General features: G+C 39.0%; 3 protein-coding genes and 1 long non-coding RNA gene across 13 annotated transcripts; 2 read left to right on the forward strand and 2 right to left on the reverse strand.

Annotated features, from left to right (window-relative positions):
* The first annotated feature begins 33,817 nt into the window (after positions 1–33,817).
* LOC131579374 (uncharacterized) lies at positions 33,818–170,072 on the forward strand. The gene is made up of 3 exons (XR_009277691.1): positions 33,818–33,982; positions 63,258–63,364; positions 169,979–170,072. It is a non-coding gene; the product is annotated as an uncharacterized LOC131579374 (long non-coding RNA).
* Positions 170,073–186,439: 16,367 nt separating this feature from the next.
* FAM241A (family with sequence similarity 241 member A) lies at positions 186,440–203,932 on the forward strand. Its single transcript, XM_058838842.1, has 3 exons — positions 186,440–186,674; positions 187,085–187,407; positions 200,165–203,932. The coding sequence occupies exons 1-3, from the start codon at positions 186,440–186,442 to the stop codon at positions 200,408–200,410; spliced, it is 804 nt and encodes a 267-aa protein (XP_058694825.1). The 3' UTR covers positions 200,411–203,932.
* A 19,700-nt stretch (positions 203,933–223,632) lies between these two features.
* On the reverse strand, positions 223,633–279,612 carry SLC20A2 (solute carrier family 20 member 2). Of its 7 annotated transcripts, XM_058837021.1 has the most exons (13): positions 279,514–279,586; positions 260,838–260,981; positions 260,672–260,755; positions 254,506–255,056; positions 249,669–249,809; positions 248,378–248,463; positions 246,314–246,410; positions 244,204–244,320; positions 243,344–243,547; positions 241,315–241,903; positions 230,490–230,675; positions 229,680–229,764; positions 223,633–224,080 (listed from the first exon to the last, which is right to left on the reverse strand). In XM_058837021.1, the coding sequence occupies exons 4-13, from the start codon at positions 254,792–254,794 to the stop codon at positions 223,916–223,918; spliced, it is 1,959 nt and encodes a 652-aa protein (XP_058693004.1). In that variant the 5' UTR covers positions 254,795–255,056; positions 260,672–260,755; positions 260,838–260,981; positions 279,514–279,586; the 3' UTR covers positions 223,633–223,915. The 7 variants fall into 7 exon arrangements, with proteins under 7 accessions (XP_058693004.1, XP_058693009.1, XP_058693003.1 ...); XM_058837026.1 differs by lacking the exons at positions 229,680–229,764; positions 260,672–260,755 and adding an exon at positions 229,090–229,174 and having other exon boundaries at positions 279,514–279,592; XM_058837020.1 differs by lacking the exon at positions 260,672–260,755.
* On the reverse strand, positions 267,834–282,687 carry SMIM19 (small integral membrane protein 19). Of its 4 annotated transcripts, none has more exons than XR_009277480.1 (4): positions 282,488–282,684; positions 282,264–282,388; positions 270,280–270,379; positions 267,834–269,622 (listed from the first exon to the last, which is right to left on the reverse strand). XR_009277480.1 is itself a non-coding variant. In XM_058837028.1 (4 exons), exons 1-4 carry the CDS (start codon positions 282,655–282,657, stop codon positions 269,570–269,572), a joined length of 417 nt encoding a protein of 138 aa, XP_058693011.1. In that variant the 5' UTR covers positions 282,658–282,687; the 3' UTR covers positions 267,835–269,569. The 4 variants fall into 4 exon arrangements, 3 of the variants coding, with proteins under 3 accessions (XP_058693011.1, XP_058693013.1, XP_058693012.1); XM_058837028.1 differs by having other exon boundaries at positions 267,835–269,622; positions 270,280–270,348; positions 282,488–282,687; XM_058837030.1 differs by lacking the exon at positions 270,280–270,379 and having other exon boundaries at positions 267,835–269,622.
* Between the last annotated feature and the right edge of the window lie 3,986 nt (positions 282,688–286,673).

Consider the following 286,673-nt stretch of genomic DNA (forward strand, 5'->3'; position numbering starts at 1 on the left):
TAGCAGACAATGAATTACAAACACATGAGCCACTGCACAGTATCCTTTTAGATTGGTATTTAAAATAATAATGCAAAAGAAAAATTCCAGACATCTTTCCTGTCTGCCGATTATACTCCCTCACTTCCTCTAAATCCCTAGCACTCTCTTCTTGTTGATTTTATTTCAGCATCTACTATCTATTTCTCTAACCTGATCTTCTTTCTTGATTAGCTTTATTTCATCTCCACTAGCTTCAGCATACTACATCCTGTTGTAGCTTTCTCGCTGCTTTCCTTCATGATCCCAGTTATGCTGGGATGTCAGTGACCGCTTGGCATATTTAAAAATTTTACATTTTAGGAATAGGTAAATAAGGAGTGGGGAGGGGAGGTGAGACCATCACAACACTAGCCTGCCAGAGTTTAAGAAACATGTGGACAATACTCTAAGGTATGTGGTGTGATTCTTGAGTTTTTTCTGTGTTGGGCCAGGAGCTGAACTTTGAGGATCCTTGTGGGTCCCTTCCAACTCCAATATTCCAAGATTCCATTATTGTAATACTAGGAACTTGAATATCTTACAACAATTCTTATTGTATAACATTATAAACCAGCTAACAGATTATTGTCACCTTGGACTTTGTTTCCCCACCTCCTTGATCTACACCATTCTGTTATCTTTAATTGAGATTAGCCCTTTGTATTTGTTCCAAGTTTAGGCTCCCAGTGCATTTAATAATAATTAATAAATAACAGTAATCACTCATAACTAATGCTAATTAAGCATAGTAGTGATGTCACAACTACATGCAGATAGGTCAGGAACAGAGAGTTTGTGAATTTCTCTTGATTTTTAGCCTGGCTCTTATCCCCAGTTGGAAGCAGGCAGAAGACACTGTCAACATGAATCCAGATGTGCACAGACAGAACATCTGTTTCAAGTATGCATAACACGCATGACCTTATTTGAGGGCAGTTGACCACTCAAGCTCTCTGTCTGTGACTTATGTTTTATTAGTTCTCCTATAGATTTTGGGGCAGGCAAGCCTCTTTAAATAAAAGAATTTTTACATAGAAGGGAAATCATCCACAGAAAACAAAAAGCATGAAAGTGAGGGAGGTCCTTCCAATAAAAGCCAGCATGACTTAGAGTTGGAACTTCTTTTTAAGAGAAGTGTCTCTTATGATGTGTCAGTCCTAGTCTGTGTTGTACTTGAGCCTAAAGACACCTTTTGAAAAATTTAATGGGATATAAGGGAAATTCTATCAGTCAGAAGCTCAGCTATATTGTCTCTCTAGACAAAGTTATTATTTAAAAGTGGTAGCATTAAACAGACTGGGTGGAATTTGATAACCAAAGTCAATAATAATTTTCTGAAGTTATTTATCTGGAAACCATTGATCCCATTACACTGTTGTTGCAAAAATCACTGAATTATTTTTATTAATGGCATCATTTGTATAAAGTTTAGCTGGCTCATTGATGTTCAACTCCTACACTGTCATAAAGTCACTGCCCTTCCCCTCATATCAACAATTTTGTTATCAGAGCATACCTTTCTCTTAATAATGCCAGTTGCACTATTTGCTGTAGTTGTTATTTTAAGTTTTATTACTCCTTTATCTGTTACACTGGAAAACAGAGGCATAGTGCTACTCAGGAGGAGATTCTGTATGAGTCATGTTGATGCAAAGGTGCACACATAACACAGAAGGTGTAGAGGACTTGATTGTTATCCTTCTTGGCTGTGCCATAATATTAAAAAGAAAAACAAACCAAAAACAAAGGAAAAAAACCCCACACATCAAATAAGTAAGTCTAGGTTTGAAAAGTTGCTAAAGCAGTGGATTTAGTTATAATATGTAGTGTTTTAATTTCAAGAAATCCATAAATGTTGCCAATATAGTCAGATTTTTTTCCACCTGCTAACATGTTATAGAAAAAAAATTTGAAGGTAATCTTTCAGGAAAGGACACAGATACTGCTAATTATTGGGCCAGCTCATGAATTTGATGATACATGAACACAGAACTTTGAAATATTGACAGGATATTATAGCTTAATTTCTGTTTACATTAAATTCAAAACATGGGAAAACTCTGTGAGGGGAAAAAAAATAAAGAAGAATTTGTGTTTCTCTTGTCATGTATTTAACATGTTGACACTAAATGAAGTAATTCTAAATTACTATGTGAATTGAATTTGTAGTTATATAGTTGTATTTTAGCTATTGTCTATATCTCTTGGGTATATTTTATGTTTGGTTTTCAACAAGGTGAAAATTGCAGAAAACATTTGCTCAAACTCACGTTTGTATTTAATACTTTTGATTTGTGCCTATATCACTTTATTCATCAGACTTCAGTAAAACATAGTATTCATACAATTAGTATGCTGCAGAGTACAAGCGAATGTCTTTTAAAGATCACAGGTGATTCATGTTCTGCTTCTCAAAGACAAGTTGAATGAGAGAGACAAAAGATTAATCCTACTGTTTCCATTGTTAAACCTCACTTCTCAGATTATGCTACTTTAGCAATAGAGTACTCAGCACTGTCTATTCATATCCAAAAATTGCATTAACTCATGTTGTAGCAAATAAACAGGAGTTTAAAATTAAATCCTCTAGGATCTTCTGTTGTTTTGAAATCTGAAAGGCTCAATAATCCTTTAAACCTGTAAACACTAACAAAGAGACCATTGTCACTGAATCAAATTCATCTTTGTGGAAACAGCGTGCTGCAGAGTTCCTCATGGATAAGAGGTGCTATTTAGTGAACCAGCATTACCTCTGGTGCAGCTACAGTACCCTAGTACTCCCATCAGTGATCAATTTAGCTTTTATCTTGAAAATTATTAAATGTTCATGAAACTGTGAGTTGAACACCTCCCAGCTCCTTGCTCCAATAGTTTTTCTTTATCATTTCTGTAGACTGTTGCTTTGTTTAACATTTAAGGTTATGTTAGGTCAATACTTAATACAATAGCGTATTTGGCAAGAGTAGATGAGGATTAATTAGTAATGTTTGCAGAAGACTTTGAAAATATGAAGTGCTATAGGGACATAAATGAATGTCTTCTTTTCTCTGGTCTGTGAATAGGTGGTGCCTGCCAAATGCTATTCTCATGCTTGAAAAGCATTAACTTTTCAAGGAGTAAGTAAATTCATAAGTAAATTCTGAGTTTTAAAGTTAAGAGCTTTTAATCAGTGATTCATAACTTTTCTGAGGCTATTTTTAATTGGCCTCCAAAAATATTCAAATAAGTAGTTGGTTCACAGCAATCTACACATGTGAAATTCATAAAGGGGCTCAAACAGCCAGTGGAAATGTGGTAAGGAGTCCTTACCAAAGATCTGTGAATCCACTGGATATATTTATAACAGGGAGCTTGGCATTTGTCAGAGGACATACAGGTCTTCAGAAGTACCATATTATTTATGAAGCAGATATCATGCAATTTATGAGTTTTCTCACACTGACTTGCAAATGTTGCATCTTCCCTGAAGAGGAGGCTTCCTGCTGTTCCTTCCTCCATATGAGGCTTGTTGTGAGCTATAACCAGCTGAGGTGCTGGTAAGGTAGGGGCAGGTGGCAGAATTGATATCCAAGGGAACTGCAGAAAAGGCTTCAAAATATCATCTCTAGTACTTTATGTGAACTAGACTTGCACTGCTGTTTCAAGGTGAAAGGTCATTGTGCCCAACTCTCTCTCTTGGAAACTTTTGATCCCCCACACTTTCACCTTTTCCAAAATTTAAAATGTACTTTGATATTTTCAGCAGTATTTCTCTGTACAAAATAGTAAGTTTTCAAATCTAAACACTCCTAAAAAAGGCAAATGATGGATTGCTCAGTGGACGTTTTCCCATCTTTTCACGCTAACTTCAATAATTCTGGCTTGTATTTCTTGGAGATGAGATATGAGACTTCAAATGATGACAGCAACAGACAAAAATTTAGAGGCAGAGCAATTCCTTCAAACAGATGTTTCCCAGACCAACTGATAGCACTTCAACTTTCAAGCGACACCTCTTCTTAAAATCTCTCTAATTATGAGAAAAAAGGATACAATGTCATACAGTGTCAGGTGTGAAGTAAGGCTTGATTCATCTTTAGCATTTGATTATTTGTCATTTACAGCCTGTGTTTAAACAATTAGTATTTTTTCCAACCCCCTCTGTTTTGACAAAATGTATGATTGTCTCATATGTCTTCTCTGTTTTCTTTTTTGTTTACTAACCCAAACATTTCCTTGCAATTTTGGATTTTCCTTCCTAATATCTTTTGACATATTACTATTTTCTGCATTCTTTAGAAGAAAATATACCCTCTTTTTGGGCTAAGGCACCATTAAAATTTGCAGTTTAGGTTATATTATGAATAGATTAGGTATTTTTTTTATTTTTAAGATTTTTTTTTTTTAAAAGCATGGAACAGCTTTAGGGTAAAAGAAGTGTAGGGCACTTCACCCTCCTGATATTTCACAGATTAAACAAAGGCCAAACACCTAAGGTGGGAAAACATAATTTAAACCTCTTATGGATTTCTCAGAACAAGGAACTCTGATCTTACTTATATATCTGATATCTTGTTGCTGTATGCAACACATACCCTGTTAGTGGTAAAAGAGCTAATTTGATGTTTCTTTCTTATTTCATTCTAAAGAAATCTCCAGTAATTTGTTGTACATTTTTGTACTCTGTTGCATTTTTCATTTCTCCTCACCCATAAAGCAAATTCTTTTTGACCCACAAGTTGTTTTTATTCCTCTAAGCTCAGTGATGGAAATATTGATAACTGTGAGGACCAAGGATGAATGTTCGATGGGGTGAATATCTTTCCATAAGCATTAAAAAAATTAAAGCTTTTTCTATAAGGGCAGTGGCTCAGAAGTTCCACTGTTCCCTGAAAACTGAAAAACATTCACTTCTTAATAATATTGCATTAGCTTCGAAAAGGTTAGCAATACACGGCTAGACCTGATTCTCTCTTGTACTGCCTGCCTCCTCCTGTCTTTGAGAAACTGCAAGTGGAGTTTCATCTCTCTGTATACAACATCCTATTTAAATACTCAGAATACCCTGCCATAATGTAAATTCTCTTTTTTCAAAATCTTACCCCCACAGTTGTATTAAAAGTTCTACAGAACTATCCCTGATATTTTTTCGGTTGTACCTGGAGTTTCATATATAGAAGCTTGACCTAGATTTGACAGATGTGTGTTCTACTATCAAAATTTTTTGACACAGGTTTCTACAAATATTGATGAGTCACAGAAAGTTGTAAAAATTATTAGATGGACATATTTTTAAGATTTTTCTCTTTTTTAGATCCCTTTGAGCTAGAATCCATGCCGCTTTTGAATGGGAGACTGAATAATGAAATTGATGTCAAACATGAGCATTACTCCTGCTCAACAATGACCTATCCTGGGGGAATGGGCGGGTGGAGGGGGTGGTGGAAGAGGGTGAGCAACAAAACCAAAAAGTAGGAGTACTCACAATTCTCAGCTTTCTCACTTTTGTAAACCCAGTATCATTCTCTGTTAAGGGCTTAGATGCCAATATAATTATTACTGTAAAACTTACCCCACTTCAATCTTTCATGTAGTTTGTGGTCTTTTCTGTCCCACAGTTTTAGATGATGATGTACTTTGCCAGGTTAACTGTTTTCTGTATTCAGACTTGCCTGTGTAAAAGTGCCTTTTTGCAATTGCTACCTTTAACAGCAGAGCTGTTTGCTTATCTCTGCCTGTGCTTAATGCTAAACCTGTACTTCTGTTGCCTTTAAATCCTATGCTGCAATATATTTATGCTAAACTGATGTAAAGGTGATAAGCTTTCCCAAGCCCACTTGGAGGATAAATGTTGATCTCAGGTTTTCACTGTCTCTTTGGTAAAGGCAAATCTGATTTTCACAAAATATAACAAGGCAATCTGATTTTCACAGTCCTACCACTTCTGTACTTTCCTATAACCATGTCATAGTCAGTCTATTTCTGCATTTGTGAGTGTTACTTTGCACCAGAATTTGTTACTATGTTCAATCTCTGTTCATCTATGTGTTGGCATTTTTTAGGAGATGGTTGTTGATCAAAAAAAGACTTTTTCTCCTAATCTCTGGTTCTTTTCTGACAGTTAGGAGGATCAGTGTTTAGATTATTTCCAGAGAGGGGACAGCCCTTTCTGAAATTGCTGGAAAATGTCAAGGGGGTCATCTGAGAGTGCATTCACTGTTTGAGCCAAGCAGGAATGTGTTAAGTGTTTTTTGCTGGCTTTTTGTTTAGTTCTTTAAAACTTTTCTTTCATCAAGCTTATCACAACCTGTGAAAAATTAAGGTGTTGCAGAATGGTTAAAAATGGTTATGAGCCTTAATATTAAAAATGTTTATGAAGCTTAGTACTGGATAAACTGGGAGCTACCTGACCTGACACTTAAACTGAAATTCCCCCAAGGCCAATGGGAAGCTTTTCCAAATTGCAGTCAGCGTTCCTTTCTGATTTTGTATCAGATACAACTGGCCTTTCTGGTCAACTGGCTTCATTACTGAAGTGAGAGTCGGTATTTAAGTGAAAAGACATTGAGTAAAGGAGGTTGAGACTGTTTTTTCAGTGGCATTGCCTAAAAATTATTTTTCCCCCCTTTTCATTCCAATTGGTTATTCTTCAGTGGGGGAATGGCACCATGGCATTATTACACTTCATCCATAGCCTGTCTGGTGTGGCAAAAGAGTGAAAACATAATGTATTTTCTTTCCAAAGCAAAGAGAGAACAGAGGAAGGAAAGCTGTGAACTTGACTAATGCTTTTGCTGCCTACAGACTTTGAAAACTGGAAGAGCCAGTGTTTTCTGTGTAGTTTAAGAATTCTGAATCAGACAAATATCTTTTGAGTCTTGTTCAATAAAGGGGAGGCCTCAAAACCTGAGAAACATGGAGTCAGTCAGCTGCAAATGCAGAACTGGCATCTTGTGCCCAGCTTTCTGGTGTGCCCAGGAGGTTTCAGGATCCCCCAGTGTAGAAAGAGGTGATGTTTAAAACTGAAAGCCTGAATGAAAGAATGCTGCTGCATGCTGCTTCCTCTTCATAAAAGTCTTTGAATGCATATACGTGCACATACAGGGCTTGAGTTGTCATAGAGACTGTAAAGCTAGGAGTGAAGACCACAGATATCCAGTTTGTAGAAATTTGTGTAACTCCATTGATATTTTTATTCTAATATTTGTCTCAATACAGATAATTTCATACCTGGGAATTTGATCACAAATCATTGTTACAAAATCCTGACAGGATCACTTCCATATTTTAAGATGGGTAATAGATTACCTGTACAATATACCTTGTTTACAGAGTGTAAAAAGGAAAGAAGTCTATTCTAGCTTACACTTTGCACTGTCCTGATGAAATTCATGGGAATACAGGTCGTATACAAAAATGCCATATATAGGAAATCCTATTTTACTCTCATTTGGGTTTTGCTTTTTCTCTCTCCAACCAGCAGTGATTTGTCTAAGTGAAAGTCTATGCAGGAGATTCCAGGAACCAATCTGCATGGCCCTGTTGGAAATCACGGTCAGCACTACTAGCTGTTAATAACGTGATTTGTATCTCAGTGGGGTGTCCTAGGAAGTGGATTAGCATTGCTCTAGACATCATCAGGGATGAAAGCCAGGAAACTCACTGTAGAAGAGAGTGCCGGTACTTCACTATAAACTCCCATAAAGAGCTTCAGGCAAGACTTTCTCGTAATAAATATACCAGTATTGAATCCGAGGGACTCAAAATTCATTTTTTAAGATTGCCAACACATGTTGAAGTTCTTCCCCGGGTGTGGCACTGTTGTAACTTCTCTCCAAAGCAACCAAACAGTAATGGGCTGGAGAAAAGCTTTAAATCTGGATTTAATTTCTGGAAAATGAAATAAATATGTCTTTTTGAAAGCCTTCTCCTGTTGCACCGAAGGACAAAGAAGTAAAAGTCTGATTGTTTCTTGATTAGCCTGGAGATTTTCTTGTTTAGAATAAGGAAAGGTGCTGTCCTTTATTTAAGGAGCTTCTTCAAAAGAAGAGAAAAATTGTACAAGGGACCTCATGCTTTGAAAAAGCACATATTTTTGACTGTCAAAAATCTCCATACTTCTACATTGCTATGGCCAGTTTTGGTTCAAGTGCACCAAGGAAGCATCTCCAAATGAGTAATTTCATTGTCTTGCAGTGTTTTGCCTGCTTATCCAGTGCATGCATTACAGTGGCTTCTAGACTATAATTTCAAATTGCATTTTACATAGAGAAACCACAATTCATGCTCTATTCCATATAGATTTTTGATTTCAGCATAATATTTTTGGGTGGTGAATTACACAAGGTATGTACAAGCCCATAAAACCATTGGCTTAAATCACAACACCATGTATTTTGCATATGCAGCATAGGGAAACTGTATTAAGAATGACTTTTAAAAATTAAAATATTCGTGACTATTTTTCATATCTTTCCACCTTAAGATATCCTAGCTACTCTGGCTGCAACAAGGCAGAAAATCCCCACTTTGAAGTTCTAGGTCTTGAGACATTGAAGGAGTTAATGGCAAGTGTTCTGTATCCATTAAGGAAGCTCACACATTCCTAAAATTTGGTAGCATTTAGGTGTGTATAAATGGAAGCAATTATTGTCAAGCAATAATTAATTTTGCTCCACAGTGAATTGCATAAAGATTGCTTTAAATTTGATGAAAGGTATCTTAAGTAATCTCTGATCTCTTTGCTGATCATCCCCAGCCCTACCTGTCACTGTGGAATGGCAAGCTGTCCCCTTGACAGAAATCCTATGAAAGGACATCTGTGCTGTGTGACAATGTCATATGGAAGGATTACTGGTTTAATAGAGTTGAGTTTTTTCCTTGCTCAAACAGATGCATCTGTCAGTCAGGCAAAAAAAAAAAAAAAAGAGCCATGTTTTATGGCAATAATTTTCACTTTGAAATTTCCATGCAAATACAGTAATAAAAAGAACAAAAAATTATAAACAATTTCCGCCAAAAATATGGCCATGTAGCTGTTGAAAAACAAACAGCAATAACTTGGAGTATCACGTGCATGATATTAACCAAATATGACAAGGAAACACTAGTACAACAGATATATTCTAGGCTGTGTCTTGGACAGCTTCTAAGTGCAGCTTGAAAAACTGTGTTTAAAAGATCACTTTCCAATATGGCATCTCCCTGTTTTTTCCAAGCTTTTTTTTTTCCTCTTTTACTTTTCAATTTCCCTTTCTTGATTTCCAAACCAACCCTGTCTTTGGATCCTTCTTCTTTATATATATATATCTGTGTGTGTGTGTGTTTACATATGTGTGTGTATGCACATTTTATTTTTAATGAACAGAAGAGAAAAAAAAATTTGCCTCTAAAGAATTGTGTGACTTCTGAAGGTTTTTGTCTATGCTAAATATTTCATTTTGATAGTTACAATAGCATATGTCCACAGGGGAAGATATGATGACTGTCTCATGCATATGAAGACCTTGTGTGTGGTAAAAGCCTGGTTTGTAGCCAGGTTTTTGCTCAACTGAACTTAATATCAAGACCATAATATCAAGGAGCTGGGTCCTTAGAAACATTCATATAAACACAGTGATATAGGAAAACAGATGCCTCAGCATCTACTGCAGCTGAGAATGTTCTCTGGTTTTGGGTTTTTTTTTTTCAGGAGAATGAAAAAGTTTCCATGGTTTTAAGATAGGTATTTTTTTGGTGAAGTATATCAAAGTTTGCCTCCAATAATCTGTAGCTGTTATTTATATCTGCCAAGGAGAGCTATAAGTTCAGCCTTGACATGGTTTCAATAGTGTGAACCTCCAGATCTGCTCTAATCCCAAGATTAGATACTGAAGTGCTGCTTCAATTGTGCAGTATTATCACGTACTATCACTTGGCCCTATTTCAAACTGTAGTTTTATTGACAATGCTTTCAAAGCTGTTGCTAAGTTGTGAGCACTCTGCTTTATCTAATGCTGCTTTTACAACTCCAGCTAGGTATACTTTCTTGCAGGAAGCACTATGCTAATAATAATCACCAGACAAAACAATGATCTGTATTTAACCTTTTTTCATACAGGAAGCTGTTATATTCTCAGAGCTTATTGCATCCTTAACAATTTAGACTGATTTTTCCTTACGCACTCTTGTTACTGTCACTTCTACCTCGACAGGTCTTCAAAGAAATCCTAAAAAGCTCTTTATTTGTATCACAGAAATGATCAGTCTAAATTTAAATCGTGTTGTTGGGTAGCTGTTCTTCTTTCCCCAAATATTATGATTCATTACTACCTTCAGTAATAGAACTTTTCCACAGTGCTCTTAAATGGGTCTGTTTCAATTCCTGGGAGTTGTGTAAGGATTGCATGCAAAATACAGATGAATAAAATAGCAGATGCATTCATTAAGCAAGGCAGACCACAGAGCAAACTCACATTATGTGTGCCTCCTGTCAAAAATGAAGGGGACACATTAATAATTCCTGTGCCATCTCTAGAGCAGAAAACTGCAAGTGGTTGAATCCTTTGGGATGCAAAGGGACTAAGATGGATTTTGAGAACCTGCCTGGAAGAGACACTGTAAGAAAGCAACTGCCCATCCTAATGTCCTGTGTGAATGGCTGCCAAAACAGCTGCTGACAAAGCTGTGTTTATTTTGGGAAGGTCTCTGAGCTGTTGCACTGCCAATGTGCTGAATAGGTTACAGGGAAAAGCAGTGCTGCTCGGTGTGGGGGATATGACACAGATAATCACTTCAAAAGAGAAATGTGGTCGCACAATTGTTCCTTTGAAGCCTTGGTGGCAGCTCCATTTCTTTCTCTGTCACACACCTACATGGTTAACCTGGAGGAGGTCAGTAGTCACCTCTGCTGCTGCTCACTGGCCTTCTTTTTTTCCTTTCTTCTATATCTGCTCTACAAGGTTTCAGGGTAGGGACCACTACCCCTGTTTCATTTGTAGAGACTGTAATACAATTGGTTCTGTGCTTTGCACACATACGGTGAATTAACAGCATGAAAATAGAGTTGAATACTGGGAAATCTTGAACCATCACTGCTGTTCTTGTAATTCATCAGTAGGACGGAATACTGCTCTTAGACTTAATTCTGCATGCTGAGGTCTGCACAGATGTATGGTTTGACAACAAAAGATTTAACTGAAATGAAGAGTACTGATGCCACATCTTCCAATGTCAAAGACTTCAGTCTGGTGTCTTCAGCAGCTTAGAAAAGTAAATACTGATTCAGAAAAATTATATTTGCACTTGAACCTCACCCATGTTTTTAAATGCCAGAAGTCTTAAACTATACAGAGTTAAGTAGCATTATTGGGCCTCTGCTCCACTCATAGTCAATTTTCATAATGTGATATTCTTTTATTAAAAGCTTTATTCTTAATTATAAGCTTATGAGCAGATGCTTAGGAACTCAAATTTTAAAATCATTATGCTTTCATGCTAGGTTAGCACTCATTGACATACATTGTATTGTTCTATGAGACTTTAAGAAGTTTTTTGACTTAAACATAATAGCTGGAAGTATTTCTTTTTAGTAATATCTTAAACCCTCAGAAGCAACTTAGAAGTCTGCTATGTTCCTAAATTTATCATCTATACTCTCCTACTTTTTGAGAACATTGTCAATAGGCATAACTTAATATGATACACACTGGATTGGTTGGTACACTCAATGCAAAACCAGTTTTACTTACCTGATATCCTTTTCCTTGTGAATAATTGAATTTATCATATATCTTAGTGAATCTTGCTGTATCCTTGAGTTTGCAATCCTATTGCTATGCTACTGCATCGCAAAAACAATTTAGTTCACTATCCTGTAAAATCTTGTCAGAGTAATTGATTCTGTTCAGAGTCTATTCTATATTTTCTATAAAGTTTCTTTAAAGCAAAGTAATGCAAAAAGAGTATGTAAAATTACATCACTTATCAACAAACAATATTCCTTTTCATTTTCAGCTTATATAATATAAATTCTGTGAACACTTGTTTATGCCTTTACACCCAAATAAAGGTAGAAGAGTCTTATCTTAGAGTCTTGAGCAGCCTGTTTTTATACTTATCAAAGCACCCTTTCTCTTATGGGAAACAGGGATCACAGCCAATAACACAGCTTCGCTTCACTTCATCTCATGGTTAGGGCATACAGTTCTATTGCCTTACTCCCATACTGAGATAAAAATGTTTTGTATGAAGAATGAGGATTTCTCTCTGAAAATAAAGCCTGAATTTCATGAGGCGTATAGGTACCTTTCTGATCTGAGAGTTAGCCATCTATGAGGTATATATTGAGATTTATATATAGATATATGTATTTATATCTTTGGTTTTAAGTGAGCCTATGCACATGTTTTTTCCTTATGCATGTGTTTTTTTCTTTATGCATGTGGCATGCGTTTAATTATAACCTTCAAATATAGGGTTTTTCTCCTTACTTACATTGTGCTGTGCTTTAACCAGGCTTTCTGTGGACTGTTCAAGATTGCCAGCGATGGTATTTATCTGGTTTCAAGTTGATTCAGTTTACAGGTTTGAATTTACAGGATTTGACTGTCTAATGATGCTATGCCATGTGAAACAAGTCACTGAATTTTGTTAGTTGTTGGAAGGATAACGGAAGATAAGTGTATAACTGATACATGTGGTGCAGGGACCTTAGGTTCAAAAACTTCTGCAGAACCCTACCTGGCAGACACAAATACTCCTGGCAACCCAGGCCATCTGATAGAGGTAGAGGTGCAACCTTATATCATTCCATTGTGGACTTTGACACTGAAAAGCAGTGTTTGATGAGAAAACGCTATTTTGTCTGTGTTCTGCAGAATGCTTCTGCTGTAATCTGATTTGGGGATGAAAAGGCTGCAAACAAAAAGAGTATTTTCACAGACAGAGCAGATGAGCTATGACTGCCCAGGAAATGACCTGTGCATAACCTGAATGGCCTGTATGATCATAGTGACAGCTATAGATGGCTGCAGTTACCTCAGAAAAGTTTATAAGTCTATCTCTACTTTCCCGTAGTATGACAAGCATCTACAGGCTAGATCTCTTGTGATTCCAGTAAGTTATACTGTGAAGGTGTAATGGTGCTAGGACTTAGAGCAAAATTATTTTGGCATAAATTTGATTAAAACGCGTGTATAAACCAAACCCCCTTCTTTTTTACCTGAGCTCACCTGTTATAATTAATGGGGTTGGTGAGATTTTGTTGTTGCTGCAAGAACTCACAATGCACTGTTTGTTTGAATGTGTCAGTTTAAACTGTGGTAGGTGTAAAAGTGTTATAGAGGGAGCAGAACAGCTGAGAACTCATGAGAAATTTTCTCAAATACTCAAGTCTTTTAAGAGTTAATAAAGAGTTAACACTGCTAGTTGAGTAAAATAATAAAGCTGAAGAGTCTTACAGCAAAAATTACTGTTTCTACATCAAATGCAAAAAAGGACTTTGTGTCAGTTTTCCAAGTGGAAAACAGGAATGCTGGGCCCTGTACTGGTATGATGAAAAGGTTTGTCAAGGAGAAGCTTTTTGCTACGGAGGAAAAAGGCAGGAATGAAATCAGACTTGCATGTTTTCCTGAGAGACCTGGGGAAGTGGCCTGAAGTGGGGATTATGAGCCAAAGCTGAGAGAGAGATAAGGAAAGGATGAAAGAGCATGTGTGTGTGTGCATGTAGCACAGAGGATTGGAAAGAGAACTGAGCATCAATTTCCTGCTCACAGTCCTTGGCTGGAACTTACAAGCAGGTAGAAAGTCTCATTTTGAGAAAACTTGGTACAGAGGTGCTATCAGAGTAAAACAAGTTGCTATATCTAAAGGGGACAAGCAATTGCTGAAGTAAATCTCTCCAGTTTATCAGTTAGAGTCACTAAAAAATAAGAGGTTTTATAACTGGATATAGTGTAAAGGACTTAATGTAGGGCACATATCACTGAATTTCATAAAGTAACATAGGTATGAAAAGCACTCTGTATAATAAAGACTCATTAATGAAAGGCCTTTGGCTTCAGAATTATATTTTAAGAAGGAATGCTGGAAATTTCTAGTTATACCCTGAAACAATAGAAATAACAGCAACATGTGTGACTGAGAAGGGAAGTAATGAGATTCACCATAATTCTACTGAAACTCTAACAAGAATGTTTAGATGTGTGTTACCTATAGTTCCTCTAAAAATATGATATGAGCTTCATGTTACAGTTATATCTTTGGAATCCAACTATGACTTTAAATGGAATTTCTTCTTCACAGATAAAATTATATAATTGTACCTCTTCTGTTTTACTTTTCAAAGTCTCAGTGAGGCTACATGGCTTTTTAGGCTTTGGTCTATAATTTCCGTTCAAAAATTACAAATTGATTTAGAGACTCCAATATCCACTGTAGATTTTTAAGTGTTTACTAGCTGAAGCCTGAGTGCTGTAACACAATAAGTAACCTACTTACCCTTTAACTTTATTGCTTCAAGAAATGGCTAGTGCTCCAGTTTGTGGGATGTTGCATAACACGAGACTCCCATGTATGATTTATAACATTGACATCACAGTCTGTGCTGGTTAATGTCAGTCCTGGACTGCTGCTTTACATCAGCAACTATCAAGCTTATTCCTTATCAATAAATAAGAACTGCCTAATAGTTTCATTTAGCTTTTTTGAAAAATGTTATACTGGTTTTTTTTATTTTGAACTATAGTTATTAATATGATTATTTGTTATATTAATCAGGGAAGAAAGAAAAACAAAGGAAGTGACTCCATTTTCATAGTGTTTATTCTCATTGGCAAGATCTCTTTTGCTTTTCTGCCCCCACATACCTTCAATTGAGGCTGAATTCATTCCACGCAGATGTGAGGACTCATTGGTGGTGGCTTGTGTTTTTCCAGTTCATTAAGTTATCCTGTGTCCATCTGACCTTCTGCACAAATTAAAGCAGTTATCAAAGCCTTGCAGAGTCAGGGTTTGGGGTGAAAGATGGTCCATTTTCTTCCCATCTTAGAAAGTTCTTCTTGCAGCCAACTTTGTACCTGCAAACATGCCCTGGTTTCTTTGGAGGCAAGCAGGGGAAAGACTTCCTTGTGGCCAGATGCTGGGTTAGCACATCATCAATTCAGCTTCAATTCATGACAAACAGAGGTGCAAGATGAGCTGTGCTGGAAGGAGACCCTCAGCCCAGCCATGGCAGTGACTGTGGGGTGGCATCCTGACGTCTGGTATCTGCTCATGTGCTTGCAGGAATTTCCTGGTGCTGTGCATGTTCCAGCCCTGCAATGTCAGCAGGGCTCTTCTAATAATACAGTTTCATGGAATGGGTCTTTGCTTCCCTCTTATCTGTCTGTGTGTTTGTCCAAAGCCTTTCTGGTATTGGGAGAGAAGTCATCACTTTAGGGACAAAGGAAAGATTCTTGTACAAATTAAAAATTGGATTTGGGCTTCTTAAAGTTCTTATAAGATTTATTTATATATAAAACAAATTACATTTATTTAGTTAAATCATGCTGGAACTTTTCACTGTTGGCCAAGTACTTAATAGTACTGTCCTCCTTTTTAACTACCTTGGGTTACTTCAAGAATATTATATGTTAGAGCAATGGCATGGTATTCATAGTGTCATATCAATTAGTATTCTAATTTGGACTAAGATCTTTACACTGGGCTATGGTCAAAGATCCTCCTCTAAGTCCTGTTAAATCTTGAACCTTATTTTGTCTCTTTTTTCTTGAAATTCTCTGAGGGACCTTCTCTCTGAGGCTTCTTTCTGAGAAAATTCTCAGGTTTTCAATCAAAATTTGCTAGTCCAACAAAGATTATCCCTTGTCAAACATAAGGAACTTAAATGCATTATTGTAAGTGGGAGCTCTTGGTAGAGCTTTGCAGAACAAGGAGAGTTCTCTCACAGCATCCACTGAATCTTTTTCTTGAATTCGTGCCACCTAGTTTGCAACTGCAGATTTTTTTCCAAAATTCAGTATGAAATTATATGGTGAAAGGTAACAGTTTTTCTCAGTCTCTTGGGCTCAGTGAGGTGTAACATGAAGCATAGGACTGAAAAACTGGATTTAGTCACATGAAGTAGACCACTGAATATATACAAATTTTCATCTATTTGCACTGTATTATAAGGCCACTTTTTGTGGTTGTATTGTAAGTCTCATAGTCTCTATTTTTATTTACATAATGCTTGACCTTCTAGATGTGAGAACATAAGAACCTTAGTTACCAGGCTTTTCTACTGAGCTTCCGTGCTTCAAGTGTGATTTTTGTTCAGCACCAGAACATAGCTGAATATTTCATAACAAGAAAAGGAAATCCAAAGATCTCAAAATGCTGAGAGGATGGAAAAAAAAGAAAGGAAAAAAAAAAAAACAACAAAATTTGATTTGGGATCCCTGAGCCATCTATCCTGGCTGAGCCTACTTTGGGCTGGGGAATTAGACTACAGACTTCCAGAACTGTTTTTCAGCCTCAGATACTCTGTGATTTGTTGTTGAATTCTGCCCGATGTTAGGCCAGGGTGTCAAAACCTGCTGTTTCCATTGTGCTTTGTTTCCCATTGGTGTTTCCATCAGTGAATCAGTCACTGACAAACTATCAACAGAATTAATCCAACAGTTTGCATGAGGGTATAGGAATGATTCCTAGAGGCCTATATATTGTTTCTGCTGTTACTGTTCAGCTGCATTAGTTAACTGTACTGCACTGTGATTCTGTGTACTGCACCTTCTGATCACACATGTTCCTTCAGATTAATTATTAGAGGGATTTATGGATACTGTAAAGGATCAGTAATCATGTGCTTTCAAATAGGTAACATGGTCCTTGAGTAAAGGAGAGAATTAATATGCCCTTGTATTCACAGGTATTCTCTGTTTATTATTTGACTGATTTCAGTATGGGAGGTTTTTATAATGTAATGGACTAGATCACTATTTAGATTCTGATAGAAAAGACTAGATCATAACAATACATTATGCATCTGGGTATATTTATGCTAGACCATACATCTATTAACGTGAACTCAGATACTTGCGGAAGCCTCTGCAGTACAGCAGTTACATCAAATTTTCTTTCTGGACCGGAGTCTTGTAATTTTTTTAGCTAACAAAAAAGCATGGAGATTGTGTGGGTAAATCACGTTAAACTAATGGGCTTGAAACCTAAAAGTTGGTAGAGAAAAACAGGTATTAAATTACAAAATCTTTCCTATGTCCTCTTCCATGGTATTAGAGTTTCTCTACACATAGGGATGTTACTACATAGTTAGCTTTGTGTGTATGAAGTATCGGCTATGGTATGTTAGCTTCCCCACATGCACACATAATAATAAAATTAGTTCCAGGTTGGAGGGATTATCCCACTTTCAAAACAGAGTACAAAAGTGCTGTAGAGAGCTGCCTACACAGGAGATGTGTATATATTGCTGACAACACGGGAAAGTCACACTGAATTCCTGCAGTGTGTTCCCTGTGGAAACAAAGGCTTAGAGAATTGTCTCTTTGCAGCAAAAACCTATTTTTGCCTGTGAATTAGAAGGATGATCTAGAAAACATTTGCATACCATGGACTGTTTACCTTTTTCCTCTTACTTTACCTAAGTTATGCGTCTGTGATTTTTGCCATGCATATGCAACTGTTGTATTTCACATACATATTGTCAGTAAAACAATTTCATTCAGAAGCCCTTCATAGGGCAAGATTACTGGAGTTGGCTGTGAGATTAGAGCATTACCTACAAATGTGTGCTTTACTGTCACTGGTAATAATATGCAAGCATGGCTTAAAACTGAAAGCAAACATCAGAAATTATCCAGTAGATATAGACTAAAGCTAGTTACTCAAGTTGCTCTTCATTTATTTGCATGAAAAGGATTTCTTAGAGTTTCAGTTTTCAGCAATAAAGAAGGGAAATATACATGTGTGTAAATAAATATATATTTAAAACATATACATTTAGATCTTCTGTAACTATATAAAGCATTCTTATGTATGAAAACCACGTATCTAGATAACAGTATATGTATCATTCAAATGTGGAGAAGGTCAAAACAAATGTAAATATAAATCTGAGCTGCTTGTCCACCCTTTAGTATAAGAGATTAGTGTAAAATCAGGGTAAAAACCTGTCTAAATTTCATATTGGCTTTGTAAGAATGTCTGTGACTAGAAGATGATGTGAAGCAATGTAGAATCAGACTCCTGCTAGAATTTCATTCAACTGGTTTTTAGTCTTCTCTTGATACTCCTTGTCATTACTGTTGTCATTCACAGCTTCCAACTTCAAAGTGCAAGTCATTTAGACTGGTTATGTCTTGTCACCTAAAAGCCATATTTTAATAATAAACCTCCCTCCATCCCATAGCAATTTCTCTCTCTGATGAGAGTGAAATTCTCATTTACAGATTTCACAAAATCTGTTTGATTCATGGCGGGCTGTGACCTGGCAGTGAAATGTTTGACAAAGGACATAATTCATCCAAGAGCCCATGTAGCTTTTATTTAGAAATGCTTGGTTTTGAAATGAATTAAAAGGAGCAACCTTCCTAAATAATTTTTGATGCACCCCATGATGCAATGCTTTCTTAACATACAGAAAAAAAATCTTGATTTTTGTTTACATGCTAACTTCATCAGTTTGTCCAGAAAATGTCAGGCTACTTCTCTGAATTTGATAGATTGCCTACCTCCAGCACAAATAGAATTCACCAATTTTTTTCAGCCCAAACTGAAACTTGATAATTTTCTTGTATTCTTTATTGACTGATTTTTTAACACTGTATAACAATTTAAATAATTATACAGTTTACTGGCACAGATAGACTAAAGCCATTGGTAGGACTTTTTTCTGTAAGATAGTTCACATGACATGAGCAATTTGCCTTATCTGGATACTTTGTGAAGCTAGCCAGACTCTCAGAGTAAAATCGGCAAAAATGAGAAGTCTATACAAAGATATGGTTACCACTCCCATATGTGGCATTTTAATAGATATGTAATTTGTGAAGGGAAAAAACCTACACCCAGAAATAAATTCATTCACTTAAAGAAATTAGTTGTAATAAACATTTAGGAATGAAAGAGAAAGAGAGGTTGCGCATGACCTCATTAAAAGTAATATCACTTATTTAGGTCAGATCTCAATTGCATTATAAGGAAATTGGTTGCCAGTAAGATAAAATAAATTGGCAGGTCTGAATCAGTTGATCTTTTACATTTATGGACATTTCACAACAAAGTCATATTTCACAGCAGTTCTTTTTCAAATATGAACCAAAGCCTGTGCAGAGGAAGGATGACCTTTTTATCTTTGTAGTGAAAAAGCTCACAGATTTATTTTTAGACATGATGCATATGGTAAAGTAGCCAAAAATTTTCCCCAAGTGCCAGGTTGTGCATGGTCCTGAGGCAGAAGGAAGAATTTTGCTAAAGGAAATACTGTGGTGAATGCATGAAACACTTTACCATAATAAAGACGAGGGGGAGGGTGAAGGGAGGAGAGAGAGAAATGTACAGCTAAATGTCTCTGTCTCCTAAACACTCACAGAAGTGCTGTTTGAAATTGAGCAGGAATGGGCAAGCCCCACATTCCTCCTGTGGTCATAGAGCTTCCCACTCTTCTAATGCACTCCAGTAGACTTGCAGAGTTCAGCTGCCCCTGCAGAGCTCACATCTGGTATGGAGAGCATGCTTTAATAATCCTAGAAATAATTTAGAAATACCTACTTGTCTTGGAAGCAGTTCTCCTTTGAGACTCCTTTGAGACAGGAGGCCACAGTGACCTACAATGAGGCCCTGCAGTCCTCCACGATCGATTTTCAGTGCACAAGTGCCTTGTCAGACATGTTGCAGCTACTGTGCATCCCCTGTGTGCTTGTGGGGGAGCTCTGAATTCCAGTTCTTAAACCTGTAGGTTGCCAAGCAGGATTGTTGTCTGGAGGTGCTGGGTCCTGCATTTGTATAGAAAGCTGATCTGCAGTGAATCCAGTCTCCACCTACCATGTTCAATGATTTGCGTGCCTGTGTCTTCATATACTAATTTGGGGGTGTATCATAGAATTAGAGAATGGATTGGGTAGGAAGGGTCCTTAAAGATCAGCTGGACACATCATTGTAGATGGGGTCTCATGAGAGCTGAGTGGCGGGGGATCCTCCACCCTGCTGCCCACACTGCTCTGGATGCAGCCCAGGACACGTTTGGCTTTCTGGGCCCCGGGTGCACATTGCCGGGGCAGGCTGAGCTTCTTGTCAAACACTCTCAGGTCTTCACCCAAGTGTATGTGTACACTTGGTACACTTATGCTTGAGTATTGTGGGCAAAAAGATTCTTTTGGCTTCCTAATTTCTCACTGAAGTCAATGAAAGGTCTGATTCTCCACATATTGAACAAATACTTGAGTTTAGCTCAAAACCATTATTAGGAGGTTTCATTTCTAGGAGGGGAAGTAGAACCACATTCTGTCTATGTCCCCTGGAGCTCCTCTATCACCAACTGAGGCCTGTACATCTGTAAATCAAAATGATATGATTACTAGTATTTTCTTATTTCTTTTTCTGGTTTATACACTTAAACTGAAGGTGAAATACTGAATAAAGATATTATCCACGCATAGCTGAGAACCAATTAATGAACACATTTTTTTTCTGTTTATTATTAATTCCTGCTCAAGTCACAAAATATCTGATTCAAAGATAGTTTCAGTTTTTTCTGGCCTAAATCTGGAGAGTTCTGAGGTACATGTTTTGTATCCATTTATTCCTGCCTATGATAAAAATGGAGATTTTAGTAGGCATCCAAAGTCAATAAATAATTGATTTTAGCAGAAGGATAGTGTATTGTGCAGTCTCAAATTACTGTCCCATACATATTCTTCCACAGATCTTCCACTGGAATCTGTGGAACTTCTTAAGTACAATTGAAGAAAAAGGAACTGATTCTTAACTTATAAAATAAGAAATCTTAATATATTTTTTCAGATTTAGCAAGTAGGTTAAAAAAGAATACAGTTTCAGGACTGCCCTTTTCAGGTTTGATAAATAACTTCTGGCTACTGAGCTAGAGGCTTCTTTCAAAAAGCTTTTGACAGGCTTATGGTTCTTAAGATGAAAATAAATAAAAAAGTTTTGCAAGGCCAAAAAGGCAGGGTGGCAAGTTTTTATGGGATTAGACCTTAAATTAAAATGATTCCACATTTAAGAAAGAATACATCTGGTAGACAGAAACAAAACCTGCATATAAATTTACCCAGGAAGACATAAACCGAGTTTAAGATTATTTGTAGGCCAGTGACAGAGAGTTGGAAGTATGAAGGTTTGGCTTTTCTTTATACTTAGAATAGGACAGTTCAGGATGGACTGCTGCATTGAGCTAATGAAAAGTATGCATCCAAACCTCCCATGTGTCAAGAGGAGGAAGGAATTTTGTTGGCTGACTTGCTGAACAGCAGGGCCATAGCTGCACCTGTGGGACACTTCTGTGAGCAGTGCGAGAATGGCTGTGGTATGTACATCACAGCTCAGGACACATGGAAGGAGCACACCGAAAGGATGGCTTGCACTTCTTTAGGGAAATTAGACCTGTCTCAAGCTGTCTGAGGGTAATTTAGGAGAAATGGTCATCCTTCAAGAACTGTGGATTTGGATTTCCACTGGAATCATGCCTGGTAAAGATTTAAACTTGATAAGGAGCCAGAATACAGTCCTTAAACCTTCCTCTTTCTCCAAATCAATGAGGAGACTTGGCTTTGTTACATACCAAGGTCATTTTTCTACTGCTAATGTGCAATGATGTGAGAACTGCTCAGTCAGATCGTTGCCCATTGGATGGCCTTTGTGCAGTGGAATTTTCCACCAAAACGGTTTTACAGAAAAACAGATGATGCCTCTCTAGAAGCTCATTCTGTGTGATTCTTTCTATTCTTAAATGTCACCTGTAGCTTGGTATTTGTAGTTGTAACTGGCCTGGAGAGGACTGCTGGAGAAAGGCTCAGCCTGATTGTTTATGTTACTCATAGATAGTTAGATTGTTACATGTGTTTACCGTTTTTACGTTTTCAGATATTAAAAAATAAAACAACCTAAAATGCTTTAGCCTGCTCCAAATTAAATTGAATAAAAGGAAAATTTCACAGAGTTGTATAAAAAGAGGGAAAGATATGGGGTTTTGTATACCTGTGTCAATCAGTACTGGTTGAGAAATGATTCCCCTATTCCTCTTGGCTTTTTCTTTATCTATTACCTTTAAATCAATGACCTACACCTACAGAAATTGCTTGTATTCTCTATATAACAAGATAACAAGACTGTTTCTTTATTCATCAAATCACAATTATTTAAATTCTTACCACAAGTCTCTCATATCTATGTATGAGCTCATTAAAAATTTGTTACAAGAACATCCCAAAAATTCTGAAGAAATGTGATTGCACCAGATAACTTCTGATAGATGATCTCTATCACTTATTGTACTTCAAAACTGTGGGAAAAATCATAATTTACTACTGTCTATGACATAAATCAGAACAGAAAGTTTTATTATTCAGCCATTCAGCATTAAAAGTTATTATACTTCTTGTATTTTTCATGCTGAAAGAACATTATGAGGCTGCCTCCATTAATTGTGGCAAACAGTACTCGGCTTCAGTTGTTTGGGGGGAACGGTGCCACCTGAAATTCAATATAAATTAGTCTTATCTTAAGGGCTCTTTATAATGATCCATGTACTTGGAGATGCAATATGCGATTTCAGGAAATTTTTAGAGGTTTTCGTTCTAAGTGAGAAAAATTCTAGAAATAAATACTAACTCGATGTCAGATGAGGAGAGCTCAAGTCTATGAGTAAATATTTTACACACACATGATTTTTTTGTAACTTGCATTCTACTACAGGAAACAGAACCATTTAATATCCATTTAGGGGGAAAGCTGACTATTTTAATAAAAAGAGTGCTTTATGTGTTAGATTGACAGATCTGAAATTCTTCTGTTTGGATTCTGAATTATTAATGTGAGTATATAGAAACTAATCCCACATCCTTGCTCATGTAGAAGAGGTCTCTCTGTGTTATGCTGCTGCGTTTAAATGACTTCTCGTTAAGGAAGCGTTGTTTCGATTACCAATTCTGTTAGATTATTTTGTCCCTTATTTTTCTGGGTTGCAGGGCTTTCTGTGCTGCTATTTTGTAGCTTTCAATTATCCTTTCAGGACAACTGCCTTTGCAGCCACCATTCTGCAGTTACAAAATCCATCATAAAAGCTAATATGCATTTAAAATATAAACATACAATGATAGATGAAAGGATTGTGAAACAGATAAACAGAGGCAGATGGTGCAGATTTAATTAATAAAAAATACAAACAGGAAAATAAATCTGCTGCATTGATTTAATGCTTAATTTAATTAAGAAAAAAAAATCTCAGAGTTTAGTTATTGCCAGGAAATTATATACTATGTTGTTTCTGCTTGGGAAGAAATGTTTTGTATAAACTTTATATTATTTTATTTCATGAAGAACCTGACACATTCTGACTAAATTCCAAGAAATTTTGCCCATTGCAAGTGACAACATTCAAGAGAAAGAAAGGAATGATGCTCAGGTCTGCTAGGTTAGATGTACAGAGCTGGGATTTGAGGTTGAGCTGTCATGTAACAGGTTAATGCTTAGCTGTCATGCTGCTGACTCTTTAACTAGTGGATCGTATGGCCCAGTTTGACCAGAAGTTTAGTGTCATACTAAGGAACCCTTCTCACTGAAAATATTGTTAAAGTTAGTGGATAAGCATATGGAGCACAGGGTTGTTTATTAGCTATATTCACAAATGACTAGAACTGGTTAAAAGGTATTAAAAATAAAATTGGAAAGAAATCAAGCAAAAACAAAGAAGTATGGAGTTCTTGACTCATCACTTTGGATTTTATTATTTATTGCTCCTTTCTGCAGATAAAAATTTGAGGACCGCATACACATAAAGCAATGATATGGCAGCAATGATATGGCTGATACAAGTTCAAAGTTATTTTACCCATATGGAATAGTTTGATTTTGAAATTTAATCAATTCTCTAAGCTGATAAATAAAAGCCTATTCTGCAAGTGATATATTCTCTGGAGATAGTGTACTGTTGGTTCTATTACAGTGTTGGAGTTTATCTCATGAGATTTTTCTCTGTTGCTCATACATGCACTTATGTAGTGTCATAAGAGACCTGGAATTGAGTCAAATTTTGTTCCATGCAGGACTTCATTGACCAGCAAACAAAAATAAGAAAGAGAACACTTTGGGATCACACAGGAGATGAATCTGTGGAATGAAAGCTGCAATAAAATCAGGTTGCATTTGTTGGGAAGTTCTGAACTATTCATTTGAGATAAGTGTGTGACTATGCTTGTGATTTCAAAATTATACCATTGTTTAGGGTGCTTTAGCTTTCTGAAAAAGACCTTAACATTGACGGTCCCAAACAGAAAAAAAACAAGGAGTCCTCCTGGCAATATGGAATCAAATAAATTTTACTGCTTTTCCTCAATAAATTAAAAAATTCTTTTAAGTCAAGCTAAGATTAATTTCCTTTTTATTGCCTTTTAGGCAGAGTAGCAAAAAAATCAGCTGTTATTAGACTCTCTTCAGTGTGTCACACAGGCCAGTTGGAGACTGGTAGGAAAGTCATCGGTTCACATGCAGCTTTGCTGTACTAAAATCTGCTAAAACAACCCCCACTGCACACTCTCAGGGGCCTGGGAGTGACATGGGGACATCAGCCCTGTCTGACCCAGGTTGCAGGCAAGTTCCATTTGCAGGATGCCCTGCAGACAGTGTGGGGTCACAGGGGGCTGGAGGGATGGAGGCATGGAGAGTGACGTCTCCAGCCTCCAGCTGCCCATGGTTTTTCAAGCACTTCTTGTGTTGATTGAGAGCAGTCCCAGGGTGACAGCACCATTCTTATCAATCTGCTTTCTGCTTCCATTTGCCACACAGAAAGGGCCGTGGCTGCTTTCCTTGAGCTGCTGATGTCTCATCACCACTGTCAGTCTGTCTTTCTGGCTGAGTGAGAGCAGATTCCTAGCTCTGGGAGAATTTTTAGGAGGGCATGTTCTCCCTGAAGCTTCCTCCTTCAAAGATACATCCTCTGTTTGTGTGTGTATGTGTAAGAGGGTGAGATCTTCTCCTTGGCTTATGCACAGGTACTCTGTGATTTGATAGGTAAATAATTTTGTAAAAAAACTATTAAAAAGTTCAATAGTCCTCTCAGAACTTCATCCAAATAGTTTTATCATTATCAGAAAAGCATTCTGGTCCAATCTACAGCCATCAGGAAACCAAATATTTTTTTTCTAACAGCCACTATGAATTTGTATTTTAGAATAAGCCAAGTAACTCAAAATACTATATATTATATAAATATTGTATTATATTCTATTATAATTTTATATATAATAATATGATATATTATATAATAATATTATATATTATATAAATATTATAGAAAGTGTTTTCATCTACTAATGTTCCATATAGGTTGTCTGTTGCTTTTATATTCCTTTCCAATGCTTTCCACATTGTCTGTTACTCATTCTGCATGAAAACAAATACAAAAATTCTCTTTTCATCTGCTATTGGAAACTGTATTTGAAGAAAATCTCCTTTGTGGTGTTCTACTGGTTTATATTGGCATCATAGTCCTCTAGTATAGGTACTGATTATTATGGAGCTAAATTTAAAGTAGAAGAATAATTTGTTTTTTCTGCTGAGCTGAAAGAAGTGGCATTAATATCCTTCCACCTCAGGATTCACTCTTGTTTACCAAAGCAAAATAAATTTCAGAAATGGAACTAAAAATCTCAATTAGAATAACTTAAAGAGAACTGAAAGAGATGCTAAAATAAAGCTGAAAATATTTTATTCTGATATTTTCTAATTTTTTTATTGCAGTTAAATGAAATAGTACTTTGTCATTTGTCATATAGGAAATGAATGCAGTGTGGTCATTTTGAAGATATTTATGGGACAATATACATATGGGAGTGAACCTTTCTTGCCACCTTCTACATCAGCTAATGTTCATTTAGCGATCTCCGTAGTATAAACTGCTCACAACAACACTGACACATTCCTCATCTACAGCATTCTTTAAAATCTGTCTTGCTGTCAGACTGTTTTAAGTTTTTAATAGATGTACAAAAACTCACAGACTTGTAAATCTCCTAAACATTCACATGAATAATGCAGAAGTTAAAATTCACATGGGTGAGAAGTTTCACAGATAAGAGACCATCTACTAAAAAAGCATGTGGTTGCCCTATGAGTGCAATTGGAGTTGTAAACATTATCTGCTAAAAGTGAGGTTTCCTGGGGCTGCAGTAAGTAAAGCCTGTTACATCTTCTGGTATTAATCATAATAAGTGTTTTATCTTTGGCTGTCATGTTTAGTTTCTGCATGCAATTTACCTCTCAGGCAAGCTGTTCACGGTATCAGCCAAGCTTATCTCTGAACTTATGGTCTTCAAGTGCCTAAATGTATTTCCACCAGAGTTCCCACAGTTAATGTGACAAAAGCCAACATAAGTGCTATTTTAAAACCACATTGCATCCCTCTACAGAAAAATAGTGTTGGCTATTGTATTCTGATCACTCCTATCAAATAAAGCTTAACTGCCTTTACTAAACTTACAGTCTACTGCAATTTTATTATGACCTATTTTCAGATTGACTTTCTATACGCACATATTTTATCTTGACTCCAATGTCCCTCACACATGTTATCTCCTATCCTCCAAAGTGTCTTTACTGCCACAGGACTTCCACATACAAAGCACATTATTATCTGTGACTCCAGGGATATGTTTAGCAGGATGCAAAAGCATGAAGGAAACACATGGCCCCTGTCCCAAAAAGCCTACCTGCAGAACAATCAGATTGCTTCAGGAGGTCCATCAATAGACCTCTCAGAGAAAGGCAGAAGAAGAAAATGCTTGAATGGTTTTGTGAGTAGTGCTCATAATTTGCATGATGATTCCAAAATGATACGGAGAAAGTGGTCAAAGATTAGACAGCAGCTCTTAATATTCTACTCTGCATGACCCTATCTCAGTGCAATACTCCCATGATCTGCTAATAATCCTTTATAATTAAGCTTCCAGCCTAATATTAAAATGTAATCCACATGAACACTAGTCAGAGCATACAGCAAGTGAAGTGGTTTGCCACTTTGAGTTGTGCATGGCAGGCAGTATGCAGTTTTAATTTAAAATCTTTAAAACATTTGGCCCTTGATGTAAAGACAAATTAAGTTTCACTTCTGATATACACAAATACAGTACAACGCATCTAGTTCAGACCTGCTACAGTGACACTTTGCCTGCACAACACTTGCCAAAAGAATATGGAAACATTGCTTCTGTGAAAATGGAGACTGTGCTTGATAACTACCTTGGCATTTACACAGGGCATGAATGCTAAAGAGATTTTGTAGCGAAATAAATAACCCAGCTTCATAGTTGGTAAAATTTAAATTTGGCCTTCTGCATTAGCTTTTATATACAACCTATAGGAGTGTGTCATAGTAATCGCACTGTTTTCTCCTTTCACTGTAAGTCTGAGAACTCAGTTGAAGTTACAGTGTTACAACATGTTGAAGTTACAGTTGAAGTTACAACATGTGTGACAAGATGCAGTGACTTGCTCTATTCCATTTCCACTTGTTAGGGCAGATCCTAGGGTTTCTTATACCCTTAAAACACTTTGTAATTAGTTTTCACTAATGTGACTGGGATACTTTGCACACTAAAATCAATGGTTCCCTTTCCTCCTCTTTTTTACTTATACCCTTACATCAGAAATCTCCCTAAAAAGATATTTTTATTCTGAACAATTTATTTTTGCTCTGGAAAAGAAAAACACAAAAAAGCCCAGTCCAACATACTTGACTAATGTAAGAGAAGCAACTTCTTCAGAATTGAGGTAAATATTTGCATGTGTCACTGCCTTTAGTCTAAAGCATTTTTAAGCTAACTATTACCATGAGACTGGAGAACATAAAATGGAAACTCACCTGCAGAATTAAGCACCCAGAGGAGTTCAAGGAAAAATGCAATGGGAATATTAGTTCACACTAATTTTTTTTATTGGCTTTTTCAAATAGAGAAGGACAGCTTTAGCTTTTATGAGTTAAGCTAGTGTAAGCCTATAGTGAACCATGCAACATATCATTTTTCCAATTGAATAATATAGGAAAAGACTGTAGCTGAAAATGTTGATGGTATTTCTCATTTCTTTCATGAAGCTTTGCTGACGAGCTACAAATGTTTTCCACTGATTGCATGTAGTGGAATTCTGAACATCTAATTAGTGTCCAGAGAGCTGACTAAGAACTGCCAGTGATATTAATATCTAATATATATTGCTTTAATTAGCCAAATCCTTAGGTCAACATTAACACCAATTTTCCAGTCCTGGAATACTTCATTACAGAATGTGACACTCCAGTTTCTACAGCTGCCAGGCAGCCTCCATGAATGGCCAGGGTAAACTGAGGCAGGAGGGTGAAGGGCATGAGAATGGATATTGCTTTGAGCAGAAAGATGGGTTGCCAAACATTGTCCATGTGTCATTGTAGAGTGGAATTGCTTTCCAATTTTGGAAGGATCAAGTTGTGACAAGAGAAGCTTTGTGTCATCAATGGTGAGATTGCCAGAAAGGGTGGAAAGGACATTTCAGAATTGAAAGGCATAACAGAGACAACTCGCAGCAGCTGTTGAGGCCAGGTTTTGTGCTTTAAAGTCACTGTTACTTTTCTTATAATCCAGTTTCCTTTGTCTTCCAGGAAGAATGATATTCATTACTGTCTTTTAGCATTTTTTTTTTGTTTGTGTTTGTTTGTTTGTTTGTTTTTAATGTTTATGATTTTTCTTGCAAGATGAAGAGAAAAATGGCCCATGGAAGGAAGGGGCAAGTAGACAAAAGAAAGAGCAGCTTGCTTCCTTGGGCATGTTACATGTCTTGAATGTTGCATTAAGACTTAACATTGCTTTCTGATTATTCCTTTGTTTTAAAATCTATATGAAACTGTAGAAAACAGCAGGAATAAAAGATAAAGCCATATATTCAGAAGGGGGCTTGAACTAAGCATTGGAAGTAGCCCAGCCATGATTTTTCAGTGCACTGCATAATAGCATGGTAGACAGACTGTTCATCCTTTGTGGTTAGAAATAAATTAAAGTTTTTCTTTGTTTTAAATGTTTGCTACCTCTGTAAAAGCAACACAATTCAATATGTGTAGTATATTTCAATACCAGTTGTCATGGTAGAACCCCAACAAGCAACCCAGCTCCACACAGCCACTCACTCACTCACTCGCTCCCCTTCCTTCTCTGTACACAGAGAGGAGAATTGGAAAAAATAGGTAAAACTCATGGGTTGAGATAAGAAGAGTTTAATTATTGGGAAAAAAAAGTACAATATCCTAATAATAATTCTGGCTAAAAAAGAGGTGGTGGGGGGGAGCCCAAGAGACACAAATGACCTTCAACAGAGTTGCTTACCACCCACTGACTGATGCCCAGCCTGTTCCCAAGCAGTGATCAGCCCCTCTGGGACAACATTCCTCCAGTTCATAGACTGAGAATGAGGTTATATGGTGTGAAATATCCCTTTGGTCAGTTCAGGTCAGCTGTCCAGGCCATGCTCCCTCCCAGCTTTGTGTGTACCTTCTCTCTGGCAGAGTACGGGAAACTAAAAAGTCCTGGATTTAGAGTAAGCAATACTGAGCATCAACTAAATATCAGCATGTTATCAACATTAATCTCACACCCTAAACCAACACTACCACCAGCTATTAGGAATAAAATTAACTCTATCCCAGAAAAAAACAATACACCAGGAAAGTATTTGTTAATTGTTTCTAAGTAATTAGAATTAAGCACCTAGAAAAATGTGGAGAGTCATATTTCCAAGAAGATGTATAGATCTACAACATAATTCCAAAATAGTAAAAAAAGCAAAAAAAGGGTATACATAAAATATAAAGGTATACATAAATTATAAACTAATTTACATAATGATAATAATAACCCTTATTTGCTTATTAAGTGTCATCTCTGGTTTTCATGAAATATCACTTGATGTAACCTTTTCACTGGAGTCATTGGAAACTTGATGAAAATAAGTTTAGCGACCATGGCTAGGATATGTGTTGGGGGAGTTAATAAAAGTAAGAGCATTTCCTTAAATTGTAAATAACCTCTGACTAGGATGCTAACTTGCTCTGAATATATTATTTATGTAAATCATATTAATGGAAAAAGTTGGATTAGTAGCTAGATTAGGGAAGAAAACAATAAATGCTTGATGCAGTAAATTTATTTACTTGCCATTAAGCCTGATCTTAAAACATGTGTGATTATACCTTGTAGCTCAGTCAAAAAGAAGGAGGTAGTAATCAAATAGTTTGTAGTGGAGAAGGCAGAAGACCTTGGGGTAAGTAAGAGTGAGGTTAGCTATTGGTGGTCTGGAAATGATTCAGTTTTGGAGTAGTTTCCCACATTTTTGTGCTCTAGTACTGGATTACACTGCAATGTACCAGAGGGAGCAGGCTCTGATGATTCTTAAGCCATATGCAAGTATGAAGTAATAAAAGAAAAAGGAACAAGGAAAGTGTTTCTGTGTCTTCCCCATAGTAACTAGTTGATCTACCTTGCCACAGTAACTGAGAAACCTGTAACTGTGCCTACAGTATCTCTGATGAGACAGAGGTGAAAGCATTGGGAGTTTGCTAGAATATGGACTAGATATCTAGTATATAGAGATCTAAATATAGACTTAATTCTGACAAGACAAAATGACTGGTATTGTGGCTGTTAATTCTAGAATGATTCCTGGTTATAGCCTGACTGTGTTTAGCTTAGGCTGACAGAGCAGTGAGGGAGATGGCACTGACAGTAGAAATACTTCAGGTTTTAGATTAAACTTTACAAGTCTGTTGTGTTACTTTTCCTTTTTATTGAAACTATGGCTTTTCTACCATACAGATTCTCCACACATAAACATGTTTAATGTAAATCACTGTTTTTTTCCTCTTGCAAAAACATTAGAAATTTCAGGATAAAAAGACATGTCTAAGCACTGGCTCATACTGGGATGAAGAGCTCAAGTTACTGGGAGTGGGGTGTGGCTAAGAAGGAGATGAGGAATGACAAAGAGATTGTAGGGGATCAGATCATTATGAGCTGCTTCCTAGATAAAAAGCTTGAATTGAAAAGTGTTAGTGTTATGCTTGATTCTTCAACCTTAGCTACTTTTTCTTATCAGTTTATTTGCTGATGTATACATATTTGTATATAGAGTCCTATCAGATTCATCTAACAAGTACCCTTAAATCTAAATTTCAGTCTGACTCTGCACTTGATAAATTATATTAAAAATGTACTGGGGACTTTATCTGAATATATACTGAGCACTGAAATTTTTGTAGGTCTCTTTAAGTATTCTAAAGTATTCCTTACTTCACAGTTTCTGAATACCTGTACTGAGCTTTGGTGCAGAATTTCTCTTTTGATTTTTACAGTACAAGATATATTCTGTCTGCTTTTTACAGATTTTGTTGCCAGCTCCTTGTCCAGCTCTCCTTCCAATCTGTCTTCAGGGAAACCACTCTAAGATAGGGGTGCTGTTAATTTTTAAGCTTTTGAAACTTACCTTTCCCTCAGTACTTGAACCAGTGAAAATTAAATCAGCAGAAGGTCTTCCTCTTCTATAGATTTCAGACCAGGCTCTAAGTGCTATTTCAGTCCTATAAAGTTTGTGCCCTTTTCCCCTTCAGATGTCTTGGCCAAAATGAAAATCCAAATAACAATGAAATTACTTTTAGTGCTTCTCCTCTCCGTGTCTTACTCCCCCTTTTGCCCAATATCAAAAGGTTAATGAACCAAGTCCACACTGTTTAGATTTTGTACCAAGTACAAAGAAATATGTTGTGTATAGCTGATAAGTGGCATGATCAATAATAGGGAAACATTTTCCAGCTGGTGTTATATAAGGAAAAATTATCAACAAAGAACCTGGCATTGTCAACGTTGGTTTGTAATATATTGATAAGTTGCAGATTAGTCACTGCATTTTAAACAGTTGTAATGTTGACCACTGAACCGTATATATTTGGATCATCAAACACACTAAAACTCCATTTCTGAGTGCAATCGTAGACCTTTAAATTGTGCCTAATGAACCTCTCCATAGCATAAACTTAGTAGCTGTCTAACAGACCTTTTTCAAACATTGCTTGCTATTATGAACCTAATTCAAAACACTACATACAAAAGCAAAGAGGTGTTTCAGCTTAAAAGCAGGCATTTTCTAGGTGGCTGAGGTATGGCTCTTTTTAAACACATTTGCTTAGTGTCTCTGAAGGCTGAGTGCTGTTTGGCAATCATGAATAAAATTCTTGAACGGCAGCTCTCTAAGTCCTGTGGCACTGTATTTTGACTAACTATCTGCTGTTCTCTAAAAATTCTGATGCTGTGGGCATTTAACAGATCCAAAAGAACACTTGCAAAATGTCAATTAATTAAAATTATTTTTAGGAGGAAACAATATCTTACAATATAATCTATGGATATAATGCTGAAATTTGTTATGGAACTGTGTCTAATTTATTTTGCATCAGTATTTTACCTGTAATTTGTGTCGACAAAATAGTAATCACAAGCACATGCTGTTATATGCATCACTCTGTTGTATTTCAATTAATTGCCAGAAGGATTTGTCTTCTACACAATGAGCAAAATCTTGGTCCTAAAAAAGTTAATGAGAGTTTCATTATGTACTTGCAGAGTCAGGCTTTTATCAAAATGAAAACAAAAAGGATTGTTGTATATAGGCTGATTTTCCAAAATCCATTCACAATCTCACTTTTATAACTTCATTTTGACTAGTAATGAATATATTATATGGAAAAATGCTTTTATAGGGAAGAAAGTTAAAAGTTCTGATTTTGAGCAAAATTTTCTGATGGAGAGATGATACAGGCTGCCTTCTCCCTAACAAAAGTTGTCAACTTCCCGAAGACAAACTGCTGCCTGAGACCTTAATGAACTTTTCTGTCAGCAAAATAGCTGTTGTTTTGAGAAGAGCAGGGAGGAAAAAAACATAGTGAAAAAGCATTTGCTTTAGTTATTTTTTTAGAACAATTTATTTAGAAGCAACTAACTTTTTTGCCAAGTATTTGTTTCTGTATTGCCTAGGTATGGGCTTGTGGGGATCTAAAAATTGCAATGAGGGCAAATTTTAAAGCTTATTAGGAATTAATACTTCTGTATATAAAAAGTAGGAAAAGCATTAGAATGAGTAACACATCTAAAAAGATTTTAAAAGTATCTCTGCATTTAAAAGCAGCAAGAGTATTTTAAACATCTCTGGAATCTGTAGCATTTATAAGATCTATTTATTAGCTGCCACAAGCATAACACTTCTAAGAACGGATAAAACCATTTAAACATTTTCCAGGACTCCTGAGACCAAGATGTGTGCTTTGCATGTATATGTAAAGCATCAATGTGAATGTGTGTAAGTGCGTAGGAGGGAAGAACAGTTTTCCCTTCTTCCTCTCAAGAGAATGCCTGAAATTTAATTGAGGTAAAATAAATGTTCTTATCAGAAGGCACAATGGACCTTCCCAGTTGTTTGTGGCAGAGTTCAGGAGCCCTCCCCATGGCTTACTCTACCTTCCCCCACTTCAGATATTAACCTGGACATCATGCCTTCCAAACATTAAATGAGCTGTGCGATGTTTTATTACATTTCTCATGTGGCTGAGCTTAGTGTGGCTTTTAAGTGTTCCTCGGTATGCCGTGCTTACGCAAGTTATTTTCTGCTGTGGATTGTTGATGCTGCAGCAGCAGATAGAGTGATGTGCCTTGAATTCCAATGAGGAGAAGGCGTTGGTTTATTTGGGTTTTTTGAGTACAGAGTGAGTATCTTGAAAAGATTTGTAACTCAGATTTTTCTCTATTTTAGGCTTAAAGCATTAGAATTTATTTTTTTTTTAAGTGCTGCTGGGAAATAATTCTATGTCTTTAGAAAGTAAAGTAATTTAAAATGTCATTATTTGTAAAGTATGCTTTTTATAAAAATCTCTTCTAGTTGCTGACTTATATTACATTCAGTGTGGATCTCCACAAAGAAAAGCTAGTTTTTATGAAACTGATATTTATGAAAAGGGACAAAAATAATGGGTATAAAGTTTACCGTCATGAAGTTGAATTGTAACTAAATTAGACTTGCTTTCATTGTACTAAATTATTTCTGATCTTTTTCTGACAATTAGGGAAAATTTATAAGCAATGAGGTGGGCAATTGATGTGTCTATTTTCTCAAACTCCTTTAGGGGATTAAAACCTTTCAGTGTGTTCTATCCATCTGCTTATTTAGTGCTTGTATTATTGGAAGCAATCCTTTCCTCTTCCAGCAGTGATGCTTAGATCCCTAGTTCTTAAGGGTTGTGTATGAAACAGATTTTAAGGGATCCAGCCCTGATTAGAACAGTTAGCCTGTTAACGTCCTATGTATTTACAGTGGATTATTTGAAGGGAAGCAGGGGTTAAGTCAGCAGGTCTCTCGGCTTCCCCAGGGGTTAACCTGGCAGCCTGTTTGGCACACACAGGAGGGCTGACAGGTAGCAGGATTTGTCTAAGCAGTGTGCATGAGAGCCAACAAGGAAAACTGAATGCTCTGGATTAGTTTTGGATTATGTTGTCAGAGTGAAGCCTGATGGACAAACTGCAGAGGAATAAAATGCAATCTGTTTGGGGAGAGAGACAGCGTGCATAGCTTTCATTTTTCAAGAAATGACATGAAAAATCATTAATAATTTGTAAATCCATGTCCATTAACTTTTCTCTTTGTTATCCCAAGACAGTCTTTTTAACATGATTTTGCCACTGTTCTATAGCTCTTCTTTCTTGTGACAGATGGCACAATAAATATAAAATTGCAATATTATAGTACAAACCAAAGAGAAAATTATCTAGAAATCATAGCGGTTGGAATTGCTTAATGTGTAATATTGGGGGTGGGGAGAGGTCGTGTTTTTAATCTGTTTTTTTGTGCTGAAGGATAAATTTGAATATAATTTACATATTTTTCCTATACTATGTTTTCCTTACTGTGTTCATAATTTACTTCAAAATATTGGAAGCAGCATTCCACATTTTTCCCACATTAAAAAAATAGAATAACCAATATTATTAACACAGTACATCACCTGTTTTTTCTTCATCTGATTATTCCATTCTTTCACTGCTCAAGTACTTTAAGTTCCTAATATCCTCGAGGAGAGGAAGAACATTTTAAAAACAAATCAAACTACAAAACAACAAATCTCAACTTTTTTTTCCCCAATAGAGAGAAGTCCATCATTTTTCCATCATTAAAATAGTGTTTGAGCTTGCAAATATCACTTGGTTTGTTGAAAATTACTTCTTTGACAATAGAATGATTCTTGTCAATGAACTTGAGTCAGATTTGATTTTCAGGAGGTTACTTGGGGAGGGGTGTGGGTGGGATTTTCTGCAATTCTTTTTTTTACAATAAAAAAAAAGAAGACTCCAAAAGAAAGCTAGCAAATAAGCACTTGAGGACCAAATAGAGCCAGGGAAAGACTGTAAAAGAGTATTGCAGACTTACTCTTTGTTAGTCAAATATACAGTTGTTCATGGTTTTTTGCACAGTGTCTTTTTTTTACTAAAGTACCAAAAGCATTTTATGTTATCCTTAATACAAGAAAAAGTGGTTTATCCGTTACAACTGTTGTTTGGCTTTTGCTCTTGCTGAGGTGTTAACAGAATAAAACAATTTCATAAATGTATTAATACTAGAATATTAATATTACAGGAGAATAACATTTATTCCTATGATTCTTTTCTTCTCCTGATAGATTATCTAAATGTATTATCAATGCATTTGGTTTAGAAAGAATGGTCTGTGAATTTCCCTTGGTCTGTTTATATCTGTATGCAGATTTTGTGGCTATTCAGTATATTAAATGTGAAGTCAAGTTCATTTTCAATGAACATATGAAATGTGCATTAAGTTTGTCTCTTAATTAATGATGTAAGAAAGATTTTGATGATAGCATTTCCAGATCCATTATATTTTGCTAAAATGTGTTCTTTGAAAGTAGTCTTATTATCTGTTTCATTTACTCAATTCTTGATAAGTAGATAGAAAAAAAAATTTATGAGGACCTGACTTTTACTTATCACTGTAGAATTTGTTTTTTGTTATTAAATCAGCTTTGTGATGTAACATTATAAGTAATGTTGTATTTTCTCTTGCTGCAGTGAGGTCATCTGCATATATGACATCACATAATGGAGATAATTTAATCTCCATTAAATTATAAAGTGTAAATTTCATTGGACGTTGTTCTGATTAAAATTAATACAATTGGTTTTTGCAAGTTAAATTATAATTTCCAGTTGGCTAGTAGTGGCCTTGTTTAATAAGGGAAAAACAGAAGAATATTTTTGGGTTCACAGTAAACCCTTTGTAGAAAATTTCTGGAGACTACCTCTTGGCTGAAGGAATGGGAAAGAAGGAATTTCTGTGCATTGGCTCCCATGCCACAGTCTTATCCTCTCAGTTTAAAACAGTGCAGTGGATGATGTAATGCAATATTGCTGTTTTAATATTAGATATTACATAAGTATGTGTGCATAGGTGCATCAGCCTATTGGTAAAATAATTTCAGGGTATTTATCTTCCATATAATGCTATCCAAGTATTAGTTGGCTAGCTGGGAGTCTGAATAATCAAGTGGTAAAAATACCTCTATAGAGTAAAATGTTTATGCAAACTCATGCTGAGTTCCCCCACCTCCTATATGCTGTTGGCTGACTCTCTAGGTCTTTAGAACTGCTTCCTTAATAGGAAACAACAGCACAGAGAAGAATTCAGTCTGGATTAATTTGGGTTATATTGCATGTCAAATTTCAAACCATTAAATATTCTTTTAATATTAAGCATGTGCTTCATTGCTTGTCTGGCTCAGAGTGGCTGGATTTAGTCCTGGAAGCACTGTTGTTGCAGCATTTTGTTGTGAATGCTTGAAAGTCTTGTAGAATCCATGTAATCTCTCTGAGCTTCTCTTTGCCCTTGAAAATGGTATTACATAGAAGTTTTAGAGATTGAAAAATATGCTTTGGTATTTTTATTCTGGATAAAAGTTAAATTATTTAATTTTATGTCATTGTCAGTGCTTATAACTGATCAAACTTTTCAAAAGTAGTCATATTGTATTTCCATGTATAAACTTGTAATCAAATGAAAGTTTTAGTGACATTGCAAACCTTTGTTCTAGTTATGGCTCTTCTTCAAAAAGGCAAATGCTTATTATCTATTTTCAAATGACCAGACATTAAGATTGGGATGGCAGTGTAGTTTTGTTTGTTTTACCTTAAAGATAAAAGTGTCTGGGGAAGTGTGCTAGAGTGGCAAAAAATGTGTTTAAAAGGAAAAAAAAAAAGCCTGTAAATGGTTTGCTTTTTAACCAGTTGTCCACAATGAGCCATTTGGATTTCTTGCCTCCTTTTCCACCAAGATAAGTACTGCAAGTTCAGATTTTTCACTAATGTATATTGCCAACTTTGTTTATAGACAAAATAGCTAAGATAATTCACTTGTTTATTACTCTGTTTCTGTGGACACTCACAATATCCATATTCAGTGCTGAAGTATTTGAACTAGTGAATATGCCTGTGACATTTGTCATGCTGCATGTTTCAAAAATAGCTTACAAACCTCTCCATAATCTGTAGTTTTCAAACATTTGCTGCTGAAGTAGAGTGAAAACTCATCAAATGTGCAGATTAATTGGGACCATATATCAAAGAAAACTGAAGAAATATATATATATATAAAACTTCTAGAAGAATTCCATTAGCAGCTGCTCACAGAAATGTAAAGCAGTATCTAATAGTGAATGGTAGTCAAGACTTCAGTAGCAGTTTACTGAGAAAAGACATCATTTTCACTAGCACAGCATTTTGCAGTATATTTTAAATTAATCAATAAAGAATACTACCTAAGTGATGGCCACCAGGAGCTGCATGTTGCTGCAGTTTGTCCTTCCTGAAGACAGGTCTGTTCCAGGCTTGCATAAAACTTCTCAGAACTGATGGGAATAACGTTATATTTTGCTATGCCTGCAAATCATCACTTCATGGGAATCCATATAAGAGAAATACTGTTAATTCTGTTACTCAGCTTTTAAGCTTGTCCACTGTGGTCTAAATTGTCTGACCAAACTTCGGTTAGTCATTTCTTCCTTTGTCATGAATTTATGGGAAGTGACAGAGTACAATAAAAAACTTCAGAATGCTCCTCTTTGTGACATTAGTAATAGCAGCTTTAGGAAAGCTTTAATATCCTGTTCCTTTTTCATACAGGAAGAGTTAGACAATTTCACATAGAAATATCTGAAATAATAAATTATCAAGGACAGTACCGTTTTAATGGAAATAAATCCATAAAACTATTGCATATGTCTTCCTGTTCTAGGGGAATAAAAGTCAGCATGACTTATTTTTTAGGTGTACACACAAAAACCCCCTTCCAAGCTACTGAAAAATATGACCACAATATTGTTAGCTTTGCTGTAACACATAGTGATGCAAGGACTAAGTAAAACACCTGTTTTTCTTTAGCTGATTAGTTGTATATTGCATTTTAGGTTGCAATGTTCATCCTTGACTGTGTGAGGAATAAATTCCTTGTTGGCTCCAAACCTCATCTCAAAAGTAGGATGTCTCAGTTCACATGGTCTGTAACTCAGTCTCCTGCTGGCTACTGGGATGTTCCTTTAGGCAATTCTTAGGCATAGGAACTACAGCTGTGGTCCTATTCTGCTGAGGTGCAGGTTGCATAGAAAGGCTCTTTTTGTCTCTACTTTCATGTCATAAATAGGGTGATTGAATATTCTGGTTTTCCTGGCAATGCTGGTATTTCAAAGACTGCTCTCTGGATGCAGTTTTTTTCTGGGTTATTATTATCAGGGATGTTGACATTTAAGATCTAGTTGCACTTGCAGTACTGCAGCAAGAGCTGATGCATTCCCAGGGCTTGGTAAAGAGAGAAGGTTATGTGAGCAGACAAGAGCTGTGCACTCACACATGAAGCAGTGCAAAGTGTCCTCTCTTGTGCTCTCCCTATTGGGATCCATGGCCTGCTGAGAGATGAGTTTTTAGCACATACACTAGAGTCTTGCACGCCATTTCTTATAAATTTATTTTTAATCTGACTTCCCAAGCAAAATCCAGAGACACTCCCTCAAGAGCCAGCACAGGTTCTGTGTCCCAGTTCTGGAAAAAAACACAGCCCTAAGGATGCTGCAAGCTGAAAAGAGCTCATCTTTGAGACTCCAGCACTTTCCAAGGTGGTGAGAGAGAGCACAGTTTTATCTATGAAAAGAGCAGATATGAATTGTAGGGAGACAAAAATAGCATGAGCTAAACAACTTACTACAGAAGTGAGAGAGTTCTTGTCTCCTTCTTCCTTGTTCTCTCACTGTATTCTTTGAAAAGAGTGATCCCCAAGAGTGATTATACTTTTCACAAGGTCACATTTTTATTTTTTTTTTCTGACTCAGCTCAGAAGAAAACCCTTTAGAATACAGTCATGAAATATCACACTGAAACTTGTTACAGGAAAGAGCTCTCCATTGTTCACACACAAATTGATGCTGCAAGGCTCCTCTGGGCTACAGCTGGAAGTTCTTTTCTGGTTTTGATTTTTCCTTTGAATTTTAAGTGTCAAATCTCACATATTTCCCAAATGTTTTTCTCTTTATTATCTTCGTCCTGATACTGAATCCATAATGTGCTTCCTTCTAATCTCTGCCTCTAAACATAAACACACAGTATATATTTAGTTCATAGAAGTTTGCAAGTTGTAAGGGTTCATGGATGATGCATCTCTACTTTGTCCCTTAGCCTTGTGATATTTCTTAGTACATGCAGGCCTGGGAGATACTGAGAGAGATCAGTGTTTCAGTATTAGCTTTTTTATACATATAGCAGTCTTCCTACATTTACAGGTCACCTAAACTACTTAAGCAGTGACATCCAGTGCACAGGTTTCAGAGGGCTTGCAGGGTTAATTCTGTCATTACTGTGTTGACATGAGGCATGTTACAGCTTTCAGCTGAAAATGTTACTTGTAATCTTTTAATCCCAAATTAGGTCAACATTTTATCAAGTTAATCTAACATGAAGATTAATTAGGCTAGTTAACACACGCACAGAGGTTATTTGTTTTGAGTCTACATTTAATCAAGGAGTTAGTCCTTAATACAATAGACAGCCTCTCCCCTGCCCCCTAACCCGAGCTACAGCTCATTCCATCATAGTGATATCATGCACAGTTTAGGACATAAAATTCGGAAAAGGAAAAATCTGATTTCTTACTCACTTCACCTACAATCCCTTGTAGCATGAGAGAGATGGATTTTCAAAAATTGTATCGTTTTGCAAAGCTAAATCCATCATGGGAAAAAATGGCATTAATATTACAATGCTCTGAAATTTGTTTTTACGTAACTCCAGAGCATTCTGAGATCATTCTTCATCTAAGAATTATCAGCATTTGAAATACAGAAGATGCATTGTGTTTTCTAAAGCAAGATTGATGCTACCATTAAATCCTTAAGGCTACAAAATGCAGAATGGTGGAAAAAAAGAAGGTTAAGATAAATGTGCCAGGCAAAATGGAAATTTTATCAGGAGAGTTTCTTGCGTCTGCATTGGAGTTTCTCTCAAAATCAGACTCTCTCAACAGCTAAACCTATGTCTGCTAGGGCACTCACCTGAGACATAGAACCCTGGTTTGGACTACAGCTACTGCTTTGCAGCAGAATTTTGACTCAGTCTCAAATAAATTTAAGTAAACAGCAGACAACTAAAAACTATAAGAAAAAGGAAACTTGTCCACTTTGTAAAGTATTTACCATTCTGGAAATTGTTTCCCAGCATCTTCAGTTTTGTGGGTACATCTCTGCAGTTAAGAAAAATTGTCCTTGACAGTAGTGAAAGTAGTATTTTCACTGGAGCAGGATGTCTTTTAATAACAAATTTTATTTCTACTAGAAGCCTTGAAATTACCTGCTGCATTCATGCAGTCTTTTGTTTTTGTTACCCAAAAAACTTGTTGTTCTTGTGGTCTTTTAAAAAAAGCAATGGCATAAGCAGAATGGAATAAAGAAGTTGGCTGTTTTCTTTCTTTAACATTTTCATGCTATATGCCTTCTAGTATCTCTTATTACAACCTTTATAATTTTATCTCTCAGTATAGTTACTTTCAAATTAAATATCAAAAAGGAGGAAAGAGAAGACAGTTTGTATAGAGGGAGGTGGCATAAATCTGCTAACAGGGGTCATTAGACCGGACAAATGCCTTTCTCCCCTGAGTTTCCTAGATAAGGAGAACCTATCTAGTAGTTAAAAATTCCAAGAGTCATTCTGGATAGCATTACCGACCCCCCTGGGTGTTGCTGCAGAGTTCATGCCCTGTTTCATCAAATACTCAGTGACATTCACCAGGGGCCATGCTAATTATAGGGATTTAGCAGACAATGTCTAAGAACATTTCATCATAAAATAGCATGTCTTTGTCTACAAGTATTGGTTTGTTGATGTGCTAAGTTAGCAAAAAACTGGAGGTAAAATGATTCTGCAGTTTGTTAGTGTACCTTTATAGCAACATTAATCAACATATTGAAATGTTAAGGTACAATCTCCCCTGTGTTTAGTGCCAGCACTACAGTGCTGTTTTGCAATTACATGGAGGAGAAAGGATCAAGGTAGCTTAAAAATTCATGGATTATACATTAGTTCAATGTCTTCTAGCCCAATTGTTTTAATGAGCTACATGGTTGATTCACTATAAAACATTTGTCTTTTACTCACACCAGACCACTTCAGTACTCTCTCAACTGAAGTCAGGTGGGAGGGGACAGTGTAAAGTAAGGGATGCAAATAAAACTTTCATTTTGCTTCACTGCAAGTTGCATTGCTGCTTGATTCTCAGAGTGCAAAGCTTGTCATTACAGAGTAAGTCCCTTATTCGAGGCTAAGTGCGGAAGCAGACATAAACAAAGTTAGCTTCACCTGAGTGCAAGGCATAGGCTTTCCTTGTACGATATACAGGGACAGGGTGTCTCAGAAAGCTGTAAAACAGCCAGCTTCTGAACAGCCTACTCTACTCACCTCAAAAGGCTGTGAAGAAAAATACCTTTTATAACCCTCCTGGCAGAGAGGGGCTTAGTCCCAGAGGTCACATTGCCATTGTCACTGAAAGCCTCTCTGGGATGTCGGTACATGACTCACTTGCAAAATGTTGGCAGTGATAGTGTGGTGTCTTCAGTGTTTGGGTCCCACTCTGGCCCAGTCATTGTGGAACACTCCATGCCCATGTTTTAACTCTATTTTTGAAAGTGAAAAATTCCAGCAGAAAATATGCATTGTCCCACTCACAGTAGCTTATAGGGCGGTGCCCTGTACTATCCAGGTAGCTGATGGACACGAGGGTCACACCAGTACCACTCTGATTCTAGGAATATATCCCAAGTTGGGTGTTCTGTTGAAAACTTATATCACAAATTTATTTCTCCATCAGATCCATAAGGGATTTATAGAAGAGGGTTTATTTACATAATTTGAAGGATTCTATGGATTGTACAAAACCTAATCTAATTTTCTGTTTCCGGTATATAATATAGTTTGTACATATTACACTTAGTTTCTATATTATGGAATAACTTGAAATTAGCAGTCAGTATCTCTCTCTGACACACATATTTCTATTTACACATTGAAATGGATTAAAATTAATTTATCTTTTTACAGTAGTTATTATTGGTTTATTAAGCATTTATGTATAGAGGTGTCCTGTCAGTCAGGATGGACTCAGCTGCAGAGGCACAGTACAGTACAGACATTATAAAACTAATATTCCTGCCTTTTAATGGCAGCAGCAATCACAAATAATTACTTGGTTAATAAAAACTTTGGAGTGGACTCAGTGGACTTTAAGAGGACATAAAATTAGATTTTATGAAAACATATGTATGTTCAATTCTATCAGAAATTAACTCAACCACCTGCCAACCACCTTGTGAGAATAACTTCAGGTTGGCAAAAATCCATCAGATATTTTAATGATGACATAAATAGCAGTGAGATAAATAGGAACAAATGATGAAGCAGAAGAATTTGAATTAACAAATATCTAGTGAGAAAGCCACCAAAACCTGGTGCACAGCATAGAAATCTCCTATCTTTGAATTTCAGGAATGTTTGACTTTGCTAGTGGATGTCTTGATCATCAGATATTGCTGTTTCTTCCTACTCCCCCCATCCCCCTACTCTTTCTTCACCTTTATTCCTCCTGTTATTAACATCTTTTCTGCACTGAGGTTCATCTCATTTGCCTATTTATTCTTTTCTGAGTTGTTTGTAGGAGGCATTTATCTCATGCTCTATGTTGTAGCATTTGTTTGCAGAGCTTCAAGGGTGCAGGCAACACTGATCTCCAAGATACAACTCTGCACTGGGGTGCACAAAGTGTTTCAAGCCATTGGGACACTTCCTGTATCTTCACTGCAGCTTTCCTAAAGGGTTTAAGTGAGAAGAGTCTTTATGTCCCCTTGTTCTCCAAAGCAAAGAACCTCTAGTTCTGACATGGTAAGATATATAAATAGTAAAGGACTTGGTAGTGGACAGGAAGGAGAGCTTCTGGAGCCTGCTCTCATCCTTCTGCATTCACACAGGATATAACAGCTTTTATTTACTTTGTTTTATGGTGCCTGACACATAAGTTTGAATAACATAACATATAATTCTTGTAAGGATCTTTTACATTTATATCCTTTTGATTAGATGGTTGGAAATAGGAGATGTTTAGTTCCATGGCAACTGAACTCCCCGCTGCATTTGTATCTCTAGCCTCCTTTTAAAAAATCTTCTTGCAATATCCTATTACCGCAATTTCTTTTCTTTTTAACTGTGGGGGAAAGGCAGAACACTTCTAGTGAGTTCAGTGAAGCTGTCAAATAAATGCATTGGCAGACATGTTAGTGTTTAATGGCTCCATGAAGTGTTACTGACAATTCTAATCATATAAGTTTTTGCAGATACACTCAAACCCAGACCATGCAAGGTGAGATCATATAATCACACCAGGTTTCACTTTCCGAAGTTCTTTGTTGTTTGGGATTTGGTTGGAGTTTTTTGTTTGGTTGTTGTTTTCTTATTGTTTTTGTTTTGGTTTTTTTTAATTAAAAAGCCTCTACTGAGCATATTTGGAGATGTAAGAGCTTATTACAGTTTTATGTGATTTTTATTTTTAATGCAAAAGACCATGCAGTGAAAATGCTAAGAGTCCTTGGGGAGTGGAAGTGATTTCTAAATTATGGTGCTGAGAAGTCACTGCTTGAGTTAATAAATCAGAGAGTAGTTCAAAGACATACAGATTTATATTATTTGTATTTCCTCCTAAAATATTTTATTATTGTTGTCTACATAGAGCAGAGACTTTGATAAGTTTGTAAGTCACTATTTTGCTCTTTTGAGAAATGAACATTGTATATAAAGTTTTCTTCCTGGAGATGGTCCTAAAGAGAACACCCATCTTGTTTTTATAAGAGTGCTAGGGAGGCTGTTCTTAGTTATACTCTAGTACAAATAGCCTAGCACATAGAACCCTGTGTAAAGGGAATGTACACAGTTTTATGAATGGGATTTTTCTAAACCCTTCTGAAGTTAAAAGGAGTGCAAAACACGTATTTTAAAAAATAAGGCGATAAAAAGATTAAAAAAGGGATAATCTCCAAAGCCTTTTCCCTGTGGGTATTTTTAAAGGGTAGAACCATTTCAAATGCTCACTCACCTATAGGATATAGATTTATTTTATCCAAACTAACTTATTGTTTCAGTATGTGTGCTTAATGGGCTTCTGTGACACAAAAGTGCTACTTTCATGGGACTCATTGTCTTCATCTCTTCCTGCTGTCCTTTAAGTCAATATTAGTTTATAGAGAAGTGCCACAGTGCAATTAATTTGTCCTTCAAAGAATTCAGATTAATAAATCAGTCTCTTTCTCCCTCTCCTCCTCTCTTTTTCTGCACGCTTAGTGGTGAGGTAAACATTAGCGACAGCCAAAACTCAAAAGACTGAAAGATCTAATTCAGAAAGGGCTCCCCAAACAGGATGCTTATCTTAAACATACAAATTGATCCTAACCTTTGCAAGTTTACCTTTTTCCATGTACCATTTTCTTTCTACCTTGTTCAGACTATGCTCCTTACCCTCATACCTTTTTTTAAAAATCGTTCTTTTTGTTTAATATGATTGAAATCATTCTTTTCAAAACTCATTCAGTCTTACTGTACTGAGAAAATGCAAACAACTTCTGGATTCATTAAAGCTCAGGTAAATATTTTTCTGCCTCTCTGTGACTTCCAGTAGTCCTCTTTAACACTCTGTTTTGCTGAAATCTTTCCCCACATATCAGAGAGGCTAACAATCTCCTCTGCATAGGCTACTGTCTTCAGATCTTGTTAGTTCTTGGGAGCCCCGGGGAGACACCAAGTGTCAGGTTGTGAATGAAGTAGGCTACCAGAGAAGGTGACAGGTCAGAAGCATGCACCTCATTTGTCACATCACACTTTAAGATCAGGGCATATATTAGGTCAGGTAACTCACTAGGTCAGGTTGGGGGCTATGGATTCTCTTGAGGTTTATAAGGTAGAAAGGAGAATGGAATTGGAAGTATTGGGGTGAAAAAAAGAAAAAGTTGGGGAAAAAAGAACAGACACATCTCAAAGGACAGAGGAAAATTATCTTAAAACAGGAAGAGCCAGGTTTCTCAGAATTTTTTCAGAAATCTTTGACTCTTTCACTGATCTCTACCTTCATCTGTAATCCCTTATTTCTCAAACTCCCTTGGCTCTCTCCTATGACTCCAGTGAAATTTGCACCCTCTTTTAAATCTGATTCTCATTATGCCATGTGGGAAGCTAACAGTAGGGAGGAGGTGTTGCCATCACTTCTTCTCTCCTACTTTATTTAGAAATGAAGTGGGTTTTTGCAAACCTTTCATTCTTCTTGTCCCTTCTTCCAGGATTACAAACAGAATTTTGTTCTGTACAGTAGCACATAGGCAAATGTGTAGCATTTGCATAAGCAAAAAGACAGTAGCAAATAAGACATAAGGAACGTACTACTGTGTTAAATTTCTAAGTTTCAGTGTTCCCAAGTTTGCTTTGCTTTGATCTGTGAGGGGAAGGGAGGATGTTGTTTTGAGGACTAGATGACCAGCATTTCTGAATGCAAAGATGGGAATTACTCCATTTTGAATCCACTCCTGGGACTGTTACTGTGGAATAAGTAGTGAGTGATAATAGCAGCAAGTCTTACAAATGCTCTGCAGTTGGTGCTGCATCCTGATGAAATATACCTAGTGAAACTTATCACTCCGTGATTATTACCAGACTGGAATAATTTTCAGCCTTTCACACAGACTCAAAGAATATTCTGGATTGGAAGGGACTCGCAAGGATCATTGAGTCCATCTCTAAAGTGAATGCCCTGTAAGGGGTTCAAACCTACAACCATTGTGTTATTAGTACCATGCTCTGACCAACTGAGCTTATCTCAGGTGCTTCTACTTGTACTGGAAGGAGAATAAAACATCTCTCTAAATGAAATATTGCATGCTCATTATAGCAGTGTCTTGACAATAGAGATTCAGACCTCTTCAGGAGGAGGGAAACCAAGTGCAAGTTGCCACAAATTACCATGTCCTAAATGTTTTACCAAAAGCTCTAGAGAAAACCCAGAAGCATGAAGATTCTGCTATGTAAGTACAAATAGAACTCATCTCCTTGAAAAGAAGCAGTTACTACATGATCAGACCTGCAATTTTTGGAAGTTTTTGATTTTTGTAGAGATTTTGCACCCAAAATGGAAGGATTATATTTCCATGATTGCTTACAAAACGAAGGACATGAACAATCCAAAAGCCCCAAACCGTGTTAATCCATTTCCTGTATGGCAGTACTAAGGAAACATAAACTTAGATCTTCAAAGAGTTCTTGGAGTTTTTAACGTCAAGAGGTTGTGTTGAAGCACAATTGCACCCATTCACTGCTTGAAGGAAAGAACATTCATTGTTCACATAATCACAGAATCCTTTTGCTTGGAAAAAAATCTAGACCGTGAAATCCAACTGTTAACCCAGCACTGCCAAGTACCACTAAACCATGACCCTAAGTTCCACATCTACACATCTTCTAAATACCTCCAGGGTTGATGACTATGACTTCCCTGGGCAGTGTTCCAGTGTGTTCCAGTGCTTAACTGGTGGAGAAATCATTCCTGATATGAAATTCATTCATCCTAAACTCAAAGGTTACATCCTTGAACATAGGCCTCTTTGAAAGTGCTGTGCTTGTACCCTCATGCTTTTTGTGCTTTTCTTGATATAACAGGAATGGGGAAATTACTAAGAAAATGGAGAATATAATGAATCTAGAAGTTAACATGGGAACTCACACTCTTCACAGAATTACAGAATGGGTCAAATTCAAAGGGGCCACTGTGGTGCAGCTTCATCTGGTGCAACTTCCCTGCACAAGCGAGGTTATCCTAGAGCACATGGTACATGCACCCAGTTTCTTTTTCCTAAAAAGCAAAAGATATGTAACATAGAAATTGCAAAAAGGAAGATATGTAAGCAGGTTCTCTTTCCAAAGCTCTGAAAAAATATAATCATTAAAAAGAGGACATTATATATTAACAATTTTTTCTCTTGTATATGCAAAACCAGTTAATGGCCCCAGCCTAGTTTTGTCAGAGTGCCAAAGTCCTAAGTTTTTTTACAATCTCTGCTCAAAGTGAATAGAAAATTTCGGGACATAGAACTCCATAAAACAACATCCATATCCCTTTATATATATGTAAGCCCTTAAAACAAAAACACAGTCATAGTTATCAGACTATTTCCTACAGGTATTAACATTCATATATATCAAGTGAGTAAGCTTATATAAATCATGAGTGAGCATCTCAGTCCCACCGTCATGGTTTAATCCAGGTCTTAAGCTTCTGAGGGAAGAGAAATATTCTCTCAAAGGTTATTTCCATATCTGTCAGTCTCCTACATAGATGACATTACAGGTGGTAAAATATGCTCTTCTGAGCTGACAAAATACAGGGAGGTCCTGTTAGAAAGTTAGCTGGTAAAGTTAAAAAAATTACTTGACATTTGCTGCAGAACAAACTTGTGTGCAAACATTGTTAAGGAAAATAAAAACTCTCTGCAAGTTCACACTCATAGTAACTTATTTATTAGTAAATAATGTGAAATACCAGTTACTGAAAGTGCCAAATTTTTTTTTAATTATCCTTAAAAATGGAATGAGGGATCCAGAAACACTTTCCTATTGTTAGATCTATGATGGAGCCAAAAAGAGGAAGGAGGGAAATGTAATGCAAGTTCAAAGTGAACTTGCAGCCAGCCATCAGTTGGGGATTTAGGAAAAAAGTGGTAACTAAGTTTACTACTAGGGCTGGATGAAAGCTGATTTTTCATTCACTTGATAATATTGCTATTATGTTGTTGTTTTTTTCCTGAAGTAAGATGAAAAAGCAAAATAACAAACATCCTTTTCACAAAACAAATTTCAAAAAACAATTAAAATATTCTTTTTTAGTCAATCTATCATTATCATTTATGATATAAATAAATTATTGCTGTGTCTCCCTCTCTCTAGCTAAAGTGTTTGTTTTACAATTGTCAAAAACATCTTGACAAAAAAGTTCCACAACCAGCATTTAGAATTGGATCCCCATCTTATGGGATTATCTCTCTCTTCAATATTTAAGACATTTTAGATGGAAAATATTGGTAGGAAAATTTATTGATCCATTGTTTCTAAATGTGAAAGAAAAATATACAATTCTGCTGGTCTCATACTATTTGTAATTAATTATACCATGTAAATTAGTTCTAAAGTATAGACATTTGATCTTGAAATAGAGAATTTATTTACCAATGTTTAAAAACTAGGTATTCCCCTAATTAATACAACATAATTTAAAAGCTAAGTTAAAGGGGATTTTCTGACTGGAAGTTGTTACCCTTACTGGTGAGACATAGCACAATTCCTGCAGCAAACAGTAATTTTTTTCCTAGCTGCATATTCAGTCAAGCTGAGATCAAACATCATGATTATTTTTGGCAAAAGAATCTCTGAAGCTTATTGAATTATTCTGCAATATTACTTACTGTTTGGCTTCTTGGGACTGTGCACTGTTTCTACTCAGTTCTCAGCTGGAACCACTTTCCAGGAATTTCACTGAAAGATTTTATTGCCAGTTTAATCTCTATTTCTTTCCTTTTTCTTGTTTTCCTGTGATCCTATTTTCCACAATAAATTATTTAATTTTTTTTTTTCTTTTTAATCTGTGTAGCAGAGATTCTATAACCAATCAGAAGCACCACAATTGTTCTTTGTATAGGGATCTATACCTGTCTCTCAGGGGTGGATATTAATGCCATGTCTGGGAATAACCTTATGTTTAGATTTGCTGCTTTATGAATTTGGCTGTATTATACAAAAGGAGAAATTATTGGGTCCCCTTATACACAGCCTTACCTAATGCTTAATGTTAAAAGCAAATGTATTTCTTTTTGTTTCCTTGTGTCATTCCTTTTCATGTATTTCAAATCCACAGTATCTGTTAGATATATTTTTATGGCAAAAGTTAATTAATTTCTCCTCTGATAATAGAAAGTAAAAACCTGAGCTTAGTTCCTTAGTTGAGCTGTTTACAGTTTATTTGTAGCACCAAACTGAAAAACCAGTGTTTATAACCCAGAGGAACTGCAGATAGAATTAAGTTGGGTGTCACCCTACCATTTTGATACAGGACAGTATTTGGTGAAATGGTGGGACAGATGGCTATTTTGCAAGGTACCACATCAAAGCATAGTGGCCTTCCTCTCCACTGTCAAAAGAAGCTGATGGGAATTGGGGAATGATAGACAGTATTCTGTTCAGGCCTTTTAAATTTGGATAGTCTCAACCTATTAATAAAAGAAGAATATTGTGACCACATGTTTCATCTGTCCAATATTTAGTTTTAAAATCATGTGATGCTACATACACACACAGGCTGCCTTCATATATCCGGGAATTGCCAGTGGTCATAAAGTAATAACATTTTTCTTACTCTAAAATACCACATCAGAAGAGCCTGACTGCAGCTTAACAATAACTAATTTACTTTTTTATTCTTAGAAAAAATTGCTGGGCGTTGTGAGATACTCTACTTTTAGTTCTATTAAAGTGGATTTTTCTATCATCTATATTTACTTTGCTACAATGCTGAGCTGTACCACTACTGAAACATGTTCAATTACAATAGTGAATAATAATTTATCATAGTCTCATTCTAAAATAAATGAATAGTCAGATAAAATCCCAAAGGTCAGGGAACAAAGTGAAACAGACCACCTGGTCCTGGAGCTGCATAGGGAGAATGGTCTCTCAAGAAAAGACACTTAAGGTGGGGAAAAGATATTCCTGAACTGATCACTAGGACATGATGCTGTTGTGAAGCTTACGATGTTGATACTGCTAAGGTTGGAGATGAAAATTAGTCCTAACAGTGTGAGTTGGTGAATCTGGATAGATTTGTAGAGATGCCAAAGAATCTGAACACAATCCAAGTTTTAGATTGTTTCTGTGCAAATTTGCAGCATCTGCTAGAATTGGTACAAATCCAAAGACTGAACTGGATCCTAGTCTGGTGCCCATTTCTTGAATGAAATGAGATGGGATTGACAACAAAAATCTTATTTGGAGGGGAAAAGGATATCTTCTGCCATTAATTTGTACATGCTGTACCAAAGCTGAGCACATAAGCATTCCACCTTTACAACCCCTCTTTCCTGATTCCAAAACAGTGAGGAAATTCTGGCATAAACTAATGCATCTCTCACATAAACTAATGCAATTACAGTGCTACCTTTTGGCTTTGTTTCTCACCATGAATGTTGTTTTTGTGAACAAGCCTTAGCTAAACTGGTTCTTTAAACACACTATCTCTCTGGCCCTACTCTGACCTGAATTTTAGGTACAGAGCTCTCTTGCTAATGCTATGCTACTTAAGTGATCCTTGTGCTGGTGCAAGTACCTAGTGTCTTACTATCTATTTCTGGATGCAGACCAGATGATAGGGGTTACAATAACATCACCACAGGACACCTTCCTAAATTATTGCAGAGTAGATGGCAAGAGAATTAGATCCTCCATACTGGGAAGAGAGTGCCTTTCATTTGAAAAATTTCAGAGGGAACCCAACTTAAAGTTATTCATTTCAAGAATGGCTTGTTCCTGGAATGTGTGTGTGCTGTTCATTCACCAGAGCATGCTTCAAATATCAAGTCAGTGTGTGGTTTGAAATATTTTCTCTATCTCAGGGCTGACATGCTGGGGTACATGCTGGTGGTTATTATCTGTAATCTAAGTCAGACTTCAGTTGTGCAACTACTGACGGGGAAGCAACCTTTCCTTCCTGCTCTATGTAACTCTACAGTTACAGCATTAACCTTGCAAAACAAAGGTGATTAGCTTGCCTGACCTTACAAGCCACATGTGAAATCCTCATATGGCTGAGCTCTTTTTGGCTTAATATGCAGTCTAGAAGTGTGGCAAATGGTGATGGGTGCCCCAGAGCCCATTTCACATTCACCACACCAGTTGGGAGTTTGGCCAAGCCCCAGCCTGACCCAGTGATAGCAGTGTCTGCTGGCTCATTTCCTCCTACCAGTGACGAATTGTCTGTTCTCCTGCTGGTCTTTGCTGATCACGTGTTCTTGTCTCAGCACAAATGTTACAACTGAATTGCTTGCAAGCCAGATGTGGCCTGTGGACTACAGGCTTACCCCCCTGGTTCTATGGAAGAGGAAAAGGTAGTCTGTGAGAAAAGGAAGTGCTTTTCAAGGGTCGGAAAAACATTTTCTCTTCTGCTAAAAGCACAAATGTAAAAATATGTACCAAACTTCCAGGGAAATAGAATTGTCAAAATAGTCATTGAACAGAAACATACAAATAGGTGTGTCAATATTATCCCAATACTGCATTTGATTTGATGGCATAATTTTATATAAAATATATATAAAAAATACTTTAAATTTATACAATGTTTTATACTTTGTAGTATGTATAGACTATACTGAATATATCACCTAATGAAAATTTTAAACCTTGTAGTAAAAACATATATTATCTGGAAAAGAACTACTAAAGGGCTAGTTGTCTTTGTCTAGAAATTTCAATATATTCCCAATCTATATCTATACACAATTTTGTTTATTTTGCACTATCTGCCACCTGTGTCCTAATGAAAATCGAGTGATAAATGCTTTGCCTCTGAAATTTAAACACAACTACATTCTTCTTCCAACAGGGAAGAGAAAGTCTTGCTCTATATTTTTTTTCCATCGTGCACCTTTTTTTCTTTTACTTTCTCAACTTTCTATACTGCATCTCTCAATCATTTTTCATCTTCCAATCTCCAGAGAGATTTTTGTCATGTAGTTAATACGAGCTTCTCTGTCAATAGCAGGTGTTGACTTCCATCAGCTTGCAGTTGCTCAAGCAAATGGAATAGAATGGTTTCACAATTTAAGGGTGGAGGGGAGGAGAACAGACAATTCACAAGTTATATTTATAATTTTTAAAGTGTTAAACTTGTGCTGTTCTACTGAAAATTTATCAGAGGTATAAGCATACTGAGCTGCTTAAATTCAAGTTCCTTTAGCCATAATGCTCTGAGACAATATATTCCATACTGATAAGATTGTCTTTCTGGCAGACTTGTATTTGGGGAAAGGGGCATGGAGAGGACCCTTTTTTCTTGGACAAAATTATTTATTTTCCAATTAATGTTTCCTTTTTTGAATGATACAATTTTCATAAAGTTAATTTTTTTTCCAACCCTGTTTTTGGCATGTTTCAAAATTCCATTTAATAATACTAGGAATAGTACATACTGGGAAGGCCAAAGGCAAATGAGCAAAAAAAAAGGAGCAATGAGGCTTCACAGAGAGTACTAGCAAACCATTCTAAATTGAATAGGAAGATAAAGGAATTTAACACAATATAGATAAACTCTATAAAGAGAAATAGTAACTATAAGAAAAGTTCAAAATGGCAACAGATATAGTCAGCAAATACAGACTGGAAGATAAGATTGTGTCTGTGATACAGTGATAATAGAATACATATTGTGTAATGCTCAGAGCTAAGTTTTCTCCAGACCATCCTCCACCTTCATATACCTGTCCATCTTTAAAGGAACATACTTGTTAAGTATGTGCATGTGCACACCCACTAAAAAGCGTTTTTAAAATATATGTAAAATGCAAATATATCATTAATTGTACATTGAGTTCCAAGAAGAAAAATTAATACACACATGCACATGCACACACACACACACACACACGCACGCACACAAAAAATAGCTGTTCTAAATGCCATGGTATAGTAGCCATCACATCATTAAAATTTATTCTTGGAAGATACTTGCTGAAAGTATATATGTTAAATAACTCTACAGTCTGCCACGTATTCATAAATGATTGCTATATACAGTTTCATTTACATTGAGGAATTGTACTTCCAATGAGAAAAATGAAATAAGCTTTCTTATATACAGAAATAAAAAAGTGGGCAAATACTTCTTTAATTAGTGCTTAATGGAATTTTCAAAAGGAACTCAAAACTGAAATAGATTTGATTTTATGTACACTGTATCTTAGTGTTATTAAAGCCTGTAAAACTAAAATTCAGAGGCTGCATTTATGAAATATAAAAAACTGCATTTGATTTGATATGATTTAGATGTCTAAAGCCAACTGTAGCCACATTTATTGTGGGAATTCAATGTGAAATATTTTCATTACTAATCTGGTGTTGATGGAAATCTTTTATGTTTTTGACATGCCTCAGATTAAAAAGCATTAATATAGTAAGAAGAATGGGTTTATCATTTGTTTCTATTTCCCTACCTGTCTATAAGTGTCTCTGTGCAACTCTTCTATTAATAACATGACAGTATAATTGGGTAACCAAAGATGCCTGCCTGTTTTTCAAAACTCTCTAATAATCAAGGTGAGGCAAACTTGCAAACTGTTATGCCAATAGATACTTCGAGGGAAAAGAATCTTAAAGTGTAGAATGTGATATCCATATGTTGTTTTGGATTAAATAATCAGCATTGATCTGTCTAGTATTGACATAAATTGTATCTTTGGCAGCAGGTCTTATAAAAAGCATGAAAATTATCTGATTGAAGATACTTTCTCATCAGAACAGCAGCCAGTATTTAGATAGAACAATGGATGTTTATTGCTGGCCATTTCTATATTTACCAGCCACGTCACCATTTCTGCTGGTACTTCCACAATGACCATTTCCCAGAAGCAGTATTTTTCCAGACTGTTAAGTGATTAATCATTTAGCATACATAAAGCGGAGGTTTTCTTTCCAGAAGTTCACAGTAGTAAAATGTAGAAATATTCTTACTTCATAGAATATAGTGGAAGTATCTAAAATGTTCTAAACCAATCTCATCTCTGCTCTACAAGCAGCGGAGGCCTACTTGACAGCATTTTATTTAACAGCCACTGCAATATTTAGCATGTAATCATTGTGTTCTTCATGGAAATGTGGAAGAATGTGTCAAATTCCTCTCATTCTCTGACTCACACTTCCTTTTTTCCATACTTTCATACTGTATATGCCATATCCCATTTCAGAACAGCAGTGAATGACTTCAGACATTTCTCAGGGATTATCACACTACGTGGGCAGCTGTATATCCAAGGCATCTAAAAATGCCCCAGAAATGCTTTGTTTGGAGTATCTTGCTGATAAAATGGGGCTGGTGGTACTCCATGTTGTCTCCTACCTGCAGGATAGGCAGATATGGAAAAGAGGCAAAACAACAGATTTATTCTTGTTCACGGTAGGAAATCAAAGCAACACACAGTACCTCAAAAACTGAATCTGATTTATGGGCTTGTTCAGTCTCCCTGAGTTCCTGTTAACTTTGGGAAGTAGTGGGGTAAGATTCATCTACACAGTATATACTCAGCCTCTTTCAGTAAGCAGCTGTCACAAACAGTTTGCTGTTTTGCTCTAAAGTGTAATTGATTGCAAGAGAAATATAAATCTCTATTTTTACCTGCTACTGAGAAACTGTGACGGGGCCATTTAAAGACACTAATTTATGCAATTTAGCTTTTTGTCACATCCATTTATCAGAAGTCCAGTGTAGTGGAAAACCTTCCCCTCCTGAATTGTTTTCCTGAGATTTATTGAAAGAGGCCTAAAGTACTAGAATGTACTTCAGAGATTAGTTCTGTATTAGTGTCTGAGGCTGACTCCAGATGGAGATGATGTGGCATTTTGCCTTGCTTTTAACAGCTTTGCATCCCAGTGTTGATCTGAGTTAACTCCTCTACTAGTTCCTGTCCTTAAATCTGGCTTTTTCAATTATGAAGTCATGACGTGAGAAAATCACACAAAGTATGCCCCTAATTAGGGCCACCTTTTTGCTGCCATGCTTATATGGATGGTTTTTAGTGATGCCATATACAATGTTGCTTAATGTGCTTGTTAATTATTATCTCAACCTGTAAACAGAAGATGACTAGTTCCATTGTATCCTCTATCTGCAAAGTGGAGGGTTTGTGTAGGCAGAGAATTTGGCCCTAAACCAGAATATTATTTTTTTTTAACTTCTAAAACTGTCAGGAAAACGTTTGCATATTTTCCCTGCTTGCACAATGTCCAGCACAATGAAACACCCTTTTCCTTAAGGCAGTGTCTTGATAGAAATATTAAATAGCAATAGAAGTACAAGATTTTTCAAAGATTGTATGACCAGTACAAGCACTCTCTCTGCCTGACAACATTCAGTCACTTGCAGCTAACTGCCTTGACTTTGAAAATATAATGGAAAAATAGCCTTGTTTTCTGGTTGCTCCATGAGCTGTTGTGTTCCAGTGGCCCTTTCTCACCTTAATTTCATCCTTCTCCTAGTATAAATCAAATTTTCTTGCTCAGACACCATCTTATCTTTGGCTTAAAAATTCAATTCATACAAGAGACTTTGCATAGCTTATATCATAAAGGCCTCTCACAGACTCCACAGCTACATACTAAAAATATAGTAAGATTGGAAAAGTAGAAAAACATTCCTGCTTGACATAAGATGGGAAAATAAGAACTTATATTTTCATCCTCCAACATGTTTTTATGAAGTGAAAAGGTCTTTTGTTAGGTTCCTTCCTCTGCATTGCAAAACTGTTCAGAAATTGACAATACATGGGCACAATATTTTCCCCTTTTTGCTCAGGAAGAATGATCAAAGAATGTAGTAATAGTTTTTATGTTCCGTAATAATGCTCTTCTTAGAGTGAATTTTAATAATTTACATGCCTATAGAGGCTAGGTTTAGAATACCCATCAGGAAAACTATTTCTCATCACTTTGAGTAAAAAGCAAGAGTGATGCTTTCCCCTTGTGAATGGGCAATTGCTTGAAGATGTCTCAGTGCACCCAAAAGTCTGCAATTCCCTGGTAGAACATATAGCAGAGAAATGTGGTTACAAGGAAAGGGATAAATAAAAAAGAATGAAGACCAGCACTGGAGCAGGGAGTGACCAGAGATCTTCTCTGCTGACATATTTAGTACCTCCTAGACATAGTTCCACAACTTCCAGATACTTGTGCTGGAAAATAGCCACCAGTCACTACCTCTGTGTAGAAAAGACCATATATCTTTTTTAAAGCTCGATTTTTCCACACTGCTGGACTTTTGGGGACCACTATTTTGCAAGTGTAAAGTCTGTCAGTGTAAGCTTTTATGATCTTCTCCATCAAATCATACTCCTAATAAGTCCAGAGGGGAATATGGGCTCAGGCAGCTTGCTCTGTGATCACCAGAAGTGGATGGCCTAGGCACCTGTAAAGTTCATTTATATTTTAATGAAAATCCTGAAACTTAAAATGTTAACTCAGCTGAACAAGGCATCACACATAGAAGGACATTTCAGTTTGCTGTTGATTTCTGTCCATTTCTACTACTAAAGTAGGTGATTCTTCTCAATTGCTTGGAGCCAGTGTGGATCTAGGAGTGGGTATGTATCAGGGAAGCCTCTAGAACCATGTCAGAAGAACTCAGATTGCAAAAGTGACCTCCTGAATAGTGATTGTTAGACAGCAAGGAGCACATCAATCTTCCTCTTGCCCACAAAGCCCAAGGTATTGCTGGGGATATAGACAATCTAGGACTCCTTGTCTTACTACTTATGGGTAAAGGAGTTGGAGTTGTCTTCCCTTATGGAGAATCAACCGTCTCTTTATACATCATCTGTAAACAACAACCTTTGTATAACAATTTTGGGGGTGGGGATGGTTCAGTCTTTTATGATTTGGTTGGTTCTACTGTCTGCTATGCAAAACTATCCACAACATCCCTGGCAGCTCTTTCAGAAGCAGGCTGATCCACCTGGGCCCATAGTGAAATACTGTGTGATGGAGATGAGAGGCCACTGACAAGGCCAATGCCATTCCAGAACTGTGCAGCTGCTGCCTTTGGGAATGCTGGTAAAACCTCTTGTCTTGGGAGCACATGAGCAGCCCAGCCATTGTCTTGACAGCCTCGTGTCTTAGCTCCAGGAAGAGATGAAGTATTTCTGGCATAGGCTATTAATGGATAAAAAGCATGTGATCTTCATAGATCAGTCTGCAGTGTAATGTCCCAAGGCAAAGATGAGCAAGAAACACTTCAGAAAAGAGGGGGAGGGGGTCAGGAAACACCGAATTGAGCCAAGTGGGGTCTGTACCTTATGTTTTTACTGGCAGAAACAGCTATAGTCTTTTGCAAAGCTCCACAGTTCTCAACTTACTGTGAATAACTCTTGGATCAAGCTATCAAAATGCAGTTTCAAAAACTGAAGAGATTCAGGATGTGGAAATTATTATGGCATATACCAGACAATCCCAAGATTTGTTTTAAAACTTCAGGGTCCTATAAACAGACTCTTCTGCCTTCTTGGTATTTGTACTCTCTAAGTGTCCATGAAAGATATGGGACATGACTTTAGTGTTTATCTGTCTAAATTCTTATTCCACTTCTGTGATTTCAGTATCACTTGATCACTGCTCTTATTGTAATGTGATCATATGTTCCATTTTTTCCACACTACTTTCCCTGTGTTGAAAGCATTTTTTCAAAGGAGAAGAAAGGGAACTGCTGAAAAGCAGTAACTTTTTTTTTTTTTTACAACAATCAATAAGCAATTATGCATTCATTTTTATTTTATTTAAAGTGAAAAGTAGGGAGGAGAGAAGAAGAAAACTTCTTTAGCCTTAAGGAACACATGAAAATGCATTGCCGTAAGTATTAGAAATATACAGAAGACAGAAGTATTTATTAGTGATAAAGAAAAGTATCAGATGGGAAACAACCCAGGTCTGTGTAGGCCAAGGAGATTTTTTTCCATATTATTCTTTAAACAAAATGAAAAAATACATACATTTAATACATAAATAAAATATTATAAAATTAAATACCCTGAGAGCCAAACAGACATTTCACAAATACTTATTCACACCAGCTCCTTTATGGCCAGTGGGAATACAGTGGTGTGGGATAAGTTCTTGATTTGTCAAGGTCAGTCATCTAAAGACTATGTAAAAATCATACATTTGCAAGGAAAGACAATCCCTTAATTGCTAGCAGAGGCTGGTGACATATGAAAGTGGATAGGCAAAACTGTCATAGGTCCAAGACCAGAGCCAGTTCAGAGCATCTGGTAAAGATCACAGAGTGTTAAACTTGCATCTGCCTGTGACACAGAGCCTTGTCTGTTAACTGGAATCCTGCGTATCAAGTTGCACAAACAAATGCAGATTTTAACATCGCTTTTAAGGTGCCTACTTTGCAATCTCTATTCTCTGTCTTCAACTCTAGTGCAGTATCAAACATTCCAGAGGACAGGTGGCTATTTTATTTGAACAGTGCAAGAGCAAATATATTACTTGGAGTTTCTCCTTCGTGCCTTTCTCTATATGTATATGCATATATTATTTGGCTGCATACAAGCATAATTTGTTTTGTGTATCTGTAAATTATAAGGATAGTATTGAACAGCAATTACATATTTATCTAAAAAAAGTTCTCACAGTGTTGCAATAAATGTGAGTAATTAGAGTTCTTGGAAGAAATGCCAGGCAAAATTATGAAGCAATGCAAAACACCCTTATCAGGTTTTCAAAAAAATCGATTTAGTAAAGCAAGATATGCACTGATTCTCTGATTGTGATGACTTTGAAATAGAGAGTGTTTTTATGTGTAGCAGGTGAGGAAATTCACATCTTAATAAGACAACCGCTGTATATGGGAATCAGGCTAATATTCTTCCTATTCTCCAAATCTGTGCTTATGTTGATTCTTTTCTAGCTAATAGAAAATATTCTAGTCAATTTACAGACATTGAAATCTCGTATCTTGTTCAGATTTACTCACCTGCAGGTATAATATGTATTCCCTTTGATGCCAAATTGTAAACTGATGCCAAATTGGAAACTGGGCCCAAGCATTGTGTACCAACATTTCCATCCAGTAATAGGTGGTAGCTGTTCAAAAAATGCCACCTTGCAACATTTTACTTAGTAAGTCAGCAAGGAGTAAGTGAATTGTGAGTGCAGTAACATAACCTCACTAACATGTAAAGCCTTTATCAGATTTCCTGCTGAAGGTCTTTTCTGACATGCACGAGAGTAGGGTTTCAGCAATTTAACATCTGAAGAAAGGACTCCAGCTATTAAGTGGGTTTGTGCATGTACATGGATGGCTGGCTGTGCCCTCAGACAGACGCAGAGCCTGTGCAGCTTCTGTCCTCCCATCAGCTTTTGGGGTTCCTTTTTGGTGATATACACTCAGGAGATGAATGTGAGATAATCTAGTACTACTCTCAGCTCATTCTGAGATTTACTAGGCAAAGATAAAGCCCAAAACCTGGAAGTAGCTGGCAGACTGGCAAGTTAAATAGAGCTTACTCTCTAAACAAGTTGCATCAAACAGATACAAAGCTATTGTAGCGTTAATTTTTAGAAATTAAAAGCTGCTTGAAGTGGAACTTAAATTGAAGCTGCTTACTGACTCTGTCTAATACTTTTATTGCTTTATCAGTTTGTTCTGGGAAAACAGTTGTTTAATATGTTATATGGTGATTAGCTTTGACAGTATTCTGTTAATGCGGGTCTCAGCACATAGCAGCTGAGGCAAGAATGTTGCATAGGAAAAGTTTCCTCATAACAGAATCCTACATAGTTAAGTTTTGTAGTTAGATTTATATGCTGAGAAATCAAGTAATCACTGATGTTTCTTGCAAGTGTCTCCAAAGCTTGGATTTAACTGGATCATATCAACTGAGGGACAAGAAACAGAAACAGCTTTCTAAAGCTGGAAAAAACAGGACAGGGTAGGAGCACAGTACAGGAAGAAATTATGTGTGATGCACATGGCATCTGATTTCAATATGATGACTTTTTCTGCCCTCTTTGAATGTGTATCTGAAGTATGCCATTTGTTTTAATGTCCATGGATTGCCTGGTTATTAAATTAAACATGACCTCTGCATTTCTATCAGCCTTAGAAAGGACTGCTGCTTTTGTAACTTTATAGATGTTTTTGTCAAGTATATTTATAGCCTACTTATTCAAATAGTTCTTATTATCTTCAAAAGATATTCCAGCAAGTCTGGCACCTTGCAGTAGCTTTGTACCTTTGCTGTAATTTAAAGGAAGATGATTGTTTCTTTTCTGCTGAGATACAATCTTTCTATCCTTACCCCTATCTATTTCTTCCCTGGTATTCTGGCTGCCAGTTTTAGTTCCTTGGACAGCACTGTGGCCTTTGAAGTCAGAAGAAGAATATCTCTTTCCACATGATCAATAGGCACTCGGCCACTATGTCTCCACAATACTATTTTTAAAAATAATTACCAAAGTTTCTCCTGTGAGTGAGGAAAATAAATTCTTGAATGGCTAGGCATTCATCAGATGAGGCTGAGATAAGCAGATGAAATAGGGGGGCTGGATCAAATTGCTACAGCATTAAATTTTTATGCTTTTACTTTGACATTTTTTGCTAGATGAGTTAACACTTGGCCCATTTGTACTGTATATTTAGGTTTGGGTTGTTTTTTTGGTTTTTTTATTGTAACATATTCTTCCTTTTCTCAGTTGCTAATAAAAAGTAATGAAATGCCAACATTTCCCCTTACATTATAGTCTTTTCAGATGTATATTCAAGTAGACACATCTTGTCCAGGGAAATGCTACAGCTCTGACAACCAAGGGTCCACAGGCTCAGCTTTAGTCAGGAAGTTCTAGGGGACTAAGAGGCAAATGCAAGCTGAGGGAAGGAGGGGAGGAAGCATGAGAAAAATGAAGATGAGGCTCATTTAAAGAAAAAAAATCTCTAGATTTTGGGAGATTTGGAGTACAGAGAAGGCTGGCAGTGAAAACCTGACTGATGGACAAGTTAAAAATAGGGGAACATTGTTAAAATTACTGCACATGGTAATAGGTGGTAAATAAGGAATGAGTTACTTATGTCTACTAAAAAATTACCACAACTGATAGCACACTTTTCCTACTGTGAGTACATGTAGTGATGCACTAAAGAAGACCATTAATTATGACTGCAATGTATCATTTCAGAGAGGGCTACAGAGAGACAAATTTACTGGAGAGGTGTATGATGCAGCTATGACCTGCTTGAAAGGCAACAAGGATGTATGTTGCATACACCTAATAAAATACATGTCCTTCTTTATTAAAAGCATTTAGTTGAAAAAAATGCACTAATCATAAATGAGACTTTTCCCATTTTATGTAATTCTCATTTATTTCATTTAATGGAGGCTAGAGATATCACATCTTCATACTCTTACAGATAAAAAAATTATGCAGTTCTCAGTGTAACTTCTGTAAAAATAAGGGATCTAATAATTGCTTTGAGGATGGATAAGACTGCAGTAAAGACTGTGAAAATATATAGTTGCTTGTAATAAGGAGAAAGCACCAGGAATATCTGGGATAGTCAAATACAGAGAGAAGAAATATGGAATGGAATGGAATGGAATGGAATGGAATGGAATGGAATGGAATGGAATGGAATGGAATGGAATGGAATGGAATGGAATGGAATGGAATGGAATGGAATGGAATGGAATGGAATGGAATATTTTTAGTTGGAAGGGACCTACAAGTCCAACTGCCTTGCCACCTCAGGGCTGACTATTAGGGGCATTGTCCAAATTTCTTTTAAACACTTCAGAGGCTTGCGTCTTCAACCACCTCTCTAGGAAGCCTCTTTCAGTGTTTGACCAATTTCTTATCAAAGAAAAGGCTCCTAAAGTCCAGTCTAAAGCTGCCCTGATGATGCTTTGAGCCATTACCATGTGTCTTGTGACTGCATCCCAGGAAGAAGAGTTCAGTAATTTCCTCTCCACTCCACCTCCTCAGGAGGCTGCAGAGAGCAATGAGGTCACACCTCAGCCTGTTTTTCTCCAAACTGGACAAACCCAAAATCCTTAGTCACTCCCACCCCAAGACATTCATTCTAGCCCTTTCTTCAGCTTTGTTCCTTTCCTCTGGATGTATTTGAGTACCTTAACGTCCTTCTTGAACTGTGGGGCCTAGGTTGATTATGCAGAAATTATTGCACCTTGACAATGTAGATTATGTCTCTTAACTGAGTCTTCTTGTCTGCTTCAGTTATCAATTCACAGGGTAATGAACGTTCACCCAAAAAAAACAAAACAAAACAAAGCAAAAACAACCACAAAAGCAAACAAACAAACAAGCAAAACAAAAACTGGAAAAAACCAAACCCAAACCAGTGAAAAGTGTGAAAATTAAACCAAAACTTATGGCTAAGAATTTCTGATTCCTGGCACTATTTTTCTTGAGCCTTTATTGTTACTCCTATGTGAGACAAGCTTATCTAGAGGGAATTCCTTAAGGCAAATGCTGCCATCTAGAGAGAAACAGAACAAAAGTGCACGATCTAAGTGATAAGATTTTTATTTACAGAGAGACCCAGGAGAAGCTGGACACAGAATGTCCACAGAATGGACTGCAGTGACAGAGATGGGAGCCTTGAGATATCCTTTCAACAGCTGCTGACTGAAAATATTCAGGTAACTCCAACACACGCTAAGCAAAAAAACACTAAGAAAATCCTGACTAAGGATTTTGAGTATGTATCAAAGAAACTGAATAGGAAATTAATTTCTTAGCTAGTTAAAATAATTTCATGTTGCACATTTTTTATTGGTGTTTTCTTTTTTCTAGGAAAAACTGTCATTCTAAAATTATTTGGTTAAATGGAAGAAATACAAAAGAAGCTTGCATTATATTCAATTTATTGTTCATCTGCCTTTTTTTTTTTGAACATCACAAAGTGTCTGTTTACTCTTCAGCTGCTTTTGAGAATTAGGATTGCAAAATTCAAATAGAAGGACAAACACATGGAAACCACTGAAAATAACTGAAAGACAAGAAAGAAAAGTGAGGATTTACCTTGTCTCAGTTTACTATGTGTGCAGCTATATAAACATCTCACTGTGTTCAAATACTGAACTATACATGTTAAGCCTGAATGGCAAAAATGAATTCTTGTAGATGCTTTCAAAGCTGCTAGCAATAGCATTTCTCTGGGTATAATGGGGATGACTCATTATGGACTAGTGACTTAGAAGAGCCTGCAAATAATGCTGCACATGTTCAACCTTGTGCCCATTCATTTCACTGAAATTTTTTGTACAGTTCACTATAAGTTACATACATAGAGTTCCAGTTTGAAGCCTTCCAAGCAATAAAAACAAGGCTGCTTAATTTTTTTCAGGCAGATGTGTTTCAATGTCAGTGTGTAAAACTATGCAATGAGTTGACAAGGTCTCTGTGCAGATTATTTTTAATTACCACTTTTTTTAACATGTTGTGCTGCTAATGGCTGTGTGTTGTCTTGCTAATGACATGGGTAACCAGCACGTGAGAAAGAAAATAAGGCAAATTGTCTACATTCAAATAACTTTTGCAATCTCAGACTTTAGAATAGCTTTGATGCTTCTCCCTAAGGGGTGTCCTGCAAGTGGAAAATGGTAGAACCCTGATTTTTTCCAATATATGAGTGTTTACACGCATGTGTGTTTACATGGCAGGTAGTTGGTGTTTTCATCTGAAAATTGTAAAGCAGCTGGAGGAACTTTGAAGAAATAACACTAATAGTTCCTTTATTTTAGGTATATTTGTAATATATACCTAAAATAAAGGAACTATAAATTCCTTTATGATAAATAAATAAACCTTATGCTAGCAGGTGCTGTGTGTCTTGGGATTTGCTCTGATTTCTGGAAAGTTTGGGTTTTGGGCAAACTAAAAATGTAAAGTTCTTCAGAGCTCTGTAATGAACTCAAAATAATTTTATAAAGCAATACTAGTTTAAAATATTATTTGATAAGTGGGACATTTTCCTAGTGTTTGTAATGCATACTGGCATCAGTAATACCTTCCACCTGGAAACTTTTTCACCCTTCATATTTCATATAGAAATCCTTTTATGTAGTATAATTATACTGTAAATTGCTCAAGCATAACCCATACACAACATGATGGAGTCAGAGAAAGGCTAGTTCTACCCCATACCATAAAATATTCTGAAACTGCAGGGCAGATTCTTTTTCTTGTCACTACACTTCTTCCTGTTTTTTTGATACTGACATTTCTATCCCAGAGCCTTGAGACACTAACCTTGCTATTCATTCGTTCTTTCAGTCATGAGGTTAGCTGGGTTTTAAGCACCAGACATGGGAGCTGTTGCAGCCCAAAAGCAATGTTTACCAGCCATTTTTGTTTCATTTGTTTCATTGTGAGGAGGCTTCAAGTTTCAGGCACTACAGGAAGCTCAGGCTATCCCTTTAAATTCGCAACAAACACAGTGAGTTTTAAAATATATTTTCTTTCTGGCTGCCACAGAGGATTAGAGAAATGAAATATGCTTTTCATAATAATGCAAAGGCATGTTTTGAAGTGACAGTTCCATATGTTACAAGAACAGCAACAACAAAAAAAGGTGGGGGGAGAGGAGGGGGGCAGGGCTGGGGAAGAAAATCACAGATGCCAGAAAATGATGGGGTAGCTTGTGAGCTTCCACAAACATACGAAAACTTCCCAAAAGCAAATTCCCGGCTTTCTTTTAAACGCCCATGAGTGTCTTCTGTTCTCTAGCATACAGTAGTGCCTTTGAAAAACTTCAGCCTTCCAGAATGCCAATGATGTAAATAGAATTCTGCATTCCTGCAGTGGAATATTTTTGCTCTTATTTCAGGTTATGTCTTTCCTTTGCCAGCTCCTCTTGCAGTTTTTCACTGTGATAGGGTCACTTCCCTATAATGACCAGGGAGGTGCATTTTAGAAAAAAACAGAGAATAGTTACAATAGATTAAGAATGAGTTTGAAGTAACTAAAATTTAACTGACAAATTTGGCAAGGAAAGGCAGGTTCTTCCAGGATTAGAAACCTATTTTAAGGGGTGTGCTTTCTTGGTTTGGCTTGGATTTGGGTTTTTTGGCAGTTTGGTGTGCTTTTCCTGTGGGTTTTTTTTATATTGTGTCTCAGTGTGTCATTAGAATGGTTAGAATTAAGTTTATTACTTCAGAATGAAAAGTGCCTGTGTCTTCCACCAGTAGAATTCTTACTGGTGGTCATGAGGAGCATGATGAAACAACAGGGAAGAAGCTGGACAGGGAATTAGATCTGGGTGTCTGAGCCAGTCCTGTTTGCATGAGTAAAATTATTCAGGGGAGGCTGCTATTCAGGGTGGGCTTGAGAGACTAGAAAGAAACAGTGTCTGTTAATCTGTGTGGGCATCTTTATTTTGCTCAAAAGTCTCTTTAGATGAAAACTGCACAATATATGCTGCTTGGTTTTTTGGTTTTTTCCAAATCAAATAGAAGGGGACTAAAGTTGCATGGATTTTGAATGACTAAGATTATAGGATGCAAACTTGGTATCACAAGACGCCAGTGGAAAATTCCCCACAGATTTAGTAAACTGCAGCTTCATTATCCATATTTTCAAATGTATTTTGAAACAGATTTCCAGAAAAGCCACTATCACCTGGAATACAGTTTATGTTAAAACTTGCACTGAGATGTCTTATTTCTGACATATCTGAATTGTTGATAGACTGGAGATGGCACAAATCTAGGCACGCTACATTCCAAACAAATTCAGGACAAAATTTGATTTAATTGAAATTTTCCAAAAATTAGGAGCTCAGAATTAAATTGATAGGACATTCTAGTTTAGATAATCATACAACAGTATAAAAATCCTCACAATTTATTTTCTATCACACTCACTGGGTGTATCTTTGACTTTTAAGCAACTTTTTGCTCAAAACAACTGAACATATGCAGTGCAAATAAGTAGATATAGAAATGCACAAGTGCTGGTGTAAGCTGGACAATGTGCAACTAACAAATGCATCTGGTATAGCTGGCAGCAACATCAGTAAGTTTTCTCTCTCTCTCCTCTTCCAGAACAGATTGCTGTACGCAGATAAGCGTTTCCCTTCTCTTACTTTCTTTTCAAGTTAAAAGACAATACATTCAGCTCATTCCTGCAAGTGTCTGTCCAGACTTCGTAAATGTGGTCTCGTCTTACATTAGCAGCTCTAGGTTACAGTCCTGTTGGGGTTTTATTTTCATTCACTAGTATATTACAGCGGTAATATTCTTCCTTTTTTTCCTTTAAATAAGCTGCCTCCAGCCCATGCCAGATAAACTTGATCTGTTCATAAGTATGGAACATTTAAAAACAGATGAATGAAATCAAAAGATCATTTTAACAGTGGTTTGTAAATGGATGTTTTACAGGAATATAGTGTTAGTTGCCATATTGTGTACTATGTGCCCTTTTTTTGTGTATTTATCACAAAATTCAAATCCACGCAAATTCAGTGATACTAAACAGCAGCACAGTGCTGCAAGAACAGTGGTAATTTGTAATCACTTTTTCATACACAATGCAACTGGACCATAATGTAGGTTTGAAGTTCTAAGTGAAACAGCAGGGAGAAATGAATTATTACAGGATCTGGAATCTGATGAAGACTGTAGCTAAAGAAATTTTATTTTGGAACAAGCAGTAAAAAATCCTGACTAGCTGGGACATTGATTTTATTTTGTCTAAAAGATGGCATCCCCAGGATATAAATTCCTAGCACTATTCCAAAGTGCTTGGTTGAATACTGACACATAGGGAAATCTTCCAACAAATCAATGCCAAGAACATCTATCTCATCAGACATAAGCATGCCTTGGTTTATAACGACTTTGTGACATGGTTTGGGCCCAGTTTTTCTGCTGATTTGTTCTCCTTTTTATATTGACACGTTTTGTCTGTAGTAGATTCTTGACAGGGGGGGATTATGACCTACACCATTGTGTAACAGAATTATTCTACCCTGTCAGATAATGATGATCACAGAGTGACCTACCACAAAGGTTGTGATAGGAGTTCTTCACTCCCTCTGGAAAATGTGACAAGGAGTGAATTGTTGGCATGTTTCAAAAGACTCAACTCTTTCTTCTGAAAAAAAAAAAAAAAATCAGTAAAATCCAAAAGAATATTCTATTTTCTGCAAACCAAAGAGTTTGTCCTGTCTGTTGAACTATGCCCCCAATCACTCCTAAACCATTGTTGTTGCCTGATTTGATTGTCCAGTGACCTATGCTTGGCTTCTGTTTGTGCTGTCTGGGCTTAATGTTTGGTTTCCATCTATCATGATACTACCTTTCTCTTGAATGATAAACTCTGCATTCAGCTAATAGAAAGAGCTATAAAAATTAACCTAGTTAACTTTTATTGGCTTGTTTTGGTCAACTACAAACAGGGTGCGACAAGACGCACCCCTGACCCGAGCACCTTCATCATCAACTTGTGGCACGTGATCTGCCTGCTATATGCCAGATATGTATAGCTGACCTCCAAATGCTATTTTCAAAAACCCATGCATTAGGCAGTCTTTCACTTAGTAAAACTTGAATTGGAAGTGGATGAGCTTTAGTTCTATAGCCTACAAAATAGAACAGGTAATGTAGCTGTGGAGCTTGACGTGGCTTCCTATACAGCACAGAAGTGTACTTTCACAAACCTCAATAAACAACCTATTTCTCTTTGGGTTTACTTTCCATTGTCATCTGGAAGACAAATACTGCATTCTCAGAGTAGGACTTGTCTGAACATACTCAGGTGTCCACATCTAACCTGGCTGCTGCTGGCAGTCCATGAGTTTAGAGCAAAGTGCAGTGCAGGCCACCTCAGTTTGAAACAGCTGTTGAAAAAGCTCAGATGAATAATTGTCTGCAACACTTTATAGACTACACAGAAAAATTAAATGGTCTGCTGGGACTCCCAACTCCAGTGTGGTCACCTGAAGTTCGGTGAGCTGGATCCTATTCATTAATCCTTTGTTAGGCCTATTAACACAGCTCTCAAGGTATATGGCTGCTGTGGAAATGCCTTTAGAGTATGCTGCATTCTTTTCCTTATTTAAGCAAAGCTGCCTCTCTTTCAGAGCATATACCGTGGTTTTTGTTTTATTCTTTTCTACATGCATTTTTTTAATACATAAATTAAAAGTGCTTTCAGCCTTCTCTAAATATGGTCCCAGTATTCCAAAATATGTAAATTAGCAGTGCTTTCAGGTTCGTTTAAATTTGCAGAGCAGGACTGGTATGCAAAGAACAGCTGTGTTCTGTGGATCATTCAACTACCTACACATACCTTAACTTAATGCCTGGCCACTAAACATAATCTCAGGGTCTGGCTGTAATAGCCACTGTTTCTCATGCTTCAGAATAGATTTCCTTTCAATTTCTTGTTTAAATCCTGCTACAGATACTCTCTCCCGAATTAAAGGAATTTCTGGAGGTGGGACAAAATGCAGACAAACTCCAAACCCCTTCCTACTAACTTTTTGAGGCAAGAATCACATTGCTGGAAAAAAAATTATGTTGCCTAAATATTGTATTTCAGAATTTAGTTCTGAATTGTTCTAATGTTTACAGGTGTTAATTTAGAGATGGATACAATTGGATCTAAAGACTGAGAAACAAAAGCACAACTGAGGTTTGTTAGGTGGTAGAAAATGCTCATTAAACATATTTCTAAAAAAGTAGGTAAAAGCAGCTAAAATTATGAATTTAAGCAATCTCTGTGTTAAAGATGGTTAATGCATCTGCAGAAATAAATTCATAGCATGTTTACAGAGAAGAAGTTAATAAGCTGGATTTAAGTGAAAGGGTTTTGCAGTTTTCAGAAATTCTAGGAGATAAATTTTTAAATTATTTCAAAATAGGCTTGAAAAGTGCTGTAATTATTATTCACATCCAGGTAAATGGACCTTAACTAACTTTTAAAAATTACTAACTTTTAAAAATTACTTTTATCTACTATAGTTTTCACAGACATTTTTCTAGTCTGTGGTGAGTTGATGTGTAACTCTGCAACCATATATTGTTCAGCAAACTCATAGAGCTATCATGTTAAGCATCACAGTCTGTTTTAACCTGTCTCAGAAATTAAAAGTAGTCTTTTTATTTCCTCTGTTACAAAGGCAAATAGATGCAATTCTTATGAATTCATAAAATGGAGACTTCAATTGCAAAATGAGCATGTATACACACAAAATTAACTTGCAGATTTCCATGACTTTGCCTCAGTGTCCCGATTTTAATGCAGAGAGGAACTCACTTTTCCTACTAAATAACCCTATTCTCCCATTCCCTCCTTCCCCCCCAGCATTGCCACAAGTACCTGTAGTTTGATGGCATCATTCCAGAGAGCGATGAACAGGTCAGATCAGCAACCAACTTTTTATCCATTGACATACAGACTGACTGATGGAAACTTCTAACAACCTTAAGACTTTAAGCCTCAGTACAAGAGTTTACATCAGACCCTGCACAGAAAGGGAAAGCCATTTAATCCCAGAAACTGTTAAAACTTCCCACAAGACAAAATAAACTACCATGGTATAGTGTTTGTGTATTCTATTTATTATTTCTAAACAATTCACTATGAAAGATAATAAACTTAGATCTCTGTGTGTTTTTTTTCTATTTAATCTGGCGTTGGTACTTGCGTGATCTGCTTCAGATGGCAAGACCTTTATTCTCTGCCACTGTCAGATTTTGCTCTGAATCCCTTCACTTGTCAGGTAGCGCTGGGAATCTTGCTCCCTCATTTCACTGCAAAAGGAAGATCTTTAAACCTGAGTAATTCTTTGTTGCAAATTCAAACTCCAGCTGTCACTTAGTTCTAAAATAATTTCAGAGCATATTTCCTGTATTATTACCTTACTACAAATTCCAGTATGAGATTGCAAATTGTAGTGTATTCAGTGAAATAATTCTACAGTATAGCCTATGAAATCTAAGAAACCTAAATGCAAACATAGTTGAGCAGTGTCTATTACTCAACTCCAGTAACAGATGCAAGCATTGTGTTGCATTCCGACTGCCAGTCAGACACACTGCTGCCAGCCTACGCATGGTCCCTCCCTACAAGGGACAGGATTTTCTTCCAGATGCAAGAAATGTTTTCAGCACTGTTTCTACAGTGTGCAGAACTTAGATGACAGCATACAGATTCCCAAAAGGTACAGCCATTAGCAGAGCAGTGAAACTTTTGCTAAAAATGCCATCAGAAGATGTTTACAGAATGTTGGGAAGTTCATCAATAAATTCAAATTGTTCAGCCCTTTTCAAAGCCAACAAATATGTCTGAACTACAGAACTTTTCAATTTCTTGATTAAACCTATGATTTTGTATGATTAGTCATAGCCCACATATTCAAAAATTGCAAGGCACCAAACCCTCTGCACATTATTTGCATCAGTTTGCTGTTTAATGTATACTCAAATGTCATCATTGGAAATCTAAGCAGGCATACATCATCGTTTGAAGACCAATTTAACAGAACTCTCCTACTCCTGACATCTTAATTCTCACTCTAAAGAAATAAAAATATGCCTTAGATAAAGAATTTGCTGTCCATTTTTAAAGCTTTTTGTTTGTTCATTTTCACTCAGCCTAGGCCTCATTTACCACAGGATTTGTGCGGGATCCTTCTGGAGTGCCTCAGAGTTGTTAAGTGACAATCTAAAAGCCGATTTAGGATTAGCTAGCTTAACCAGGTGAACTGAGGGTTTCACTTTGATTGGGTAGAAAAGCTGTAGCTGTGCTTGGAAGTCCATATTGTGATACTGGAGGGCTTTATCAACATCCTGAGAGGAGTGCATTCAGAATAGGTGATGATGCGAATCTCACTAATCAGTGAAGGATTATCTGAGGCTCAGAGCTATACTGCTTCTAATTCCTTCTTCATGACGCTGTTCATGCACTGCAGAATGATCTAGTGCAACACCAGAAGTATAAATATTAGATGAGACTCTTCAGTACCTTAATTAGTGCTTTCTAAGGGAGCAGTTCTTGAATAGTCAAGGGTAATCAGATGTTTTCTAAAAAATACAAAATCAGAATTATAGCAGAAATCTATGATGATTTCTAATGTAGAGTGATTGACACTGCATCATACACAACATCTACTATTAATTTCAAAAGCGGTGTCAGCATCAGTACTGATGCCAAATTATTTTAGTATTTCTTGTCACACCATTACTGTGTTGTAGACAGTGATTCTGCATAATTCTTTCCTCTTACTGAAATATGTGAAATTCTCCATTGACAGATTTCTCATATATGGATTAGGAGCGTGCCAATACCCCGAACAATCATTTAAAATAGTTTTCATATACCCTATACATGTTTATTCCACAGGAAGAAAAAGAAGTGAGAAAATTAATGAATTAATGAAACACTGAATAAAGGGGGGGGGGGTGGGGGGGGGAGTGGTGATGGTGATGGTCTTGTTTGTTTGGATTCTTTTTTCCTCTTCTAATAAATTTAACAGAGTATAACAGCCTAGGAAACATGGGACTGATAACAAAATTGAGCAGCCTGGTCTAGTAGGAGGTACCATTGCCCATGGCAGTGGGGTTTGGAGTGAAATAATCTCTAACCTTTCGATGACTCTATGAATTTATGAAAATTAGTATTTCCTAGCAAAACTATGTTGCAAACTTGTTCTTGCACTTCCAGTAAATGACAGGTTTTCTAAATTGGAAAAAAAGAGTTATATATATCTCTTAATGGTAAAACAAGTGTTGCCCTAGCCTGCTTCACTACACACATTGTCAAAATGACAGAACAAGATATCTTTAATTCTTAACATCCAATTAGGTCCAATATCTACAAGACCACCAACAGAGTGAAGAAATAGCTTCCCAGATTTTTTTTTTGTAGTGTTTTGTATTCTTCACTCTCTGTTGCTTCTTACCATCCTCATTTTAGTCATCTGGTCTCCAAGAAAGGTATTTACAAGTCTTTCACAGCCCTTACAATGTGTTTGTATTAGACACTTTCTCCTGACTGTAATTTTGAGTAAGATACAGAGGACAGATTGGCTATGAATAAGACCCTGGATCTGAGGAATCCAGAAACAGGTTCTGATTTTGCAGTATGGGATCATGCATAGAATAACTCCATACAATAAAAATCTTTATATGAGTAGTTCTGGATTTTCATGTTACAAATATTTAGTTGAATTCACTCTTTATGTAAATGAAGCTTAAGAAAAAATCAATTTCATATTTTTACCAGACAAGTGTCATTGCTTATTATCAGAAACATCTATTTAAACTTCATAGAAAGTCAAAATGTAACCTATTTCTTTTTGAAGTAGGGGGGATGTTAATTTAAATTTTACTGTTGTCCTTAAAATTGTGTTCATACGGGTATATTTCTGCTCATCATGGAAAGTATGTACTTTCAATATAGCTTGCAATATTTCCATGAAAAGAAATATAATAAACATATTAGAAACAAGACATTATAAACACAAGTAATGTATTTCATTTTAATACTGTTTTTAAAACCAGATAGCAATATTTTATCTTCTGCTTTCTCTGATACTGAGAAAACATACATCCAGGTAGACTTCAGATACTGTGTCAGAGGACTTCCATTTCTATCACTCCTTAATGATGAATGAGGTGGTTCTTCTAAACAAATAAGCACTTCAGAGACTTACCCTTGACAGGGCTGTTAATCCTGGGAGTCTGCCTTATCATTGTAGAATTCGAGGGCTGAGGTTGTACAGTATCCCTGTACTGCCTGTCTCCTACGCTGCTGCTCTGGCTGAGAGCTTGGACAGAACTATTTCACATCTTGCATGTAAAGCCATGATCAGGCCTTCTGTTCTGGTGTACTTGCAAACAGAGAGGCTTATCATCTTAGTAGCCGCTGGCCTCCTTGATATCTGGCTGAATTTCTCATTCAGATGGATGTGTTTTAAGCCTGCTTTCACTGGTGTATAATTTCCTTAGCAGTCTTTCTTCACTGAATGCAATGAATCTGGGGCTGTAATACAAAACTTACCTTGATTGCTACAGAAAATTAAGACAAGTCAGGTCACACTCTTTTGTCACAAATTAATTAAAGATATGCCCCTTTAGCTCAATAGAACTTCACAAAATGGCTAGTGTGAAGAAACACAGAAAATCTCATTTTATGATTTTCCATACCTGACAGCAGCTATTCTGCTTAATGTCACCATTAAAACTATAAAGCCTTTAAAAAGCAACAGTTTATTGTGTAATTCTAATGATTAAGCAGAGAAATTGGATCCATTTTCACAGAAATGAAGCATTCTTCCAAATGTCTTTCATCCTTTCTTTCCACCACCTTTCAAATCCCTTCCACACCACCTGCCATGGAAATCTGGAACAGTACCAGGATCATATAAGAATTACAAGTGAATATTTTTTTATCTCCATCAGTTTCCTTATCCCTTAAAAGGCTTAGAACAGGCATGCAACTTCAGCTGCTGTTTGAAAATCAAAGCAGAATGTGTTTCCAGTTTATAAATTATAAGATATTCAAAAGCATGGGCTAACATTAAGGAATTGGTTACACTGCTTGACATCTAGAACGGTTTGTTCCTTTTATCTCTCTTACTTTCCCCTCCTACTCCTTCTTTCCTTTCCTTCTTGAGGACAGAACACAAAGAAGATGTAAATTTTGATGCCTTGGGCCTTGGAGAGATAGGAAGGAAAAAGATAATGCCAAAAAATAAATGAGGGAGATAGGGTGAATAGAGGGTCTCTTTTGATCTGACACCAGTAGTTCTTTTCACCAGTTTCATTCCTTGTCCATCAGAAAGATCCCTAATGCAAAGTATTAGCTTTGTACAGGCTTTTCTGAACAGTGGGAACAAAACCAGGCATGCATACTGTGCTAACTTTCATTCTAGTCTCTCAAAGACCAGCATAAATATTAATTGTCATCAAAGCCATGTGAGAGAGATACTTTAACACCACTTTACAGAAAGGATCCTGTGAGGTGCAAATAGTTAACAAGCATAAGGAAGCAGAAGAGCATTCCAGGAATACTGAACAGAAAACGAATGTTTGAGTCTGATCTTCAGAAGCTCTTTTCTTAAGGGGCAGGAAAAGCCCTGCACTCATAGCTGATAGAAAATATGCATACCATCCCCCTCAGCTGCCTGCCCTGAAAAAGACAAATTCTGTTAGATGTAAAAGGTGAAATCCTCGCTGGAGTGATGAGTAACTCCCTGACTTAAGCAGAGCCGAACTTTTCTTTACATGCTTATTTCTGCTTAGTAGGTAGTTTGTCAAAGTGAAAAAGAGACTTAGATTGTAGTTTATTTTCATGAATTTGATAGCAGCAATCCACTATGAAAAGTTCTCTGTTGTCCTTTCCTCCAGCTTCATGATCCCATATTACAGTTTGTGCTCTTCTTAGCTGTCCTGAACTGTCTGGAAAGCCAGGATTACAAATCAGGCCACTGAAATTATTTTTATTATGTTTTAAATCCTCATGGCTTCTTTTAGGTGACATTAGGGGTAGAAAATTTAGTTGGGAGTGTTTTGTATTTTCTAAACCTAGATAATTTTACTGCTCTGGACTGTAGCAAATTCATCAGACAGTTGCAGCAAGTGTTAGAGGTAGGGGTAAACTAGATTGCAGTGGTATTCCTATCAGGGGAAAGATGTTTTAAAAGGCCTTGAGAAACAAAAGCATTTGGCTATTTCCATGCTGCCAGAGCCTATGTATTTTTATAGGTCCTAGCACAGTGAAAGCTTTGGTGATTCAGGTGTTATAACTTCTCTAATAAGCCTTTAGTAATACAACAATCTTTAAATTGAGTATTCATACAATTTTTTAAATTGAGTAATGGCATAAAGCTGTGAATTTTTAGGACTTGTTCTATCTGCTATCAGTGACATGAGAGCAACTATTCTTTTTGAGAGACCCTTTCTCTATAAACTCTTGGGCAATGGGGACATGTTGCTTCTTTCTGAAGAAAGGTGACCTAAAGTTTTGAGCTTAGTATCCTAAACCTTGTTCTCTGTGTCATATCTCAGTTGCCTTTATAGCCCTTTATCTTTTAGCCAAGCAAATGCTCGAATATTTGCCATATCCCTGACATGATGTTTCTAAAAGCTATAAATCAGAACTGCAACTCAGAGTCAGAGTAGGTTTTGCTGATGAGAATTCTATTTGCCCTCAATAGATATGTACCAATAGAGAGGCAAATACACCCTTCTTGATTGCTCTTATTTTGTCTTCATGTATCTATTGATTAGGACATTTATCTAAAGAATAAACAACAGCATCTTGGACAGTGTTATCAAATGTGAAGTAATCATGCCATACAGAGATTTAGTCCTGTTTTCCTAACTTTGTTATCTAGCAAACACATCATTCTCTGTTTAATTCTAGTCTTACCTCTGCAATAATTAACATTCTTTATTTTATTATACCTAAACGTAACTTATTTTGATCTATTTATATGTTATATGTAATTGATTGGGGTAAATTATGATAATTAACTGTCATTTAGGGATTTAGAACATGTGGGAAAGCATTATATTGACCACATTTTATTATGGGATGAGTATATAAAATTGATTTTGTGTGATACGAGGTTCATGCTCTCCATTTAGCACTTTTTATTATGAATGCCTTTTAGTACTGGTTTACTTTTTTTTTTTTTTTTTTTTTTTTTAAATCAACCAGGCAGAAAATACATTCTTTTTCTCCTTATTTTACAAAGCAAAGGCTTGACCTGTAGCTAACGAAGGCAGAACACTAAAGTATTGCATGTCTGGTCTTTGAAAGCCTCAGGGTCTGCTACAGATCCTATTGAAGTCACTGGGAGTTTTGCCATAGATTTCAATAGGACTGGGAGGAGAGCCTATGTTTATTGTTAACTGAGATATACTGGAGTTCTGTTCACAGTGAAATAGAATGATGGGTCTGAATTGTTTCAGAGGTTTATTATGTGCAGGCTGCAATTCCAGAGAACCTCTGTTTACAGGATGAAAAAAGCTCTACATTCCTTGTACAGTCAGAATTTCCATTGAAGTCAATGAAATCTTTGCCTGAGTAAGGATAAACACTTGCAACCAAAGTAGATGATTTAGTGAAAAACAAGCACGTTGCTGAAGTGCCTTTTGGCTGTGTTCCTGTATTTTCTGTCATTTAGATTTGGAAAGTTATCCAATACTAATAGGTTTCTGTTACTTGGATCCACTTACTGTTGGTCACTTTACAGCAGCTACACACTACCACCTTTCTTGAAAGGAGTGTTTATGTGAAAAGAAAGAGCTGAAGTTCTTTAACTGGTTTCTCAGACAAATTCTGGTTGATTTGAAACATGCTGACATACCCTCAGTTCATTTCTTATTGCTTTAAGAACCTGATAGTTGCACAAAATCCATAATGTACCTGTAAATTTGCGCATGCCAGGGATCCAAGCTTCTGAACAGTGAGGATGTCAGGGAGTTTTTTTCCTTCAGACACCTAGGCTACATCAGCTATAACTTAGACTCAAGCACTTTTCATGTACAAGCATGCTGAACCCTGATGTCTCAACAGTTTTATCACTGCAAATTAACTTCTCAGTGCTCTTCCAGGATTATTACTCTGTGACATGTGTGCCAACTACTGCAAAACTGGGCTGCCACAAATTGCCGACCAAAATTTGAGGGCTTATGAGTAATTTCGTACTAAAAAAGAAAACACAAATAGGTGCCTTAAATGAAGCAGAGTAGAATTAGAGATTAATCTGTCTCCCCTATTAATTCTAAATCTTGAAAGATAATTTAGTACCTCAATTTTCCCCATATATGTATGCAAGAGAGTTTTGAGAACCTTCTTGGTCGGGGGCTTACTAGCACTGATCCCTCTATGCCTTCAGCGTGCACTGGCACCAGTCAAATTCTGCAGCAATAGTAGTACAGTAGGGACCTCCACAGGAGGTGAGGAGTGGGGTGGAATTACTGCCATGTGTTTCAGAGTGTTTCTCAAGCTTACTGGTCTGACGTAAAAGAGAAATTATCTTCCTAAAATACATGTTAACCCTGGGTTTGAAGGAAAAAGAAAGTGATTAGAATTTGCAAAGAAGTGATTTTTTAAAAAAAAAACAAAAACCAAAATTGTAATTTCAAATTGGAAATTATATACGGCATGCTGAGAATAAGAGATGCTAAGAAAACAAAAGACTTAATTTGAAATACATTAATTTCTCCACAGTCTGTATTATTCTCTGTCAAATATACTGGGAACACAAATCTGCATCTGCATTGATTGGATGAATTTCAAAGACCTTTTACCTGCTCTCTGTTTGTGTTGCCTCATATCTTTATGACATGGAATGAACTGCTTGGCGCCACGTTGCTGTTACCCATTAACCATTCCTGTTTTCCTAATCATCTTAGACTCCATCTTTCTCTGTCCTATCTGTTATTGTCTTCTGCAAAGAGATGTGATGTTCCTGTAGCCTGCTCTGGTTTGCATGACATGATTTGTGTTTCTGCCTACAAGGGTTTCTCTGCTGAACCCTGTACATTATCTTCCCCCAGCCCCCCTCCTCTGTAACCAGGAGAAGAGGGTCATACATCTGTAAAATGACAGCACTTATGAAAAATGGGAGTTTGGTACACATGGCTCTCATCAGACACAGACTCATCTTCCATGCCACAGACACTACTTGTTTCCTTGCAATGCAGACTGTAGCTGGAAACACAGGAAACACCTAATAAATTGCCTGACCTATCAAATTAACAAGTCATCAAGAAACTATTTTGGTAATCAATGAGCAAAGCAGAATTGTTTGCTTTCAGGCCGAGCAAGAAGAATGCGTGGAGATGGAGCAATTTATTTTCTTCATCTCTCTTCTATAAACATTTAACTGGATTGTAAGTTTGTTGCAATACATGGAAAAATGTGAGGAATCTATTTTTAGAATTAGGAGAGCTCAGACCTAGAGGCACGCATTGGCCTAAGTTTATGACTGAGTACAGAACTCAAACTCAGATATGCTTGGATATATGACAATATTATTATGTCATCACAACTTCTGGTGAAGGTAGTTTTAGTTCTGATTGTAATAAATACATAACACAAATTAAATTTTGTGAGTTTTAGTATGGTATGAGTTGAACTAAGCCTCAGTATAGCCCCTATGCTCGCAGCCTTGTAGAAAAACTATAAAGTATAAAATTTTCAGCCTTTATCTGAAGCACATAATAAAATTAAAATGAGTAATTGACAACGAATGAAGAAGCAGGCATTTTCTTATTCTGCCTGATGTGCCCTGAGAAATAGAAATAGGTTGCCTCTTACTTCTGGTTAGGAAGATGTTGGAACTTCTGAAAATTAAATCATGATGCTGGTTGTGCAAGCAACTGCCAAGGATAACTGTAGCATTTACTGCCCTGTTGGGATAGTGCAGCAAATACTGTTCCTGTGAAATAAGAACAGCATATAAACACTGGAGACAGACTGGAAATTTGTGATTTTTACTTGTAACTGCCAAGGATGATGTGCCTAGTGAAGCCTGTACAGGAGATGGCAAGATGTTAAAGCAGGTGTCAATTATGCTTTAATGTGAGCTTAATAGTAGGTGTCTGCTTGAGTACCCTGTCAAACTGTGCTCTCAAAAGCAATTGAATTATTTGGAAATTTGTAGAACATCTGTAATGTTGCTACCACTGTGATATCCTCTTGCCTTTCTTGGGCATTCTTTTGCTGCTTAACTTCCTGTTTTAATGACAAACCTTTACCAAATCTCCATCACATTTGTAGAGGCTCCTGGAAGATTATGCATTATTTCAAAGGTTCATTTACTTCATTACTTTTTTATTAAATTGAAAATCACAAAATTAAAATCCTGATAGGATAGAATAGCTCTCTGGATTATCGGGGTATCGTCTATGGCCCTCATTTTCCATTACCTTCTGACAGTGGGAGGACAGAACAATTCCTATAGAGGAGTAAATGGGAGAATGCAGGAATCCTTCTGACAAAAATTATAAATACATTTTGTTGTGAAAATTTGTGATATGCCATTTGAAAATTCTTATTTATTAAAAAAAAAAATTATTTTGAAGTTATGCATACTTTTTTTTTCTAAACTGACTTCCTTGTCTGTAGTCCCAGTTCATTAAGATGCTTAACCATGTGGACTTTGGTAATGGTTTTTATGGGAAATTTTGTTGTATTGTGGTGAAGGGATGAGGGGTCGAGTGTGTGTAGATTTCCTACCTTTGTTAGTGTTATTTTAGCTTTGGTGTGCAGAATTCTTTTTGTTGATGTAAGTGAAGTTTGTGAAAATTGTGTGATAAATATATAATTTTAATGATAATTTTTATGCATACATGTAAGTGCTTTCTCAATACCAAAAACATATGACAGGGCTCCTCCCCCCTCTCCCCATTTTTATGTAAACTGTGGTCAAAAAGAAGAAATTATACCTCATGTGGTTATTATAATAATTAAAATTGGCCGAAATTAAGACTGTGAAACTTGGCACTAAGTTTCAGATGAGATAAGAATATGCATTACACCAATGGCTGTTTACGACTGCCTAAGTCGAGAAGTACACCACAGTCAATGAGTCATTGCCTCATTCCATGTGTGCTGGAATTGTGCTGAGCAATTTCTCCAATATGCATACAGAAAAATTTAAAATTCTGCTGTTGCAGAATGTGTAAAGAGACAAAATAAATAAATAAATAAATAAAAAACCCCTAGGTATTAATTAATTATTTAATTTTAAAGAGGGAAAACTGGTGAATGAAATGTAACTAAATGGCTAACTATGGCATTTAATTAACTTTTAAATAGAAAGAAATTTTGTGTATAAGCGCTGAGTTATGGTAATTAAGTTTTCTTTTCCAAAAAGAAATTGTATCTGATAAACATCAAGATACAATAAAAGACAGTGATTAATGAAATATTTGTTGAAGGCAGCATACTTTCATGTTAGAGTTCTTACTAAATTTTAAAAATACTTCTATCACATAAATCCTAGAATAGCTAGAATCCTAGAATAGCTAGAAATGCTAGAAAATTTCCTCTATCCTCAAGCCCTGATTCAAAGATACCACATTTGCTATTAGGCAATCCAGACCAAATTTTCATCTTTTAGTTGTTACTGTTTAATAGAAAAAAAATCACCTTTTTCATTTTTTAAATCTACGGGAAGTTTGATTTAATTCTCTTCTTTAAAAAGGGCAGAAAGCTGAATATTTCTTATATTTGCTCCATATCTTTCCTTAGTTTACAATTTTTCCTAGAAGATTCTGTCTGTAACACTAGCAGTAGTTTGTTTATTCATAATTTTAGATTTCAGAAAGACAAATGGCTGTAGATTAGCATCTTCTAGTTTCTTAAGGAAAAGCTGCTGTCATATGTCAAGATACTCAGTTTGCAACTTTGAAAGTCAAAGTTAACCATGTAAACCTATGACAAAAGAGCAATGAAAATGTTATTTTGAGCTTAGCTTTATTTTCTAGTAACTGTAATAGTTTTTTTGCTTTTTTGCATTATGCTATCACTTTGCTAAATGTAATGGTCCTAGGAATGGGACTGTTCAGCTCATGGGAGTTATGCATTTCTCAAGTCAATTTCTGGTTTAACAGATGTTTGTTTTAAGAGTTCCTTAGCAGTATAAATTATGGTGGACTAAATTGCTCATTTAAGGGCATGACAAAGTAACTCTCAGAGCATGCTCTGGTATGTGAAGCAAGCTGGGTAAGTGCAAAAAGCAGCACATGGGTATCCATGAAAAAAGTCATCTTTGCTGTGTTTTAGAAAAGGACTCTGTCATACAAAAGTTATGCCTCCTGCTAAAGTAGTTGAACCAGCTGCATCCCATGTGCTGAAAACACTCTTGTCTCTTATTTCTCTTGTTCAATTATTGTGTCTATAAATTGCAGTGGGCCACCTGTGCAATGCACTCATCCAGAATGGCCCCAGAGGAAGCATTAACATATCAAGGCTCATAAAGCACAAATCCTTAAATGTAAAAACTGACACTTTCATCCTACTCCAGCCTACATCTATATAGACATTAAAACAGAAAGGAATAAAGAATATTTTGCTATGCAATTTGAAGGCTCTGCTCTCTTCATGCAGAGGTCAGCAGCAAAACTCCTCTTGATTTTTTCTTGGGAATAGGATCAAGGTATAAAAAGCAAGAATTCTAGTTGTATATTTTAGAAACTTATTCTGACTTTTGACATCTATCAAATTTGATGCACCTACTGAAAAAATGAAAGAAAGGCTTCTGTTCTTGACATTAACCATATTTTTATTATTCCCAGTCTAGAAGAATTATATCAGATCGCTCTGAAAATGGGAATGTGGGTTTGGACTGACCAGAGGAAGGTTTCCAAATTAGCAAAACTGCTTCTTCCAGTTCTAACACTCTCTCTTTAGAAAAGGTTTAAGAATTATTATTCTTTTCTTGACATGTCAAGGATGACCAGAAAATGTTGAGACTGCTATTTTAACCTCTGGGCACAGCCATTGGCCAGAACGGATGTAAAGATAGCAGTTTTCCCATTACTGCAATCTGCAGCACAGGTAACTTCCTAAAGGGACACATTTCTCTGTTCCTAGCACAAATTGTTAAGGTACCCCCTGCTTCACTCCATTCCATCTCTAAATTTATGTATGCTTTCAGTTAAGGTTTTCTCCAGGCCACTGTATGTATATTCTTAAGGACCTCTTATGAGAAGTGTGCTACCACATGTGACAGGGCTGTGCTTTGGAGGAATTGGGTTTTGGTACAGGAACTGCGGAACAAGACTGTACAGAGAGAAGCAAATCAAGACAAGTGTCTCATAAGGTCAGGAAACAACTGGGTGTGCGCAATTCCCAAAACAAAAGAAGACTCAAGGGAGATTCCCCATGCTAAAAGCCAATAGGGCTATTTTGGAGCTGGTTGCATACCTAAGAATACAGACTCACCTAATCTCAATTTAGGATTCTATCTAAACAGAAAATTCACATTTCCATATCTTGGACATTTGAGGTTTATTTAAGTGACTGCCTGTTTGACTGAGCCCTTCATGAACAGTGCTGTCCTTCATTACCTTAGTGTTTAACCTGTTTGGTCCTCTTTCTTTTTTTACTAATTTCCCAGCTCCAAATATTAAAATAGTTTCTAACACATCCCCACATTGCAAACCTTTTCTTCTCTGTAGCACAGTTAGACCCCTGACCTTCTATTCCCCAAAGCTAAAAAATGCCACATTGCCACAAGCACTTCATTATGTTTATGTATTGGTCCCATGAGATTTGGATTTTCTCTGGCTGTCCACATCCTTCTTTTTATTTCCTGTTTACTGGCATCATACAACTTTCTGTTATATCCAGCACTCTTAAAATAGGTTATATATTTTTAATCAGGTACAGTTATTTACAGTTAGTGATTTTCTCTTTTTTTCCAAATTTGTATCTTCAATATGAACCACTGTGAATTAGTGACTATTACAAAATCTAAAGAAAGAAAATAAGAATTCAGTAGTCTTAAGCATAGAGACTTGTACTTTATAGTACAAGAAGATTTTGTGGGTTTGAATCAAGATCCAGCATAGGTATGTTCACTGTTACTCACATGAGTAGCCTCTTCAGGCCATTACTGAACCCTTACTTTTTAAGTGCACCCTTGCAAAAACTTTCACTGTAAACCTTCCTAACTGCAGATAGAAAACTACCCAAAAATGAATAAATTTTCCCTGAAGAAGACAGGTCAGTGAAAATCATTCAGGAAAGGATTCAAAATATATTTTATCAACTTTAACACATAATACTGTTTAATATATATTCTGTTAAATCAATCCTGTATGAGCATTTACTGTGCCTCTGAAGCACATGACATTATATGTGTTCTGTGATCACAATCTTTAGCCTTAACTCTGCCCTTAGAACAAAAAGAAAAAGAAAAAAAAGAAAAAGAAAAAAAAAATTATTTTCTTATCCTCCTTATATATTAATCCCTATGCTTGCTTCATGATGTAAAAATGGCAGTCTCAACTATTGATGCTAGCAGGAATTCTGTCATTCCTTTAGAATGAGACATTGTTTTCAAATAGCATTGCCCTGGTCTTTGAGAGGAACTGCTTCTGTAGGTTTGCTTTTAAGATCCTGCTGATCATTTTTCTGTTGTCATTGCAGCCTTTGCTTTTAGTACTCACCCTTCCATATATTCCCAATAGACTCTGGTAGATTTTTTTCACTGGTCAGTTCCTATTTCAATTTTTCACCTAGTTAAGAAAAGCTTAAACAATTAAGGGGAAAATTGTCCATCTTTATGCAGAATTCAATGCAGTGCAAATGCCGTAGTTTTGGCGCAAAATTCTGTAATATCCTGCCATCCCTACTAGAGCTCAAGGTCAGGCTGAAATGATAGTAATGGTCACTTCTGGGCTTAAAATCTATTAATCTATTTTCATTATTTGTAAATGTATGAGGTTAGGGGTTTGTGAGCAGACATGGCAACACAATAACATCCTGTTAGCTCATGCCCTATAGGCATGTTGGAAGAGTGGGTAGCTCAGCCTTAACCCCACTCAGAGGCAAGAGGAGTCAACACACAGAAGTGTTCTTGATGGAGAGCTCTTCAGCAAAGGGGTTTTCCCGTGGGTACACAGAGATTCTTTGCTACTTTCTATTAAAATCCATATTTTAAAAAAGCCTAATTTTCATAGCTTAGGAGCCCTACAGGTAGAGTTTGAAATTATCAGGTCAGAGTGATCAGTGAAAATGTGCACCTCTCTCTCTCTCTCTCTGGGGCTTTCCTCGGTGTTGTTTATTTTTAAAATAGTAAAAAACCCAGTTTGAAGTTGTCCAAAATTAGCTTTGCAAGTCAATTCCTGACTTCCTTTGGCTATAAAAAGTTCAGATTTTTCCTATGAATATCTTGATTGTGTTTGAAAAACCTGTTGCTTAGCTGAACAGAGCTGCCTTTCTCCTTGTGCACATAACCACATACCATTTGCAAAATATTTGTACTTATCATGATCATATTTGGAAATGTCTGATTGTTCTAAACTTAGCATCATTTTTTTAAGGAGATTTAGAAATCAAAACAGGCTGAAAATTATCAACACACTCTATGTATTGCATGGAAATTGCTGCGGAGCTACTAACAGAAAGTTAACTGCCCAGGTCAGTGAGATCCTTCTTAGGCAGCTGCAGATGGAAAGAAAAAGTCTGACACGTGGCAGAAAGATGTGTGGTATGAATAGATCAATTTTTAAGGGAAAAGGTGTAAAAAATATTTGTCTCTGGTTTATAACAAAAATATCCTAGAGAAAATGTGAGCCATATTCTCATTTCTGACATCAGTTTTTTTCATGAAATCTGCTCTTTTGTTTCTCCTGGGAATAAATTATACCAGAGGATAGGCAGAGAATATCAAAGTGACCTTCTTGATGATTGTATCTCAACTTGATGATTTCATTCCTTTTAAGCAAGAAGTTTTCCTGTTTCTCTTAATTTTTTCACTTCCCATAGTTTGTCAATTGTATAATGAGAAACATCAAACTTTTCATGTCCATTTTTCAAATGTGAATTTGTATTTTTTTTGCTGGTAACTACTAAAGAAATATTTCTACAAAGAAAAGCAACTCCTCTTTCCCTAGCTTAGAGAAATGGAGAAGACAATGTATTCTATAAAAAATGGGGTCAGTTTGGTGGCACCACCTGCCAGACTGTTTTACAGCTTAGTGTGTCACAGTCAGTCACTTCTTTCCCACCATTGCTAGTCATGATAGGACTCCATGTTTTAAGTCAGCTGCGTGTTTCCCTCATCTCAAGAAAGGCGAGTGCTATGGGGGTTCACCCTTCAGCACAGCTATCCACTGACAGAGAGCAGTGAAGCCACATGGCAAGCCTCAGCCATTAGGGCAGTGGCTCACCACTCTGGAGCGGTACCGTACCGTCCCAGCGCAAGCAAAGGCAGCCATCCCATGTGAAAAGTAATGATAAATGGAGGACAGAGTTTCAGGAGGGAAATTATCACCAGTTACAGAGGGCAAAGTCAAACAGAAAGTGAGTGTACAGCACAGCAAATTTCCTTCTTTCTGCAGCCTGTGAGCACTTTGTTTAAGCCATACACATGCTGCTCACACCGTTTTCACTGCAGCAGCAGGTGTTTGGAAGGCTTGTGAGGAGACAAACAAAAGAGAAGCAATACAAATACAAGCGGGCTTTTCATTCCAATAACAGAACTCTTCATGGATATTGAAAATACATACAAATCACCTTATCTTTTATGTTAAACCATAGAGGGTAGTGGAATGACAAACTGAAAATCTAGAGGTGTCCTTCTGAATTTGCTTGTAGAAAACAAACTTCACTGAAAATGGTAAAATAAACTGCTATAAGATAGTGTAAGATTAAGCCTCAGGTTTACACTGGGAATTTACCTCTGGGTTTACCTTGTTGTGCAAGAGATGCTAGCTGAGGTAATGACAGGACTGCATGGCTTGATTATAACCTCCTGAACTGCTGGATTCTCAGCAAGATTGCTGACACTGTGCAGTGGGGAATTTGTATGCAAATGTCATTACCATTTTCTGTCAGAATGTTCTTATATTACACTTTCCAAAAAAATATATCATTGGTGATTGCAGTCTTGTCCCAGTGAATCATTATGCTACAAAAGTGGCCTCAAGATTTCATTTGAATTATATTCACCAGTCTTTGGATAATTTTTGAGTAGATTTCAAATAGAAATAAGGCCAGGTGGGTCACTCAACCTTTCCAGTGGACTCTGTACCTGTATTTCAAATGGTGGGTATTTGAAACCCAGATATAGTCCTAAATTCTGTATGTAAGACTTCAGTCTCTCTTCAAAAGACCTGAATGAGGAATTTTGAGAGTTTGGGGTTTATTTTGACATAAAAGTAAAATAGAGCAATCTCAACCTAATTCACTTCTTTCTACTTCAGTGAAATCACAAACTGGATGTAAAGTTAGGCTGGGATGAAGGCAAGGTATTTTTCAGTTGGCTCAAGCTGAAATTCAGCTGCAAAAGAGTCGTAGCCAAGTCAAATATTTTGGAACAAGTAGGACTGAATGCTGTCTCATTTGTGAGATACATACTGACATATAGTAATTATCTTCATAGTAATGAAGAGATGCCGTCAATTAATATCATCACTTAAATCCAAGTTCAGATTTATAGCACTTGCAAGCCTTTAGGGTTATCTAGAACTTGGGCTATGACTTGGCCCCACTTAATACATTTCAGAGTTTTTTCATTGTTTCCAGTGAAATTGTCTGTATAAAATTTTGGTAGGCTTATAAACCAAATCTTCCTTAAAACTGAGATATTTTATCTTTTGTGAAGATAGTAGTACACATACTATTTATTTGTCCAATAATTGCTAGTTATTAATGTATTTCAGCTGGCACTGAATTGGTTAGTCTCCCTACCCTGGGATACAGCTGTGGCATAGCAAGGAGATTGTCCTTGGGAAGATAGCAACATTTCTTTGTAAGTCACTCTAAACACTGAACTGTCCCTCTGTGACCTCTAGCTTCTCTCAGTCACACATATGCGTGGAGAGGAATTTTGAGACAGAAATGCTCTTTTGTAGCAGAGTGCACCTGCCATTTTCATCATGGACAGCAGCAACTCTGCAGAAAGCAGTAAATCTGTCAGTGGGATCAAGGAGTGGATGGCACCAGTGGTTTCACATCCAGCTATTTTGAGTCAAGCAGCTGAGTGGTATTTTTCCCTCTGAGTTAACATAATGCTATGCTAAGAAAATAAATTCCTTTGGTATTTCTCTTGTTCTGTCCAGTCCCCAGTAAGATTCATGTTCTAAATCTCATTCTGCATTTCCAGATTCTATAAATCCATTTTTTTAAAAACTGGTTTCCTCTTTCCCATCACAGTGCCCAGGAATGCCCATTCAATGTCTTTTTTCTAACACCACTTGGTTACTGAAGATTGACATAAAAATCAGTGAATTTAAATGCAGTTCACTTAGTAGACATTCAAAATACCTGTATTGCAGAGAATCCAAAGAAGTCCAGGCCAGAGATCAGAAAGTTGCAGAACCAATAAGGGATCTCACAAACATAAGCCTTATATGACCTCCATCAAACTCCAATGGCCTCCTCCACTCATCTAAAACCTGACCATCTATGGCACCAGTCTTAAAAGTTGCAACACCTGACCTCAAGGAACAAAAGCAAAACACTGAAAAAACTGAGGAAATATTGTCTAAGTGAAAATAATAATAGTGTTAATCATATCAAGATGCAAAATTAATTGTAGTATCAAGCCAGAAATTGTAAATCTAAGCTGCATATGGACACAAACATGCATTCATGCAGATAGTGTGATAAAAAGGCAGGTGTGAATAGAGTCACTTTCCAGATGCTTTTTAAAATACTTCAACTATTTTGGGAAAATAAAAATAAAAAGCTATCTGTTTCACGGAGTTCCATTGGCTCCTACACAGCAACAGAGTATCTATGGATTTGGGCTGCTAAAATTTGTGCTCTTGCGTTTTAGGCAAGAGTAGAAAGTATGTTTAGTATCACTTGTTGAAAAGAGTGATCTCTGTCAACATGAGAAACTTCTCCAATCATGTCTTTCATGATAGCAGAGTAAAGGAGCGTCTCTAGAAGCAGAAGGCAGCAAATTTAGAGCCAGTAATTTTTTTAATTTTTTTTTTTTTAATTCAGTATTGAAATGAATCTATGAAACTCCCATAAGACAGAAAGGTTGGGGGGGAAAAGCGAATAATTGCTCGCATTTAAAAATGCTTCTCTTTGCAATAGTAAACATTTTTAAAAGACAAAGAAAAAAAGAGAGAAAATAATATTTTAAGCATAATTAACTTGCAGAGATTATGAGGCAGTTTTCTATGGCAGAGACTTCTCTGTGACTCACAGAGTTTGTAGTCTGACCACTGCTGAGGTGGTCAAGCTGGGCAGAGCTGACTGCTGGTCTTGTTCAAACTGAGAACTACTACGTTGCATCTCACACTTGTCATAATTTTCTTCAAAGGCTTTGGGGGCACACACATAAAATGTGTAGAAACTGGATTGTCTCTGCTTTTGGCCTCAAGTTTGAATTTACAAAATCCTTTCCACTAAATTCCTCAGAAATTTTTTTCACTGGGATCAGGATGTGACATGTCATCTTTTAAGAATTATGTTCTTGCAACATAATTTGCAAGCTGAACTGTGGCAAAATGCAGTCCTATGTTCAGGCTTTGAATTCCAAAAGTTCTTTCTGTGATCTGATTGGAAATATATCTGTTTAGCTGGGTGAAAAGTAGTGAAAAGTCCTTGGCAAACTTCAAAGTCAGGCTATTCACGACCTCCACAGAAAGTAATGTAGGATCTGCCTGGTTTAGATAGACAGTAAAACTTCCTCTTGGTCATTTTGGTAACAGTGTGAGGAAGTAAAGTCCTATATTTGAATGCTTGATGAGTTTCATAGCATTATAGAATGGTTTGTGTTGGAAGGGACCTTTAATGGTCATCTAGTCCAGCTCCCCTGTAATGAGCAGGAACACTCAATCAGATTGCTCAGAGCCCCATCCAGCCTGATCCTTGAATTTTTCCAGGGATGGAGCACCCATCCCTTCTCTGGGTAATCTGTTCCAGTGTGTCACCACCCTTACAAGATTTTGATCCTTAGAGGGCAGGAAGGAAGAAGGAAGAAGTACGACATGCAAAGAAGGCACTGTGTAAGTATTGTCTGAGTAAAACTTCTCTAAACACCCTAAATCTGGGGTTAGACCTCCCATGAGATGCTAATTTTCATATTCGAAACTGAAAGGATACAACTAGTTTTGGACACCCCATCCATATATGCAAATTTTGAAAAAGAGTGGGAGTTCATATACAGGATAGGAAGCTGAGCCCATTGCTAATAAGAACCAATAACAGAGACAATAAACTTTCCTTATGAAACCTACTATCATCATGCTAATAATTGCATGCACATTTCATCCAGGAAGCTGAATCTTAATCAAATAATAATGTCTATCCTCTTTGAAATGCCTCTTCATCTTGCTTTGAAGTGCCAGACTGCAACCAGAATACTTCTGCATTTCTTACTTGACATGTTCCCATCTGCTACCATCAAAACTGACTTTTTCTCCCTCACCATTTTCTCCTCTTCCTTCCTTCCTACTCTCCCCAAACATATTTTTAAGATGAAGACCAAAGGTTTCTGCACCTGACAGGGCAAAGATTTGTGGACTGCATGGCGCTTTGTGTAAACACTGCTGCCTCACAGATAAGAAATTTGAAAAGTAGCAAGGAAGATAATCTCCATTTCATTGGCTTCATTCATATTGAAATGTATGATCAGAGTCAAGGTCTTAATCTTCACCTCACTTTCACAGCTGCTCAGCTAACCTTAGTGTGTATCCCAGCCCTCTGTGAGAAAGCAAGGCCCCTGTGATTGGATTAAAGGGGAAAGAAAGGGAATGTTGTGTAACTCCTTTAGGCAGCCAGGCTCTCAGAAAGAAGCTCAAATAACAAAAGGTGAGAAATCTGACCCAGCAAAAGTATGGCAGCAAAAGTATGGCAGGGTCCATCAGACTTCAGCTGACTGCACCAGCTATGATGAGGTCACTTTTGGCACTCTGTATGAGGTGACTTCTCAATTTGTACTAAATCCTCTCTTCTCAACAGAAGGTGGGAGGAGGCCTCTCTGCATCTTCCTTCTGAGACAAGCAAATCAGTAGCCCAGGAGGATAAGCCAGATCATTGATATTTCTCTTGTAAGGCCTCCTGCTAACTATTATCACCCCCTAAAATGTTAAAGAAAAATATTGATTGCAGTTCACAATACATATTTATCCAAATCTCTTTTTCTAATGCCTGAACAGTGAAGCTAGTCCAAGTTTTAGTGGTTTCCCCATCACATTTGTTTAGCTCCTTACATGAGAAGTCACAAATTATTAGCTTGTTTGGGTTTAAGAGTATTCACAGTCAAAAAATAAAAAGCTGGAAATTTTCCATTGTTCTTGATGAAGACAGGCAAAGGGGAAAAGACTCTATGGTAACAAGATCCCATCAGAAGTTATTTATTTTAAATAATTGCTCTACTTCTCCAAGTGTAAACTGCCCTCACTTAGCAGTAAAGCTCTGGAGGAGGAGTCCTCAAATAACCCACACTATCTCAGAGGCCCCCATGCTCTGGTCAGGTCAGAGCTGGGGGGGGCAGTCAAAGTGAGGCAGGTTATGGAGAATCAGCTCCAAGGACATATAATTAGAGAAGAAAGAGCTATCGTAGACCCCCACATCTGAATACCCAACTGCAGTATTGATTTGTATGGATTTTGAGAAGAAACTTTTAGTCAAACTTGTGAAAAAAATAATACAAAGAACTATAACCAAAAAACCCTAATAAAATCAAAAATGGGCAGATCTTCAGATGATTGCAGAAGAAAATAATATTTTTTGAAAATACAATTTTCTAAATTAAAAGATAATTGAGCAAAAAGAAGAATGCCTGAAACATCACAAAACATATTTTAGAGAGAAGCCTCACCTCAGCACATGGCACAACTCTGCACTGAGAGGTCAGTGAACTTCTGCATCTATTAAAATTAGTCTTGGATCTTTCCTGTCATTCAGCTTCCCTGATATGGCAGAAAGAACTTAAGTAATTAACAAATGTTAAGTGTTGTCCCTAGAACTAATCCTTGACTCAGGCACCTACAAACACTTAATGCTACAAGTCTATCATTGCAAACACAGATTTGGCAGACAGAGATGCTGCTCTGAATTAATTGCTTTGAGGCCAGGCCTTTGGACAGTCTCCAGTGACTAACTCCCTTTTTACCAGCCCTTTATAAACCCATCCTTTGTTAGATCAATTCTCAAGGGATGAAGAATCACTTCTTTCCAGGTCACCTTTATTTCTGTTGTAAATCAGGTCTAGGTGGGACTGTGGTTATGGTGTCCTGTGAATCCCTGGGTGTTCAGCACCCAAAGCAGTATCAGGGTCAGGTTGCTACAGACTAGAGTTATCCCCCCAGGTGCTTTATTTTGCTGGCAGTTACTGCTTTGATACTACAGGGTTTGCAAAAGTGGTTAAAAAACACCTTTTCCCTCCACTTCCTGATCTCGAATCAAATGTTGGTCAGCTGGACAGAGGGATTAAGTATCAAAGTCTGCTTTTTACATTCATCAGACTTTATGAGGAGCCCTTTTTTCAGTCCTACTGGAAAGAAGTGCAGTCTCTCCTCCTCCAGACCTGCACCTCAGACACATACACAGACAAAATACCTAAAATCAGCAACACAGTTTCCAGGAGACTGCTGCTGCGGCAGCAGAAACGGAGGAGACGTACTTAGTGACATGTCGATCAGCTCCCTGCTGCTCTTTTGAAAAAAGGGATGAAGAGCCAGTGTTTATTTTCAAATAACATTTTTTGCTGAGGTTCTAGAAAGATGGATGAACTGAAACTGACTTTGATTTGGAGCTAATGGCCCAAATCAATCACTATAACTGGCCACTGCCTTACCTCAGGTGCAGGCATTAGCTGATGGTGTTTGGGCAACATACAAGCCGACAGCCTTATATTTGCTGATGTGTTGACCTCAGCCATAAACAAACCTTTAAGAGATTGGCCTATTGATAGTTGGATTCCCAGTTTACAATTATTACAATAATATATGTGTGAATAACTGTAGAAAATATTTCAAGCCTAAAAACTTATTACAGAATGTAGAGAAATAGGGATCATATATTCTGCACCATGGAAGAAAAAAAGGCTTGTAAGTTGAGCACATATAAATTTGTACCCTTTTGCCTTGTACTAAGCTGTAATATTGGCTTTCATGCAGAAATGAATAATAGCTTTATTCACCCTCTCTATATTGCCCTAACATGCTGCAACTTGATTAAGGGCATGAATTCAGGGCATGAATCTTCCTGATATTGTCAGATTATTGAAATTATCCCAAAAGAGCATGTTTGCTGCTCTGCATGCAAAGATCTTCCATTGTCTCCTTAAGAATACACAAGACAGGTCAAGAGAAGCTTAATTAATATGGAATTAGCACAAGTCAATTTTGGTTTTTTATATTGTCTTGCCCTTTGTGGCCGTAGGGCAGCTGGCAGTTCGAGGAGATCATGCTCATATAAGTGTATTGATCAAACGTTATTAGTTAAAGCTTATTTGTGTGCTGTCTTTAGGGCAGCAGAACAGGAATTCTATACAGCACATACTGCTAGGCAGAAAAGGCCAACAGGTTTCTGCATCTTGGCAAGTCTGATTTAAGGCTAACAAGTAGCTGAGCTTTTTCAGGAGAAAAAAGGCAAGAAAACAAGGTTTTGGATTAGCTCTGTAGCTACATGAGGCATTTCTTGCCTTGTTTAACACTGTATTGCAATCAGAAAGCTTCCCCGATCAAACTACCATGTCTGTGTAAGATCATTTAATATCACTCGGTCATCTGCCAGGTCTCAGTACCTAGTTTGCAGAAATAATTGGGTTTCTTTAATGTCATTTGTTCTCAAATTTATTGGACAAGGACAAGCAAAAACAGGCTATTCGTCTAATTGAATGAGCACTACACTCTTTGAATATCATATTACCATTATGTCTAAGCTCTCAGGAGCCAAACTTAGCATTTGCCAAGAACTTATTTCTCATTATTTATCCATATTGCATGACAGCACAGGGATTCAGAAAAGATCATTCTGTCATCTTCACTATTCATTTCTCTTGATAGTTGTACCAAGTTCATAGTGAGGCAACTGAATTAATCCTCGTATTTAATGATGCTGTGCCATGCAAAATTCTCATTGACTTAGTGGATCCCCTGTGGAAGGTACTACAGAGCAGAAGGAATCTTTCCCAGAATATGCTTTCTCAGAAGTCCTTCTCCATAGCAGTAAAAACACAGCACAGCCAAGGACCTAAGAGACAATGAATCCACACTAATCAAGTCCCTGAACAACTGTTGCAGTTACTTTGTGCATGTGGAACATTTCCACAAAATCTGTGATAGACGCAAACAACTTATTCTTATATGGCCCTGCATACAACCTGGTGTTCCTTAAGACTTGTACAGTTCCTCACTAGCTCCATTCTTAGATTTGGAAATATGTGAATTGCACTTCTTTTATTTACTTTTATGAAAAATATCTTCTCTGGATCATCAGCTCTTTGCAATGGGTTTATTCCCATCACCAGAATCACAATGATTTATGGTTTTAAAGCATAGTTGTTGTTTTTTTTTCCCCACAACTCTTAATTCAGAAGGAAATACTCACCCACAAAACCTCCAAAGTATTTTAGGCTTCCTGCCATGTGCCTGTTCAGTTGTGCCTGTGTCAATCCAGGTCTTTTGTCTCATCCAAATTTGGATTTTGGAGTTTTTAGAGAATTTGTGAGAAGAACAAGAGAGGAGAATATATCACTTGAGCCATTTATAATCTTAATATTTTGGGATAGTATGAGTGTGACAACTATCATATGTCTTTCACAATCTGAGAAAACAAACCTGGACAGGTTAAAAAGTCCCCTTAATGTTCATGAACAGATACAAATACACACATGCAAGCACATGCACATGCTTCATCTTTTTGCTCTTTCTCTCAATTCTGCTCTTTACATCACTGCAATTAACATTATGAGCAATAACTGAATTAATTTGACAGTAATCCCAAGCTTAACAATGAACTTCACATCTAAATCAGTTCCATGTCTCTGTTAGTATGTGAAATGCACATGAGGTCACAGAGAATTGCCATGAGCAAAACCTCACCATCTTAAATTAAAATCCCTCTACACTCTCATAGAATTATATAGGTTATTTCTTTGCATTCTTTTTGGCAGCTCATGTTTTGTAAATTTGAAATCTGATCACTGCACATTAAAACAGTTACCTTTATCTGTTATGCAAAGGGAGCAAGAAACAGTACTTAGAACGTAACCAATAATTAAACCTCAGTGAAGAAATGAGGCTAGGCAAAAATACTGTCCAAGAATAAACTCCCTTTGATGTAAAATATATAAATTTGGTCAGCTTTAACTTCTAGGCATTTGAGGCTGGGCTCTGCAAAGTTCTGTAATGCTTTACTAAGACCTACTTTGAAAGCATTTGTTAAGAACCTCTTGCAACTCCCTTCAGACTGATTTCAATAATTTTCAAATGACAGCAAATGTTAATATACATTTTTATTATTATAAAATAATATTGTTGCTGTTTATGATACTTTGGGAGACGGTTTGATTATTTTCATATCACAGCTGTTCATAAACATTTATTAAGCCTTTTTTCCTGCTTTTCAAAGCAATTGACTTCATAATCAGCGTAAAAATTACTTATTCAAAAAAATCATTGTAACAAAAGATCTGCAATACCCAGAGTGAAATGGAGTAGAGTAAGTCTGAGCCTGAACACACTAAACTAATTGCTTTGGGTAATCATTGGGATACTGGTTTATATCATAAAGTGTTCTGATTCATTTTCAGGAAACGTGGCTTATTTTTATGTTAATGTTTTTCTTTTCTCCAAAGAGGTTCTATGAATTATCCCAAATAGATTAATGTGCTGACCTTTGATCCCTAGAAACCAGAGGCTGGATTACAGCTGTGCACGCCTTGAGAAGCTTAACTTTTACCGTTCAGTTAAGATGTGAGCAGCAACATTGAGAGCTGCCTGAACCTGACATTCTAAGGAAACAGCAAAATTAGCACAAGATTTTTCCAAGACTATTTATACATCTTCTGAAATACAGAATAAGTCTGATTGTTGCCTTTGAAGAGTATTCACAGAAGAGGCAGATCACTGCTGAAGGAGAATAAAATCCTGCAGTCATTCTTTAGGCTTAGTGAAAGTGATTTTCTTATACTCAGCCCAGCGGTATCATTGCAGACACTTATTAGCAATGGCAAGTCATCTTTGCTTAATAGCCACAATAAATCAGTGCTTTTTCAACAAGATAGGTTGTCTCTGTAAGACACCTTTTCCTCATTGATACTCAGCCATACATACATTGGTTAGCAAGGATTTTGTCTGGTCAGTGCTTGGGAAAGGAGTTGAAAACCTAAATAGGAGGATTGCAGCTTATTGTAACTCAGCTGACATAGACATGGCAATTCCCCTCGCATTCATACAAGCTCTCTGGATATTGGGCACAAATGCAAAGGGAAAAGTAGTTCCTTTTTCTCTGGAGCAGAAAACAGTATGTGAGTGAGCAGCCTATGGAACTTAAGGAAGAAATAAGGTAAAATTTAGCCACTGTAGTTTGAGAGTGACAAACCACAGTAGCTCTCAGGAAACAGGATAAAGAAAGTGGGAAGGAAGAAGTGATGGGTCTGATACTTATATCTCACAGAATTACAGTCCAGCACAGAAGGTTTTAGATAAAAATTAAGATAAAAACTGACTGCTTATGAGCAAAAAATATGTATAGTTTTTGCCACAGAGCTAGATATGATTGGCAACTTCTCTTGGCAATTTTTTTTTAAAGTTTCCATTTTACACTACATGATTGTGTGATTCCTTGATACCAAAGAATTCTAAACTGCACATGACTTTAATCCTGCAGCCAAATGAAATCTCAGTAGTCTAAGCCTGTTTGAATTAGTTGCATCCCTGCACAACATGAGATGAAAATTGTTAAATCTAGAGTGTTGGTAAATGAGTAATTTCCAGTAAAAAATTAGAACATACTGGTTCTAAGACTCTTCTCATGGCATTTTCAACTTGTCTGAAACTAGGAAGTATCAAGAGTGTTACAAGAAAACCTTTTCATAACATATTTGATTTATAGACGCCAAGAGGTTGGGCTGTATTGGGATAATAATTTCATATTTTGGAAGGTGATCAAAACAAAACTTTCAAACGTTCTGAGGTTCACCCAGTGCTGTAAGGTTGAGTGGTTGCCATGTCTGCCATATGCACTATATCAGAGTTATTCATCAGCTGTCTTCTTGATATATAGAGTTCATATGATACAGGGAGTTTTAGTCCGCATTCATTTGTTTCAATTTTCAGTACTAAATGTTCTTCAGGCATTACAGCTAATTTCAAAGAAAAAATTACTAAATAGTATCACTTAAAAGAAGTTGTACTTATCGATGTCACAAAAACACCCAAACTCCATTATTCACATCTGGTTGCTATTGTATAATCATACAACAATGGCAAATACTGGATTATTAAATGAAACATTTCTATCAAATAAAACTTCAGTAGTTTCTCATATTGTCTTTTGCTTGCCAGTAGTGTCCTGTTGTACATTATTTGCTGCAATGTTTGCTAACACTGGAGAGTGACAGCAATCCTACCTGCAGAAAAAACAACCTAAACCTGCCTTTCTATGAGGTGTTTCTTCATGGATGACTCTGTATGACTGTAGTTAGAGTTAAGCTATTTTTCTTCCAAACCACAAGTTACAATATGTAGAAGGAAGCCTGAAAAATTCTTCTAGTTCTGGGTGTATTCAAAAGCTAGGAATCCATTTTTATGTGTGTCTCATGTCTAAGGTGCAAGCTCATTATCTTATTCTTTGCATTGTGCTTTCTTTGGAGGCATTTTCTCTCACAAAAGAAATATTTTACTTCATTTTTATTTAAAAAAAATCAAATTAATATCTGGTTGATGAAGAACTGTAGTTAAGCAGCAGGTATCATGATTATCAGGAAAATCATGCTGACTGAATTAATGGTTCACATGGAGAACTAAAAAAAGATTTTCAGGTGTATTTCAGTCTCTCACACCACAGCCAACTTGTGACTAATGTGGGTTTTTTAACTAGGGATTTCACTTTTTTCACAGCTTACCTGAAACTGTAATGAGTGCTTCATGCAAAATCTTTCTTTCATGCTTGTGTGTATCATCAAAAAGATCTGCTGGTCTGTTCTATCAGAAATTAGAAAAAATATGCTGTGTAGAAAACCAGGGGTCAATGCTGTGCCTGTTGGTGTGAAGCTCAATGAATCTGTGTTATTACACTGCCATAGAATTTGCTGGCCAGAGATCTCAGTGTAAGAAAACAACTGATTGCACTGCAAAGCTCACCATCACGTCAGATAAATGTGATGGCAGTTTCAAGGAAAGCTGAAAGTCTAAAAGACTAACTGGAAGTAGGATGGAGTTAGAATTTTTCTAAGTAAGCTGTGTGGCACATTGGTTGTGTGTACAGAAGGCTTCACAGAACAAACAGAGGCCCAGGAGCCCAGGACTTTGCTATCTTTTCAGTGCAGCAGATTCACAGTACAACTGGTAAGTGATCAAAGTGATGCTTCAACAAATCGAAGTAAAGACAAAAATTGAGCTCTAAGCATCCCTAGATGTGATTTTGAGCAGTAGCATAGCTTTGGGATTTGTTTAGAACATAATTTATTTGCTTGCGTGTTTGCTCTTAGAGGGGTGAGTCTTAAAAGGATTTGTTGGCTTTGTACTGTTCAGGCACCTCGAAGACAAAACTTGAAACATTGTCTGTTGACTTCCTGTTGGGAAAAACTTCTAATTGTCACGAATCACTAGAGCCAATTCATACAGCCACCAGCTCTTATCCTGCTTGGAACCACGAAGGGAACAGAAAAGCACTGTGTTTGCCAGCCTCTTTCTTCTGAAGCTTCTATCAAGGGTGTCCAAAGCAATAAAGTGTAGTGAGGAGCAAGAGAAGTAGGAAGGGAAATCTTCATGTCCAAAGACATGATGCTTGCCTTTATGTGTGTTAGAATTCAAATCCAAGTATTTCATATTTGTACAGTCCTTCATTTGTTGGGTTTTTTTTTGATCAGTAAAATATTTAAAACGTACAAACACTTCCTTAAGCTTCTTTATTTTATGAATCAGTTGTAAATAACCTTTGAAACGTATTCAGGTGATGGAAACCATTTGTTTATTTGGAAAAGGTAATTTTCCCAAACACAGAGAGGAATAGGCAAATCTTTTCTAGCAAATCCTTTAAAACGCTATGAGGAAATATGGTCTAGATAGCTGGAGTGACCTCTCGTGGTCTTCACGGGAACTAAGGCAATTCACCTCCCCACTTCCTTACCCTCTTTTTAACACGTACAGATCAACGACTCTGGTTTCTTACTGAAATAGAGAGTAGAAGCACAGCTCATCAGGAAAGTGCAGGACAGATAAATGTTAAAATGTAATTCACAATGTGCTCCGGATTTAATTCTATTAAGAAAATACTATTTTAGCCCTTGAGTGTCACTCATGTGTTCTCAGCTGCTTCAGGAAAGAAATGCTTTCCACACACGGTAAGGTGGCTCCCTCCTAGCATGTCTCATCTGTGTTTTTTTAATGTTGACCAACGAAAGTGCAGGTCTTTAAAAAAGAGGTTAACATCTTCCTAAGCCATTGGAAATGGGAGCAATCAACCCTTCACAAAGAATCCTCTAGTAGCAGTGTAAGTAGCAGAAATATCTCTAACAGATGCCTGCAATAACTTTCACTGCCATCTTGCTTTTATTTTCCCATTCTTATGAGTCAGTTGATATGAATCAGTTCTAGATAACAATGAGAAATTTCCATCAAATGTTTACAGACTGGAAAAACAAGTGCATATTTTCATTGCAATAGGTTCATCTCAGCACCCAAGGGATTGTTTTCTTTAAGGTTTTGTTTCTTTTTTCTGTGGGGGAAGATGAGGAGGAAGATAGAGGTTATGACTGTTGCTTAACATGACATAAGGATATATTTATAAGTAACTTTTTTCTCCATATATATCTGTATTGAGTAGAGGAGCCTGAACCAAACTACAAATGTAATCCCCCTATTCATTCCCCAAACACTACACTCAAAGTCCAAACCCAGATTTAAGTTTCACACATTGCCCATGTTCATAAACTCCATACATCACTGAACAGAAAAATGCCCCTGCCAATCATAGTTCAAGAGTTGAATGCTTGAAAACCAGATCATGATCTTAATCAGTTTAGGCCTGTCTCTAATATTGATAGCTCTGCTAGATAGAGAAGACAATTACCAGTATCTCTATCCTTCTCAGTGGTAGGGGATGAGGAAAAAGAATATCAATAGTCTCTACGGGCACAAATAAGTGTCTATTGAATGGCTTTATATGCATTCTCCCTGCCATCTGTTCTTTTAATCTTCCATATGAATATAACATACTATAACAGCATCAGTGCAATTGTCAGGTCTTCTAAATTTCCATTTTCCCTTTTCTATTATTTTAGTGCTGACTGCCTTTTCACATATTTCTTCTTTAAGTTTCTTTTCCATGTGATTCGTCCTGTGGCTTTTGTAATGTCTTTGGGGTTTTGGATGGATGGATATTTTGCTTAATAATGAAAAGATCGGATCATTTAATTTCATTATTTATAGCTACAAGACCTATCCAGCTATTTTCCAGACTTCAGTGACACATAGTATATACTGGAAGAGTTCAATTATTTTCTCTCATTTCCATCTCTCACAAAAAGTAAGAAAGTGTCCTACATTCTTTTGACACTAATACAGTAGCTTTTTGAGATACGAGTCCAGACATGTCAGATATCTCAGTGAAGAGAACAGGATGTGCTCTTCAGTACAACACAGACTGTCTGAACTTACTGCCAAAGCCCATCTGACTTTTTTTATAAGAACTTAACAGAATATGTTATTTTAAGTGAGCAAGTTCTCTTAAAATTTCTCATCTCTTCAGCCAAATCCAGCTCTCAGGGTAAAAAAAAAAACATCTGCCTACAACTCGAAAAGGAAAAGTTGCTTGACTGACATCTCTGTGGGCTCATTCATGTTCAATATGGTGTCCAACAGGGCAAAACCAGACTGAGGGGTTGTATGATGGCTGCTTTCTAGAGCTCTATTCAGACTCAAAAGGTAGGACTCTGAATTCCTCTTAGAAGGCATCAGAGGAACATTTGTTAAGAATATCTTTAGTTCAGTATTTCCAGTATTGTTTATAAAACCTGCTTCTAGGAAGGTAGCAATTTCAGCCGGGAGTGCTCTCCGACACTCTGATATCAACCAGGTAATTCAGGTCTCCTTTATTATTTGGGATCTGGAATAAGGATAGTAGTAACAATTAAGATTCAATACATTCTTGCTAATAACGTCCACTATAGATCACAGGTGAAAACACATCTATGGATGGATGTATGAAATGTTGCTGTAGTTGATTTCTGTGGGTTTTTTCATTATTATTCTTACAAGCATAAATATTTACAATATTTGTCTACCTGCTGAAATAGTCTCATTTCCATGCTTATTTAAATGGACTAGCTTGGCTGCTAGGCAGTGTTTATTTGTGGTGCTTATTTTCATAGTTGAATAAAGGTTTCCAAGAATTTGTTAACTCAAAATGCAATCCAAATGTTTAGCATATAGATGAGAGAAGATATTTTAGGGTCATTGCTTTGCTATTACAAGTGTTCCATTTCATATCATAGCCCTATTTTTACTTCCTTCCTGTTTCTTCACTACCAGGTGGGATTTTATGGCAGAAAATGCACCTTTGAACATCACAGTTTCCTATCAAAGGTATTGGAGAGAGAGAGATGAATAAAAGCCAAGAAGTGATGCACCATAAATCTGCTTGCCATCCACTCACCAATGCCCAGCCCATGCCCCAGCATCAACTGGCACATTCTGGCCAACTCCCCCTCATTTATATATGGAGCATGATGCTCTCTGGCATGGACTATGCCTTTGGTCAGTTCAGATCAGCTGTCCTGGCCATGCTGCCTCCCAGCTTCTTGTGCACCTCCTAACTCTTCATGCACGAGAGCATGGAAAGAGCATGGGAAGCTGATAAGCCCTTGACTTAGAGGGAGCACTGCTTAGCAACCATCAAAATGTCAGTGTGTTATCAATATTATTCTTACACTAAATCCAAAATCCAGCAGTGCACCAGGTACCAAGAAGAAAATTAACTCTCTCCCAGCTGAAACCAGGTCAATTCTGCTTAAGTAAAATAATTTCAAATTCAGTATCTTTCCTTAGGGCAGCGTTTTACTGTTGTTGTTGCCTAAGGCAAGCACAATTAGTAGGTTTTGCAAGAATCACACCATGTACATACATGCAGGTAATTATCAATACAAATGAAATGTTGCTGTTTAAAATAGCAGTATAACAACTTAATTATATGTACCTATTTGAAGACATACCTTTATGCATAGAGTCAGTATAAGCAGCAGCAGCTTAATAATTTCCATTCTAAACATCCTTTTCCATTTCTTGCATTGTCAAACTTTCAAGGCCTGGTTCCTTCCTCCTGCAGAAACTGCACTTTTAATTCTGAGCTGATATGTCTTACGTATTTCCTCAGTGTGAACTATTAGCAATATCTAGTGGTCAGAGCTGTAGGAAGGGATCTAATAAACCTTGATTGTATTCCCATTTTTGAGCTGACTGAATGAGTTTGCAGTCACCTTGCCTGTTTCTCCAACTATAAAATATTGCTGTCCTGTGCTAAGCAATTTAATATCTCCCCATTTTAAAAGTAAGCAAGCAGAAAACTCTCAGTTCACCGCTGCTTTAGTTTAACAAAAGAGTAAGCACACAATTTTTGTGGTTACAAAAACTTTGCCACTCTTTTCTTTGGGTCTCTTTTAATACGTCTGGTATCATAAACTATGAAAGCTTAACATAAGGCAGAAATTAGGTTCCATTACCTCTGTTGGTGTCCTGGTGAAATCCACTGAAGGTTAGAAAGAGTTTAAGTACCATGGACCCATGCCAAAAGTTTTAAATTTAAAAAAAAAAAAAAAATTGTTTCTCACTATTCTGTATTATAAATTACGAAGACTAAACATTGAATGCCTGCAGAAAACATCTCTGGGAACATCATATTTAGTGGACTTTGAATCATCCTTTCTATGACCAACAGAAGCTGTGCTACTTCACTGTCTTCAGAAATAACCACTACAATTCTTAGTGGCTGTTTCTATTCCTACCATACAGACCAGTGCCTCCATTCAAGTTTTACTTATCTTTTTTACTGCAATAAACCTAGGAAATTAATGACTCAACAAAATGTGAAAATTTCAGAAATGCTAGAGTTAATGCAGTCCATAAAGCCTTAGTTCCATGGTTTAGAATATTTTGCCTCTTTCTCTATTCTTCTGTTTGTTTTCTGGGTTTCATTAGGGCTCTACAAGTGCAATGCTGTGAAGTGAAAGGAGTGGGATGTCTAGCAAAGTCCAGGAGCAACTGAAGAATCTGGAGTTCTGACCCTGGCTCACTGTGGCTTCTGGATACACATCTAGAGTGGCTGTGTACTTGACCATGAACTTCAAACTTGTATAGGCCACAGTAACTGATAGTATGTTTGAGAACAGGACTAGGTAGAGTTGGGTTCTGAAAGGCAAGAGAGAAGACGGCTGTACAGGGTGGTGGCTATTCCTCTGTCACAGTGAGATGCTGTACCTACAGGTGCCCATCCCCTTCTGAAAGTGCTTTTCTATCTCCTCTCTTCATCCCCACAGTAACTGGGAATGTGGCATGTCAGATCCCATTAAACAGCCTTTGAACTTGGGGGCAAATTTTTCTTTCACTTTGGTTCTTCCAAGCCATTTTTCATTTAAAATAAAGTTAGCCACAGAAAATAAGCCATTGCGGAAACAGCCTTGCTCCCGCTGGAATTAAGGGCAATAATCCATCTGCTAAAAGGTCTGTCTAGAAAAATTCACAGCTGCAAGAAAACCTGAATAAGATCAGACTTTGTTGTCCCTTTTTTTCCCAATGATTTTCATTTCCTTTCTTTCCCAAAGAAACAAAAAGCGGTAAGCAGCTGGATGGACAGATAGACACTTGCTTGAAGTCAAACTTACTTAAATAGATTAAGTGGTAATCTTTTAAGTGTATTGCCAAACATACCACAATAAGATTTGAAATGGCTCTGAAGTGCAAAAAGCTGATGAGATGTGGTAACAGCACACCTCAAAATGTTTCTGAATGAGCCTAAGACTTAAAAATGTTGCTTTCATCTTACTAGAGAGTGCATGAAATCTCAAAATGTTTAAAGCTTTCTTCTTACTAAATGTTTCCTCTTTTCTTTCAGCTGAAGGCTTTTAATACTAGAATTTTTTTACCTTAATGAAGAAATTACTGCTTCTTCAAAGCAAATAGGAGTTAAAAATACCTCTAATCTACATGAATTTAAATAAAACACTTCAGACTGAATCTTTCCTGAATTTCCAAAACAAAAAACTTGCATTTTACTGGTTATATTTTTCTCAGTTTTGGTTATTGACAGCTTCTCCTAGGCATGGAAATCAGCAAAAGGAAAGAAAAATCTTCCTAGAAATGCTGATATCACTTTTAAATATAATTTCTCTCTTTTTGTGGACATTTCTATTTTCTGCCTGCCTTTAATGACATATCATCTGGGATTGAAGTGCACACAGGTTCAAAATACCTGCCAATAAGAATTAAAAAAATTATATGAACATCACTGACGTTTAGATGTCAAGGCTGATTTTGATACTTCAGTAAAAAAATTTGTCTTCAGCAAACCAGCTTCACACAAATGAAAATGAATAAAATTTAGAGATCTCTCTATTCTGATTTTTGCTGCTAAGCCATCCATAGCATTTATTCACTTTGCTATTTTGACTCAGCTCCCTGACTCCATCCGACTCCACTCCATTCCTGGACCTGGAGGACACCCACATTCTGTTTTGTCTAGAAGGCTCTAGGTGGCTGTGCTGTATAGGCTGATAGGCTGAAGGACACAGTGAGCTATACTCACCTAGTATTGCCTATCATCCCTGATTTTATCCCTAAGGACATGCATTAAGAAGTATACATTTTAGGGGAGGTTTTTGGAATTACCATGATTCCTTTATTGCATTGTGGAGAGCAGAAAGAAATACTTTATTCCCACTTTTACTTGTCTTTATAGTGAAGTTACAGTAAAAACTACCTACTGACAGCATCAGTGATTTGTTCATTTACCTGTGTTCTGAGAAATGAGGTGGGAACTCTTGCAAATATTACAGCCATTATTTCTGTTCCTGCCCTATTTTTCACCTTCTGTGGCAATCTCCAACCCAGGCAAGCCAACAGAGCTACTACACCTCAGCACAAATTTCAGCCCTCCAGCCAAAAGCCATTTTCCTTGACAGTCTAAACAGAAACACCTCAGTGAGCTGAGCACTCTTGCTTCTGCTGCCTGAATGATGTTGCTGAGGATGTCCACTTCTCAGACTCATACAAACTCATCAGTTCACTAATGTCCTAAGTCTCAGTTACTTCTTTGCACTGACTATGCCCCTTCTTTTCCATTTTTTACCTTTTCCTTTTCTTTACCATAATGAATGACCTCAAAGTCCTAGCAACCTAATGACAGTGATGTCCAGAGTGAACAAAGGATAAATCATCCCTTTTATTATCCAAGTCATTATCTGAATAATTCTGTTAATATTCCAGGACTGCTGCCCTTATTGCTGTTGTAAATCAGAATAAAATGGGAGATACAGATCATGCCCTAAGGTATTTTTACAATGTGCTACTCTCAAAAAAAAAACACAGTAATTTTGAATTAGTGTCCACAAACTTCAAGCCCAGAACACATCCCAACTCCCTCTCTTTGGTGGAATTATTTGCCTTTAAAATCATAAGTCTGTTTATTATTGCAAGGTACAGGCTGCTACAAGGTCAGCCTTGAGGATTTTAAATTCTGCCAGCAACCTGTAGTGAAATTTATTTTATTTGGTAAATTAGCAACAGAAAACATAACATTCCTACTGAAGTCAGAAATAATGTATGAGAAATCCAGTATATCCAGTCATGTAGACATAGGTCTGATTTCACTACAGTTTGTGCTGCAGGACCGTATCCCCAGTTGCCTTTAAATTTCATTTTTATAACATTCAAGTTTCTACCCAAGCTCCATGACGACTCCTTACAGTTCAAAAAAAAGGCAGCAGAAATATTTTCCCATTTGTATTACAAATGTTATCAAATTCTGTACATTTTTTCATACCAATTCCAGTGTGACACAGCCAAGTGTCTGAAGGAAAAATCAGAAAGAACAGTGTATTAAGTAGTTCAACTTGCTGAAGCCTCTAGAATAATTCCATATAGATTTCTGGGGTGAGATGATTGTAGGCATTGAAACCTAGCAAAGACAGAGCAAGAGTGCCTTTAGAGATCAAATCATTGGGAACCAGTTTTTTTTTACAAGTGTGGTCTTTAGTTCTTGCCTTATCACTGTCTGGCTGTGAAACCTTAGGGCAAGTCTTATGCAGAGTTTTCTGTGTCTGGGAACAGGAGCTGTATCCAGAAGCCTGGGTTGTGCCACGGAACAAGAGTGGTGCCCTGAGTGGGGCCCAGGTACACAAATACACTGAGCAGGCAGCAAACCTACCTAGAGAGATGGGTGGGTTGATTCTATCAGCAACAGAACTGAATCTTCTTAGTGGTTAGAACTGATCCTAGATTGCCTAAACATTAGACAAGGGATGTGCTTATTGAACTTATTTTTGTGAAGAAATAGATGATGCTATACTCTGTTGAAATGCCTTCTACAAAAGGGCCTTTCAGAAATTACACGTTAAAAATTATGAAGCTGTGTCAGTTAACCAGGAGCTCGTAAAGATCTTGATCCTGTTTAGTCAGCTTTCACCTAATGCTTCCTTTTGGTGTCAAAATGCTATTCTGCACTAGATCTTTAGCTTCCCTACATACTACCGTATGTAAAATGTGGAAAAATGTCCCAGGTGAAAGTTAAGAGGTTATATTCACGTTTGTAGATTACTGCAAGACCCTCTGCCTGATATGAACCTCAGAATTTGGGGATGTTTTCATTTCACAAGGGAAATTCACATTCCAGTCTCAGGGAAATGAGTGATAAATTTCCCATGGATTTTAATTGTGTTGTTATTTGTCCAGAATCATAAAGTACGCTATTAATTTACATTTGCTGTTGATAAAGACAAAACCATTTTCATAAGATTCAGAAGCAGTCTTTCAGAACATAGACTGAAACATATTTTTCAACGTCTAAATCAATAAAACCTTGACTTGGGAAAGGACTTATGTGCTCCCTGCATACCATTTGGAAGCCTTCATTTGGATAGAACTGTCATTTTACTCTGGCCTGAAAGCATTGTCAGGATAAAATATCTGAAATATACCACTCCTTTAACCAGGCCAAAGCAGTGCCCCTTCTTATCTAGGAATGTGTTATGGTTATGTCTAATAAACCAATTCAATAAGAACAGGATAAATTTAGTTTGTCAGGTTGATAGAGTTATGGTTCTTTGCATGTTTAAGTAACAGTAGATGTATGTAGATATAATTGAGAGGAAACCTCCATTTCAGACGGGAAGAGCAAAAAAGGGATTTATATGTAAGTATGAACATACAGGAAATTACAGCAGTGAACATTCAGGAAAATGCCTGTTTACGGACCTGTCAATGCAATATGACTGAAATCAAGACAATCTTAAGGTAGTTTGAAATGGAATGAGAGGCATTGGTTTAAACAGATGTTTTCCTTAAACTGGAAAGCATGATATGAGCTGTCATCTTTTATCAGATGGAGAGAAAGAGAATGGATTCTGCTTTAATTCACTCATTTGTATCTGTTTTCATAGAGTACTACCAAAATGTAACCTCCATAAAGTGCATCATTAGAAAAAGGGCTATTTTACAGTCACCTGGATTGTTTGCTTTGGAAGGGATTCAAAGACTGTGAACTGAACTTCTTGTGTAATTTTCTCCTATAATTTTGGGGTTTAGACACTACCAAGCACAGATGAACGACAATTGAATTGACTGAGCTTCGGGTTCTGCAATATGTGCAGAGACTGTACTCCTTTGACCCTGCAGTCCCGCATTATTTATTTATACAATGGCAAAACATGGCTTTGAGATCCAATAACAGAGTTCTTTCTACCCCAGTAAATTCACAATCTAGGCTGAGTATGACATCACATTCCTCAGTCTCGCTGCTGACCAATTCCACAGCAGTTTTAGTGAAGAACGCTCTTATTCTGAAATGGCTCCACTTCTGAGTTGGCATACACATGCTTGCCTAGAATTAAGAATAGAGAAAATATTTTAATACTGTGATTTAACTGTTATTTATTTAGAATTTTGGAGGGAAACTGTTACTATAACTCCTCAGTAAGTTAGTAAATCTCACAGAGCAGGTGTAAGGGCCAAAGTCAGTCCCATAAAAAAAGGTATTCTCTCTTTCTGCCTGAGGTGCTTTCTGCTTCTTTCTGGACTGTTAAACAATTTTCACTGTTTCTGGCTATTGCGTTATGGCTATCGAATTGTGGATGTGTGGGTGTGGTGTGGCTTGTGAAAACTGAGATGTGAAATGAGAGCAACCACAAGTGGTCAAGTACAGGCCTGTTTAGTAAAGGTAGTTGTTCATTTACTACAACATGAGGTTTCTGTTGTACAGTTTACATTAGTAATCATCATTGAATAAGAGAGCTTTAAAAACTGGCAGTCTATTTATGGATACTTTGGGAAAGGAAAGAAACAATCTATCATATAAAAACCTGTGTTTTTTACAAAAGCTGTATGACACTTCCTACATTTTGTACCTTAATTATGTGCATCCGGATAGTATTGGGATTTCTGTAAGGAGTGACCAAGGTAATTTAGGAACCTCTCAGGTTTGAATTTTTTGAACTTTTGTTCTAAGTCAGGGTGTAGTAACTTGCACTTTAAAGTGAAAGCTGAGATTCCCTCATGTTGAGATAGTGCTCTAAAAAAGATAGATATTGCAAGAAAAACTTGAGAAAGCTGGAAACACCACCTCCACCTGACAGAATTTTTTATTATTGCCTATTTCTGACTTGATAGTAACCATGTCTATTCATAAGGGATCTATAATGTAATGTCTAGAATACCTGATAATGCTACAGTTTCTGCCATGAGAAAGAATTCTGAAAACTGCACCAAAGCCTGCTTATAAAATTTATTCTCACTCTGTTTCTACTGGAGGTTACATGGGAAAGTTAAAATTGAGCCCTCTTAAATTGAGATGTATAGTCTGTGTGTTAATCTAGACAAATAGAAACATTCTCAGTTTTATCTTGTAGCTAGACCAGATTAAAAAAAAAAAAAAAATTTTTTTGCTAAAAGGAGGTAAAATCTTTCACCTATCATGTCTGCATTACTGCTGGTGAGCAAAATATTTGCAGGGACAGAGCAATTCCTTAGAGAATTGGAGAAAATATTTTTAAGCCCACTCTTCCCAAATATTAAATAGATATATTAAATAGTTTCAGATTTATCAATAGATAAATTAAATAGATTCATTCTTCTCAGCATAAAATTATTAGTGTTGTTGCTGTAGCTGTTTTCCACTCTTAATATTAATTAGTCTAATTAGTGATTAGCCATTCATGTAGGCCTACAATCACTTTCAAATGTCTCTTTAGACAGATGTCATTTACACTCAGATCTGCTCACGGCCCAGAAGGTGGCTTGGCTGTGGAGACGGGCTGAAACAAAACACTCTTGGATTTGCCACCAAGCTGGAACAACCACTGTCAGTAAACAGAGCCCATGTTTGCCACCCACTCATTCCAGCCGCTTCTGTTGGAAACCAGCACACAATTTGTTGGTCGTTGATACACCCGAATGTCTTATTATCTCTTCATCTCACCAGCTAGGTGGTCAGGGGTGTGCTTCCCCTCAGGGGAAATGTACCTGTTAAGGCAATATTTCTTTTGACTCTCGTTCTAAGCCATAGGCAGGGGGATTAGAGATTCAGCTTTTAATTGTGCTTGTCTTTTTCTCTTGTAAATGGCAGTCGTTCCATAGCACCTCCTGTGAAATGAAATTGGAAGTTGGATTAAAGCATATTTTTGATTCCTGACCAAGCTTTCTGGTCAGAAAGGCACCTTGCTTAAGACAGTGGGTGCCCTTATCAGCCAGTGCAGGCTTTGGCAGCTAGGTAGTGTAGGCAAATATTGAGTAATTTCAAAGCAATCCAGGTTTCACCTTCTAGAGAAGAACAGTAAGACCTGTTTTGTGTTTCTGTAGACAACACAAAGAATTATTTAGCAATGTTCATTTATTTATCAACTTCAAATCTTTAAAGTTTTGACAGATTAATAACTTCCTTCAGGAGTTTTAAATAAACATGATGTATTAACAAACAGACCAAGAGCCTACTTAAATTGTACAAACATATAAAGCAGGCTGCCTTGTCTAATGAAAACCTGATAAGAAAAATATCTTTTTTAAAAAAAAGGATTGTGACTCAATTTCCGAGGAAATAATTTATCTTTATATATCCACTCGAATAACAGATGAATGGAGTCAGTCAGAGTTTAAATAAACCCCAATTATGCTCTGCCTGATAATTCGATTTTATCAACACTGTATATATATTTACTTATAGCTTCAATTATTTAATATTATAAATATGGTCTGTTTTGACAAAATAGGATTTGGTTTGTCCTTTTAAAATTTCAGCATAACTTCTGTAGATTAATATAATGAGGAAGAAATATTCCATGCAGATGGGTTTGGAATTACAGCTTCAACAAACCTTATTAATATTGTAGCTTTGCTAGAGTATCAGCATCAGAGGTTGTGTATTTGTGTAAGTTTAATTGATGTTTAAGAACAAGCTGGATTCATCCAGCCATAGTCACTTAGTTCAATACATATGCAAAACTGATATAGGTTTTGGGCCAGATGGCCCAATTCTCCACAGCAAAGACTGTTTAGACAAGTGTACTGACGATTTTCAACTCTGATTTTCCAGATGCAGAAACAGGGCTGAAAGACCAACTTGCACATGTTTCCCTATTGACAGAGTAGTGGGGTGGGCAAAACGTCACCATTAAGTTACCACTGTAAATCTTCCAAACTTGTGCTCTGCACACGTAGGCTTCAGCTAGCAAGTGGCTCAACATTTCTCAGGGGAAAATGGGAAGTGAACTCTTATTCGTGCCTTCAGCTTGAAACCCCTGAAACAGCTCTGTGGCTCTACAGTACAGGAGGGCAAGTCATGGCTGTGCCACGGCCAGCAAGACTGGCCTGATACAGCTTCTTGATGTGTTTTGCAGGTAACCCCAAAGTCCCAGCTCACCCTCCTGCTGGAACACTGCAAGAAGCCCAGCTCCAGCCACTCACCTTCAGCAATCTCTGCACCAGGCCTTAGGTGCATGTAGCTCAGGGTTTATTGACAGTGTTCAGTTTGCACTGATCATATAAAAGAAAACAGTGGTATGGATTTATAAACATCCTCTAAGGAGTATTATTAGATTTTGAAATGTCTTAACAGGTTTAAGAGGTGTGTTGCATAGGAGCAGAAACAGAAGGTGCAAACCAGAGGAACAAACAATACCCAACAAAGCCAATGCTAAACTAAGCATCAGGAAATATATGGACCAGTTGGTACAAGTAGAAAAGTTATTCAAGGGGATCCCAAGGGTCAGACAGCAGAAGAAAATGTCTTTTTATTTGTCAAAACAGTTTATTACTTTAATATAACAAATATTTCTGTATTTTTTTTAGTAAGTCTACAACAAAAATGACAGCTCATACTTCTTTGTGGTAGATGTTGCATTTTCACTCTTCCAAGACTGAATACTTTATAAGAAGATACATATTTCCAACACTGAATTGCCTTTGAAAGTTAAATTATATTTTTTTCTTTTTTCTTAAATATAGAAGTGTCTTCTCTTCCTTAGCTACTGTCATAAATCAGCTACTGAAAAATCCTAGTCTAGAGGAGACCTTCTGTATTATGAAAGCTTTGTTGTAGAAATATTGGAATGCTATACCTTTAAAATATATTTTTTCAGGCAATCAGTAAAATTCCATGCAATTCATTTTATGCTGAATTCATAGTTCTGCTGTTTAAGCAGTCACAATATGGTTACATCAATGTTGCGGAAGAAACATGAAGGAAGTGAACATTTCGTTCTTTAAAATTATTGCATTAAAACTGCAGAAGACACAGAAATAGTACATGTAGGGCTTGAGGTAAGGGCCTAAGTAGGGTGTAATTTTGTTACCAGCATTGACTTGAATGTTTAGTTTAAGTCTAATAGCTCTGATTTTTTTTTTTCTGTAGTCAAAACAGCCTGCTTCTGTTTTCATTCAATCTTTTTCATAGGGATGCCTTATTTCTTTTGGAAAAAGGAATTGTAAATTATAGGCACTCACTGAAGGATTTTTAGTTACTTAAATCTTCCTTACAATGGAAAGCCTTCAACAATGATTTCTTCCTTTTTTATAAAACTGTCCCTTTTATCACTCAGCGTACTACTAAAACCATAGTGTTTATTTTGGTTTATATGTTTTATTTTGGAACAGACTGCATCATTTTAGAGAGAATTAGCTGAGATAATGGATTGCCAGGTTGGACCAAAAATTCTGCAAGGAGCAGTGGGAGAAAACACAGGCATACCCATCCTACACAAAAATTAACACATCAACAGGGAGCTTAGAGGAATGAGAAATTTCAGAGACATGACAAAACACACTTACATCAAGGGGTTTTTTTGCTGTGTGCTTCCTTTTCAGAGTCTCCTTGGCTTATTTTGTCTGTTGCTGTTTCTATTAGATTTGTCACTTAAAATTCTCTCCAAATGGAATTTCATGAAATCCCAGAAGGCAAGGAGATTGGTAAACCTGCTCTAACTGCTCTAACAATATCATGAAACAGGGTTTGAATTACCAATACACCCGGGAATTCTAATGCAATTATGAGTGTTTACTTACACCATGTGTTTCTCACTGAGCCTCGGCTGTATCAGGATAAACCAAAGGGAGCTAATGTTTTATAGATGGTAAGACTCTGTTTGTTTTCAGTAGGGCTAAGTCTCCCAAAGCACTCAGACACACTAATTAAAGTAAACTGCAGAGGCCCATAATAAAATATATGTGTTTGGAGACTGTGAGATGAACTCCACTGGCTTATTAAAAGTCAAAAGAAAAATATACATTATTTATGACTTCAAAGGGACACATTGTGAGCTCCAGTTTATTTAAAGGATTAACTAAGCATTGGTTATTGGTGACCATCTGAACAGCTTTCCTTTCACAGTTCATTAGTTATGTCATATATGTGGGAAGTCATAATTTGGGTTTAGATCAAATATTATTAATCAACTAAATTATGGAGGGTACACCAACAATATTAAATGTAATCTTTAGGAAAATAACACCTCACAAATCCACTTTTCTCCAGTTGCCCAATTACATTTCAATACATAAACAAAAAAAAAAAAAAATCCAACAGATGTATGGCAAGTTTTATAGAGCTGCTGATCTCTGGAGTGGGGTTTTTTGGGGTTTTTTTTGCAATAAATACAACACATTGAAAATACCAAATGGAATTGGAAAGGAAGAACTCTGTAGGCCATCAAGGTCTTTGAGATATACCAGAAGTATAAATTCACCTACCACGAGTACTGTTGCTTTTTAAAAAATTACCAGATATGTGGGAATGAGGGGGAACCCAGTGTTTCCAGTGAAAAGGGAACTGGGAGACAGCATTTTCTTTCTCATCTTTGTCAGTAGTGTACCCTGTGTATCTTTTTTCTCATTTTTCTAATAATTTTACTTACCCAACTTTTACTTATGAATTAAAAGCTTGTATGGAAGACATTTCGCAAAGCAAAGACAAGCAGAAGTGCCCCCACACACACACTCATGAGCCTGGGAAGTGACATATTTTTATCATGTTCTTCTGTCTCTCCATCTTTCATGATATCTTTAATACAACTCTTATTTTAAGGGAGGAGGAATTGTAAGAATCAGGTTGCTAGCAATAAAGCTTAAATCAAAGATTTCAATAAATTTCGCATGGGCAGTTTCAGTTTACTGATATTTTAATTAAATTGTCTCTTAAAAAGTGTCAAAGTTTATTGTTTTTATATGTAGCTGTTTAAATAAACTCAATTAAGTCAAGGTTACAAAAACACTTATTCATGTGCTATGTGTTTAATTCACAAGAGATTTTTAAGGCTGTTTGTATTTTCACTGACATGACTTAGGAGAGCAAATGAAAATCGCAGTCCCTTTTTTTAAAAATATGATAGGCTGAGGTAGTTTTTTTTTAATATTGTATTGTCATCTTTGGATCAACTAAACAAATATGCCACCATTGGTACTGCCTCAAACTTGTAGCTTTGTTTTTCTAATATAAACACTGGGGGGAAGAAGAATGGGGACAACACGCTCTACAGCCCAAATCAGTATCACTCTGCTGTTCTACCACTGAACACTGTGAAATCCTGAAATTGAGGGAGACTTAGCTATCCTTCATATTTTTCACTCTGTGGATCAGCAGTCTGTGTTTCTGAAAATAAAATAAAATAAATAAAATAAAATAAAATAAAATAAAATAAAATAAAATAAAATAAAATAAAATAAATAAAATAAAATAAAATAAAATAAAATTAAATTAAATTAAATAAAATTAAATAAATAAATAAAATAAAAGTTAGCAGTGGAGGTCTGTTTATTGCTGCTTGCAGTTCAGTCCTTTTGCCCAAGCTACCAACAGGCAGTGGAAGTCACTTTATTTAGAAATAAATTCTAAAATAGCAAAGATTTGCCAAAATTTGTAAAAAACTTATATCCTGCTGTACAACAGAATTCACAAATATAAGTATTATGATATATATGTATAATACATATTTGAACATTTAAAACATGTAAAGTTATATTTATAAAGATTAAAAAACTCTTCCAAAGGTCACAAAATGCCACCATGCACCTGACCCATTTTACAATTATAGATGACACCTTCCAGTGATGGTTCTCACCTTTTGTTTCTGTGATGGGTTTTCCCATAGCACCTTTACCAGTTAGCTAACATAATTGAGGTTTTCCCAGGCATTTACCAACCTGGGAAGTGAAGGAGGTGATCATGATTCCAGATCCAGATCCCACATTCAAGGGTGAGTAACCATTTCATAAGACACGACTCACATGCCTTGAGTGGAGGTGTGCCTGACACTTCAGTGCTCCTTCCCAGATGATCCTTCCCAGGCTTGTAGGGAGATTTGGATTTCTTGCCAGATGTCTTCTCTTTCTGCATTGTACATAAACAAATGGTCTCTCAGTTTTTCTCCAGGGTTATATTTTTATGAAATCTTTAGATTTATATGTCCTGTAAAAGCAAGGCTTTGTTTTAGAAACTGACCTACATTTAGAAAAAAAAGGAGAAAATCCTTTGAAAGGTTTGAAGCTGAATACCATAAATTTTTTTTAAAAAAGTTTTTTGCAGATGAGTGTTGCTCTGTTTTATTCAACTGTTTGGGGAAAAATTGTGGCTTAGCATAAGATGGTAATTTATCTCAGCCAGTAAACCTAAATCTTCATCTTTAACATAACTCTATCATGTCGTATTTTCTTCAGCATGAAACAGAATTTTGGAGGTTGGACAAAGAGACACCATTCAAAATATCATGCCAGTTCTTCATCCTCTACTAAGGATTAGTATACAATTGGAATTATTGTGCTCTTTCCCCCTTTATAGCACTCCATGGTGCAAATTACATGAAAAGCAGTACTAACAAATCTACAAATTAATTAATTTAAAACAAACAATATCTCACAGGAAACTTGACTTTGTGGACGTCACCATGAAAAATACTTCATTCAAGTTAGCTTCTAAACTTCAGGACTTCAGAGTAATGCTGTATATATTTTGAATTAAAGCAATTGGCTTGCTAGGATGACTAGAATAAAGGAGAACTGACACTGATATGCAATATTTTACCACCTAATAGTGCATCATTTACAAAGACAAATTGTAAAATTATGAACAATAAATAATGAAATGATCATTGAGCTTAGAAACAACAGTAGATTTCAGACAGTGGCCTCAATGGACTAATGAGTGCTCCTGCCCTTTTCTGTATCTGTAGCCTAATTTGTCTGATGACGAGTTTTCTTTGAAGTCAGGTTTAATTTACTACCTATGAGTCCTTTAATAGGTGTCTCCATAGCAGATATGCTTACATGGAAAGTCTTACGTGGAACAGGTTCACACCTTACAGATAGAAAGAATGCACTGTAGGCACCCCTGCCATAAAATTGATAACTGCAGTGCTATGAGGTTTGTTTTCTGACTTCCTTAATAGTATGCACAGGCAGAAGGTCAAGGTCAATAGCTAATACAAGTTTCTTAAACTGTTAATTGATCATTAAATTCCAACGAAAGTAATCCAAGTAGATGTCTTCATACATTTGACTTTATGCTTCCCTTTTTGCACCAAGTAGTATAAGCATAGCAAATTCCACTGGTTTAAAATTTTACCTTTTTGTTTGGGATCTTTTTTCCCAATGTTGCAATGCATATTTTCCTACTAGTTTTTGCCTTATTTTTGTTGTGGACTATAGTAAATATGTAAAAGAAGTTTACTAGGAGAAGACTATTGAAGACAAGATTATGTTGACTTGTGAATTTACTTACTGGTTTAAGAACAAAATGTGTCTTTCCTTGGAATATATAATGTATAAAAATACTCTTAGAATTGCTGAGTGGTTAAATTAATATTAACTTTTTATTTTTAAGCAACTGTAGAATACTCAAACACAGGAAAAAGTTGTGTTCTTGGGTTCAGCTAAATTGCTATAAATTGCTGTGAATAGATGCTGTATTGTGTGTATGATAAGGATTCAATTACATAAAATCCTTTTTTATCCATTGGAGACAAAGAAAAAACTAGTTCTAACTAGCATATTTTTTACCTATTACACCCTCAAATTAGAAATTAAGCTTCTGCTTATAATTAAGGTATTATAAGTGATAATGAGTAATGATAATTGCTGCTCATGAATGCAATATATATGCCAGTAGAACAGCATCTGAGCTAATGTCAGGAAATTTGCCCTGATCACAGAAGCTGAAAAGAAAAAAGTGGTCTTGAGATATAACACTAAAATGAAGATTAGGAATGCTTTCCAAGCTATTATTCACTGTAGATTATTTTATCTGGAAGCTCAATTATAGAACCCAGCAGGAGACTGGTTGTAAAGCAGAAAACCTGACTCGACAAAGACACATGGGCAAGCAGACAGCAGAAAAGAGTAAAGCTTATTTGCTTTCCAAATCCAGGAGTAACTGGGAGTCTATAACTATACTCTCACAACAGAGCAAGCCCTCTGCTGAATCAGTAGCTGAAGCCACTTATGCAAACAGAATCTGGCAGAACAGACCAGCCATGAGAAGGGAAGATTAGCAGAGGTGAGCAACTTTGCCCCTTTCTTCTCTGAGAGCTGGCTTGACATGAGAGTACAATTTAAGGAAAGTGAGATTTGGGCAAGATGTGTCATAGTGGAGCCTGGAAGACTGACTGTTTTCTACCTTCTGGGTCACTATTTCCTGTTTGCACAAATATGTTTATATATGGAGTTCTCACATGTTTACTTGGAGAATGTTTTTTTACCCTTTTGTGCAACACTGTCTTAAAGAGCCTTTGAGTACTTGGAAATCAGAAAAGAAACAAATTTACTTACAAGTTACTAGTTTATTTTTGAGGACCATAATTAAAAGCATTTCTTTACTTAAGAACCCAAGTAGCAGAGGTAAGCAATGGCATCTTGACATTAAGTCTGGCTTACTTCAAATGTGTGTTTGTTGGTCCCACTCAAGTGAAAGACTGCTCGGGTAAAACATAGTGACATTCTTGCCTAAAAAAAATCAAAATTTTCAGCTAATCAGGATTTATGCAGGCAAACCTTACCCCTCTAAAGAATATTCAGTAAATACACAAATAGAAATATGTTTGTTTTTCTTAGAGTAAGTCAAAGTATGAATAGGAATCTATGTCACCTTTGAAAATGAGGCTGCAAATGCAGGAGTGCCCTCTGACAACTAATAGTAATGTTTCTTACAGAAATAATGAAAGTATTGAGTACTTTTTATTCCTAAAAAACTCAAATTCAGGCATTTTTCAGCTTCTTAAAAAGCTGGTATTTTAAAATAATAAGCACTTTAGTCCCCTAAAATAATAAGCACTAAAGGCCTTTAAAATAATAAGCACAGGCTTTAGAATACAGATGAGTTCAGTCTAGGCAGAGGAGGCTGTCATACCTGGAAAGCATCACCTTCTGTACCTGGTTTAGTTTCTACCACAGTTTCATGAAGGAATAGTGTTGAAGAGTTCCTGGTATCTGGTGCTGGATACTTCTGGGACAACCCAACATTGCTTGTGACATGAAAAATGCTCTGCCAGTCTGTGTGTCCTGTGCCTGCTCTCTGCGGACCTTGTGCATTGTCAAGTCACACTGGATTCCCTGTTGTGCATCCTTCTCAGGGGAGAGTCTGTTTAACCAGCCAAAGGCTATCATGGCAGATGCTTTGTTTTTATTCCTATATGAGAATATTCTACCTTTTTCCTAGATAATTTTTGATCTTAGATAGTTGTTTAACTCTCCAGTGATTTTCACCTTGCAGATTCATTACATAATTTTCTAGTTATTCTCTCAGATTTTTCCACTAATAAGAATGTAAACTGGTTTACTTATCTCCAGGGTATTGATACCTCTACAAAAAGTCTGGAAGAGGGATAGCTAACTTTGTTGAATTTGTTTTCTCTATCATTAATGATAAACCTCATCTTTCTTTAAATATTACAGTTTTTTGGTCATTGTTTTGCTGATGATTATTACTTATAGAAGGTATGTTGCCAGCTAAAATCTAAATATTTTGGCATACTGCTTAAGGTTTGGTATTTCTATGTTGTATCCATCTACATGTTCTCTAACTATAAGGTCAAAGGCAATGCCAAACAGGAGGAGCGAGAGATTGCATCCTGATTAATTCCTAATTTTGCATTCTGGGATCGTTGTGTTCCAATAGAACGGGGTGAATAATTCATTGTGAACAATTGACCACTGTTTGCCTGTTTTTCTAAATGATCCACGAGACGATCATATTTCAACAAAACCATTTCTTTTATTGCATTCTCTCCACATCACTTCTTCATGCTTCCTGTTCTCTAATTCAGAGATTCCCAGCCTCGCTGTTGCCATCTCCCTTCAGAAATAGTTTTATTTACTCTGTTTTCTTTCCAGATGCATATGCCATGTACACTTTCTCCTTCTGATTCACAAACACTAAGCAATTAAAAATTACCCTTGAAAAAGTGAGAATAAATGGGCTATCATGGTGTGTCAAATGCATTGCCAGGTATAACAAGGCCATGTGTCCAAGTTGCCTTTTGACATCCCTAGAAGATCTTAAAAACATCCAGGAGTACCAACCTGTCATGGTTATGTTCATTACCTTTTCTTTCTATGAGATGATTCTGTCACTTAATTTTGAGTCATATATATTTTTCCCTCTGTACCTTCCCAATAAGCATATGATACAACAATGCACTTGGTGTTAGAGATCAAAAGGACACTTTGCCACAGAAATATTGGCATCTGTTCTTCCTTAGGATTGGCTACAGACATCTATTATCTATTGAAAAAGCTAATATCATTTAAAGAAAATCTAAATTTACTAACACAGTGTGTTTGAAATTTGGCACACAGAAAATATGTGATTTTTTTATTTTCTTCAATGGTTAAATGATCAAAAATTTTAGAACTTTCTGTAAAAAAAAAAAATTGGGGGGAACACTGTCACTACTAGGAGTACATTTTTTCTAGCTCAATTACAGAAATTCATTGTAGAAAATATAAGCTGCAAGAGAAATTTTCCTCTTTTAATTAATATTCATACCTGTCAATGCCAAGCCATTCCGTAACTCCTTATAGTGAGTACATTTTTATGTCTCTTTACCCTGTCACTATCATATATATATATATATATATATGATGTATATAAAACTGAGAATTGCAGTTTCCTCCACTAGAGAGAACTTTTTCCACTCAGCATATCCTTTTTCCACTCCTAAGCATATCCTTCTACCCCAACCTAGGCAAAATTCAGTGTTTTTTTACTCTTTTGTGATCTAGGAGACCTAAATTTCATCCAGTCTTGGAGTAATTAGAGCCGTTTCTAGTGTTTGATTGGGTAACAACTGAAATACACAACCTGTTTTCTTTGAGTGTTTATCTCTGTAAATTCATACCTTGCCAGTCAGCCCAGCTACTCAGTGATTTAGAGTAAGCAGCATTTCCTCATGTCACCATGAAGCATAATCCTACTATTTCTCTACATCCATGACATATTATGAGTGAGGCTGCATCGTTTGAGGTCACTGGGGAAAAAAAGACCTAACAAAGAGTTGTTTCTGAACCGTGACAAGAAGAGTTCACAGGCATCTTGGTAAGTTTACCACTACTTTGCCAACAAATCTGGAGAGATAATAGTTTAGGATCTTCAGTATGTGAGAAGGGAGACTAGGCTAAGTTTTGGCTTTTTTTCAGCAGTTTGTTCTGGCAGCCATTCATTGCATTTGTGTGGCATAAGAAGACTGTGGATTAACACATGTTTTGTCATGCTCCTGTACCTTCCATGTGACTGAGCATTTGTCAGATTTGCTTCTTTGCAAACTTTTGCTTTGAACTTGTAGGTCAGGTAAGAAAACATTTCTGAAAATTTGGCCTAGAATCAAAGGACTTCTGTGTAAATTTCTCCTATTTCATTCAAAACTGGGAAAGTTTACAAACAGTGCCTCACTCTACCTGAACTCCAGCTCCAGTTTTGCATCAACTGTGAATTCAAGCCAAACTCTAAGCCAGAGCAACCCCCTGCATCACAAGCATTCAAGCCGTGTGACTTGAAGCATCTTTAAATAAATGTTCCAGTGAAGTGCTTGCTTTGCTTTGTTTTCAGAATTTGTAATAAGTGCTTCACACTCTTCTAGTACCTCTACCTAGGAATTAAATCTGCTCAATTTTAATTTGTGGAGATAAAGTGTATTCGTTTGAGAACAGCAACTGTTTTTACAAAAATTACAAATGGCCAATGTGCTAAAAATCATGAAGCATCCCTGTGACTTTCTTGTGGTGGATAGTCCTTGAAATACTTCATAAAGAGGAGTAACTCATACTACCTCCTTAAAGCCAGAGAAGCAGAAGAAGGTGAAGTGATTTGATGAACTCAGGAGAGCTGAAGACGGCGTGTCTTGGCAAACTTGGCATTCTGCACCAGTACCTGTTGCCTAAGTTCACATGCAGCAAGTTGGTACACATTTCCTGATAGACAGTCAGAAGCAGTATGCGGGTATAAACGGGGAAACAACTGTGATTTCTGTTCAGGGACAAGCTTCCTTTTCCTCATAAAATTTTCCACAAAATAGGCTGATGTTTAAAACATCATCCCTTATATCCGGAAATGTGCAAAACTAACAAAAGGGCTTATTTTCTCTTCTCCCACTGCTAAATACATAGTTTCCCCAACCATATATTAGGCCATTTCTGAGGTAATACATATAATTCAGTGACAAATCCACTTCAGCCTTCATAATGCCCTTCGTTTTTACTTCAAAACATTCACTGACTCTCATGGATTTGTACTATTTAACACCCAGATAAAGGTAAGCTGCCTTTTTTAATAACGATGGATTACATTTTCTTGTTACATGCTCTGATTCAATTGGATTTTTCACCGTGAGCACATCCATTCCAGAGAAAACAGTAATGCCAGTGTAAGAATAATTATAGTTATTAGAAAGGTAAACAATCTAAACCAAAAATTAACATCAACAGAAATTAAGTTACTGCTTCAAAGGCCTTCTTTTTCCTTCCTTTTGCAGAAGTATCTCTACATTTTTTTCTTTACAACTATATTATTAGAAACAATAGAGGCAGGCTGTTTGGTGAGACCTTTTCTACTAGACTGAGGCACTGCCAAAATTCTTCCAGAGAGGTGACTACCAGTGCAGAGGAGAGCTTCCACACCCTTCAGAATAAGGCTGCTCCTTACTAGTACCCCTAGGGGGATGAAGTCGTGATGAGATAATACCCCAGACTCCTCTCTGAAGATGGCAAGACGTTCATAGAATACTGCAGTGAGTGGTTGTATTTCTATGTAAAAACTGAAGAATTTCCAGTAACTTTCTGGCCCTCACAGAAGTTCAGTGCTTAAAGTGAAATTTGCTGAAGGGTCTGGTGTCCACCTAGCTGCATCCAGCCTTTAATATGCTGCAGTGCTGGGCACTAATGCATCAAAGCATATATAATATACACTAGTAGTGCTGTAGTAAATCTCTCTGCACTTAGGAAGGCTTTTGAATGTATAGCTGAGTCCTATTGAAGGAAACAGCAGCTAAATGTGCACCAAACTGGGGAGTTGCTGAAATGCTTTGGCTGAACTGGGGCCTTAGATAGTCGTTGCTCCTTCATATAGGCAAAAAAGGTCAACCCATTAAAATGTGTACTTTACATGGCTTCTCCACTGAAATTCATCCAAGAAGATTTACACACTCTAATATATTTTGAGATGCTCCTCTGGGCAGAATACCATGTAGCCTGCACACCTGTCCTGCTGGACAGATGATCTCCAGGGGAGAAAAGCTCGTAAAGATCTGGTTATTTGTTTAGCCACCCTGTCTCAGACATATGGAATTATATAACCTTGTTTTTGTAGGATTACTTTGCTAAAATAATATGAATATCACGTTTTTTTCCTTTAAAACATATTAGAATATAATGTTGCCCTCAGAGAGAAAATGGGAAGATGTGCAGCTCCTCCTGTTTCATTTCCTGCTTTCACGGATTGTTGTGTTACTAAAATATTTTTATTACAGAAGAACTCGAAGCAATATACATTGTTTGTCAGAGGATTATTTATAGTCCCTTTAAGCTGAATTTCTGTAATGAAATCCATTTACAGACATTCCACAGTGCCCTATGGTTACTTGCTTATGCAAATGAAATGTGACCCTTGGAATAAGCCTCTTGCCCTTGCTGTCACCCTCCTTGGCTTCAAAGGTCTGCAGACAATCACTTCTTAAGTGAGTGGGGTTTTTTTTTATATTTGGTTTTGAGTGGGGAAAGAAGAAAATGAAAAGAGAAAAACCTTTCCATTGCATGGCTTTCTTGCAGAAATTCATAGTGACTGACTGGTTTTGTGAGATAATGCTCATTTATTTTAGATGTTAATAGGAACTCTTCACTTATAAACATTCTTCTTAGATTATATCCTCTTAAAAGTGAGATTCTTATCTAACAATTTCAGAAATTTTCAAGTGATTTAAGAACCCGGAATTAGGTTTTCTTCCTCAGTTGCACTTTGGATTACAAATTCAGATATCTGATTTTAAAGGTCGTACTTCTGAGTTCACAGATGTGCAGTTTCAGCCTGACATACCTGCAGAGCAAATTCTACAGTGGCCTATGAAAAAGACCAAAAAAAAGGTGTGAAATTTTGCTCTGTAAAAATGATCTTATTTTATGACTATGATTGCAGTAATCTACACTGATAGAAATCAATGAGTGAAAAAATAGATGCTATAAAGAGAAAGTATGAAGATACAACAATTTCAGAGATGTAGAGAGAACAACTTTTAAAAAAAATTAGTTATTCAGCATCTTTAATTATTATCATCTTCTGTCAGAAAACTCAAGAGTTTTGTGGACCTTACCACAATAATAAGGGCTATATTTACAGTTAATTGCATATCCCAAGTCACAAGTCACCGTATTACTTGTATTTCATATGTTTCTGAAATCTCTGGCATCATATTAAAATTTAGCATGCAACATCGTGGTACTCACAATAATAGTTTTAGGATACTTTTTTGAAAATATTCGTAATAGTTTATGATCTCTTTAATGAAGCAAAACAGTCATAAAAATGATGAAACATATTGACTGCCAAGAGTTCTGTATGAACAGGAAGATCAAGGGAAATGCACCTTGAGATGGTTAGTTATGTTCTTTTCAAAGAGGAAAATTTCAGCAAAAACCAGTGGTGGAACCACTCGTTTCTCATTTTGATGTATGACATCGGTAAATAAAATAAACTGATTTCAAATAACCAGGCTGTCAACAATGATGTTGTCTCAGCTATAGTACTTGTCAGGAGCATAGTAGGCCTCCTTATCACCTGTCTAGTTTCTTTTTAAGTTTCATTGTATGTGGAAGTTGACTACCTGGAGTTAGTGTCCACTTAGGGCAGTTGTGGATATCTCATTTACTTCAGCATTACCAGAAAAGCTGTGCATGTGAGTATAGACAGTATTGCTGGATCATATTATTTATAGGTGATTCCAGCTGGTTCTTATTACAAAATTTTTGTATCTTAAGGCCACGTTGAAGGTAAGTAGACAGCCATGACCCCACATAATTCTGAGGCCTTTTGCGATAAGTCATGGGGCTCAAAAAAAATGTGAGGTAGCAGCTGAGATTATCTGAATAGAGGATTGCAGCCCTGCATACATTTTATTACCTGCACAAGGACATGGGGGAGAGTAAATTCCATAACTCCAAAACTCCATGGACTTGGTGCTTTTTATTATTTCCTGGACTTCCTCCAGTCAGCACAATAGTTCAATGCCATCGTCCATGGACCAGAATGGAGCTCCAGATTCCAATATTTACCCGTTCTTCTGCATTCTAAAAGCATCAGCAAAATGGGGGTCCCAACCCCCTCTAGTTTTTGTTACCCTGGTCTAGAACTGTGTCTGGAGAGAGGGTCTAAAATTCTATCTCTGTGACAAGCTACAGAAACATTGACAGAAAAAGCAGCTAGACAACTAAAGAGTAGGGAAAGAGGCACTTGGTTTTGATGATCCATTGAAAACATGAAACGACCTCAGGGGAGGAAGAAAATGGTAGAATAAAAGTGGTTTAGAATGAACCTTTGGTTCTTTTGTTTTAGGAATTAAAAATTAATTACACTGAATTATTATTATAATTCTTATAGGGAAATTCTTCCTTGAACAAATTATCTTTATTTTTGCATCTTCTACAGTATTCTCCTGAGTAAATGTGATAGGAAAGTCATTTTACAAGCAAGTTTTTCTACTTTTTCATTCACTTTCTAGAAATACAAGAGAGAAAATTGAGGTCTGATTTGTAAAAAATAGAGAGTATGCACAAGTGCATCTGAATTCCAAGCTAGACCTGACTGTAAAAGAGAGAAAACAGTTCTAGTACACTGCAAAACCAAGAGCCAGTGTCTCAAAATCTGGATAAGCACATGAATGAATCTTGTTACCTCAAATTCACCTCCCTCTGCAATGACAGGTCAATATTTGTGATACAGCTGGATACAGTATGGGTAGGACTATGAGGAAATAAATAATTCAGAATACATAACAGATCAAGAATGACATTCACAATAATGCCTAGAGCTACTCACTCAACAGTGACACTGAGACTAATACTGTATTGTATAGCTACAGCAGAGATTTGAAGTAAAGTTGTTCAACAGCTATGGAAACTTTTGTGTCAAGACAGGGCCTCAACTTCCTTGGCATATAAAATTTGTATAAACACTTCCTGGTGAGTAGGTTGGCACAGTAGGTTTTAAAGATTCTGCAGAGTGAGAATGCATGAAGACATATATCCTGATGAGCTTGATTATCTTCTCCCTGTGACTTATACTTAGGTTAGAGTTGTGGGTATCTATGTCAATAAAAGCATGATGTCCTGCTGGTTATGGACAGATCTCATGAGAATTACTTGTGATTTTAGTATGATTTCAGCATCAGGCATTGTTTCCTTCCATTAAATACCTCATTCATTAAGAAATGCTCAGTTGCTTGTTGAAATATGTCTCTTCACCTGACTGTGTTTTGTCTAGGATTACTTGCTTGCAATGAAGTGTGTCAATATGATCCCCCAGAGTACAAGCGCTTACTTCCTTTTCAGGAACAGTACAGATGATATGAGTGTTCGTTCTCCTGGATGCTCATCAGTCAGGTGAAGTGGGGAGTTGAGATGCAGGCTCTTAATTCACATAAATATCATGGAGTTCCCACTTGAGTTGGCTAGCTGGCTAGATGCAATAAAAAGTAAGAGTACAAATGCTGCACATACTTCAGCTGGCAGCCACCTGCTTTATTGCAGAAAACAGGATAATCCTTTTGTCTGATGAAAGTCCTTCACCACTTTCCCACAGTTCCTTTTGTGCTCCACAGAAGCCAACAAGTTCTCCTGCAGTGTCCTGGAGACAAAAAATAAATAAAGAGCCTCATTTTATTGAGGAAAAAGCTGCAATCACAGAAAGCTGTATCTCCCCACCAGACATGTTCTGAATCCCAGCAGAAGGAAGGACATACACACAGCTTTATGCTACATGGGTGAACCTACTACCCAATGGCTAGAGCTAATCACCAAAGCTAACCTTACAAGAGAGACTAAATTGGGATTATTTTCCATCCATCATCTTTAGGGATTACTATTCCTAATCAAAGAATGCCTATAAAGTATAAAAAAATGTCATCAACCAGCCTTTTGCCCTTACCAATTCTATAAAACCTGTCACTGAATGACATGCCACACAGATATGAAATTCCTTTTTTAATATGTAGACTGGGAGGAGGAGAAAGAATAGACCTTACAGTGATAGAGCTCTAAGAGACTCTCAGAATTACTTTTTCTTTGTATTTTCAGCACTCATTTCTTTTAAACACTAACCAGAGGTACAAGAGTATAAAACCAGCTGTGCTTACTTCTATACTGCAAAGTTTGGTTAGATTTGAACTCTTTGTACTGCAACCTACTCATCTTTCAAACATATGTTATTCTTTTCATTTTTAAAAAAGTCTATGGTCTCACCCTAGCAAAATACCACTTGTGTGGGTCAGTGGGGTTTGTTGCCTGGGTAAGGACTACTGTGTCTTTGTTACAGAGAAGCCCAGCTGAGCTATTTATGCAAGCAAGGACTATTTGCAAGTAATTTTCAGGATGCAGCTGCACTGTGAAAAGTATTGTATAGTCTATAAAAATAGTGAGTATGCCTTGTAATCCTTAAGTCCTGGTATGTTTGCATGGAAACTCCACTAATGTCCCTACATTGTTTCTTATGACCTCACAGAGGAGCAATGTACTTTCAGGAAGTCTATTCCCAGCACTTGCCAGGGTCTGACATTTTAGTCATGGAAAGCAATTCATCTTTTTTTTAATACTATCTTAAGGATGACTTAATCAAATGGCAAAAATGTACCTAATGGTGCTTAATTACATGCCTCGAACAAATGAAAGGAGATATAGTTGATAAAATGTAACTGAACTGTGAAAATCATTGTAACATAAGAATTCTTCTATCATCTTTGAATCAGTTTTGACATTTAAGATTGACCTCTTGGGAAAGGCAAGATTTTTCAGTGAAATACAGGTTGTATGCTTGGAATATCACCTTTTTTAATATTTTATTTACATTCCAAGTTCTATTTTACCTTAGAGAATATTATATGAAATATTATACAAAATAACTTTGTCATGAAACTATGAAGTTATATTTCTGCCTTATAGTTCCAAGACAAACTAACTGACTTTTAAAGATCTTGCTCCCTTATTTGGCTGAAGTTTTGGGATTGTATTGTTTAAAAAACCTGCATTTCCAGTGCTCTTTATGTGATCCTTTTCATATTTTCCTGAATGGAAATTATGCTAAGACATTAAACAACATGATAGATCATTATTCCAACATATTCCAAAAGTATCTTTGTTAAGGAAACAAAATCACTTTGCTTTTACAGATGGTGTTACTAAAAGCTAATAAAATTTTATATGCAAGGGGGTTTGCATAGTGATCTGTGCACTATGCTGACTACATTGGTGTGGTATCAGAGCACTGAACTCTCCTAGAGTAAAGCTGAGAGCTAGCAAAAAACAGTCAGAAATTTTGACTATTTACTTGCTTACTTATAGGATTAAAGAAAAAAAGTAAGGCAATTTTACGTATTCACCAGGAAAGAAGGCATCACTCTGCCGCCTTTTGGCACAGAGAGGTGTGTTTGCTACATGGGCAGTCAAGGATATTACCAGATCTGGGGCAGGGCTGCTCCTGGCTGCAAATATCAAGGGTGTCTTTTTTATAGGAGAACTACATCAGTTTATATTGTGTCAGCATCTGATGTGCATGCTGGTCTCACAGACTTCATTTCAGCAGCTGCACCTCCCAAGAACTCCTATTCTGTGTCTGAGAAATACCATACCAGTAAAAGAGGGTTTTGAGCAGATAATAATCTTAGTTTATCATTTGGGATGACTGATTCAGCACTACAGTTATTAAAAAGGATATTATTTACCTGCTCAACAATCTAAGACTTGGTATACTTTTCCTGGGTGAATCTGTTATTGTAAAGCACTTCATTCCCTATTGGTTTTGCTGTATTTGAAGTTTTCTGTGATAGAAAATTATTTTTCTGGTTTATAATACTGCTATTTACTACTTGCATATGGTATTAGAGAGAGAGAGCAAAGGAGAGATCAAATAAATTAATACCAAAATGAAATGGGTTGTGTTTAAAGCTCTGAGAAGTTAAACACACCTCTAAATTGAAGGTAGAGGTTTTTTCAAGTGCCCAGCTACTTCTGTAATGCCCAAACTCATCTTGCTTGACTTTACATGTCTGCAGTATGAGAAGCTGAACAAAAGAGGCAGTGCTGAAGATCCTTTCTCTTTGTTGAGCTAGGTGAGAGCATATACTTATTTCCTCCTAGCCTAGACCACCCTACTGCAATTGCCTCAGTTTCACCTGGAGCTCCCTTCCCAATGGTGGTGTCATGTTCACACCCTAACATCTACATTATCAGCACCACTAGCATGTGAACAGCCCTTCACCATATTCTCATATTCATTAGATGACCACAGCCCAGCCTTGGATTGGTGCTCTACCCTCTAATGCAGAAAATCTCCATCTCCTCCTCCTGCTCTGTAGTACCTAGCTGATCAAATTCTCAGCCCTTTTTTGGCATTAAAAATCTGCATCTCACATGCATACAAAATTAATCAAAACTGGATCAGAATTTTCATGAAAATTATAAAAGCTGCATCACTAGCACAGATTGTCTTAAAGGAGAATAGTATTAATAACAAAATACATAGTGAAAAAAGGGGGTTCCAGAATTCAGGTAGCACTGTAATGGATGAAGTATGTTAGGAAGAAATTCTTAACTGTGAGGGTGGTGAGACACTGGAACAGCTTGCCCAGAGAAGTTGTGGATGCTCCATCACTAGGAGTGTTCATGGCCAGGCTGGATCGAGCTTAGAACAACCTGCCCATGACAGGGAGGTTGAAATTAGATAATCTTTGTGGTCCCTTTTAACTCAAACCATTCTGTGATTCAAGTATTCTAAGAATTTGTTCTTTAGATGTCTTTACATATGTTTATATTTTTCAATTACTATTACAAGTAGCAATCAATGACTTTCAGAGGGTTCCTTGGGTAAGACTATGTAGTAATATTCTAATTTAAATACAATTTTCAAATTATTGATATATGATTTATATTATATATGATATATTATATATTGATGTATGACAATATTTTTGTTAAACACTAATTTTCTAGAGATTTCTTACCAAATGACTGACAGTCCCTTTCTAGTCACTTGTCATCAGCTTGACATTTGACTATGAGTTTTATCACACAGTGATAAATTATTTTTTTAACATTGTGAAAAAGAAGGTAACCAAGATTGTTTAGCTAGTAATCAAAAAGAAAAGCTTATACATCACAGTTGTCCTAGCTGAGATTCAGTTTTTCATTATAAATTTTGTTCAGTGAAAGGCTTTGACAGCTTCTGGTTTCGCAGAGTTGCAGATCCAATGCTTCTAAATAGAAAATTGAGTGAAACAAAATGTGGCAGATTTTTGTCAAGACAGATATTGGGACTGTTCAGAACAGCAAAAGGAATAATTACATGAAATTATAATAGTTATAATTACTATCATTCCTTATTAAAAATAAGGAGACTATAGTTAAGTATGTATTTCATAGTACTTCACAAACAAATAACAGCCTCATATTGTACCAAAACAGGGCAAATATGTGTACTTCAGCAACCTTCAAGGGTTAAAATATCATGACACATTATAAACACATTTATACCAAAGGCCAGAGGGATGCTAGTCCCATTTCATAATCACTATGCCATTTTATGGAACTTCTGCCTCTTTATGGTTCTGTGACTTCTCTCATTCAGGAAGGCCAGAATAGAAAAAGGTCAAAATAGATGTCAGCCCAAGCAATTATGAAAGAGAGAACTTGGACATGACCCTGAGATTAGAAATGCTGACCTGTCACAGTAACAGGGGAAAACCTGCCATGCTGCCTTTATGTCAAATACAAACTACCATTCTTAATGCTAGTGCTCTCATTTATTTGCATTTTAATCTCCTTCCCTTCTAATATTGGGCTTTCCTTCTCATCTTCTCTCTTCTGCTGTACGCAGATGGCTCAGATGGCAGAAGATAGGCATAGAGTTTAGGATATCCACATCTCTTGTAAAGAAAGGTCTTGGGAAAATGGATCAAAAACTTATTTGTCTGGTCATAGGACAAGAAATAACACAGTAAGCAAATTGTGGCCCAACTCTGAACACTGCAAGAAATATTCTAGGGTTCCTTGAAGGTCAACGATATCTTGCTCCTCAAAAACTATGTAAATAAGAATGAAAGAAAAGCCTGAACAGAACAGGATTGGAAATGAAATTTTCTTTTTTTTTTTTTTTTTCATATTGTAGGTTTAGTCATAGTAACATAGTGACATTTCTTTCTTTTTTTTTTTTTTTTTAATTGCAAAGGAGATATTTTATGGGTTTTTTTGGTTTTTAAACATGATTTGAATTAACTGTCATCTTTGGACTCGATTCTTTACATAGAAAAGCATTGTCTCAGCAGTACATCTTTTATTTCACATTTGACCATCTGTGGAAAGAGTATTGTGCAAGAGGTAAAGTTCATTTTCACTGGTAAAGCACGAGGCCAGGCTAACAAGAACACAGGGATGAAGAGTTTAACTGGGCCATGAATCAGAGGTCTATCAGCAGCATGGCAAATTCCCAGTACAGGCTGGGTTTTATGCTTGCCACTCTTTAGCCAAAGAGAGGTCCGTATTCTCAGACATCATCAGCCTGGCCACCGAAATTCTGATATGCAAAGTATCAATTCTTTCTTGGCATAGAGTTGTCCTTTTTCACTGGGGCCAAATATTTGATTTCTTTACTATTCAACAGATTAAAATGTTTAGTTACAGGGTTTATGGTGGTTGCGCCTCAAAAGTTTCTTCTTTGCCTCCAGGCTATTCCTATGGCAATCTTTTTTTCCTAGCTCAACAGCAGATAAGTCCCATTTGACATCTGTACATGCTTTCTGTAAACAATCAATATTCACTATTCAGAACAGTGACTATTCAATATTCACTATTCAGAATATCTTTTTTTAACTTTCTGGAAATTAATAAGTAATGTTCATTAGCATTAGCATTGTGTTGATGAGTCTGATTTCCTAACAATTAGCTTATCATCCAAGATATGAACAAGTAAGATTAGATCTGCCCCTTCCTGCCTTGCTGGGACAAGTTTGTGTTTATTCCAAAAGGTGCAGCTTGGTAATAGAAATCTTGTTTGCTGAAAACAAAAGTCTGGAGATCAGACATCTTAGAAGTTGTATTCTTGATAAATTTTAAAACTGCCCTCCCTGGTCTGAACTACAGATGTATGACTGCCTGTGGATGGTATAACCTTTTTGCCCCACTCCAGAATAGCTGCTGTGCTAGGAATAGGAAATAGAGGAAAAGCCGTAACAAAAATCAAACTTGTAAATATGAGCTAGGTCTAATGAAGCTTTAGATGTAAAGCTTAAGAGAAAAGTTATACTGGTTACATAAATTTATAGTTGGTGTTCTGCCATTTTTTACCTCTGTTCTCTTACTTTTACTAGTGTAAGGTTTAGAATTACTGTTGAAGGTAAAGGGCCTTTTTGCTGTGTAACACTGTTGGCTGAGGGTCGATCGTCTTTTTCTCTCTATTTATCCACTGCTTGCAAGACTTCAGGTATGAAAACGCACTGCCATATAAATACATGCTATATGAATAATAGGACAAATCCTGCCACTGCTATTAAAGGAAAGAAGAGTAGTTACTTTAAAAAAATTAATTCTATCCTTTATTTTTTTGTCTATTGCTACTTTTTCCAGATCCTGAAATGTTGACCAATGCACATTTCTAGACAGCTCCCTGTATCTATATCAAAATAGCTGCTCACTGCACATACACTTCATAAATATAAAGTTACTTCATGTTTGTACCTGCTGTACTTTTGACTGCAGCATGTTACTGAAATGTTGCCTAGGAAATGTCTATCTGATCCCAGTTTGGGGCACACTCTTCTTACACTTTGCTATCATGTAAAAAGACAGAAGTGTTTTCATCAGTAATATTTGAACCTCAGTTTGGATATTGCACATGGAATGTAACAGATTCACAATTTATGTATTGTACTCTTTTCTTCTTCCAGAATTTAAAGTTAAGAAAATATAAATGTTAGAAAATATAAGATCAGAGGATATGTAGAGACCATCTCAAAATTGCTGCCTTTTTGAAGTGCTTTTAAGCTTTGACAGGAACATCTAGTACACAATGTATAAAAAGTCATCTTTCCAGTTGTGTTGTGAATATAGATTCAAAACATTCACTATGATTTTTGTCTGATCATCAGTGGATCACACAAGAGAGAAACTAGAAATACTGTGTCCTTCCAAGCCAGCTGTGAACAAGGTACAACTTGAAAATATCTGTGTGATGGTGGGGGTAAGGACTGGAACACAATTTGTATAAAGGGGAATAGATGCCATAATCAATCACTTTGATCACTTTATTTTGCAACCAATACTTTCAAAATACATCTTTTTTCCTGGACTTATATAAAGAAATGGCACTTAAAAGCTCTTTGAATTCTATTCCTTCTTGTTACTATTGGGAACAACTGAAAAATAAATACATATGCATGCAATATAGGACTCTCTGACATAGAATAATTGCAAAGTAGGTAGAAGAAAAGTGTTTTGGTAGTTGGTGGTTTTAAATTGGGAGAATTGATCTTGCAGTTTCATGGATGTATCTGTATAAAATAAAGGAGGTACTACTTCTTTGACTCTTAGAAGTTGTGATTGCTTTTAAGAAATCAGACAAGTGGGTGCAATTTTTTTCTTCAAAGCTAAATCTTATTTTGAAAACTTACATTAACAGCCTTTTTAAAAGTAAGCCTTCTACCTAAATATGTAATTTAACTGTTGTTTCAGGATTCACACATCCTCATGTGAAAACCATTTTTACAAAGTATGTATTTGTTTCATCAGATGGGGAGCAGAAAGGAATAACGAGTGCAGTAATCCTATATTCATAAAGTCTGAAATTAAATATATTTAATAACAACCAAATTTTTGCAAGCAACATAACTTTTCAGTTACATTCTTCATGAAACAACACAAACTCCTGTAAAATAACCAAAAATTATAGTATGGAGAGAAACGGCCAAATATCTTTCATGCGTAAGTTGTGTAGTAATAACTCAATAGAATATTTTATTTCCCAATGTAGTTAAATATGAATTTAAATAACTAAGGTACTAACAGTAGTAATAGGTGGTGAGGCAGCTCTCCAAAGCAGCCTAGCTGAAATACCTATCAATAGGTTATAATAGCCAGTGGGCAAGACTAAGTGCACAGTGGAAAGACTTCTTTATTCCTTTATTATTGGATTTTTAATGCTTATTGTCATCTCCATGACAAAAAGAATGACAAGCCTGAGTGTTCTTCTAAAGATCTGGTCACTGGAATTTTCCTGTTATGACTCAACCATGGGCCTACTACCAACCTTAGTGTGGTAATGCAAGCAAAATCAAAATTCTTTCTTTATTGCATTCGTTGTTAAATGTCATTCAACTCCAAGTCTGTCAGAAGCTCTGTGAGATCTGCATCAGACATCCATGCTTCATGGATGGTTGTGAAAATTGTGGGGGGAAGAGAGGTACTATTGCATCTGTATTCAATGCTATGTTCAATTATCTCAGTTGACCCCACATATGCATGGAAAATTGGAACGAAGCTAGTCCAATAACCAAAGGAGGGATGAAGAAGGTTAGAGAGTCTATGGAGAGTCTGTTAAGACAATAAGGGAAAGAGTTTACCTGGAAGTATAGGCATGGCTGGTCAAATATATGGAGAGAAAAAGAGCTTTGGAAAGGCATTGAGACAATCAGGTACTGATTCTCTGCCTGAAACTTCTGAGTATTGTCACAGTGAGAGGAGCCTGTGAGAAAATCTCTCTTTCTGTTGCACAGCACTCAGGTGGGGAAGAAAAGAAAAGGCAGACTTGTTGTAAAAGTAGCTGAAATAATTTTGACTTCAAACTATGTTCTGGCAAGTGCCAATTATATCTGTCTTTAAAACCACAAAATCTAAGACTACAAAGAATAGGCTTCTTCGTGAGTTATATCAACAGCATTCTGTTTAAAGAATGATACCTATTATTCACTATACTGCAGTACTTCATGGGCCAGAACATGTACAATATTGTGTTTACATTTGAGTTATGATTAAATACATGATGTCCATCAATGTTTCTTTCTCCAATGTATTTAAAATTTGAAAAGGCATGACTTTTTTTCCTTAATGAATGCTGAAAAATATAAAGAATGATAATGTTTAAGCGTTGGTTACAAGAGAGATATTGTTCATCAGACAGAGTAAAACACCCAGAGCTGTTGTCTAACGGGATTCTGATTAAAAAACTTTCCTTAAGCTAAGTATTTTCTGGAAAAAGAAGAGCAACAACTTGTATCCACATCTTGCTGGCTTACTTTCATTCACATCTAGAGCTTCAATATCCATTTCTAGATAAGATTAAATAAAAGTTTTAAATTAAAAACTTATCACTGTAGGATAAAAACTTTTCTTTTTCTGATACTATACAACATATGCCAAATATTCTGTTTTCCAGCAAGTAAAAACTTTTGTAGATGTGTAGCAACAGGTATTCTACATACAGTGAAGTAAATAGGCATTTTTGTAAGCCATTTTTTTTTCAGATGAAATCCAGCAAAGATATTGACATTTGCCATATACCTGGGGGATCTGTGAGCAATGGATTAAAATACAGCATAATTGGCAAGCTTCATCCTTCCTACTAATAGAACTGAATCATGTCAGATACAGGGTCTTGGATTTGAACTATGGATCCAAATATTTTTCCAAAGATCCTTTTATTAGAAACCTATATGTGGACATCAGGCTCATAAGGAAGAAGTTTGTGCAATATGACACCAATTTAAAGAACTCCAGATGGCATTGTCGGTTGGTTGGTCGGTTGGTTCTACTGAATTCTAATGCACATCAGGGCAACTGAAACCATCTATTGCTTGCTTTAAAAAAAAAAAAAAAAAAAAAAGCAAAGTTAAAAAGAAAGAAGCTTAAAAAAAAAAAGAAAATAAGGAAAGAAAGTTAAAAAGTTACCAGTGGCCATTATATGTAACCATCTTTGCTTGTGATAATGCCATTGACCTTGACCCTATTAGAAGGCTCACCTCTGGCTTATAGCACACAGTTCAACGTGTAATCAATTACACCCAAGCAAGCTGTCAGTAGCTGAGAGTGTTGCACAAATAGTTTATCTTAACGTTTATCTGAAAAATATTCACAAAGACTGAGATGGGGAATCACATACAGTCCAAATAAGCAGCTGGTCAGAGATTCTTAGTAAAATAACATCTCTTTTCCCTTTATAATTACTAGAAAATCTTAGTTTTGTTGAACATAAGACCAATGAAATCTATGGAGTTATTTTCAATTACTTAGATTTGTGGTATGCCGTGAACAGTTATTTCTTCTTTTACACTACTCTCACCCCACCTTAATCTCCCAAGGACAGCAGTTATTCAGTTCAGTTATATAAGGATATCACTAATTGAAGAGGTCATGTAAAATTACCAAAAATTATATGATGGAGCAAATAAGATTTTTCAGGACTGTTTTGAAACAAGAAAATGAAAAAAAATAACATAAAAGAAGGCCACAGTAGCGCAGTAGATTGCTGATGTGATGACAAGATTCAGTATGATGAGTATATTGAAAGATGAGAAATTAGTAGACTGCTCTTCAGTAAATCCAAATAACCACTCATTTGCTGAATGAATAAGAGCAAACTATCTCAGTGGTGAGAAGACAAGCAAAAATCTGCAAGACATATTAGAACATGCAGAGAAATTATGTCATTCCCTCCACCCAAAGGTGAAGCTAAGGTTTTTAAACTTCCTTGACAGCACTGGGCATGACAGGGAAGCGGATGAAGCAGACCATTTCCTTTCAGACATAGATCTTCCTGCTGTGTTCTGCATCTCCTTGTGTTTAAGAACAGATTCTCACAGTGTATGACTCTGCCTTAGCTCTATGCACAAACTGGGACACCATGCAAAGCCAGGAGGCTGCTGGCAGAGCTGCTGCATTGCATGGTACCAGTTCTCTAATTTGTGTACTGACTGGCTTCTCTCAGTAGACCCTAAACAGTTAGTTGTCTTTTATTCATCAGTCATTCCTGTCAGTGTACTCTACTGTTATTCACCTTGGTGCTGGTAAATTAAATCAGAGTAGGGAACTGCTGCCAGATTTTTTGTGAAGGATATTTCCCAGAAATGCCAGTGCCAGAAAGGTCAAAGGTACAGTTTAAAACCTCTTACAAACTTCAACTGTGTGGCCTTGCATGGATCCAAATTCAGAATTTTCTTTGAGGTTGCTGACAATGCTTTGACCAAATTAACCTTTTATATTCACTGCCTATTCCAAATGTTGGCAATGACCACTGGACCTTCTTGGTCTGGTATGTGAAAATAAAATCAAGTTTTGTTGTCCAAAATTAAAGGTATTGCTCATTGTGTTTGATGCTAGTTATTCTAAAGAGTAAAGACTACCTTAGGTATTGCTTCTTCATTTGTTTTTGTTTTGAGACTTGATGAAGCCTCAGGATTTAAGTCTGGTATTTAGGGAAAGTGTAGATGGTATTTTGAATTATTTATGCAGTGCTCTTTAAAAAGTTTGATAAAAAAATTAGCTGACAGCTTGTTATATGAATATAAGCAGGTAAGATTTATTTTTTGATGACAGCACTGAAGCTTGATTAAAATATCTTTATTAAACTAGTACAACTGAAAAAAAAAGGTAGCATGTGCTTGTGTGAGAACAAGGTACAGTTTATTACAAAGCAAAAACTTTGTCTAACAGCACAACAAGAAATAGTAATTGTACATCAGCTAGGTAGATAATCCTGGTAGATAATCCATCTCAAGTAAGTAATGGATTAAGTACCTCCAGGCAGTGCTTACACTGCTCATTTTGTTGGAAGGAAGGTGAGAGCCACATAAATGGCTATCACTGCAGCAAACACAGGGACCTCAGCAAACCCTTCATGTTTCTAGGAAGACATAAGTGCTTTTGCAGATACTGGAGACTATGCCAAATGTGCATATATCATGTTTATTTGTGTACTTGAACAGCTTTCATAACTAATTAGCCCTGATTCTTCCAGTATTTGTGTACTGCTTATCTTAAGAGTGTGTGCCATTTTTGCACACCAAAGGATTATGGAAGTCCACCAAAAAAAGGAAAGGGCGTAGGTGTTGTTACTGTAGCCATGTTGGAAAACAGAAATCCTATACAAGCATATGGCTTTCTAGCTACATTGAACCGGCTTTGAAAATCCCCTTTCATGAGGAAAAACTTGGATTTGCAGAAGGCAAGAAAAGATTGACACCTGCAGCTACACATAAATGCTTTGCTGGAATGACTAATGGAAAGAGGTCAGCTATGAATGTGACATGGTGACAAAATCTAATCATTATGACCATACACAGATGTAAAACATGGAAAAACAAAGAACTCCAGTTGAATACTTTGAGATCTATTAGAAATAGTACATAAAAATTATATTGGTAAAAATCAAGCTTCTTGCCAGTTACAATTCATTTAATGTTTCATTTACTTCTTCGATTCTGGAATAAAACCTCTTATAAGTACTTATGGAAAATATGCCATTTGTATACCCATACTTTCTAAATATATTAGAGTGTTTAGGAAAACAGCAGATAGATTTATACATAATAAAAGTAACTACAGTGACTGTTTATGTTGTGCTGCAACTAGATATGTTCCCTTTTGTCCTCCAGAAGTTTGTAAACAGCTCCATCTTCAGGCATCATTCCCTGTGCTAAAAAAGAAAATTGCAACAATCATAGGCAAAGCTTTCAGAGACCTGTTAGCATTTTGCAGTTTACATTAACTTTTAGCAGTTAAAACAAAGTAATTTTCTCATATAACCACTTCTCAGATATATTAAGCTGAAAGAAAATCATTGGGATTGAACCAAAAGTCTAACAAATAAATTCTTTCAGATCAGTGGCAAAGTAGATGCATGACAGTAGTATAGCTACTGTACTGCCAGTAACTATATCTAAATTAGACTGAAACTGTGTTGCCACCACTAGAATGTCAGCAGACAGATCCCAAAGTGCACAAATCAAGTCAAATCAATTCTTAAAACGTGCATGTGGCTAAACAAAAATGAATTAAGTGAGAGGCAGCACAGAGAAAATGTTAACATACAGGAGATTAAATATTTAAAAGTCTTGGAGAAGGCACATCTCCCAAAACTGGACCTGCAGAATAGCCTTCTGATGACCATTCAGTGTGAAAATGAAAGATATAATTTCACGTGCTTGCAGGAGTAAATGAGGTGTTCCTTGGATATTCAGGAGAATATAATTCTATTGTCTGATGGGTGTTCTTCTTCCCAGTGGCAGTGCCTGAATAAACAAGTGAAATTATTTGATTTTTTAATCTGAAAACCCTTTGGAATATAGTTTGCCTCCAGAGCCTGGAAAAGGGATCTCTGTTTATTTAATAGGATATTTGGTAGTGGATAATAAAATATTTTTTAGAACTATAAACTAAACTGGATATCTTAGTCTGTCAAATATCGGTATGTTTGCCATTTTAACATACTATCTTCATAATTATTTCCTACTAATAACATATTATCTTCATAACTATTTCCTACTAATTCTGCTGGTCAGATTTGATCAGAACACTGTCATTCTGAAGTACTCTGTGGTTCCATGTTAAATAGATGTACATGATCTCGTTCTGTGTGCATATGTGTGTGTAGGTATACATGAAACATCCTTCTTTCCTATAATTTGTCACTTTCTGCACCCATCAGGAGTAAGACAGGTAACTGACAACACAAAATATAACACAAAAGATATGCATGTTGCTTCTCTGAAAGTGGCAGTGCACAAAGAAGCCTTTTACTCCATTTCATAAAGGTTCTAATTTCACCATCTCTCTCCATACATAGCCAGTCCTATCAAATTATTTGGACTATTTCTAATCTGAAAATATGAACATGCTTGTATATCTTATGAAATAAATGTGCTGTATTTCCCACACCCCTCACACCCCAAAACACTCTATCTACTCTGTGCCAAATGCCAAGGAAACTGAGTGTTTATAGGAAAGCACTATACAAGGTACAGGATGTGGATCAAACAATCTGTATGCAAATTTAATACATGCCTAGAGATGTTATTCCTAGTATGGTAAAATCCTGGCTGCACTGAAGCCTGTAAATTTCCATTGATTTACATGAAGACTGGATTTCCTTTACACCATTTTCTTGCCATATTATGGAAACACTTAGCAAAACAATTGAATTTTAGAAAATGCAAGTATTTCTGTAACTATATTGATGGGATAACTGAGCATTTCTTTGAGAATATAGGTTTGTGGGATCATTTTTTTAAAAAAAATATTTCTATTTAGAGCCTACAGGACTTTTACCAAAGTTAATGACATTAACTAATGATATTAGCTTTTATTAGAAAAAAAAAATTGGATCATTATTGAAGTTTATGGACATTAAGTTAAAATCTTACAGTCTAGTTTAGTTACCTTAATAAGAAAAGATAATTCATTTTTGTCATTAGAAAAGGATACCACTAGTATGAGTTTCTTATTATGCTTCTAACAAACACTGAATTGTTCTTTTGGGGAGTATCCCACATCATCTTCTTGACTCATCTGCATTAGTTGGGTGGACAAACAAAAATTATTTTGGTCACCTTGCTTAAATGATTACTTAATTCTTTGCAGAGTTCTTCAAATATAGCATTGAAATTGCGTGCTGTAATTTTATTGTCAAAAAATGGGATGGGTTCCCCAACAAACCAGCTGTCTCATGCAAGAAATACTTCTGCGGTGCCACATAAATCTCTGGCCTTGTGATTATTTCTGAAGCTGTATTCACCAGAAGTAGCAACAAAACAATTAATTATGGTTGATAAAATGTTTTTAAATGTGAAGCCACCTCCTCAAGAGATGGATTCCTTTGTAAAGTAAAAAAAAGCCAAAGCCTTTTTGTGAGATGATTATCTCATTCATAAACAGTGTCTGTAATTTTTATATCAATTTGTCACTGAAATTATCATCTTAATCATAAATTTCTGAGTAATAGAAGTTATGGATCTGGTGAGTAAAATAAATCTAAAAGCATTCTTCCATAAGTTTGAATTTAAAAAAAAAATAAAAATAAAGTGGGATATCATTTCTCTGAGCCCTTTGCAGGAGAATGTGAAAAAAAAACACTGAAGTGGCTTTTGTCTATCTCAAACTAGTAGATGCTAATCCTGAATCAATTACCTACCTAACTACCAAAAGATTTTGACCTAAATCAGCATAAAGCTTGGATTTATTTGAAAATCTTTTATTTTTAGATATTTTGGCTGACGGAATTGCTTACATTAAAGGACTGGATTGGACACAAGTCTAATTTAGATTATTAATTTGAAGGACTCAGTTAGTGAGGACCTGAAGACTTTGGCAGGCAATGTACTTAATTCTATAATTTTTCCGTAATGCTTTCATAGCCTGCTATTTTACTTCCTTGCACACTCTCTTTTTCTCATTAATAAGTTCAGAAGTAGAAACTTCCTCAGCCATTCTTCCCATAGGCTTGCAAAGTTGACAGTATTCCTGTATAAATGTTCTCCCTGGGCAAGCATTCACTTTGGTTCCTTGAAGGGGGTTTTCCAGCCTGTCTGGTGATGCACGCTGTGCGTTGCCAAGCAATAATGGAAATGAACCCATCAACTCATGGTTGCCTTCCCAGGATAATCTGCCACCCCATCTGTGCCTTTGCAGCAAACTTCTGCTCTTCCAACATCTGCCCAATGGTTATTATACAATCCAGTTAATATATTCCCGAGGAGCCATAACCACCGCTGTGCCTAGACAGGAGACCAATGAGGCCTCAGCAGACATGCCAGAGCAACCTCTCCAGGGGATTGAACGGGAGCCAGATTCACCACAGTCAGTTAAGTACACATTCCTTTGGTACATGTGTGGCTAATCTACTTTTAATTGAGCTCCATTGTTTTCATATATTTAGTAAACAAACATGCATAGGTACAAAAGCTGCTGCTTGTTGACAACACAAACAGTATGCAGCTTGCTGGAGCTTTGGGCAGGCAGTCTTGGCAGTAGATGTGGTAGAGGGTATTTCATGAGCAGACATAGTTCTTTGTGTTTTTTGCCTTTTTTCTTTTTTTTTTTTTCCTTTAACATTTCCTAGATATTTTTGTCCCAGCAGCCTATTCTAAGTGATTATCACAGCTGAGTGTAGGTGCAAACACAATGTCCTGCTCCATGCAGAGACCTCTGTGTGCCAGCATTGTTAGAGGGTATGAAGTGGGTTTTGTCTAGGTTTGCTCTCACTTTTTTTGATTAATATTAAGCCTCTTTAGACTGGGCTAAAAAGGCGGGGTTGTGCCGCTGTGGTGACTCTTTTATTGCCTTACAGGGAGCAGAGACATGTCATTCACTTTTCACCTACCTTTAAAAGGACAACCATTCTATATTTTTCTTTCCCTATTGTTATTCAATAGTCTCCATATGATATTTAGAGAAACCTTGACATTCTTTTTTTGTGGTGTGTTAGATAAATAGTTGGGTGCCAAAAGAACAGGGCAGCTCCAAAACTAAGTTCAGGTCATTTACATCCTTTTTTTGGTGATGATTTTAATTTGCTTTCTATTGCATTAAGGTGGTCTGGGAAGACATGCCTACATCAGAGCTAGTGCCTGGCTCCTGTTGGTGGGGGATGAGTGACATTTGGGGCAGTTTCTTGATCATTACTTTTCTTGGATCCATCAGATCTCCAGTGGAAGCCCAGGAGGGCTGCTCTGTGAAAAAGTCATCCCCCTTCCTACCAAGCCGGACCCTGTTCTCGCTGTCACTGCAAGAGAGGACAGGATGGATTGTTGGCAAAGACAGTGGTTTCCTCACTCCTTCCCTTGAGAGCAGTAAAAAAGATTTTAGTGGTTGGATAATCTTTGCTAGTACAAAGATGGCAGCTCTTCTCCTGGCAGGTGGTCATGCATTTGTAAGCAGTCTCATTGTGCTTAATTCATCCCAGTGTTACATCCTGACCAGGGGCTCCTGCTGCAAGACAGCTCTCAGCTCTTTGCAGGGGGGAATGCTGCATCCATTCATCAGGATGCTGTCCTACATCTTAGCAAAGTCTCAAAGTGACATCTAGTGGAATACCTAGTCTCTGTGGGGAAATTTAATTAAACCACAGTCCCTTTATACCAGCACAAATATTGTGAAGGAAAACAACTCAACTCCTTTGACATTTTTACAAATAGGTTCAGTAGAAACTGCTGTGTTTACTTTAACTGACATTTGTTTTTTCAGTCAATTATCCCTCAGCCTTTTTTTCTTCCATAATTTATTACATGCCGCTCAGCCATAATAATAAATACAAAGTTGTTCCCCCTTTCTGTTGTTGTCTTGCAGGCTATGCTATGAACAAATGAAATAAAAATGAGTGCCCCTAATCTCCCTTGCTTTTCCATCTCTGTGGTGGCCTCAAACTATTTATTATGGACCTTAGCAGTCTCATATGGAGCAAAGTTTAATCCCTAATGTGAACAGAAGATTAGTCTGAAACTCTAGTGATTTTTTTTCCTCCTGCTTATGTACTGCTTCAAAATGCATGAAAGACACTAAGGGTTGTTTGGGTTCTTATTTTTGCCATTTCAGTGGTCTTTTGAGCAAGCCCTTTAACCATGACACTTAAAAACATCTTTTAGCCAGATGACACCTTTCTTACTTAGTTGTTCTCTCTGAGCTAAGAGATAAAAACTCCATCTTTATTCAGTTCTTTACTTCTCACTTCTATTTTTTTCCCAGAATTTCAGGAAATGTTTAAACTTCTCCAAAGAAAATGTACAAAACTCCAGTTTGTAAAAAGAAGGCCTTTATAATGGGTGGTGGAATCACAGGCTGGACTTCCCCAAGTGTTTCCATTGGTTTCAATGCTTGGGTTGTAGCCAATGAAATGCAATGAAAAATTATCTTTCAGGTTCTTCAATGAAAAGCTGTCTGAATAGAGAAGAAACATGACTTTTTATTTTTTAATTTGCTGTTTTAGAATGAAAATAATATGATTTCAAGGGCAGAGCATGTTCCTCACAACTCTTTGGCATGCAGCAGCTGTGCTTTAAGTGATTTAAGAAAAATCAGTGAAACAACAGAGTGCACTATGCACTCATTTAATCCATCAGGTACTGTCATGCTGCTAACTTTCCTTTGTGCAGAGAAATAATCTGATCTTTAGTTAAAATCTTTTATTGAAGCAAACCAAATATTTTACAGCCAACATTCTTCAGCTGGTCATTTTATCTGAAAATGTTTCCATTTTCTGAACAGTGATCTTTTATAAAATCCTACCAGTTGAAAGCTATTTTTCTTCCTTTATTCTTCATAAAGAGAAAAAGGAGAACCTCAAGAGCTACATAAAGCTTTATATTCCATCTGGGAAGCTCATCAGCCATTCACAGAAATTAAGCTATTTAAAGTAACGGTAAATAGAGATGTGAACATTTGGAATTTGGAAAGCTGAATCCACTGGAAATAAGTTATTTTTCAAAGTCCTTTTCAATATGGCTTTTGCCAATAATACAGTGAATCTGGGACATATCTAATGATTCTACAAAAATCCTTTATGTTCAGTCTACCAAATACTTAGGAAAACAGGAGGACAAAAAAAAAGAGGAGGAACGAAAATTTATAGCAAATCAATATCAAAGTCACCTGTATTTTATCAGGATATGACGTTAATTTTTTTTATTTCTTGTGCCTAAAGCTTATGTGCACCTTGCTTAGAAATGCTTCCTTGCCACAAAATGCTTTCCAATGAAATATTTAGAAAACCAGTTAGGAAGAAGGATTTCCTTTAATCAGTTTGGAACTTAACAGTTCACTTTTGTTTTAATTGGGATATGCTGGAACATGCCCTTCAGATTACAATTGTCTTTTTGAGCCATAGGTATACTTTGATTTCTGCAGTAAGTTCCACAGGTGTCAATGGAAGGGACTTCATATGGCTCCTAGAGGAACTGAAATAAGAAAAAAAAAATGAAAGTCAAAACAAAAACTCAAAATGTGGTATGGACTTCCTGTACTGACTTTGCTGTAAGTCTGTTTTTCCTGATCTGATACTAAACCTGGGTTTTACTATGTATGGATGAAGAGCTTAACTTCTCTTACTCTTGACTGACTCTGGTGGGGCTTCAAAGGAACCCTCTGACTTACATTAATGTAAAAGCAAAATGAAAGACTAATGGGACATGCATAATTAAGTTCACCAAGCAGAATGCATGTGGTCACACCTTTACTAATGTAAATTCCCAAAGGAGCTTTTTAACTGGAAAGGGAGACAAACGGTGTGAGTGCAACACAATGCCCTGGTGGGTAATCCTGCTCGGAGGAAGAGAAGAGCTGAGGTTGTCATCCTGGGTAGAACACTGAAACAGAGCACTTGAATAAAAGAGAAAGGGATCTATAGGCTGCACTGACAGGTTTCATTTTACACACCTCAAATCAGCTTCTTTCTTTCTTTCTTTCTTTCTTTCTTTCTTTCTTTCTTTCTTTCTTTCTTTCTTTCTTTCTTTCTTTCTTTCTTTCTTTCTTTCTTTCTTTCTTTCTTTCTTTCTTTCTTTCTTTCTTTCTTTCTTTCTTTCTTTCTTTCTTTCTTTCTTTCTTTCTTTCTTTCTTTCTTTCTTTCTTTCTTTCTTTCTTTCTTTCTTTCTTTCTTTCTTTCTTTCTTTCTTTCTTTCTTTCTTTTCCAGCCTTAATTAATAAAGAAGTTGGCCAGTTTCTTAAAGGTTGGTTTCATTGAAATTAATCATTTGAATTGCTCTAAAAATGTGACCCAGAAAGGTCACCTCCATTGACATTGCGAGCGCAGCAAAATAGCTGAGACATCCTACTGCAACTTTTCTGAAAAGATGAGTTCAAACCTTGAGACTGAATAGCTAATTCTGTATCAAATTATGCAAAATAATATAACCTCTTTTATGAGATACTATTTGATAAGGATATTTTTATTAGTTTTAAGTTTAAGGTAGTTTGATTGAATGTATTCATTGAGATAGGATTTTTAAAATATCATTCCGCATTTCAGGTTACCTCCTGAAAGAAATAAATGAGTGAATGATCTTTACTTCAAATACAGATGTTCATCCTAGAATAAGGGCTAGATCTTACCAGTTCAGTCCAAATTAGAGACTAATGACAGCCTTCTGAGTGTGATTCTGGCCCTGGTAAGAGAAAAAAAAAAAAACATAAAAAGACAACCCGAGAGAGAGCAACACCTGTGCTTGTCAATAAGCAGTTTCTTCAGAGAAGTTAGACAAGCATGTGACATAGACACTACTGCATATAATTTCTAATTTCCTGAGAACCAGTTTACTTTTGACCACCAGCAGGGTTTCTTTGTTTTTCATTAGGACATGGCTAAAGCTCTCCGTGTAACCATATCCAGATTGCTAATGAAAAAATATTGTCAGGAGTCACACATGTAATCTGCAGACTGTGGGTATAATGAGAGTAGGGAGCAATGTATCAACCTGTGCATGTACTGAGTGGCTTTGTTACCACATCACTGCCTCAACTGAGCCTATATTGTGCTGCTTATTTTGACAGATGTGTGTGAAAATCTGCCTCTAGGTGGAGTTTCTATAGACTAGTTCTTTTGCAGACTTCAGGCCCTTTCATCTTTCCTTCCTTTTCTTATTTTTATTTTTGACTCAGTGCCCTATTCTCACTAGTGAAAATTGAATTGAATTCTAATTAACTTAATAGAAATAGCATAGATTCTTATATTCTGGGAAATGTAATGCGTTGCAACAAAATTTCCTCCATTATGCTTCAATTGCAAATGATGCTCACCATGTAATGTAATATTTTTTGGTGAGGACTGACAGATTTCCTGAGATGGTTCTGTGCAGTAAAAGCTGTACGATAAGGCAGGCTGGGCTGGGCTGTGGATAGTAACAAATCTGTCATTGCTTGTACAGCCACAAAAGCGCAGACTCCTTCACAACTACAAAACCAGTGTGGTGCAAACAAAGGACAGATGCTTCTTGAAACCAGAATAAACCTGATTCTGATGATCTGGGGCCCTCTGAACTCGCTCTCCATTTTTCCATCCATTGCCAGCAAGGCTGTAGTTGTTGTAAGATACACCATGTGCTTCTAGGGTGCTATCCTGTCTTCTTATTTGCCCTCTGCTCTCCCATACATTTCAGCCAAAGTTTTATCTACAAATGCCTCCTTACAGATCAGACCTCACCTCGTTCTTATGGTGGTGTAAAGTTGATGCCCGGGGCACAGGGGGAGAAGACGCAGAAGAGGGAAGCAATTATTCTCTCCATACGTAGGCGCTTCCTCCTTCTCTTCCACCCCTTAGAAGCACAGGAAACTCATCCTCAAACCATATGGTACCTAGAGATACGCTGTCTTGGGGGAATGCCAAGGGCCCAGCAGCACCCTCAGGGGCCAAAGGGGTCCTTTGCCTCACCTCCTCTCCCCAGCTTTCCATGGCATGCTTCCCTTCACAAGTTCCCTTATCACACTTCTGCCAGTGCATCTCCTCTTGGCCTGCAACACCTGTGCTGCATTACAGTGGAGAAAACAATACCCACACTGAGACAGGCAAACTGTATTTCATTTGTCAGCCTCGCTCAGCTCCAAAAAAGCCACTGGAATTAATCCACCATGCAGCCTTTGATAGCCTGTTACTGAGAGGCTGGGTGAAGGTACTGGGGGCACTGCAGGAAGGGTCAAGGCCTTTGGATCAATGTTTGAGCGCACCAGGTTGTGCTTGAAGTAACCAGAATTAATTATTTCATTCCTGTGATGTGCTTGTTTCTCTCTGAGCTCTCCATTGGCAGTGATGTAATCAAAGTCACTTGACACAGAGTTGGCGGACACACAATGGTTTGTCTGCTTTGGCATTTGTGATCCACTTTGTTAGCAGGACCTGCTTATAATTTGAAATATATGATTTCCTTCAAAGTGGCATAGTTTTGAAAAATAGCATGTGATGCACTAATAAATTATTCAGCCTTCTGAACTCGCTACATGAAAAGCACATTTTTCCATCTGCATCTGGCTAGGCATTTGCAACTGTTTCTCTTGGATCTGTACCGCAGCCCACTTAGCCATGGTTTTGTGACCTCCAGAAAGGATTAATGCAATATGTTGTGCAGGGTCCTGCTAGTGAAGGTCACTTGGAAGTGTAGGCTAGTGCGACATGTGGCTGCCCACCTGCTCGGCGCTGTTGGCCGCAGGGAGTACGTTATCCCATGTCTCCAAACTGTGGTGAGATCAGGCACAGCACGCTACAGGCAGAGGGTCCTGCTCCTTTCTACCTATATTCCAGTTAAGTGCTACAGGGCTCAGTGCTGCTGGGGCTATTTCTCATGGGACCAGTAGTAAGAGACTACCTACAGTTGTACTACAGCTACAGTTGATGCAATGCCACTTATCAAATTCAGAACTTGAGACCAGACCCTTAACAATACTTCTTGTGGAGGAAAAGCTGTGATTTGTCATTCCTGTTGAACTTACACAAGGGGTTGGTATCAGCCATTAACAAATTAACATTAACAAAAACTCATCCTTTGTGCTTTGATTCACTCTCAAGAAGTCAGTTTGGATTAGACAATATTTTTGTTGAGTTCAGCTGCAGCAATCAGGACTCCAGTCTAAACCCAAGGTGTTCTTAGAAGAGGGGCATAAGGATTGTGTTAGTTCAGGGGAACCTAAACTTCAGCAGCTCAAGACTTCTAACTTTCTCTTCTGTTTGGGAAATAGCGTTGTACAGTTTGCTGTGAGATAGAAAGACTTACGGGGAACATGGCTCTTTTAAGTTTTTATTAATTAATTGTTTTCATTGTGTTACCTGCTTTCTGCACTTGGCGGTATATATCATCAATCAAACAAGAAGCATTTGTACATGAAATGAGTACTGGAGCAGTTTGCAACAAGCTGTAGAAAGCCAAAATTATCTCTGTACCTTAAGCATACTGGTTTTCATAGGCAGTGTACTCTGTTGTTAGGCACTGGATAAACAATGATGATGCAGACTGAAAATAGAGCTGCACAAACATTTTATTTTTGTGACAAAAACTGCTCAGTGTTCCAGAAACATAACCATGATCATATTCAGCTAAAAAATATTGGGATTTAAATGCCCTGGGCCTTAATTTTGATGAAAGACTTTTGCATACCACCAAAAACAGAAATAATCAGTACTGCCTAGAGTCTGGCATCAATCAAGCCCAAAATTATTTCTTTGCCAAGGAAAATATGTCTTCCATATCTTGAGCTAGGCTGGATGTCTGATATGTTGGTACTAGAAGAAAACAAAAGTTGAGCATGTTTAGACTAAAATGAGAAGTTCGAGTCCTACATGACAAGGAAAAGGTGCATATTCTTGTTAACTCTGACAAATCTGAGAAGTCAGATTTGAATCCTCGTTAAAAGTAAAAAAAAAAAAAAAATAACATTAAGGAAGAAAGATTTGCCAGATTATGCCTTCCTATAATTTTAACGTGTGATTTAGTAGAAGAAGGAGTACTAAGACAGGCCATGAATGAATATGATATACTGCACTTTGGCTAGACAAATCAAGCACAGATTTAAATGGAGAAAGGTGGGGGAATGAGTTATCGCTTTTTCCCCACCATGTGCTTTACCACAGTGGGGGAAATGCAGACAGCACAGCCAAGATTGTGCCTTTACCTCACAGCTCAGACAACTGGTCCTCAGCACTTGCTGTCCCATGGCTCTCCCCTCCTTCTGTCCCAGCACCACACTGTCACTTGCTTCAGCCCCAATCCACAGTACAGAAAGGCTTTGTCAGTCACTCCCATAGGGTCACTCAAGTTTCAAAAAAACTTCCAGAAAGGCATAATTACCCAGCTGACATTAGTACTGCTGTCTTTCCCTGTTACAAGACCTGCCTGTGCATGGGTTGATGCACAGGATCTCACACACAGGCAGAGAACACCTTGGGCCATTTGGCCATATGTTCTTCTGCACTCTCCTGCTACTCCTTTTGCCTTGCATCCACCCCTGCACCAAACAGTCAGCATCGTGAAAAGGTGCTAGCCTGGCTCACACAGACACAAGGAACACATACTTGGGATAGAAGTGGCTGAATCCAGTGAGACTCAGGAGTGAAGAAAACTCATGGGATCAGGCTGAGAAAGGGTCTTACCACGCAGAAGCTGTTATTGCCTCAGTAATTTTGGTGGTTAGGGAATACAACTTTTTGTTGTCTTCTGAGTGGCGATGCTTGCATTGTCTATATCGCATAACTGAGCCCGTGTGTGTGTCAGCAGATAGGCAAAGGATGATATTTCTCAGCTCTCCAGTAGCTGGGCTAGCCTTCTGCAAGGCTCTTAACCTTGAGCTAATAAGTATTTTCCTTCAAGGGGTAAAACATTTAACTGCAGGTGTTTACTATTTACACAAAGGGACTGACATGCAGGCCTTCCTGTCATGCAGTTTGGCCCATATGAACTCTGCTCAAATAGAAAGGAGAACATTCAGATTTTATTACATTTGCAACTTACAGAGGGCAGACTGTCCTCAGCTGCGTCACTTGTGAGCTCTTTCTTGAGCTTTGCTCATTGTCAAAGCCAATATTAATTTTTTCAGTCATTTTCTTTTCCATTTGTTGTTCAACACCAAACCATGAAAAATGAGCACTGACGTAATGATTGATCATGGAGCTGGGGGTTGAAAGTGAATGCTAGAACTGTTGGGCTGTATATGAAAAGGGTTTGGGGTTTTTTTCTTTTTTTCTTTTTAGATGATAATATATTGTTTGTGAACGGGTTATTTATTAGAGCCATGTGTAGCCTAAAAGGTTTGTAAAGATGATTAGTAAAGCATATCCATATGTGGAATGTGTGTGCATATTTGTAAACTTGGCCATTTCTCCAAATTTTTTTTTAATGTTTGTAGAAAAAAGGTCTCTGAAATTGTGTAGGGTCATTCTTTTTCTTAATAGTAGGCAACATATTTTCAAAAGTATTGTGCTTTGCATAACTTATACTTTAGTTCTGACATCACATGCTTATGTACTGTTGTATACTTCTAAAATGATGAGTTATCTAAATATTTGATAGTCTGGCAGCAATCTTAGCATAAAATTTATTCTTTGCCAGCATATGGTATTCTCCAAATACTGTATTAGATCAGATACAGACTTCTTAAGGAAACTCTGTTGGAATGTAACAAAAATTGGGCATGACTAAACTACTGTTTAGGAGATTTGGAGTGCTTTATCACAATGGAAATTGTCATGTTTTTCTGTAAAATTTTGGAATCCTGGAGTATCAAATTTTTCTTAAAGAAATATTTGGCCAGATCACACTCCTATGAGTTTTGCAAATAGAAACTGTGGAGGATCAGGCAACAAACCAATATTCTTGTTTCCTGCTCTTATCTATTGGGTCTAAAAGCAGAGCTGTTCCACTACTGTAAGCAGAGAAGTTCAGCAATAGCCCTGGTGGGGCTGAGAGCAGGACTTTCTCTGTCATATGTTCCAAGACACCCCAAATGGTAACAGGGATGGGTTCTGTTGGGTCTGACAGCATTAAATCAGGCTTTTACAAGATCTAAGCATTGTACAAAGGAGACCGTCCTGCCGAGCGCCTCAGAGGCAGGCTGCTATCTATTAATCTCATTTTAGAGGAAATGAGGAAAGCAGCACAGACAGGTGTTCCCTAGCAAGGCATCACAAACATAAAAGGAAATCCATGAGCTGATACTGCAGAGAGGAAATGGGCTTGTAACTCAACATTGACAATGCACAACCAGTGGAGACAAACCCAGGTACTCCTGCATGCAGCTAAATTTAGGCCCAGGGCTTTGCTGAGGCTCTGCATCCAGGGGAGTTTGCCATCATCTTCAATAATCTCCCCTCATGGCTTTTTGGAGCTGTACAAATGCACTGGGCTGCCCTCTCCAAGGTGCCCAGAGCAGCACCGTGCTGGCACTCCATGGATTGCCCTGTGAAGTCCATGTCTTGAGCCCTTTGTGAATATTTTCCTGTAAATTTATCATGTAAATTTCAAAGTAAGAAAAGAAACAGGTAAAAGCAACTTGGGAAAACAGACCCTTTCATAATTAAGAGTTTATATTTCAGGAAATAGGGATGTGATTAAATTATGCATTTATTTGTCTTGTTTTAACAAGGCGTAAATATTGATTTACAATACTCTTATAAATGAAGGCATGTATCATTTAAATTCATTTTCAGGTTGCCAGAATGCCTCGCTGGTTTGGTCTGGAATTAAGATCAAAAAGTCATAGATAGAGTACAGGTTTACTAGAGAAAAAGATCTAGTAAACAGAGCAGTCTGAAACTAAATGAGAAACTTTAAAGGGATTTGGGAAGTCAAGCACTGGGAGCTATGATTTGCTTCTCATGTTAAAAATAGCATCTCCTTCACATCTCTTTAGGATCAGGCTTATTTCAAACAATTCTAGTTTATGGACACTATTCTATGGAAAAATATATTTAATATATTAATTTTCCTTTGGGCAGACATTTCAGCTGCAATAATAAACAGTACCTAAATTTCATGAATTAGTTAATTTCACATCAAAGCTATGGTTTATGCCCATAAAAACTTTTGTGTTATAGCCCAAAGTGGAAAAACGTATTTAAATATCCCGGAAGCATTTAATTCCTAAAATATGCAATAAATGTACTTCAAAAAGGTATACAGTCTGTTCTCAGTGTTGCTGTAATTTATCTTCAGCTAAGTATTATTTGAAGAGCAATTTAAATATATAAATAATTGTAGATTTTTTAGCTGCAAGTTATGAAAATACATAACTAGTTTTTTATTCTTCATCTTGGCCATAATTAGTCTCTAATTTTGTATACCAGCAATTTTATGAAGGAGGTTTGGAGGGTGGTTGCAGTAACTGTGTGTGATTGATGCCAGTTTGAAAGTCTTCAGAGCTGGCTTGTTTCTTTTTGTCAAAGGTCAGCAATGGTTACACAGGGTTTAAACCTGAGTACTTAAAAATTTCTTACCAGATGTCTGTATGATTGTTTTGTAGTCTAATATTTAGCTGGGCATCAGAGCAAGCTCTAGGATTTTTTGTGTTCACAGAAATGAAAATCAAATCCTTACTAAATTAATCAAATTAAATCCTTGATACATCACATTGCTTGGTGTATTGCGGTCATGGAAAATTCACCATTCTGTTTCTGACTTAGATTCTTTCATTTATTTCCATAAATTTTTGCTTTATGATTGTCTAGGGCTTCATTAAATTCTTTGCATTCTTTAGGGTCATTAGTGTTACATCATTGCAGGTTGTCCTCTGTACACTGTGATGTGAACTTGCACAACACATTGGTGGCTACTGTACTGTAATAGTTGATCAACTGCTTCTTGCCCTGGGCTTTTGTACCTCCTGTCTGAACTTTTATTACTGTCTGTTAAATTATAGCAGTCCCATTAGTGCCTAACAAATGTCTTTGTTCTCCTGGAATTGTCGTTGTATATTGGTCTTCTCCCAGCTGCTGGTTACACAGTTTCCAATTTTGCCAGACCATTATCTCAGATGCAGCTCTGGCATAACTTTGGTTAAATGCAGCATCAAAAGTTCTTCAGCATTGTGTCAAGGTATTTTCCCATCTCTTCTACACTGTTTATTGAGTGCCTATTTTTCCTCTCACCTAGATGGTCTTGGACTCTAGGGGAGAAGTGTAACAGAAATTACTTTATAAATGTTTTCACAAATCCTGTTAGTCATCCATTCAGATGTACCATTGTTACCATTATGAACTCTAATCACTATATCCATTTCTCCCTTGCATACCACTCCTCCAGCACACATGTATGATTTATTTTATTAGCTTTGCTGACAGTTAAAGGTTTCTGGCATTTGAGAAAGTAAGTGTTGGCATTCCCAGTCCTGTGATCATCAACTACAATAAGTATTCCTCTGCAGATATTAAGGGAGAGTTGTGTTACTTGCTACCTGAGCTGATAGGGTTGCAAGTATAAATATAGGTTTTGAAAGCGCGAGTGAGAAATTCCTTCTCTTTTCCATTTCAAATTATATGTGAGAATGTCTGTGTCATTACCAGTAATTCTTGCACAACAGATTTTTTTTTACAGAAGTGGTATACAGTAAGAAAGATCATTGACTAGTGTTACAGGAGTGCTTGCTAAAGCGTCATATCGGTATTTCTCAGAAGAATATGACAAGGTGGCCTTTTGGTATCTCTTGTATTGCTGGTAGGCTGCCTATCTTCTTGTTGTGTCACTTGGCAACCCTTTTATACAGAACTGCATCTTCAGTAGAGTAACAAACACCAAAGGCAATGAAATACAAAACACATGAGATACAAAGGTTTTTCCAGTAAATTGTTTTACTTTCAGCGTCTATGATCTGTACTGCATGTTTGAACCAAAGTCATGTGGCCATACTTTTGCCCATATACATAAATGATGAGGACAGGTCACTGCAGAAGCTATAAAGCACTGCAATTTTTAATTCTTGGTCACTACATTGTGATTATTTGCTCTAGCTGGTTTCTAGTCAGTGTAGGTCTTGCTTGGCTGAGTATTAGTGGTGTAATTTTAGGGCCATCAGAGGGCTGGAGATAAAAGGGAGTGGGAGGAAAAAGGAATCACTCTGCATCTTTATGGATTGCCTGTTTGGCAGCTGTCATCCAAGTAACCACAGGGTGTAAACTCCTACTTGAGCTGCACCACACCTTTCTGGGCACCCATACAGGCAACACTCATTTCATTTAATTGAATGATAAATAAATTAATCAGATAGATAAACTGAACATATCATCAGCCTTCCTGAGAAGTAAAATATTATTGAACCATTTACTTTCCTTCGCATTCTCCAGTGCTAGTCGAAACATCTCCTCTCCACTTCCCTAGCTCTAATTATCAAATCCTAGATAAGAGAAAGAGTGCATCAGGCCCAAACACAGATCATATACCTTGTGCAAATGCTGGAGGGAAAACTGGAGAATACCCGAATGACTGTTTTATTACTAAACAAGACTCTTTGTTTAACATGTCAGCTACCTGGCTGGGGATGTCTCATTCTGACACAATAACAAGAGAACCAGTTTTCCAAATGAATGTTCAGATGCTGAAAAAAGCAAGTCCCAACTCATATGCTCCAAATGTCATCTTTTTGTATAATAAGGTGTAATTTAGATGCCAGTTCAATGGAGGTTTCACCCTTTACTTTTTCACTTCCAGGTAAGCATGTCAGTGAGTTGAGATGTACATGCCCCGCAGCTGTGGCGGTCTTCCCTGATGACAGCATGAAAAAGATTAAGCACAACACTTTCTTTTTAAATATTCCTGCCCTTGGTTGGTTAATTTTCCATTCAAAGTTCTCATTTTATTCATTTGACTCAGACAGTGCAGTAAGGTTAACATTGCAGTAAGGCATAAAACTCACTCCTCTGGGAAATGTGATAATGTAGCTCTCACTATTGCAACAACACTGTCCAAAGTTACATTTCCCCAGGCTCTGTCCCTTCATTTTCAGGAAATCAGACAACAAAACTACAAATCTTTTCTCCAAAGTCTGATGAGCCCTCTGCATATGTCAGCTGTCTGTCAGGTTGCTCCGTTTGAGTATGTAGGATTTGTATTCTTCTCCAGAAAAATTACCTCACTTGTTTTGTCTGAGGTGTCTTTTACACCCACAGTTGGAAGAGGTGTGCATGTGCAATCCCTGTGATTTTAAATGTCAAAGAAGAGAGCTGTTGGATGTGGGCCCAGCTTTAGAAAAAATAGCTCTTCAGTAATTTGTGATTGCAACGCTTATGAAGGTTTGACAGCTCTGAAGCCAGAGACCAGGTTGTGGCTACTATAGGTGAGTGATGCAAGAATCCTTCATCACCCCTGCCTGAGGCACTGAATGGTGCCTCCACACAATGGCAGTGCCCAAGAACCTTGAAATCAGGCAGTGGTCCTCCCTCAAGGCATCGATTCTCTATCAAGACGAGGAAGGTGACAAGGAAGGGACACTGGCAGATATTGTGTCAAGAAAGCATCAAAAGGTCAGCATGGACAGAGGGGAGAGACACTAGCAATGTAGGAAGCAGAGAAGGGCAGTTTCTTAGAGAGGAGAGGGAATCCCATCCCAATGAGAACGACAGACTCTTGGTGACAGAAACACTTTTCCTGAGGGATTAGTTGATCAATAAGGTAGCTTTACTGAAACTTTTCTATAGATGGATGAAGCACTAGCCCAAGGTAAATCAATTGATGGCAGAATTTGTGTCCTTCCTTAGATGTCGGCAGACATAGCTGTGCCTCAGTAGGGAATGGAAGTTTGTCAGAATTTTAATTCAGCCAGTGGCCACCTGTTTCTCTACCTGAGAATTTTTGTGTTTCATATATGGCCCTTATTCAGTTTTATTCCCATCTCTCAAACTTTTATTAATTGCTCTTCCACTAGCCTTCTGGTTGGTCTTAGACATTACATAACTCAGTTTGTACATCTTTAAGCCTAAAATAACTCATCTAAGGATGTCCTATCCACTAATATGTGGCAGCTGTACAATTTAGAAGATGGAAAATATATTTTAATTAGATTAATTTGCCTTTATAAAAATCAAAACATTCTTGTAATACATTTTCTTTCATTTGAAATCCATTTTAATAAGTGTTGCGTACAATTCATTAGATGTGAGTTGTCACTTATCTACCTTATTTTAGATTTTTTCTTTATTTGACTGTAGAACAATTTGAATAGAATCCAGAAAATACCAAACATTTGTCTGATCTGTCTCTGATATTGAACAGCCACACTATAGGGGTTGTGCCTAGCCGACCAGGAGATGTCTATGACAGACTTTAACTTTTTTGAAAGACAAGGTTAGCTTATCTGACACTAAAATCTCTGGCTCTTACACCCAAAACTGAGAAGGACACTGGATGCCTAAGAAGCATATGTTCCAAATCAGCTGTCAGTAAATGACCAAGCAAATGCATGGAACAACTTAGACATTTTTCACACTTTGCAAATGCATAGACACTTTCGCTTATTTTCAAGTTTTTCCTTTACACTCATGTTCAGATGGAAACCTGTCCAAAAGCCAGGTTATGTGGTGCACAATGGGAAAATAGCACTGAAAGTGATTGATTGCAAAAATGGAAGATGTATTGTGTAATCATATGCTGGGAGAAGGGGCAGGCAACATGACTTGGTTTCCATTTCAAATAAATAGACAGTGGAACAATCAAGAAACTGCCAAAGTAAATTAATTCAGCATGGTTGGAGCACCAGCACATCGCTGCCTCAGAGAAGGTTTCTGTCACAAGTTACAGCATCAGTGGTGAAAGACACATATCTTCTGTTTTATTTTTCACTTCCTGAGCCACACTCTGTTCTCTGTTATTCTAACTGACATCTGGAGGAACACTGGTGAGTTCGCTCAAATTAGTCAGAGTTTAAATTATTGTAAAACAGATCAGATTCCTGCCCACTGTCCTTGAACCCCTGGGATATGCAAAATGTGTGATGGACTCTTTCTCGTGGGGATTTATGCACTGATTTAACTGTTCCCAACAGCTTTTTACCACATTATGAGCTTTAGAAGAGAAAGAAAAAAAAACCTTAATACCTTTTTTTATGAAAAAGCGATAGAAATAAAGAAAAATTAGTAGCTTTCCATGGAAATTGTAAGAGGTCCCAAGGCCATATCAGAGCATATTATTTAAATTATTTTAGCTTTCACCCACAGAGCTGAACTTCTCTTTCAACATGTTCAAATATGCATTTGATCTTGTAATTTGAGATATGCTAAGTTAGAGGTTATCATACTCCTTTGCTTTGAAATCTGTCACAGTGCTTCTTGTAAAAAACTTTGATTTTGCATGAGCTGAATATAAAATCACAACATACACAACATGCTTGACTTGCACCAAACACTGTCTTTACAAACTTCGGCAGTGTTGTGCAGGTGTGAGCAAGGATTTACAAGTACACGACATTATACACAGTTTGTGGCAGGAGCACAGAGCACTCAAACGGTATCACAGCCTAATACCTGACATGCTTTATGTGAAAGCAGGACACTCCTTCATTAGCTGAAGGTCACAGATTATAATAATGCTTGGCGCTTACAATCCTGGAGGCGTTGTACTCCATCTAATTAAAATTGGCAGATACGTAGGCTTTTATGCATAGGGAAAATAAAGTCGAGATTTCCCTAAAGGCAGGGATAGAAGAGGAAATAATTCATAGGCACAGAATCCTAATTCTAATTCAGTTCCTTGGTACACAGCTCTTCCTCAGATTCCTGACCAAGCTTTCTAATAATAAGGAAAAAATTTGAATTTCATTATAAAAAAGGAAAAAATTATGAATAAGTACTAAAGCTATCATTTATGCCAAACCAGGGCACAATATTTTGAACAGCATAGAGTTTTTTCAGGATTATGAATAGAAAAGCAAAGCACAACACCCACTGGTGTTAAAATTCACAGGCCTATTACAAGTGAAAAGTTATAGCTTGTTTTTTTTACTACTACACATCTTCTTTCCCAGAGCAAAATCTTGGAGTATCAGCAGAAGCATTAAAGAATATTCACCCTTCTGCATTTGTGAACATCTAACACACTCATCTTATACAGACTTTACATGTCAATGCATTTATTAAGCTGGACACCACAGCATTACTCTTTAGCTTATCTTAAGCATGGAAGCAGAGGGGAAACCCAAATCTGACAAATTCCATTTTTATATTTTTTATTCTTTTTTTCTGCAAAGTTTTTCTAATAGATGCATTCTTCATAATTAAATACCTAATTCTTCAGAAATCACAGTTGCACTTCAGCTGGGAGTACAGCTATCTGTCTTTCTTCACACTGGACTACGTGATATGAGAGGTCTCCACAAAAGTCAGGCTCCCTTGGTGCTCTCCACGCTCATTGGAGGTTGGCTGTTACTGGTGTGTAGAGGATCAATGGTCAGCCCTGAGTTGCCAACTGAAGGGACATATGTCCTTTGCTCAGAAAATTCCATGACATCTAGAAAGGTAAAGAAGCATTTTGGAATTTCTCTGCAAGCACAGACTCAGCTCAGTCTGGCAGAGTAACACCACTGATCTTCAGCAGAACCACTTGCAGGAGTGGGAGCAATGCCCAAAGATTCTTCATCTTTAGTATGCAACCCGGCAGCGTTAATCCACGAAAAATGCCATGGAACTTGGTTTAAGTAACAGTGTATGTTAAGGCCTGTGTATCTTACTAATCAATAAAGAGAGAGGCTGTAAAGTGCAACGTACAGGCAGTTGACTGCCTGTAGCTTGCAGCTCATACAATCTTTTATTCTTTGTAGTAACAGTGCTAACTAGAAATGTTTAAATAATCACATGTATTTTAGTGTGCCTACTCTGCTCTTGAAATCGAATGCAAGAAAAGTCTTCTAAAGGATTTTCTCCATCTCACTGCACACTGGCTTACAGAATGTCTCAACACTTAATAAATACTGTGGACTTTTTAAACCATACTTCGCACTCTTAAAACATTGTGCAAGCATTGTCTAGTGACATCAGAAATATATGGAAAGATCAAAGTTCAGTAAAGTGCATTATATATGCCTTTTACCCTTATCCAGTGGCTGTAATTTCAATACTTCTGGAGATAAGGAACACACAGCTGCCACCCCCACATAGTTCATAGTTGTTTTGTTGCTACCAACTTGATTATTTTGTTCAAACTGAACAATAAAGAAGGTAATTCTTAATAAAAGCAACAACTGTGGACAACATTAATTGTAAGAATGATTAATTCTTCAAGAAAGCAGAATGTTCGCACAGTGTCTTGTATCTCCTTGTTATTAAAACAGTAATACTCAGGAATAACTTTTCTTAATATGCAACATGTGCTTTAGAAAATAGAGAAAATTAAGAAGTGGAAAGTTAAGAAGTTTTCTTCCTCAAAGCAGTAAGTAGAAAAGATTTCATGTGAGACTGTGGAAGATATTTTCTCAAGTTGAATAAGCAAGGCCAGTTATTTATATTGAAAAATTCCAAAGATTAAGCTTCTGCTCTTTAATGTCTCAGCCCTAAAATGTATGTGATATATGTGTTCAGTTTTTTCCTCTTCACATTTGCCCTTTAAGTGCAGCATCCATGGATAGCCATTTAGAAAGCACTTGAGTGCCATGTGTTTTAGCAAAGCTAACAAGAGAGAGGCTTTAGATATAAGGAGTAGTATTAAAAACAACATTGTGAAATTGCTGGTTTCTATGCACTGCCAGGAACCAATCTGGGATGGGAGGGGAGCAGGGAAGCTTCAGAGGAAGTCTTAAAGAAATGAGCCGTAGCCAATGCTGTCATCAATGCCAGTGAGAGTCAGACTGGCAGTTTAGTCAGGGTTTAGCTAGTGTCTGGAATTTGGACACCCCTGAACACAAATCCTTAATGCCAGGGTGCTCTGTAGCTGACTGGCGCTTGAGCCAGACATACAGACATGGAGTGCTTATCCTGCTGCAGATCACATGTCCAACCTTTGGCAAAAGTAAGGGCTCAGATGGACATAGAAATGACAACTGTCTGCTTGTTCCATCCTGCCACAGGCGATGGCCAGAATCACATTTATCCTTCTCTAACAGTGGATTCACAGCAATTCAGTATTTTTTTTTTTCCATCTTAGTCCTGCAAAGACTCATCCTTGCTGCTGAACAAGGCAGAGATGTCGCCAAAAGCATTCAGTACTCCAGAGAGATATTTAAAATGCAAGCTACCAGGTTTAGTGAGGGGACAGGCCTTTTCCAGCAGGCACCAGGTCACTGAAACGTTTTCCTTACCTTGTCTGAAGCTATACAATTTTGCTCAGTCTTGCAAGACACCTTTTATAGCAAGGGTTGTGAGTAACACAAGAGTTTCTGGAGATGAGTGCAGTGCCACATTTGACCCACTGCAGTGCTTTCATTGCAGTGTCCATGGAGGCTGAGTATGGCTGAAGTGCCTGAAGGAATAGATACCTTCTGTGTTATTGTCCAAGCTGCTCTGCCAAAGTCATGAAATTGAGGTTGGAGTTCAGTGAGGCTTGCCAGAGCCTTTATCAGCTGCTGAGGAACAGAGTTCCAGAGGGATTGATGAGAATTGGTGGGTCTTGATGTTTTCTCAGTGTCAGATCAACATCCCTTTCAGGATAAGCATTGCGCCATTATTGATACACCTTTCAAAAATTTAGAATATATTTGCACCCTTTTTTTTTTAACCTAAACTACAAGAGCCTTGGTCTGTAACACTTCAATGGCATGAGAAGCTGCCAAGAACTGGTGCCAACCCATAGTTAATAGTATGTAATGTAGTTAATAATAGTTCCTAAGAAAAGTCCAGTGATCAGTGTTGCTTAATTAATTTGTACTAAACTGTCAGAAAATTTCTCCCAAGCATGTTACTTTCCAAACTGCATCCTTTAAAAACCTTATTCACATTATTCTTTAGATTTTTGGCCTCCCACACAACAGATTAACTTTAATCTTGCATAAATGCTGACAAGTGTTCATCTAGCAGGAGTCCTCATCAGCACTCCTCTTAGTTGTTGTGCCTTGAAAATACCATGTTTCAATCAAAATGAGAAAAATGCCTTTATCCTCATTTCTCTGTGAAACACAATTTATTTGGAGGATAAGCCTAGACCTGTTATGTTAATCATAAATCAATTATATTTATCCCAAACCTGGAAAGCATGAAAATACCTTCTTTCCTTATTGCAAAATCCAGTAGGATATTCCCAGTAATTATGGCTTGTTTTGTACAAATCACAAGCTGATATCATAATCATTAGAGCTACAACAGAGTATTTGTCTGTCTTAGAATATTTGAAATGTCTGTTTCAATTGCAGTGGAGGTTTGGGAATTTATTTGTTTTTGATAGCTAAAGTAAATTCTCTCATGAACCAGGTTTCCCCTTTTTATTCCTCATCTAGCCTTTTGAATTTAGTCAGATTCTAAACGACATAAAGAAAGTGAAAAGGGAACTATGAGGTTAAGCCTGTAAAATACTATCTCTGCCCAGTACCATTGGCCATTGATTTGGCAGATAAGCACCCTGCAATATTGTTCCTTATGCCTTTAGTCTGTAAATAGATTATGTCAGTCAAGCTGTCCCCACTGTTTGTTATTACTAGCACTTGAACCATCCCATGTGTTTATGAGGTTCAGACCTCCTCAGTGTTAAGGAATGTACAAGGAGAGTCAAAAAGTCAGAAATAAGGAAATATTCTTAATTCTGATATATGCATAAGTGGCTGCGATACAAAGTAAAGATACTTAATTATCTTCATGATCCTTATTTTTTGCAGTAGGGTTTTTTGAGAGTGTGTTTTTGTATGTTCATTGGGTAGCTTTGGTGTTTGGGGTTTTTTTAGGGGGCAAGGAGGGATTGGGAGATGGTATTTGCAGTTCTGATCCCACCTGGTAAGCAGAGGTTTCAGCTTATAGGAAAACAGGAAAAATGGATTGATCTACAATCTGTAGCTTGCACATACTATTCCCCAACCATGTCTAAAAACTGTCCAGGTTCATTGTGGGCTTCAACACCCTTAAAGCAATTTACCACATTTGATACTGAGGTACTGGGTTTGGCTTGCATTGTGACTAACAGTGCCAGAGAATAAATTCTCTGCATCTTTCCTCACTTTAGTTGGCAAGATATCAAATAAGTACACTTCTGCTTATGAGAGTGCACATTTCATTGTCAATGTCTAGAACTCAAGCACCAGAAATATCCCGTTATTCTGTGTTCATAATTAAATAAGTGTCATGGATTCATTTCTCCTGTTCGTCTCGGACTCTGTGGAATGTAAGCATGATCTTATGGTCAAGCCCTGCTGCCCTTTCCACATTAAGTACTAAACTGTCAGAATGAATGGAAACAGGTGTATGCAGAGAAAGAGAGATGGCTATATCTGAAAGAGTGATTTCGATTGTTGTAGCCATGGTTAAAGTTAAATGTGGCTGAGAAGTGCAACCAAAAATTTTCAGGCTCTTTTGTGCACCATAATGACTACTGACCATCATGCCAGCAAGCATGTTAATAAAAGGGCATTTCTAAAATTCCCTCTTCATGACAATATGCATTTCAGCTGCATGTTATTTCTTTCTGAAGCCTCTGGAATACTCTGCCTTTGTTGTGTCAAAACTTTCTAATGAGTAGGTCAAAACAACCTTTATATTTCTTTCAATTCCCCAAAAATAGCTGACTAAAATCAGCCCCAGTGAGTTTGTGTGAAATTGCTGATGCTGGAAAACAGGCACCAGAAGTATCCCATCATCACTCATGCACTGTGAGACCTGCTCTGCCTGGCCCAGGATCTCTAGGTACAAAGTGCACTTTGGGGTTACATGCTCAGCTACAGGCTGATGCTGTTATGGCATTATGAATAAAAGCAACTGCTATTTGTGTCAAAGTCCAGGTATGATAATTAATTTTACAGGATATATAGCATAATGAAGAACTGAATCACTAAAAATGGGTTTAAATGGACAGTTCAGTAGTCTTTTGTTATCATTTTGGTGGGGAAAGGGGGACATCTGGTGGGAGGTCTTTGTAAAAAATTGGGCAATGTAATTTTCTATTTGCAGTAGGATACAAATCTCTAGGGAAGCTGTATATTTTGTGTAACCTGTAGAGCTTCGTGTAATTTCTAACCAGGAGAGTTGATTCATTTATTTGTATCAAACCCACACAACAGGATGTTTTGCAGTGCTGCATACTGTAAAGCCCTCACTTCCCTTTTTCAAGTTCACAAAGAAGTTTAGCTAAGACTGGATGAATGCCCAGTACCCTCTTGTAATGCAATTTTCACAAAAGATCTGGGAGAAAAGTGCTGGGATGAAGACTCATCCAGAAAAAGCACTTAATACTTTTTTTCTCAGAGTTAGAAAATAAATATTAAGAATCCTCCAGCTTGCCTGAGTACATAAGAAAGCAAGACAATGTGGCATTACTGAGCCTTGAAAAGACATCTTCTAAAGGATTTTAACCTGCTTAATCAACCTTTGGGAATGCAACAAGGCAGGAGGCAAAACATACAGTTACACATGAGCATGACACTTAAAAATAAAGTGCATCAGATTAAAGGAGGACATAAGAATGTGGCAAATCCAGGTTAAAATTCCCAGTGTGCTTGGGCCCATCAAGAAAATAATAACTAAAAATAGCATTTATTGATGAAGAAGAGGACAACTACAAGTCTTTGTTGTTTCCATCTTCTCTGGTCCTTTCCTAGCAAGAGTCAACCTCAAATATGCAGCTTTGCTCCTTCTGCTGCCATTTTAGAGCTTCTGTCCCGTTTTGTGAATGATCCCCTTCAGAAAGCATCCTATGAGGAGGTGGCTCCAGGGTCACAGCAGCCACAGGATGAGAGCTTCAGTCTTGCTGTGGGAGAAGGAATGCTGGAAAATCATTCCCTGCACAGGTATTGCTGCATAGGGCTTTGAGGAGAAGATAGCCAGCAGTATGTGAGACCTTGCACAGCCGCTCACTCTGACAGGCTTTCTTGCTTTATAGCTGAGCTATCTCACCCACTGCAAACTGGGTGCATTTAATTTCCTGGGAATTCTGTGACAGACACTTTTTTTTCACCAAAGTCAGCACAAAGGATATGTTGCAAGCTGAGAATTGAAATGAGTGTACTTCTTTTTCCCCTACTCTACTGCTATATTTCATTTCTTTGTCTAAATCATTTCATAGTCTGTGTCCCATGACAGCACTGTTACAAATTCAGACTTTTTTAAAATATTTCTCTGTTCTCGCTAAAAGATTCTATGAGTGCATTCCAGATTTATCTGCAGCCTTTGAAGGGCAGTAAGGGACTATCAGTGCATCTGATTTATGCTTACATTTGTATTTAAGTTATCATTAGCATAAGGTATTAAATCAGATTATGATTAACTTGCTTTTGCAAAGCTAAAGCAGAACTTTCTAAGATATCAAATGTAACTTACTACTCTCCGAAAAATTATTTCCACGTAAAGTATGTTTATTAAATGTGCTGAACTGTTATGTAGTTCCTTTAAATTTATGAAAAGACTCAGAAACTTCTTGGCAAGAGTAATTGAAATGACAATATATATCATAAATGCCTTTCATACTATATAAAGAAGAGCATGCATAAAGAGCAACTAAAAAAGTTTAGCTTGTTCACTTATGCCGAGTATAACATAAGCCAAGCTAGCCTCATTTTATATGAGGCCCTTTTTTACTCAAATATATCACTAAGCTTTATTTTATCTATTGTATTTTCATTGTTTTTGGCCAAATCTGAAGTACAAGCATTCAGGCTTCTAAGCCACCTGATAGAGAGGAATTTAAGAATGGAACAACATTAAGAACTGATGGATACATAACTTATTTTAAAATAAGATGGGCTCCTGAGCTAGCACAAAGAAGCAATGCTAATGTTGTGGTCCTATCTGGAATGCACATTGTAATTGTCTGGATTTTTACTGCAAGCAAATTTTCACTTCTTTCTTTCAAAAGCAAGTGATGTTATAGTTTGTTAATTTTGGCAAGCAGAGCAGTTTAGTTTTGAAACATGCTACAACTGGCAAGAGAAGCCCTTAGGAAAATTATTAGTGCTAAGTGCTCTTTTACTGTCAAACAATGAAGAATACAATTTGTTGCATTATATTCCACTATATCCCACTATATATGTAGGGTTTTGTATCAGTGATGCAAAGTCATTTTCAAAGGCAGGGTCTCCCAGGCAATGGTGGGCAGCAAAGCAGCTCCGTGAAACACCATTACTCAACAGTTACTGCACTGGCGACGCTTCATCAGTGCTGTGTGACAACGATGGTTGTGCAACTAACTTGTCCATTTCGAGATATGCTCAAAACAATATTCTGGATTTAAATGACCATTAATCAAAGAATAAAGTTTTAGCACTGAATCTGAACTCACTCCCACATTTAATAGGCAGCAAAAGGAATGGTAGGTTATCCATACCATTTCTGAGGAAACCTCAGTGAGATTGTTTTCCATTAGCTAAGCTGTATAACTACATTTTCAAGACTTGACCAGTTCAATTGCCTGTAATCATGGAGTTTTTCATTCTTATTAAAGTAGTCAAATTTCATCAGCAGCCTGGTATGTTCTTCTGGTTTTATCCCATATTAGTCTAATGGGATTTTCTACTTTTCTGTGGAACATTGATTATTTATGATTTGCTAGTGAAAAATACCCACCTTGATGGAAAAATCATCTAGTATCTTGTGGTAGATCTGCCTTTCTGAGAGTCACAGTACTTCACATCCACGGTAACTGCTTGTACTACCAGAGGCCAGCTGGAGGGTCAGTTAGTGCTTGGTGAGGTGTGCAAATGGCATCATCCCTAAGGATTGGTGGGACTTTCCTTACAGAGTCCAAAAATTAAAAGGTTTTCATGACTCTCTATTGTCTATGTGAACATATGGATTTTCAAAATACCTTCAGATTATTTTTGTGGAAATGAATACATCTGTAAACCTGTTCTTTGTCTTAGTTGTGCAATTTTAATTGTCAAAGACTGTTCCATGAAAGAACAGGTTGCCAAGGTGTAGTTGCATTAGGAAAAAAATCAGTCCCTTGTATTTGTAGATTGCAGAAATCTCCAGCACAAAAAATGACAACAGACAGTTTACAGATATAAGAGAGATATCTTCAGTGATTTGGGTTACAATGATACTAGAGTTAATGCTTACCCACTCTTTTCTTAGGAACAGGACAATAAAGAAGATATGTCTATTTTTTTAATTGAGATTGAGTGTCATATCTTGAAGACACAAATCCAAACTCTGTTGAACTCTACAAGGAGAATCCATCCCAGATTAATTTTTGGTATGGATGCTTATGAACATCACACACAACTGGACCCTCTGTTGCAGACTGCATACCCAGTGAAAAGCTATTGACAAATTACATGACCTGCGTGCAACACACACACAGCTGAAGGTGTGCAATGCATGCATCCATATTTTTCTTTATAAACAATGTGTAAGAGTCTTCCATCTTCCTGGAAAATTTACACTTTTTCTTTAGCTGCAGAGAGGTAAAAGATATTCTGTGGGAGAATTCAAAACAGGAAGCATTCATTTGAATTGAAAGCACAGACAGGAAAATACGTGACATCTATAGCACAAGAGTTTATTTCTAAAGGATTAGCTGATGAGATTTTTAGGAATAAATACAATGTACATTAGGTTTAGAAAAGGCTTTTCCCTAGATTACTATAAGAACATTATGCCATTGATTTCTGACACTGGATTTGTAAACTTAAAATGTAGTGTTGAATCAGTAAGCACAGCTTTCATGGAACTTAAAAATCATCTCATGCAGTAATTGTTTCAGCTGTAATTCTGACATCAGCAGAAGTGTGGGAAGCGTGATTTTTGTTCTAACTGTATGATGATTTGGCTGAACTTACTTCAATGTAATTCCTTAGAAATATTGAGGGGGCACTAGAAGAAAATTCTTTTCTTGTCTAATTTTTAACTGGATATTTCTTTTTATTTTTTTTTTATACAAAGATAATTGTGATGTGGTTGTACTGGTTGCATCTGCAAATGTTCATGCTAATTTAACACCTGTATCATATTGTGCACTCCCTTCTCTTATAAGGAGGAGGAGAACTCAAATACCTTTGAGACAATCCTATGGTCATCCTTTGTCAGAAATTAGGACTGACACATTAGGTTGTTTATGAGAGTGCTGGCAAAAGGGTTTGTGAAACTACTTCTTAAAGCTGGAATAATTTTTTGCAAACAAGTCTGCTTAACACATTTTAAGCTCTCCTACTTGTTAGAACAAAAAACCCTTCCTGCTTGGTCCTGGTTCAAATTTTTCCTCATTTTAATGAAAAGAACAGTCATTTCCACATCTTGTGTGGAAGTAGCAATAACAATTCAATATTTTTCAGTAATACTACCAGAAAAGGAGATGAAGAGGTGATGTCCTGATGCTGAAAGCTCGCTTAAGATGTTTCTGTTTAGATAGCACATAGTGAAAAGATAAGGTTCAAAGTATGTACCCAGCTCTCTTCCTGCATAGGAAAGCTAAACACTGTTCTTACTGGCCTGTTTCTCAGGCTTATCTCATATTGGAAGAATATCTAGGAAAATGTGCTGTTTATAATCTTGGAACAAATACAATGAAACAAAAGCCTGATGTTTCCTGCTGTTGCCAAGTCTTCACTCTCAAGACAGGGTTGATTTTGGTAAACTAGAATCTGATCTTTCATCATTTTTTGAAATATTTCTGTTTCTTTCATTATTTCTCCTTCCTATTCCTTCTCTTTTTCCTTTGGTCACTATAGAAACAGATATTGATCTATATATTTCTATATATGTATATGAGCCAGCCAAGAAGGCCATTGGGATCCTGGGGTGTCTTAGGAAGAGCCTTGCCAGCAGGTTGAGGGACATGACCTGCCCCTCTGCTCAGCCCTGCTGAGGCACATCTGGAGTGCTGTGCCCAGTCCTGGGCTCCTCAGCACCAGAGAGACAGGAGCTCCTGGAGCAGGTCCAGCGGAGGACAGCAAAAAGGATGAGGGGACTGGAACATGTCTTTTATCCAGAAAGGCTGAGGGAGCTGGGTTTGTTCAGCCACGGGAAGAGACAAGGAAAGCCCCTGAGAGGGGATTTCATCAGTGTGTATAAATATCTAAAGTGGAAGTGCCAAGGAGATTGATTCAGGCTCCTCTCAGAGGTGCTGAGCAATGGAAGAGGCAATGGGCAGAACCTGATGCACAGCAAGTTCCACCTGAACATGAGGAAGAACTGCTTTACTGTGCAGGTGACCACACACTGGCACAGGTTGCCCAGAAAGGTTGAGAAGTCTCCCTCACTGGAGATACTCAAGAGCCCTCTGGACACAATCCTGTGCCATGTGCTCTAGGATGACCCTGCTTCATCAGGATGGTTGGACAAGGTGACTACAATTGTATTCCCTTCCAAACTTAACCATTCTGTGATCCTGTGATACGTGTTGAAGTCTATGTGTAAATGTGTTTATGTATAAATAGCTTTGCAAAATCATCAGTAACTGAAATTCACTTCTCTGGATCAACTGTGCTGAGTTTACCCATGAGGAGTGAGAGAATCACAAAGCATAAGAGAACTTGCAGACTCTTTGAAGGTAAATCAGGCAAAGCAGACCATGTGCTCTCTCAGTACCAGCTCCCAGTGCAGAGAAGGTGCTGGAGTGCCTGGCCCTGCCTCAGGATGCCACCAATGCTCTGAATCAATCTGACTTGCCAGTACATTGTTAGGAAATATTTATATTTCAGTGGTGCACAGGAGCACAGCGCAAGATAAGGCACTATTGCGCTAGGCTCTGAGGCAAACTTAGCAATAGCACACAGACTGCTTAGGAAAGCTCACGTCAATTTAGAGAGCCCTCAGGAAAGTCACTCCTGTAACAGAAATTACTCATCCTCTGAACACCAAATGCTCCGTTAAGCTCTGAGATGTGCAGTAAGACACAGTAATCGCATTTTGCCCTGAAGCGTTTGGGAGTTAATAATTCTTGTAGAGAAAATCCACCTCATTCAATTCTCAGAGGAGCTCACTGTCCATACAGCCATCAGATCAGTCCAGTTTTCATCTAGAGATGTTGCTTCAGAGGGACAGCAAGTATTTCATGCAGTATGCTGGAATGTAATTCTGCATCACTCCCTCATAAGAAGATAATAATGAACAGTGACTTAAGTGACTTAAGTGACAAGGACTACAACAGTGATGGATAATATTGGAATATTATTGCAATGCAAACTGATAAGCGTGTGTGGGGCACAGAAATGTCACTCAGTAGCTCTGGCTTTGAGGGACACGCTGCTTTCCATATAAACAATGCTGGGTCTCATTTCTGACACTCCCAGCTGCACCCCCAAGAGAAGCAGGACCAGGCATAAGCTGGGAGCTGCTCAAATCTCCCACTGCTCTTGTTGTGAAGAGGAAGCACTTTCTCTCACATCCATGACTCTGTAACTGTACAAGCCTACTTGAAGGGAAATGGAAATCAAGCTTGCACTGGCCCTGTAGCTCAGCTCCTTCTCTTTCAAAAATACTGCAAAGATATATTTATTTAGTATTGTTTTAAAGTTCAGGTGCCTTAGTGACAGAAGATTTTGACACAAAATTGGAAGCTATTCTTATGAAAGCTTTTAAAACTTCTCTAGAGTACTCCAGGGGTCTAGACAGATTTATTTGCTCCACATATGCTTTCTTTCTCTCTTTCTCTGTTCACCTCCCCTTCCCATGTTCTGTAAAACATATTAACTTCTTTATCCTGAAAGGCATTTACTTTCAATTTTTTCAAGAGACAGACCCTAAATTCCAAAGCTACATCATCTAGTCTCTGGAACTGCAAATGTTGCTATGCTGCCTTGACTCTATAAGCAGTTAAAAAATATATTTTTTTCCTCCTTTCCAGTGACTCATTAGGAATTATTCTGTATTAAATTTCTCCACCCACTGACTTGCATGTTTCATCAATAGTTATAAATACCCTGAAACGGTACAAACTAATCAAATAAATACAGCTGTTTGCTGGCTCTTGACTGAGAAAAAAAAAAAGACAACCATAATCAACCACTTTAGAGTAAAAGTAGGTTTATGCAATGACTCTTGAATTCTCTTTCTAGTGTATTTTGTAAAGAGGAGGAAATGCTTTTAATTCACACCGCCCCAGAGTTGTAATTACTGCACCACTTATTTGGATTTTAGTGGTGCAGTAATTACACCTAGTGTATCTAGTTCATAATTTCATAATTTCATAATTTCATAATTTCTCAGACATTTTTTTCCCCACTTTGGATACCTTTACCTCCTTTTGGAATGGAAGTAAAACCTCAGTACCATGGAAGTAAAAAATAAGCTGCTGCAGAAGAGACTGAAAGATTGATGAAGAACAGGAAGTAATAAATTACATGGAGTGAGCATATCCTGCACTTATTTCACATAATTCTTTAAAATTATTATGATGTAATGATTTTTTTGTTCCATAAAGAGGGTTTTTGGCAAGAATTTGCCTAGTGAACGCATCCTAGCATTAAACCTACACCCACTTTTTTTTTTTTTTTTCCTGGCAGGAACTGGCAGAAAAATAAAAAGCCCTAATGCTGGGAATAGGTCTGCTGGAACTCACCACCACTGCTTCTTTAGTGGATTCATCATCATTCAGGTAACCTTCATGCTGTCTAAAAACCCAGCCCCTGCAGAGCTGTGTTATTTGAGTTATTTTGCTCAGGTGACTGTTTCAGAGCATTCACCTCAGTAACTTTGTATCTTTCAAGCACAAAGCATCTGATTCTGATAAATCCGGTAACCAAAGTAAATGAAGCTGTACTTGAAAAAAACCCAAAACTAACTGTAGAAATATCAGAGGTGGGTACCAAAACTGATTGTTTTCAGACATGGAGAAATCCATAATAACAAGTTAAACTAACAATTCATAATGCCATAACAGGAACTGATCTGTGCTACAAACGATAAGCAAATGGCAGTGGAAACTAAGCCTGAACGGGCTTGTTATGTTGAGCTGTAATTTGTGTAACTCCATGATCATTCTTTCATTTCAAGAGCACTGTCTCACTTCATCTGTCAAACATGCAAACAGGGGCTTTGCATTGTTTCTGATTAAAGAAGCTTCACACATTGTGTCACAAATGTCACTTTTGAAGAAATTATGGATTTAAAGGCAGGCACAAAGGACCTCAGCTTCAGAGCTCCAAACAGGAGGTTTACATTGAATTAAGGGTGGAAATGGTTTGGACCCTTCCAGAAGCACCATCTGTTTCCACGGCTGGTCATTGTTTAGATTATTTATGACCATAATTTTAAATTTATCTGGTTAACCTTTGGATAGCCTCCTAAAATAACTATTGACTCTTTAAGTTTTCAAGGTAATATATTAAGATGCAAGGGTTTAATGTTATTATTTTATGGAAAGAACCACATGCATTTTTATGTAATATATCAATACATACAAACCCAGGAAATAGCTATACTACCACACAGCAAAAAAAACCTGCAGCATCACATACTTGTTGCTCATACCATGACCTGTTCAGACTGAAATTTCTTCATGAGAAAAAACAAAGGAAAGCTTTTTTTAGGTTGTTTTTTTTTTTATTTTGTTTTTTTTTTTTGTGAGACTCCCCCTCTGCTACAGTATCCATCCTCCTGTTATGGTTCAACAGAGTACATGGGATGAAGCCCCTCCAAAAATAATAGAAAAGAAAAAGGAAATTAGTCTTGAGGACTCATGACTTGCATCAGATTAAAATGGATGAAAGGAGATGAGAAAAGTCACTTACATATTAGTGTGTATGACCTCATCCTGAACTGTTAGGGGTGCTGGGAGTCTTTCAATTTTCCTTGAGAGATCAGGTCCCATAATTCAAAAACACTGTGCAAAAATAAGGAATGTACAGAGCCCTGGCTGGTTTGGCAAACATTGATCAAGGATGGTTCAAATTTAGGTTGAAAATAAGCTAGTAGAAATCAGTATCTGTGGGAAAGGTTGTGTAAAACTGAGATAGGTTCAGTTAGAGTATAATTACAGTTGTTATGCTCACTAGGTTATGCATACCAATATATTGACTTCAGAATTAAAAAGCATCAACTTTCCTGAATTTGTTTGTATTTAAAGGGCAGAACTCCAGCAAAATGAGAACATTTATAGAATTTATTCTTCAAAAAGGGTGAGCCCATAATCTTGTGTAGCTTTTGGCTCCTTTCTGTGTAACAGGCTAAAAACAAACCCTGAGATTAAAACACCTTACTGCTTTACTTTGGCCTTCATGGCTTATTTACCATCTTGGTCTGAAACTCATTTTACAGTACTGTGGCTCCAAACAGCCCTGTACAAAATGTACATTAATAAGGATATTGGCAATCCTTAAAAAAAAAAAATATGTAAGGGAAAGTTAGTATTTTCTTAGCAAAATAAGGATAAATTAAGGAAAAATTTTTAGTCTTCCTAATAATGTACTGCATTCCTCTTCTCACCAGAGAAAATAGTTTTAAATTATGAAAATCTACAAGAATGCTTTCTTCCTGATTATCTCCTTGCACTTCCCCATCATTAAAAAATAAAACCAAGAGAGAGATTGCAGTACAGGCCTACAATAAACAACAGCCCCAAGTATTTTAGCAAGACCTATATTTACCTGGTAGAACAAAAGAACATTAGATGAGGATCTCAATAAAGCATGAATTCAGGGCTCCCAGGTGGTACCACAGAAAGATCAGATTGTTTCAGCTGTGTGAAAAGCAGCCAAAATGCTGCATACCTATTCTTTCTGTTACTTACCCAAATTCACTTTGACATATCCTTTTTAGCAGTCAGTGAAGGCATTCAACCAACTGCATTATCACGTGAACTGCTGAAGTCAAACACAGCAGATACAGCAAACCAGGATACCTTGTTTTATTACAGCTGGTAGCTTCCCAAAATGCACTATTGTACCCTGTGATCATGGAATTTTCCTTTTTATCATTCTAAAGGTTTAAAATTAATTAAATTAATTAATTTAAATGTTAGACTCAGATTGAAATTTCCATATTCATCTAAAATACTCGCAAAAATTAAATTAAATTGTTTCAATGTATATTAGCACCTAACGAGAGGGAATAAAGAGGGAGCCAGGCTCTCTTCAGTCATGCTTACTGACACAAGAAGCAATAGGCACAGTTTTTAAAAAAACACAAAATCTAAGCACAGAGAAGTTTCTTTTTACTCCAAGGTTGTCAAAAAATGGCACAAGTTGCCCAGAGGTTTTGAAGAGTCTCCATCCTTGGAGACTCATAGAACCGAGCTGGACATGGTCTTGTTTGACCAGGCATGGACTAGATGACCTCCAGAGGTGTCTTTCAACCCCAGCCATTCTGTGATTCTCTGAAAAGGAACTTCTCTTATAATTAGTTCACCTAATTTAGCTCCAGTGTGAGATTCACAGCACAGTGTGAAGAATTTTATTATATTGTAGGTTTTTTATTCTAAATAAGATTCCTCAATGACTAAACTGTATTTGGCAAACCTTACTAACCACAAACTGATAGGGTAGAGGAAAAAGATGGAGAGAGGTGTGGTGTATAACCCTTGTCTTTGTGGTTCATCAGCTTCAAATGAAGCATTTGTAGCAATCTGTAACTACGTGAATCTTGTGAGCCATATTTTTGTTCAGTGTCTTACTGATTTGATAAAGAAACAGAGGAGTGTTTTACAGTATTTCCTATGGTGCTGGCATGTGTTTTGAAGCTTGCTGCAAAATGAAAACAAAACTACCAGATATTGTTGCATGACAATCTTATACTACCGCCTAGTGGCTGATGTCTAAATGAGTCACAGTGAAACTCCACTACATTTTATATATGTATAGGTACATAGTAGCTGCATATGTTAATATTATTTTCATCCATTTAAAAAAATGTATATTATATTATATTATATTATATTATATTATATTATATTATATTATATTATATTATATTATATTATATTATATTATATTATATTATATTATATTATATTATATTATATTATATTATATTATATTATATTATATTATATTATATTATATTATATTATATTATATTATATTTCCACACAGTAACAGTGTTACCAAATATAGTGAAAAGCAGGGAACTTGCCATGTTCAAGGACACTAACATTCATGTTGAACATGACCACAAATTGATCACAGTCATACTGTGAACAGGATCTCCATTTTATCATGGTTATATTTTGAGAGGGAATTATTTTAAAAATATACTGCAGTGGAGGACTTCAGCCACGATATTTGAGATCTCTACCAGCTGTCATTGTTAGAAACAAAAACATTCTTTGGGTAGATTGTATTACAGATGTCACATGAAGAGTTTCTTGCATCTTCCTGGAAAGTTCTTGTGCCCCAAACATTCATGGACTTGGCAGTGAATAGTTTATTTTGCTCAGTTGAACAGATTTACATACATTAAACCTTCAGGCACCTATTTCCCATTCACTGCTGTAATTCCTGTACCTGGCTAAAGTCACAAAATAAAGCCCATATTGAGCCTGAACAAGTAAATCCTTCAGGAGACACAAGGTTTCCCATTTCCACCAAACTCCATGCCATGGAATACATGATTTAGCAAAAAATCAGGCTCTTGCAGAAGCTTAGAGGAAACCAACAGTAGTAAAAACTACTTCTGTAGCTGACAGTGACAGCAGCTAGTTGAAGGAAAGGAATCCTCATCAGGAAAATGATTTTCCAGCTGCTTGCACTACGTGGCTTTTCATTCTTGGCATTCTGTGTGCCTGCCACAGAAGCTGCTCCTGCTACAGCTATCAGATCTCTTTGCGAGGGCAAGAGTTAACAGGGGCAAGAAGGAATAGATGTGCACATTGACTATGTCGGGGGAGGCGTTAAGCCAATGCATCTGTAGGTAGAGCTAGATATATAGAGATAAATTTAAAATTAATTCCTTGATTTAGGTCTCTTCCCGAGAGCCTTCTGTAACAGGTCTTGCTGGAAGAGGAATTTTAGCACGCAAGGTTAGATGAGGACAGGAAAAAAAGTCATTTTGTCCACAAGGTGGCACTTGGGCATCGGGCTGCCACGTTTAAAAATCACATGAAGGCAAAAAATAAACTTCAGGTAATGATTATATGAATTGTAAGATATTATTGAGCAACGATCAATTGTGTAAGTGCAATCTACCCAGTTCTCTTCTGGGGAGGTCATTTTTATCTTAACTAAGGGAATGGAATTTCTGTTATTGGTTTAAAGGGAAAGTGATCTGGCCTCAAATAGGTGGAAGTACCTGGGGAAAAAAAACCTCTTTGCAGTGTTGCAGGACTGTTTTTCTTCTCTCTGTTTGTTAGACAAGCTACATGAGTGATGGTGAGTGATTTGTCTCTAATTCAACAGAGAAGGGAAATGGAAAAGGTGACAACCACTGAGTGGCACAAACTCAAGAGTTTTGGACAGTAAATATGCCAAACAAGCTGGACAATTAATCCTTCACTTCCTTCAAGACAAGAACTTCCTTCACAAGGAAGTAAAACATCCAAGTATAGAATTTGCAAACCTTTATTTTCACACTGTTTTAATCCAACATACAAATTGCTTGATGTACCTCCTCTACCACACCAGCTGAGATTTTGGCTGTAGAATTGGTATAATGTAAAGACATTTGTATGGTGTAAATGAGGAAAAAAATTATTTGTGGTGGGGACAACACAGCTGGAGTGTGGAAACTGTTCTTTTGCCAGTCACCAATGCAGCAAGTGAAGATGAATGCTTTTTAAAAATGTTTTATTCCCTTCTGTGTATGATTAATATGTCTAGGTAATTGTCAGGTGTAAGTGACATACAATATACTGATGGAAGCTGAAACTTTTTATCCAATTGAATAAATCCACCTCATGTGTCATCAGCCAGTGCACATCAGTCCTGGACAGACAACTTCAGATCTTACTGCAAGACCCTCTCAGTTCTTTCCTTGCTTTCCATAGCAGCTCTCTGACAGTAATGACTTCCCCAGAAGTAACACAATGAGATCATAGAGAAGAGCTGCCAAGGCCTTTGTGCTGGGGGAGGTCTGTGACACTGTTTCAGCTGGTAATTAAGGAATATTGTGTTGATGACAGGGAACTAGAGAAGAGCTTTTATTTCCTGACCAGCAGTCCACTTTTTGGCCTTATATTTCTGTTCATTTTCCATCAAGGGTTATTTAGAACCATTTATGTTTTGCTAGTCCATCTACTTTCCAGGCTGCTCAGAGACCTCAGTATACTCATTATTGTTTGTTAAAATAAGGGAACTTTCTGTCTCCTGAGTGCAACATGTACAACTATTGAACATTTCCTTAACTCTGTCTAGTTTTGTTCTGCTGAAAAGCTTGTGAGAGAACTGGAAAAAGGATGAGTAATGATTGTAAGAACACTTATAAGAAAACAGTATATGAGATATCTAGCTCTCTTCCTTAGAAAGAGCAAAAGGCTTCATCCTGTCAATGCATGAAACTCACTTAGAAGTCCCATTGTCTCTGTTAAGAAAAACTCTTTCCAGGGAATTTGCCAAAATTGACTGTTCTAGGAAGTGCAATTGTTTGCTAATCTACACCATGCAGGAGAAATCTGCCTGACTCCTTATCACTGGAAGCAGACACTGAACTAGGTTCAATTAGTTTGCAGTCAGAGAAACAACTAGGCCCAGTAATAAGCAATTCCCAGAAACATAACAGCATCCTGGAATCATGCTGTTGCTATTTCTGATCTGAAACATTTTGCTAGAGTTCTCATAATGACTTTTAGCTGAGTTGTTAAATACAAATACTATAATGAAAACTGGCACTCATCTTACTCACAGATATAGGGTACTTCTCTTAAAATCTGCTCTACCTGCAATGCCTTGGAACATCACAATGCAGTTGTATTATTCTAATTAGCCAGCCACACTGAAAGTGTTTGAGGGCCTCTGCACAGATCTTCATTATACATCTCAGAGGAGCTTCTTATGTGAAATCTTTTTTTTCAGATGAAAAATTTCTAACCTTCTCTTTGCTGTCATCTCTGCCTCCCTTCACACATCCCTTCCTGCTAGTTCCACCCCACTTCTGCCTCAACCCAGAATTAGTATTAGAAATCTTTACAAAAGGAATTGGAGGGGAAAATTTCTTGCCTCTAGCAAATAAATTCCAAAAAGTACTACAGGAACAGTACTCTAAAACTGAGAATAAGACTATACTGTATCATCATTGCCATGGTAACCAAAAAATCAGTCACTTTCCACCCCACCCCCCCTTTTTTCAACCTGTATTTCTGATATGCTAAAGAACTTGGTTCCTGAAAAGGGGTCTGATTAACTTCAAAACACCAGTCTCTGAACCATGAAAAAGAAAAGAAATTAAGTAGTTGAGAGTTTTATGATTGTTTCTCCAAGGAGGAAAGAGGGAAAAAAAAAAAGCCAGGGATGAGAATGTGCTCCTGCTGAGAAAGCAGAAGAGGTGACAGAGAATGAAGATGAGGCTAAGACATGGGCATACAGAAACACTTTAAGGTGGTGAGAAGCAGGCAGTCCTCTTCATGTTTTGAGACTACTCCTAACGCCACTCTGTGCTAGACTCTTGACCCAGGATCTCAGAGGAACCACAATACTAAGGAATCACAGAACAATTTTCTTCACATCTCTTTCCAGGCATATATATTCCTCTTTCAGACCCCCCTTCAAAGAAAAGAGATCACTTGGTTCCACCTCCAGTCCTGAAGCTGCAAAATGACAATGTATTTTTCCATGACAAGGCAAGGACTAAGAGCAAAATTTAAGCTTACATATATTTTTTGCAAGACTTGAGATGTATCAATATTGTGTATCTGCAAGCACAATACACCAGTAAGTTTCATAATGTCTGTAATTTTGTCTGCCTTGATCAGCAAAGGCTTTCTTTTGCCTTTGATTGATATTTTAAAGAATCTGATTAATATTTTAAAGAATTCAGTGTTTTCACAGACTCACACTTATGTCATAGCAATTACTAAACTATTGCATAAAAAAAAATGATGACCATAGTCAAAACTCAGTGCAGCTTCTTAGCACACAACCTCATAATTTTATACTGTGGTTTGTAGAAATGCCTCTTTATGAAGTTCAATAGGTTACAAAATCTCTCATATGGCAGAAAAAGAAAAACAAAGCCAATCAGACAGGAAAGATAGGGAATTCTAACTGAAAAACTAACAATCACATAACTTGATGAGAAACTCAAAATGAAAATAAGCAGAAAAGGCATTCAATTGCACAAATATATTAATTTGAATGGGGTTTAGTTTAATTTCACAGAACTTGCATTGTTAAAGATCAGAAGGTTTAATAGCTAATATACTTAGGAACAGTTCAGCATAACTTAAATTTTCTTATAATTTCTTACATTTACTCTCTCTTAAAAAAGGAATTTTTGCTTTATACAATCAGGCAAGTTCTCATTATTCTTTTGCTTGATCACACCCTCACTCATATGATAGTGATGAAACTGACTGGGAATTTCTACAGTCAGTGAGTTCAGGTTGAGGTTCCAGCTGTAGCATTGCAGGTAAAGTAGCACATTTCAAATGATCAGTGTCAAAGGCAGTGTCACCCCAGCCTTGTATGACACATGTAGCTTTTAGTGACAGTTCTCCTCTCTAACAAACACACTCCAAACATTCCCTTCAAACCTCAAAGTGCTGTCTCCTGCCATCCTCTGACTGCTATTGCTGCAGCCCTGTGGAGCACCAGCAGCACATTTCATCCTGAAAGCTGGATTTTGGGTCATATTGGCACTGTGCTTAGGAGGAAAGGCTACAGGATGCTAAATTTGTCCAAGGAGGTCACCATATACTTCTGGTTTCAAAATAGGCATGTTTCAACAGCTTGCATCTTTTATGACTGGGTGTCTTAATTTAATGACCATCTCTCTCTTAGAGACAAACTGCCCTGAGTTTATCAAAATTGAATTGTTATTTTAGCATCTGTTAGATGAGCAGAGCTGGTCCAATGGGCTGGTCTCCATGAGATTGGTCTGGATTAAGCTGTCCTACTATGAATGTTCCAGGATAACTGTCCAGAGTGAAAACCCCATTAAAAATAAATAAAGTAGCTTTACTCCAGTACTATTATCGTCTGATATTTTTAAAAGTTATAGACTTGCAGTTTTAGTAATTTAAAAGGTAGGAATGAGGACACAAACAAGAACAAACAAGAACATGAAACAGCTTTTAGAAAAGCTTTTAGTAACTTTCCTTTTCCATTGTTTTTTTCCTTTGGAATTAGCCATTTTCTGTTCTTTTTTTAACAGTTATGCAGCACCAGAACAGATTCGTGCTTCTTTGGGAACAATAAATTTGCTCTGTTCTGTTTGGATGTCTCCCTGAACATGAAGTACAAAAATAATCTGATAAGAGAAAAAATCCTAGGGTATTTTAAAAGCTAAATACTTCAGTTAGGTTTTTTATTAAGTACACCAGCTCTCCATAATTAGGCAATAAGTCAACTAGGCATTCACTGAAGCCGAATCATGATCCCTGAGCAGCTTTGAAGACTTAACAGCTGCTGCATTAATTTAGGTCCATAATAATATTTTACACTCACTCTCCAGCACTGATGCGAAAGGAAAAAGAAAGTTTAAAAAAATAGCAGTGATTTCAAAGTAGAACTCATACAGTATTCTCAGTATCTTAGCATATAATATTTAGGCCAATTTGCTCAGGAGATAAAGAACAGAATGCTTGACAGGAATGAAAAACTCAGTTATTCAGTATTTGTTTGGGGAGGGTTCCTTCGTTTTTCAGTTTCTCCTCTCCTGCTTACTATGTTTGTCTTTTGTTGCCCCAAGGAGAAATTGTAATAGCAATAGTAGCTTCTTTGCATTTCTTTAATTAAGTTCTGAGAGGTGCCAGATGCTTTCATTTTGCAATCTCCCTTTCTCTTACTAAAGCACAGAGGAGTTAATCATATAGTAGTCTTTAGTTTACTCTGAACCCAGGCTGGGGCAGTGTAATTAAGTCTTGCCATTTAGTTGAAGTTTAGACTGTCATCACAGCAGGTCTCTGTTGCAATGCTTTATGTTGTTTTTTAATCCAATAGAGAAATACTAGATTTTATTACTCTCTGTGGTTTAAATTATTAAAGACTTGATTTGTAATCATTTCTTCTTGTCCAAGTGTTATAATTTGGCCCTTAGGAAGGGCCTGGTTCAGTCATAATGAAATGTAGGTACTTAGGGCTTGAAAAAAAGCAGAAAAACTTCAAAGGATGATGGTTCATATTAATTTTAGTAATATTCAAAGGTTATTTAGATGCCCAAAGGTACCAGTAGGTGTTCCCTGTCACCTTCACAAACATCTCAGGACACTTTTAAAAGGCCTGATGTTGTATTATCTTCAACCTTAGCTGTCTAAACGTTCTTTGACTAAATTCATGATACTTGCATCCTCTCCTCAAGGATAAGGCAATGTTGAGCAAGGCAAATATTTTGGCAAATACCCCAGAAATAGTCAATGGGTTCAGTCTTTACTTTTCCTAACAGACATTTTATCCAGTCAGTAGTGCAACTGGGTTGCAGTTCGCTTCCCAGCTACATCTTCAGGTTGACCAGAGGTGGTATTTATCACTTTGGCTCTCTCCTCACCTTATCTGGTGGTCACACCAGTCAGAATAGACCCCCAAAGTCCTTTGAGAGGGTCCCCAGTTGAGGGACTGGATATCCAGTAAACAAGGGACCTTAGCCATGAAAACATATCCAGCTCTACCTTCCTGTCTCACAGGATGACTGTCGAGTATTCACAGAGATCCAGTCATGAATGAACTGCAGATCCAGAGCTTTATTTAAAGGAAAGACTTCACAAATAAATTTTAATAATAAACACTTTTGAGGAGAACTTGCTCTGCTTGGGGACAATTTGCGAAGAAGAGGGGTAAAATTAATCAAATAAATTATCCATTCTGAATTATTCACATAATTTTTATGGAAAGACTTAAATTAGTCCAAGAAAAAAATCCTAGTTTATTACTCCCTTCCCTGAAGCACAGAATACATGACAGCTTCAAATAATCAGGCTTTGTTAAAAAAAAAAAAAAAAATCAAGTTTAAACCAAATCACTTAGGTGTTTCTGAATCTTTAATAACTCTCTTGAATGAATCTTGTCAGATTTGTAGTCACATTAAATTAATTACAACAAATGAAACTCGAGTCACATAAACTCAAGTTACCACCAAGCCTAGCCCTGATTTCCTCAGACCCAGCTTAGTCTTGCACACATGCACACACACATGGAGCTTCCTCACAGGCTGCTATTGTCAGAAAATAAAATACTGTCTCTATTGCCAGGCTAAAAACAAAACATTAATTGTATGGAGATTCTGCTAGTCTTTCTCCCTATGTCTGTTCATCTGCCCGCTCTGGGGGACCAGAAAGCCTTCTCAGTGAAGTACTTTAAGTAAGGCCATCCTTCTTCTTTACCATGCACATATATATTCATTGATATTTCTTTGAGAAAATCATGCTACCACAATCACTTGTGGTTGTCTGGGTGCTCAGGATTTTTATTGGGAATTAACGTGATCTTTCCCAGTTTTAACCAAAGGGCCTCTTCTGCTGGCACACAGCCGCTTGGTTCTTTCTGTAGTTTAGTTTTATATGCTCAGAATTGCTCAAAACCCTAATTTATCTATCCACATGAGATTTGACACACATGCACACACAACCCCCCCCCGAGAGCAGCCTACTATTCTGGCCTGTCCTTACTTGCACTTTGACAAATAACAGCACATTAAGTAAAGCTAAGGGCTTAATTTAGCCTAACAAATTTTGCATTATGTGCCCATACTTATTAAAGTACCCATTGGCTGAATATCCTAGTCCTCAAAACAAAACAAAAAAAGGCTTTTTTTCATATAAACACAAAGAGATTCTCAGTGGAGGAGAGCAAGCATAATTAAATATTGGGGATGAAGTCATAGATTCAGAGTGTGGAGTGTTCAGCACCAGTGCCTTATTAAGAGTTTTTCTCTCCTTTCTCTTTCTCATGCCTCGAGCCATTTGTTTCTGTTCCTATGACTCAAAGTTCCATCCTGGCTTAGTAGAAACAAAACTGCTTGTGGGACTGGGCTAGGAATGATCACAAGGCTGTCATACTCAGCCAGTATGTTTCTCTCCAGGCCCACAGCAAAGTCCTCCATGCACCTGCAGCTGTGGGAGGGCAAAGGGCCACCGGGGTGGATAAGGAAGGGAGCGGCAGGGGGAGCGACTTGTGAAACTGGTGTGGTGGCACTGTAAAGATAAAGCATCATATTAATACCCGTCAGATTCATTTCAACTTACAGATGAACTGAGAGAACTCTTATTGCTGTGGAACACTGCAAGAAAAGGACTGCAAAAAGAAGAGGACTCTATTCCTGTGGGAAACTGCTGGAAGCACAGGAGCTTTGTGAGCAGCAGCAAACTGGACCACACTTCTCATGTCCTGAAGTAATAAAAAATGAATACTCTGCTGTGAATTTGGACTGTCCATACATTTCCAAAATATTTTTTGCTTGCTCTGAGCTCATGCTGCAGTGGAGTAACTGCTTATAAAAGGCTCATAGCAAGATCAAAAAATCAAAACTCACTTCTGAGGTGGTAAGAAGCCAAGAAGAAAGGTAATAAATTACAAAAGATCAGAGCAATTGAAGTAAGCAAATTTAAGTTTTGAAATTTTGTTTTGGAAGCCTACTAATTCTAATAGGGTGAAGGTAAATATTGATCATTCAAGCAGGCTATGCAGAGAATCATCCTCTCATCAAGGATGACAAATTAACATAATGTAAAAATAGAATGAAATAAAAAGGAAATTTTTAGGCTTGATAGCCAAGAAAGAGCCTTTTGTCAGATTTTTTATACTGTGAAATAATATCCAAGGGAAATGGCAGAATTTACTTGAAACATTTAAAAATAAATTACACTGGCAAATGCATTAGAAAAGGTACTACAGAAAAATACCCTGCAGTGCCTAGGAGTGCTCCAGGTGACTTTTTGTAATAGAACTTCCCTATTACTGTTTTGCTTCTGCCTTTCTGATCCTGTGTATATGAGCCCATGTATATTTTGCTTTGACCCTTAAATGAGATTGCATGATACATATCAACTCTTGGAGAAAGATATTGCTAATGTAAGGTGATCTTCAGTGTCCTTTTGTCATTATATATGGAAGAAAAAGGAACCAAATTAATTGTTTCATTTCATCTTTATTCAGTATCCTTTAATATATTTTCATGTTTTGAATTCCAATTTCTTCCAGTTCACTTTGTATCCAGTGCTGGAAAAGCCCTTTCTTGTATTTCTTAATATGCTTGAAGGATCTAAGGAAATTACAGAATTTAACAGCTTTACTTCAAAAATCCATGTAAGAGCTGCAATGACCATCATAAGCTGCATGGTCATACTGGACAAATTGTCTGAGAGTTTAGAGAATTTACTTATATTAACATCTGGAATATAAAGTAGATAAAACCCATCAGAGAGTTCAAAATGTTCCATTCATCAGTAAATCCATTATACTGTATAAAACCACATTGACCTTTTACCAGTTATGACAAAAGTTTCCATTAACCGAGGTTTAAAGAACCTCTGTTTTTTCCAAGCCTTTTAATATTTAGATGAACTCTGGAGATTGAAAAGATTTGGATTAAACTGTGCAGTCAGCAATCTGAGTGAATCTCATACTGAAGTCAGTTACATCTGTTGGCTGCATATAAAGAGGGGGAAAAAGTTTTGGATGTTCAGTTGTTTTTTTCCCTGAAGTTCTTAACCACATTCTCATTAAAAGGAAGTTAGATGAGTTGCCACTGATAGGAAGTGGCAGGTAACAAGCAGGTGAGAACTCTGGATATCCACTGTATCTAATTCCTGTCCCTTCTGAGTCTCCACAAGGATGAGCTTTGTATTGGGAATAACTCCAAAGGCCTGATCTGGAGCAGATGCAGGCACACAGATGTGTGTGTCTGTTGAATTGGCTAGTTGATGGTGCCTGTTTTAGCCTTAAGGTGGCTGCTGATGCCAGCTTTCTACCAGGTGGGAGAGAGGACACAGTGTCTGCTCTGGTATAAGACCTTTATACACAGTGCTAATCCATCAAAAATGTTTGAGCTGTTTGAACCAGGAAGGAGTCTGTATACTACATGGCAGAGTCCTTTTCCATCTGGAATTAAATGGCCAAAACCTGGTTTTGTCCTATCATCAAACCACAGCCGGCACCCTGGCAGGCTTCAACTTTGCTTTATGCCCATAGGCAGAGAGATAGGACGGCCAAGTCCTGAGGGCAGGAGCAGCTGAAGTCCCTACAGAGGGGGCTCACTACCCTAGCCATGACAGCAGCCTAGGAAGACATGACTGAATGCCAGGGGCATGAAAATAAAAGTGCAGGGTGAATGGGATACATTTCCCTGGGCAGCAAGACCAAAAGAAGCACTCTGTGTGACTCAGCTGCATGTGATCCCAGCATGCCTTCCTCTGCTGCCTTTAAAATATTGTTCTCATTACCCAACTCCACACCCGGGACCGGGAAGTCCCTGAACCTCAGACTAGCGGAAGCCACAAGAATACTCTCAAGAAATATCACTGCAGCATCTGTTACTCTCTCCCCACCACCTCCTATTGGCTTTGATCAGAGCCAAAGAGAGGGAGTTTAGTCCCACTCATTCCAGCTATGTCTGTGTGTTCCAGTCTAGAGCAGTGTTTCAGCAAGGCCAGAGGGTTCAACCTGTCCTGCCTCTCAACAAAGCTGCAGCATTCAGTCCTCCTCCAGCTGCAAGCAGCTATTTTTCACAAAACCCCTTTAATTACATATTTTTAGCATGAGGTTCTGACTCTCCTTAGTGACCCTCAAATAACAGAGTTGTGCAAAGCGAGCTCTCTTTATTCCTTGGGAGACGTTTTGTCTGTACATGTATTTACAAATCAACTAGAAGTCGTCCCATGCAAAACAATTATTTTGCAGAATCTGCCCTTTAGCTTGTATCTCTGTTTTTTTGGTTTTGGGTACGGGGGTATTTTTTGGCACATTGTTTTTTTGCCCATCACTTAAGTTACACTGAGATTTATCCTTGCATTTTCTGAAAATATCACTATTGAGAGAAGGCACCATCAGAAGAAGGTCAGCCATGTCCAGAGGGCTCTGGGAGGTGGGGAACTTCCATCAGACAGTGATCTTGGAAGGAAAGTTGCTAAGTTGTGGGGATCTCTTTTGGTGACATATCCTTCAGCTTGTTCTTGTGATTAGATCGTTATGAAGCTATGAGACACTTGCAAATGTCAGGAAAAAATCCAAATTTCAGTAAGACGAAGGAGAAACAGTCAGAGCAGTTTGCAGCAGCTCAGCTACATCCATAGACTCAGGCACCAGTGCACAGAGCACATGAAGCTGCAGAAAGTTCACCGTAAGAGGAGCTAAAGGTTGCCATGTGAGCATTTGCTATGAAGGGGAATGGGTTTCTTTAAGGTTAGTGAAGTTGCACAGGTTGCAATGGTGAATGCATCCTAAGAGATCTCAGTATCTCAGTGGGGACTTCTTGAGTCCCTGTTCTTTCCCTGAGCACTGGATCTGTTAGCCCAGAGGTGCTCTCACACATGAAGAGTGCCAGGGATCCCGAGGCAGTTCCACTGCACTGAGTTGCTCAATGTGAAGAAGCTGTCAAAGGCTGCCAGCTGCAGTAGGAAGGAGTGTGGCTTTTTAAGAAATATGACAAACTTTCCTTCACTGCAGAATTAATGGAAGAATCTTTGTCTATAGGGAGATAACATCAAACCAATGTGACTGCAGATAAGTGAGGAAGAAAAAGTAGCACCAAGCCAGCCAATACATGTTTTACTACTCCTGTCAGGATGGGTACTGGTCCCCAGGAGACAGTAGGGTCAGAGGCTGTGCTGTGGAGAACAGTGGTATCCTCAGCATAAAATTTTTCTAAAAAATTTCTAATGCACATTTTTGTGATCCACAACCCAGCAAAGGTTTATGGACATCAGTGTACTAAAAAGCTCACTGAAATAGACACCTAATCTATGCTTAAATTAAGACTTTCTTTCCACAGGGCTTTTACAGAATGTCAATACTATATGTGACACTTCATTTCTTCACAAATCGCCCACAGAGCAGAGAACCTCAGGGATGTTTTACTACACTGCTGCTGAGCAGTCACATTGTGCACAGAGATGTATCACCACAGCGCTCGCTGGAAAAGTCCATAGGAATTTTTTTGTGTGTCCAGTAATTTTGCACACTGGCAGGATAGTTTATGGAAACTGTCTAAACAGCGTGATATTTCTTCAAGCTTCTCCCTGTTCCCAAGAAAAAAATACTAGCAAACAAATGGGTCATGGATGAGAACTCTGGTCAAGCAGTTAGTCGGGTCTTCAGGGCAAACTGCTTTTGGCCACCCTGCACCTTGGGGAGATTGGGCCAGCTGCTCCATATGGATGAGGAGCCAGAGCAGAGCAAGGTGGGCAGAGCAGTGGCCCCTTCCCCCAGTGCCCAGTCCCAGCTGTCCCTGTGCTGGCCCTCAGCCCCCGCAGCCAAACGGAGGGGCCTGGCAAGCGCAGTGACTTGTGTCCTGCCCCTCACTTAAGAACGCTTGTAGCGTGAAGGTGTGACTATGCCACCGTACACTGAGTGGTTCTTTGTGATGGTTTTAGTTTGTTACAGCTACTGCTGTTTGCTGCCCAACAATAATAACAGGAAAAGCAAACAGCAAGTAGAATTTGCTGCACATGACAGTGGGATCCACACCCAGCCACCAGAAAGCCATATAACATTAACCCAGATGTCTGATTTCCACTGAATCCTATTGTTACACAACCTGTTAGCACCTCCACTAATTGCTTATGGAAAAAAAATCTGAGCCAAGCAGACCTGCCACCAATAGTTCATGAACTGGATGAGGAGAGAAGATGCCTAAGGATGACAACAGTGGTCCCACCACAGCTTGGGAATGCCGCACACTGAAATCCAGCTTCACTTTCAGGCTGTCCTTCCTGTACTGGGGTGAACAGCATGGATAAGGCATGCAGGGCTGGCAGGAGTGAGGCCCCTCTACAAAGGGACAGTGGTGCTCAAAGCCGGAGCCAAGCACACCCTATGCAGAGACACTTCATCAACACAGAATCAGAGAATCCCTTAGAAAAGACCTTTAAGACCACTGAATCTGTTAACCCAGCACTGCCAAGTTCACCACTGAACCGTGTTCCCAAGCCCCACATCTACACATCTTTTAATACCTCCAGGGACGGTGATTTCACCTGGGCAGCTTGTTCCAGTGCTTGACCACCCTTTCAGTGAAGAATTTTTTTCCTAAAATCCAATCTAAACCTTCTGCGGCATTGTACATATACTAAGTCTTATCTTCGAGGTCTGCTGTTGCGTTTCCTTCTTCCTGGTGTGTATTAGTTCCTTTTAAAGAACAGAAGACACGATCCAAACAGCTTCGGAAGAGCGAGGCCAGTGTTTCCTCTTTCCCGAGGGAGGAAGAGCAAATGCCACATCTCACACTGACAGGAGGCAGCCGTTCCTCCCCAGGGACACACCAGCGAGGAAAGGCGCTAAAATTAACGCGTTATTAACACCTGGCACTTCCTGCTTTTAACAAAAGCTTCAGAAATCGGGTGCTGGGGGTGGTTTACTTTTCGCTCTACCGAGCAGCGAGCGGCCCCTCGGCCCGAGGCGGCAGCCGGCAGCAGGAGGTTCCCCGCCCCGGGCCCCCATCCCCGCCGCCAGCGGCCTCCCCCCGCTCCCGCGGCGCCGCCCTCCCTCCGTTCCTCCCTCCGTGCCGCCGCTCCCCCGGACCCCGTGACGGCCCCGTCCCGCCCCGGCAGGCGGGAGCGCGGGCAGCGCTCGGTGCCGCTGGGCGCGGAGCAGCAGCCATGGGCTCGGCGGCGCCGCTCCCGCCGCCGCCGCCGCTCGGGGAATGCGAGCGGGAAGCGGGGCCGGCGGCCGCCCGGCACCGGCGGCGCCCGGAGGAGCAGGTGGGTGCCCGCCCGTGAGGGGTCTGGGAGGGCGGGCCGCGGCTCCGGGGCTGCCCCCGCCGCCGGGCAACAACAGAAAAGCGGAGGCGCCTTTAGATTCCTCTGCCGTGGCATTCCCGGTACAGCCCACCCGTGTGAGCCGCTCCCGGGTAACGCTCCATTGCGGCGGGGCTTATGCAACCTGCGTGGGGCTGCCCACGCGTGCTGCTGGAGTATCCCGTGCAGGGCCCGCCTGACCCTCGATCTTCTCTCCGGGACGCTTAAGTCCTCCTGGAAATGGGAGCAGATGGACGAGGGTAGTCCCGGCACGGCATCCACATGGATCTCGCTGGAAATAACCGGGGTGCTCTTGCCATCCCCGGAATTCCCCCCACTAGTTCAAGCTCTGGTGTTCCTCCACTTGAGTATTTTAAGCTTTTAGTCTCTGTATTACTTAGGAAACGTAATATGTTGTGATTGTAGGAAAACACCAACTCTTCGTTTTTATTTTTTTTTCTCTGCTTCAGGATTTCTATTTTTATGGCATGGAAGCGGGCTTTTTGCTTAGGAGCCGTTTCCCTATTGTTAGCTGTGAAGTGCCTTTCCAAGCACTCTTTTGTTTTGCAGACAGCATCGTCCCGGTGTTTAGACAAAGGCAGTGCTCTTAATGCACCTTTACTGATGTTTCATTTAAAGGAAAAAAGAACACAACCTCTTTCATGTACAATAGTATAATGCAATAATTTGCTCTGAAATCTACTAGCACTCATGCTTGCACTGGGGAAAACAGCTGCCGGAGCGCATCCCTAAGTAATTTCCGAATGGTTTTTATTTCTTTAATCATTTTTGTTGAAAATTCTTATAAGATGCTCTGCACTTAACCATAAATGAGCCATGTCACAGCTGAAATAGCTCAATATTGGAAGGTGTCTGGTAGTACTTGCCTGACATTACATCTAGAAGCGAGCCACTCTGAAAGGTTCTGGTACTTGAGAATTCACTTAGCCACATTTACATAAGGCAGCGCATCTTCTTGCCCCTTTAGAAAAATGGGGCAGAGCAGAGCACATGCCTGAATGTAGGGTAAGGACAGATGCACCAAGGGAGGCTCAGAGTTCTCTCTCTGTGTCCATAAGCCCTCTTGCAGGATGTCACAGGAGGCAAGTAAGGAATACTTGCTGGTTCTGGTTACTGTCCTCCCTGGAAATAGTGGTTAAAAAGTTGCATCAGATGATCTGATGTATAACTGTGCTCAAACTAGTTGTAATTCCTCTCCAAAGAGCTTTTTCTGCAGTTTACAGCTGCTTCTTAGTGACGGGTGTGTTGTGTTTTCAGGGGATGGTGCAGGCTGAAGAGCTGCCTTCCTATGGTGCCTAAACACAATTTCAGATGAAACTGGTAAAGTTACTGCTTGGATGACAACGGCCACACTTGGCTGACAAACTCACTTTCCTCTTTTCTTAGGCTCAGGTAGTGATCCTGGCACTTTCTGGAAAGTTTGGGTGTAACAATAGGATAGCAGAAATTTTAAATAGGCTACAAGGAAGAAGGGGAAAATCCTTCCTATTTATTGGATATGTTTCACTGTTGTAGCACAGAGTAGTTTTTCTGCATACTGAGGTGCAGTCAGCTGGGAAAATAATAAACTAGATTTAGAAATAAAGATTATCACTTGCTTGTATTTAATATACAGAGAGAATTTAAATATTGGATAAAATAACAATTAAATAATAATAATTGGATAAGTAAGCAGTATAAATTTATTTTTATGTGTAGGGAAGACACAAGGAGTTGGTGGTACCTCCACTTGCTGCAAACTTTGACAGAAAGTCCCAGATTCTCTTGTTCAAGAGAAGAACAAATTTGTAGCTTGATTTGGAGGGGCTCCTGTGTCACCAAGCCTCGTCACTCTCTGTACTTTTTTTGCTTTCATGGGGGTGTTCAGTTTTCTCTCAATCAGCTTCCCTTGCCCTTTTTGCTCTCATGGAGGAATTGTTGCTGACTCTGCTGTTCCAATGGGCAGGGATCCTGTTTCCAGGCTAGGTCCTTATTGGAGTCTCTCGTGGAGGCCCAGCGCTGTCACTGTGTTTGCTGAGGGTATTTGCACTGCTAACACAGACTCTGGTCCTCAGCCTGTGTTTTCCTGTTCCATGTTCTCTCCTGAACTGTAGATGCATGCGCCACTTTAGTCATATGTGCAGTGCAAAAGAAAGGAGTCAAAATCTGCTTTGGTGTAGGTATAAATTCTTATTTCTCTTATCTGGTGTGAAGTAAAGCATGCATGAGAGAAAATCCTGTGGCCCTTTTTGAGAAGGACTTTTAGGTGAGGATGTGGGCTTCAAACCTGGGTGTGATTTGATTTTTCCCATTTCCTGCAAAATAAACACAGTTTGTGTAAGATCATATCTTGTAACATAAAACTAAAAGAATACCTTCCTGACAAGCAGGACCTAAGTAATAATGACTACAACCTTTAATTTTTAATTTTTTTTTTAAAGAGTATTCTGTAGGAAATAAATCTATTTAATGTCAAACCCTCTGACTTCAATTTTTTATTGAAGCTTTTTATTGTCAACGCAGTCATGTTTAATGAAATTACTGACAGATACATTTTTGAAAGAATAGAAGGGTATGTAACTAAGCGTTATCCATAGCCTTTGAAATTCATTATTGCAACAGACTGTATAATTACCTACTTCTGTGATTAGATTTGAAAGCTGAACTAGATGATAATTTGATTTGTATCCTTTGTAGGTTTGCATGCAAAGGTAATTACACCTATTTTAGTCTTCAAAGCACGGCAGGACCTGGGCAGTTTCTTCTACGTCTCCTGTATTGCTGTGCTGGGGTTCAGAAGTAGTAAGTGAAGGCACCCAAAGATTCAGCTGCTCCTGAAGCAGTGAGAGTAGGTTGCTGCTTTGCCCCTGAAGGTCACATTTTTTTCCTAACTTTTGATAGTTATTAGTCAGACACATAAATTGTCCTGTATTTTCAACATCGCTAGAGATAAAGACCTCAAACCTCCTTCTCTAACCCACTTCCTAAAATAGGTTATCCTCTGTCACATTACTGCATTCTAAATCTCATCACCACCTATAAATTAAACTATTCAATAAGAATAGAAAAGCGTGAGTGTGTGTTTAATAAAAGTTGATGCAGAAGTCCTGCTTTCGCATGGCCTGCGTCCTGCATATGCCCTACAGCAGGACATGGAGTCGTGGTAGTGGGATGCACAGCACCCTGTCTGTCTGTAGGGACTTTGAAGCCAAGCTGTGTGTCACAGTGGAGTTCTGACAGCTGGAGATCTGTGGGCTCTTCCCTGGCTGGGCAAGAATTTGGTTTAGTTCCTTCTAATCAAAGTTAAAGGCAATAACAAAATTCCCAGTTGCTTCCCAGTGAGGCCAGGATCTCCAGTGCACGCTGGTTTAGTATATGCAGAAGCCACAGTGCTGTACAAGTGTAAAACCAAGTCTTCTAGAAAATGTTTAAGTGCAGAGTTAGTATGTGTTACGTGTATTTGCAAGTAGATTTATTAGCGTAGACTATCACCTTTTCATTAACCTGAGTTTGTAAGCCTTTGGGATGTTTTCTTATTATTTTGAACAGTGTTTTATGGCTGTAAGTGGAGTATTTTATCTTTTAATAGATGGCTTCAGATTTAGAGGTGCTGTTACAAAAGGGCTTTGAGAATTGAGAATTTTGTTGAGGACGTATGGGTGTCTTAACTAAGTTCAAGCCCTGAACTTTTTGAATAACTTTACAGTATCTCTAGTATTTCTCCAGAATAGGGAACATGAGCAGAAACAGAACTAGAGAATAATATCAACAGACCTGTGGTATGCCTCGTGTAAAATCTTCATTAGACTGTTAGGTGGTTGTGTGCTGTGTTGCCCAGAATGGTATAATTTCAGTTATAAGTCAGAAATGACCAAGAATGTTTTAAAGTACACTTGTATATGTGCAACTTGTAATGCCTAAGACTGGAAACCTATTTCTAATTTATTCCACACAAAGATAATCTGAAAATTGTAGGTTTCTCCCTGCTCACAGTTGTTGGAATTTGTTTCCAAAAGTAAATCCAGCTTAGTAGCCATACTTGTTGAGGAGGACTTAATCCCAAATTTGCTCTGGCTCTACAAATAAATTAACTCTGTTGCAGAGGTTCATAATTATAAAATAATAGATAATAACTGTCTTAAAAGCATTAAGTTTTCTGGGGCTTAACAGCATTTGAAGAAAAAAACCCCAACACTTCAAACATACATGTAGTAACTGCAATAGATAGGATAATATGCTCTGTTTGAATGATGGGAAGATCCCATTTTCTTAAAGAAAAAAGTATTCTGGTGATAGAAGCGAAGAGAAATATCATCTCCTTAAAAAAGACAAAATTAACAGTTGTTGCATTTCAGCAAGCCAGTGCATTTGAGACCATAGTGAATGTATGGGGATTGCAAACCTTTGTGCTGAGTCAAGCTGACCAGTTTTAGTGGGGGACCCTGATAAATGAAATCCAGTGGAAATTAAGTATTGCAGGCATAATGAAAAGATGGATTAGATATTGCATTTAATGTAGTCTTTATGTATAATTGCAGTATGGATGGGGTCAAGTTACAGGGACAGTAGCAAGAGCGTAATAGAGTGTAAACAGCATCCAAAAGTGGGGGAGGCAGAGAGAGACATGTGGGCAGGCAGGTTTCTTCTCATGGACCCTCCTGTGCCAGGTTCCTGTCTTTCACACTTTCTCATCTGGTGCTGTATTACTGGGGAATTTACTCCTGAAATTATGAGATATTTTATGTGTTTATCAGGGAAAGCCTCTATTCTTTTTGAAGTTATCTCTGTTCCACCCATACACAAGTTAAAGTATCTGGAAGAGCCTCTTCAATTCTTCAACACAAAACTTCTCCTGGTATTTCAGTTTGTTCCAGCAACTGTTGATTCTAAAATTGAGTTGCTGTAAAACCTGACTAAAGGGAATCCGGCGCTGTTGCTTTTCTTATGTTGTTGCTTGTTTCTATAGAAACATCTTGTCTCAATTTTATAAATGATTTCTAAGTTCTTGCTGTAAAATGAATGTTAACCCAATCTTTGCTTTGCAATCTTTTGTTTAAACTTCCTCCCACTATGTCACTTTTATTGGTAGCTGCTGTAAAGTACTTTTGGTATTAAGAATTTTTCTAGTCTTCTTGCATTTACTTCTTTTTCACAGAGAAAGAAGTTAAACTTAGTTTTTTCTGTCTTGTTTTTCATCTGGAATTGAGGTTTGGGGTTTTTTTTTTCCTCATTTCCAAATCTATTGATATTTTCATAGTTAAATATCAGATTAAAATTAACCTAGAGAAATTGACTTGGTTGGTTGTTGGTGGCGTTTTTTTCTCTCGAGATAGTTGAAATTAATTTTGTTATCTTTAAAGTCTGTTGGCTGAATATCAAGATCATTTCACTGCTTACATTTACAAGGGTAAATACTAATTGATAGTTTTATGCTAGCAAAGAATGCAAAGGGATACCGGTCTCTTCCTGTAATAAAGAGGCAGAAAATCAGAAACATTTCCAATAAAATCATTTGCCTTTCTTGAGCAAATTTCACTTTCTTTTAATTAACAGTAAGATAGATACCTTTTAAGTACAAGACAGCAGGGTGAAATCCTGATCTGATGACAGGTGTTACTAGCAATGAAACTGTTTAGCATAGGTGGAGGAGTAGGAGGCAGAAAGGCGGCACCCACCCGGCCAGTGCATCAGCAGGGTTTGTGCTGGTGCCCTGCAGTGGGGTGAGGCTCTGGTTTACACAGAGAGGAGGCCACCAGCTGGGAACCTGCTGCTGCTGGCTGCAAATCTCCAGAGCCTGTCCATGGCAATACACTGGGTGGTCATATGGATGAGTACCGGCAAGATTGGATCATTCATTCCATCAGCTCATGGCTGGCTACCCAACTATTAAATATTTGTAGTTGTGTGCTGGCTCGTGTGTCCCTATCTGCACCCAGCAGAAGTCGGTCTCCTATCCTGGAGGGGAGGGAACTTGTGATTTCTTCCATTCTCTGTCATCTGCTCGCTTTCTTCTCTTTTTTTTTCTTTCTTAAGAGTGGTCCTGAAGTATTTTCAGTTTTAGTTTGCATCTTCTGAAAAAGATACCTCTGAGGCACTCTCTTCTGAACATTAACATCCCAACTTAGTGAAAAATACTCCTGTTTTTGAAAGTAAGCTTGTTCTTAAAGTCATATCTCGCTGGCTTTTTTGACATTTAGGTGTCTGTGGGCTTCACATAGCAGACACACCACCTGTTCCCTGGAGTAAAAATAACCATGACTGGAGTAAAATAGATAGTGAGCGGTTAAATACTGCAGGGAAAACTTCTTCCGTGGAAAAAAAAAATTAAATGTGCAGATGGGTATGTAAATGTGATATCCCTGCATTTCTTTATTAGGGGGTTGGGTTTTTTTTAACATCTCATTCAGAAAGTCATCCATCCCTGCATTCTTTGTTACAGGAGTTTTTTTTATGTCTCATTTAGGTGTCATTAAACACACGCTTGCTATGGAACTCAAAAGGGATTTCTTTTCTATATAATGTGGAAATAATTCTCTCAATATGCCATTCATTTTCTTTCTTTTGTAACTGTATGTATGATGAACTGTGATCTGAGGCATGTCAAACAATTTGGAGACACTGCTGCTTTTCTGTGTTGGAGGTGAACATTGTGTATACCTTTGTGTCCTCTCTCATTGCCTTCTTTGCCCAGCAGCACTTTTTTGACTGTAAAATCATCAGCTTTTACATGGAGAGTAGTCATTTTCTCAATTCATTGGCCTTTTCTCCTCCATTGTTGGAGTTCGGTGTTTGTCTAATGCCCTTTCAGGCAGTCATGGAAGAAAAGAGGCAATTATAGACTTGTTCTCAGTCTGGGGCTGTTAAGTCTGTGATGGGAATTTTTCAGGTTGTTTGAGCAAGAGAAGACTGTTGAGGTTTCTTCTATTCATTAGTCATGACCAAATAGAAGAATGCTACTTGGTTTCTTTTAATGGATCTTGTACCTTTAGAAAGGTTGAATGGATTTTATTTTTTTTTTCTTTAACAAAACATCCTGAATCTTCATGTGGAGTAGGTTCTTTATGTTCATCTATTCCCTCCTCCCCAAGAACAAAGGCTCTTGAACTTTATCTGGTTATTTCACTCAGATCAGTTACATGGAGGTTTTTTTACACAGAGACAAAAAATTCCCAAACTAAACATACCATCTCAAGATTCTTAGGCTAAGTGTGGAAAACTGTGGATCAAGCTGCTGCTTCATCAGATGGAATGCCTGGAAACCCGTAACTATACCTGTTCTCCACACAGCCACATCAGGGGTGAGGTTACAGAACTAAAACTTGTGGTTACTTTAGAGCTATTCAGCCCTCCCAGCAGAAAAAAAAAATGTTAAATTTGTGCTCCTATGCTATTTTTGATTAGCCACAGGAAAATAACTTCCCAAGTGTGTAGGGTAGTTTTGTGTCCCTCTTGGATCTCTGTGTTCTGCATCCTCCAAGGATTTCTTGGTGTGATCTGCAAATGGTCAGATGCAGGAGCTGTGTGCTCTCAGCAATTTGAGGGGAAAAGACCATAAACTGGCTACATTACATGTGGGAGATGCAGACAGGGATCAGTCGTAGGCCACTGTGAAAAGTTCAGTGCTAACTTTATCCTTCTCTTCTAGGGAATAGCATATGACTCACTGCAAAGACGGCTTTTTTCTGCAGGGAGGATGTTCGGATGGGATCTCGTGTTTCACTGATCACCTGGTCAGGGCACCCTTTGATAGGAACAGAGTAAGCAAGAGGATTGTCCTGCCAGACTAGTGTGGAGCAGCCTCTGCTCATGACATACCATGTGTTTTCCTGAGTTTAGGAAGCAGTGAGTTTTGGTGAATGTGTGGAAGTTTGCCATAAGCAAGGGTAGTTAGTGGTCAGAACACAGGGAGTTCTGTGTGTTGTGTTGATGACAAACACAACTGGAAAAGCCACAACCGGATGTTAGTTGGGTTCAGTAGGATGAGTAGGACTTTGCCTTCTTTGCTGTTTTAAAGCTAGTCAAGGAAAAGATTCAATTACATGGGGAGATTTTCTTTCAGAAGCACTTTAGGGATGTATGAGCACTAGCTGCTCTGGAAACAAACCGAACTTGGTGCTTAGTAGCTCCTTTGTGACCTCCTCGTGGGGTTTCATTCTTTAAAAAGGTGATTTTGTGACATCCGGCATCATATGCTCAAGGGCCTGTCATGGTTCACCTTGAAGCATCAAAACCCCTAAGCTATTTGGCCTTAACAGAGGGGAAAATTTAGTTCCAGGTTTCAGTATAAAAGTTTTTAAGAGTTTGGATCTTCAAGTTCTGACTTTCTGCCAGTAAACAGTGGGAGACAGCAGACCATGGCTTTGCTGATGAAAATGTGCCATTTTGAATAGGGAGGGAAATTTTATAATACCAAACATCTGAGAAGACCAGAGGAAATGAGGTGGTTGATGGGAACCTGCAGGTAACAATGGGTCTGTGAAGTACATTGTTTGTGCATGGTGAGCAGTGGAGCGGATCAGATGCTTCTCTTTCTGTTCTGTATGATAACTCTGGTTTTAACTTAAATTGCTTAAAATAAAAAATTAGAAACCAAATACAAAATTGAATATGGAGTGCCACAAGCTCTGGAGCCCCCAGCACAGGAGAGACGTGGACCTGGTGGAATGAGTCCAGAAGAGGGCCATGGAGATGCACCTCTTCTGTTAAGACAGGCTAACAGAGTTGGGGCTGTTCAGCCTGGAGAGGTGGAGGAGAGAGTTGGAGAGGGACTTTTTACAGTGGCATGTAAGGATAGGACACAAGGGAATGGTTTCAAACCTGACAGAGGATAGATTCAGACTAGATCATCCCAGTAAATCTAAAATAAAATTATATTGATGGAAAATTAATTTAAATTACAGTAAGAAGTAATTCATTACAGTAATTTGATAAGAAACATTAGGTTAGGAAACAAATGCAATTAGCATTTCTAATACATTCTGGTTTAGACTTAATCACTTAGGGAAGTCTCGTTCTCCTTTTTCCTTCAGGAATAATACCATATGTGTATATTTGGTGTCTTTCAGCCAGTTGGAGGAAGTTCGGAAGAGAATTCTTGTCTGGGAGGCAGTGCTGCTGTTCCTCTCTTTTCAGCAGATATTTTGGGCATGTATCTAATATCCCATGTATCATTAATCTATATCCATCTAGATCTCTGGCTGCACTGCTGTTCCCCAGACCCTCTGAATTTCTTCATCACTCCTCTGTTTCAAAGAGTGAGGAAAGGCAAAGGAATGCAGATGAAGTGGCCTTCTCTTACATTCCCTCCTGAACTGTAGCAGATGAAGTCTGGGAGTGCCCCTGTATGGCACCTGTTAATTATGAGAAGAGCAGCTGGGAAGGGCCTGGAAAGCATGTTTTCTCTGGGGCTAGTGCAGGTCAAGAAGTTTCCTCTGCTCCCTCCTGATACACAATGGATTCTTAAAATAGTGAAGCCTAGGCTGAGTTGTTGATTTTTTAAAACTTTGAAACAGAAACTTCTGCTTTTACAGAGGAAGCTCTGGGTTTGCAGAAGCAAGGGGGTGCAGCTGTCGGAATGGGTACATTTCTCTCTCCGCATTTTGTCTGTTATGGTAGTGTCTGTCTAGCTTCAGGCTGATTCAGCAAGATGAGTATGGAAACAGGCCTATGAAAATAGTTCAGTAAAAATTAAAGAGTCAGCTGGGAACTGTATGTTCGCTTGAAGACGGCCAATTTCTAAAATAGTTTAGAAAGTATTTTTTGGCAGAAAAAAAGAAGAATTTGGTTCTGAGGTTATGATTTGAGAGCTATGGCACATATATGGGACTGCATGCCATTTTACTGTTGCCCTGAAAGTTAGTGAGAGAAATTCCAGCTGCAATGTTAAAGCTTATTTATTATTCCTTAGCAATTTGGGGTATTGTAACATTACTGGGATTTGCCCTAAAGGTTCTGTTTTAGCTACACCTCTGAAGAAATGTATTTGTCCAGCATGTGAAATATTATGCAATAGTACAGAAAAATATGCCATCAGTGTTTTCTGACTGATGATCTGTTCTCAGCTTCACTTGCTTTTTGCTGAGTTGCCTGAAGCAAGATATACTTAGCCTGAATTAACCGAAGCAGACTTTGAAGTCTTGAGAATTTCCATGATCATTTTGAAAGGTTTTGTAAGCTATTGAAAAATATTTGGAAAAACAGCTTGACACTTGTTCTGTAATTAAACGTACACTTGTCAGTCTCTGTGCCTGGCAGCTCCCTGTGTGTATTTGCCTAAGAATCCATGAATCTACCCTTGTTCGAGAAGGTGAGGGTGGGGTAATGAAAAAATCAAAAATACCTGGACAGCCTAAGTGAGGTGGAATTTACTCTGTTTACCTTGTTTAAGAGACAGTGTGCAACTTCTTGCTGTTAGCTTATCAGAGCAAGCGGGGCTGCAATCGCGTGTCCCGCAGCTGCCTCATACCAGGAAAGATGCTGCTGGCATGGACACGTGTGGTTAATCCTGCTGAGCCCAGTGGGAGCTGCAAGAGGAGCTTGCAGACCTGTGCCTGCTGGCAGCCTCCTGGCCAGTGCTGCCCTTGCTCTGTGTGAAGGCTTCCAAGACCTTGCTGTGTGCCACTAACAAGCCTAAGGCAACAAAGTGATGTGTCTGTTTTCCCCCTCCTGGTTGCCCTGGCCATGGCTAGAAAATGTATTGATTTCCCAGCTGTTCTCTCAGAAGTGGTCTTTGCACTTTTGATGTGAGCTGTGCTCTGATCCCCTCCACCATCATCTGTCACATGCTCCCTCTGGTCTCTGCATGCAGGAAGCAAATAAATGTATTTTCCCTTCCCAGCACATCCCTTCTCTTTTCTCCTAGTTGTTGTGATCAGTGTACACATAGGCTAAGAGTGCTTGTCTCCCTGTGCTCTTTGGGAATGGAGGGGTAAGAGTTCCATTGTGTTCCAGCCCCACCGAGTTTACAAGACTTCCCAAGAGGCTCTGCTTTTCTGGAAGAGACTGATCTTGAAACATTGGGATTATTGATGAGTCCATGTTTCTTTGAATTAAAATGAATTAAAATAAAGTTAAAATACAGTTAAAGCCAAAATGCTGAAGGAAATCCAGTCAGGGGGAGAAAACAACCCAGGCATGCAAAGTAGGCTGAAAAGAGGCAAAGGAGTGTCTGCCTGTACATAACCCCCAGTACTGCAGTTCTCCCGTCTCAGGCTCTTCCATAGAATCTCAGAAAAAGTGAACAGAGTACTAGTTATGAACACATTACTATTTAGGCTTCCTGCCCCTTTATGCCTCTTACCTGTCCCTTTATGGGATTCAGTACTGAAGCTTAAATCAGACTCTTTACGAATAAGTCAATTTAAAAAAAAAAAAAAAAGTCCAGGTACTTTCAGTTGAGGGACTGTTGGGGTTTTCTTGGGCTTTTTTTTTTTCCAGCAGCTTCTGTAGAGCTTTACCCAGAGCATTCATCCAGCAGGTTCTGCATAGTGGCCTAAAGTCTGGTATTGGCTTCCTTTGGTCTTTGCTGGATGCTTTTCTGTAAGAATGATAATTCACTTTATTATTTTATCTCCAATGGAGAGCCTGGCACTGGTGTGAGAGGGAATTTCTGTTTCTCTACCAAGACCATGCCATGGAACAGGGGACGCAGAATAACATTCATCCTTGAAGGTAGAACAAGTTTGCTTTGAATATGGGAGTAGACTAATTGCACATAGAGCTTGTGAGCAATTTGTAGGACCTATTGATCAGTCAACCGAATTATTTATGAGTACCTGCTGCATGTGTTTTCACTGCTGCCTAATGGAAGCATTACAAGACTCATGTTCATCATCTTGAAGGCATGTTTGCCCTGTCATACCCAAACACAAACCAATAAGATTTTGTGCAAAGAATCTCTGGACAATGAGGAAGAGAGATGGGATCTCGAGCTCTAATCTAGTTACAATTTACATGTTGAAACATTTGTATTTTCTGCAATGATACTTACCTGTGACATCCTCATTTAAAGACAGACCTCTGCGTTCCTGTGCATTTGCTCTGACATTTTTTATTTCACAAAAAGTCCAGAACTTGTTTCTCCTTCCCTTCGCTTTTTTATACCAGCACTTTGCATCTGTGCTGTCCTTGAGTCTGTCTTCCTTTGCCTGACTTGCATGGCTTCCTACACCAACATCAGGATAGATGTTTGTCACTTTCCTGGTCTGATCCAGTGCCTTTCTTTCAGCAGTGACTTCAGTTCCCTGGGCTTCAGTGCAAAATACTTCATAGTTCATGTTTAATAATTTGATATCATTCTTGTTCTGGAGAAGTTCTGGAAATAATTCAGCCCCACGCCCCCCCCCACTCCCCCCCCTGAAATTAGAGGCATCTCATTCCATAATGGTTGCCCTGACAACCACAGGCAGATTGCACAGACAGGTAAGATGTATGACCTGCAGGAGAGCTTTACACCTCCTCTACAGTGGCAGCTGGAGGGGAGGGAGGCTGTCATATATTTGTAGCAACACTTCAGATGTCCCAGGTTTGGACAAATGACATCCTTAGCATTGTACCAAGGTCACAAGCTATGTAGCATTTTCAGTCTCTTGATTTAAGGAGTAGATTTATTGCATGTGTATCTTAGTTTTATGCATTCAGGTAGAAACAGATGAGAAACTTGTTCAAAGTCACAGTAATAAAATTGTGCAACATATTTCCTCTTTTTATCTTCCGTCTGCAGGTCCACCAAGAGCAAAAGAACCACACCACGGAACCTGTGATAGATGACTATAAAAAGATGGGGACTCTCTTTGGAGAACTAAACAAAAGCCTTATCAGAATAGGCTTCACAAGGATGTACTTTGGAGAACGGATAGTAGAACCTGTAATAATCATATTCTTCTGGGTTATGCTCTGGTTTCTTGGCCTACAAGCTCTTGGACTGGTGGCTGTCCTGTGCCTTGTCATTATTTATGTACAACAGTAAAATTTTACAGGTACTATTTGGATTATGTATTTCAACACTGTCATTAAGTCAGTGGATTTATGTGTTTTAAGTAAATGGGTGGTACATCAAAAGCTGCAATGCTTCAAATTGCTGAACTTCTGATGAGGGGGACTAAAATCATATTTTAAGCCAAATCAGCAGTGCCCTACTCCATCTTTTAGTGGGAAGAAGGGAGATGTTTGTACTATAATGGTGTGAAATGTACTGTTTTCTATGCTCTTGGGGCCTTAGCCGAAGGATTGGCTTTTCATTTCCCCTCCTGTCTCCCCATGTTCTTGCTTTGTATAGTGAAAATTTCATGTCTGGTTTTAAAAGGACACTTGATGTGAGTGTTATGTTTCACTGCTGGGGGGGGCTCATGTGTTTGTTCCCTGAATCTGCATAATTTGTTAATGTTTTGCTGAAAAGCTAAATCTGCACAAGGGAGGTTTGGTAACAAACCTGCAAGGACAAACATTCATAAGTTGAACACAATTTCCAGACACAAAAGCAACTTTGGTTAGTGTAGTTTATAGTAAGCCCCCAGGAAACAAACCGTACCAGCAAAATGCTCTTACACTAATGTTAGTGACTTCACACAAGACTTCAGCTGTTGTTCAGGAGAAATTACAGTCCTACATTGGCCAAGTGGCCTAATGTAGCACTGCCTTTTTTTTTGGAAATGTACTCAGCTCCTGCTGCTATTTTTCTCTCTTTATTTATTGTACTTGCTCTTTCCCCCAGCCCTCCTTCTTAAGATAAATATTTGGATAATTCATGGAGTTTGTAGGTAGTTCCAGCTGCAGCGTTGGACACTTGCCATTCCAGACAGCAGTGCTAGAATGCTGTCTTGCTTCCTCTGGGTGGTGTGAGAAGTGGCTGAACAACCAGACACCAGACCAGATCTCTCAATGCTTCCCACATTTGCTGCAGTGTGGGCCCACACAAGCTAAAGCTTTGTGCACCTTAGCAAACTGGACCTGTTTCCTCATGCAAGGCGAGAATGGAGTTGAAGCCAGGTGGTCATTTTATTTAGTAGTCTTAACTGGCTCCTTTCCATACTAGGCAGCAAAAATGTCTATCTATATATGTCATGGGCCACACAACCTAGAGAATAGGTTATACAGATTCAGGAGTGGGTGCAATATTCACTCAGCTCTCCAGTAGCCACCCCAGGGATATGCTGGGTATTTCCAAGTTCTCTTCTCATGAAGAGAAACAGAAAAATAGGACAGAATCTTTACTACTTCTACTTTACTACAACTGCTAAATAGGCTACCAATTTAATATTTGCTGTACATTACTTTTAGCAAGAAACTTAATTGCAAAATTGGCTTCATCTGTGATAGAGTGAAATTTGCTTAAAGAGATGCAGTAGATGTGAAATGTACAGAAAATTGCTTAACTTTTTGCAGTGACTTTTTTCCTAAATGTTTTTGCAACAATAAATTAGTTGAAGATGCTGTCTTATTCAAAGACTTTTAAAGTTAAGGGAGGGTTCTCTATAATCCCAGTCCTGCAACTGGATTGAAAGTCCAGCTTTATGCATGGATCATTTTGTCTATTCGGCTCTGTTTCCAGGACTCCTGGCCCCAGTTCTTACAGACTTTACTGTTAGGGAAATAATTGTTAGTTAGGGCAGTGAACATGAAAACCCAGCTCCTCTAGAATCTTTTGTACTGAAATGCCATCTCTAGACATGTCTCTGTGCTTTTCTAATGAACAAGTGGTATCCTTCTGAGGAGGCAGGTCACATCTCTGGATATTCAGATGACCCTACATGTGGATTCAAGAGGCTCTGCTGAACCAGCAGGAGTACAGGGCACTGGGACTGAGGCCCAGCTGTGTAGTTTGGTGGCAACCTGTGTTGACTGGCATCTGGTTAAATAGTTATGCTGGTAGCAGGGAAACATTGGACAGCAAATGGTGTTGCTGGGTACGAGGATTTTGTTGTTCACAACTTGAAGTCCCAAAGCAAGCAGCAAGTACAGGCTGAACGTAGAGCCAGGAGCTCTATACTCAAAGTGCCTAGGGGTAAACTTTGAGTTTATTTCAATTCCCCTAGAAGGAGAACATCTGTTTACATCTTTGCAGTTTTGTATAGATAGAATGATGGGGTCATGTATATTCTTCTCCTGTATAAGGGCTGTATTACAAAAGCATCCTGTTGTTAAAAGTGGAAAAAAAAAATCTTCTCTTTCTTCCCACAATCTAGTTACTGTACAAAGGATCTCATCTAATTCCTTTCATCCCGCAGGAAAAAGTGTCTATGATATCCTTGTTGCAGTAGTTCTCTTGTGTAAAGATGCTGTGCTGTGAGATGGCATGTGTTATTTCCTTGAAGTGGTGATTTTGCTCTGTACATGAGGAAGGGGGAACAGTGAACCACGTGTGTGACCAACAACTTCAGTGAGGACATGGTTTATATGCATGTGACCTTTCAGTATGAGCAGAACTGTGACTTGCACTCATGAATTCAGTTGTTTGTTCGATGTTCATGTTTGTGTACATGTACTCTGGGGAAAGGTGGGGTAGCTTTGGGACTGAGATTGTGTTTAGTAAATGTGTTAGGTGGTTTCTCTTAAGGGTAACTATGTCTTGTCCTTTATAGAAGTTTTGCATTTTTAAAAACCTGAAAAAGCAGTGCTAATGGTGTAAGGTTGGCTGAAAATGGAAAAAGAAGAATGTATCATATGAACAATCCTCCTCTCCTGTTTGGTTTCATACATTCCCTTGTATATAACAGTTTGTACTGAAGCGTCTGTCCTAATTTTGTGCTGTTACTGTACTATCTCCCTCTCATTTGCAGAGAAGGCAGGTGGAGCTAAGGAAAAAAGGGAGCTGGGATAGAATCAGACATAAAGAGTGGAAAATGGATTGGGGTGAAATGATGCATATGTGTCCAAAGAGATCTGATCATAAATGTGTGCCAAGAGAGGGGGAAATGGAAGAACAGTCCTTGCTTGTATTCTTTACTCCATCCAGACCTAGTAGGAAGGCAAAGGAGGCACCAAATGTTCAAAGGATGTCCCTAGCCAAAAAAGCAGGAGGTTATTTTTAAAAAAGAAAAAGACAATTTCACTGTTGTCCATATAGTAAAAAATGATAATGTTATTTATGTTGTTGCATATTATTATTATTGATAGAACTGAAAGCACCTTTATGCATCTGTGTGTAGGACTGTATGAAAGAATGTCCCTTAAATGTGTGTTAAACAAAAAACAATATAGTTCCTGTTGGTCAGTGTGACATTGCAAGCATTTTACATAACGTCTGTTTTTTAAGGGATGGACTCTTCAGTACTGTGTCACACCTGCCAATTGCATAAATGGTTGAAACAGTGTGTACAGAGAAGCTCTGCAGGAGAACCTTGGAGAACCCTGTTTGCACTGAAGCATCATCACATCAAAACTGTCCATATAAAAAGTAAAAATTGTATTTCTTAAAAACTCTGTGAATCCTATGGGAAGCACTTTGTTACTCTTTCTAATAAAAAGTATTGCCATCAATGAGATCTGTGAATTCTGTGTGGTGCTTTATTCAAAGTTACTTGGATGCTTTCAAAATGTCATGGTAGGCCCAGAGGAAATGGGGCAGTGTTCAGATATCCACTGAAATCAGTTAACTTGCAGTTGGTGGAGAAAAAAGTGAAGCACAAGAGCTGAATAAACTCCATCAGGTCTCTATGGCTGTATGAAGCAAGTTACACTAAATTAAAAGAAAATAAATAGTAGAGCTAGATGTTAATATATAATGGCAACATTATGATGCAAAGTAGCTTTTATTTCGCAGCATATCTATTTTGCATCCAGAGCAGCCTCTGAAGGGAACCAGATGTAGTCAGGGCTGTGAAAAATCCTTTGATGTGACAATTGCTGTTCCACGAAGGTTTGGGGGTTTTCAGCTTGTTTTTTTTAGATACACATAGAACATTATGTGGTTCAAAACAAATCTACTTCAAACTGTTGTTTTGATTTGCTTCTGCAGGTCAGAAAGGTGTTCATTCTGCCACATCCAGCCGACACCTAAATGTATCTGTGTTGCTCAGGATGCCCAGTGAGTTAAGCAGTTTGTTTTTTTTTTAAAGTAGCAACGTTGAATTTTGGTCCTTTAAACTCTTACTGGTGAATGTGCACAAAAGAAATAAGGCTTATTCATTAATAAATTCAAGCCTTCAGGTTTTATTTTAGTTAAAGTATCTTTGTGAGACCTTTTCTAGGGTGCATGTAAATTCAAAACAGGCTGGCTTTGACTCTGATTCTTTCCATCCTGGGCTTTAGTCTAGGGTTTGGGAACTTCTTAGCCTCTCCCCTCTGCCAGAACTGACAGCTTTATCTGCTTGTCCATTCCTCCTTTCGCTCTGGTGTTTCATTCTCTAGGGGTGTTCACTTTGAACAGTTTTTCCCTGTGCCAAGGGTTCAGGCTTTTTCATCTTTCAGTCTTCTTTAAAGCCATCTAGACAGAAAATCCATTTTCAGATCGGTGTTTTGTTTGTTTTACTGTGTGCCTGCTTAACACCAGAGGGAAAAAAATTAGAGGATTTTTAAAAAATATGTGTATGCTGGTCAGTGACTTCTTTTTTACAGTGCTTATCTGCTGGTTTATGTGATGGTTACCAAACAGTGATTTGCAATCACCAAAGAGAACACTGAAAATGTGGAGAGTGAGGAGCTGTTGTGAGATTGACACAAGGATTTTGAGAATAGATGGGTCAAGCAGCATGTGGCTTAAGAGTTGTTTCAAGCTTAAACAGGCAGGTGGACTTGTAACTTCCCTTAACTTCTGCCAATGACTTGGTTGCTTCTGGGAATATTTGCAAATGCATATAAAATCATCAGTATTCCTTCTACATGCTGAAGAAAACTGAGCTCTGTTTTACACGGAGTTAACAAAGGGGATCAGAATGGAAATTGTAATAATAATAGTGAGTTTTAACTTGCATGCAAGCTTCTGATCTTTTCAAATTCTGATCTTGTACTATGTAGATAATATTTGTGTCTTGTGTGCAGTTGTCACAAGTCTTTATCTCCCCTCCCCCCAGCCTATATATGTATTTTCTAGTCAGTACAAAAGTGAAGCTGCTGTGATAATACATTTTTTTTCCCCAATTTATTGAGAACTACACACCCTCTGTTTCCCCTCAAGTGGCAGGAGGGGTGTGACTGGGTTAAAGCAGTTCTGGTGAGAGGAGCTGCTCTTGCTGCAGCCTTTGGGCATCTGTCTCCTCCCCAGGGTACAGCAGGCTACCAGTACTGTTGAAATACCTGGAGTCCAGGTGGCATGGAAGGGGAGGGACTGTTACACCACAGTCCAAGAGATTTGATCAGGCAGTGTTTGAGACAGAGCTGTTACAGAGTGCAGTGTCCAGATTTTATGTTAATTTATTGAAATTTAATTAAGCCCCATTCTTTCTTGGCTTGTCCTGGTGCATCACCTTGTGTTCGGAATGAATGTTGCTCGTGGCAAATTGTTCTGCACCATCTCTGTGTGTCTAGGCATCTTTCAGTTGTACCATGAACTGCATTTTAAAACATTACAAGGGAAAAGGGCTCAACTTCCAGTCCTTATTTGGATGATGGTTTAATTGGTATATGTGAGAAGGGAGCCAAATTAGTCTCTGGCACACTGCTGAGGGCTTCCTTTTAAAGGAAAAATATGCTAACTGATGTGGGAGTGATGGATGTACGGGGTGCATACATTTGCATACTGTCCAGAATGGGTGGTGGAAGGTGACCATTCTTCTGTTCTAGTTCACAAATTAATTGTCTAGTTTTTATTGTAGCAATCTTCCTCAAACTAGCTGAAACATACTTCCTAGGTGCAAGAAGTCCGTAGCAAGGAAATGAATTATTAATTAAGGAAAATTCTTTGCCAGCCAACATCCTGGTGTGTAGCAGGAAGTATCTTCTTGACTTGAATAAAAATTGAGTCAGTGCTTTGGCTTATTAAATCTTTATGTTGAATATTTTGCCTGTTTAATGTTTTAAACTATTCTTTCATTCAAGTCCTTTCTAAAAGCTGGTAATAGCAGTCCAAAATTCTTGAAAGCCAGTAGGTGGCTTTCTGTCAGTAGTTGTTACCAGTGGGGCTGAAGGTAGCCTGTGAATATGGAATGGCAGGTGACAGGGCAAGACTGGTGCATCTTTAATGCTACCTGGCTGGTGTTACGAAGCCTTCAAGCAGGCTTTTGGCATTTCCTTTGCTGTCACTTTCTGCATTTATGCATCTTGTTAGGTGCTGAATGAGAGCTCGTATTAGCCAAGTACCTGATTTCCTCAGGCGTTTCTGTGAGCTTGTTCTGTGCTGCTGGACAGACTCCACAGAGCTGGGCACCCACATTACTGTCCTTTGCTTCTTGCTAAGAGTGGAAATACTGTCTGGCATCCCACAGTCATGTCCTCATCCTAATAAGATTAAGAAAAGTGTGATGACGCAGTTTTACTGAGGGAGCAAACATTTCTGTGCCTCTCTGAATTTTCCTGTTGCAGAAAGAAAAGGGGAAAAAATGAACAGTTTTGAGTCTTATTTTTGATACTTTGTAGATAAGAAAGCTAAAGGCATGCAAATGTGTACTTTTGATGCTTTGTAGATAAGAGAAATAAAGGCATGCAAGTGTTTGAGTAATTTTTTTTTTCATTTTGCTTCCTAGTTTCTTCATTCTGTCTGTGATTAGAGAGATAAGACAGTTTTTGGCTAAGCTCTGTTAGCAATAGAGTTTAACTTGGCTCTGAGTTAACAGGGTATTCAACACATAGATACAAATTGCTGTATTTTTTACCTTTCCTTCAGAATATCTATTTTTTTCTTGTTCTAATAAATTAGCTTAGCTTGGGTTTTTTGTTTGGTTGTTTTAGTTTTTGTTTTTAAAAAAAGAAAGAAAACCAAACACACTTTGGGGAGCCTCTATTGCTTGTTTTGGCTATACCTCAGTGGTGGTGGGACTGTGGGACAATTTAGTGTTTTAAGCCTTGTTCTTAAGACCTGGCTGTCTTGTCAGCTGGGCTTTACCAGTTGCAGGGGAGAGGGGTTAAAGTATAGTTAAGACTTGAGATTAATTGAATTTACTTGTGCACTGGTGGCTTTGCTCCAGTTTCCCAGGAGACTAAGCCATGAGTTGTAATGACAGTGTTTTGCAACTGAGACTGGTAGCACAGATCCTTTTTGATGTTACCATTTTCCCACCTTTTCTGAAAGCTTCTTTCAGGACTGCGACCTTTCTTTTTCCACTCTAAATCCCTGTGTAATACAGACACTAGAGGAGGAAAAAAAAAAAAGAAAAGAAAATTTAGCAATTCCCACATAGAAGGCACTCACTTCCTGTGTAGAAGTAGTGCAGGCTGATTTTTCCTCTGTAAGTGCTTCAGAGTTCTCCTGGGGAAGCTCAGAATCTATTTAATTCAGAGTCAGCTCTGCTCCTGTATCATACATGTTGTTTCTTCTTACTTGTTTTGATGAGTAGCATTTAAAAGCAGGTTTGTGACTGAGCTTACTGGGGCCTTCTGCTGAAAACTCCCTTTGAATCTTCTCAGTGATTTTGCAGAGAGAGGGTTCTGGATGAATTCTTAAAAAAGAATAAGAGGACGAGAGCAGTTAGGGCAGGGCAAAGAGTTGTGCTGGGGTGTGGAAGATGCTCCTTCCATTCTGACATGAATTCAGCCCTGGGGATTTTTTCAGAAAGCTGAAAGCTGCAAAATCACTGTGAAGATTCAAATGGAGTTTTCAACCTTCAGTAACCTTTCCTGTAACACGAAGTCATGAAGAAGTGTGCCAGAAATAAGATGTTTAACTGCCATGGTATCTGATAAGATAAAAAGGGGTTTTTGGAGTTTCCATAAAACAGTGAAGTAGTCAAATCTTTTATTCCCTTAACTTTCAGCACTGTTAATAATTCATTTCCTACATTCCTGGTGTTTGGGTTTTTTCCATGTTTGTAGTCAATGAGTATTAGAGTTAATTTTTATCTTCTGAGCTCTAACATTCTCCATCTTGACATTTTTGTGCTATGTTTTTATTCAATCCATTGTCATTCATAATGAGCTGAAAGCTTGTTAGATGCTGCTGTTGACAGGGGATTTCTAGCCCTGCCCAGAAAAATAACCTTGTGTTGCCCTGTGTCAGCCTGGGGCCCAAGGTGTGTCTCCAGCAAGGCTCACTCCTTGGCGGGTTTGAAGCAAATCTGCATCCTGGCTTTACGGCACCCAAGGAAGAAATCCATCAGGATTGTTTCATGACAGCAGTGTTCTGAAGGATATTGTGTTTTTTCACACAAGTCACCTGCATCTCCATTGATCTTCAACAGGGCAGGCACGTGCTACCCCTCCTTGCATGAGCAAGGATAATTCTGTCTTTCTCTGGGATTGTAAAGCATTTGCCTAGATTTCTGCCTGATGGTTTTGGTGGAATCCTTTGCCAAGTGCATATTTGTATGGACTAAAATAGAACTTTAAAAACAAATTAAGGGTAGGTTTCTGATTTTCTCCTTTGGGGCTTTTGATAAGGAATACGTAGAATAGTTTATTTCTCAAATAAAGAAGTGATATTTGAACTACTCTTTTGTAAAATGAAAACACAGGGAGTCTTTAAATAAGGCTTCCCATTTCACCTCCCAGGAAGGACATCCTGGGGTTTCCATATGTCCTAGCAGTTGCCTGAAGAGCTGTGCCACAGCCTGTTTCCTTGTGGTGGCTGTGTTTCAGAAAATACCATGTGATGCCAGCTGAATGTGTGTGGGTGTCCTCTGTGTACTGCTGAATCAACATTGTTTACTTGCTGAACTCAGAAGCACTTTATCATGAGGAAAAGAAATGGAGTTTACTGCATGAAAAATGTATACAGGCACAAAGGTGTATGCCATCATTACTGTAAAAAAGCACTGAAGCATTCTGTGGAAAAAATTCACAGTTAATAGTGCCTTACATTGGGATGATTATCTTTGTTATCTCTTCCTGCCTCAGTGCAGGATTTGCATTGATAAATCCTGCTTTACTAGCAGCAGAAATTTGCAAAACCATTCTAGCATTGCAGTTCACAGATACATAATATCTATTACCTTCCTGGCTGGACAATGAGCTGTCATAGCAAAAAAAAATTACTAAAGGTTCGATTTGTTTCTTTCAGGAGTGTCCTCTTCATATTCTGCTACTAATAATGCACACGTAAATGGAAACTGCTGCATTATTTAGAGGGTTGATGCTACAAAACCCAGTTTAAAACATCTTCACATACTGCACACAGTACCTTAAATTACGTAGAATCTCATGTCTTGAAATGTAGGTCTTTCATCTTAAGCATCTGTGCAGGGGCCTCCTTCCTTGAGCTGTGCCTGGCAGTTCCCTGGCTCCCATTCTGGTCCCCAGCCCCACAGGAAGAGGGGGGGTTCTGCACGCCACTCTTCATCAGTCATCAAATGCTGGTCCTGAAAAGTATCTCTCAGACACAAAACTAAAGCTCACATGGAGATGGGAAGGAACTATCAAATTCCCCTAAGGCTCACAAAGAGGGGTGTTCAGCACTCAAAGGCATCAACATCAGAAAGCCAGTAGGTACCTACGTGCCAGCTTACAACAGAATCAGCTGTAGACAGCTGCCTAGGTCTGCACTGACTCCTGAGTTTCAGACAGCCTGAAGAGCCATTGGTTTTTTAATTAAATTGAGCTTTTACTTGGTTTGTGTTTGGTCACTCAAGAGATCTCCAGCTCTTCCCAGCAATGGACAGCTTGGACATGCGTGAGCCAAACTGCAAATGTGTCCTAGTGCTGAGACTCTTTTGTAGCAGTCCTTTATAGTGCCCTCTCTGCATCAGTTCAATCACTACTGTCTCCAAAAATTAACTACTGCAAAGCTTTTTTTGAATACTTTCGGACTCTTAACATGCTAAAGCATATTTCTGCTTTAGCATGTTATTTCTTTTCTTCTGTGGCTTCCTGCTTCTTTGTGGGTAAGGGCAAAGCAGGAACCAAGCTCTGCAGTAACATTAACTTGTGCAGAGAGGGAAAAAAAGAATATAAATTATTTATGTGCCTCATGGCTTACTTTTGAGCTCATCTTCAGGAAGCTCAGCTTTTTTTAAGCCTTTGATACTTTCATAGGTGAGCCTTCTCCTTTAAAAAAAAAAGTAAATAAAAATAGTTTTTAAGCCTTTTCCTGTATTTGGCTTTTCCAGGAAGTTTAGCACATTTCTAGTGTTTGCTTGGGTTTCCTATTTTGCCTTTTGAACAGTGAAATTGTTGAATGGAACACCTGAAGCCCAGACTCCTTAGAGTTAGCAGGAAACTGCTGCACTTTTCTAAAATTGCTTACTTAAGGCTGCCTATTTCCATACCAGAAAACTTATCCTTTTGCACAGAACTACATAAAAAAAAAAAAAAAAAAAAAGTAAATTTATTTCTTAGAGCCATATACTTTTGATAACTGATTTCAGAGCCAGGACTGATGCAGCCAACATAGCCAATCTCTAAATCAGTACGTTATTTATACAATACAGGGAGAAAAGTGCAATCAAACTTCAACTGAGACAAGGGAAATGAAAAGCTGTCAGGCTGGAAAAAGTTTTACAGGAGAACTCTTGACAGTGAGGTCTTGTACACTGATCTTGTTCATGTTTTTAGTAGTTATGGCAGCATAAGAATTAGGTATGTAATGAACTTACAAAAGCAATAGGAAGGATTATGCAAAATGCTTCAACATTAAGGCCTGGAGTTATAAAAAAATAAGTAAATTTCATAGCATGATGTGCAAGATCATACAGCTCTGAATTCATGAAAAGGCACTCTAAGAGTTCATCTCTTGAAAGTGACAGAGCATGGCTGGAGCTTCAGTTGGACACTGGATGAACAGGAACCAAGAAAAAGATGTGGCTGTCAGAAAAAATAATCCTAGGATGTTTTGGATATATTTTTACTAGACATGTAACAAGTAATAGCATCATACTGATTTTTTTTTTTTTTTTATATAATGAGATACAGATATTTTCAAACATTTTCCTGAAAATCTTAATGGAAGATGGCTTGTTTGTAAATGTAAAATGAAGTCATGAAGCAAAGCATAATAATGCTGTGGCTGCAGGGTAGCTAGATAAAAACTTTTAGTAGCTTTAGTCCAGATATTAGGCAAAGCCCTCATTTGAGTAATACTCTGAAAGATTTTCATCAGTGACAATAAGAACTGGAAAGAGCCTTTAGGATAAAGCTTGGTTGTTTCTGAAAGGGATACTATGGAATGGCTGTCTTCAAGAGTAGAACACCAGACTCTGACTCTGAAGCAAATTTCTTCCAGTTCTCTGGTACAGCTACAAATAAAAGCTGATAAATAAAATAAAATATTTTATTTCACTTGCCCTCTTCCAGAAATATCTGTGCAAGGAACCACTTTTAAGTCCTCTGCAGAGATCGCCTTTTTGCTCATCTCCTGTTTTGATTGTGAGCACGTTGCAGTGCTGTGTAGGACTCACAGAGATGGTCTAACCTTGTCTTTGCTCCAGCTGTGCCTAGTTTAACTGAAGGAAGATTAATGTCTGAGGTAACACAGTTTATATTTGCTTCACACTGTTCTGTTCCCAAGTATCTGATTTCTTCAGGTTGGAGGCAGAAGCAAGATTATCTCCCATTGAACAACCCAGCTAATATGGTCTGTGTTAGACCATGGCAGTGGAAGAAAGGAAGGAGTTAACAGATTAGGTTCTTCAGTTATTGCCAAATTCTGCTCGCTTGCATTTGGTTTGCTCAATAAACCACACATTGTAGGCAATGTGCCCCCAGCACCCTGGGTTGGACATTTAATTGCTTATGACCACAAAAACTGATAATCTTATGGCCAGTGATGTGAGCAACACTTCCCTTTCCAGTTTAACAGAAATTGCCCAGCAGTTACGGCGTTTCCTGCCCTTCCACGTGCAGTTCAGCAGCGCACGGATGCCTGGGCAGGAACAGCCTCCCACAGGAGCCATGGCACGAGGGAAGCCTTTTCAGCTCTGGCTCATGACTCTAAGCTAACCAAGCCAGCAGGAAAACCACAACTGCCATCACCTCAGGGATTGCTGCAGGGCTTCTGCAGTTGGACATGGTGACTCAAATGCAGCCAGTAAAGCCCTGATCCGCAAAGCAACTCCCACAGGTGGCATTGCTCAATGTACATCTTCATCCAGTGAGCAAAAAAATACAGGCTTATGGAATCATGAAGCTGAATTCAGCTTTAAAAAAGGGGCAGCCCAAAGATTACAACTCTGATTAAATTTTTCATTCAACTTGGATTAATTTCTCCTTTCCTCTGTTGAAGGTGACTATCTCCCATTTTGTAAAGGTGAAAGGAAGAAGGGCATAAATAAAACAGGTCATCTAAGAGAACATCAAAGCTAAGTGGGATGACACTGCAAGACCAGCAAGTTTATGCTGCCTCATCCTGTATATAATAGTTTTCCATTACTACAATGTGCTTTTCAAAGTGCAAAGTTTCCTGGAAAACACACCACAGTAACGCAGACCTGTACTCCAAGCCTGTTGGTAGTGTGGTTAAAACACATATGTTCTCTTTAAAAGCATGTACATACATTCTTTGTGTCTGAAGAAAACACAGTGAAAAGATGCCATTTCAGAAATTTACATCCCAGTAACTTATCTGATATGTTCTCAGATGCCAGCATAGGATCAGTGATCTCCCACAGGGCCGAGTTCATTACCACAAAAGTAGCATACGGTATTGTTCTCCATTAGTACCTACAAACTTCTATGCATCTGATGCTGCAAAATCCTGTCGAAAGAAATTGGCAAAAAAGGCAGAGTAATTTTCTTGGGGAGGTATGGAGTGGTTGTATTTGGGAGCTGAGATTAGGGGAGTCTGCAGGGGTGGGATCAGAACCGAGCCTGGCCCTGCAGAAGTCCAGTCTCACACTTCCCAGTGTTGGTTTCCCACTCCCACTTTTGCCAGAGGCCCACACTTCAGGCAGTCATTTCAGAATGTGGGAGAACATCAGTGACCAGTCTGAACTCAGCTCAGTAACAAATTATCAGTTGCAGTTCCAGTAAGAAAAACATATTTTTCCACTGGTGTGCGTTTTCCTCAACAACCCCACTAGAAAATTCCCACTCAGCTGCTGAACCTACTGGGTCTGCAGAGCCTGAACTCTGCCTGCCTGGGCAGCTGCCGGCAGGATGCCGGGAGCTCAGCAAGAAAGCGCTTCCAAGCATCCAACAGCACTTACAACCCATTATGTTGGCAGGTTGTCCAGTGGGAACGCCTAGAAATTATATGTAAGTGTTTTAGTGCACTAATGGATAAGTCATTATCTTTCACCTGGGAGCCTCATTCAAAGACACAGTTCTTGCTCAAAAAAAACAAACTTGAATTCCAAGATGCACTGTTATGGTAAAGCTGCACACCCTCGAATATCAGCCTGTGGGATGTGACTGGGACAAAGGAAGAAATGGTGCTGGCAGGTATGATGTGAAGTAAAACAAAGTCTTCCACAACTGACTGAAGAAACAAGTGATGTTTACTACCTGTTGAAACACAGCAGGGGTTCATCTGTCACACCTTAGTGCATTGTTAAAAAGTCATCACAACTGTGGCTGCAGTTGCCATCTCAGGGGAGTCCAGATGCTGCGATGGAAATAGCACAGAGAGCTTTCCAGGAGCTTGGAGGCTTAACCTAAGTGGACGATTTGTTTTTATAGAGGTGAAAATAATTGACACCATCTTCGTTAATCACATCTGCCATCACTGCTGCCCCCCAGCGAATGCTACAAAAGACAACTGAGTATGGCTGGCAGGATTTCTTTTTGTCTTCAAAGTGAATCAGGCAGGACAAAAAAATCAAACACATTCTCAAATTTGCACTTCTGTGGCTCTTTTGAAATGAGACATGTTGCCAAGCCATTTCTAAGAGAATACTTATTTCTTAGTGTTTGCTATTTACTAACTGGAAATGGTGTAAACACGAGTAATTCCTGTTCCACTGAAAAATCTTTACCTCATTTTAAAATGTTTGTAGGAATCCTAGGCATAAAGAACAAGATTTGTCTCAGCCCGAATTCCATAAGGGGAGGGTTTTTCAATGAAACACACTTTCTGGCAGGGCTCTGTTGCCCAGTGACCTGTGTGGTACCCTGTTGCTGAAGCGAAGGATGACACACACAAGAATTCACCACCACCACCACCTCATGAGTGCCAGCAGGGAATCAGAGCAGTGTATGGGAGTCCCTGGAGCACCACATTCTAGGAAATTGTCCAGCTGATCTCCTCACCCAACTGCTATTGTTAACAGTTTAATAACCTTCTGGGGTATTTTGGGGCCATCAGGATATTTTTGGCCGGTTACCTCTCCTAGCACCAGGCTCCCTCCTCCCCGATGCAGCACCACATGGTTCAGGGTGGGGGATTGATGGTGATGATGACAAAAGACCTGGGGAAGACGGCAGCTGCCAGGATTGCGATCTGCTCAGGCCTGCTCTGAGCCCCCCACTCCTCCAGCCATGGGAACAGCGCTGGCACTGGGCTGTGTGGAGACTTGGGAACTGCCTTTTGTCCCCAAATGTCCCCAGCACCAGCTGGGGAGCCTCGGGGCTGAGCCAAAACACGCAGGGTTAGGACTCTGCTGCCAGCCTGGGAACAGCAGCACGGTCCTGGTTCCAGACCCTAAAGCAGAATCACAGAATATTCTGAGTTGGAAGGGACCCACAAGGGTCATGGAGTCCAACTCTTAAGTGAGTGGCCCATACAGGGATCAAACCCATGAGCTTGGCATTACCAGCACCAGGCTCTAACCAGCTATATCCCAGCACTGGGCTCTGTCTGTGTTTCTGAGCACAGCAACACAGGACTTGGTCTCCTGTGTTCCAAGCCCCAGATTTGACCAAATGAACCTCCTTTCAAGCCCCAAAGCTGCACTAGTTAATCTCCATTTCCACTTCCTTAAACCACAGGATTTAGCCTCAGTTTTTTGGCCTCTAAGTTGGCCAAATGAGTCTAATTCCAAGTCCCCAAAAAACACATGACTTGGTATCTGTTTCCAAGCTCAACAGTGCAGAACTTGGTCTCCAATTTGCTAACCCTAAAACTGCCCAAATGAGCCTGTTTCCAAGCCCCAACAATGCAGGACTTCAGGACAGTTTTTCAAGAAGTAAAACAGTACTTTGTATCAGTTTTCAAAACCTTAAACTGCCCCAGATGAGCCTGGTTTCAAATTTGCAAAACACAGGACTTCTTTTGTTTTTCAAGCCCCCTCAAAAAGCATGTCTTACTGTTTCTGAGTTTGAAAAAGCCATACTAGTTGCCTGAAGGCCAGATGAAAGGAAAAGATAAATTCAATTAAAACCTCATCTAAGCCAACTTCATAATTTTTGAGGCAGCTGAAGAGGTGCAGGCAGTGTCCATCCCACTGCTGCTCTGCCACTGGGATTTCTGGTTCCAACACTGCCTTCAGCTTTGATGGCCCTTATTTGCCACAACTCCATTAGCACCAAACTCCAGACTAATTTACACTGCCTGGCTGTATCCTTTTGTATCCCCCAATCCAACATTTCTGAGCCAAATTCACCTCCTCTGGCATTGCTGGAAGCAATGCAAGGGGGAGGGTGAAGGATCTCCTGGTGTTCCCATGGATGAGTACAGGTTTCCACTAACCATGCACTACAAGCAGGTCTCAGTGACAGCTGCAGTTTCCCTTCTGGGTTGAACTGAGCTGCATTGAAATCAGTATCATCTGCAGGAACAGGTCCTGCTGCTCCTCAGAAGGCTCATTAGGGAGCTGTTTGGTTCTGTCAGGTGGGACACACAACTCTCTCAGTGGTAATTAGAGCCTTTGGCAGACTCCAAAAAGGCTAAACTTTTATATGTGCCTATAAGCCTCAAAGCCTGCTGAATTCATAGAGATTTGTCCCTGTAGCTACAGCCCCAGTCAGCCCAGCCATAGAGCTCTGTCCCACTTTGTGTCATGGTGGCACAGCAATAGCTGTCACTCATTCTGATGGATAAGAAGGTGGCATTTTAGGGGACACTTGGTCTCCTCTATTTAATAGGCCTGAACTGGAGGATCAGGTTTTTTAAAGTTTTTCTGTACCACCTGATGGCACACTTGCATTAGCACACTGCAGGCTGAGGGCAGCATAAATCAACCAGCACATCCTGCCCAAAGTTGTACCACTTAGTTTCTTCTGCATAATTAACATACCTTTTTAATTGATTACAGCATCCAACACTGGAGTATTGAGTAAAAATAAATAGAGCATACAAAATAATTACAGAAAAAAGCCCCGCATTTTGCAATTTTTATCCCATATAGTACCTGGATAATTCTTTTTTTCTTTTTTTTTTCTAGTTAATTTGGTAAGAAAGAAACTTGCGATTGCCTTACTAAGACTTGCTTCCCAAGGATGACAGATTTTCCTTGCCCTCTTTTTCTCTTTCAGAAGGTTTGTAGCAGATTATTTCAACTGCAAATCAAAATTGATTTCTGTCCTCCAAGTAATATTATTATGACCCAACTACATATAAAAGAAACAAACTCCAGTGGGCTATATAAGAGTGTGAAGTGTTATCATAGAATATTTTGGGTTGGATGGGCCCTTAAAGATCATCTGAGTTACCATATTTGCCATGTACTGTTGGTTGGTTATCAATACATCAGCAAATGCCACAGGTGGTTACAGACCACAAGTAGAACAACTTGCTGGTCTGTTAGATTTTATGACTTTGGGAAGAATGTATTAAAATATTTATTAGCTCTTTACATGCAGAATCTTGATGAAGGATGTAAACAAGCTGTATCTGAACTTCAACATCTCCAAGTGGGAGCCTCTCAAATAAATGTGGGTAGCACTGGAGAGGTTTTGAAGCATTTCTTGTCCTGACTTCCTCCTTTGCCCACTGAATGGCATTGGCTGGGATAATTGCAGCTTCAGGAAAAATAGCTGCTAAGCAATGGTAACAGAAAAGCCATACAGCCATCTTCTCAATTACATTAAGTGGAAATTTAGTCCTTGAGTACTGCTTCTGAAACTGGCTGAGCAGGATAAGAGCAGGCACCCTGGTGGCTTGGAGGGTAATGAGGGCAGGAGAAAGACTGCTTGCTTTGCTCTCTGACCATCGTCTCTATGCCATCCATTTGAAAAGTCAATCACCTCTGCCCCAGAAATAATGTTGGTATGAGAATAAACCCAACAGATTTCCTTCTAATAGAGGCCCCTTTTTGCTGGTGAATTTTGAGAAAGGCCATTAGCATCTCCGTAGCAATGTTTCTCTTCTAGTTTTGTATCAGCAGCTTGTGTTTCTGCCATTATTTGTTTGTCTCACCCTCAACCTCTTGATCTCTGAAGGCTATTTTCATACGGTTAGTATGCCCTTCCCACCTCATTTATTTCTATCCTTTCTGTTTATTCTGGTACTTGTGCTTTTTATCAACACCATCTGCAAAGTCCTCATATTTGTTACTGGCTCCTACAAATCAGAAATTTTTGTGTCTGTACATTCCTGTGCAAAGGGGATGTGGAGTCATTTTCAGTAACAAAGGAAATATGTTTACACTCATTTGATGTAAACTACCCAAAATGAAAGGATGAAGCAAACAAGCAAGAAGTCTTTGCCATAATACATATGACAAATAATGTAAATTCAGGAGATTTTTTTTTCAAATTATATCTAAGAGCATTTGCTCCAGCCTTCATAAAGGAAGGGAAACTGCCTAAGGAACATTATTTGGGAAAGGAATAGGAAGGACAGGTTTTTATGGAAGAGAACAGCCTGCAAGTTGATAAAGCCTTTCAACCTCTTTTCGCAGTGCTTAGAAGCCTTAACCCAAATATATAAAAAGGTTTTTAGCCAACCTTAACATAATGTAGCTCTTGAACTGTTGTCTCAAACTTCTGTATCCAAATTGTTCTAAGTGCTTAGAAAAAAAATACCTGAAACTTTGGAAAGCAGCAAAAGCAGCACATGGCTGTGACCTGAAAATCCAAGTGCATTCACCTTTGTCTACCATCCAAAACTTGTCCACAGAATTGAATTTGTGGCATTCTCCCCATCCCAGCTCTTCATGGTCCTTGGGCTGGTCTCAAGTTGCCTTTCTCCCTGTCACAATTTCTTGTGCCAATTCCACACTGGTTTTGGTGTATTTTGAGCAGCACTTGACCCCAGCACTGACAGGCACTTTATCAGTGTAACAAAGCATCTCTGTTCTCATGGGAAACAGAAGCAGTCATCTGTCAGAAAGCAGCCAAGACTTACTGCAGGTTGTCATGCAAAGTCAGAGACCGAGAAGAGAGAAATTGTCAGCTTTACCTTGATAAGCTCATGAGTGTGAAAGACATGTCACATGCAATTTCCATTACAGAGATCACCAGGATTCCATGAGAGGCAAGAATGAGTGGAAAAATACAGCATACAGAAAATTATTCAGACCAGGGCAGTTCCAGGTGTGCCTGTTTTCCATAGGAATTAAGAGGACTTTCAACCTTGTTTTGCAAGATCAAGAGAAGATCATCCATTACAAAGTGCATTAAGATAGCAAGGTAACATTTTTAGATTAAACTTCCTATATTTTTTTCCCCTCCAGCAAAAACGATGATAAATCCTCTCACAGTAGGAAAGCAGTTTTAGTATCATCCAAAAATGCTTTAGTGTTTTTCCACTTAGAACCATCTTCCTGTTTCACATAAGAGCAGTGTACTACACTCTCCTCGCCTTTCCCTGACACTGACAACTTCACCTGCAGTACAAGCATCTCCTCCCTTTGTGCCAGGGGAAGGATATGGACTGGTGGAGTATATCCCTAGTTAGTGAATGAAGCCAGCTTTCAGAGGCAGAGAACCCCAGCTGTCCTTATATTGAGAGACCAGAAACAAGTTCTTTAGCAGCAGCTTGAATTCTGTAAGCTGCATGAGCAGCTCACAGCAAAGGAACTGGAATGCACGGTGCCATCGTGTGGGAAGATCCATCCAGGGGCTGACTGCAACTGGGCAATGAAGAGAACTGGCCACCAGCTGGACACCTGCCACTCCTTTTTCTCTTCCTGAAGCACAGCAATTAATAATGCTCTACAGTAAATACTTGCACTACTGTAGCACGTCACATCCTTGAATTTAGGGTTCATCAGATGAGAAGTCATCTACCTGAAGTTGGATGTGTAGTGTCAGCTGGGACAGATGCAAAGAGCCATGAAACTCAGACACTGTTTGTGCTTGGTTTCTGGGCACCAACATTGTTTTGAAGCTGATTGCAGTTAAGGAAGAAAAGAAGCTTTTGTTACTCACATTCATCTTCTCACACAAAAAATCCTCTGCACCTAAAAGCTGGTAACGGCACAGCATATTTTTACAAGTTAATACTATTTCACTTAGGAAAAATAATGCCCTTTTGAAAACTAAAATTAGTTGAAAAGTCGTGTAATATGCTTATAAAATCTTTCAGACCAATGCTACCCCTGGAAAAAGTGTTTGCTCATCAATACAGTGCTAAGATAGCATCACTGGAAAATTCACCAGCCTAGTTTTAAAAACTCAAGTGACATACTGGTTACTTCTGCAAGACAGGTAGAAGAAAAGTCTTCTTGTATCAATCAGTATGAAATATATTTTAATTCAGTGCAGCAGTAATACTTTTTTCTCCTAGAGCCTAAGACATTGGAAATTAAGCTGAGCATGCAATATTGAGTTTTTTGTACAATATCACCTGGAAAGAGCACAGTTCACATTTTTGTTACATATTACTCCTTTCTGTTCTGCTTTACTGCTTAGAAAAAGGAGGCTCACAAAGCTCATTGGCGATAAAAACCTTACTCCAGTTCAGACTTCTTTTGGCAACCGGTAGGTGGAGTCAATGCTCCACCAAACCATATCACCAGTATCACTAAAGCCAGCTCCATGGAAGGAGCTTGGAACACAAAAACCAAAATAAACCACTTTTCCCATCGTCTACCTTCTCTAGAGAAGTAACAGCACAAGACACCAATTCAAACAGTCTTCTGCCCTCCGAAAATATGGATCTGTCCATCAGCATCATCTTGCAGTCCAGGGGGATCCAGGTCCCCAAACCTGGAACAGGATGTCTCACAAAGCAACCCAGGTCTGTCTACCACAAACGAGCTAAGGGCCCTGTGCCTCTGCCTTGTCCTACCCCATGCATTTCCCCACTGCATTTCCTGGCCTCTCTCACCACACATGTCCCCACAAGAAGCGTTTTGTGACCACCTCCAGAACAAATCTCAGTGCCTGTGGCATGAGCAGAGCTCCTGCTCCAAGGGGTGTTCAGCCAGTCAGAGCAGTCACAAGCACACAGGGCACTCACCTTGGAGGTGGGAGACCAGCAGCAGGGAGCTGGCAGAACAGGGCTGCTCTGCTGAGGAGGACAGACCAGGATGCACAGGTCACCATGCCACAGCAACCTCAGCAGCACAGGGCACTCTGCCAAGCAGCACAAGTGGCAATAATGTGTCCCAGCATCATCCCAGCAACCACCAGACATACAAAGGCAAAGCAACTCCCATGGCAAAGCACGAAATCTGGTTGTGGGGTGAAAGCTGGAGACAGGAGGAGAGGTTAGTGAGGGTAATTAGTCTATTATCACCTTCACACTGCCAGCTGACTCTCCTCAGGCTGGTTTCAGTCAAAGATTTAGCACTGGTCTGTGAAGCACAGTAGACACTGGTTTCTGAAATTCAAGGCTGCAGCTCCTCGGCTATAACAGTTTATACTTGTAACAAATATTTCCAACAGGCTTCTGTCTCTCTTACCTCCTGACCTGCTTCTTGTGTTCACTTTTCCTGCAGCCCCAGCAGCCTATGCACACACACTGGAGAACCCCAGTATGCAGCAAGGTCTGCTGGTGACAACCATGCTGTCCTGTGTCCTGCCTGGAAGGACTGCAGCCCTGAACCACGGTGGGAAGAGCTCCATCAGGGGATGGGACAGCCCTGCAGGGCTCAAAGATCCCGTGTCTCTGTCAAGGTCTATCAGCATCTGCTTGGTAAATAGGCCTTGGCTAAACAAGCTCAGCTCTCCGGCCCCACTGAGCTCTGATGCTGCTGAAAAAATGCAAACCCTTCACCATTTCTTGAGCTGAAAGCAGACCTATTTTGATTGCTGCCCGAGCAAAGGGAGTTTTAACTGTGCCCGTATTTGCACCATGTTTCACCAGCTGTGCTTCCCCTGCAGTTTCTGCTTCTCTGGGGTGGTAAAGGACACCTCTGTGCTGTGAAGAAAGTCACTTTGGATTTTCCATCTCCCTCCACATTGAAGGTTATTGTAGCTGGGGCAGGAATATTTTGGAGATGCTTCCTTGCCAGCCATTTCCCTCACAGCAGCTTTATTTATATATGTGTGTGTTCAGACACCCAGCTGTGTGTGCTGGGGGATTATCACATACCCCCAGAGCTGGCACAGCACTCGGCACGCTGTGTCTGGCAGGGCTGCAGCTGCGTCCCTGCCGCTGGAGTGAGAGGTCGGGTTTGTCTCTGTAGATAAAACAAGGTGGGAAACTGCTGGGCCACTGGGCAGGCATTTGTTAATGCAAGTGCCAAGATAAGGTGAGCTCTTCCACCCCTTTCCACAGGTGCCAAATTGTCTCTGTGCCTTTACTGGCTGCTCTGGTCACTCAGCTGCTGCCCACCAGTCTCGCCCATTTGCCAGCTCTATTTTTACCACAGCTCTAGGGTTTCAGAGGGCTTGGAAACCGGGCACCACGGTACCATGGCAATAGGGATGCTTCCAGAGCCCCAGAAAGGAGAGCCAGAGTGAGGGGCAGCGAGTGCCCAGGGAATGCGTGTGAAGCAGCCCACGAGCTCCCAGACCTCGACAGAGAGACGCCTGTGAGCCAAGGCTGGGCAGAGCGAGGGCTGGGCACTGGGGCTGCCAGGACAGCAGGAAGAAAAGGGAGGTTTTGTCAGCGCCACACAGAGCATGGTTTGATCCCACTGACCACAGCAGACAAAGGACAAAAGGTGGCAGATGCCAAGGAGTAGGCTTTAACTGCCTGGGGAGCCTTCCCATTACAGCTGAGTAACCCTCCAAAAACGCAAGAGACAGTTATAGGGGCTGTTTATCTTTTTATTATAAATTTGGTATGAATGACCAATGGAAAAATCACAATGGAGTACCAAGAACATTTTATCAAAATTTTAGCAGCATTTAAACAGTAACAGATTCCCAACCTCCTCTGGGCACCCCTTGCCCTTTGCCTCCCACCCACGAATCAGTAACCTCCACTCAAATGTGCTTTCCAGAGGCATGCAGGGGATGTAGCTGGCCATTTTTCCCCTGAGCTGCCATGAACAAAATCTTATCCCAAACGCTGGTTACCATTCAACCTCCATCCACACAGGGCCGGGCTCCATCCCCTCCTTGCTGTAGGCAGCACAGCAGGAGGCTGGCTGGCTGTGGCTGGGATGGGACTTGCCAGGGGGGAGGCAGCACCTGCTCACATCCTCCCCTGCATGGATCAGCACTCCCGTGGGCGCCCAATACCTCCAAGCACAAATCCGGGGCTGAGCCCTTTCCTGCCCGCTGCTGCCCTTCGCTCCTGTACGCGGGGGTGCCCCAGGGCTGCTGCCCCTGAGAGTGTGTGCTCGTGTCTGGATGGAGAGAGGGAGGGGAGGCTGACGGTCTGTCCTCCCGCAGGAACCGAGAGCAGGGCAGCCGGGAGCTGAGACTTGAAGGGGAAAGGGAGAAGGTGAGCAGTGAGATACTCAAGTATCAACCCACAAAATGAAGTCAGTTTGCTATCAGCTAATGTGGAGAGCCATGGGCTGCCGACTAAGTCACGAGAACTAATTTTTTGTGTGCGCTTTTTGTTTTAAAGTTACATTAAGACATGAACAGTACTATCCCAGCCTCACTGGCTGGAGCTTGGTGAAAACAACGCTGAATCAGAGGTGGGGAAACACAACACACGTGGAGACAACAACATAATATCGGCAAGCTATTCCCCTGCTTCTTTGGTACTTCCTAAACTTTCTTATCCAAAATATATAAGGGAAATGCACCATTTAAAGGTTATTGTTCATAAGTATTTACACAGCCATAACCATCACGCTATGATACACGAAAATCAATATGATATGAACAAAGTTATTTTATGAAAAGCACTTCTGCACATTTTATTTTGTTCCAGTATCTTAATAGCTTTAAAAAATTCATGTATTATGCAGTCCTGTACCTCGCTTCTTCTTATATCAAATGGACAAGAAACATTTCCTAATCCATACTCTTCTTCAAAAGATTAAAAAATAGCCACCAAAATGATACACTATGTACAAATTTTACTAAATATTAAGTTCTAGGCAATTATTTTCACCCCACTGATGATATAACTTAGGTATTGTTACCTACTATATGCATATATATTTCTTTAATATATAAGAAATGGCACCACATCACCATGTCACCAATATGACACATTGTTATGTACAGTAGATAAGAAGTTAGGTATGGAAGATGGATCCTCTCTGACTGCTTCTTTCACGGGAACGCTTCTCCCATCGGTAGTAGCTTGGCCATTTCCCCTTTTCCCAGCAGAGGAAGCTCCTCAGATGTAAGGCAGGATCCCGTACATCAGCAGTGCCATCACGCCGGCGCTGAACAAGCCGGCCACCGGCACAGTCACAAACCACGCCAGGAAGATGTTGCGGAAGAGGCGCCAGTCGACGGCTTTCTTGGAGCGGATCCAGCCGACGGCCACCACGGAGCCAACCTTGGGAGCGTGGGGAAGAGAGAGGGAGACGAGGTGTGAGGGGTAGGTCTGAGCACATGTAACATGCCCACGGCCACACCAATGCCAGTCAGCTGATACCAAGCGTTGCTCTGAGATAAAGAAGGCCCTGAGGATGACAATGGCATGTTCTGGTGTGGTGGCAGGAGGGTGACACTTCCAGGGTACTTAAACCTTTGTTTTTCAATGTTCTCCAATTTTTCATGGGTCTTGGGGTCAGGCAAAGGCAACAGAGTATGTTGGTGAGTTTTTTCTCTGCCCTGCTAACTCCTACATGAGCCTTCAGTGCAACTGAGGCAGCCCTCCACCTGACTCAGTCCTCAGGAGAGAGAGAAAGTGTCCACTGACTCTGGCCTGATTGCAGTTTAAATTAGGAAAACACCAAGAAAATTGTTTTCAAGGCTTTGGTGGAGAGCATGGCATGGGGCAGGCCAGGATAGGTCCTATGGTTCCTGTCCCACCTGCCTGTCCTCTTGCTGGTTTGGGGTGCCCTGCCCGTTCACCCAGCAGCTGCTGAGCCTCTCTGTGCAGCTCCCAGCCCGGCACACAGCGCTGACCCAAAACACCACATCCATGTGCCAATACTGCAGGCTACAAACAGGATGGCAGTGTCAAGGTAAAAGCAGCTGAGCCCACCCTGTGGCAGTGATGGTGGCTTGGCAGGGGGCAGACAGACAGTGCAGGCTTAGAGCCAGTACAACAAACCCATCAATCTGAGCCCTGTTAGGGACACCAGCCCTTCTGGACCAGCTAGCCAAGCAAAGCATCCAGAGCTAAAATCCTGTCTTGCAGACAAAGACACCAGACTAATACTATGGGGCACACAAACTGTTCAGACAAGAACAAGACCAAGAGGATGGTGGGGAATGGATAAAACACCAAGATATCCTTCAAAGACACTGCTACCAGAGCAGCTGGGTAGGTCAGTGGTTTTGTAGACAAAACACACTGTGTTATGGGCAAAGCTGCAACCTTTTCTTCCTTCAAAGGTATTTTCAGTTCATAAGCTCAGGTATAAACCCAGCATATCAATTTTTAAGAAAAAAAAATAGAGTGAGAAAAATATTTTCAATGAAAAATGATACAAAAACTTCAGAAAGATTACATTTTCCTTCTGCCCTGGAAGTGCTTTCCATGCTGTTAGCAAAAACAGTGTAAGTCTATTCAAAGTGCATGGTAAAGCAGCAAGAAATGTGGAAGATATATCCTGTTTTGAAGGTAAGGAAACTCCAAGACACAGCTGGGCATGTGCTCCCTGAAGTGCCATCCCTGCCTCCCTACTTGTTTTCTTAATGGGAGTATCAGTCCCTGCCTATAGATCAAAAGATGGGCTGTTCCCCTTGTACAGAGCCAGGAAAATGATACATGCCAGGAGTACAGGGAATCAGAGAAAGATAACATGGGGATATCAAATCTGCATATTTTGCTAACACCTGTTTAGGTGTTTAACAATTATTTTTGGATAAAAGTTACTTGTGGAAGACCCTGTAACTCTAGGGCGCCTGTGGCAGAATAAGGGAAAACTAAACTTGAGATATTCTGTGACCAATTAGGCCTCTGTCAAAAGCTTGACCCAATAAGGAAATCTGTTAGATAATATTTCATCTGAATACTCCAGGAGTACACAATGTCCTGTTCTGTAATTAGGAGGAGTAAGTGTTTTTAGGAGGTGGAGGTGTATCCAGGTGAAGAAGGCACACTTGTGACTACATCGAAGCATTAACCCGAGGAAATAGCATTTGGGTTTTCAGCAGCTCAGCTGTTAGGCTCAGCTTTACATTTTGTGTGTCCTTAGCATCCATCTGTCACGCAGTGTTACTTATTGAGCAAGCCTGCAGTCTATGTACGCTAATATCCGAGTCCTTCCTGAAATTTAAATGGTATCAGCAATGATGGCATTGGCAATCTGTTTTAAACATTATTAAAGTTTAGTTTATTAATAGTGATTTTTGATGGACTAGAGGTTAGGAGAGTAGCTAATCCTTGGGTGTAGGCACACTACACCTTCTGTAGAATTTCAGATGATATCTACTTTGAGATTGGTTTGAAACCAGTGCAGTTTGCCTTCAGTATGCTCTGCTTAAAGCATTATAGAAATGCTTTTGGCTCTCTTGTTCCTGTGCAATGGTGTATAATAAGAGCACACAGAACATGATAATTCAATCATAGCGACGGAGAATATTTTTCAAAACCGCAAAATCGTATTGCCAAAATGGAGCTGACAGAATGACCTCAGCAAAGTCACTTCTGCAAAGGAAAACAATTTAACTGCTGCAATCTTAATTTTATCTGTACGTGAACACACTCTGTTACAGCTGAGAAATGCTTATTTCTAAATCTCCAATCTGAGAACAAATAACAGGCCCTCTAAGACTCAATATAATCATTTTCCCACCTGGGCAGCAGAAAGGGAAGTTATGCATTCAAACCACACTGGCTTTTCAGTGCTAAATCCCAGGGGAGGTAGAACTGGTGCAGTCTGAGCGGCTACTGCCACATTCAGACCCACAGATGCCTTTGGAGGCTCAAAAGATTAGGCCTTTCCTCCAAGCCCTCTTGACTTGGAGGCTTTCAAGGGTCTTTCCTCTCCCCTTGGACCTGAGGCAAAGACAAAGGTGCAGTTCAGGCTCTCAGCTGGCACTGAGAATGAAAAAGCTGCTTGGCCATAGACGTGGGACAGGCACATTGGGCAGTGACTACCTCATGTAGGCCTCTGATTTAGGACCAAAGACAGGTCCTGACCTGAGAGGCCTTCCCCAGAAGCCAAATGCTTTTATTCCTGCTACCAACCTCCAGTTTGCCACCACATTTGCTACAAGATCTGAAAACTGCTGCTCAGAGCTTTCCCTCATACTTGGTCTCCATTTTTCATTACACTCTACTGTTCCACCTCAGCTGTTTCATGCTGCTCCTTATTTGCCATCAGTTTATCCAGCTGCTGCGCATTCAGCTGACTGACACCTACTCAAGCAAATGTTATTTTGCAGTGGAGAAAATATTGAGAAAAAGAGTAATTCCCAATCCCTGACGCTGAAGGCTCAAGATTAGGCTCACCTCAAACCTGTTTTCTTTCGGATTTCTAAGGCAAAATAATTTTTCTGCTGATTTTTAAGAAGGCATTTTTGACTCAGTGGCTGACAGCACTTTCAGCGAGGCATTTTCACATGGAGCAAATGATACTTAACAATTTTTTTTATTCTTGCCCTGGGCCCTCGAAGAAAACAAGGAATACAAGAATACATCCGTTACAACTGTTTGCTTTATCTTGTGTTGCTCACTTAGGATCTTTCAACTCAGGATCTCATTTTTCTGAAACACAGTCAGTTACAATAACATGACATCCCTGGAACAGTCTAATCCTATTGTAAAGTGGATCTTCCCATTAAGAATGATCCATCTAATGGGATACAGCAAGCTACAGGGAACAGACACAGACTAACCACATTAGCTGCTTTTATGGAAGTATTTTTTAAAAAGAACTATTTTGCTCTGCAGTTAGAAAAGAAGAAGCTTTTAGCTGCATTGAGTTAATGAATACCCCTCTCATTAGCTTATGGCTTCCAAGATACTTTCTTTTTAAATTCAGTCTATTTGTTTGGACCAAAGTATGTTTTCTCTTTTACAGCAGTTGGCTAGAAGTGTTTCAGGCACGCAACTGGGATAATCAAAGCTGTATTATTCTCCCTGGCAAATTCTTCATTGTGCATTTGATATACCAGTCAGCTTAAAGGGAGGTGGTTTTAGGCTAGCATTTTTAGAAGTGGATAACATTGTTATTATTTTTCCCCTCCCTGCTTGATTCACAGGAACCAGAGTTCTGTCAATGCCAGGAAATCTGAACAGCCTTTCAGAGCAGCTCAGTCTTGGCTGCTTCTCAAAGAGCACCAGGGTAGAAGAAATAAATGATTTTGCAATAGAGGAAGGCTTTCTGAAGAAATGGTTTTCACTAGAAAAAGGCCAATTGAACCAACTTTGGGCATTTTGCAGGATGTGTGGATTTCATTGACTCTTTTACTGGAAAGCAGGTCAATGTCACAGGCAAGGCTGCCAGGCTTCCTGCCAGCCCGCCTGCCATGCCATGGAGCAGTTATCCCCGGAACCCCGCCCACCCCAGCCCCAGCCAGGGGCTCCTAGCTCTCCAGGGGCAGTAGTGAATCCTACAAGGACTGTCTTTTTTTAGGGCTTGGTCTTGGTGGCATGCAGTGATGCAGAGGGACTGCCATTCTGAGGTCTCTGATTTTGGAGGGGCTTCCCCACATCCTGCCAGTGGGTGAAAGAAACAAACAGCTCTGCACAACCAGGAGCTTCAGAAAAAGGAAAGGAGGAAAGACAGGATATTTGACCTGAGAATTTCCCAGGGAACAAAACTCCAAATTCCCATTATGTTCTTCCAGTTCTAGTGTGAACATCCACATGCTCTCTCACGTCTACAAGCTATATAAATGTCTTTGTGACACAATTAAATTGCGCTCATTACCTAGCCTGTACATATACTACCAAGTAGTCTTTTTGAAAAAAAAAAAAGCAAAACAAAAAAAAAAAATAAAAAAGCAAAGTACCTTGTTCAAAGGACTAATTACAAGGGCCAGATTCTGTATTAAAATGCACAAAAGTGAGGACAAGTTGGTTTAAAAGAAGAGAGACATTAAAATATTAGCTTAATGATGTAGCAGTGTTTTTCATACAGGAGGTTTTAAAATACACATAACTGGGTTCACACAGACTACGGATCTACGTTGTTTTAATATGTCTATATTAGTTCAGTACAACCATGTAGGGGTGAAAGACAGTCCAGACTTTTGTGCAATTAGTTATAATGCTGACTTTGCTTGACTGTACTGCCTGTCAAAGTGGGCCCCATTATTTTGCGGTCACGGTCTGCAGGGCATGGCACAGTGAAGGCAATCTGCAACAGTCGGTATCTCTCAGATTTTGTTATGGTTTGTCCTAGTGATGTGATTTACTGATAGTATCACCGCAAACTCCAATACCTTGCAATGGGTGGAGCTTATTGGAATACCCACATTTGAGGCTACAAGTACCGTTAGCGCACACATTACTTCAATGCAAAATCCACTGTGAAGAAATAAAAAAAAAAAAAAAAAGACAGATGGAAAACCTGTAGTAAAAGAGTTATATGCAGGAAATCCCATGCCATGCACTTATCAAGAAAGTCAAGTATAAATGATGAATGGTGCGCAGCCTCTGAACAAGGGAGAAATGTTACCCGACCAGGTTCAAATGGCACCGTCAGAGGAAACCAGGCTCTTCCTTGCAATCATTTGCAATAAAATTGAAGTCATGCTTTTGTAAGCGCTATTTTTCTTCACCAGCAGCTATGGAGTTCATGCTGTGGCCAATTCCAGTGACTTCACTGTGACAACTCCAACACATTTTTTGGAAGCCTGATTCCATTCCCACATTGCTGGCATGACCGAGATGTGCTGATGCACCCCTACCTAACCATCCTCTGTCAGCGGCTGCTTTCCCCTCACCGTGCCATTTTCCCTGGCTCGAGCAGCACAATTTTAAGATGAATAGTCCAGACTGCCTTGACTGCAGTCGCTGGGCAAAGGCATACCTTGCAGTGTGTAGTACTGACAGGAAGTCCAACATTGGAAGCTACCACAACTGTGAACGCCGAAGCCAACTCAATAGTGAATCCACTGCGGGAAGCATAAGAAAACACTTCACAATCACTCTTTGCATCAGCTTGGACTGATACCATGCAGCGTGCCAAAGTCTTACCCGTTTCTTCTTTCCACTGTTTTATCTCCAACTGATTTTTGTCATGTGAGTAAGTTAAGAGAACAAGAAAGGGCTGAATAATGGGAATGGCACAGGCTAGTCATCTGCAGTAGCCCGTCTGCACGGCTCATTGCGTCAGAGACCTTCACTACTCTACGCTGCAGTGAATCGTGCCTAATTAGTAATTCGGTTAAGCACCAGCAGAGGTCGAGTATGCATTAAAGAAGAAAATTACTGTAATAAATACATATGGGTTTAATAGTCTGAAGCGCACTGGGAAAGCCGCTGTAATCTTGCCATTTCCAAATGCACCTCCTACCAAGCTAATTAGGTCATCAGCAGAAGACTCTGCTGTCTGTTCGTGTAAACCTCTACGCCTTAAACACATTCAGTATTACAGGGTTATCTTTTTTCCTCTCTCTCTTTCTTTCTCTTTTTTTTACCTCATGCTTTCTTTTTCTCCTTTTTCACTTAATTTCTTTCATTTTTTTAGAAAGACAGAGAAGTCAAAGCCAGGTTATCATTAAAATCAAAGCACAGCAAATCCAGCAAACCGCATTACAAACAAAATACCGGAGCAGCAATTTCTCAGATTGTCTCACACACAAAGTTCACACAACCACAATGACAACTGTGGACCTACCTTGATGGTGTGATTGGAGTGAGGTCTTTACCCATAGTCTGGATAACTCTTCTTCCCCAGACCCAGAGACCCACACAGATCCCAACACCTCCATAGAACAGCAGCCAGATGGGAGTCGATGCTTCCTGCATTACGGCACCTTGCTCGTAGATAAGCCAGAGCGCGACGAGGGGACCGATGGCATTGCTGGAGAAACAGAAACATGTCATCTGATAATAATAAAATTGTGTGCTCTTTTATACTGTAATAATACAGTATAAAAATGCAGAGAGTTTCCTTGAAAGAAGTCTCTTATTTTCTGCACGATTCTTCTTCATCATGGGCGCAGCACTACTCTGACTTGACCCTACAGGCAACACCCTTTCTCACTTGGAAAGGGTGCAGCAGGCAACTCTCATCATGTTGCTTTTTCAGCTGTCATTTCTTCACTGATAACTAGAGCAAGGTTCTCTTTTACAAATCGTTTCCTGAAATGTCAGAGTCAGTAGTACCTCATTATGTCTGTTCTGTGAGAAAAATCAGTTCTTTCAGTACCACACTGAAACTATCTCAAAATTTACCAGTTCAAGACCTGTGCATCTTTAAAATTCAAGTATCAAATTAGCTCTTTTTGCCAAAGAGGGGAAAATAATGAACAAAATTACCATCGCAGACAAGAATATAGAAATATAATTCAGCTTGACAGCCTGTAACGTTTGGGATATGATCTAAGTGCAGCTGGGAAGGTGACTTAGTCATCTTCAAAGGTGTTGTAGAGTGAGTTGGACTGGATCAGAAAGGAGCCTTTTGTGACACAGAGCTGGTGTGAGCCCATTTTGCTACCCTGCTGCTGCTATCTGGAAAAACACTGGAAGCCAGCAACACTGAAGTCCCCACTCTTAACGCAGGTCATCGGATACTGGTGGCTGGAGTCAGACTTCTGACTGTTTATTCTAAAAAAGCATCACATTTCTAGACAGAAACTTCTAGCTAGAAGAAAAATTCGAAAGCTGGTATCCAGTTACTTTGGAGGCTCAAATACTGAAAAGCAGATAAGAATTTCAACATCCTTTTTATTTTCAGCTCCTTTACTAAACCAAGTAGCTGCTTGCCTAGCTGAGCAGCATTTATTCACCACCCAAAAAGCATAATTAGTGAAGCAGTGCTATATTCGTGTCTAAATAATCATGAGAAGAGCAGAACAAACCTGACCAATGTCATTCCAAAAATCTGAAAGCCATCAGGAAAGCCCCCCTCTTTGTAAACCAATAGGAAAACAGGTCACAGCAAGCACTGCAGGCAGGACTGACAGCCATGCTCACCCTGGAGCCAGGACCTGCTAAATTTAGTTCCTGGTTCCACTCCAAAGCACACAGATGGAGTAAGGGCCAGTTTTAATGTCAAATGTTGTGCAAACCAGGCCACTGTATATACCAGTTAATAATTTCCTTTAATCCCATCTTTACCAGATATGAGGTGCCAGGGGCTGAGTGGCGATTGCCAAGAGACAAGGGTGGCCAGCAGTGGAAGGCTCAGCACATCTCAGCAACACAAGACCCTCCTGCTTTCATCTGGCCCTTGAGAAATTGAGCTCCGAACCCCAAGAAGTGATCCTGAAGCAAAGTAATATGGAAAAACTTTTCCCTCATAAACACACACAGCAACACTGAAGCTATGAGGGAAATTAAAATAGTTCAAAATGCTCTTTGATATAAAAGAATTAATAATTCTTATGGGTTTTGAGAAAGATCCTGAAAATAAGTTAGTGAGCTAACATGGATAATAAAATTCAGTGGGCTTGAAGACACTGGGCAGTACAATGAAGAACTAAAGACTTTAAATAAAGAGTAATTTCCACTAGCTAAAACACTTTAAAATTCTGGTCTGATACTGTGCCTAAGTAAGCATTCAATTTGTTGAGTTTTGGAAGGACAGTATGTGAAAAGTCCTTAGGGCCTAAATGCAAGAATTATTTTACCTCCATGGAAGAAGAGATTCTTCATTGAAGCATTTCTAATATTTTGAAATCAACCTGAAACTGCTTTTCCAGTGTTTTCAGGTATAGATTAAATTACTTGCACATTTTAATGCCTTTTTGGGCACAGAAAAAGAAAGTTAATTCAATTTACGAAGGTACATGAATAAACGGATGGATGGTGAAGGATGGATAAAGGCAAATAATACATTGATCAAATGAATAAAGGCAAAATTGATCATCCCTTTTTATAGTGCTGTATGACACGGAAAAAAACTTCCCTGTTGAAAATAACAGGCACATTTGGAGTGAGCTCAGGCACCGATTCCTGACAGTTCTAAAGAGATTTTTCATACGTATTTGTCAGTTCCAACGTACACTGAAGAGGCAGAAAAGACTTCAAAAACTGCATCAGCAAACTATGCTCTTCCATCAAAATCCAGTTTTAATTATTTGCAAATGCTACACCTCTGTGAATCAACTAAGCATAATCCTTGAGGAAAAGGTTCTTATTTGTGGCAAGGGAAGACAAGGCAAAACTCTGCCAATGTATGCTCAGCCTCAAGAATCCAATTGGCTGATTCTGTCCCACAGATCAGAAGAGATAACACTGCTGCCCACAGAGGCAGCATTTCTGATACCTTCTCTGTAAGAAAAGAAAGCTGAAGAACACTGGATCCATATGGGCTTGGAAAGGCAAAAATGTAACTAACCTCACTTTCCTTTGTGAGTATATACCTCACTGGTTATCTACACCAGAGGGACATTTCTCCTCTCCTGGTAAATCACGTTCAGTGTGAGTTCAGCTCTTGGGGACAGTGGCATCTCCCACCCTGAGTATCTGTAAGGGGCTACAAACAGCAACAACAGTGGCTTGAATCCAGAACCATCACAGTTCTCCCAAGGGGCCTCTTCAGCTTCTAGATTGGTTTAGGAGGTGCAGTCCAAGGGGGTTGTGGTATCAATGCTCCCTATGCCAATGGAAAACAGCTCTAGAAGAAGCTGCTAGTCCTGTCACACCATGAAACTGCCAAAAACTCGCAGCAAATGGGTCTGACTCAGGCACTGCAAAGACTATGATCTTGGTTCTGCACAGAGGTAGAAGAAAACCACTCCCAATAGCTCAGTAAGAGAGGTTAAAAGAGAAACAACACATAAAAAAAAAACCCAAAAAACCAAAAAAACAGCAACAAAAAAGGCATTGTTAGATAAGAGAGTTTGCTTAACAGATGTCTCCTACAGCTGAGTGACTAACCAGATGAACCACAAGGATGCTGGCTAGACTGGGATGTGGCTTGCACAGTATTTCCCACTGGTTCTAGCTCATTTGATTCAAGACATGACTAGCAGGAAAGTAGTCCTCAGATCTTCCAGGCATTTGGCTAAGACTCATTTCACAAGTCTATTTTCAAGAAGTTATTTTCTCTTACTCTCCCACACAGTTTTCTACTTACCTTAACTAACTCTCCTTTGTGCTGGAGCTCCACATCTTATCCATGGTAGTTTAGAGAAGAAAAAAGCCTGAGATGGTCACACAGGGTCTCTGAACCCCCATCCACATATATCTATATGTAAAACTGCCCTCATGAAGCTGAAGTGCTTTAGGAGATCTGCACTATTATCTAGCTATTAGGTTTAGAACAGAAAATAAGGGGCTCCTGTCATGGTATTACTTTAATTTTGCACACCTAACACACACTTTCCCACTGAGCACAAGGAGGTGCCAATATGAGTTAATTTTAGGGTGAGTTTATAAAATGTTGTGGTGTAAGAAGCCCATTTCCTGAGCCTGCCTGCTGCAAAGTGTATTCTCCACACCCAGTACTTTCCCCACCTCTGCCAGGCCGATTACTCGCAGGGCACAGGGCTGTGCAGCTAGGGCGCTGCGCAGGGGCTCTTTGCCTTCCCTGGAGGTGCAGTGCAGGATTTAATGCCACCCACAGCAACACTTGCACTGGCAGATGTGTTCCATGGTGGCTCACTGAAGGGCTGCTCCCTGTTCCTGAAGTGCTGCCTGACCCTCGTGATGATTTTGCCGGCACTCTCGATTAACGTGAATTGGCACAAACTTCTCTTTTTCTGCTCGCTTGTGCCAGTTTAGAATCTGTCACACAGCATTTATAAAACTGCTGTGAAAGATAGCATTTGACAGTGAATCTGAACTATAAATAGAGCTGGCTTCTCCTCTCTCCTGTGAGACAGATAGTATTACCAACAAAAATAACCACCCCACATTCAGCTATCATGAGACAGGCTTAGAAATGACAGTTTCCCATGCACACACACACTAGCAGAAATTTTTAGGTACCTTTGGGTCACAAGTCCAAGACCTTCTCTGGAGGAATAAGGACTAACACTTTTTTGTTGGTTTTTTTTTAAGTAAAAAAATAAGGGGCTTTTTCCCAGTAATTCAGCCATCAGATCAATGATCTGTGGCCAAACTCCATCAAACTTGTCATAAATATGTTATGAAGTAGCAACTTTTGCTACTTCCTTGCTGTTGTTTGAGGGGAGTAGTGAGTTGCTCAAAAAGAAGACCTAACTGTATTTGAAAACTACACTCTGAATGTGCTTTGTGAATAATGTATAGACTCCATGATGACCATGCTTAGGTTCTCTGCTGCCTGAAAAAGGAGATTGCTTTTTAGCCTCTTTTTCTAGTTGAGTGAAAGAACCTTGAAACGTACATTATCACCAATTAAAGCTGAATGACGAGCAAAACAGCCATCAGAGAAATCTGTATTAGGTGTCCATTATTACAAGTATAATTAGGAAATGTCCAGCCATTTGACTATTTCCCAAACCAGGATTTCACAAACAGACCTTCCACTGGGAAAATCAGTGGGATGGTATTTCTGAATAGGCTGCAGTTATGCCATGAGACATCACCCAGCTGAGCAAGAGCGAAAGAAAGATACGCCTGTATGTAGCAACAGGCAAAAAACATGCCCTAATCTCCAGGGATATCAGATTATCAGCAGAGTTTTATCCTAGTTCAAATAACTGGACAGCCTTGAAACAGTGCATCTACCACAGCACAACAGAAGTGTGTCAGAGCTGTGCCCTGTGAAGTGCAAGCTTTTGGAGTGTTAATGAGTCAGGGTGGATGGGCTCATCTCTGTGTCCTGCAGATGCTAGCCCTGAAACCCCACCTGCCTGGATCCTGGATCCTTGGATCCATCCTCCCCTGTGCCCACCAGCATCAGCTTTTCCCCTGGCAAGCCCAGCCACGGGTCCTGCTCACACAGGAATGGGGAGGGATTCCTATGCCCACTGGAGATGCTGTTTCTTGTTGCTCTTCTCTGACTTGCCTGCATGGCAATGTCATGTACCTGCACAATTAAGGACAGAAATGAAGATTCACATCTACTTGGGGCACAGGCTGGACTTACAGGATGGACTATTATTAAAAAGGGAAGAAATCAGAAATCAGGCTTCCCTCACTAAATATAACAGATAGATTAGCTTCCTAAATATTCTCAGTGAGCTTGACTGCAGCTCTCAGGGAGGAAATAAGAAGTACCTGTTTTGTAATCCAGCCTTACTATAGCTCCTTTAGACTCCTTATTTAGCCAAGAGGCTGAATCCCACTAAGCTCCCTGTGTGCAGTGAGATACTGGCAATGGTCTGGCCCTTCCCTACTTTAATTGCATTTACTTTAGGAAGAGGGGGGAAAGGTGAATCCTACTGCTGTTTCTGCACTCTGACCTAAAACTCCAGCGAAATCTGAATGAAGGTGAGAGGAGAAAGCTCTTCTCTATGTTTTTTGGGCAAGCACACATTTCCTAGTTTCTCAAATTGTTTTGCTTAAAAATTAATTCCCTAACTAGAAGCAGTCAGCTTCCCTAAAACCACTGAAAGAATGCATAGAAATATATTAAAAATATCAAATATTTTTACTATAGTTCTGAAATGGTTTTAAATCCTGTCGTGAGTAACACAGCCTATATTGTTTAGATAATGACAGGCATTCTTTATCAAACTTGTGCCATAAATCTATATGGCATTACCTGCAGACTTTAACTCCAATGACCTCCTTTTCCTAAGATCTAAGCATGAATACGCAAGGGGAGTCCTGAAGCCCTCCACAAGAAATTTAATTAGAGCAGACACATTCAAACAATTTATGCAGCAGGAACTCAGGAAAACTGAGATCCTGTGAAATGACTGCAGGCAGGTTTCTCCCCCCTACAGCATGTACCAGCCAAACCTCAGCACTGCCAGTCCCTTGGCATGCACAGACACGGGTGGTGGCACGGTCCGTGGTCACCCTGCTCCGCTGGAGCATCACACCTCCTGCCACCGTCAGGCACTAAATAACCTTCCTCCATGGCCCGAATCCATGGGCCCAGGTAGCTTCCTGCTCACACAGCCCAAGGCACACAGCTCATTCTGACACCCCCAGGGCTTCTCCTTCAACAGCAGGAGTGATGGCCTGAGGCAGAGGAGGAGGGTAGTAAGGGACAGAAGAGGCTGCCCACTTACAGGAGAAAGAATCTGTATGAGAAATTACTAAACACATGCATGGACACATGTGTAGGAGTACAAGGCTCAGGCTTTCCTCACAGCATAAACAGCATATTTTAATCAGCAAAACTCTCACTGACCTACAGCATCTCTCTGTGGGTCATACTGCTTTGATTGCAAGAATTCAAGGAATAACAAGCTCCAGAGATTGCTTGAGTCAACAAAAGCATCTTCCCCTTTGCTAGGATGGGACTGTGGGGCAAACACTGTTTGCTCACAGCTTTCTCATTCCCAGCCCAGTAGCAGAGCAGCCACAGCCGCTGCTTTGCTGGGCACCAGGGAAAACATGACTCCCTGTTCCTTTTAACACAGAGATGCCCCAGCCAGGATCCCTGCTGATGTCAGCCTGAACATGAGCCCTGATAGCTACAAACATCAGCTCCTACAGCAAAGATGGCTGATTTTGTTATGATGTTAAAAAGCATCATCTCAGAAGAAACTGGGGTCTAACTACCCCATGAATTAGTTAAGAACTAGTTCTGCAAAATACTGATTTAACTCTTCTAGATCTGTGAGTAAATCCTGGACAATGAAACAAGAGAGATCTCCACATGATCTTTTATCCACCAAAGTGCTGTCCAAAGTATATGGGACACTTCTGATCCATGAAGTTTTTCTGAGCTGCATCACGGTTCCATCTGTACTGTATGCCACGTGCTTAAATATGCTCTAAAACATTTTCCTTGCAATCACCTACAGTTTTTAAGTTTCATATTGGTTTTCTGGGGTTAGCAGTCCTTTCTAGCCATGTCCAAAATAGCCTGCCCAACTGCCTTTACTTTTGAGAGCTAGTTAATTCAGACATGCATCCAGACTTTAAAACACAGCATAAACCCTACAGCTTCAGCAACTGTTCTGCAATTTGTTGTTACACAGGTAGGCTGCTGTGGCTGCAGCACTGAAGCTCCAGATCACAATTCCTGCTGAATCAGCCTATATCTCCAGAAAAATAAGCTCAGTCCAACTCAGCCATAGGTGCATATAATCCCTGCTGGCCAACAAAGCCCAGCCTCCCGGCCTCTCTGGAAAGCTGGCTCTGAACAAGCATTTAGAAGCTGGCAGTTCTCCTTGTGTCACGCTCCTGGCCCAGGTCTTTTTTCCATCCTGCCCTTTTTATTCTCCCATTGCCCTTGCAATGACCTGACGCACTCCCTTTGTGCTCAGCTGCTGAGCCAGTGGGATCTGCTCACTTGGCGCCGCTAATTAAGTTCAACAACATTTTTTTTCAGCAGTTCTGTCCCAACACATTTAGTTGGGATTTTAAATTCTTTAGATTTCATTCAGCCCATGTGCATGGTGGTGTCACAAGGCTCTCGGCCCAGCTCAGCTGGTCCTGGCCCTGGAAGGGCTCCAGCACCCTTGACACAGTGCACATAAGCTTGGCGTCAGGGGCAGGAGAGGATGGTCCGAACAAAACAGTCACCCAAATAAGGAGCTACCATCACTCCCTGTTTCTTTTAACACAGAGATGCCCCAGCCAGGATCCCTGCTGATGTCAGCCTGAACATAAGCTCTGATGGCTACAAACATCAGCTCCTACAGCAAAGACGGCTGATTTTGTTATGATGTTAAAAAGCATCATCTCAGAAGAAACTGGGGTCTAACTATCCATGAATTAGTTAAGAACTAGTTCTGCAGTCAGGGCAAAATACTGATTTAACTCTTCTAGGTCTGTGAGTAAATCCTGGACAATGAAACAAGAGAGATCTCCACATGATCTTTTATCCACCAAAGTGCTGTCCAAAGTATATGGGACACTTCTGATCCATGAAGTTTTTCTGAGCTGCATCACGGTTCCGTCTGTACTGTATGCCACGTGATTAAATATGCTCTAAAACAGGTCAATCATTTACCTTGCAATCACCTGCAGATTTTAAGTTTCATATTGGCTTTTTATTTTTTTCTCTTTGCTCCTCTTATCTGCTCCTGTCCCTTCAAGGAATACCAACAAACAGCCTGATGGAAAATAAATAGAAAACATGGTACAAGAGTAAGTTCCAGGATACGGAAAGAAAATGTTGCAGTGAAGTCCAAAGAAAAAGATGTGAACAATGGAGGTGCTATCCTAAATATATGAGTGAGGAGCTTAAAACCAAATGCAGGGGAAAGCAGGATTTCAACAACAGGATTCAAGGCTGAGTTAAGAATATTAGAGAAATAGCTTGACAGCAGCACCTAAAATCAGCAGAAGGGAAGTGTATGAAGGAGGGAGGGAGATGAAAAGACAGCAGTCATCAGTGGAAGATGGACTGCTTACCTTCTTAGACAAATGTGAACAGAAAGCTGTGCTACTCACTAAGTTCTACTACATCATTTTTTAAACAATGCACTGCCTTTTAAGCTCTTCAGATCTTCATGCAACATGTGTCAGAGCCAAGATATCTTTTGCTAGACAAAGACTGGCAAAACATCTCTGCTATATGATCCACGGCACAGATATCTGCAATCCCAGAGAACCCTATCTACTAAATCTTTTAGGCATACGAAGGGGTCTTTCATTTTATTGTTTATCTGGAACTCAGCACAATTGCAAGGATGGGTTCCTATCCAGTCCTAGACACAGGACAATCTCCCTGCTTTTCTACCAGCTTTGACAAAATTAAGCCAACTTGTTCTTTAGTTTTGCAATTATATGAATTTAGCTTAAGAAGAGAGAGGTTTTGGAATAAACAGTGTTTAATAAAAAACACATTCCCTGGCAAATTTGATAGGATCACCAACAAAGCAGGGATCTGAAAAACACTAAAAACATATGAATTTTCATGAAAGGATATTGCCATGGTAACAAGCTAGTCCAAATGCAAAATTCTACGGGAATTAGGCTGCAAGATGCAACAACACATACAGCAGAGTCTGAACTTTGTATTTCTTCCTGACCAGCTCCTGTCAATACCAAATCTGATTTCTGAACTAACTGTATCCTTATAGATCACTTCTAACAAAATTGACTACCCTTTCCTCCTGCATAACATGCAAATGATGCTTGCTTAAAGATGTGAGTCCTTGAGGAGTATGTATGAGCATCTCCTGCAGGGAATAAAGGACCCATGGCACCTGCTGAGGTAGGCTGTGAACTTTCTGCAGTGGTATTTCCCAGGGTACATTACAAGAAGTATCAGCAGTCTTTGTCCTTATCCCTGTGTTCCCTTCAGCACTCGTTGCTGGCCACTTGCAGAGCTTGGATATTGACCCCCATGGGTCTTTGCTCTTTGCCAGTATGCTCAGAGCAAAGGTCTTTAACAACAGAGACCATCTGGGAGGAAAGAAAGCTACATCACTGCCCTGTGATCCAGAGGATGAAGGGACTCTGGACTCCTTCCCAGAGTCAGATCCCTGTGGATACCAGAGAAGTACAAAAGACTCTTCAGAAAGTCCTGCTCTGAATTCCCAGGACACTGGATGGATGGGGAGCAAAGAAACATGTTTGTAAGTGTTTTCATGATGAGTTATGAGTTAAATTAGGAGGCTGACAAGAGCAAGGAGCAATAAGTGTTTTGCTTGTAGTCTGGCTCAGGGTTTGCCCAGAAAGCTAAGGAGGACAATGAAAATTATGAACGCTACAAAGTCCTGCTGAAAACACCGAAACTGACACCATCAGGGCATGGCTAACACGGCAAGGGTCCAGCAGGAAGGGGACTCTGTATAGCCACAGCCACAACCCAAATAAGGACAGCTGCTTCAACAAGCCACTTGAGAGAATTTCTCAGGGGATCGGATCATGATACTGGAAAAAGCGCCTATTAAATACCAAATGGATTGCTCCAGGTCTAGGGAAGAGTCAGCCCAGCCAAATCCTAAAGGAAAAATACACTGTGTTCCCAGAGGCACAGCAAACCCACCCAAACTGCTCCTCAGCCACATGCCACTGAGATGGCGAGGTGCTGTGTGATAAGAGATGAAATTTATCTAATGGCAAAAATCTTCTACAACCTCTCGTCTGTTGGAAGCTTCTGATTTCGCAGCTAAAATAGGCTGCAAATTCTGCAGGGCTGGGAATGTCCTGTTTGCTTTTACAGTGGCTGGCATGTTGGGTGGAGTCTCAATGTCTCCAAGATGGCCAAAATTAAACACAAATTAAACAAATTACTTCACAGTTATTTAGCAGCGAATAAAAAAGATTTTACCCCTGAGAAGAAAAGAAACCATAGACTAAGCAGGGCAATTTCTGGAAAGCACTGAGGACACTGATGATACACAGCCCTGATGATCATCTACCTGCAGAAATGAATGTGCTTTCCAAGCAAGCAAGCTGGCAAACCTTAAAAACTTAAAACGTCAAAAAACCCTTAAAACTTTAACGTACTAAAACTAAAACTGCCAGTTTGTGAGACCTCATCCTCTTACCTGACATCATTGCCTCCGTGGGCAAAGGATCCAAAGCAGGCTGTTAAGATCTGGAGGAAGTGGAAAAGTAGATGGACCTGAGAGGTGTCTTTCTCCTCCTTATCCTCTTCCACAGGATCAACGGGGGGCCGGTTAGGATCTGCGAGTTCAGAGGCCAACTTCATTTCCACCCCACCTTCCTCCGCCTCAATCTCTGCCTCAGCCACTGCGTTGCAATAGCTGGAGTAGCTGTCGTAGCGGACTCGCTTCTTGGAGTAGGAAACAGTGTCTCCCACCAACTTCTCACTGTCTTCTGGAGTAGATGTGTCCGCTGCCTTAAAGGAGGAATGCACAGGCATGCCACAAATAGCAGCAGTGTAACAAGTGTAGCTGTTGTTGCGCCGTAAGAGTTTGTAGTTGTTTTCTGCAGTGGGCCTCTCATCATTGGCCCTGTCCAGGTGTATTTTGTGGAGCAAGTCTTTGTATAAACCTGAGTCCTTGTGCACAGTGTGATAAACGTGGCCATCGCTCCTCACGTGGCCATCGAAGCTGAAGGTGCCATTGGAAACAGGTGATTTCACCGAGGTGTGCGTCACCGAAAATGCCCTTCCTGAAAAGGCAGAGATTTAGAGGTTTTGTTCACACAAAATGCCATACAAAAGCCTCCTTTCTCCAACACAAGACAATAATGTGGCCAGCATCTGAGAATACAGGACAAAGAAGATCAATTTGCACTACATGCAGCAAATAAGCCAAGATTCTATTCACTGCAAAATAAAGTCTCTCATTTTCTGTGGAAAAAGAGCTTTGTTCCAGTGCTGAGTGTCCCCAGACATGCTGTATGACCTGCAACAAGTCACTTGGGATCAGCTATTCCAATGTGATACTTGATGGTTAAATCCTCAGGTTCTTTGAAAATATAAATTTCCATAAAATTCCTTTCTTCTAAAGCAAGCTCTACTTTTTCTCAGGTTTTGTCTACATTGAATAGGAATAATTAGGATTTCTGAAATGTGGTTTACCGCAGTTTCATACTGGGACTTATCTGTTTTAAGAGACATATCATTCATATTCGTTTGTTTAGGAGACATTTATATATCTTTTAAAAATAACTTTGAAAAAGCAAAGAAAAAACTTCATGTTCTGCAGAAGTATTTCCTTAGCCATCGCAACATTTTCTGTGTACTAGTCCTGTGAACACGATGATGATTATTCCCACTGCATACATTTAATGTTAGCATACACTGTAGGACACACATCAAAATGTATCACAGATAATATTTCTGAAGAAACTGTCTTTTTCATTTCCTGACTTCCTGGATTTTCACTGTGCAACATTCAGAATTTGGTTTGGCTATTTTTAAACTGGAAGCACACACTCTAAGGGCTCCACGTCATGACTTATTTGATTCTGTAAGAATCAGTTGAATAAATAAGACATTTATTAACCAAATTACAGGGCTTTGTAGATGTTAGCAAAGTGATATCAAAGTCAGCAGACCGCTAAGTGGAAGGGGGTGTTCCCACCATGTGGCAGAACAGAAAGAGCTTTATGCACACAAGTCAACCTACAAATATATGTTCAGAAAACAATGTGTGAGATTTTTCTAGTGGACACGCTCCAAATGGTCATACATTTGTCAACTAATGTCCAAATCTTTTCATCTCCTGTTGTAGTATGCTAATCATCTCTATGCTGAGTTTAACCTTCATACATCAGTAATCTGTGTGCTCTGTATTTTTCCACTGCTTAATAGGATGGAAACACTATTAAGAATACAAAGTAAAGCATTGCAAAAAGGCAAGTAATTTTTTTTCATCTGTTTCTAAAACTGGAATACAGCCAAGCAAAATGTAATTGATTTTAGGTCCGCTCCAGAAAATGTCACTTGTAAATGAGCATCTTTCCAAACAAGCACTGAAAAGGGATTGAAAAGAGATGGAAATTCCAAACACTAATTTACTATTTACAGCAGAGACCTACTTGCAAATAAGAAACTTCATTGAAACAGGAAGAGGACAAACCCTCTAAGTTGTCTTAGTTCCTTACCGTATGGTACACGTGGATGGTTTCCATTTGCAATATTATCTGATGCCCCAGCAGCTTCTGTAACTGAGCCAGTAAGGGGAATCGTGCTCTCATCAGATGCTTTGGCACCAGGAAGTTCTTTAAAGACTGGTGTTTCTTCATCCTGAATTTTATCAAGACTTTCATCTGATATCCTTGACAGTGCAGCATCTTTCTTTAACCGGCCTAAGGAAAGAATAGTATTGTAATTTTAAACCCAACCTAGACCTCTCGTTACTTAGGTTTCCCCTGTTTACATCAACAGCACGGTTTAACTTGGCTTCAATAGCCAAACTTTGTTTCATACCCACACTATTTATTTCTAACACTTTACCACATTCATGTGTGAACATTCTACAACATCTTTGTTTCTCCCAATAAAATTCTCCAAAGTAGGTAACTGAAGTAAAACACTGAGCTGTCCATCTATTAATGAAACACGGAACTTTTCTCTGCATTTGTTGAGAGTAGCAAAGCAACTAAAAGCTGTGATCAGCCCAACTTACTGTAAAGCTAAAACAGTGACTTAAAGATGATAATTCTGACAGGATTTCTCTCTTTAACTTCTTCTTAATAAAACAGAAACTAGGTTATATTCCAGGTTTTATTTTCCTGTTTCTGCTAGACTCCAGAACTGTGCACTGCAATGGCTTGCCTAACAAGGTTTTAAATTTCTATCACTGCAGCTTTTTCAGAGCAAATTACGCAAATACATGAGGAACAGTTTAGGCACATCCTGCCTGTGGGTGGGGACCAGACTAGGTGACCCCTCAAAGGTGCTTCCACCTCTGAAATATAATATTTCATGATTTTATATCACTCACATTTCATCAAATACTTACTTTCTATTTTTCTCTTCATCCAGGGACACACAAAAATCCAGACTAAGACAGCAAATACTAAGGACACACCAACTGATATTAGAGCAATGGCCCACATTGGCAGTATCAGTCCCAGTACTGTAAAGACAAAGAAATAAAACCGAAGCAAGCCATAAATTAACATGACTTAATTATCCCAGGCAGTGGAAAAGCAGTCTGTTGCAGAAAAGCCAGTGTTCACAACAAATATAAAACCAAGTAGAAGGAGCTGATGACTTTTAACATATTATCAATTACTGCAGTATTTAAAGGTATAGTTGACATGGAAACATTTGCAGGTTTAGTCTTCCAGTTTCCTGTTGCCCCACTGTGACATTATTTCCAAAAGAGCCGAGGGTAAAACCCCCACATCAGGGCTGCTAAACCAAGTTTGCAGTGCTTTTATACATGAATGCACATTAAACCACGTTGCCCATTAGGATTAAGTGTTTGCCTGACCTTTGCTCTGGTCCATAAAGCCTGATGCTTAGCTTGCTCTAAGCCCTTATTTGCTTACGATATGAGCTTAATGTGGCACTCCAAAGCTGAGGCTTCGTCCTGCAATGCACAGCAACAGCAACAACTCGTGTTTCTGAAGTTATTGCCCCAACAGAGATCCTTGCACTTGTTCAGCAAAACAATCTGACTCTCAATGAAGGAAGGGCTTGGATTCTGATCTTTCAAAATATATTGCCTCTCTTGAAACTTGTGATTAATTCATCCTTGTGAGTAAATGTTGCCAGAACAGAGGCCTTGGAGAGTAAATATGTATCTTCCCAGTACCAAAAATGGAGTCCCACCTTTTCACTCACACACGTTAGAGACTGCTAAGCTGAAACAGAGAGAACATTAAGATTCTTATTTCATTTATTTTGCTTAATGAGTCACTGCAGAGTGCCTGACCTACTTCTGTGGTACAACTAATGAGGAAATGTGAGTTATACAGCTGATTTACTGTTAAACATCTTGGATACATAGCCAATTAGACTTTAAAGGAATAGTAATGTTACCTCCAAATTGGAAATGTCTTAAGTTTTTTATTAATTCAAATAATGCCATGCTATGGAAATAGGGTCTACCAACTGCATTTATCTAGTACATCTAGTGTGTTGCATTTTAGAGAAATCTTTCCATTCAAAAAAAGATCAGTATCTAAGCCTGCTTCCTTAATTCAGGGCCATGTTCAGGAGTCTATCTTCAATTGCCTCTTCATTCGTAGCTCTTGGACATTAATCTAACCTAAAGAAAACATTTAATGACCAGAGTTTTCAACAAAGTAGTTGAGATCACTGAACATCTTTGTTCTGAACCCTTTTGCTAGAAGTGTGTGTTTAAATATATTCCACTTCAGTAAACTATAAAAATATAAATGCAAATACATAAAATGTGAGAATATAAATATACAAACATAAATACAAGAATACAAAATTTCAACTAATGTAAAAATAAAAATTCAGATATAAATATACATATGAATAAACACAAACATGTAAGTGCACATAAAATATACAAAAATATAAATAAAGTCCTTCAACATCATTTCCTTCTACCGAGTTGCAATCAAAACACAACACCAAAGAAAGAAGATGCATTCAATCAAGAAATAGGCTTGGGGAGTCTTATCATTAAAGGGAAATAAAGAAGTAAATTTAAATAACAGTCTTGGAGACAGACAGGTGCCAGAACAGCAACTCTGCTGATGTCAGTGGAGTGAAGGCATTGCAGTGAGAGCAAACCTGCTCTCCCACCCTGCTCTGAACCTTCACTCCTTGATGCAAAAACCTAGAATACCTTTGAGAGCTCAACATGTGCTCAGATTTACAAAGCCAAAGCTGCATCTCAGTAATTTCCCTTCCTCTAAAGAGGAACTTTTTTTTGTAGCTGTGCTCTTCCCCACTAACCAAAGCGGTCAGGAGAGGAGGGTGTCACAAAAACACACACACAAACAGAACCATGTGGGGAAGTGAATGATTTCCTCTAGCCCTTGTTAACTCCTAATGCAGGAGATAACCCTGTGATGTCTGGGTGATGCTGGCAGAGCATCCTTACATACTGTGGGAAGCCTTCCTCCCATGCCTCCCCGCTCACTCACCTGGTGCCCCAGTGTACATGATGGAAAACACATTAATAGCGATGGTAGCAGCATAGAACACCGGGAGCGCGCGGAGACCATTGGGCACAGGGTCTTCCTGCATAGAAACCATGAAAAAAAGGACATGTTAGTTGGATTTCATGTCAACATGTACCTCCATGTAGAAAACACGTGCTCCCGAGTCAGTGGCAGGCAGATGGAGCTTTTGGATGTTGAGGGAAGGATGGAGACCTGCTTGGTTACACCCAAATCCACAATGCTGGTCCTGGCAAGTACCAGCACTCTGGAGGAGCGTGACACTGTCAATGGAAACCAGGGACTTCTGTTATACTTTCCAGTCAGCTGCTGAGTGACCTGGGGGCAGGTTTCTTTCATCAAGTGTGTTCTTATTTATTTTGTGTCCAAGATGAGGAGTCCCTTCCACTTAGCACAACTGAAGGGTACCAAGCAGGAGAGGGCTTTGATGTTTTGGGTCTCTGCTACAAGCAGTAGTGCAATGCATCCATCTCAAAACCATATCACTAAGCTCCCACTTCCTGCCAGCTAACAGAAATCTCTGAAATCCCAAGTGTCTGGCTGCATTAAGCAGGAAACACACACAAAGTGAGCAGGCAACCTTTAGCACAGCACTGTGTCTGCTGCCCGCTGCACTCTCGCGCTCTCGGCACTCACAAGACTCAGCTGACGGCACAGCGGAAACACACCGTGTGAGCCACCGACCAAGCCTTTGTGAGGGACTGCCTTGGCCTTTGGAGGGGCTCCACGTGCTTGCAAAGAGCCTGGCAAAGCTGAGGGCTGGCTAATGTGGTTTTATTTGTTGCTGCCATGAGCCATAAAAGGGAGCTGAGAAAAGGCTGTGGCCGCCGTGTGCTATGCCCCGGTCCCCAAGCGTGATGCAGATGGGCTGTACTTGCAGGGCCAGCTGCTATTCACAGACATCCCCAAACAGGGCATGGAGCCCTACAACAGGCCACAGAATCACAAGGTAGAAAGCTGCTCCTTTCTTATGCATGCACACAAGTCACTACCTCCTTATGTCAGAAGCTCTGCAGTTCTTACAGTTTTGTGAATGGCACAGATGGCAGTTGGGAGGCAATTTCCTTAACTTGAACTTTTTATGCCTCTTGAATGCTTAAATATGTGGCCTTAATACCAGAGTTCACATGATTTTGATGGCTAATTTCTTATGTTGCTAGGCTTTAAATACAATAGTGGAACTTTTCCTCACTTTTATGCAACTTGAGTTTTTTTTTATTCATAGCTGAATCTGATCAAATCTATCATCTGTTTTTATCACTGACATTTATTTAGAGCAGAAATAAAGAACGATGGAGCTGAGGTTACAGGTGGTGCTATTTATAGCCAAAGAATTAATCCCTCATCTATTTAAGTTCCCTGTATAACTGCTAATATAGTGTCCCTTATTTTAGGTCACTGTCATGCACTGCACTTCCCCATTTTAGCAAGTTGAATGGTGTGAGAGAAATGGAAAAGGCAGATAAAAGTGTTCAGGTTTCCAGTTCATGCTGGGTGGCAGAAAAGTCATCTTTTGCACTGGAGATACACGGGCTGATGTTACCTCAGGTCACTAAAACCCATTGATTCAGGTTTCTTGAGAATCTACAAAATAGGCAGATGCCCATCTTCTAATGTCTGATGTGCTGGAAAACCAAGGCTTAAAATTTCACAACTTTAAAATACCAATTGGAGTATCTCCAAGGGAGGACTGTCCTGTTTAAATTACAGTCAGAACAGCTATTGTGAGACTAAGTCAATGCCAGCAGCCTCAATGTACCATCCTCTGACCAAACAGAATATACAATATTAATTATCACATAGCACCTTCTAAGCCTTAAATACTTGTCAAATTACTTACTGTGAGCTTTCAGAACTGCTAAGAGCAAGTATAACTCAAATGGCTATTAAAAAAAAAAAAAAAAAAGACTGGTCTCCTGTCCAAACAGAAGCCACAAACTTTCACCTCTGGAAATGCCAGCACTCAAATGGTAGGCTAAAACACAATCTTCATACTAAGGACTTATTATAATAATGAGATTTCTTTACCTTGTTTAAAATGAAGAATCTGATCAGCACAAAGAGGATTCCAGACATCAAGCCAGATAACAGTGGGGAAATAAACCAAGAGGCAACTGTGTTGAAGAAAGAATGAAACTTGAAATAAAGCATATTCTTGCATAATAATTAAGTACATTGTTAATGAGAAATAAATTAAGAAAAGTTCTTGCATAACTGCAATGAATGTTCTGTATGTTTACTTAAACTGGTGCGACTCAATGTCCACCAACACTCATGAAACTCAAAGTAATGTTAGGCACCATTAGAAACAACAGCCAAAGCATTTCCTAATTTTGCAACTTTAGCAATCAAACTCATCAGGAAAGTTTCTTGTAGTTTGAATCAGAGTAGACCAAGAAAGTGCTGTAATTTCCTGATCACCATGACCATGAACCTTGCAAGCAAGTGGAAAGCAACTGCATCTAGCAGGATGCCATGCTGCTCCCAGGGTAAGTCTCGAGTTCCAAAATGCCACAGAAGCACCAACTGTAATGTATGATGTGTGTACATTTTTTGCAGGCCAGCACTGCAAGCGTCCAGGACTGATTTAACTGAAGTAGGTGGCAAAGCTCCCACTGATTTCAATAAAACCGGATTAAGGCAGCACTCTGGAAATCTCATCCACAGTGATTTATTGTTCACAGCATGGTTAACGGATTGAGTCTGCTGTCACTGAAAACTCTTTTACTATTGACAGTATTTAAAAAAAATACATGCATTGCTAAAGTTCTAAAATATTACCATGCCTTCAGCATCAAATCCTTTTAATAGAGACTTTAGGCTGCACCTCAAGTTCCAAAGGCTTCCAATACAATAACAAAACACTCAGTCACATTCCTGCTTGAATATACCACAGAGCCTGGCAATGGAAGGCTGTGAGTTAAATGTGCTGTATGCCCTGAAGGTAGTGGGTGGAGAAACATGACTGTGGGCATTTACATGATAGCATTCACTTTGTTGAGAGCAAGAACAGGGTAGTATGAGCTGCCACAAAAAGAATTAGAAGAGGAGGAATGTCACCTTAAAGCACGTTTCTTGAGGGACAATGTGCCCCCAGCTCACCATTGGGGAAGTACAACTTTTGTCTTACCCCTTTCTCCACTGGAGACACACTGCAGCCCTCAATGAACATGGCACCAGTGTATTCTCTGAATAACTGGGGTGGAAAATAAATTAATGAGGGAGCGCTATCAGCACAAAGCAGATTTCTGGGAATGCTTTTCGCAGGCAGCACGCACTGTTTCACACACCCTCAGACATAAAAGGAGACAGCACTTACCAATCTTAACAAGCTGCATCCACTGGACACCCTGCGTGCCAATTGCCACCAGAGAAAATCCAATCGTAGCACCTACAATGCAATGGGTCCCTGATATTGGGAGTTTCAAGAACGATGCAATTAGCTGCCAAACAGCAGAACCTAGAAACAAATGAACCATATGGTATAAACAACAACAACAACAATAATGTAACACCGAAAATTCTTTGCCATGTGCCCATATTCTTTCACAAGTGCTGCCTACACTCCTCATGCATAAGAGACATCTTCTAAAGAGAGTTTTGTTCCTGTTCTGTCTCTAAAAGCAGATACTGAGACAGTTTAATAGCAGCTTTGAATGCTACATCTTACTTTTGACTGTTTATGACTAACAGCTCCCTACAATTCACGACAGTTCTGCTTTCAGTATTTACAGCCTGTCTGAATAAGTACACAAACTGCTCCCAGAGCACATCAAGCTTAGAAAAAACCTCATTCTTGACAGCTGACCCTGGAACCTGCAGTGATCGGCATGAGGAGGCATTCACCATTTCACTAGTGAACTACCCACACTTCTAAACTTAGCTACTACCAGAGAAAGGTTCAAATTGTGGGGCAGACAGATTTTAGGCCTCATCTCAGTGATACACAGCCATCCAGTCCTCTACAGGAAAAATGGACTGAGGAAAGACTAAGGACTCTCTCACTGTCTTCATCTGCAGCTCACTGTTGCACTGGAAAAATTCAAGACTGCTGAAAAGGCTTATGTTAGTCATGGAGAAGCCAAAGATACCCCTGGCATAAGGAAATAAGTTTCCCTAACTAAGGGACAGTGGTTAATGGTCTATAAAGTAAATGCAACATCTGGCATTCCAATGAGATATCCAGGAAGGATGCTGGCCAAGAGTGCAGGGGGAAAGAAAGAACTTCCTTCAGGAGTTAGATCAGATACAATTGGCCACCAAGCTCTCAAGTACGCAGCTCCATGCTCTGACTCATTTTCACTTTGCATAGACAAAGGATCCCTGCTCCTCTTGCAGTGGGGCACCAACCTCAGGACACCAAAATACTTTTGAGAGTGACACAAGCTTTCTGTGGACCTCCCCTAATATTAGAGAATTCTTACAAAGATCTCTTCTTCATCGTAATACTTCACAGCCTTAAGTCTAATTCTTCATGTATTGAGTCACCAATGGCAAGACTGTCGTAAGAGATCCTGAATTTTCTGGCTCACGCCACATTTCTTAACAGATCTACGTCAGATACAGGCGATAAAGCCAGGTCACTGAACATATGCTGGCAGATTACCCAAAGTTTCAACCTCCACCCTCAATTCCAACAGGAGAAGATGGTTTGAAGGTCTTAAAACAGAGCCATCTGCAAACAGTGATTTGCTGGTATCATATGTGGCTACATTTGGAAGCCAACCAGTTTGTAAAACTGATCTCTCCTGGCATACTATCCCAAAACAACTGTTACTTCTCTTGCTAGTGGAAATTCTAGATCAATCAAGGAACACCTGCTCTCTAATTTTTTGGCTTCTTTTCACCTGGACAAAAATAAAAATAAAAACATTTTGAAACCCTTTACATGAACTTAGAGGCCAGAAAATGGAAGTGAGGAGGAGAAGGTTATATCTGAAAGAAGTCAAATAAAAAGATAATAGATATGTAATTACAAAATACTCAGTATAAAAAATAGGGAAAATGCAACCAAGCCACAGCTGCACTGCAAATGTCTAGTGAGGACTGGCAGTTTATTGTCAGGGGAAATAGAGGGAGTATGGAACTATTTCTTGTTTATTTAACTTCACAGAATCACAGAATGGTTTGTGTTTGAAGGGACCTTAAAACATCATCTGATTCCAAACCCGGTGCAATGGGCAGGGACACCCTCCACTACACCAGATTGCTCAACTGAAAACAAACAGGAGAGAAAATAAAAGGTAGTGGAGGACCAATGGATGGTCTGAGAAGGACAATGCATAATCTAAAGAAGTTTAAGGAAGCACGTTAAGGAACAGAAGAAAATACAAAAGAAGCCAGAGCAGAACTTTACTCTGAGACTTGCAGGGCTTTAACTACCTACATCAAAGCTTTAACTCCTCTTTAACATAAAATATATGTTCTCAGTTTTTACCTCTGCAAAACTAACTCAGGAAGCAGGAGGCTCACTAGGCGGGTGACAGAGTCCCAAATTCAGACCCTTCATGCCTGCTACCAGCATGGCCCACACCTTTTCCTCTCAGTTAATATCCCCTAAAGACAGAGGGCTGGCTGCAGACTGCCCTGGCCAGGAGTTGCTTGCACCAGCGTTTGGCCAGGGTGCGTTTCATGCCCCCCATGCTGAGGGCACCTCATCCATTCTCCTGAGGCTCCAGTGCTCCGTGCCAGACGTGAGCCCCATCAAATACCACATCACCTGCAGGACTAGATTAGTACTTGGCTCTGCTAATCCTGGCTGGGATGTCCTCTCTTTCGGTGGCATCTCCTCAGTCGCATCAGCTGCTGACTTCAGCTCGCACCAGAACCTCTAGAACAGCACACAGGCAAGCCCTGAGATAACCTGACAATTAGTTAATGCTGGGAAAGTACCACAATTTACCCCCAAGAGCTACAGTCCTTAACTTCTCATCTGCCTAATAACCAACATTTTAATGTGCTACAAATTACTAAAAAATGCAACATTTTGTAATTTTAATCCCATTACTTCCTGCCTCCTTTTCTCTTAGGAGAGAAGGTTGACCTGCAAATTACATCTGCTGTTTGCTGCAAGCATCAAAGGATCTTCCACCAACATCTGGAAAGAGGATACAGTGACTTTTGGTCTCTTCCAGACTGTTGACTCATTTAAGCCTCATTGAAATTCAGAAGCTAAATCCATTTGCAAAAACATGATCATGAGGCATGAGAGAACAGGGTGGGGGAAATGCAGAATAAAAACAGAAAGAGGAAAGGAAAACATCCAAGGAGGCTCCTAGAAAACACAGAAAACATATCATACATCCAGAGAAAATCTGGAGATGGGTTTGGGGAAAAAATATTGAAATCTGCATTTTGTAACTTGTGATTAATTCTGAGACTTATAATGTGGAATTTCTTCTTAATTCCCCTCCTGGAAGAAGGGAATGCAACTGGTCATGAAGTTCACACAGGCTTATGTAAATACGCATGCAAATCAGCTGTTTTCTTTGAGCTTCTGGCCAGTTGCCTCTGCAGGGGGGTATCTGAGACTTAAAACTTTGCCCTGCCAGGATCAGGACACCAGAAATAGATACAGAGAATAAAATGGACCCCTCCTTCAATGGGAATCAAGAACACACAGGTCACTTACATCTCAGACTCTGTGCAGCGCTCCTGGCTCACACCCATGGGAAAAGACTGAGCCATCTCAGCGAGCACAAGGATAAAATAAGCAAGTGGAATGGTGCTAAAATGCCACCCTACACCTTGAGGGAAAGACCAGACACCTACAGCTGACCCTGCAAGGTATCAGGAGAGAGGAACTGATGGGGTGGGGCAAGAGCACTTGAGGTGGTTTAAGGTGGGACCATCTGTGGAAGTGGCTGCTGTCCCAGTGATTTCCCGGTAACCAGCTCCTCTTCCCCTTGGGCAAGGAAAAGTGGCCAATCTTCAGGAGGCTCAGGAGCAGCCAAGGAACCAAGAGAACTACCCCCACCCTCTCAGGCACACAAAGCCGCCTCTGACAACTCCAGAAACTGTCACTCAATGTCCATTTTGATCCACAAAAACAAAAGACATTTAAAAAAAAAAAATTTAAAAAAATGGCCACTCAATTTTCCCTTTTCCCAAAGGAAATGGGAAAATAACCATACGTAGTAAATCTCTGCACAGACTCACCTATCTCCCGTGCAGGTCTTGCGTAAAAAGTGTGAGGAGGTTAGAAGGGACAGGTGGAAATAATATTTAGGTCAGGTTTAAGTAGGTTTAAGGAAGAAAATCTTTAAGTGGAACATCCCTGTCAAGCAGAGGATGCTGTGATGCTTGTGTAAACCGCACCACCCTGTCACGGGATATCACCAACCTGCCAGACTGAGGTGGGAAGGCTGGTCCCTTGCCGGGGCTGCCTCTCCCACAGATAAAGGCTTTCCTCCCTGCTGTCTCCTGCCCTTTAAAAGCAGGTTTGCTCCTTGAGAGAGCTCTCCAAAAGCTCACAAAGCCTCTTGCACATAAACAAAGAGTAAATACCGTGGCTTAATGTTACTTACCTCAGAATATGCTGTTTGTTCTGAACAGAGATTTAGTTAACCACAAACACAAGCAAGGGGGCAGACTCTAAGGTACACTGACCTGCTGCTGTTTGGGTCAGAAAACTAAGAAGACCTTAAATGTGTGATTCTTTTTACTGCTCCCTTAGTTTTGCCGTGGGCAAGGGTGAAGTGTAGGACTAATTGCAATCACTCAGCCAGGCAATCACTTTACACAAATGTGTTTGGATTTTAACTGTAACTTTTTCAAAAAGGATTCTTTCACACTCATTGAAAACTGCTGATTCTGTAGGATCTTCTGTACAGACAAATGCTAGGCTTTTATATTTTCCATTTACCATCACAAAAATCTCCAAAAGAATTTTTTTCAGTATCTTATACATATATAATGTCTCCATTGTGTTAAACATTTCTTTTCATCTATTAGTGAAATGACTGAACCATTGAAAAATGTAAATTATAAGAAGCATTAAAAAAAAAATAGACTTAAAAAGGAATACAGCCCCCTGCATTCACACAAAAACAAATATGCAGGTCCAGAAGATGGGAAGACTAAATTAACAGTGCTCACAATGAACAGGGTGACAAATGCAGAACAAACATTACTTGGAATAGGAAAGTATTACTTACCAACCATTGCACTCACTTCTCCTGCCATCAGCAGTGGGACAGTGTTGTTGTACAGGTTAACATCAATGATACCTTTCCGAATTGTTTCTCCTACTTTTGCTCCCAGTAGTACTGAGCCAGTGGTTTCAAAAACTGAAGCCAAAATGCAAGCCTGGCGTAAAGTAACAACACCAGAGCCCACAGCCGTTCCGAAAGAATTTGCAACATCATTCGCACCAACCGAAAAAGCTAAAATGAAAGCAATGATAAAACCCACAATGACCATCCACAGGTACTCATCCAGTGCCATCTTTCCCCAAACTGTAGATCAGCTTCCCCTTTGCAAATAGTTAATAGTCAAGGCTGGAGGGCACCGCAACGGATTTGGAAAGCAGATTTCTTGTAAACAATGAGTTCTCTCTGGAAAGTGCTGGGTAGTGTTAGAATGTGAAGAAACTGCTAACTGCTGATTTTCGAACTACTATAAATACTGTTCATTTGGCTGCCTTCGGTCAGCAGTGAAACACATTCCATATTTTGCTTCCAAACCGGTAGGACTGCGATGTTCTGTCCTGCAACAGAGAATAAAAAAAAAAAAAAAAAAGAAACAAAGAAAAAGAAAAGAAAATTAAAAAAAAAAAAGGGGGGGTGGGAATACTCAGCAGAGCTCATAACAATGTGTGTTTTCAGAAGTAAACTGATGATTTAAACCCACTAATGGGGTCCTACCTCAGCATGTGACTGCTCTAATCATAAAGTAATTCAGGAAAGATTCAAATTAGGTCACCTCCAAAGCAATATGTTTCTTGCAATATTACTGACCAAGAAAAACTTTTGAGTAATTTAAAAGGATTTAGAAAGTCTGAAAATGTTATTTGTGTTGAGCAATAAGGCCTCTTTCTAGAAGGAGGATTCTTCTTGGCTTTTTGCACCCAATGAATATAAGACATATAGAATACAGACCATACCATACAGCCTGACTCCCAGCTGATGTATAACACCTAGCTCCACTGATCTCAGCAGAACTCTCAACACTTAGGCTCAACATTGTGGATATACTCCTTTGAAAAATTATTTTATATGTATATCTGTCTAGGAAACACCACTGAAAATACTCTGAAGAACATTAATATTCATCTGTTGTTGTTATCACATCCCATGCAGTAGAGAATATAATTTCCTTACAGCTTTTCAGTCACTAAAACAGCACAATAATTTTAACATTTCCATGTTATCCCTACGGGTTTAGAGAAATCTGTGAAAAAGTTGTAATGAAAACATTGAACTCTGTTTTTTTTATAGAGAGTTACCAATTACCAGTTATTATATTCAAACTATTGTCACAGATATCTTTGACTATTTATTTTTACAGTTTCAGTTTTATGACTGCCTTTTGAATTACATCTTTCTCAGTCCAATAAGAGTAAGCTCTTTCAAGGCAACTAAGGGACACAGAGAAAGGGAGTTTAAAAAATAAAACCTTCATCATCCAAAAGACTGGTAAACACAGCAAAAAGGCCCACAGTGACATGAAGATAGTCAAAAGCTAGAGGCAAATTTTCCCAAGCCATCTGCCTCCTCCAAGGGCTAATTCTCTTCTGTTACTGGCCACCACAAAGACATCCTCTGGTCCTGTGGCAAGGGGTTAAATGAACATTTAGCAGCAAATATGCATCAGCCAACTCCACCTTTTTTATGAAGCACTTCTAGAGAGCAGGGGATGTCAGATTAAAGCCCTGAGCCCACCTCCTGCTCACTCTCTATTCCCCACAGTCACTTCAATTTCGTACAATATTCCCACATGCACAGTTCATGTTTAATTTCTTTCAATGACCCAAATGCAATTTGGATCCTGTGGTAAAAAGGATTTCTGAAATCCCTGAAATAATAGCAAAATTAAAAAATTAAAAGAGATCTTGCATACTTCTGAGGTGCTAGATCTTTGAGAACAACCAAGAGGAAAATAAAACATCTATCTATGTTTCCTAGAAAACATTTAAATTGATGTCAAGGATTGATGCTTTCTCTACATACACATATTCAGCAAAAAAGATGTCCCTCTTTTTTTCTGCAGGCTCCAAACTGGCTGAACAACTGTTGCTCCAGTCTTTTCCAGACATGGAGCAGACATCAATCCTTGAATGCCTTACACTCTAAAATAGCATTTCAGAAGGTCTTAATGGCTAAAAACATTTGTATAAGGATTTTTATACTATGAGATAACATGAGAAAACGAAGCACCAAAGCATGTTTTCTGTTTGAAGACTTGTTGCTTTTTTATAATTCATAAGCACTCAACCCACTTAGTGGAAAAGGACTTGACAAAAACAGAAAAGGCTAATGATATTTGGAAGAAACAATTATAGTTAGCACTTTTTTGCCTGTGAATGAAGACAAAACCCCACTAAAAGCATTTGTTTAAAAAATCTATTGTGCATGTCAGATTTTTGCTAGGAGATGGAGTACTGGACTAGGGTCCTTCCTTGATCCTGGTGATTAATGATTAAGTTCCTCATCCTGCATGCATTTCCACTGTACCTTTACCAAGTTAGCCTCAGCACCCCAATGTCTTCTCCTGAAAATGGGCAAAGCTGGCTGAGGTCCATGCATGCATCCTCAGACTGTGATTATACAATACCCATTTCTTTGGAGCAGCTAGATAAAAGCACATCCTTAGTCCCAATAGAGATCTGTCTTTTCTCCACTTACCAACCAACCTACCAATTTATTGTGGTGACCCAAATCCTGGGACTGAGAGAAAGAGCAGGCCGATTGTGACATTCCCCCACCACAACAGAATTCATGGGACAATGTTAACCAAATCTGGCTCCTCCAGCCACAGCAAGTTCCTGCAGTTTCCAAAATAAACCACTAAGTCACAAGGTTGCCTTTATTAGATTCCTTGGGAGAGGGTGGGGTGAACTCCTCCAGATGGTCCCAAAGAAATTAAGACTTCAAGTGTGTGTATGTGTGCTCCTAAATCGCCTCATGAAGGCCAAAGAGTCTCCAAGAGACTGTCAGCAGGGCTTTTGGCAAAGGGCTCAGAGAGGCAGCTACATAAACTCCCTCCCTGTGAAATAGGATATATGGCCTCAGGAGAAAAGGATGTCTTAAGTAAGAAGTCACCCCTCCTGTCACTTTATGCATGGTGATAGTTCAAAACAGAGCCTCCTCCAAAACTTAAGGCTCAACTTGATGTCCACTGTGCTGGCACAAGCAACAGCACAGCCAAGCTGAGTCTTTAAAAAGATGGAAATCAAAAGGAAAAAAGGAATAAACACATGTTTAAAAATTAACATGTAGGCTGCCTTTGAATGGCTAGGTGTTACTACTTTCAACCTTGAAAAACGGTAAGAGATTTTAAATGCTTATAAAAAAGAAAAGAAAAAAAAGGGACATCTCTGCTGAGAAAGTTTTCAGAAATGCAAAATATCCTGCAAAGCAGGCCAGTGACTAAATACAGACTAAATCTTGTAGCACGCTTCCTTCTAGAGCCCAAAATACATTTGGCATGCTCAAACAAGCTGAGCTATGCCCCTCATCACCTAATGCAACCCAGAGCCTGTGCCATTTCATGTTCTTGCTGGGATGAAAAAGAAACTGGAGAAAACACCATGCAGTAGGGAATGGCAGGTGATCTGCTCCATGTGTGACACCTGGAAGCCACCAGCCTGCGTCTCTGCTGTTCTCACTTGTATTTCATCGATGTGCCTCTATGTAACCCAAATGCAATTCAACCTGACCTGCTGGATGCTGGGATCCTCCCATTTACCCCTGGGACTGATGCCTCCTCTGCAGTCAGGTGTGCTCTGCTACCACAGCAGACTCTGGATGGAAAAACACATTTTCCTATTTAGGCTTTGGGTAACTCTTCCTGAACCAGCCCAACCTGTTCTGCCATGCTGCAAACTCACACTTGGGCATTAGCAGGGCAGAGGAATTGTGTTAGGACCAGGGAGCTGCAGGACCTAAAGCTGGGACGTGCATCTCTGATGGCTGTTAGAGTGGAAAGAAACATGTAGAGATGACATTTCAAGCTGTAAGAAGGTAATTCTGCATTAAGGCAAATTTTTGTAGCTAACAGAGTTTTCTTATGGTCCACAGTCAGTGTACCATACTTACGAGGTTTGAGTTGAAGCCTTTTAAGTGGACTTAGAAACCTGCACCTTGACAAGAAAAATTTGATTTTTGGAAATGCTAAGCACGTCCCTCTTCCTCACTGGCAGATGATCCAGACACCCCCCTCAGACTGCATTTTGTTGTTAACTAAACAGCTTGTTATAACTCTGTCAATGTTGAGTGCTATTTCTTCCCTAAGGGAGAGAGGAGAACAAAACCTAGGTAAAAAAGCACCTCGATTCATGCACAATGACAAGTGAATCCTCAGGAAAAAGTTAGGATCTCGTGATAATCATGAGATCATTTTAGGACATGTTTATATATGGGCATTTACTAAGACAGGTCTCCTGGAAGCTATTCAGAGTACATTTACTAAGCCTAGACAAGTTTTAGTGAAAAAAAATACTAAATTTGAAAATCAGAGAGGTCAGGGTTTGGGGATTTTTGTTTTTGCTAAACAAATTTCTGCTAAAGAGAACAGAGAAGTATCTAACAGCAGGAATGAATGGATAAATAAAAGCTCAGTACTAAGATCAAATTCTAGGGAAGCAATCAGAGTGCATTACCCTCCAGCAATCCAACTGTGTGACATAAAGGAGCAAACAGAGATCCCATAAATGTCCTTTAATCTTCACAGAAAATTAGGGAAGAACCTACAGCACTTGTGAAACACTGAAAGGTATGCAGCTCATACCATAAATAAATCATGCTGTATGCAGCTCTCCTACTCTCAGAAGTTGCCCCATGCTGCAGCTGAAAATTTTCTTCTACTCTGGATGGGACAGAGATTCTGCGAGGCCCCAGTTTTAACCAATTTGTTGTTGCCCAAGTATGAACAAAAATCAAAGGACAGCAGCTAGTGTAGCATTTCCCAAAATAATTTTTATGACTACTCCACTTTGCATTAAGGCAAGGCAGACAAGGGAGGACAATTTATTTTCCTCTGCCGTGTTGAAAACAGTAGACGTTTCACGATTGACAGCAGCACTGAATTTGTACTGACAGGCAGGTTCACTTCTAGTTACCAGTGGAGGAAGAGTCTGTCTAAAATGCTTACCAGACAGCAGCTTCTGGGAGGTTAGTCCATATCCTCTCTGTTTCTGTATGTTGCTTTTATATAAAACCCATCGGTCAGGTTTCCACCTATGCGTATAAACTCGGGCCAGATCTGGCATTTCAGTCTATGGGTACTAAACACAGCACTGCATAGAAACCAAGCCTGATTTATAACCAGAGCTACTAACATCGCTCATATCAATAGTCCTTATCATTTCCAGTTCATGCTCAGGCCACAAGGCTCACAAACTATTTACTTTAAATTACTAATGCTACATTCATGATATGAAAGGTGGTATTGAATCAAGTGGTTCAAGACTGAGAACATCCCTATATGGCTCTAAATTACATGCACAGGACTTGTCACAAGGCCAAACATTATGCAAGTTTAATGCTCCAGTACACAAAAAGCACTCCCAACTTACTATAAAAAAAATCAATTACCACATCAGCAGAAGCAGGTTTTGTATCAATCAGTTTCTATTTTAACACATTCACAATGTGTTTAAGCATACATCGTGCTACTACTTGATATGGAAACAAGACTGAAGTTGATAGCTTTCCAAGGATTCCCATCCAGTTTAACATTGCAGAGAGGGACTGTCACTGTCAGCTCCCAAAACTTCCAGAGGATGTTTCCTTTTCTTAGTCCCTATCAACCTTTTGTTCCCACCACTGAAAGGTCAAAAATGGATATAAAATATCTAGCATGAGATTTTGTTGCTGAAAACATTCACTAAAAACACAGACAGCAGCCACTTTAAGCAATTCTACAAACAAGTAAGAAAGGTGAAGTATCAACAGGTTCTTGTGCATTTGCTGATAATATCTTTTTCTCTAACTAAAGGACAATTTGACCCTTCAGTGACTGAACAAAGTCTTTCTAACAGGCAAGTAGTTTTTGACTCAATACTACAGATTTTCAAGATCCATTCAGAGAAAACAAGTGTTCATGGTTACAGAAAACATATTTTATAAAAGCAAACCATGCAGAGAAGTCTTTAAAACTCACCCAGTACTTAAAAGTTGTTTCAAGAGAAAAAGGAGCTAAGTCTTCTAGCAACCCTCCCTTCTGACTGGAAATACAGGTTGAAGTCTAAAATAGACATCCTATCATTCAGCACAGTCACATCTGAACATGCAAACTTTCAGAGGATAGAAAGAGGGCTATAACTTACACCAGGCAGTCCGGGGATAAAATTCACTCCGGCACAGGAGAGCACACAAGACAACACTGAGAAGCATCAATGTGAGTCCAGATTCTTATTCAGTAGGTGAAAATCTGCCTCCTCTTAAGCAAAGAATTCTGCTGGGGGTGGGCACTGATAAAACACAACACTGCGTCACGACTGCACCAGAGAGACAAACCAATCCAATGAAGCTCGTATTAAAAGCAACAAAACCTTCCCTTCCCTCCCCCCGCCCCCCTCCAGGCATAGGCATAGACAAGAAAGGAAATCTCATTTTTGACTATCAGCTGAGCATTTTGGTGAGAGCAGGTAACCTGTGAGGAGTCCCAGATCTTCTATTTGCAAGCACACTTAAATGCACTTTTAATTCAAGTGCATGTGACAGTAGGCTATGTACATCCAATTTGGGAATGATGTTGCATGCTTGCTACTTTATCCATGTCAGTAGAGGTCCCACAGGCTACACAGACTGCAGAAAGTTAAAGATGTGCACAAGTTTTGACTGGATCTATGCCTAAGCAAACAACTTCACTTTCAACAGTTCAGCCTAAATTACCCAATCCAGATTCCTTCAACTGCTTTCCTTTAAGTGGGAAACATTTTTGCACATAAGTCAAGGCAAAACTAATGTTTGCCTAAAAGTACCCGCCTTAGCTTTATGTAAAATATTTGCTTTAAGGCTATATAATGCAATTAAACTATCATATTCAGCAAAAAGGAATTAAAATCAAAACTGCACTGTCACAGTTAGAAATCTGACAGACAAAAATTTATTTGGACACATTTATGGTTTATAAATTTATCCGCTAGGTTTTACTCCATTCTGAGTCACTAAAATTCATATAATGATATTCCAACTTAATAAAATTAAATCTGTAAATTTGCTGCATCCTTGAAAATTTGAGAAAAACCAAATCAATTCAGATTTGTAAACATAGACTTGGAAACATAATCGCTTCCTCATCTAGTTTTTCAAGTTTGAATAAAGGATATGTCATAACAAGAAGTCAAAAGTTTTCCAAATTGGTTAAATTCAGCTGCACATCTACAGGGGTTATTTCATAAAACTGAAAAGTGCTTTACATTTCTTAAGATAACTCACATGGATTAGCAAGCCTACATCACCTTCTAAAAAGAATTAGGGCAAAAGTCCAACTAGAAATCTGCAATGAAGAAATGACATGAAATTCTGCCCCCCCCCCCCCCCCCCCCCAAAAAAAAAGAATTATGTATATTGGGCTTGGGCTATGATTATTTTTCAGGAATGCTGATTCTTTATTTAAGGTCGATACCCAATTACAATTAAGTCTGCGATATAGCTGCTACCTTTATGAAAAGCTACATCTCTTAAGTCTGGTCATGATGTCTTGCCTTTTGCCTCTTTAATAGCTGGTATACAGGCTTCCAGTTTTAAGAAAACTGAGAGGCTAAGACTTTCACAGTGGTTTTCCCTTATGGACAAAACCAACATATTTTAACAAGTACATGAATCTTTTCCTGCAGATTATATATCTTAATACCTTTCTTACTTTTTTTTTTTTTTTTTAAAGAAGTAGCATTGCGATCAATGCTAGTGAGAGTGACCACAATTGTAAACATTAAGTCAGCCTGTATTTATAGATTTGGATTCCAAAGTTTTAAGAAAGTGAATAAACAAGCACAGAAACTTCTTGTAGCACTTGTTTAACTTTACACGGTAAAGAAAAAAACAAAAAAAAGCAAAATATTATTTCATGCTCTCTTTACAGCTGATGTCTGCCTCCAACCCGAAGGGTCCCAGTAAGCATTAAATCCATCCTAATTCTCCTCAAAGGACCATTCCCCCAGCCTAGAGTAACCACCACCAGCGTGCAGGTAAAAACACTGCCGAGGGGACGTGTTATTTGAGAGGGATCTATTTCAATTTCAAACGCCAGAAGCTGCCAGCCTGACCTGTGGGAAGCATCTCAGACCCAGGAGAGCTACAAACGGGAACCATTCGAGTGCTGCTTCCCACGAGCCAGCCTGGCCACAACGGTGGTTTCATGTTGACCTAAGCTTCAAAGCTCGGTCTACACACAAAGCGAAGGATGTAATAAACAGCACGGGGAAAAGGAAATATCTTCAAAGTTTTTGTTCTGCTAAATCAGCATTGTGGACTTCAGGCATGGGAAAATTCAAGCCAAGATAGGTTGACCATTAAAAAAGAGTTATAATTTGGGACACCACTAGAGAAGCAAGCAAAGGAAAATTTATAAGACCGCAGAATAAATTACGAGGATCGGTTTTTGGAAATGGCAGCTCCAGTTTGGTTCCCATCAAATCAAATATTTGTATAAATGATAAATTACAATCTTGATCAGTTATCATAATTTGGTTTTAATTGTGATTTATTTTGGTAAATCCACAACTGACAGATCCTCGTTTGATTCAACAAACTCATGCTAGGCAGATTTATATTCAGGCTTAAATAATGTAATAGGACAAGCCAATTTAAATATTTAATTTTAAATCCCCTTTGTTTTCCATTTCTGCATCAGCTATTTTCTGAAAGTTGCCCAGGTTCTCATTTCCCAGTGACCACTAAAACAAAGTTAATTTTGCAACTTAGTGTAACTTTTGTATCAAATGTAACTGGCCTTTTTTGCCATTCAGGTTGGAAGGCTACATATGTAAATGATTACTCATATTTTCAAACAGATACATTTCGAGTAGAAAATAATGGGGGAATAAGTAAAATTTTCTAACATAAAAAATGATAAGAATTGGAACCTGAATGCCTGTAAAATGCATTTTTACATACAGAAATACAATGAAAACATCCAAAACGTTTTGTTGTTGTTCCAGTTACATTATGCCAGCTTAAATAAGGTTACTGACCAGCCACAGAAACTTCTGGGTTCTCAGGTACTTGCTGGTACTCTGAAACTGGGAGCCATAAGCACCTGGAACTGGGGACCCTGCCCCTGCCTGGGAGCCCTTATTCCCCCTCAATCTATAAGCAAAGAAAATAAAATTAATGAGGAGGAATTAAGATGGGTGGCAGATGGCAGCCCATTGTACCTTGAAGAAATCCAGCTTTTGTAATACCCTCTTATTTCTGGTATTGAAGGCCCCCATGGCCATCTCCACCATGGGGACCTTGAAGCAGGACACCACATGCCAATCATTATCTGGAAATCAGCCCTGAGGTCCTTGAGACTAAGAGAGATTTAACACTGCTCTACCAAACGAAGCACCTCTTCCTGGTGCTCTGGTACTTCTGTTATGCTCAATTAATACCAACAAAACTCTGAGCGTCTGCACTGCAGAGAGCTGCAAACACAGTTTAAGTTAAAAAAAGCCAATAAAAGCACATCTGCTTTTGCACATTGGACAGCAAGCTCCAAAACATTCTATCAGGATAATCTCCAAAAGAGATGCACCCATGTTTGACTGCAAGAAAAAACATCTCAAGGACTCTCTGGAAAGTTTAATGCAGTAGACATAAAAATTAAGAAGTCATTTAGCATTCAGGGATGGGGAAACTGGTCTAAGGAATTAAACCCCTTGGATGGGCTTTATTGATGGCTCTGAACTCCGTCACCCAGTCATCCAAACGTTTTTTTCTCCAGCAAGTTTGTGGGCTCTCAAAGAGGACATCCCACCCCAGTTAGGGGACTTCCACTCCCAGTGGTCGAGGTGAATTAGCTGTGCTTGCACAGGCATGCATGGAGAGCTGCCATGTTACAGCATGTGACTCTGCTTGAGATCACACTTGTCTACTGAGTGAGCCAGCCCTGGGAAATGAAAGGGAGGAACCCACAAGTGGAATTGCTGGAGGCCAAGGCTGGCGCAGAGGATGACACAGGCTCCGGGTGCTGTGTGGCCTGGGAGAGCCACACTGACTCCAACCCCTACCACAGCACAAGCCCATGTCAAGCCAGGAGGAGTTCAAAGGCAGCAAAGCGATTCTGAAGGAGCAAGACTTTGGCCAGGACTGATTCAAGCACTGCCCCAGTTAATGCTGGGGACTGGACTTGGATGGCCTGTGATTCCAGCCAATTGACCAGAGACTAGAGCATACCCATGCCCATACTAAGACCAAGGAAAAGGGTGAGCTGCTGTTGTGAGCCACCCTGAGTTTAATCTTCCCCTCCCCAGACCCATATCCAAAAAAACCAATCAGCATGGGCACAGTACTATAAAAGCCCCGGCTACTGCTGACAGCCCAAGGAGCATTATCCTGAAATACTAACGGACCTGTACTGACTTTACACAGAACATAAAAACTGCCCATGAAACACTCCTGTGGCAATCCAAAAATATGCATTTTGCAAATTCAGAGGTTTATGCGAAGATGCCCTTGGTGAAAAGCCAGAGTGTGGTTGCCAAAAGTCAACAATGCAAATTTTTCAGATAAAGGAAACCTGACACGTCCAGCCCCAGATTGCCTGCCATTTCCATTTCAGTTTGGGTTTCAGAGAACAACCACTGTGGAGCCTTCTGTTTGAGCCAGAAGAGAAGGCTGGAGCTCCCTTGAGTCCAGCAACCCCCTCTCTTCAAACAGAACTAGAGTGAGTGAGTAGCTATCAACATGCCAAACCACACCGGCTGGCTCTCGCTGCCAACCTCCAAAATCAGTGTGGCCCACAGGACAGAAGACCACGCACTGCTGAAATGAGCTAGCTGAATGTCAAAAGGAGGAAAGGACCAGGGTATAATCAAACAGAGGAGGGACAGTGACATAGAGGTGTCAACCAGGGTTATGGGGGTAAATGGAAGAAGATGAGGCCAGTACACTCTGGCAATGGAAATTTTGCTGGTTTGTTGTTTTGGGTTTTTTTCCCTATGAGCATTGCAGTAATAGAGATATAAAGGGGAAAACAGCAATGAAAGCTGTGACCTTGGCTTCATTTCACAGGAATGGGAGCCAAATATTACACCAGGAGGCTGGTGATCATGCTCATGCTGCCTGGCGACCATGCAAAGCATGGCATCTGCCAATTAATAGGCCTGTTTCCCCCTCAGAGCCCAATAGCTGCTGATCTCTGTTCTTGAGTCCATGTAATAGTCCATATCTGTCTCCTGCAGCCTTTGCTGCTAGAGGCATGAGAAACATGGTGAAGCAAATACCTTGAGTTCCACCTACCAGGCAGCATTAACATCCTGGTAGCTTCACTGTAGGTTGACAACATTACTGAAGCAAAGAAATGGCCAGCAGACTTGTCACGTGGGCTAGAGATTAAATCACTGTCAATGCAACATGCCAAAGAGTGTCCCACAACTGGGTTCTTGGCTTAGCAAACCTCCAAGATGGCTCACTAAGGGTGTGTGGTCATAGGAAGCAGGTGGAGAAAGGTCAGGCTTTATCTCTCATGGAAGGCTGGGGATCAAACCCAGTGGTCCAGTGCCAATGTCCAGGTGGAGCACAAAGAGTCTTCCTAAAGGTTTTGGCAAGGTAACAGGACACATGGACTGAGGAGCATATTCATCTTCCAAAAGAGCTTGAACAGCTCAAATTTTGTCTGCTTGACACGCAGTCTGTTGGGAACAGGAAGTTATTAGGCAGCAGAATGTATTTGAGTACTTGGCACCAGCAAACAGGGCAGGTGGCTACTGTGCCTCATCCTCAGGAAAGAGTGTTCCTAGCTAAGCCACGAGGATGACAGTGACACATTTCAGCAGCCCGATGGCTGCCCAGAGGAGAAAAGATAGAATGGATGCTGCTGAGAGGTCAGGAATGGCAAAGGGGATTCCATGAGGAACCCTCCCCTCTTCCCTGCCTTCTGGTGTGAGAATCAGAGCTAGTCATGCCAGGATCCTGCTATGCCCACCATGGCTCAAGCTGGGACTTCTCTAGACTATGCACCTCCCTCTCAGAAAATGACCAACCCAACAATGGGAGTGGCACAGCACCGACACAGACCTCCCCACTCCATACCAGCACTGTGAGAAGAGCCACACCACTTCAAGGAAAGGTGCAAATTCCAGAATTAGCTGAAAAAATCAAGCAGAAAAGGAGAAAATAACCCCAATAAATAAATAAAATTAAGTCTGTGGCAGCCACGCATGACAATCACACCGTGTCAAGAGTTCTCTGAAATATGGAAGAACTGCATATATGAATGCAGAGCACATTTCTTGCAATACCTGGAAGGAACCATGGTCTACTCCTGTTGCACTGATAAGGCAAATTTACCCACTATTATCCATAAAACAAACTAGCAAGTAGATTATCATTTAAATAAAGAATACTGAATACACAGGCAAAAAGAATATAAAGTATTTTTTTCCTTTAAGGAAGTAATCAAAGAATCTATAATTAATAAAACAATGGTTTCTTGTCACCAAGACCTTCAGAAGTCATATAAATAATTTCCTCTTCCATTTCTTCTACACATAAATTAAAAAGGGGAAAATTAATTATGCCATTTCTTCAACTATCAATCTGTTTCTCCACTTTGAATTAAGCAGATATTTAATTAAATCAAATTAATAAAATTATGTGAGGAAAAGACTTGCTCTAAAACAGTGAAATATATTACTCCCAAAATGGGCTTAATATTTCAATCAACACTATCTCCAAGCATTTAACCAGATATCTTTCACAGTTTGATTTTGTCTTTAAGACTTTATCAGACATGAAGATATCTTAATCACTTAATTTAATCCTAATAACGAAATAGATTACAAGAAATTTGGGGTATATTACAAATTTGTTTCTTTCAAATCTGAAGTACTATGGTCTTACAAGAAAAAGAATCCTTTTCAGTTTTAAAAATTTCTCAATAAAGCAAAAAGTATTTTCCATTCTCTAAAGTAATCCAGAACCTGGACTGTATTGTTCACTAATGTACTTTCCATCTGGGGTATGCTGGTGCACTAATTAAATGTGAAATTTAGGCATGCAGAAGACCATTCTCTATCTACGTTAAAACACTATCATCAATCACTGAAAAATCAATTTCAAATTTGAAAACAATTACAAACTGATCCACTGGCTACTCAAATCCTGGGATTCTATTTTGACTGAAATTCTCCGAGGTTTATTCAGATAACAGAGTAATTGCACAAACTCAAATGCACAGTTCTCCATCAATAAAGTCTTCCACAAGAACATGCAGGAACCCACACTGAGTGTGCCTCATGGGCAAACACCATGAAAGGAGTAATGCTGGGAGAAACACTAGGTGAACACAGAGGTACAGGTAACATGAAGAAAACAAATGTGCAGATTTACTTGTTCCAGTCAACAACAGTAGCTAAAGTTTATTGATTTCAGTTTCAGCAGCTAAAAATCCATGAAAACATTCTTATAGATACAGACAATACTATCCCATATTCAAATTTCTATCAAAGTAATAAAATAGGCTAGGATTTTCTCACAGTCATTGCAATTTACTTATCAATTAGTACAATAAAACCTATTTTAAAATGCAAATATTATAAAGTGCAAATAGTTTTTGTATCCCATTGTGATGCAGTAGTTCGATTATATGGAAATATCTAAGTAAAGAGACTGAAAAAATATAACAGTTAGCTACAAAAATAGCTGGACACATTCTTAGCCACTGTCTCTCAACTGCTCCCCTTATATCCACTGTAAAACTATTTCCAACACGCTAATGGCATCTATTTGGAATAAACTAAAATTATATGATTTCAAACTATTTTCATTAAAAAAACAGTCCTTTAACAACTGCTTTTACTCTTCCACCTAATTATATACTCTTAAAGGCCAAATATTCAGTCAGTATACAAAAATAACCATAGCCTTTTATTAAGGATAAGACACCAGATAGGAGTTCATATGAAAAATAAAGATGTTCTTAGCCTGCCTCTACTAGCAATACTTTTCAATACAGGAAAATACATTTACTTTTAAAGTTTTAAATACATATACGTCAAAGTCTTAATAATTTTGTATCAGAAACTTACTACAACGAAGTCTGTTCACAGCATCATTAAGTTGTTGGACTGCATGGCTAGTATTTCCTTCGAGATACTCCACAGAACAGCCAAGATGTTCAAAAAACTATCTCTCCAAAAAGCTCTCTCCTAACTCAATACTAAGTAATCTGCACTTATAACCCCACAACCCTGGCAAGAAATCTTATCTAGAACATTTTTCTGACCAACAGTCAGATAGAAAAGATAAAATTGATTAATATTTGATTCTGACGTCTGTCTAAGGACACCGTAAGAACAATACATTATAAGGTTACTCAAATTAGAGGGCTAGCACTATTTTTTTTTTCTTTTACCTATGCACCTGTCGTCATACTTTCTATGCAAAGGCTGTTTATTAAATGTAAGCAAAACCCCTAACTACCTATTTTGTAATGGCCTGAGCTTTTCCATATTCAATGCATGTTTCAACAAAAAAAAAAAAAACAAATTGATTGCAAGTACAAAGCAGCAGCTATCTCATCCACAAACAAAAACTACAGCGATGTTCTGCTCTTCCTAAAACAAGCTTGAAGCCATGATTATATTAAAGACACAGATGTGAGGGGATTTTTCAACTTCCAAACAGACATGCAAACAAAGTATTACAGTTCAGGGGTGCAGGTAAATGAATAAGCAAGAAAACTACGTGACGTTTGTGCAGCGTCCTCTCAAATCCTGCAATCCCTTCTAGAAAGTCTGGGTCTACATCTCCCTCTTCTTTACTCATGTTCTTCTCGCATGGCTTGGTCTCAGAAACTTTCCATGCCTGTAACGGAAACTTGAGCCAACTTCTTAAATGTATGATTTCTTCATCTCCACTCATCATCCACTTCTGTTTCTGAGAAGCTCCTCATCATGACACCTGTATCTCAAGAAGCAAAACAGGAAACATCACAGGGATGAAGCAATGAAAGATGAATAATAATATGCCTCTGTGTCTTTAATAAAATCCCAACTTTCATTCAAGTTCCTTTTAGGAAATCAGAGTTTCTTTCACAAGTGCAAAGCTTACAAACCTAGTCTGGCAAAACACCGCGTGCCAAAAATGGGGTAACCAATGCAATCTCCCAATCTGCACCTCTGATCCTGACATGATGAGCAGGAGAAATCCTGTACCAGCTAGCCTTACATACTGTGGAAAATATTATCGGGTGCCAAGCTTGCAGAACTAGTCTGCAGCAGCCAGCTCAACTAAAAGAAACTGCTGACCCATCTGCTGACTTACCCGCTACTGAAAACAATGCCAGTTATCTTTACCCTGGACTCATTTGTCCAAGTAGAGCTCTAGCCCACAAGTCAGATGAAAAACAAAGATGTAAGTAAGCCTCTCCTCTACTTTTCCCATTGCTCCCTAATCTACTCAAGTTCCACAGCACACAGTTTGTGCTTTTGTACACTTATCAGGTACAAGAGAAGACAAAGCTTTCTCTGCATTACAGCAGCTTAACTACAAGGTGACAAAGGCCTAAGATATTTTCAACCCGTCATAAAACTTGGCGTTGGGGTGGAGGGTACTCACCTATCTGTTTCTGCCATCCAAAACTTGGGATCAAGCAGGCCCAAAGCCAAGAGCAGCACTGTTTAGAGTCTAACAACAAAACAGCAAAGGGATGACTCATCTGCAAAATGGAGACACAGCCGTCTTGTGTCCAAAGATGCAGCTTAAACCATCTGCCTGCCTCACAGTTTTGCCTGAATGCTGAATGAGGGGGTACAGAAGAATTATTTCTGCAGCCTCCCCAGCCACGAAGCCTTCAGGGCAGATAAGCAGACACCAAAACCATTCTGCAAGCCAGCTCTCAGTGAAACAGAAGCATGACAGCAATTTTATCTCTCCCTTTTAGGGTTAAGGCCACCCTTAAATAAACATTAGCATCAAAGTATCTTTGTACCAGAAGCAGAGCAGACCCTACATCTTATCAGCTACCACCTAAACTTCTCAGAATTCCACATCCCATCTAAAATCCTTCTTCATTCTAAAAAAACACTTGACAGCAGCATGCTCCATATGCACGAATCAGAAAGACAGCTTAGTCCTTCCCCAACTCCCCCCAGTGAATCCAGGCTCATTTTTGCCTTTTTACAGCAGATGCAAGGGACAGCTGTAGGGACAGAGTCCCACCAGAGCACAAAGTTTTGGCTTTGCTTCTTGCACATCACAGTTGAGAAGATAACTGAGCCTTAGACAGTCAAAGCAAGAAGCCCTCTGAGAGTGCTCTGGGCATTGCAAAAAAACCAGCTTTTAAGTAACTGGACAGAAATGTATTTGCTGTGCTGGGATTACATGTCAAAGATTACATTCCCCCAGTTCTGAACTCTTGATTAAGTTCTTACCCTCAGAAGTGCTTAGAAGGCAAACCGTTTTGAGAGCTCGTGTCCTGAGTGATCATACCTGCTACTGAGACATGCTACTGCCTGCTCAGGAAAGTTAACTATCACAGATGTCAAGAGCTTAAAAGTTTTCAAAAGCACTAAAGCTGAGGAAGCCACAAACATCCAGCTGTCAGGACATTCAGAATTATTTTATAATATATATACCATCCAATTATTTTAGACCACAGTGATTCTTAATCTTTTATCGTGATGATCACTGTATACAAGAGACAGAAACCATAACTTTACTGTTCCATAGGCATCATAACTCCACATTCTCCCTGAGCAGCAGAAAGTAACTGAGGACAAATTCAATCTATTATTGACAACATCACTTGTTAATCAGATGTCTACAGTCAGCATACACACCATACAGGCTACAAGACATCCAGGCTGCTCTCACTGCTACATGCAGAAAGAGAACTGCAGGAAAAGGCTAATAATTGTCAAAAAGATCTGATGCTGGCTGCCACCTGAAACAACCGAGGAATTTTCAGTTTTCTTTTGAAGAGACAATTTACTGGCAGGCTGGTACTTCTAACTTTGATCTTTCTTCCTTCCAACACCAGCAGAAGCTCAGTAACAGAAGTTCTGAAGCTTTGTAGCTCAGTAACAAAACACAGAAACCTCCCAGAATGTTAACTCAATTACAGTATTTTGGCAAGGAAGCCTTCCCCTTATACCTTGGGGAAAATCTTAAAAGATTAAACAGTGCATGTTTTAAAAGTACACATGCCTCAATTACTTGGTGTAACTCTTCATGCACCTAATTGCTTTGAGAGAAAAAATATTCTACAGTAATTTGCTTGCAAGACTGAAAGTGTTCCTTGTTTCCCAAAGAAACAATGGTTATGCAACCACACTGATTGTCCCATACACAGAAATGTAAACTGTAAGGTCAATTTCAACCTAATCTCATGCAAAAGCATAGAGATTTCAGAGGTGCTCAATTCCTACAGCAGACTTGCAAAGTAAGCAACCAAGGCAGCCCCCTGAGCAACACTTCTGGTTCTCAAACGAGAGACAGCATGTTTTGATTAAACATACCCAAGAACTAACTACAAGGCAGTGAGAAGCTGCTCAGGCACTGTGCTGTTAGGGAAATCAGGGATGCTAACAGCACTGCTGTGTAATGGAAAGAGAGAAAGAAGGAAAGATGTGTAAGGTATTGCAGTGCCACCAAAACCAAGAAAGCTGCAGGAAAGTCTTATCTTCACTAGTTCAGCTGCTCACAAAGCTACCTTTGAATCTGTGGAACAACACAGCAATGCCTTATGAGCCCATCACATCTTCCATCTCTCTATGGGCTGATGCTGACATGTCAGCAGGCAATCCTCAGGATTCATTAAAGGCACTAGGACAGCAGCTGTCCTTTTTCACCAATGGGAATCTGGAAAAGCAGACATACACTGCAGCACAGGTTGCCTCAGAAAACCCTAAAAGAAAGAAACAATATGCTTCTCAAACCCTTTCAACAAGATCCTACCAAGGCAGGGTAAGCTAAGCACTGGCACAACAGGTCAGACTGCTGGTGTATTAGTTTGAGAATCCTGCCTCCTGTGATCAGGACCAGACGCTTCAGAAGGTGGAACAGCTCAGGTAGTGAACAATGAGGTAATTCCCCCAAAAGGGAAATTCCTTCCTGACCTCATCAATTAGCATGAAGGTTTATGTGCTTAATTTATTTTTAATCCTATTTACAGCAACTCTGGACATTGTCATTATATATTTAAATGCCCAAGTCTGCTTGGAATCTGACTAAACTTTTGCCCTTGCTAATATTATGTGGTGTATTTATGCCTTATGTCATTTAAATATCCCTTTGTTCCTGCATTATGGGAACTATCATAGCCATTAACCACCTCTGTTCCCCTTCCAAGAGCTCCAGCCTGCCTTGCACCACAAACTTCCACACCACACTATGCCCTGCGACAGGACAGGAGCACAATCTGAGCATCTTTAAGGCAACAACCGAGCAACTTCTATCAGATACCTAGCAACATTTCTTTAAGCTACATTTCTGGGATCTGCAGGAAAGTTGGCAGTTCCACCAAGATTTCAGCAGGCCCTACCCTCTTCTATATCTTGCAAGCTCATTTTTATGATGTTTTCCACTCCAGAGCTGGCACCCTTATAAAGCAAGATGTTTTACTCTATGTTGAGCATTTTGAACCCCCACCTTCAAGATTCTGATAAATTTACTTAGAACAGACAATGAGCATACTATGCTCAGCTTTTTAAGTGCTGTACAGGAACCTCTGTGAGTGAAGAACTGCCCTCTCATCTCCATGCTTGATTGAAGAAAAACAGGGCCCAACCATGCAACACCAATCCCATTTTCCTCTAGGCTGATGTTCTTGTGGGCTGCAGGTTCCCCTGTGCAATAACTTTAGCCTATGTTGCTACTTTTGTTCCTTATGGATGAGCTCATGGCACATTCATCATGATTATTATGCCAAGTACTTACTAAAGCTCCAGTGCTCTCTGCTGTTTCTGCTCATACAATGTCTGCAATATGCATCAAGGTATAAAGCCACACCTTCATTCAACAAAAGTTTGGTGGGAAAAAAAATATATATATGCAAGGAGCAGACAAGAAGGGAGACTCTTAAAACACACTTGACATTCTGGATCCTCTTGTCTCCCCAAAACACAGTCCTGCTTTCAATCATTACTTGGGCTGCATTTTCTTCTCCAAGCCTTTGAAACTGAAACCTTGGACTCCACACCACAGGTTCTCAGTCTGAAAATCTTCAGGAAAGAAAGAGACAAAGGCTGGTATCTCATGGGAAGATGGCCTCCCAAGGAGATGACAGAGTTTTTACAGCATCTGTGAGAAATACCACATAGTCATCACTGTTTTACCACAAATGTTGTGATTACGGGCTTGGAACTGGAGAGTTATGGTAAGAGAATACTTCTTTGCCTCAACCAAAATGAAAATTACACCATTTCATCTCTCTTTGGAACAATCTTCAGGCAAGCAAGAGGGTGAGAGAAAAAGCCTGTTCCAGCTTATGGTCCAGAAACAAATGGAGTTCTTTAATGATCAAAATAGCACTAACAGAACTAGTAACAGGCATCACTTTGTCAACAGTTACATCATTACATAATCCAAACACATGCAACATTTTTCTCTATTTGAGTATCAGAGACTGATTAGTCAATAAAGTGGCAGGTCTCCTAATGGCAGTAAAATTGTCCTTTCTTGTATTTCTCAAGGACCTCTCCATGCTGTTTAATAGTTACAGTGGCCTTAGAAACTCTGTTTCAGACCAAGGATCTTGACACTTTGTTTCCAAAAGGCCACAAACACTCTCCTCTTCTTCTGTCTCACATGTGTAAAGAGCTGGCTACAATGCTCTTAGGCAATGCTCAAAGAGGGGTCCAAGCCACAAGGTTCAGAGCACTGCCACACCAGCACCACCAGGACCTCTGATCAGCCAGCAAGTGGTTTGCCTTTGGCATTCCAGAATGTGCTGAGGTTGAAAGGGAAGACAATAATGATACAGAACAACTCTCCCATCAGCAGTGGCAAGAGTAATCTCAGAGGCACAGAGTGCAATGCTTTCAGCACTTCAGAGTCATTACTGACTATGAAGTCGAAAAGAAGAGGTATTTTCTGTTTGTCACACACAGAAACAGACTTTGGGTAGGGAGACTTTTTTAACAGACTCAACTAAGGTATTTTTGGTTGCTCAAAGGCTCGATCTGTTGTGACAAAATTAGCTTTAAATAAAAGCAGTACATACTTTGCCTAAAAAAACCCGCTGGCCACTTACAGATCATGTGAACTCAGTTATTTAGCTGAGCTAAAAACATCAATTATTCCAAGCCTTATCTGACTGTAGATTTGGATCTGTTTAACAACAGCACTGCCACATAACAAAACACATGACAACCCACAGGTCTTTACGAAAGCAAGGAAAAGTTCCTGCAAACAATGGTTGCTGCCATTTAACAATACAGTCACAGAGAAAAGAGGCAAGAGTGAAAAACCTGCACCTCCGCCTCTATCCTTCCGACCTTTCTCTGAAAAGAAAAAGCAACTCTTCCTCTTCTGTCAGTCCACCCTTCCTTCCACATTACAGCAGAAAGAAATGGGTTGCCTTCAACTATCACTCCCTGATGTCCACCAACCAAAGCTATGGAAGATGATAATCTTACTTTTTTCCCCCCTGCAAGGTTTTCACCACCCAGTAACAGTTCTGCTCTCTTCTTTCAACCAGTGTCCTGGCTCTACACTGCTTATCACCATGATCCAAGCAACAGTAAAATAGTCATTCAAACATATCTAGTGCTCAGTGCTGGGTAAAGTTCACAGCAGCTGTTCAAGTCCCAGAAAGACATCTGAGAGAAGCGCCATAAATAACGACATCACATGGAGTCTCCCATTGCACAACCCACATACATCTTTCCTGCTCAGGAATTTACGCCTCGCACCCTACGTTGTCAGTCAAGAGCATATTACAAACCATGTTTCCAAGATGATCCAGAGGATATTTTAGAAAGTAATACAGCCTTCCTTTGGCTGAGTCTTTCCAAAATACCTGTTCTACTCCATTATGAAAATGACAGATGTTGCTATTATCTTAACAAAACCATGGTCTTTCTCAGGAGCAAGCTGTAGATCCACACATGCATTTTATACATCATGGATGTCCAAAACCAGTTCCAGCAAGTCTGACAGCCTGGCAGACACTGAATGGGACTACTCCTTCACAGACTCAGGATCTATGTTTCTCATCAGATATGCAAACGGAAAGTATTTTTTCGGACTACAGTTTCAGTAAATCCCAAATTTGAACAGCCCCTTTGCAAGATTAATTGATTTTACTTCTAGATTAAAATTAAACTAAATTATCTTAAAATACCTCATTCCTAGGCATCTGCAAGGAGAGAAACACTTTCCAAAGCAGTGCCTAGATATAATTGAGAAAGAAGATATACAGCTATTTTATAAAAATTAATTTTTTTTTCCTGGAGTTTTGCCACAGATTGCCTTTGAGGGCTTGGTTCAGAAATTTCAAAGTTAGTTTATTGTTTTTCATATTGAGGACTAATTCCTTTTAGCAATTCTGTTAATCTTGGAGTTTGAAGTTATTTTTATTAAAGTAACGCCCAGAGTTTAGATATTCCATAAAAAGATCAGGAATTATTTTTATTACAGTAACACCCAAAGCTTAGACATTCCTTGCAAAAATAAGGCAAAGCACCTTCATTCTTAAAAAGGTTCTTAGTCTTTTCAATGCAAACACAGATTTCACAGAGACATCTGAGCACTCCAAAGTTTTATCAGCCATTTTTTATCAGAGACTTGGGGGAAACGTAATTAAGGCAGGATTTTTCTGCCTAAAAAAATCATGAGCCTTTTGCTCCTAGCAGTACGTGTGGTATTTCCCTTCCCCCCCCCCCCTCCAACCTTCTTGCCTTCTGTTAGAGAAAAAGTAGCACTGATTTCCATTCCCTGATGTCAGATTTCTCATGAGACATTTGTGCTGGCTCTGGGCTCCTCTGCCAGCAGTCAGTACCTCTGGTCATCCTCCGTATCTCTCCCTCAGCCAGCAGGGAGTCCCCTCGACCCAGGCAATGCCAATTTCTGGTGGAGCTTGTTGTTTTTGTTTTACAAAAAAACAGGATCAAAGCCCTTAACTCTTGTGCCGCAACAGATGCAGGGCTGCAAAGTGAAGGATCTTACCTCCATTCTCGAGGGCCTGAGGCACTGAAACCTTCTGCTCTTCAGCAGCAGCTCTGTCTCAAGGACAAGATCCAGTGCTGCCTTTTGTTTGAGTGACTACGGTAATAAACAACACCCAGGTTCCTTACCATGACTAAAACACAGTTTAAGTGCTTGGACTTGAAAGGGAACGCCTTTTGATCACTACTTCTGATCTGGAGCATAAGCAACCATGACTGAAGACTCCACTTTGTCAGCAAGCCTCCTCCAACTGCTCTTGCTCTTTAGGCATAACAGGCCAAAGACATCACGGATTTAATGACACGTCTTCTAACAATGTGCTGCTTCCCTGTTGAAGAAGGCACGCAATGACAATTTTCAATTTCTTTAATGCAGAAATTAGGGCTGGGGCAAAATCTTTTCAATTCCTCCGAAAGAGATGTTAAGTTTCAACATCCCCACCTTTCTCCCTGCAGCGTGTATAATTTCAGCTTGCTCAATAGCAGCGGCACTCCTGAGTTCAGGAGGACTTTAAAAGGAGCGATTAAGCTCACGGAAGTAAGCTAACATGAATAAACTGCCCAGGCAACAGGAAAACATTCCAGAGCCCTGTGCTGTCACCAGGCCTTTGGCCAATGCTGCTTAATCATATATGCAAAACATAAATTACGAAAAGATTCATCACTGCTTAGAATATTCTCAATAATTTTGCAGTGCACTGAAGAAGCTTCCCTGCAAATTGTCCTCAGACAAAAGCACTGGGATGTTCTGCCCATTTTCAGAGCCTCTACCGCCATCAGCAGTACCTAGTGGTACAGCAAAGGCTTCCTCTGTGGGTCTTCTCAATGGATCAGGTAATTTTGGAAGGGAAGTTTGATAGCAAGACTCAGCATCGCTCTGCTGAAATTCCTAAATCCTATGGCTGGCTATAAGGCATCAGGGCAGCTGCTGCAGGATACATTCTCATCTGGGCTCGGCCTGCACATACCAGTTCATACTATCCGGGTATGTAACACTGGACTGAAACTCGAAATGCTCGTGGCACAGGGGAGGATATTTTCACTACAAGGCACTCAGAGTTTACGACGTCTCCTTTAAACACAGACATACTCATAGCTTAAATATTTAAGAGCCTCTTGAGCCTTGTCACAGAATTTATGCAGCTCTATCCAAAAACCTTTGATCTTCTGTGCAGTGCTGGGTAAAAAACCTAGTCAGCCACATTTTGGGTTATGAGGAGAGAGATGACTTTTCCACCACTTAACAGAAGATTATAGTTTTCACATAAGATTATAGAGTCATGGTTGTAATGCCATCTGAAGACTGCATTTACAAAGATCTGACGTTCAGCAGCTCACATGGAGACAACAGCGGTCAGATTCTCAAAAATCTTTGGAGCTATAATTGAGAGCCACTTGTGAATGATTTTCTTCGGTATCTTACAGATGTAAAGTTTTAACTGCTTAGAAAGCCTTCCCTCACATGCTTCTTGTGATCAGACAGCATTAAATCTACACATCATAATAACTTTTTAAACAGTATTGGGTAATCTAGAAACAGTTCCCCCTGTACAGCATTCTCAAAAATAAACGTAACTCTGGCCCAATTTTTGTTAGGTCACAAACTTTCCCCATCCAAGACATCCAAAATTCAGCATGAACAAAGTTCATCCCTATACATGTCTATAAGCCTGACTACTAAAAATGGATGAAAAAAAAAATCTATTGTCCCTCTACCCTATCTGCCTTTGCTTTTAGAATCATTAATTATCAGGCAAAAATCAGTGCAGACTTTTGAGGTAAAATTTCAAAAGCTGACTGCACCTTCTGTCCCAACATATACTGTACGTCTGAAAACATAAACCCCTCTGCAGAACAGGGTATGGCTTCACTGGGACAGAACTTCCATGGCTGCACTTGCCGGGAAAACAAACCACGACCTGCCTGCCCTTCAGTCATGGCTCAAGCAGCATCCTTCGAACACCCTAGCACATGCAAAGGGCACGGGCCCTGCAGAACTTTTTGCTTTGGTTACTTCTCCTTACAAGCTTTTTGTCCTGTGCAGGTAAGTTTGAGATGCTCGTGACACTGCCCCAGGTCCATGAATACAAACGAAGCCGCACGCTGCTCCAGATTTCTAAGCCTTTCACGGGGCTTTCAGCTGAGCTGAGAGGCAAACCGAGACATTATTATCTGCAGCCCGAAAGCCGGCTGTGCGGGGTAAGCGGCAAGGCGCGGGTTCATTGTGCCACGCTGCTCCACAGAAGCGAGCGGAGCCGCACCGGGCGGCTGCGGCGGGCAGCGGCGCCGGCCGAGATGCGCCATAGGAAAGGCTCCGTTCCCTGCCTGCCCGCCCGGGTGGGCAGGGCCGGTGGGAAGGAAGGAGGGCTCAGCTCCCCGGACAGCCACAAGCCCTCGAGCAGGGACATCGCTGCGGCGCCCGCGGCGCGAACCCGGCCACGGGACACGCGGGGAGCGCTCCCGCGGGGAACGGAGCGGAGAGCTCGCCCGGCCCGGCCCGGCGGCGGCACGCAGCCCTCCCGCAGGCATGGAGCCGGACCCGGACACCCCTTCCCCGCCCCCGACCGCGCTTTCTCCTCGGGCGGCCCCTTCCCGCCTCGCCACGGCCCCCGGCGAGGCGCCCCCTCCCCTCCCCTCGGCGCGGACGGGGCGCGGGGGGCGGCGGCGGCGCGGCCCCACTCACCGCCCGGCGGGCGCCTCCGGCCTCCGAGCAGCAGCGGCGGCAGCACCGGCGGCGGCGGCGGCAGCGGGAGCCGGCGCGGCCCGGAGACGGAAGCGCGGGAGGAAGTGAGGTCGCGCCAAGGGGAAACGGCGCCGTTTCCGGGGGATGGAGAGGGATGCGGTCCGCTCTGCCGGGCGTGGATCTCTGTTTAAACCCTGCCGAGTGACGGGGACGCGCTGCGGAGCGGGGTCATCACATGGGCAGAGTAACGCGGGGAGGACACGGCAGGGGAGCCCCGTGGCCGCCAGCCCTCAGCCCCGCGGAGTGACCCCGCTGTGTTCCGAGGTTACACGCGAGGAAGCTGTCACAGGGGGCCACCCTTCACCCAAAGGAGCCTTTTCATGGGCAAACCCACTGAGCCTTCTGCCACTGTCAGTTCGGCCCAGGTCACGTTTTACAGTCCCTACAGACACTGAACTACAGATCATTTCAATATAGTAAAATCTGGTACTCGAAGCAAAGTTTCTTAATATCCAATTGTAACCGCAGTGGTGCTCACCACTGCTCCAAGACTTAATATATTTCAGCGCAGAATAGGTGAAAACCTATCTGGATGTAAACTCCCAGCACTGTGCTGTTTGTTCATCACTTGGCCAACTCAACTTGTGTAACCTTAAGAATTACACCATGATACGTCTTCAAGTAGTTTTCACGATTAGATGCTTTTATTAAAAAGTAATTTCTGCAGAATCCTTTCAATTAACTGATTTTGAGATTTACCTAGAAAGAGTAACTGCAGTGTGAAGTCTTTTCTGCATAAGCTGTGATGTGCTTATACAGATTTTTACAGACAGACCCATTCTTTACAGCAATTTGACTAAATTAAGCTAACCACCTTTGCTATTAGAGTAGTGGCTTTACGTGTCTTCTAGACATATAGTTCACTGTGTACTTCTCAAAGTTTCCCCAGGAAAGGTTCACAGTATTGCATACACAACTCCCAAATAAACAGAGAGCAGAACTTTTCTGCACTACCACCAGCGACACTCTGGGCTCTCAAAGCTGCTCACCTTCACCAGGCAGTACGGCCACAGTACCTTCATTCACACTTACTGACTGTATTCAACAAATTCAACAATTCATGATCAAGGAACACAAGGGTTTCCAGGCAGATAGGTACTGCCTTGCTTTCTCTAGGATGCTGTTGCCAGAGAAGGTAGGAGCTGATTTCCAAGGTTCTAGCAGAGAGAAATTCAGACATTCCTAAGACTGCACTTCCCCACCCTCAGGTTCCTCTGAGCAGGTCTGCCCTGTGCTGGATACTTTAATGCTGAATGTTCCAGTGCGCATTCGTTTTACCTCACGAGGGCTCAGAGAAAAGCTACTAAGAACAAAGTTTTAGGGACAGCCCCCCTCCTTTCCTCCTTGCCTTCAGCTATGTCTCAATTAAAAAGCATTGAAAATAGCTCCATATTGACTCTTAAAATCAGCACTGGATATTTGTCCTGAGTTCCTACAGAACTGTGGGCTTCATTCCACTGAGAGCTGTACGCTTTCAGTCTGTTTTGGTGGCTGCTGCTGCTGTTGTTCATACTTCCTTGCTGAAAAAAAGAAAAACCAATCAACACCAATTATACAATTTATTACATATTATCATTACTATTATTATTGTATGTATACATGCATGTATATATGTATACATACATGTCTATATATGTATACATATATGTTTATATATGTGTTTGTATAACTATAACAGCAGTCAAGAAACAGATGTAATATCAGAGAATATCATTTCAGCCATGCAAGGGGAAGTTTCAGTCATCATGTAGAACTTCACCTTTAGAGCGTGGCCTTGTAAATGCTGAAGAGTAGAGTCAGAGCCAAATGATAGTAAATCAATGGCAGAGAACCATGATTCCATTCAGGTCCTTTTATTAAAATATAAATAAAATTAAAGGCTATGGTTTCAGAAGTTCTACTACAGATGACCTGAACAACTCAATGGTCACAAGGCTGATGTCCGCATTTCTCATCTCCTTCACAATATAGAAGCCACAAGCTAACAATTACTTTGACTTCAAAATTAATCCAGTTAGCAAGGCAAAAGGGAGATCAAAGAGTTGGGTGCAGTGCTACAAACACCATCAGCAAATGCCAGCATTCCACCGTAGGAAAAACATCCAATTTTGTTCCTACAGTATGCAATGGCCTGGTGTAAGAATCTTTACATCAAGTCTTTGCGTTTAAAAGGTGGTTTCAGATCACTAAGGGGTTTTTTTTTGCCATATTTCCTTTAGGCATGTATGTAGGGCAGATGTGAAGCAAGGTGTGTTTCTCTGAATTGGATCACTGGAATATCACAGGCATGGGGCTCCATCCTGCCTCCATCCTGACCTTCAGCACCAAGATGGGAGCAGCAACACTTGTTGGTACAGTAAAGTTCTCATTTATTTTCAATTTTTGTGGTTGTCTTACTCATGTTTCCACACTTTTACAGACCCGTCCACGTTTTGAAAACATCCAGACCTTCCTAGCTCTTTCAAAGTATAGCATGGCATTCCTTTTGACATTTGCTTTAGGGTAAAGGCACAGCCGCTCTCTCGCTCCGTACCTCCTCTCGCAACTCAGCTCAGCAGCTGCAGAGCCCCTGCTCACTTGGTGCCCCAGGACCGGGGGCGTTCCCACCGCACAAGGCTCGAGGCCGCCCCTTTAGGAACAGCCCCCAGCACCCGCAGGCCCGGGGGAGCCCCGTCTTCCCTCGGACTTACCGATGGAGTACATCTCCAGCTGCTGCCGCAGGCGGATCTTCTTCATGCTGTCGTAGAAGTTGGGCTCGGGCGGCGTCTCGGCGGCCGGGGGCAGGGTGAAGATGCGCATGATCCTCCTCTTGTTCCTGCGAGGAGGAGGAGGAGGGGGGCACGGCGGTGAGAGGTGTCGCCCCTCCACGTGGGGGCCCCGCGGGAGCCCCCGCCCCGCCCGGGCCTCCTCTCACCGCCGCGCGTAGACCAGCAGGGCGAGGCTGGCCAGCACCACCAGCAGGTACACGTTGGTGGCCTCGTTCCACGCCTCGTGCACCGAGTAGTCGATGGCGCCGCCGTCGCCCAGCGCCGCCGAGGCGCCGCCGCCGCCCGCCCCGCCGGCCCCCGCCGCCGCCGCCGCCATGGGGAGCGCAGCCGGCAGGGGCGGCCCGCGGCCCCGGGAAGTGACGTCAGGCGGAGCCGGGCGCCATGGCGGGGGGGCCCTGAGGGGCGCCGGCAGTGGTGACAGTGACTGGGGCTGGCAGTGAAGCGTGCCGGGGAGCGTCAGGGTGTAAACATTAATGCCGCTGCTTGCCGAAGTGGACGTACGGGAAAAAGTTTCGATAGTCGGCGCGCCGGATTTGCGGGAGACCACCCGGTACCTGGGCTTGTGCAACGCTGAAATAAATCATAGAATCACAGAATCAGTGAGGTTGGAAAAGAGCTCTGAGACCATCGAGTCCAATCTGTGACCTAACACCACCTTGTCAACCAGACCATGGCACCAAATGCCACATCCAGCCTTTCTTTAAACACCTCCGGGAGGGTGACTCCACCACCTCTCTGAGCAGCCCATGCCCATGTCACGACAACCTTTTTGTGAAGAAATTCTTCCTAATGTCCAACCTAAACCTACACTGGCGCAACTTAAGACCATGTCCTCTTGTCCTGTCACTTGTTACCATGGAGAAGAGGCTGACCCTCACCTGGCTACAAGCTCCTTTCAGGGAGCTGTAGAGAGATTTAGTAATGTCTCTTTCAGGTGTGTAATTACTGGCTTGTTGCACGCTGGGTAAACAAATCCAATTTTTCTGGACTGTCCGTGAGGCCCTGGGATGCCTTCCCACACTTCCATTTCCCCTCCAGCTACCAGGCCCTTGGGGAGATGACTTGCAGAGGGGACAACTTCTCTCTCCGGGAGATGGGCACCAGAGATGTAACAAGTCTTTTGGTTCTGCAGTACCAGCGTGCAAGGAAAAGGCACAGATTGGGTGTGGGGGCAGGAGAAGTGTGAATTCAGCATCTCTAGGAGCCTGGCAGGCTCCAGTGGAGTCATCTGGCTGGGCTGGTGCTTATGCAGTGGCACTGGAAATATGTGGAATATAGTCCTACAGTGCATGGTGTCAAAAAAAAAAAAAGAGGTTCAGATTGTCATGAGCTCTCACTTTTCACACAGGAACTAAATGTGATAGTTTAAATTTGTCAAAATAAAAAGAGCGCTTTCTGAAAGATTTTGCGGCTTTTTTTTTTTTTTTTTTTTTGTTGTTGTTGTGCCAAAATGGGAGTTGCTGGATAGTCAGGTGCTGAAATAACGTAGCTTAATTGATGGTCCATATGCTCCTGATGCCAGAAAGCCCAATTCTAGGATTATGCTTTGGCAGAGCAAGTATTTCAGCTCAGAACCATGACAAGTTTTCTGAACTGCTTAATGAGATGCAGGTCAATTCTGCTGTTCTAACTCACATAGACACAAACTTTTTCACTCATGCCTGATATAGAATGCTTGAGCTACATGAGAGGTTAGGTGTGCTTTTCATTAAGGCCTTCCTGCTTCTCTCTATCCACTCGTGCCCCTGATACTTCCTTTCACCATAGCTCCCTTCAGATGCTAGAACAGCTACAATTTAGACATCAGCGCTATGGTCCAGGTCCCTCTGCTTAGCATGTATTTGGGGTATGTGCTTGTGTTCTGGTTCCATCTTCACCCTTTATAAGACAACAAAGGGGGAAAACCCAAGTATTTTTAGGGCATGATTTATCTAACCTATGTCAAACATTTAGAATGACACCTCCTGTGCCTGGGAAATGCTCTGATCCCTTACTGAGTGCGAGGAGTCTAGACACTTCATTTGGATGGCACTTACTTAGCAGATGTCTAATCAGCCTGAGGAAACTCTATCCTTTGGGAAGCTGTGTTCTCACTGCAAAATGTTCCAAGTCTTTCTCTTTCCATGGTATGGAACAGATTCATTTTCAGAGGCCTTAGATCAGGACATAAAAGAATATGAGTGAAAATGACAATATAAAAAAAAAAAAACCTAAGGCACTGGTGTCATGAGAAAAGTTCCTTGCCCCACATGGTGTGGGAAAGGAGGATAGAACAGCAATTAGACATAATTCTAGGTCATTAAATTGGGATGGCACCCATGCACAGAACTGTGGAAACCACTAAGAGAGATTAAAAAAAAGTCACTTATGCAACACGACAAAAGACAGTTAATTAAGCATGGTTTCAGAGGGATTTTAAGTAGTTTCTTGTGAAGTTGAGGCTTTTTGTTTGCTTTTTTAGTATGTTGAACTTTTCTTCTAACAAGCCTGACAAGAAAGCATTACACGTCTTTGAAGAAAAGTGGAAAGAACAAATGTAAGTAACTTCGGTGCTCTTTATATTGCATTACTGTCTCTAGACCTCAGCTGAGATCAAGCTCCCTTGTATGAGGAGGAAAGAAACTGTATTTAAGTTATAACTTTTCATATTAACCCCACAGCTTGCTCTGGACAGGCCGGGAAGGGACTGGGATGCGCCAGGACTCTGCATGCAGCCTCACATGCAGAGGAAACCAAGGCCTGAATCCACAAAGCATGACCTCAGGTCCTGGGATTTTCTCTGCAGCCTCCAGCACAGTGAAACAGACTCCTCACTCAGCATTGTCCATGCCATTAAATCATTTGATGTAATGAAATGCTTGATTTAAGACTTTGATTATCTATCCACCCCCAACCTACAAGACGGGCAGAGACAGATTTTCTTCTTCCACATACCCCTCTGAATTTAGTAAATGTGAATCAGTGGATAGGACAAGAGTCAGACTGAGGAGCACAACAGCTGGTGCTGCCCTGAGTGTGACAGCCTTGCAAACGTGAGGAAAAGGGGTGATCTTCCCCTTACTTGACTGTAGAAATAGAAGTTCTAGGAGTGCAGGCCTTCTGTATGACTTCCTTGAGGAATCTGGTTAAAACAGTAAAGTTGGTTGACTCTTAGGCCTACAGGTTAGCTTGTCTGGTACACTGTTATTTCCTTTTAGAGCTTGGGCTTTTGTTTCAGTCTTAGGCTCCTAAAGCACGTTCAGAAGTGGGAATGCAAGCTGCTCTTGAATTTGGTCAGAGCACAGTCAGGCCTTGCAGTTGCAATTTTGTGTGAAAAACTGTGTTACCTGTCCGTGCAGGTTATGTAGCATATTTATTTGTGGTTTGGGTGAGGTGGGATGAGATAGCTTGTGTATGCTGTTCATGCATGAGGACAGAAGTTGGTTTATATTTTCTTATACAAAAGCTGCATGTAGGGAAAGGACTGTCATTTTGTGCTGTGCCATTATAGCATCTGACCTACAGGATCCTGGCCTATGACCAAAGCCTGTAGGATCCAAAATAATACTATGTAATAATAATATAGAGCACTAGTGCAAGCTAAACATAGTTGATGGAGACCCAAGCTTCGTGACTAGATTTTCAACATTTCAACGGGCAGATAAGCCTGGGGGGGTTTCAGTTTGAGTTAGACACAACACCCCTCTCCCCCTCCATCCCAGGAATGTGCTCTTAGGGAGAAAAACACTTAAAAAATCCAACTTTTACAGAGACTTTGTCCTTTCCACAAAGAAATCCAGAGTGTACTTGATAAAAGTACTCACTTCAGTCTCATAGATTTATCAACAGAATTGCTGAAAAGGGTCTTCCAGCTCTACAGGGAAAGAATTCACTTTCCAAAAGTCACTAGCATCCAGCAACTACTAGAAATTGGACTGAGAGCTACTGAATGCTATCAGTTTTGAAAATCCAGTTACTGCATATCCAAAATGTGAATTCTGGAACAGCAAGCTTGATCTTTTAAAAATTACGGCCAAAGAATCTGTGTGTATGTGTGTGTCTATGTATAAATATATAATTTTTAATGCATTTTGAGTTACCCAGAGCTAAACAGAATCAAAAATTGCTGATACATAAATATCACTGTAATGTAAATATATTCGCCATTTAATCCTGATAAATACTGGATTGTAGACTTCTATACAGAGACTGATAATTATTGGAAATCATGTGGTCATCTCAAGTATACACTGCCTCAATTAAAATAAAACCACAAGATCCTTTTCCTTTTTTAAAAGTACCATCTAGCATATAATTTATTTGGTTGGACTCTACAAATATACACATTAGATC

This window comes from Poecile atricapillus, chromosome 4 (genome assembly GCF_030490865.1).
Source record: "Poecile atricapillus isolate bPoeAtr1 chromosome 4, bPoeAtr1.hap1, whole genome shotgun sequence".
Lineage (NCBI taxonomy): Eukaryota > Metazoa > Chordata > Aves > Passeriformes > Paridae > Poecile > Poecile atricapillus.

What these genes read in the sequence shown, in the direction of transcription:
- FAM241A (XM_058838842.1), top strand. Translation starts at nt 186,440, where the DNA reads ATGGATAAGGCATGCAGGGCTGGCAGGAGTGAGGCCCCTCTACAAAGG. An exon ending in TTTTAATACCTCCAGGGACG is followed by an intron (nt 186,675 to 187,084) that starts GTGATTTCACCT and finishes TCTACCGAGCAG; the next exon opens with CGAGCGGCCCCTCGGCCCGA. An exon ending in GGCGGCGCCCGGAGGAGCAG is followed by an intron (nt 187,408 to 200,164) that starts GTGGGTGCCCGC and finishes TTCCGTCTGCAG; the next exon opens with GTCCACCAAGAGCAAAAGAA.
- SMIM19 (XM_058837028.1), bottom strand. Translation starts at nt 282,657, where the DNA reads ATGGCGGCGGCGGCGGCGGGGGCCGGCGGGGCGGGCGGCGGCGGCGCC. An exon ending in CTGCTGGTCTACGCGCGGCG is followed by an intron (nt 282,389 to 282,487) that starts GTGAGAGGAGGC and finishes TCCTCCTCGCAG; the next exon opens with GAACAAGAGGAGGATCATGC. An exon ending in GCTGGAGATGTACTCCATCG is followed by an intron (nt 270,349 to 282,263) that starts GTAAGTCCGAGG and finishes TTTTGTTGTTAG; the next exon opens with ACTCTAAACAGTGCTGCTCT.
- SLC20A2 (XM_058837022.1), bottom strand. Translation starts at nt 254,794, where the DNA reads ATGGCACTGGATGAGTACCTGTGGATGGTCATTGTGGGTTTTATCATT. An exon ending in CATGTACACTGGGGCACCAG is followed by an intron (nt 244,321 to 246,313) that starts GTGAGTGAGCGG and finishes TTGTCTTTACAG; the next exon opens with TACTGGGACTGATACTGCCA. An exon ending in CCATCCACGTGTACCATACG is followed by an intron (nt 241,904 to 243,343) that starts GTAAGGAACTAA and finishes CTGCCTTTTCAG; the next exon opens with GAAGGGCATTTTCGGTGACG.